Source organism: Pelodiscus sinensis, chromosome 24 (genome assembly GCF_052426305.1).
Source record: "Pelodiscus sinensis isolate ZL-2025 chromosome 24, ASM5242630v1, whole genome shotgun sequence".
Classification (NCBI taxonomy): Eukaryota; Metazoa; Chordata; order Testudines; family Trionychidae; genus Pelodiscus; species Pelodiscus sinensis.
This window is the reverse complement of record NC_143075.1, coordinates 3,580,758-3,869,115: the sequence shown is the minus strand read 5'-3', so window position 1 is coordinate 3,869,115 and position 288,358 is coordinate 3,580,758. Positions and strand designations below refer to the sequence as shown.

Genomic DNA, 288,358 nt, shown 5'->3' with positions numbered 1-288,358 from the left:
CGGGTCTAGTGAAGACATGCCAATTTGAACTGAGAGGGTGCTTCCTGTCAACACCGGTCGTCCTGCTCCTATGAGGAGTGAGGGAAGTCGAAGAGAGAGTGTGTGGACGCGCCAAAATTCAATTGAAGATACTTTGACTCAAACTATGCAATTAACATAGCTGGAGTTGCATCTCTTAATTCGACTTATCCCCTAGTGTACACCTAGCCACAGAGAAAGACTATGCTTGTCCTGACTTGGCTTTGTGAATGGGGCCCTTAGAGATTTGCATACATCATAATAAATGTGAGTCATAACCCATTTGCATTTTAAACGTTCACTGAAAGAAGGAACCCAATATCCCCATTAGTGCTTTTATCCTCTGCTATTTCATATCACAATAAAATGTCACAAGGAAAAGAGAAGCAGATTTCTGATATTACGACTTTGAACTTTTCTTGGCTAGAGTCCCCCGAAGCATGACATTTAGTGCGGGATAAAAAAAAAAGGACTATCTTCTTAATCATTTTTACCTCCTTGCTGCAGTGGCAGGCTGGCAGGTTTCGACTTGCGGTTTGTATTTCAGCAGTGAGTTGGCAGTGGTTCTGAAGTCCTGGGACCTGGTGCTTTTCTCACTATGCTGCCAAACTTCTCTGTGCAAGGCACAAAATGTGTGTCAATGAAGGAACAATGCTCTGGGTGAAACTCCTGGAAGGCATTTGACAAATTCAGGAACAGTGACATAGAGCATTTCAGGGCCAGGTCCACAGATATGTAATAGATGTGGCCAGTTATTAAAGAATTCTTAAAACAGGGCAACTCAACATGTGGCCCATGTGATAGCCTGTTCGTTTGTGGCTCATGGTTTGGTTTGCATTTATGTGGGGCTTGACGTGCAGCCCACGGGTAGAAGCCAAAACAAAAAAGTAGTCAATAGAATGGTCTTCTGTTGAGATGCATTTTAGTAGTTAAATTCCTGGGCTGTCGTTGCTCATTAAAATTGCTGCCATATGGGTGGAAATTGGCTAAATATTGAATTTTATTAATATCAGCAGAACTGACTTATATGGAGCCTGCATGTCACATCGTCTTGCCTTAATCTTTGTATTCTTTGTTATGTTTTTGAAAGAATATATTTGTAGGGTTGCCAGATGGTTTCAACAAAAATACCGGACACACCTGACATTACATCACAATCTACATTACATCTTAGTTAGAAAATATGGACATTTATATTTTCTCAATGTGTTTCCCGAACAGAAAGCTCAAATACTGAACTGTCCGGTTCAAAACCAGACACCTGGCAACCCTATATATTTGCATATATATGCAACCACACTTAAGTTGCGGCCCTCGGCATGTGGTGTGAGTATCATTGTGGCCCCTGGGGCTTCCAAAGTTGAGTAGCCCTGTCTTAAACTATATAACCTTAAAGAGGCCTGTTAATAAAACGTAGAGGTGTACGGAATGGAGGTTTGGATAGCTCAGTTAGCTGCACAGGACACAGATGACCCATATAAATTCAGTTCTGGTTAGCTGTATGGGCAGCTTTCTCTCTGCTGGCCTAGGATGCACACAAAGAGTTGGGAGGTCTCTGTTTTATTCCTAACGGATGAACGTTCAGAACACAAAACCCACCACGATTCCTGGCAGGGATCATCTGGAACTCTGGGTGAGAGTGAGAAAGAGATGGCCAAAATCTTAGCTTGCACCCTGCTGAATGAACCAACTTCTTCTAGATCGAAAGTAAGCTGTAATGGATGCACATCCCTGGTGGATTGGGAACAGAGGGGGACACATAACACATACTGATCAATACTTACATGTGTGTTCACACACACAGGGAAAACTGGGAACGGTCTGTGAAGATTAAAATCCAAGGCTTGGAATCTTGAATTTCTGACTTATCTTGATCTTTTCTCCAACTTTGGACCATCCAGTTGGAGACTGATGTCCTGTCTTTGTCCCTTGGAAGGCCCTTGCTTTGATTACATTTATCAGTGAGTAACTGGGAGACAGCTTCTGCTAGCTTTGCTCCCTGTGGTCTAGAGGGATTACAGAATGATGTACTTTCAGCTCACCTTCATTTTCTGGCATGTAGAAAGGGATTTCTTGTTTATCGGCATTCTCTGGAAGACATTTTATTGACCAAGTGCATCCGAGCATTCTTCCATGCTGAGGTACATCGTACAAGACCATCTTTCTTAATAGTGCCATCAATAGTTGACTTTAAAAAGGGAGTTTCCATTGAATGTGAATTTGTCTGGAGGAGGATTCAAAATGAATTAGTTCAAAAAATTACAAGTCATTAAAAATTCATGGTGAAAGGAAAAATGGGAATAGATGTCATAAAAAAGTTATAAGAATAAAGTGTTTTTCCATCAAAGACTTTTTATGAGTTCATTTTAAGAAAACTCTCCATTTTAACTGTATTTTAATTTCATTTATGGACCTGTTATCAGGCTTAGAGATAATCACATTTTCTTTCTTTCTTTCTTTCTTTCTTTCTTTCTTTCTTTCTTTCTTTCTTTCTTTCTTTCTTTCTTTCTTTCTTTCTTTCTTTCTTTCTTTCTTTCTTTCTTTCTTTCTTTCTTTCTTTCTGTGAGTCACACTACAGGGTTTTTTTTTAAAAAAGAAGCTTTTTTAAAAAAAAACCGTTCCCTTCGTCTAGACTGCGGCCTCATTCTTTCTAAAGTAAATCGAAAGAATGCGGCAGTTTTTTCAATCATGGTAAACCTCAATTTACGAGGTATAACACCTTTTTTCGAAAGTACTCTTTCAAAAAAAGGTGCTATTGAACGCAAACTGTGCTTTTTTGAAAGAGAGTGTCTAGACTTTCTTTTGAAAAAGTAGTTTGCTTTTTCGAAAAATCTGCTTGTAGTCTAGACGCTCTCTTTCGAAAGAAGATTCTTTTGAAAAAGCCTCTTTCAAAAGAGGCTTGTAATCTAGACGTAGCCATAGGGAAGGGAAACTACTAACATAATACATTACTCTAATTTTTGAAGAAATATTTTCTATAGCAATTATCTAAAAGGGTGTTACAAGGAGGAGGGAGAAAAATTGTTCTCCTTGGTCTCCGATGATAGGACAAGAAGCAATGGGCTTAAACTGCAGTAAGGAGGTTTAGGTTGGATATCAAGAAAACTGCCTACCTGTCAGGGTGAATAAACACTGGAATAAGTTATCTAAAGAGGTTGTGGCCAACTGGGTGGGATAGGTGGTGGGAGCCACTGTGGTGCTTGTCATTGCTGTTTCTGCAGGTTGGGCTTAGACGAGGAGGGTCTAGGTGTGTGTGTCTGAATGAGCTCATCGTCAGCACTAGATATTGGTGGCACTGAGGTGTCTGGGGTGGATGAATATCTCAATGGAGATATTTAAGACAGTTTGGACAGACACCTGTCAGGGATGATCTAGATGGTGGTTGGTTCTGCTGTGAGGGCAGGGGACTGGACTCAATGACCTCTCGAGGTCCCTTCCAGTTCTAGGATTCTAGGATTCCATGTGGTAATGGTGGCTTGAATTCTGATGGTTTTTACAGCAACAAAGGGATTATCAAAGTTGCCCAAACAATTGAGGAGCACGTCACTGACTTTCAAGAGGATTTATGCTCCTAAATCACTTGAAGATTATGAAAATCTTGTGAGCCTATTTTTCAAATTTGGCCCCTAGAGGCTTGCCCACCTTCTCTTTAAGCCAGCATTTCAATTGGCTGGTATGGGAGTTGGATGAATTGCTAGATAAAACTTCCCAACATGGGTGCTCAAATCAGCATGAAGGACCGCAATCTTGTAAGATTTTCTGCATGGAATGACTTGAAAGACTGGGGCTTAGATGACTAAAATGGACTTTTGGGTACTCAAATGTGACTACCCTAATTTAGATAGCTATGTCTGAAAATGGGCCCAAGAGTGTGTAAGCAATTTATACCCAGAATTCCACATCTTCTGTTTGGGAATTGTCTGCAGACAGTTCGCTAAATTCATTTATTATTCAAATTATTTATGAATATTTTCAGAGACTAGTTCTTGGTGTCCAGATCACATGCAATCAGCTTTCTGAGTGTTTTCAAAATCTGTGCAGTGCTGCCTACCTGCGTAAGTCACATAATGTTGTTTCCATCGTCCGAGTGGGTGACTTATGAATACAACCACCCCAGTTTAAATTTCAAATTGCTTTTTCAAGCAAAACATTCTCTAGGTGGCATTCAAAATTTGCACAGTTGTTGGTTAATTCTGCAATTCCAAATTTGCTTCTAGTAAATATTCAAGCTTTTGAGCTATTTATGTAGATTCACACGAGCAAAGATGAATCTTTAGGATATTTGCAGAAAGCAAACACAAAAGGGGTGTGAAAACAGCTGAGGCAAATTTATTTAATAATTTGAATGAATATGCATGGAAGCTGTTTGGCAGGAGTTCCCCACCTCTATATATTATACTCAGGCTCCTTGACTGCTGGAAGTGAAACGCTGATAACTGATTACAACAAATCAAAATAATCTGATACTATAAAAGGAAATGTTGAAAACACCGAGTCCAGGTTTACATTAGACCCAGCAGCTCAGCTTAAGGATGCAATTTCAGCTACACAGTATACATAGTTGGAATCAGCTTACCTGAAGCCAAGTTTGGCGGTGTCCCTACAGTAGGATGCTAATGGGAGCAAATGCTCCCATCCGCTTCACTTACTCCTCAAAAAAGGAGGAGTACTGGATGCCAGTGAGGGTACTCTGTATTTGATTTAGTGAGTCTTAACTAGACTTGCTAAATCAAACTCCGGAAGATCAATCATGGCAGTGGTGATCTTCCTTTTAGTGCACACAAGGCCTGAATTCTATTCTCTTATGATTTTTGTATCAGGCTTTGGAAAGACTAAATCCTTCCTTCCTTCCTTCCTTCCTTCCTTCCATATTTTCAGAAAAGCTTTTCCTTCTATGTGAGAGATACTTAAGCATCAAGATATTCTGTATCAGTTTTCCTGCCCATATAAACTCCATGTCAGGTCCTTTGGCATTTTGTATATTTCTTCCTCTCCATCATTTTTATATCTCTTGGATCAGTCTCACATTGGTGAGAACCAGAATTCCACATCTTCTGTTTGGGAATTGTCTGCAGACAGTTAGCTAAAGTCATTTATTATTCAAGAGATATTGAGTAGTTCACTACTCAATAAGCCTAGACTTCTCAGGTAGTCAAGTCACTACTTGACTAGTCATTTCTCCCTCCCCATCTTGCTGCCTCTATCAGAGGCAGAAAGTGGAGGAGCAGGAGCCGGTTCCTCCCAGCACCCTCTCCACGGGAGAGCAGGGGAGGCAGAGGTGTAGTAGGGGACTGAGCATGAGCCGACATGGCTGAGTCTTACTCACACTCGATCCCTTGCTGCGACTTTGCTTTTTAAATGTAGTAAGAGACACCTGGCTTTTACTGTGTTTAAAAGGAAGAGCCACAGCCAGGTCCTATGCTGAGCTTCTGCCTTTTAAATGAAGTAAGACCCGGGCGACTCTCACTACATTTAAAAGGTAGGGTTGCAGTGACTGCAGTTTTCTCCCTTATCAACTAATCAGGTAGTCTATTATAGAAATGTAGCCGTGTTAGTCTGGTATAGCTGAAACAAAAAACAGGACTGTGTAGCACTTTAAAGACTAACAAGATAGTTTAATAGGTGATGGGTTGGCCAAGTTTCCCACAGTCCCATAAAGTTTGTTTACAGCCACCTGTCCTGGCTCTTAGTGTTCTGTGCTGTTATTTAGCTCTAATTATCCCCTCAATGTCTTCTCAGAGCCCAGGAAGCCGTGGCAGTGTTTGGTAATGCTGCTAGACAATACTGACTTCTCGTGATCCAGCAAATTCTCTGGTTCAGCACCAGTCTGGTCCGGAGGGTACCAGATTAAAGAGGTTCAACCTGTAGAGCTACACTTAACCCAGCGGTTTCAGTTTGCAGGGGTTCACATAAATCCTCCCTTAGATTGCGTCTCTATGGGTCTCACACCCCTTAATCCAGTTCTCCCACAATTGCGTAAGTGCAAAGCTCACTATGTGGTAAGCCTCGCATTGGCTGGGAGTGTGGACATGGCTCCAGTGTTTTTACTGCAGTGTCTTCTAACCCTGGTCCAAATATCTACTGTCCATCCCTGTTGCAATTTCCAACACAATGAGTGCTGGTTAGACTTATAGATCCCATTCCTGGCCAGTGCAGGAAGGCCCTACAACTTCTGTACAGTCTGTCAGGGACTGAAGAGTTGATAGAGCAACAAATCATTTAAAACATAGAGGCTGTGTCTACACTGGCCCCTTTTCCGAAAGGGGCATGGTAACTTTCAGTTTCGTAATAGGGAAATCCGCGGGGGATTTAAATATCCCCCACGGGATTTAAATAAAGATGTCCGCCGCTTTTTTCCGGCTTGTAGAAAAGCCGGAAAAGAGCGTCTAGACTGGCCCGATCCTCCGGAATAAAGCCCTTATTGGCATGCATTCTTTTTTGCGCAAAAGCATTCTTGCCAATCTAGATGCTCTTTTGTGGAAATACTTTTAACGGAAAATCTTTTCCGTTAAAAGTATTTCTGCAAAATTATGCCAGTCTAGACGTAGCCTAAGAGTTTGAATGGCATTGGCTTTGGTAGGTTTCAATCAGAGATTAAAATAACCAGGGCATTGGCTTTTTCTTTTTCAGCCTTCTGAAGAGGGAAAAATGTCACCCTTAAATGATGAGTTATATACAGGATTTTGTAGTATTTTTTTTACCAAAAAGTTGTCCTATAATGCAAGGCAATACCATACTACAGTCTATAGGGCTTTTACTCCATTCAACAGAGGTGAAAAGTGACTGCCTGGGTGAACAGCGCATAGTCCTGTGGCAGAGACTAACAAAAATATATATAGTATCATGAGCTTCACACCCACATCATCAGATGAGCTGGAGAGGAATAACAGAAACCCAGCATTTATAACAGAAAAAGAAGAGGGAAAAGGGTACCTGTTAATTAGGTGAAGGCAGCCCCCCCTCCCTTCATAGACAGTGTGCTCAATAACAGCCCAAGCTCATGGCTCATTCATTCATTTTCTGAGCTGTAAACCCAAGAATCGCGCCTCAGTTTCATTGAGGCTGCATCATATGTTAGGCAGGGCAGAGCCCTACATTAAGGGGTAGCCTGCTTTCCCCTGTCCGTCAGCTCCTGCCTGCGTGTTTGTCTCATCCACCTGTCACACGCGTGTCTTTCTGACGGCCAGCTCTTTGGCAGATGGGCTAACAAGATCCTTTCACACAGGCTCGGCGGGCTGACAGAATTGTTGGGTCCCAGGGCCAGGGGGAGCAGCTCTGTGCTCCCCAAAGGGGTGGGGCTTGAGGCAGAAGGGGTGGGGCCTAGTGCCCCCTGCCAGCCCTTTGGCGCCACCTGCCGTTGTCATTGTGATTTTAAGGGCTCGCTATACACAGCCTCCTGCCTACACTGGAGTGACTTGGCAGAAGGTGGCTCACCTTCCATGCCAACTGGTCCTCAGCCTACCAGGAAGGGAGTCAGCTACAACCGTTGTGATCTGTCAGGACACCGGTCCCCCACGAGCTGTGCTGAGCCTGCCAACTGTAGAACTGTCAGACAGCAAATAATTGTCGGTCACTAGTGTCTTAGACTGGATTTGAACTGGGAGAGTAGAGATGAAAGGGTCCACTGGCCCTTGCAACCCTCTGAGCTCCTAATCCGGCCCTTATGAAATCAGCTGTCTCATGAATATTCATCACTGGTTCTTAATATTTAAAATAGGTTTTTTCTCTCACACATTCTGATTTCTAGAGACTGAACTGAATTCCCTCATGGTGCTGTTTTGGCCTAGGTCCCGTTGGCCATGGGATGATGGGTTTGATCTGTCTAAGTGAATACAGTTTAGTTGATTCAGCTGGAGCATTTAATTTTGATGTTTACATGACAAGGTTATAGAATTGCCCAGCGAGAGTCCCGAGGTAGGCTCTGGAATTGTAACAGACAGCAGTATTAAAAATTCTTATGTGAAGTACATTAAAAAGAAAGTTCTTAAGCTCTGTTTTGTCTCAGAGGTCTAGGGAGCTTTCATCTTGATTTGAAAAAAAAAATCAAAGCTCCTGGCATTTAAGAACCACCATTTAGTCAGGATTAAATTATAAATAAGAAACTGGAAGCTCACTAGATAAATATGGTGACTAGGTAATTTGAAAGGAGGAAGGAGTGGAGACATGATGATTGCTTGACACAGAGAAAAATAGACGCTGCCTGTTAGGAAGTCAATTTTTCAGTGGAATTATAGGTTCTCCAGTAAGTTTCGGAAATGAGGGCCCTTTGGCTAAACCATTGTTGAGATCCTTTATTACAAATAAACTTGAGTTTGTAAAACCTCTGGCGCAGTGTTAACCCTATACACACACGGTTAAGAGTAATAAGAGCTGAAAGAGGATAACCACACATAATAATATGGAGACTATTGGGATCATCCATTCTCTTGGGCTATGTCTAGACTGCAAGCCTCTCTCGAAAAGGCTTTTTCGAAAGATACTTTCAAAAAAGCCTCTTTCGAAAAAGAGCGTCTAGACAACAACCAGCACTTTCGAAAAAGCAGGCTGCTTTTTCAAAAGAGAGCACCCAGGCAGTCTGGATGCTGTCTTTCAAAAAAGCACAGTTTGCATTACATAGCACCTTTTTTCGAAAGAGCATTTTCAAAAAAAGGCGTTATTTCTTGTAAAACGAGGTTTTCCGCATTCGAAAAAACTGCCACATTCTTTTGATTTACTTTCGAAAGAATGTGGCCACAGTCTACATGCAGGGGAAGTTTTTTTTTAAGAAAAGGACACTTTTTTAAAAAAAACCTGTAGTCTAGACACACCCTTGGTGAGGTATTCTAAAACTAGTGCGGATCTTGCTCCTCACTCATACTAAATGCTGGATTCCTCCGAGGTTCAAAAATATCTGGTAAATCTCTTCCCTTTTTAAACCGTCTGTGTTCGTCAGACGGGATCAGGAATGTCATAGGAAGTTGTTCTCATGACACTTCTGGCCAAACAGAACCCAAGAAATCTTCCAAGAAAACGGTTTTCATTCTGATTCCCATCCGGAAGAGGCTCCGAAAAGCACAGATGTGAGCTTTCCGATCTGCGACAGCACTTTCCGGGTAGCTCATCCGCATTACCAGGAGGCCCTGACTAATTAATATCCTTGTCACTAAAGCAGAAGAAAGCATTCAGCATGTAAACGACACAATGGAGACTGATGTACGAGTGGCCAAGTAACACACTGGCAGGGCACCATCCCTCGGCTCTGTTCCCTGGGCAGCTAAGGAGAGCTAAGAGCCCGTCTGTGAAACTGAGAAAACATGGGAAATAATTGCATGTCCGCATGGATCCAGCCTGAAATTATGTCACTTTGAATTAACACTGGCAGGCACCTGAACCAGCAGCATTTGGAGAGGAGTTCTTTGCCTATCGCCACAGCTACTTCTGCAAGTGAGACAGTGGTAGTTAGTCTCCAGAGGGGGAAAAAACCCACAGTCAAATGGAAGCTGGTATTTAAACTTTGCAGAGTGGGAGAGAAAAGGTGTTGTTATGGCAACAAATTGCTTGTATTCTCCAAAGGAGGCTCTAGTTTTGTTTAATAGGGAGGAAACACAGGGAAGGCAAAGGGATAATATTTCAAAAAACATTTAATGAGACGTGAATTGCACATTCTCATTCTGCTAGGGTGTGTAATGGTTCAAGAGGAAAGGAGCGTGGCACTTCTAAACAGATCTTAAGTTCAGCGCGAGCGTGGTCCTCTTGCTGACAGCTTTGCACCCTGGATTGGATGGAACCAAACTTTAGGGGCTTTATTCCTTTTCATGTGGTATTTTCCAAATCAGGCCCGTGTTTGTAAAATGCACAGAACAGACGGTGCATCAGAGGGAGCCATTGCTACCCGTTATCTTCTCGGGAGAGAGAGAGGTTGGCTTCTTCCACAGAGCGCAAGGAAAAGCCCTGGTGAATCTGACAGAACAATTTGGGGTTGATTCCCATTACTGTCTCTGTGATGCGTCCAAATACTTCCTCCAAGCAATAAGCGCTTTGCAGGGAATGCAAAATGACAGGCTAGGTGATAATGGGGGGACGCTAAAGGCCAAATGAGAGATTGCTGAGAGGTGACCACGAGGAAAGCCTGGGTCACTATGGGCCCGGGCTCAGCTCAGTGCTTCTAAGCTAAAAATGCTTTTTGAGGCAAAGCTCAAGCCATGCCTCGTGGGTCCTGCGGTTCCTGGTGGTTCCTGGCGGTTCCTGGCAGTTAGCGTTTGCCTCAGGGGCTCGCTGTGACCCTCCACACGGCCTCTGGCCTTTTACTGGAGGCCAAAGTCACAACCCGCTGAGCCATTCTCATCGTAGGCCAGTCCACAGTTGGGGGTGAAACCTTTGCACTGGTCCCCTCTGTCATGATTATGAGGGTTAGCCAGCAGCCTGGGGATTAAGGAGTTAACTGCACGTAGCCAGGTGGAGTGACCAATAGGAATGTAGGTGGGATTTTCAAACCGGGACAAAGGAATTTGGGTTTTTTCCTTTCTCCCTTTTGTCTCTCTGAGAGAGTTCCTGCCTTTCCTGAGGGGAAGTCTTTTAAACTGACCCCAGCAGGCCTTAACTGGCTGATTAACCTGCTGCTTCAGGCAAGCTCTTAATTGGCCCCAAGTACCTGCCTTCTTTGATTATGTGGCAACAGTGCCTGGCCAGTTCACTCAGGGAACAGGAAACTATTCACCCAATTTCCTGTATATTTGCCCTCCACCAGGCCCCGGTAGCCAGCTGCCCTCAGTTGGTCACATTTTCTAGTTCTGTGGAGACAAAAATTCCTGGGCTAATGCTGTCATCCCTGATACATCCTCCAGCAAAGGTTGTGGCCCAGTAACACAGTGATTCACTATTGCTAAACAATCCCCCAGACCTGCAAGCAGCCACGCTGCAAGTTTACTTAACAGATTTCAGTTTAACAGTTTCGCCTGTCCTCTCCTCCACACAGGCACCTGTCAGCGGAAGGTGGCGGTTTGATCGGGAACATGCTAATTAGGAACGTGCCAGAAATCAGGTATTAATAGAAGCACTATTAGAGAGTTTATGGATAATTTAAGGTGCGGCGCATTCTTCTCGTGAATGCCTTGTCTGTTTAAGAGCAGTAATTGCCTATTACTTTACAGCTTCTGATGTGCTTGGTTGCATGACACATGAAGACACAGCGTATATTTAAGGAGCTAACACTAGTTCAAAGGACCTACTTGCCGTTTTAAACGCAAGAATCCAATGAAATCTGAATGGCAGCAAGGAGATTGGAAAAAACAAAGAAAAAAAAGCCCTACATACAAACCAGCAAATCAACAGCCAGGTAAGTGCCCTGTAGCAAAGCACTGGATGGAGCTCTTATTAACAACCTAAGCTGCAGCAGACAGTTTTGCTTATCTTTGCCGGTGATGAATTCTGCCTTGCCGGTACTGTATGCCACTTGTGTTGTGCCCCATAGCAAAGATGCTTTCTTGAGCATTGATCAAACAGAATGTGGTTAGTGGTTAAGGGGAAATAAAAGCTACTGCATACTGAGCACGCCCTCGGGCACATTCCTTGTTTACCTTCTGATATGTCTCTGGAAATGCTCTAATTTGATTCTTCACAATGTGACGGAACTTTGATCCTGGCTGTGGATTAACAGAATGGAAGATCTTTTCTTTCTGCCCCCAGAGGTGAGTGTCGGCATGTCTCACCCGAGCCACTGCAGAATGAGCCGCTCATGGCTGATCGGGGGCACTGTGACTTTACCTGTCCGCTCCCCCCGGCCAATCCCAGGTAAAGGGGCAAGTGGATCGGCGGTGCTATTGGAAGAGGCCACGGTTCTTTGTGTTCCATTAATTTGTGAGTTGCAATCCTATTGGGGCAAATGCAGTGAGTCAATGGGGCGTGTGGGTCAGAAGGGGACATTTTGAAGGTCAATCAGACTCTGATTTGCATAGACAACCCCCCAGGCCCTGTTAATACATGTGGCTGTCTCTAGCTTCGGTGTGACGCGGTTCCTATCAAAACGAAGGGAGACCTAGTGGACCCTGGGAAATCACACGGGGAGGTTTGAGAAATAACAACACAGCACATAATAGCACATAAGCGTAAGAATTTTTTCAAAAGCATCTACAGGTGGATCCTCTGTAAACCAGGACTTTCTGATCTGGCAACATCTGTGGTCCAGAAGGAGACAATTCCAGAAGGACTACAGGACAAGAGAGGCCAGTGGAGAGCTGGTGGCTTGACTCACCACAGCTGGGCTGCTAGGTGCAACCCAGCTGGGCTGACCGGTGGTACCAGGAGCCCAGCAGCTGGGAGCTGAGCTGGCTGGCTTAGCAGGGAAGTGGGGAGGAACAAGCAGGGCAGTGGGGGAGGGAGCACAGGAGGCCAGTGGCTGGTCCAGGCCTGGGGAGCAAGTAGCAGGGGCCAGAAATAACCTCCCCTGGTCTGTTGGAATCCCTCATCTGGGATCTGTCAGGTCCCGAGTGTGCCAGGCCAGGGAGGTCCAACCTGTACTGGTTTTGCATTCCCCAACCTGAAAGCCCAGGAAGGAGTCTGATCAAAGCGTCAATGTGGAGAAAGTGCTGAACGTTTATCCTCTGACAGTCAGGGCCAGCTACCCCATCAGATATCTGTAGTCGGGCCTCCAGAGAGCGCAGCATCTGAAATCACCAGCAACCCTGTACAATTCTTCAGCCTCGTGGCCACTGTTGACTTCCAGGGTGCCAAAGCTCAGTGTCTCTGGGGCACTGTCCCTGGCTCTTGCCGGCACAATGACCCCCACGCCCTTGTACCAGCACATTTCAGTCAAAAATAAAAGTTGGGTTTGACATTGGTGAAATGGTGGGGAGGTGTCCTTGGAGCCCAGACCTGCCAAGCCACATGATGAGGCCCAGTGACAGGAGCCCTCCTCACACGCTGCTGTTCGCGTGGCTGACTCATTGGGCTTCTTGCAATGACAGCAGGGACAGGGTTTTGAGTAAGGGGCTGTGGCTACATGTTGGACTTAAAGCCAACCCGTTAAAGGCAGGGGGCCAGAGAAGAGGCTGAGTTGGGTGGCACAGAAGTCAAGGCAGAAGGGAAGAAGAATTCACTTGAGGGCTGCATGGACACCACTCATGACCACTTTCTTCCCTTTCGTGCTTTTAACGGAAATGTTCCCTAAAAATGTCTGACCCCTCCCCACCAGGGTGCCGGTGAATCCAGGGGGCTAATGGCGGGAATGCGGAGTGCAGCTCCCAGAAGAAATGCAAAGCTGTCAGACCCGAAGAGCGTGAGCAGTAGACGTTTCTCGCCCATTCAACTTCTGTGTCTATGCTCGTCCCTCAGTGTCTGCTGAGTCACTTTCTTTCTTTCATGCACTTGCAACGATGTGCCATCTCCACGGTGCAGCCGATTATTCCCCACCCCCGTATATGCCTATGGAGAGAGTCCCTTCCATGCAACCAGCTGCTGTGTCCTGAGGAAAGATGACAGGCAGCTCAAAGGATTGCACTCGTCACACACTTTCTGGGAAGGGCCAGGAATGAGCGGGAGTAGATTTCTATCTGCCACCTGCCAAGCTCAGCAGAATGACCCTAGACTCATTTTAGAGGGGTGGGAAAGGAATTTTAGGATATGAAAAGTTTTCCTGAGCGGAAATGAAAGGTTACCTTTTTTTAGTATTCCCACAGCTCTGCCACACCCTGTAATCAATCAATCAATCAATCAATCAATCAATCAATCAATCACTTTTTCCATCTCCAGTTGCACTCCTCAAGAACCTTATTCAACTCTTATCTCCCAGGCTTTTAATTTGCTGCAAGTGCCCTTTGGTATGTTGATCTGCATGATTACATGATGAATTGAATTTGATTTCAATGTAATTGTTCTAATTTGTGCACCCAGTTCCTTATCGTTTCTGCATCATGGATTTTGGATCACATCCAGCCATGACAATTAAGGTTTGTGCACTGGGTACATGATACAGGAGGGCTTGAACACAGGATCAGCAAAATAATGCAAGTTGGATTGCAAGCCCAAATCAGTCTCATGATCATTTTCTTCTTGAGAATGTCCGTTAATTGTTGTGTGTGTCTCTCTCTTTCTTTTAATGAGTTCTTTTGTTTCCAGTGGGTTGCATTCCCACTTCTTTGAGACCAAAGAGCTGAAATAGCAGCCTGACCCTACCTTGAATTAAGAATGGAAAATCACACTGCATTATCCAGGTCCTCAGATGTGCACCATTCTTTGCTTTCATCTTCAGCATGAAATATTTTTCCTGTTGTTTCAGTGCAAAGGAAAAATCCTCCTTAAATGCAGGCAGAACAAAGGTGAGAAGGCAGGCTTTAGGAATTGCACAGACCCCCACAAGTATATGCCATGCTGGGTTACATGAGTCCTTGGATGAGAGACCTTCAGGAAAGTGCTGGTGCTATTGTTACTGGCCCTGTGTCCCTGCTGGGGTAGAGAATGGTGCTGTACATGTTGCTGTCTTTCTGGGTGAGATGAAGATGTCATAGAGTCACAGAACACTAAAACTGGAAGGGACCTCAAGAGGTCACTGAGTCCTGTCCCCTGCCTTCATGGCAGGACCAAGGACCATCTAGACCATCCCTGACAGGTGTCTGTCCAACCTGCTCTTAAATATCTCCAGTGAAGGAGATTCCACAACTTCCCTAGGCAACTTATTCCAGTGTTTAAACATCCTGACAGGCAGTTTTTTCCTAATGTTCAACCTAAACCTTCCTCGTTGCAATTTAAGCCCCTTGCTTCTTGTCCTATGATCAGAAGCCAAGAAGAACAATTTTTCTCCCTTCTCCTTATAACACCCTTTTAGGTACAGAAGAGCATAAGAACGGCCAGACTGGGTCAGACCAAAGGTCCAAGCAGCCCAGTGTCCTGTCTGCCAGCAGTGGCCTATGCTAGGTGCCCCAGAGGGAGTGAATCGAACAGGTAATGATCAAGCGATCTCTCTCCTGCCATCCATCTCCACCCTCTGACAAACAGAAGCTAGGGACACCATTCCTTACCCACACTGGCTAATAGCCATTTATGGAGTTAACCCCAATGAATTTATCTAGTTCTCTTTTAAACCCTCCTAGCCTTCACAGCCTCCTCAGGCAAGGAGTTCCACAGATTGACTATATGCTGTGTGAAGAAGAACTTCTTTTTATTTGTTTTAAACCTGCTGCCCATTAGTTTCATTTGGTGGCCCCTAGGTCTTATATTATGGGAACAAGTAAATAAGTTTTCCTTATTCACTTTCTCCACACCACTCATGATTTTATAGACCTCTATCATATCCCCCCTTATTCTCCTCTTTTCCAAGCTGAAAAGTCCCAGTCTCTTGAATCTCTCCATCTCCATCAGGTACTTGAAAGCTGCTCTCATGTCCCTGCTCAGTCTCCTCTTTTCCAGATTAAACAAACCCAGTTCTTTCCGTCTTCCCCCATGGACCATGTTTTCTAGACTTTTCATCATTCTTGTTGCTCTTCTCTGGACCCGCTCCAATTTCTCCACATCTTTCCTGAAACGTGGTACCCAGACACAGGACACAATCCTCCCTCTGAGACCTAATCAGCGCAGAATAGAGCGGAAGGACGACTTTTCATGTCTTGCTCACAACACTCCCATGAATCTATTGCACAGCGCGTGCTGGTTTATTGCCATTCAAAGATGCCCAGTATTTTTCATATGCTCCATTGCCGTGGAGAAGTCCTAGGGCAGGTTATTCTATTCTGCCTCTCCACAATCTCCCTGCAGTTTCCGTTATCGAGGGCCTGATTGAGTAGAAGGCCGAGCCTGGACGATTCCAGCTACCTTGAGTTTTGCCATCTGTAAAGTGGGAAGAATGTCCCTGAGCTCCTTTGTGAAGCGCTTGGAGATCTGATCCGGGTGAGACGTGAGCTGGGGCAGCTGCTGCTGCTTACGAGTGATGCAGAGCCACTCTGAACGCCGGGGCCTTAGAGTCTGTCGACTCACCCGCTACAGCGCACACGCCTCACGCAGCACGTCTGGTGGCCTGACTAGCAGCTCACTGGCATGGCCTGTGTAGCTGTAGCCTTACCGGCTACTGCAGGGCTCTTTGCTCCGTGCCCATAGCCGACGTATGAAGGGATTGTATGTGTGCAGCGCTGGTGAGTCCGTTGGAGAGTTTAGGGCGGCAGCTCTAGGCCCCATCCTTTGGAGGGTCCCGTGGGCCTGGGGAGACTTGGGGGATGACTGAGGGGTGAGGTTCATCCTCACACTCACCAGGGATGTGGGGTGACCCAGCCTCAGTCACCCCGCTCTGCTATCTCCCGGCCCCAGCTCGCTCTGCTTCCCGTAGTGCTGTGGCTGGGAGCCAGGCTTAGAGGAGCACAGTGCACTGGGGCTGGATAACAGTGCGCAGGCCCCCTGGCCACGTCACTCAGGGGAAGGGGCTTGAGGGAAGGTGAGCAGGTGGGGGCAGGAGCAGGGATGGGGAGAGGCAGGGCAGGGGGCCTGGGGCTGGGATGGGGGGATTTTCCCAGGCCTTCACTCCCTTAGGGACAGCACTGATCCTGTGAACACTCAGCTACCCACATGGTAGCTGCATTTCAGTGCTGTGTGACTTGAACCCTGTGTCCGTGACCTGCCTCCTGGCTTTGCCTCCTTAGCAGATGCCCCCAAAGGAGTGGGTCGTCCTGCCTGTGCATTTGCCCCCTCCCTGGAGGACCTGCCCAGCTGGGGTAGCTCGGAGTGACACCTGGACTCCTACCGGCAGAGACTTCCCCTGGATGTGCTGAGCCTGCACTTTTCTGCCCACTCTGGGGGCAAGGACAGTGTAAGGTGGATGGGTGTCGGACCACTGAGGCTCCCGTTTCTCCTGGTGGACTTCCCTTGCCCGGGTCCTTGTGTGAAGGTCTGTGCTGGTAAAAGTCGGTGCCAATGTGGCGGGAATCAAGCCCTCTCTTGTGGGATAGAAATAGGCTCATTAGAGTCACCAAAGCTAAGAGCAGAAGGGACCATTAGAACATCTAGTCTCCTTATAACACAGGCCAGAAAATGCCACCCAGTTACCTCTGTACAAAGCCCAATAACTTGGGTGTCACCAAATCAGATCTCCTAGATGGGTATCCAGGCTAGATCTGAACAGAGAATCCAGCACTTCCTTTGGGAACTGGTTTCAGTGGTCAGTCACCCTCACAGTTAAAACGTTGGGTCACATTTCTACTTTGGAGATGGCTGCGACTTCCAGACACGGCCATGCTATAGGATTTATGGGCCCTGCGCAGGATTGTTAAACTGTTGGTCCTATGCCTGAGGGCAGCTATGGGAGGGTGATTCTGTTAAGAGATGTGATTTTATAATCTTCAGCAACACACTAATAAAATATCTTCTAAGCAACATTTAAATGAAGCATCTGTCAACGAACTGAGTCAATTCAGAAATGCATAGTATAGTCCTAGGGTTGGCAAATGTCTATTAAATGGCTTCATTACCTCTTCAACAACTCTTTCACAGGTTCTCCAGAGGAAGCAGATCCACAGAACAGAGATAAAAAGAGGTGGATGGGTGGACATTAAGACTCAGGGTTGCCCCAAATTTTCAGGTGCCCATACACAACTGCATATTCCGCATATAAGTAAGGATGGCTCTGCTTCCAGACATTGCTTCTTGTTATGATTTGTCTACCAGATCTAGGAACCCTTCTGGGGGCAGTATTTTCCCCCTTTGACGGTACTTGTATGCCATAACAAAGCCACCTGTCCAATTTCTCTTTGATAAGAGAAACAGATTGGGCTGTTTACATCTTTTACTGTGAGATATTTTCTCAAGCCCTCAAATCAATTTATGGCTCACTTCTGCACCCTCTCCAGTCAGAAGCCTCTTTTCTTTATGGAACATCTGCTTTGTTTTAGGTTCCTTTAGTTTTTATAGCAGTGCCCGGCATGTGGGTGGTGCTATAAACAGCCATACATAATAAATAACAATACTGAAAAGGGCTTTCATTGTCTCTGCAATGAGCAGAGAGAAATGTTCTACGAGTAGGGCCCTTTTAGTCAGTTTCATGGTTCTAGGATTTTAAACACTGTAAATTTCACGTTTTCAGCTATTTCCATCTGAAATTTCACAGTTGTATCATTTTGGGGGTCCTGACCCAAAAGGCGCTGTGGGAGGGACACACGGTTATGGTAGGGGGATTGGCAGCGCGGCTGCCCTTACTTCTGTGCTGCTGCTGCTGCTGCTGGCAGTAGCACTGCCTTCAGAGCAGGGTAGCTAGAGAGGCAGCTGCTGGTTGGGAGCATAGGATGGTACTTTCACCCTTACTTCTGCTCTGCCACCTTCAGATCTGGGCCCTTGGTCAACTGCCCCCTTCAAAAGCAGGACAGACCTAAAGGTGGCCCTTGGAAATATCCTTGTGACCTCCCCCCCGCCATTCCCTTTTGGGTCAGAACCCCCCAGTTTGAGCAACACTGGTCTGCCCCCAGAAATCTGTATCGCGCAGGGTAAAAGCACGCAAGGCCAGATTTCACAGTGAGAGACCAGATTTCGTGGTCTGTAACATGTTTTTCATGGCCGCTAACTGAGTAAGGCCTTAAGTAGGAGGGAATCAGGGTATGTCTACACTACAAAGTTAATTTGAAATAACAGCAGTTATTTCGAATTAACTTTAATAGCGTCTACACAGGCAAACCGCTATTTCAAAATAATTCAAAATAGCTATTTTGAAATTGGTGTCACTCCTCGTGGAACGAGGTTTACCAAATTCGAAATAAGAGCTCCACTATTTTGAATTTAAGTGCTGTGTAGACATTTAATTTGAAATAGGGGGCCTCCAGCCCTTCCCAGGGAGCCCTGGTGGCCACCCTAGGCACAACCAGGAAAACTTACTCTCCTCTCCCCCAGCCCCGGAGCCATTAAAGGAGTAGACCCTGGCCACAGTGAGGCTGTGTCTACACTGCACCCCTTTTCCAGAAAAGGGATGCAGATTAGACACATCAGAATAGCAAAATCCGCGGGGGATTTAAATATCCCCCACGGCATTTGCATTTACACGGCTGCTGCTTTTTTCCGGCTTGGGGATAAGCCGGAGAAAAGCGCCTGTCTAGACGTGATTCTCCGGAAAATAAGCCCTTTTCCGGAGGATCTCTTTCAAGTAGGAATAAGAGATCCTCCTGAAAAGGGCTTATTTTCCAGAGAATCACATCTAGACTGGCGCTTTTCTCCGGCTTATCACCAAGCCGGAAAAAAGCAGCAGCCGTGTAAATGCAAATGCCGCGGGGGACATTTAAATCCCTCGCGGATTTTGCTATCCTGAAGTCTACATTAACATCCCTTTTCTGGAAAGGGGTGCCAATGTAGACACAGCCTGAGTGTGCCAGCTCCAGGCCTGCCAGCTCAGAGTCAGCAGCGGCCATCGGGGTCCCTGACCCAGTGGCCCCAAAACATGAACCAGCAAGCCACTGGCAGCCAGCCTTCCACCGCTCCCAAGGAGCAGTCTGTTAACTCCCAGGAGCCTGACAGGGGCTGGAGAAGGCGGGCGCCTTCCTGGTCCAGGGTGGAGATCATGGACCTTATTCAGGTTTTGGAAAGATGCCCCCAATGTCCCCAATCTCCGCACTAGATGGAGGAATGCAGCCATCTATGGCAGGATAGCTGTCAGCCTGGCCACTGAAGGTCAAGTTGGTCTGGTGAGACCCACAATTTCTAGCCCTGAGCTTCCCCTCCCCCTTCTTCCCCTGGCTTCCCCCTTCCAGCTCCCTCCTCCCAGGTTTCCCCCTCCCCTCTTCCATCCTCTCTCTTCCCCTCTCCCACCTTCTTTTCCCAGTTTTCCCAGAGGTTCATCCCCCCCCCCCGTTTTGTTCAATAAACCCAATTTCTATTTTTGAACATACGTGTCTTTTATTTGACATCAGGAAGGGGGGCTGGGGAGAGGTAAGTGGAAGGAGGTGAGGGAGGAATGGGGCACGAGCTCCTGGTGGGGAGGACTGGGGAGGCTCCGAGGGCTCCTTGGGGTGGACGCTCTCCCGCAGGGCCTCCTGGATCCTGACAGCCCCCGATGGACCCCCCCCGGATGGCAGCCTGCAGCAAGTGCAGCTGGATTGATGGCACCAACCCCACAAGACGCACCGGCGTGCCCAGGGGCAGCTCTGGCTGCATGTGGCCAAGTGCTGTGGTGTCCCGAGTGCGGGCACTCAGGGCACTCCAAGACAGGACTGCTTTGCTGTCCCTCATCGAGGTAGACAAGCAAGCGGGGAACCCTGAGAACTGTCTGTCCTGGGTGCGGATAGAGTCTCTTTAGCACGGAGTTCAATTAGCCTCAGGCAGCAGCCCCACACACTTAGTCCTAACCTGATGCCCTGCCGGCACTTTTTCCAGACAGCCTTAACTTCGGTTCAGGGTCCACTCAGTGTGGACGTGCTATTTCTAAATAGCAAAACGCTATTTCAAAATAGTTTTTGTGTATAGATGCGTTATTTTGAATTAGCTTAATTCGAATGAACTATTTTGAATTAAGTTAATTCGAAATAGCACTGTAGTGTAGACATACCCTCACTTCATTACTCTGCTTTTCCAAGAGCTTTAAATACCTGACTTCCTAAAAAATAGTAGGGCACAAAATACCATTTCCCCGTTTCGGAGACGGTAGCCATGTTAGTCTGTATCTGCAAAAACAATCAGGCATCTGGTGACACTGTAAAGCAAACAGATTTATTTGCACATAAGCTTTCATAGTCAAAACCCATGTCGGCTGATGCAGCGGATTAAGTGGGGGTTTTGCATTTATGCCCAAATAAAGGGTATGTCTAGACTGCATCCCTCTGTCGGCAGAGGGATGTAGGTTTGGCAGGTTGACCTTTCAAATGAGGCAGGGATTTAAATATCCCATGCCTAATTTGCATAAATATGGCAGCCATGTTTTGCCAACTCAGCACTTTGTTGGCAAAAAGCGGCAGTCTAGAGGGGAAACTGTCGAGAAATAAAGCCTTTTTTGACAGATCCCTTATGCCTCCTGCAAGGAGGTTTACAGGATCTATTGAAAAAGGCTTTCTTTTTTGACAGATCCCCCTCTAGACTGCGGCTTTTTGCAGACAAAATGCTGAGTCGGCAAAACGCGGTGGCCATTTTTATGCAAATTAGGCACAGGATATTTAAATCCTTACCTCATTTGCAATGTCAACCTGCCTAATCCACTCACGAGGCATACCGGAGTGGTCGACAAAGGCTTCCCTTATCTACCGCGGCGCATCCAGACTGCCCCGTTGTGCCACCAAACTGCTGATAGGCACAGCACGACGGCCATTTTGATGTAAATGAAGCGGCGATTATTTAAATCACCGCTTCATTTTCCTTTGTCTAGTAAACTCATCTACATGGCTCCATCAATGGAGCCATGTAGTCTAGACATACCCTAAGTTACTACAGGACTCCTTGTCATTTACCCCAGGCTACCTATGGCCCCTTCTCTCTTGCAAACCCCACGGTGACTCCCCACTGTTGAACATTTAAACTGCAGCAAGGGAGGTTTAGGCTGGACATTAGGAAAATCTTCCTGCATGTCAAGGTTGTTAAACACTGAAATCAATTGCCTAGGAAAGTTGTGGATTCTCCATTACTGGAGATATTTAAGAGCAGGTTGGACAGACACCTGTCAGGGATGGTCTAGATGGTGCTTGGTCCTGCCGTGAGGGTCAGGAACTGGACCTGATGTCCTCTCAAGGTCCCTTCCAGTTCCAGTGTCCTATGATTGATTGATTTCTGATCATTCAATCTTGTGTCACTCTGGCTTTCTAGTGCGCCCAGTAGTGACAGTCACGTGGCAATCGCTGGCTGTGATCTCACAAGCAGCGGATGTGATGAACATGCATTCAAAGCAACTGCTAGCATGTCGGCGTGGTGGTTCCCAGATAACTTGGTTCTGAAGTACACAAATAGATATACAGATGTACTTCAAAATGATTCCTGCATTTCACTTTAATTGCTGACCTCTGCTTCTGCTGGGGCACCTAGTGTCCTTTCGTCGTGTCGTAATATATTGCCTTGGCATCTTGCTGGCCACTTCCTCTAAACCACAGTGAGCGAAAGAGCTCTAGAAGCGGCCAGTTGAAAATAGATACATCTGAAACCCTCTGGGGGACTGTGCAGAGAAAGAGCCCTTCAGTGCAGGTGCAAACATTAAACAAAAACTCGGGAAGGAAGAATTTAAAGCCATGACAGCAAGAGCCCAGCTGCTGATGGCTCTTGGAAGCCCAATGTTAATGAACAAATGGCTGAAACTTGCAAGGTGAGATGTATTGCTGGTACCGACACATTTATGCCCTTGCTGTTTGTGCGACGGGATTAAGGCATACAAACCTCTTGATGAGATCAGGCCATATCTTCTCTTTATAGGTTGCATGTGTCCTCACTGCTTTCTTGATCAAGATCTCCCCCAAATAACCTGGCAACAGCTATACTATCTATTCCAAGGTCAATTGAATAAGCAGTGGAAGGTCATGTGGAATGCACTTGCTTTTAGCAAAAGGTCTAATAGAAAATAGACTTTTGTTGCTTCCCATAAATGCAGAGGAGTAGAACTGGAAATATGCAGCTTTCCTCCATAGCAGCTCTTTCTTGCCAGACATCCAGAGGGATAACCTCCGAACCAGTTTCACTTGAAACCCACGCTATGGTAGGGCTGTGATGTGCGTCTGTCCTATGAGTCAAGTGGCTTACACTGCTTTCCCGTAAGGCAATCATTACGGCTGTGTATCGTCTTTACAGAGAAATCTTGTCGGCCTCACTTGGCTGGGTTTTTTTTTAATGTGTTGTTTGGTAAATACTTAAGAAAAACAAGCACCGTGGGCCAAATCATGTTTGGTTGTCAAGAGGAATCCACAGCATATAACAGCTGACTGGAAAGGAAAGGCGAGTTTTGCTTGGAAAACGACATTTTAGTCACACCGTGGAATTGCACAAGGCCTAGGCCAGAAGGATTCTCTTGGCCTCGCAAACCTGAGGTGGAAATAATAATAAAAAAATGTATGTTGGGTGGGCAGGGCTTACAGCTTCTACATTGGCTCTGAAGGTTTGAGGTGTAGGTGGTCTACTTGGTTGGGAAACAAACAAGAAAGGGCTAATTAAAATTCACCTTAGCTGCTGGGATGGATTTTTCCCTGAGACTACTGTCTTTAGCATAGTGCCAGTGGTGAAATCCGGTGACGTGCAGGAGTGAAGCTGGTGTGAAGTGGGAGGGAATGGATAGAGAGAAGGGAAGTATAAACATGCAGGAGTCCTGCAGACCAGAAAAAACCCTGCATATATTTTTTTGTTAGTCTCTAAGGTGCCACAGGCCTTCTTGTTGTTTTTACAGTTACAGTCTAAGATGGCTCCCCCTCTGCGACTATTTCAGGGGGATATATCTCTCATTCACTGCTTGTTACATCTCTTTATTGTGTCTCCATCCCTCCAGCTCCCCCCGCCCGCTCGTAACAGTACGTCATTGCTCTGTGCTCTCAGAATCTCACTTTTTCCGGAATCTTTGCAGTGTTTCCTCTTTTAACTCGCTGGGTGGGCACGCACACACAAAGCCGTGCGCACTGCTAAGCAACAGAGCCCACGCACCTAGAGTCCTTGCTGTTGGTATCAAACAAGCGCTTTAAAAGAGCTCTTGAGCCAGCATGGGTCCCTATTTTGAACCTACAGGAGTTGTGCGTCCTCAGTGGGGGCGGATGACATCCGAATGGGAGGAGGGAAAACCGACTTGCAAAGGCGTATGCTGAGCCATTTCAGAGTAGTGGGTGAGGAGCAAACAGTATGTGACTCAGACCCTCACTCGCCTCAGGACCATCTGTATTCCTCCTTCCCACTCATGTGGGTAACACCCTGAGGGATGGTAAGGTCAGCGACTATTCACCACAAAGTGAGGGTGTGTCCAGTCGATGTTTTATAGTGTCTGGGGCAGGACTAGGAATATTTTCTCTCAGCTATTCCTTCAGAAGGAAAGCACCAGGAAGTTAGAAAGGGCCACATGGGGGGGGGGGGGGGGGAAGGATACAGAGCTAGATGGAGCATCGGTCTGACCCTGCCGAGCCAGTCACACATTTATCTCGGTCACCTCCCCCACCCAGAATCTGGGACCTGCTTGGTGCAAAAAGGTATCCAGGTGTTCCTGCACCCCCCCGCTCTGGCCTGGAACACTGGGCATCTGCTGCCCTGGGACAGGCACCTGTGGCTATTGGACTGTGCCATTCACACTCCTGGGGGAGTTTCCTCTCCCTTTGGGACGTTTCCTCAGGCAGGAAGAGCACGAGGGGCAGGCTGCCCTTAGCACTCCCAAGTGAACATCCTTCTCTTAGCCCCTCCCTGGTCCCGTCCCCTTTTTTGCCCCTGACGGCTCTAGCAGGTGCAAGCAAAGTTCCAGGGCAAGCGAGTTTTACCCAAGGCATACCTCTCGTACGTCCTCAACATCACACCAAGCACAGGCCTCATCCTGCAACCCACTACTCTCACTTTACCTGGTACCAGGCTTGCCGGCCCCGCAGCCACCCTGCACACTGCACACACATGCTTTGCTCCCACTGCGTTCCCCCCCCCACACAGAGAACAGCTCTCCCCCACCCCCGATGCAGATTCACTGACACAAAGCCAAGCGCCTAGGGGTGAATTTTCATGTACTTACCCACCCAGAGGTTGCCATAGCATACATGCCTCCTTCTTCAAACAACCAACACATTCAACTCCGCAACACCCTGTCTCTTCCTCTTCCTAGGGCCTAAAATAACCCTCCCACAGACACAGACCAGCCCCCTTCTCCTCTCCATGTACGCGTGGGTAATAGGAAAAGACTTACAGTGAATGGCTTCAAAATAAGCGGGTGCAAATGTTTCCAGTCGGTGAGGGGTTACTTAAAACACTGGATGCATCCCCAAAGATGTATATTCTGGTTTGTTTGGTTGTGTTCTTTGCATTTTCTATTCATAGCTGATTACTGGAACCAGGCTGAGCTCATTTACATGCAATTTGCATAAAGAGTTATGAAGTGAAACTGCCAGGGATTCTATTATCCAGCCCATAAACTTCCTTCTTTACTTGAGAAAGTAATACACAGATCCAGAACAATCACTACCATTTCACCTGGGCCTTGCATTTCAGTCCATCACATGGTCCAATTTCACTCCCAGGAGCTCTCAGCCCCAGATTACAGAGCCATTATTATTCTAGCGCCATAACACCCGCAATAATTCATTAATTATCTCTGGTGGTAATAATAATAGCCTCCTAAACTACCTTCCGCCTAAGAATTTCAAGGTGCTTCAGAAAGGTAGATAAGGACTTATCTACACTAGCATGTAGAACTGCCGTGCCTAATATAATATGGTTTTAGTATCTTAGTAGGGATACAATCATAATGGGATAAAGTTACTTTTTACCGCTATAGCTGTTCCCACAGGAGAAGGGGAAGAATTACTCCGCTCTTGGTCTCCTTTATGCCTGCAATAACTGCATCTACTTTAGGGCTTTCACAGGTATAGTGAAGCTGGTAAAAAAATCACCCCCACCCCAAAGTGAAATATATCAGCACAGCTACTAAGTCAGAGCTGCCTAGGTACCACAGTCCCCATTTAAGAAATGGAGACATAGAAATATTAAGTGGCTTATCCAAGGGAGGGAATAAGTCAGTGACAGAGGTGAATAAAAAACACGTCTTGACTTCCTGCTTCCCACTCTTAACCACACTCCTCCCAGAAGCAAATGGGAGGTACAGATCAAAAGGTAGATGATTGTACATCAATTGTGTAGAGAAAGGAATACAAATGCCATTTGCTATGTGAAATGGTTAATAGAGGGCTCATGCACCCAGGAAAGGTAAGTGTAAATATTTAAATGCTTTAATCAATAAGGTATTAGTCATTCAGGCTGAGAAAAACACAGTAATTCACGAGATAGAGAAAAGGACTGTGCCAGAAACGAATTAATGAATTGAGACTGCTGCTTCTCCCCTCTGCCAAGGGCAAGTGGAGTTCTCTGAAGCAGCCCTGTTGCGGATACAAGTCAATATATTTGCATTCCTCTCAAAATGCAAAACAAAAGTGCCATCATAAAATCAGCCGAGTGCTTAGCATACACCAAGGAAAAGTGTGGTGCATCCTTGCTCTCTCCCTCAGTTAGGAACTCACAGACTCTCCATGCCGAGGGAGCCCAGGGGCTGTGAGGTCAGGGGTGGCAGGTGAAGACCCAGTTGCAAAAGGCAAGCCCAAGCCCCGCCCCTTCTGCCTGAAGCCACACCCCTTCCCTCATGAGACCACGGCTCTTCCACAACCTCCCCCGCAGCCAACCTCCATCCAACCCCAGCTCTCGAGCTCAATCCTTCCTGGTTAGTCAGAGGGCCGGGGCTGCCACGGCCCCAGATTCCCCAGGCATCTGAGCAGCATAGGCAGTTTTGGGAAGGCAATGCCTTCCCTTGCCTACATTACCCACCGCCCATGGCTGCGGTGCTCCAGCTTCTCCCAGCTTACGGACTTGAGGCTGATTTCCCAAGAGCCAAGAGCCCCATTCTTCGTTTGCGTGAGGTGGGGCATATTGCTGCTACCTCTGGCTTTCACCCAGAGGTTTCTGTTACTAGAACTCGAAGTTTAACGGGCTTTTTGCCATTTGATTTCTTTGCCCATTTGACACCGATTCATGCAGAGTTGTTTTCAGCATTTCTCCTGCATAATTAGGCTCCACCTATCAACCAACAATTTACTGTGCCACTAAGTAGTCGGCTGAAAACACTTGATGCCTGAGTTTCATTTACACTTAAGCTCTGGCAGGATAAAGGAGCTGTAAAGTGGGCATGCAGTTATAGTCACGTTAGTTTCCCTTTATACTGCCAGGCTGTGTCTAGACTGGCATGATTTTGTGCAAAATCTTGCCTCCTGTCTACACTGGCCGCGAGTATTTGCACAAGAATACTGACTTTGTAATGTACAAAATCAGTGGTTCTTGCGCAAATATTCCGACGCTCCTGCTCAGGGATAAGCCCTCTTGCGCAAGTATTCTTTCAAGTATATTTCTTGTGCAAGAAAGCCCAATGGCTAAAATGGTCATCGGAGCTTTCTTGCAAAAGAGAACGTCTACACTGGGCACGGATGCTTTTGTGCAAAAGCAAATCTTTTGCGCAAAGGCACATGCCAGTATAGACGATCTCTTGTACAAATACTTTTAACGGAAAAACTTTTCCGTTAAAAGTATTTGAGCAAAATCTTGCCAATCTAGACGCAGCCCCAGAGTGGCATAACAAGTCCTCGGTGCAAATTAGAATCAGGCCTTTTGCCCCCACAAGGCACCTGGGAATGCCCTTGCTTTTATTTGTATTGTGGGAGTACTTAGAAGTAAAGCTGACAGATTCAGTCCCTCCTGCCAATGACCCGGGTCTGAGACTTCAGTGGCTAAAGCCAGGTGCCTTTACAGCATGAGCTAAAAGCCAACTTGCTAGCTCAGGCTGTAGAGCAGGCTTCACTCTCTCTTGTCAGTGGTCTCTTGCAAGAGCAGGAGTACCTGATGCCAGCAGGGGTTCCCTCTGAGTTTGATTTAATGAGTCTTAACTAGACTTGCTAAATCAAACTCCGGAAGATCAATCATGGCCGCGTCGATCATCCGCTGAGCAAAGATGTGGCTTTGGAGCAAGTGCCCATTGTGCTTGGTGCTGTACAATCACCAAGCACAGCCACGGGGGAGTTCACAGAGAAGACAAAAGAAAACAGATGGGTATAGTACACACCATATGGAAAACTGTAATAATAATGACTGTCCTGAAAAGCAGCATGCCCATCATTTCAGGGGGTTTTGCACTACCAAAGCAGCACAGAGCAATTGTCAGACTACAGGCTGTGATCCGGTACAATTACAATCAGTGAGATGTGACTCGTGTTAAAATCTTGGCCCTCCACAGGCAAAAACCGCTCTTGAGAAGGCGTTAAGCAGTCCCTTTGTTACCCCCGTCACGTGCATACAGACCGGCACGTGTGGAGAAGGAGAAGCTCAAGCAAGACATTAATATCCCTTAATCAAGTGACTTCTACCTTTGTGTGGAAGAATTGTTGCGCTCCTGCCAGGGGGCCCAAACAGCTCCTTCAACCTGTGGTTTAACTTGAGTTTACAACAAATCCAATGCCAAGTCAGGAGAAATTGAATTCCACATGGTATTTTCATTTTGCTGAAAACATCTCTTAGCCCTTTGAACTTCGAAATGGGCTATTGAGAAAGAACGTGGCCCTTTGCTCTCAGGAGTTCAGCAAGCAGGTCTTGGTCCAAATAGCCATCGGTCTGTAGCTAGCAGTCCTTTGTGTATCTCCATGCACTTCAGCTGCCGTTTAGTACAATTAATTCTCAACGGGGATTCAAATGCTTTGACAGATCAGGCCAATATTAATCTCAGAAGCAGAAGTCTCTCCCATTGGGATTCTGGCCTTGAAGTTCTCGGCCCATGACGAGAGCCTGAGGTTTGAGATACAAAGGCAAGCACGGCAGAGTGGGAGTAGCCTAATGCTTGGAGACGAGGGCACTGGACCTCCAGTTGCCTCCCTGTTCTCAGGAGAGGCTCATGCTGCCTGCATGCCACTGAGTGAGGAAGCAGCCGACTACAAGATAGCAAAAATAATCATTCCACATCAAATGGGGCGATCGGACTAATTGTACAGGCAGACCGTTCAGTTGGCAAGATGGTGGGAGGAGTCAGGACCGAGGACCTTTGCCCCAAAATGATCCAATTGGGCCACTAGCTGGCCGTGGCTGGATGACCAAGGAGTCGATGAGGTTGTGGTCTCTATTATTCTGCGCAGACTACTCCTATGTGGACAAGAACAATGAGGAGTCCTGGGGCACCTTAGAAACGAACAGATTTACTAGGGCAGAAACGTTCAACGTTAAAACCCACATCATCAGCTGAATTGGAATGGAAGTTGCACAGGCAGGGGTGCATGTACATTGCGTTCTATATACAATACAACCCCAGAGGGGGTGGAAAAGTTCCTGCTGGATAGAGAGGCAAAGGCCCCTTCCGGATGGGGGAAGCTAGGGGGAGAGAGATGCCTCATGCAAGCTGGGAGGGTTGGTGGGAGAGAGAAGGTCCTTGCCAACCGGCAGGTTTGGTGGGTGTGTGGGGAGAAAGAAGGCCCTGGCTGTCCAGGGGGCATGTGGGGAGAGAGAGACGGCTCCTATTGGCGTGGGTGGGGGAGGGAAAGGGAGGGATAAAAGGCTCCTGCTGGCCGGGGCGGGGGCCGGGGATGGGGATGGGGCAGGGGGGATAAAAGGCCCCACTAGCCAGTGGGGGAGGGCAAGAAAGCCCCTCTGGGTGGGACCCCCTGCCCTGAGCTCTTCCTCATCCCCCTGACCCTCACTCTTGCATGCCCCAGCCGCCTGCCCTGCCCCCCCTCTCATCCCCAAGGCCCTGCCCTGACTCCTGCATGTCCCACACTGCCAGGCCCCTGCCCCAAAGGACCCGGGCAGTGCCGGGTACTCAGAGTGAGAGAGAGTTGCAGTGCTAGGAAAGGGTTTTCATCCTGAAGCAGTGTAAATCAAGAGTCATTCTTCTGAAATCAGTGGAGCCCTGGACCTAAACGAGATGAAATCAGGACCAGAAAAGGCTCTCTCGATTGTTGCTGATGGGTGCTTCCTTGTGCGTCTGTGTCAGTAGCTACCCCTTTGTTCTGAGTCTGCGCATTTCTCCTCGCGACGTAGCCAGCAAGCTGATGACGTGTTAGTGGCTAATGTCTCTGAAGACCATTAGAATTGTTGCTAGAATTGCTGACCAAGCTCTCCTGCTCCTCTGGCCTTCACTGTGGTGCTGTAGATCCTGTTTCTCTGGGAGGCTTAGGGTATGCAAATGAGGTCACATAGATCCATTAAAGACATTCCACGGATCTGGGTTGTGGCTCAGCTTTCATCGTGAATGAGAAGACCAGGGTCCAGTCATTCACCCCAAAAACCCATCCCATCCAATTCAAATATTGCACTCTTCTTCCAAACACCGCTATTCAGTCGCATCAATTACGAATGTCTCAGTCTCCTACAACTTCCTCCTCTTACCCAATGCTGCCAGATCTGAGTATTCTGCTGCAAACCTATTTCCTATTAATTGCTTCTGATGTACACCAGTTCTTGGCCTTAGGTATCATTTATTAGTGTTCCTGTTAATGTTCAGATGTTCCATTCAGGGTGACCTTGTTCCTAAATCTCAACCTGGTGCTATATCCTATTAAATCAGCACATTGTAACACTGTTGGAGTAGAAACAATTTACTGCTTAAATAATTTATCTAGGTTCAGTACAGAAAGTCTTTTGAAGAGCTTCATCAGCTAATAAAGAAAATTGATTTTTGGAAGCCAAAGTCAATAAGAGGTTAAAGAAACACCACAGCATTTACATAGGCTTCTGCGTCAGGAGGTTCTCTGTCATCATGTTAGCCCAGATATTGTGATACCATTCCATGCTTCGCAAGAGGGCAGACTCCCCCATCCTTATTAGCTCCCTATGCATAAGGTTCAAGGTGTTCCTCCCCCTGGCTAATAAAACGTCCCTGGTATTCATACTTATCCTGATTTAGTGGAAACACAGAGGACAACGAGGCAGTTAGAAGAGTGCCAGTGTCTGCTGCTTTAGATCCGGCATAGTACAAAATAGCACAGTGCAGAGTAACCACTGGGGGCAGCCACACCACCAAGAGGGTGGCCAGTGGGGGTTGGGGTTTTCCATCTTGTCTGCCACCAGACTGGGTAAGTAGCCCACCTGCTCCAACCCCCTCCTCCTGGCCCTTGGGTGCCGCACCAGAGGGGAGGGGAATGGCCCCTGCCAGATGGGGATGGAGGGGAACCTTGCTGGTCGGAAGCCTGAGGGGAGAGAAAATCAAGGAATCACAGAACACTAGAACCAGAAAGGACCTCGAGAAATCATCAGGTCCAGTCTCCTGCCATCACGGCAGGACCAAGCAACATCTTTAGGCCATCCCTGACAGGTGTCTGTCCAACCTGCTCTTAAATATCTCCAGTGGTGGAGATTCCACATCCCCCCTAGGCAATTTATTCCAGAGTTTCACCACACTGACAAGTAGAAAGTTTTTCCTAATGTCCAACCCAAATCTCCCTTGCTGCAATTTAAGCTCATTATTTCTTGCCCTGAGAGCATCGGGTAAGAGGAGGAAGTTGTAGGAGACTGAGGCATTAATAATGGGTGCAACTGAATAGCGGTGTTTGAAAGAAGCTGGCAACACTATAATTAGATGAGATGGGGTCGTGGGGTGAATGACTGGATCCTGGTTTTCTCCTGGATGATGAAAGCAGAGCTGCCATCCAGATCTGTGGAATGACTAGAAGTTGCATGTGGCTACTGTTTGGGCAATGGAACTGAGCAAGAGAGATTTTCTCTGGTGGGATCATTAGCCAGACAGGGTCTGGTTCTGTGGAAGGTGCAGCCACTAAGATTTCACACTGTGCAAACCAAAGCCATGATGAGTAAGCCAGGCTATGGGAACTCCCTCCTGAGTACCGAATACACAGTGAGTTCAGTTCATTTGTCCCCAGTTCAGTTCTTGGGTTCAGGGCCCACATAGTTATTCACAGACTCATAGAATATTATCACTGGACGGGTCCTCGAGAGGTCATCAAGTCCCGTCCCCTGCCCTCACGGCAGGACCACGCACCATCTAGATCAGTGTTTCTCAACCTTTTTTTGCTCATGGCCCCCTTCTGAGCCTCGTTTACCTCTGTGGCCCCCCTCATAGCCGCTGTTAGTTGGAAAAAAAGATACATCATTTACCTAATGTTCCGTTTTTTCCATGTGGCCACCTAGAGGTAGGGTGTGGCCCCTGGGGAGCCATATGGCCCACAGTTGAGAACCACTGATCTAGATCACATATCTATTGCTGGTGAGAAACAAAGCACAGAGTGATTTCCATAGAAAAGGTTTTATCTAGGCCTAAGCACGTCGGCCATATTATTCATGTGTATCTAGACAACATGCACATTTACATTGGTCTCTCTACACAGCTTGCATATCGTATATATTGGACAGGAATTGTCTCAGAGGTTGAGATTTTTTAAAACAGTCTAGGGGATTTAGAAACATGCCTCCCAGTAGTTCTAATGGGTCATGTGTCCAAATCACAATACCTGCTTCAAAGTCTTTCTTCTCTCTTTCGTTTCAGACATGGCGTTTGCATGCTCGGAAGTTTCTCAGTAATTCTGAAGCATTCTGGCTTGTCAGGGTGTATTCAAAATTCATCTCCTTATTGTTTGCATTACAGAGGGACAGTGGGAGGTAAGACACTGCAGTGCCATATTCGTTTAAGGAGGAAGCATCAACCCCTCTTTGCCTGACCCTACTAGTGTCTGATATCTATCAATAGGAGTCTTTTTAAAGCCATCACCAAAAAAATTATTTTCTAGCTTTTTGACCATTCACAGAGTTACCCAACATTGCCTGGGTCCTTAAGAAAAAGGAAGTGCACATGCTTTATTGAAATTATTGTTTTTCAAAAATACTGTGATTTTATTAAGATAATTTTAGTAATTTTTCTAAAATGGGAATTCCATCAAGCATTTTTTTTCTTTATCCCTATAAATGTTTAGCATTCGCTATGTTTTAACAAAAAAGGGCTACAGTCAACTTGGTTTCCAGTAATATAATTTATTATATTAATATAGTAATATAATATATTTCATCCAGAAATATAATTTATGCCATCATGTGCCAACAGTGTCCATCTGCTATGTATATTGGACAAACTTCTCAAACACTTTGCCGAAGAACCAATGCACACAAAACAGACATCAGACAGTTTCACAAAGAAAAAAAAGTTTCTTGGCATTTCAACCAGCCTGGGCATTGTCTCAACGACCTTACTACCTGCATCCTGCTTCAAAGAGGCTTTAACACAAGATTTCAAAGAGAAGCCTCTGAACTGTCATTCATGCTTAAATTTGACACTTTATAAATGGGCTTTAAAAAAGATGCTAATTATCTCACCCATTACAAAGATAGCTTCTCCAATTATCACCTCTAATATCATTATCTCATTGTAATTAACCTCCCTCCTTTCATCCCCCCTCTGTTCTAAAATCTGATTTGTCTATTTTATATGTGTTCACTTTTTTTTATTGTCTCCCTTTGGTATATATGGTCGTGCCAATATTCTTCCACAATTTGATCTGAGGAAGTGGGTCTGGCCCACGAAAGCTCATCACCTAATAAACCATCTTGTTAGTCTTTAAAGTGCTGCATAGTCCTGTCTTTTGTTTCAGCTAGACCAGACTAACACGGCTACATCTCTATTACTACTGGTTTCCATTAACATTGTCTTCTGGTTTTCAAACCTTAAGCATTGATTTAGCTGTGCTAAAACAGAGAATTACTCTGAATTTCTCCATTTCTCTCTTTTCTGTAAGGTTGATTGAAAAGCAATCATATTCCAGGCTCCTCCTATTTTTCTGGCTTACCTTGGTTCAGTCTCCCTCAACATTCACTCAGTTATGTCAGTTTTGTGGATTGTACTTGCTTTGGTGATTCTGTCTCTGTTTCTGTGTTTGGCAAGGGCTGAAGTGTTTTGTTGGTATCCCTGTAAACCTTGTTTTATGAGGAAGAAGGGATGTTCCAAAAGAGGGTTTTTTTTTCCAGAATTTGGCCCCGTGTAGATGGGACAAATTTCAGAAAAGCTTCTTTCGGAAATAAATCGGAAAAAACACAATTTGCATACTGCAAATTGCATTTCTTTTTCCGATTTATCTTTGTAGTGTAGACATAGCCAGTGAAGCAGTCCCATTCCAGACATATCCCTTTTTCCTGGCCAAACCAAACTTTTACCATGCTTTAAGTTAGGATAAGAGGAAGTTGTATACTGAATTTGGAGGTCCTAGCTCTTACCATTTTGGTGGAGTTCTTGAGCAAACAGACAAACTCTAAAATATATAGTAGACTGTATCTAATGCACTTTAAGGTATCTTAATGACATCCTCAAAACCTTTCTTCTACACATACACATGCGGCTGTGTCTAGACTGGCAAGTTTTTCCGGAAAATCAGCCGCTTTTCCGGAAAAACTTGCCAGCTGTCTACACTGGCCGCTTGAATTTCAGGAAAAACACTGATGATCTCATGTAAGATTGTCGGTGCTTTTCTGAAAATACTATGCTGCTCCCATTCGGGCAATAGTCTTTTTCCGAAAGACTTTTGCACAAAAGGGCCAGTGTAGACAGCATAGTACTGTTTTCCGCAAAAAAGCCCCGATCGTGAAAATGGCGATCGAGGTTTTTTTGCGGAAAAGTGCGTCTAGATTGGCCATGGACGCTTTTCTGCAAAAAGTGCTTTTGTGGAAAAGCATCCTGCCAATCTAGACGCTTTTTTCCGAAAATGCTTTTAACGGAAAACTTTTCCGTTAAAAGCATTTCCGGAAAATCATGCCAGTCTAGATGTAGCCATGCGTGTCTCTGTTCTTCAGGCTGAGAGTACTTAGCAAACCCATTATAAATTGTGAGGTGATGGTGAATCCAGAACAAGTGTCCGTGACTCTGTTTCATCAATGGGTTATCACTCTCTGTATCAATCTTCATGAGCGTGGGTCACTCTGAGGAAACACACTAGCACAGCAAGTGTAATAAAAGGTAGGTGGAAAGGTCATAGATTGAAATCCCGGGAAGGAGTCTGAATCTAGTTGTTTTTATATTATAAACGTCACTTTAAAAGGGGGCATCTCACACGTATCTAGGAGAAGAGTTCTGGGGTAATGCAGGCCACGGGCCAGCCCCTCTGTTCGATGCGGTACATCTTTGCCTTTGTTTTAAAATAACCTCATAATTCTCAGCTTGGCTGGCTAACTGGAGGCATGTCTCAGTCTAATGGCCACAGACTGAAACTTGTCTGAAGGAAAGTTCTCCAAAGGGCTGGCAAAAATGGCTTGCCCAATAGAAGTGTCTCTCTCATGAAGGTCAAACAAAATAATATGGAAAACCTGGGGGATGCTGGGAAGTAATTGCTTGTGACAGGAGAGGTCTTCAGAAACTCCCTCTGTATGCTTCTGTATGACTCTCTGATCTAGCAGGCCAACTGCATTTGTTTGCAATGCTCAAGAGAACTATGCCCAAAAATGAAACTTGAGAGAACGGGGTGGGAGGTTTCCTCCTGCAGAATTTACTTCTTCAGGAAATATATCTGAGCGTGAGCCAGGGCAAGGGCGGGACATGCCCAGAGCACTTTGTCCAGAGTTCTTCATCATGACCAGATCAAGAATGCTCAGGACTCTGCCTACAGGCCTGATCTTCTATGGGTCCGTCATCTGAGTAGCTGGGCACCTTGCACACAATAATGGACATGATGCGTCAAGGTCCCAGAGAGATGAAAAGCTTTGCCCAGGGTCAGATAGGGATTCTGTGGCAGTGCTGTTATTTGAAGGCTAATCTCCTGCATCCCAGCCCTGTGCATTAACCATAAGTATTGTCAGGCTTTTAGAGTGGCAGTGCTGTGACAGAACATGATATATGCAAACCAAAATCATTTACCAAGTACGAGGAGAAAATATATGTCATGTAGAGTGACCCCAGAGGCCACGGTGATGGGCACATTTTCTACCTTGGACCTCCATGCATGTTTCACTATAACAAAATGCTCAGCAAAGCATGTGCATTAGGTAGGAGAAGCGACTATCTTGTTAGTGATTGGTCTAATTAGTCAGTTAATTGGACCGTTATTAGAGTGAACTTGAGAGAGATTTTCTGCAGGGATCAGACCTTTCAATTTGTCTTGATTTCAAAGGGGAGCTGCATGGGCTTTGTTAAACATCACCCCCTTGCCCTCCACCCCAAATATGAAGCTATCCCTTGGAATCGTTAAGAAAGGAACTTAACTCAGAAAACACTGGCCCAGACCCATCGGGGCCATCAGCAAAACTTCTTTATGCACCTGGGTTCACTCAGATGAATATTGGAGAATTTCTGACCCTTGCTTTCTGAACCTCTGGAGGCCGTGAAAATTCGAATAGGCAAAAATAAATATGGAAGGTGCATTACACCATTCTTCTGTCCCGCCACCTGCTTGTCGTGTATTTGAACAACTTTTTGTGTAGGTTTAATACTGCTTGTTAATACAGAACCCACCTCACGGTGAACAAAAATCTGTCCAGCATCCTCAGGGTGAACAAAAAACTATTTTAGGGACAGGTTCTCCTCTCAGCACTACAAATGAAATCCACAGGAGTGGCACCTTGACAGGTGTGAGTGAAATCTGTCCTTTACAGGCATGAGCACAAGCAAAACAGCAAATGATATCACTGATACAGAACCATTAGAGGTGATGACTTCAGTGGAAGTGTCTCTTTGTTCTAAGCACAATTTAATTTGGTCTTCGAGGCATCCACTCTGCTTCTGAACTCCTATATTCAGAGCAGCAAAGAAAAAAAATGAGTATGTCTTCTGGCTGCACTGAATACGGGAATTCTGAACGAGCAGGAGCAGCTCACAGGGGCTCCATTTAAGGGGAGGCTGTAGTCCCCGCTGAAGTCTGAACCCCTGAATTTCATACGTGAGGTCTGCTTAAAGTGCATCTCCTAGCCCCGGATGCAGCTATTAACCGCAACAGAGCATGTGCTGCTCCCAGCTTTGCCTTCGGCGTAGAGAGTATTTTTATAAATAGCGGGAGGCAGGGTGATTAAGCTAATAAAAGACTGGTCATTCAAGTAATTGAAGGATCATTAACTGTTCATGGAAACATTGCCAGGTAAAAAGACAGGAAACATGGGATAGGAATAAATGCTGATGATACAAAATTACTGAAAATAGTCCAGTCCAAAGCTGACTGCCAGGCATTACAAAGGGGTTTCACAGAACTGGGTGATTGGGCAGCACAAGGGCAGATGGAATTGAGTGCTGAGAAGTGCAAAGTCATGCACATGGGAAAGTATAATCCCAACAATAGATACCAAATGACGGGATCTGAGTTAGCTGTTACCACTCACGAAAGAGCTCTGAGAGATAGTCCCCTGAAAGCATCTGTCCAATGTGCAGGGGCAGTCTGAAAAGCGAACAGAACCCTGGGAATCATTAGGAGAGGAATAGAGAATAAGACAGAAAATATCATAGTGCCTCTATTGAAAGTCAAGGTATGGCTGCATCTTCAATACAGCGTGCAGATCTGATCACCCCATGTCAATGCTGTTTCCCACCCTGGCACTTCGAGTGCAGAAGGTGTGGGCCTGCAAGAGACCTTAAAATACCTTGCCTCTATAGGTAAGTCATAGATTCCCTGCCCTTGGGATGTGTGTGGCCACCCCCCACCCTTTCTTCCTGAACCCAGGAAGAGTCACTTGGGAACTTCTTTCAGAGGGGTCACCCAAGCTTTTTTTGCCTCAAGAAAGTTTGAAAACAACCCAAACGTCAGTCTCTGATAGCTGACCTCTCAGTCTTAGCCATGCTTACACAGACATCCTGCTACCTTCCAGGACACAAGAATCCGCTCACCACCTTAAAAAAGGTGATTTTTATTAACAAAACAAAAAGATACACTTGGCAAAGCAGTTTTGGTTGCCAGGCGTCATAGAGCAACTAAGAAAACAAATTAAAACAGAGAGAATTGCTACCTTGGAATTCAGCTTCAATTACAGTGTATGGGGGAAGAGAGGGAACATGGACTCAGCATAGACAAGTTTAACCAACCAACCAAACAACCACAAAGAAAATAACCTGATCACATCTAACACACACATTGCCTATCTACTTGTGTAGCTGCACTTTCAAGGTCCAGTCCGTTTCTAGGCACAGGTATTCCTTTTCCGACTCCCTGCCCAACTCCTGGTTTAAAACCCCCACAAAAGAAAAACAGCAGGCAGATTTTCTTTCCTTTCAAATCTCAACGCTTTCTTCCCATTGGCTCTCCTTGCTCTCTGCCAACACTTCCTGGATTTTTTTTTTGGCAGCAGGAGACCCCCCCCCCACACACACACACACCCTGGACTGACAAAATCCCTCATTCAGGACTAATGAGGCCCTGAGGGTGCCAGAACAGAGAGGTCCAACCTGTATTGGATTTGGAAAAGGTACAGAGAAGAGCAACAAAAATGTTGAGGGGTAAGAAACAGCTTCCAGATGAGGAGAGATTAAAGAGACTGGGACTCTCCCTCCCACTGCCGAGAAAGAGTCCAGAAATCCTGACTCTCTCTCTCTCTCTCTCTTTCTTCCCCTCCCTCCACACATAGTAACAAAGCAAGAATCCACATTAACATTTTAACCCTAACCAATGTTCCTGAACTGACTTCCCACAAGATGTCAGAATATCTTAATGTTAGAGCTGAGTGGCTCTAATATTTCTTAGATACAGTGCTCCTGTCAGCTAATTGCAAAGTTATCTGCCAAAAAAACTAGAGTCTTCAAGTGCCGTGGAACAAAGGTGATGTGTGAAAGGCCGGCAGGGTCGGTTCCTCATCTCCTCCGATCTGCTGCTTGACTTACATTGAGCATGCTCAGTAACACTGCTGGAGCCGCTGTCCTTGTTCTACCTCTCCCATGCCCTCTGCCTATTGGCATGCCCATGTCACATGCCCCTTCCCCCATTCTGAAATGGTGCCCCTCACGACTTGATGTGCTGGTCTACGTATCAGTCTTCACCATGATTCCCCAGATCACAGCTCTTTGATAGCAGAGCTAGCGTCAGAGATGAGCTCAGCAGCCTTGGCTGTGCTGGGTTGACTTCCTTTGCGTGCTTTTGCAAGTTATGAAATAAGAAAACCTCCCATCAACATTCACCCCTTTCCAGACTCCCTCTGTTGGGAAAGGGGAAACCAAGCATTGAAAATGCACGTGGCTGAGCAAAGCTCATTTCAAATGCCGCCTCCTCCTGTTTTTTGCTATGAATCTTTCAGGGAAAGCTAAAAGGAGCCAAAAAGATCAAACTTGGACATGAAAATGAATGTAGAAATGAGCACTTGGAGAAAAAAAAAGTGGAGTTGCTATAACCTTTAAAATGGCAACAATATTTCTTTGGGCTGAATCCAGGGGATGACTGTGATTTAACCTGAACATTCAGAACCATTTCCTGGTGCGATGCAAATCATATGCCAGGGATGAAACAAGCAATGGAAGGTATGAAGTGCAATTTGTCTCTCCTGCCAGAACATCTCACCTGTGAGCATGCATTCATTAGGGGCATCATGAGATACCTCTGAAATGTAGAGTTTAGATGGTGTTAAAATGCACTTTAAAATTACATACAGCCAGGCCCACCGATGCGGGGAGGGGCAAAAGGGGCAATTGCCCCAGGGCCCATTGCTACAAAAAGGCCTGCAGCCCCCAACCACCACCGCTACTGTGGTAACTAGAGCCCCGGGCCCTTTAAAGTGCTGCACAAGTGCTGTGTGGTACTATGACAGGGCATCTGCCATGACGGAAGGCTGAGAGAATGGAGCCCACAGCTGAGGCAGACGCAGCCAATGAGGGCCCAGCTGGGGTTGTATTAACAAAGGCTTCTGGGGGGGTAGAGACAGGCACAGTCTTGCTCTAGCTGTGGAGCAGGAGGGACCTGGCTGCCAGGGGAGCTAGAGGCTCCTGAGACAGAGCAGGGTTGGGGAAAGGCAGGCAGAGCTGGGGGGCTCTGGCTGGACCTCGCTCCCAGGCTGCAGGGCCCGAGGGATATGAAGGCTGCAGGGAAACAGCCATGATAGGGGAAGGCAGCAGGTTCACCCTCCCTTGTCAATGCTGAATGGCCAGTTCAGCTGCAGTTTGCCTCAGTGACCCACGGCCAGTCCTCATCTAGTCCCTGCCTCAGGGGCAAAGTGAGTGTAGGGGAATTGGGGGTTCCCTGGGAGAGAAGGACCCCAGAGTGCAGGGGCATTGACCTAGGACAATCTGAGGAGGCAAGAGCACCGTGGGCACGGAGCTGAACCAGCAGAGGGCCTGCACCAGAGGTTGAGACACCGACCAGCAGAGGGCGCTCTGAGGCTGGAGCGCTGATTTCCCTGGAGGTGCGGTGGGGGGAGTGCTTTTCCCGTGACAGGCACGCTCTGGGCAGCACCGAGGGATGCCAGCGCTCTCTGGGCGGAGCTAAGAGTTGCTTAGCTCCAGCTCCACCCCGTCCAGATGAGGATCCGCCCCTTCCGGAGGTGCAGAGCAGGATCCTTCCCCTCCCTTGCCCAGGGGCCTGGCGAGGCTCTCGGCCCCGCTGCTTACAACATACTTGGTACCAAACTTCTGCCTTCAGAGTGAGACCCCCCACAACATTCCAAAGTGCCACCAAACGCCTAAAGTAAAGGGGCTCCCAATGCGATGCCCATTTGAAGTGGGGACTCTAAGAAGCTTTTTTGATAGTTGCTGTTTTGCATAAGGAGAAATTAAAATGGTAAAGAATCAATTTCACTTCTGTCAGAGTGCTACAACACCAGATCCACTCCGGCACTCTCCAAAAGGAACTCTTCAGAGCCTTTGCCTTACTATTTAACCTCCCCTCTTCCTCCCTCCCCTCCAACAGAGTTTCATCTGCAATAACCTGGAGGTGAAAGACTGTATCTCTCCCTGGAGCAATGCAATGCCCCATTTTTTCCCAGTCTTTTCTTTGGGGGATCTTATTCTGTACTCATTTAAGTCAATGGGTGCTAATAGGTCCTTTCACTGGAGGGAGAAGTTGGTGATGTTTATTAGCAACACGAACAGTTGCTAAAAATATTTCCTCTAAAGCAGAGTGCAAAGAGTTGTGCAGAATTCACAGGACCCTGGGAATTAGGTCACCAACTGCATAGCGTGAATTACGTATGGCGAAAAGCCTTAGAGAATGGATAACAAACGAGATACAGCCTGGAAACAGTGTGGGCCACATTGTGCATCAAATGCTTTCAAATCCTATATCAGACTCAGGAACACGAGAAGGCACAAAAAAAGTGTTTGCAGTCAAATAAATTATGATGAAAGAAAGAAAGAAAGAAAGAAAGAAAGAAAGAAAGAAAGAAAGAAAGAAAGAAAGAAAGAAAGAAAGAAAGAAAGAAAGGTCACTCTTCCCTTATGAGATGGTTATTCATTCTACATGTTATAGCACCAGCCTCAGGAGTAACTGTCACTGTTCTGTCAGAGACAGGGTTCAGGATTATAAACTTCTGGTCTCATCAAGTATGGGAGCGGCTATGTCCCTACATAACAACTGACTATTTCTAGTTCATTCAGCCAAATCTAGCCTTAGGTTCCACACTGGCATGAGACTTGACCCAGTGGCGCTCTGGTGTGGGTGTAAGAAGGAAACAGGATGAGGGTTTGAAGACCCACACAGGGTTGTGTGATAGAGCAAATTAAGCCCTGAGACCAGAGACAGGCCATAGAGAAAACCTCCCAGCAGGCTAGAGTGGCTGTGAAGGAACCAGCCAGTCAGGAGCAAGGTGGGACTACAAGAGGAGCTGCAGGATTAGTGGCAACTCAGTTGCAGCCCAGACCTGGAAGGGAGAAAGTCAGGGCTGGCTGGCAGAACCCAGGAGCACTCAGAGTGGAGAACGACTGAGAGACTAGGGGTATGTCTACACTACCCCGCTAGTTCGAACTAGCGGGGTAATGTAGGCATACCGCACTTGCAAATGAAGCCTGGGATTTGAATTTCCCGGGCTTCATTTGCATAAGCCGGGTGCCGCCATTTTTAAATCCCGGCTGGTTCGAACCCCGTGCCGCGCGGCTACACGCGGCACAAACTAGGTAGTTCGGACTAGGCTTCCTAGTTCGAACTACCGTTACTCCTCGTGGAATGCGGAGTAATGGTAGTTCAAACTAGGAAGCCTAGTCCAAACTACCTAGTTTGTGCCGCGTGTAGCCGCGCGGCACGGGGTTCGAACCAGCCGGGATTTAAAAATGGCGGCACCCGGCTTATGCAAATGAAGCCCGGGAAATTCAAATCCCGGGCTTCATTTGCAAGTGCGGTATGCCTACATTACCCCGCTAGTTCGAACTAACGGGGTAGTGTAGACATACCCTGATAGGCTTGAAGGTAAAGCTAAGGGCAAAGGAATGTTCTCCAGGAGGGGACCCCTTGAAACATCACTGACATTCAGGCTCCTCTAGACTGCATGGAACAGTCGAAAAAGCTGCGTCTAAACTGCTTTCACTTTCGAAAGCTCTGCTTTGGAAAGTGCGATCGGAAGATATGCAAATTCCCGCAGAATGTGCACATCCTCTTCTGACTGTTCCGCGTAGTCTGGATGAGCCTGAACAGAGAGAGGCAACAAACTGAGGGAATGCCATCGACCTGAAAGACGCTCCAAGGAACCCCAGGATGGGTTCCTGGTAAATGATGTACCCCAGAGGGAGTGCAGGAACCCACACTCGGCCCAACGGGGAATGCCGACCCCGTTACAGGTGGTCACTGAAGTAGACCGTTGGCCATATCAGGGAGAAGGATTCTTTCCCTTTCACGTTCCTTGCAGTGATTCTTGGGGCAGAGGTGGTGAACTGGGACCTAGAATTCTGTCTGATGTGAGGACTCTGAGGAGCGAGGCCGAAATAAATTACACTGTCAGGGAGCAACACCTCTGATGAAATTATTAATGACCCTTATTACATTTGAAATAAGGCATGCCTAGCAGGAAGAAGTGGATAGAATATTTGTATTCATGAAGGATCTCGTGCGTTTTCTCCTCCAAATTGCCTCCTTGATTAGCTATATCGAAAGTGTACCGTGAAGAAGCAGGCTCCTTTTATTGATATGACCTATCATTAATGTAAAAAATGCCTGACAGAACCTTTCAATTTCCTTGTTAAACACTGATCATTGTATAGCCACCAGCCTGTGAATCTCTCCCGTTCATTTGTAAGAAACCTTATTTGCCATTGGAGGCCGGGCTGCGTCCCCATCCCTCACCGCCGGTGTGTCATTTGCAAACAATGGAAGAATTATGTGCCCATGATGAGAATGCATGTCGCGCTACTTAGCCACATTACTGTGTATTTTCCCTGCTGTTATCTAAGAGAGGCTTCCACAGCTGGCAATATCTGGACACCTTTTTCCATTCCTGTCGGCAAGCTGCTGCTTTTCCATTTTCATCTGTCATCTGAAATTAAATGGTGAAAATCCTCTTGCGCAAATGGAAAATGCTATCACTCTTATTAAAGCACAGGGAGCGATTGCTAATTCATCATGTAGCCTTTTCTCCCTCGTTAGGAGTCAGGGGAATGGAATTCAAAAGTAAGAGAAACGCTTTAGCAACCTGAGACATAAATCGGAATGCCTCTGCATTCAGGTGGGGCTGTCCAACTGCAAGCTGCATTGGGGGATGATTAAGGCTTCGCTTGCTAGGTTTGCTGCTGGTCAAGTCTATCTCTGAACTGGCAAGAAAATAATGCCTTGGCAAGGTGGAGATCTAAATAATGTTGCAATGCCCCAAGTAATCTGGAGCGTGAAGTTTCAAATAACTACATCACCGGACATTCCCCTTTCTGGGCATACGTAACACGAGCAAAAAAATTCTCAGAGGGGGAGCCGTGTTAGTCTACAACTTTTAAAACAATGAGCAGTCCTGTGACACCTCAGAGACTAATAAATATATATTATATCGTGAGCTTTCATGGGTAAAACCCACTTCATCGATAGTTCTGGCTAACAAAAAACACATATTACATAAAGAACGTAAAAACACAAGAACAGCCATACTGAGTCAGGTCAAAGGTCCATCTAGCCCAGCATCCTGTCTTCCAACAGTGGCCAATGCCAAGTGTCCCAGAGGGAATGAACAGAACAGGTAATTATCAAGCCATCCCTCTCCTGTCATCCATTTTCAACCTCTGACAAACAGAGGCTAGGGACACCATCCTGATTAATAAGTATTGATGGACCTAACTGCTATTAATTTATCTAGTTCTTTTTTTAACCCTGTTAAAGCCCTGGTCTTCACAACATCCTCTGGCAAGGAGTTCCACAGGTTAACTACTTAACGAAACCCCTCTGCTTCCATTCCCATAGAATGTTTTCAAGCTCCAGATTCCATAGGGAAATTAATCCTTCCTGACACAATCCCTCTGGGTAAGGGGTTAAAGTGGAGTGAATGGAATTGTCTAGGATGGAATCTTGCCAGGACATTTGTGAAAAAAGCAGTAGATTTAATTCCTTACTGACTGCAAGAGGTTAGGACCGTATCTATGTCGCATCCCAGACAGGCCCCGCCAGCCCTGTGCAGGGGCTTTGGGTGAGGACGAACTCAGAGGAAATGACCGATGCTATTATCTAGATTGTCCATCTCATCGTAAGTCAGATCTGAACCTGCTCGGCTTCAAAAATGCAGGTTGCTACTAGCAATCAACACAAATATGCTGAATAGGCCAGTGAATTAGACCCCCTTCATAACTGCCCCCCACCCCAGCTCTGAGGCATCCTGCTGCAGCAGGGCATGTGCTGCCCATGAGTTCATGTTCCATCCCTTCCCAGAGAGAGGGAAATCAATAAATCTACCCCCACTAACGAGCAGCCCTCACATCTTCAGCCAGCTCTGCTTTTATTCTGCCACTGACTCTGGGAAGGGCACCGACCGCTGTGAACATGATGAATTGCCAAGGTTTTTCATCGGGGGAATGGTCATTTCAAAACCCTATTTACTTCCTTCAGGCGCACGAGGCGGCGCGAGGAAAAAAGTGGCTTTAAAAAAAAGCAGGAGGGGAAAGGTTTCAGGAATGTACATTCTGGATGCACCTCACCACGGAGCAGAAATTAATTCTGTGGAAATGGTCGCCTATAAAGTTAATGAGATAGTACTGAAGGAAGGATAAACAATTTAGGAGTATGAGCAGCAAAGATAAACCAAGACCTGTTGCCATCAAAAATACTGAAACTAATTAAATTGGGAAATACAGCGCGAGGGAGCAAAAAAACAAAAGCAAATCAAGCAGGGGGGAGAATTAACGGGCTTAATATTGCCATGGCATTATTATTATTAACAATGGGAGGTGGGGTTGGTTTTGATTAAACCCGTTTGTTCTCCCATGTCTTTGCTAAGAAAGAGGAAAAATAACGGGTGGTTGGGAATACGCAGGGGACGTGGAGTTCTGTGCTACAAGATAAATGAGGCTCTTGCCTTGAATTCGGGGGGAGGGAGAAGCAGAAATCCCTGTTTTATTGGAGATTTGGCTTCTGCGCCAAACTCCTTTTACCGTTTCCTGTCTGGACACTGACCAGGGTAGTGACTGACACAGACAATTGTCTCATCACCTCAGGCCATTGGTTCGGGCCGGATTCTGTTACACCCAGTACAATGACAATGCAGGGGATCGGGTCAGGGGTCAGGCTCTGGAAATTCCTCAGCAGACCAGGGTCACTGGCGGCCGGTTCCCTGGCAATGCAGAGGAACATTATGGGGGCAGGTGAATCATAGAATCATGGAATCCTAGAACTGGAAGGGACCTCGAGAGGCATCGAGTCCAGTCCCCGGCCCTCACGGCAGGACCACGCACCATCTAGACCATCCCTGGCAGGTGTCTGTCCAACCTGCTCTTATATATCTCCAGTGATGGAGATTCCACAACCTCTTTAGGCAATTTATTCCAGTGTTTAACCACCCTGACAGGTAGGAAGTTTTTCCTAATGTCCAACCTAAACCTCCCTTGCTGCAGTTTAAGCCCATTGCTTCTTGTCCTACCCTCAGACATCAAGGAGAGCCAGGGTGGAGAACCTTCTTTGGCTCGGGGGCCGCTGACCCACAGAAGAATCAGTCAGGGGCCGCACGAAAGTGAGAAGCAAAACCAACCCACCAAAAACCACCTCACTCATGTGAGGCTCCAGGATGGGGCCAGAAACGAGGTGTTCACTGTGTGGGAGGGGGCTGCTGGGAAGTGGGTGTGGAATCTGGAGGGAGGGTTCCGGAATGGGTTGGGGCTTGGTGGGTCAGGGAGGGTGGTACGGTGAGGAGCAGGCTGGGGGTGGGAGGTAGGAGTGGAGTGGCTGTGCGGGTTCTGGGCAGGAGGGGGTGCAGGAGCGACCCTTGAGGGCCAGATCCATGTAAGCTAAGGGCCGGACCTCCTGGGCCCTAGGTTCCCCACCTGCTATAGAGCTTGAGAGAGTCCGAAGGGGGTTATATCAAAGCATGGCCTGTGAGAGGCGATGGAAACATGGCACTGGACATGACAAACATGGCCAATGTTTGTAAGCAGGCACCTCACTGCTCTTTGCACCACGGGGTATGTCTACACTTGCAGCCTATTTCGGAAAAGGGCTGCAAATGTAGGCATTCGGAATTGCAAATCAAGCCCGGGATTTAAATATCCCGTGCTTGATTTGTATCTTCCCAGCCAGGTGCCATTTTCGAAATTTACAAGCCGGAATAACTACCCGTGTCTACACGCGGCAGTGAAACGGGTGTTCAAAATAAATCCCTATTCCGAACTATCTGTTATTCCTCCTGCAATAGGGCATTATTTTGAACACCCGTTTCACTGCCGCATGCAGATGCTGGCAGTTATTCCGGGCTTGTAAATTTCAAAAATGGCTCCCAGCCGGGAAGATGCAAATCAAGCATGGGATACTTAAATCCTGGGCTTGATTTGCAGTTCCGAATGCCTACATATGCAGCCCTATTCCGAAACAGGCTGCAAGTGTAGACATACCCTTTGAAAACTTCCTCTGAAGCAACTTCCCATGGTCCCACAGAAAATTGAGGATGGAGCTGGGAAAAGAACCCAGCTCTCCTGACTCCTCGCCCTGTGCCCTATATGCTTCCATTCTTTCAGTCAGCCCGCTACCTCTGTTCTCCCAAGACTGATTTCAGTTTAAAGCACGTTTCCCCTTGTAAAACAGACTGAAAAAGAGAAAGAGACAATGTGGACAAGGAATGTGTTATAGTGAGTATTCCAGCACAGCTAGGTCAGGGTTTCAAACTCTCCGAGACCATGAAACAGAGCTAGCTTTGGCAAAACAAAAGCACCCGAACAAAGGTGCTTAGAGCTAACTTGTAAAATGTAATTTATGGGAACACAGTTGTTTCTCCATTAGGTAAATGATAAACAACCCTACCAGCAAAAAATGGTAACCTTCAGGAAAACTGGTAGCTGTAAACATTTCACAGGGTCATTTGCAAAGCTTAGCCGTGGGTACACTTTATTCATTTAGCAGTCGTGGTCGTTTTAGAGGCTTTGCAGTATTCCAGTGACTTTCCCAGCAAACACGACTTTCATCGGCTTTTCAAAGCTTAGCTCTGTAGCCCATGGGGCCCTGGCCAATAGGGATTCTGGGTGTCCTGCGGTAAGCACAGGGGTCCTGGTCTTAAAAGGGCAGGTGGTCAGTATGTGCTGAAAATCAGGACACCCCTAAAACGGAGACCTTCAAACCAATTGGCTGCTTTTGAAAATCTTGAGCTGTTTGAAGATGTCAGGTCTCCATCTCCGGGCACTGAAGGGTTGAGACTTTTTCTCTGAGAAAGTCAAACCTTTAAGCTGTTAAGTGTAGACAAAGTGCAGCTGCAGCAGGTGTGGCGCTGGCATGAGTGCTGGGTGCGAGATCTCCCAATGCTCTATGTAAACCACCTCTGTGAGAGGAGGAGCTAAGCGCTGGGAGCGAGCTCTCCTAGCGCTCTGGGTAAACCACCTCTACAAGGGGAGGAGCTAACAGCTCTGGAAGCATGGCTGCCCGTGATGTAGCCTGGTTCACACAGGCGCTTTACAGCGCTGTAACTTGCTGCGCTCGGAGGGGGAGGGGGGATGAGGGTGTTTTTCACACCCCAAAGCCAGAAAGTTACTGCGCTGTAAAGTGCCAGTGTAGACTTGGCTGAAGGTGTCGAGGGCGAAGGACATTGTTGTCTGTTTGCAAGTTATAATTGATGTAAAGTTGAATTGTTATTGGCTTAAGTTCTGTAAATTCCCCTTATGGTTTCCCCTTCCGGAATGAATGCATGGTGTGCGTGGGAAACGAACATGCAGTGGGTGATGAACTTTTACTCACCTGAACTTGAGTGCACACGGCCTCCTGCAGCGCACGCGGCCTTCTGCGCAGAGTGCACATGGCCCAGGGAGGACAGTGAGGAAGGCCTATGGACCCAGGAGCTGCACATGGCCTGTAACATCGTTGATCCAATGAAGAGAGAGGGAACCCAAAAGAGGATCACCAAGCAGGACCTCCTGGGGGTGCCCACTGCTCGGATCGCCTGGCCAGTGAACTGGTTCCAGATACCAATAGTGTGAATTTCAGCATGAATTCCTGGTGCCTGGCACTCAGCCTGCATTTCGTCAGACTGTAAGTGTGATTGTGGATAGTGAGAGTGAGTTTCCCCTTTCCTCTCCTTTCAGAGTTGGTTAAAGCAATTAAAGCCATTTGTGCTCGTTACCCCATGATCCCAGTCCTCGTTAGACCAAGGTTAGTTGCACGCTTGCAACAGAAGGGAGCCTTTTATTCTTCCTTTGTGGGGCCTCAAATGAGGGATTTCCATTATGTACTGGGTTTGGAGATCGGTTAAATGTCTCTCAGCGCCCATATGACAAATACTGTTCCCGTACCCCCAGGTGTCCTGGATCATGAAAAATAGCACTGTGTAATATCAATTTAAAAATACGTTCACTGCGTTTGGGAATGTCAATGAGGTCCGATGAATGTGGACCTGTGCAAACAACTGATTATTTTTCCGTTTCCTTCTGTTATAAATTTTGTGTTAAGAAATGAATGAGGAGCATTGTGGAGACAATAGCTGACGGCAAACAGAAATGCACCTTGACACCTGGGGAGGCAAAGGAATATCCTGAGCAGGAGAAAAAGCAAAAGGCAACTGAATACGAAGCAAACAAGCAATGCATCTACTTTCTGTGCCCATTGATTCTGTCTTAGTTATTGCTATGTGAGGCGTTAGTACCGCCGTTTAATGCTTGCTTACAGCTCCGAATGTGCACTTGTAAGCACATTGTGCATTTGGCTGTGCCCGGCTTTGAAAATGTTTGCTTTCAATTCAGAGCATTTCGATGAGCACTGCCGGAGTATCCTGAAATTGCTATCTAGCATCTTCACAGCAAGTCTGTTATTTCTTGCTATTCTGACGTCCCTGTAAACCTCATTCTGAGAGGAGTAAGGGACGCTTCGGAAGAGCGGGTAATTTCGAAATTTGGCGCTGTGTAGACAGCGCAAATGACAAAATACACTATTTTGAAATAGCATTGAAATAGATACACAACAGAAATAAGATACACAATTTGCAGAGCTCAAACTTACCTTATTTTGAGTTACAGTGCCGTGTAGACACACCCTGAGTATCTATGATGGGGTGGGCAATAACACAATGCTGGTTTGATGGGATAGTGCCTGGTGGGTCCCTTCTATATTTACCTGCTCGGTTGCAGGTACCAGTAATTACAGCTCCTGATAGCCATGGATCATTTTTCCCGGCCAACGGGAGCAGTGGGAAGCAGTACAGACTGGGACACCACCTCCCACAGCTCCTATTGGCTGGGAACAGCAACCAATGGGAGCTGCAATTACCGGTACCTGAGGCCATGCAGGAAAATATAGCAGTGGGGACTTACTAGGAGCTATCCCTGTTGGACCAGATCTGTCCTGCAGAATGGTATTTCCCCAGCCTGGTCTATGAGAATGTGAGAAACACAGAGGACAGGTGTATAATAGGCAATGGTTTCTAACACCTGGAATACTAGAGACCCAGCATTATCTGCTTCGGCAACAACACTTCAGTCTCCTACCATAACCAGTGTACAATGGGCTTCAGACCCTTGACTTCTCTGGCCAGCCATGGTCTGACAGAGACACCCACAAGAGTCATTGGCCCTTAAATAACTGGCTCCGTTTAAAGGGTTTAGCACAAAAGTAACGTTCTGGTTTGCCACCCAGAAATGACCCCGCTGTAAGTGGTCAGGCTCAGTGACGGCACCCAGGGAGATGACGGATGGGCTTGCAAGAGTTTTCACCAGCCGACAGCGCTGTCAGTCTTTCCTCTGGGGAGTTTCCTGCCTGTCTAATCCGGTCTGAGGAGGGGAGCGAAAAGGAGGGCCGACGCCTTAGCCCAGGTTTCACCCAGCGTTGGAATGGGTGTGATATGCCGGGGAGCAAACCAGAGCCTGGCAACCTTCAGAGGATGAAAAATCAAATGCCCAGGAGGGGCAGCTTCAGGCAAGGATCTTGGTTTTTCAAAGGGGAAGGAGACAGAATTCCTAGTCATTTGCAGAGACCCCGAGCCATCCCGGCCCCTGTGCTTCTTCCCAAGAAGAATGGAAAAAGCATTTAGTGGGTTTTCTTGAGCAGGGACACTGTTGTGCCAATAGCACAGCTTGCCTGGTTCCCTAATTATTATGGTGGGGTTAACGCACTCAGAAGAAGATTGCAAAGTAGATTTACATTTGTCTGAGATGCTCTTCAAGAAGAACAGAAAAATTATATTAAAGTAATGAATGGCTTAGTTTGTTTTTGCATTACATCCTGACTGGGCAGGAGAGTCTATCAACTTGGTGAGGGAAGGAAATCTTGGCCACAGTGAAGGCAAGGCAAATCCCCCACAGATTTCAATGGGGCAGGGATTTTAGCCTTATTAAAGAGGCTAGTTTGCTGCCCCGTTGCAGTCCCTGGCTCCAGGGACACAGCACTTCCCTAGAAAATAACATTCCTTCTGCTTCTCCATCTGGGAAATTTAGGGCACCTCTTCACTATGGGCTGGATTGATGGGCAGCAATTGATTCAGCGTGGCTCGATTCATCATGTCTAATATGTATGCAATAAATTGACCACCGAGCACTCTCTTGGCAACCCCAGTATGCTATCAGAACAGGAAGGTGAGCGGAGACGATGGGAGAGCGTCAGCTGTCAATTTACATGGGGAAGATACCGCCGTAAGCAGACGTAAGCACGTTGACTTATTCACATTGCTGAAGTTGTGTAACTTAGGCCGACAGCCTGCAGTAGTGTAGACAAGTCAGGTTACTGTGCAGAATTTCAAGTCAGCAGAGACTGGGGGGGGGGGGTAAACCCAAAGACGGAAGCCATCCAGTGCTGAACACTCTTCTGTCCTTCTTCAAGGTGCCTTTTAGTGAAGAATAATTTACATAGTTGGAATCATAGAATCCTAGAACTGGAAGAGACCTCAGGAGTCACCAAGTCCACCCCCCTGCCCAAAGCAGGACAACCCCAACTCAATCATCCCCGCCAGGGCTTTGTCAAGCTGGGACTTCAAAACCTCCAGGGATGGAGATTCCATCATCTCCTTAGGGAACCCATCGCAGTGCTTCCCCACCCCTCCTAGGGAAATAGATTTTCCTAATATCCAATCTAGATTCCCACCCTGCAACTTGAGACCTGTGCTCCTCGTTCTGTCAAAATGTGAGAGTTTTTAGGTTTCATGCTGGTTTGAGACCCATGGAGTCTATTCTGGTTCTGAGACATGTGCATTGTTAGCTCCTAATTCAGTTTGCGTCTGTAGGACAGTCCATCAAGCAGTCGGGTTTTAAGGGACTGGCATGAATTCATTGGTACTGACATGTCGACCCCTGATCCTGGGCCACTGGCGATGCCGGTCTTGGTTGCTCATTTGTAACATTTCCTACCAAGCTCATGTGGTCTTTCTCCCTTGCTGATCCTTAGGCATAGGAACAGCCCCACAGACACATCTGCCAGGCCACCCCATTGTCTCCCTTCCTCCTTAAAACTAGCCTGCCTTGGTTCCTACACAGCACTTGACAACAGCCCCCTGACTGCTGCTTATCACGCTTCCACACTGTCATCTTCTTGTGTTGTTCCCTTCCAGCCCATTTGTTGTGTCCACCTATTGTGCGTCGGCTGGTATTTAAGTTGTAAGCCTTCACTGCCACAGAGTTATGAAGTCTGCAGATGTTACACCAATTCTAATAATAATAATAATACACAATTTGCTAACTAATGGCAAGGTTTAAAAGAGTCTCATGTTTCAGCTCAGTTATATGCTGCCTCCTACTGGCTCCTCAAAGAGAAAGCACAAGAAGGTATTAGCCTCATACTTGCCCAGTAAGGTGAACAATTCGTAAGAGCAAAGCTCCAAGATTATCACAGCAGATGATTTCCAAAGAAAGGGTAACATGTCCTAGTGGGTGGGGAGTCAGGAGATTTAGGTGTCACTCCTGGCTCTGCCACTGAGAAGCTGGATGATCTTTGACAAGTCACTTCATCATCCCATACCTCAGTTTCCCCATCTGTAAATGGCCATAATGACATGGCTCATCTTGACTCAGTGCCATTAGATCTGTGGATGAAGAACTAAGTACATAGGTGTTATTATTCACTGTGATGCTTACTTCTCTAATCAAGGGTATTTGAATTCTACAGCTAGAAGAGATAACTAATTATTAATAGATTGGAAACTATGAGTAAAATCTCTAATTCTTAAGGAAATAACCTCCTGATTTATGCCTTATTTCTTCCATTTCATTCATCTCAGATAAAGAAACCAAATTGGTTTATTTTGAATCTTGGTTTTCTGGGCAACACAATTCGTATTGCCTTTTTCATTCAAACTGGAACTATACTTAAAAAAAACCAGGTTGTAACAAAAGGCCAGATTCCCAAAGGAATTTAGACGTCTAAGACGGGAGGAAGGGCAACCTAGGGCCCAAGAGGGTTCTGTGTTTAGCCCCACCCCCTTCCACTCCCTCCCTTTCACAAGATCCCCCGCCAAAGGCTCTTAAGCAAAGTAAGGGTTATGTACGCTAAAACACAGTAGATAACATCAAGAGAAATTAACAGTCAACAGGTTTAAAACAACCAAAAGGAAGCTTTTCTTCACACGATGCACAGTCAGCCTATGGATCTTCTTGCCAGAGGATGTTGTGAAGGCCAAGACTACAACAAGGCCAAAAAAAGGACTAGATAACTTCAGAGAGACTAGGTCCATCAATGGCCTCTTCTGTTTGTTCCCTCTGGGGCACCTGGCTCTGGCCACTGTTGGCAGACAGGACACTGCACTAGATGGACCTTTGGTCTGACCCAGTATGGCAGTTCTTGTGTTCTTAAAACGATTAGGCCCCTACCATTTAAAAGGCACTGCACAGCAGTGGTTAAATTACATCAAGCCATTGTCTCTGAAAGCCGTAGTGGACATGTTGCCTTTCCAATTGTCTTTCATTAAACGCTTGGCTTTATGTCTTACATGAACCTCAATCTGGGGCCTTGACAATGTCACTTTAACTCAGCTCTGGGCAATAATTGGCCATGTGCCAGACGTGATTCACCACGGTTAGTCCCTGGTGACCTGCCACATGCTTTACTTACCTGCGTGTCCACAGGTTTGGCCGCTTGCAGCTCCCATTGGCTGTGGATCACCGTTCCCAGCCAATGGGATCTACGGGAAGTGGTGTCTCAGTCTGTTCTATTTCCTGCATCTCCCATTGGCTGTGGATCACCGTTCCTGGACAATGAGATCTGCGGGAAGTGGTGTCTCAGTCTGTTCTATTTCCTGCAGCTCCCATTGGCTGTGGATCACCGTTCCCGGCCAATGGGATCTGCGGGAAATGGTGTCTCAGTCTGTTCTATTTCCTGCATCTCCCATTGGCTGTGGATCACCGTTCCCAGCCAATGGGATCTGCGGGAAGTGGTGTCTCAGTCTGTTCTATTTCCTGCAGCTCCCATTGGCTGTGGATCACCATTCCCGATCAATGGGATCTGCGGGAGGTGGTGTCTCAGTCTGTTCTATTTCCTGCATCTCCCATTGGCTGTGGATCACCATTTCCGGCCAATGGGATCTGCGGGAAATGGTGTCTCAGTCTGCAATATTTCCCGCATCTCCCATTGACTGGAAATGGTGACCCACAGCCAACCGGAGCTGTGAGCAGCTGTACCTGCACATGCCCAAGTAAATAAAACATGTGGCAGGTCACCAGGGGCGAAGGCTGGTGAAGCACATCTGGCCTGTGAGCCACTTTTTGCCCATCCTTGCTTTAACTGTACGCTCCAGGGCAAGTCTTATACTGTTCTCGGACACAGAGCAACAATGCAGCCTATAGTATTTGCATTGCCCCCCTATCCAAGAAGGCACTTAAGTCTGCGCTTTCCTATTCAAGATGGCACTTAGGTACTTAAGGGATGCTTTGGCAAGTGGTGGCCATGATGTGTGACATCTTGGCCCAGCAGGAGGGAACTCCAGAGAGCGCCGTTACTCCAGGGGATAAATCCATCAGGGCTCAGTTTGGTTTTGATTTTAAAATCTTGAAGAGTGCTGCAAGGAAATTAACTGAAGAGATTTAAGGAGATGACTCCACGATCCGCCTGTCAGCCAGGGATGTTAGACTGTTAAAGTGACCTTCCCCATTTAATCAGTCAGCTGCAGAATACCAGGCTGAGTCATCCACAGGCCAGAGCATCCGCTCAGTTCAAGAACGCCCGGGGGCTTATGGGTTTCCAGTTAAGAAAAGCCCGAGAAGCAGAGAGGCCCCTGGAAGCCCTTGGTGCTTCCAAGCAGCTTGTGAGAGGGCAACGACATTTCTCAGCCTGAATGCCCAGGTGAGCAGTGGGCAGAAATCCTTGGGTACGTATGGCTTGATATATGGCATCCATCAAGAAGCAGCCAGGGCTGAGTTTCCTGCCAGGATTCAACTTTACATCCAACTGTCGGCTTTTAATGGATGTAAAGTGTTGCCTCTAGCTCTGGAAAAAGCGGAATAGATACAGATACGACCAATATCTTAAAGGAGCCCTGGGCCTTGTTATCCTTGGATAATTGAGGCAGCAGGGAATTGTTCTCTCTTATCTGTCTGTGTCTCTCTTGGCAACAGGCAGAGGCAGAAACCTCAAGGACGAATTGTTTTGCACTTGGTAAATGAACAGAACCCAGAAATGTCAATAAGCCGACGGAGGCACTTGGACTGCAAGGTCTGTCCCTCCGAAGCAAACAGCTACAGAGAATAAGGAGCCAATATGCTGTCTTTCCACGACCTGCCTGCTTCCCACTGATATCCCTGGGAGATTTGAGGGGCATACATGCGAGTATTGAGTCTAACCCTCCTGTTGTTCACACCAAACTCGCTGTGGGTCTTGTATTTCCTACACCCCAGAACATGAATGCTCAGGAAGGAAAAACATGTTCCTTGAGCTATGAGATGCCTGTATAGAATGTAGGATTGTATAGCACCTGTATGGTTTCAGTTAGATCTGAGCAATAATTGTAGAGAAACATTTACACGGTTCATTTTGCCTTGGTCGTGAATATATGTATATAAAGGATGTGCTGGTTAATTCAGCAGTAGGTAAATACTGGCCTGTAGCTTAGCCCCTGGTGGGCTGCTGCTGCTGCTATATTTACCCGTACCTCCACAGGTATGGGTGATTGCAATTCCCATTGACCATGGATTGCCATTCCCAGCCAATGGGAGCTGCAGGAAGTGGTGTTCCGGTCCACACCTCTTCCTGCAGCTCCCATTGGCTTCAAACGGTGATTCGTGGCCAATGGGCGCTGAAATCACTGGTACCTGCGGCCATGCAGGTAACTATAGTGGTGGTGACCCACCAGGAGCTAACCCTGGCAAACTGCCACCATTTCATTGCCCACCCCTGGGTTAGTTCCACGTGTCCTCCAATTAGTGAATAGAAACAATCCATGTGGCTAGTCAACAGCAAGTGAAATTCAAAGGTGTATTGCTTTGTCATATTCATATTTCACACTCTGTTGTTTGGTTCCATAAGTCACACACTGTTCTTTCTGTTCCCTAATGGGATGGCTTATGTAACAGCACAAATGATGGATTTTTACAGCTGAATGTACAAAGCAACATTTGCTGTCAAGAAATACTCAGGCATTCAAGCTTAAAATTTGTTTTTTGCAAGCATTCTGACTAATAAAACTCTGGCACTTAAATATTCCTGGAAAGTGCGCACAAAAGGGTTGCAAATAAATCCAATCTCTAATTCACTTTGCAGTTCTAAAGAACAGTCAGACTTTTTCCCATGATTTGCTCTAGTTGCAATGTCAATTCTTACTACAAGTGGGAACACAGACGCATGGCGTACAAGTCATAACGTGTCGGTATGTTCACACAAAGAGCTACTAAATACTTTCCCCAGATATTAGACAAAATTGCCACACTGAAATATTAAAAGTCAGTTTTAAAAGAGTCAGAAAATTCCAACTCTGTTAAGTGGAGTTGCAAATGACAAAAAAGTTCACAGACAATCCCCTGGTCCCTTTATCTAGCTCAGCAAAGATGCTATTGAAAGTGACGTAGGACTAGGTAGATGTTATTGAAAACTAGGTAGGACTGAGCAGCAATATTCATTCCTACAGGTGGCTCTACTCCTGGCCAAGATGGGAATCTGATACTAGTCATGCTGTTCGTGTCTAGAGAACTTTTGTTGCCAAGGATGAAGATGCTATTTAACCACCTGTTTTACGTTCACTGTGACAATTAATCAAAGCCCATTACTTTCCTGAAGACTGATATAACTTTGAAGGCCAACCAAAGCTTTGTTCCTGTGCTTGCTGTTTTCCTACAGACAAAAAGTTACGCTGATGTTATGAAAGTGACCCTTATATTTCCACCAGCAGATTTTTCAATATGGCAATGTTGCTTTCAACCCCCAGCTCCTCTAAATAAGACAGATCACCTTTCTTGTGTTTAAAGGCTTTTAAATAGAGAGCTGAATTGATTTTGTCATTTAAGGTAGCATTCATTACGCCTGTCAGCGAGAGGTTGCTTTTGATGACAAAGCCGCTCACGGTGTTGTATCTCTTCTGTAAAACGATACATTTGTTTCTATACAGATGTAAGGCATAATAGAGATATTGGTTTGCTGTCGTTCCAAAGGATGTTAAGTTGAACATTTCTTTCTCTAGCTATTTCACAAAGCTGCTTCATCTCACTGTGAAAAATAATTTTGCAGGCACTTCAGTTGGATGCATCAGTTGAAAAACTCATTTGCCTGTGTTTTCTTGTTTAATATTTATATTTCCTTCTTCCAAATCAGTGGCGGGCAATTTGAAGCTCCTAGGATGAATACAACCCACCGGTGTTCTATGTGTGGCCTGTGAAATAGTTTGTTTATTGTGACCCATGCGCAGGGTTGCCTGATTCTGCTGGTTTCTGACCACGTCATTTTTTCTCTACGGCTGTGTCTAGACTGGCCAGTTTTTCCGGAAAATCAGCCGCTTTTCCGGAAAAACTTGCCAGCTGTCTACACTGGCCACTTGAATTTCCGCAAAAGCACTGACTTCCTACTGTAAGAAATCAGTGCTTCTTGCGGAAATACTATGCTGCTCCCGTTCGGGCAAAAGTCTTTTTCCGAAAAACTTTTGCGCAAAAGGGCCAGTGTAGACAGCAGAGATTTGTTTACCGCAAAAAAGCCCCGTTCGCGAAAATGGCGATTGGGGCTTTTTTTCAGAAAAGCGCATCTAGATTGGCCACAGATGCTTTTCCGCAAAAAGCGCTTTGCGGAAAAGCGTCCTGCCAATCTAGAGGCGCTTTTCCGAAAATGCTTTTAACGGAAAACTTTTCCGTTAAAAGCATTTCCAGAAAATCATGCCAGTCTAGACGTAGCCTACTGGTGTTACTAAAGTGACCCACACAAAGCCAGGGCCCATGAAGTGAGGTGCATGCTGATGGCACACAACATGGACTGTGAGAGCCATGTGATCCCTCTGCAGCCAATCACAGCGCTGCTACGATTCAATTGGCACTCCCCACAAATTGTAGGGATGCCAGCACCATGAGCAATCCTGGGAGACAGCGTCTTGGTTACAGGAATCTTGCAGCCCACAGAGATGAAGGAGGGCCAATCGCACAGCCCACTCACTAGCCTCGTTTGCCCATCGCTGTCATAACTTCTACAAAGATCCTCAGTGGGACTGGATATGTGAAGATGACGCTACGAGTACGTTAGAGTTTTAGTTCAACATGATGGATCTCACAGCAGCATAGTGACACAAAGACACAACACACAATGCTCGCTCCGGCTCCATGCTTTGCAGTCCTTGGAACGCTGACACATAAGACTGCCATATTGATTCAGACCAGGGTCCACCTATGTGGGACTAGCCTGTCCCCAAACACACCCTCAACCTGAGCTGGAGAGGCTCTGACACTAGGCCCTCTGGAGGTCTAGGTGGGGGGGGGGGGCCGAAGGGGAAGGTGATACAAGGACCGGAGGAGTTCTCCTCTCTAAAAGAATGAGCATAATTTTGTAGCATCATGAGCTCCGCTCACCCTCTGCCTCCATGAGACCAACACGGGACATGATGGCCACGAGCTGTTTGGCTTTCATGCCAGTGATTCCCTCGACGATGTGATTGATGGGACAAAATAATCCCTCAGCACAGGCAGCTCCTGGATGTCCAGATCCTTTCCTTCTGCAAACTGCAGCCACACAACCGCAGTGACAGCCCATGTGTGGGGTGACGTGTGGGTGACAGTTCACTCCCCCCCAGCTTCCTGCATACTCGTTTCACAGGTGTAGCGGGAAGGTTAATGGCTTTCGTCTGCCAAGGAGCCAGCGCAGACGCATAGAAGGGGGGGGGGGGCGCTGCCTCCCAGCTCGAGTCTACACTCCAGATAACTCAAATTCCTCATTCTGATTCTGTTTCCCAAATTCCCAAGAAGAGGTTGTAAAGGGCAAGCCATGAAGGGAAAAGTAATTACCTTTCCGTGGTACATTTGCACGTCGTTTTTATTGCTCTTCGTTCTTTGCATGCACGGTGCCCCTTTCTGATTTATTCCCGTGCTCTTCGGGTAGAACAACGTTAATGTTTGCAGACCCTGCTTCTCCGGAGGAAGTTTTAACTCTTGCTTTGCCCCCGGCGCATCCCAGCCCCCTTGGTAAATGACAGAGCAGAGAAATTCTCCTATCGAGGAGGCTGTGGGATCTGCCACTGGCTCAGTGGATTGACCATAGATGTCCACACTGTGGCTAGAGGCACAGAATAAAGAACACTGCCGTTTCTCCTCAGGAATTGCTCTGCCAACCCCCAGTGGGAGGACTAAGGAGCTGTTCTGTCACCTTTTCACACTGTGGGGCAGGAAGAAACTGAGAGAAGATCCTACAGTCTTTTATTAATGCTATTGGCTCGGCGGAGGGGTGTTGGATTGTACAAGTTGAGGAAAGGCAGAAAGGGAGTGCAGGGAATTTTTTTCACAGCAGCTAAGGACACCAGGTTCTCCACAAAGAGCACTTGCATCACTCTTAGCATTCGGCTACCGGGCTCAAGGCGCAAAGCTAGAATCTCCCACCCTTTGACCCTGACACTCGTCCACCCACTCCGAGTCAAGCAAGCATTTTGTTTGTCCTGTGTCATTTTTTCCCCAGCTTCCTTGTACGTCCCTGTACTTCCTTGTCAGGGCTGGAACCGGAAGCAGGAAGTGCAGCCTGGAGCAAGACAAGAAAGCCCATAATCATAGTCATTTCCTTCCTCCTGGGACATGGGACATTGTAGATGTCTCCCAAGAAAGCATGTGGACATCAGGATTCCAATAAAAATTGGCAAGCCCAGGAAGTTGGGAAAAGTTGGAATTTGGATACCTGGAAAGTTGGGAAAAGTTGGAATTTGCAAGCCCGGGAAGGTGGAGAAACTTCCAAACTCTCACATACTTGCTGAAGCTAAGCACCTAACCATCTGAGCTTTCCCCCTTGTGAATTTAGCCATGCAACTGTGACACCTTTGCTTTCCGTATTCTGCACCTTTAAACCAGCCAGGACTCAGCCATCTGCAGAGACAGGCCGCCATTTTGTGTTCGCATGACCGCATGTTGTCAGAGGAGCCATAAACACTGTCTGCTGCCTCATGCAGTCTTTGCTTTCATTCTTCCTGGTTCCTGGGGCCTCCTTGTGAAAAGATATTTAGCCTCCCCCGCCCAAAGAGGGTAGGCACTGAGTGGAATTTCCCAAAGTGCCTAAGCAGGTTAAGGAACGGTCATTGAAAGGAAGGGGACATCAAACGGTACAGGAGCCTCGGCACTTAGGTTCCTCAAAAACCCTGGCTCCTAATTTGAAATCAGACCTCTTCAGACACTTTGCTCTGTGTGTCTGGAGCGGTCCGGCACTCCCCCGCACGAGCGGTAATCTCCTTTTGCTTGGAGCAGGATAGTTCGATGAGAAACGCCCACTGGTGCCTCTCTGCTCAGAAGACGACATCCTGAAATGGCCGGTGGCCACGAGCCTCCTCTCACGCCAGTTGCACTTGAAATGAAGGACACTCCCATTCACAGTAGGACTGGAACAGGCTGTCACTCTGGCCAACACCAGAACCCCCAGGGTGACATTCTCTTGCATTGTCATACAGCTATCAAAGAATTTTCCTGCCCTCCTACAGCTCCACTCCCCCTTTCCAGGGCAGGACTCCACAGTTGCACCTCCTACCAGTGCATTATCCACCTCGGCAGGCCTGTCATCAGTGGGGGTCAGTTTAAGCAGCAGTGGCTTATGCCAGGACACATCCTGAGTTCTTTCTGACTTCCTGCGGGCCAGGGCTTTGAGGAGGCCAAGCTTGTAATGGAAAGGGGAAGTGTAAAATGAAAAGATGAGAGGATTAGAGCTACAGTAGGCCAACCACTGTAAGATAAAAGTGAGGAGAACAGAGGAGGAAGGAGCCAGTTCATTACAGCTGGGTCCACCGCATTTAATTGAGATCAGATAATGGTTATCAGAATGGAAAGCACATATCTTAATCTGCTGTTGTATTTTCTATTTCCTTATCAGCGCTGCACAAAGGGCACAGGGAGCCATGAGCGAAGAGCTGCCTGGATGCTTTTACACTTGCAAAATGCACCAAAATGAGCTTCTCTGTATCCTTCCCAGAGACCCTGCCGCACGCAGGCACCCCATACAGGGGACGTCTAGTGAAAAGGAGGGATCTGAAAACTGGTTCATGTCACAGGAGAACTGACCTGAACCTTCACGTAAGCTCAGATCAGACCTTGAATGGAATCTTTGTTGGGATTTCAAACAAAGTTTTTGTCCTATTGTTTGTCATTATTGTTCATTTCACCATGTCTGACTTCCACCTGTTATTGGAAGCCAAAATGCTGTCATGCTGTTGTATTTCTCCAGCTGCAATTCTTGGGGGAACACTAGTTTCCTTGAACTTTCCAGGCCAACTTTGCAGACTCAGTGTTTGGATAAATATCTGTGCCCAGTTTTTGAGGACTACAAGCATATATAAGAACATAAGAATGGCCATACTTGGTCAGAACAATGGTCCATCTAGCTTGGTGTCCTGTCTGCTGACAGTGGCCAATACCAGATTCCCAGAGGGAGAGAACACAACAGGTTAATCCTCATGTGATCCCTCCCCTGTCACTCATATCCAGACAGATGCAGATCTGCAAATACAAAAATGTATGTATCTGCATGTATATGCACATGCAAAAATGCACGAGCATTTTCAGATGCACTAATTTGCACGCATAGTTTTCACAGGTACCTGTGCCTTTGAAAGGATTGATTAAATCTTTTATTAGTCAGTTCTGTGCACACTCACTGTGCACACTGTCAGGCTGTGTCTAGACTGCATCCCTTTTCCGTAAAAGGGATGCAGATTAGACACATCGCAATTGCAAATGAAGCGGGGATTTAAATCCCCCCCGCTTCATTTGCATAAACATGGCTGCCGCTTTTTTCCGGCTCGGTGCTTTGCCGGAAAAAAGTGCCAGTCTAGACAGGGATCTTTCAGAAAATAAAGCCTTTTCTGAAAGATCCCTTATTCCTTTTTAAAAGAGGAATAAGGGATCTTTCGGAAAAGGCTTTATTTTCCGAAAGATCCCCATCTAGACTGGCGTTTTTTTCCGGCAAAGCCCCGAGCTGGAAAAAAGCGGTAGCCATGTTTATGCAAATGAAGCGGGGGGGATTTAAATCCCCACTTCATTTGCAATTGCGATGTGTCTAATCTGCATCCCTTTTACGGAAAAGGGATGCGGTCTAGACACAGCCTCACAGTCACAAAATCAGATGTACAGATAAGTACCTATAACTATATTCTACGTTGGAGGTGCAATTCCATCAGCCTGGGACCTGAACTTTTATCTCAACTGAAAATCAAACCTTTGGCAATTTTCCCCACACTATCTAAACCTGCCCAGCTGGTTGTCATGTTCTTTCCCCAGGATATTCTTTAACACCATTCACTAGTAGCAGGAACATTTTCTCCAAGGAAAAATTCTACTGTCATTGGCCAAGTCCTGGTATGTGATCCATTAATTACAATCCATTGGCTCCCCAGTACTGAATTGTGTGTGCGGGGCAGATGGGACAGGAGTCATGTAATACCACTTTCAAAAAACGTCCATGTTATTTCCCTTATACTAACCTCGGTCTGTCAATTCAAGTGGACTTGGCTAGGTTTGCTCACGTTTACCAATATCTTGCTCAGTGACTAGTCAGTGACTAACAGGACTCTGATGACTAAGGTACCACTCATCATTACCAAAGAAAGTACTTTAGCAGACTCAGGCCCATGGCTCATCTCTAAGCCAGAGGCCTATTGTGCCCATCAGTCCAACTGGCTCAAACGAGAACTAGCAGAGCGTGAGGTTGTTCTTCCCCTCTACTCTGCGCCAATGAGGTCTCAGGTGGAGTAATGTATCCAGTTCTGGCACCAACATTTTAAGAAAGATGTGGAGAAATTGGAGAAAGTCCAGAGAAGAGCAACAAGAATGACTGAAGGTCTAGAGAACATGAGGTATGAGGGAAGAATGAAAGAATTGGGCTGGTTTAGTTTGGAAAAGAGAAGACTGAGGGTATGTCTACACTGCCAACCTAGTTCGAACTAGGGTGGCTAATGTAGGCATTCGACTTGCAAATGAAGCCCGGGATTCCTCCTTGCAGTCAGAATAACGGTAGTTCAAATTAGGAGCTTTAATTCGAACTACCTAGTCCGTGCCGCGTGTAGCCACGGGCAAGTAGTTCGAACTATGGGGCATTTAAAAATGGCAGCACCCGGAAACATGCAAATAAAGCCCAGGATATTTAAATCCCAGGCTTCATTTGCAAGTTCAAATGCCTACGTTAGCCACCCTAGTTCGAACTAGGGTGGCAGTGTAGACATACCCTGAGAGGGGACATCATGGCGGTTCTCAAGTACCTACATGTGTGTCACAAGGAGAAGAGAGAAAAATTATTCTCCAACACTTCTGAAAATACGACAGGAAGCAATGGGCTTAAATTGCAGCAAGGAAGGTTTAGGTTGGACATTAGGAAAAACTTCCTACCTGGCAGGGTAGTTAAACACTGGAATCAGTTGCCTAGGGAGGCTGTGGAATCTCCATCACTGGAGATATTGAAGAGCAGGTTGGACAGACATCTATCAGGGATGGTCTAGATGGTGCTTGGTCCTGCCGTGAGGGCAGGGGACTGGGCTTGATGACCTCTCGAGGTCCCTTTCACTTCTAGGATTCTTTGGGTACGTCTACACTACAGAGGAAGATCGAAGCTGCCGTTGTCGATCGTCCAGAGTCAAATGAGCAAGTCTCGTTATGACAGCTAATTTGAACTAAGAGGGGCACTCTGGTTGATGCTGGTCGCCCTGTGTCCAGGGAAGTCTAAAGGAGAGTGTTCTCCCTTTGACTTTCAGCAGTGTGGACAGCACCAAAAGTCAAGTGAAAGTCCTTCGACTTCAGCCACACAATTAACATAGCTGAAGTTGCGTATCTTAATTTGCCTTTGCCCCATTGTGTAGACGTACTCTTAGACAGCCCTGCAGCAGCATCACCAGGGTGTGGCTGGAGTGAGAGGCCAGCTCCGGGACGTTCAACTCACACTTCACTGCTGCAGCCAATTCAATTGAAGGGAAGAAGCCAGCACTACCCTGAGAGTTCGGGAGAAGCTGGAGAAACACGATCGCTCTCCTTTCCCTCCCTGCAGGAGCAATCTGCTACGAGGCCTTTGCACATTTCATAAAACAACCACTGAGCCTTGTCTGGCCCCTGGGGGGCAGAAGCAAGCCAGAGCCATAGCGCACACACACACACACAACGCACACACACACACACACACACACACACACACAGCATTACAGCCTCACAGACACACACACACACAGAGCATTACAGCCTCACACACACACACACACACACACACACACACACACACACACACACAGAGCATTACAGCCTCTCTCTCTCTCTCTCTCTCTCTCTCTCTCTCACACACACACACACACACAGCATTACAGCCTCACAGACACACACACACACACAGAGCATTACAGCCTCACACACACACACACACACACATACACACACACACACACACACACACAGAGCATTACAGCCTCTCTCTCTCTCTCTCTCTCTCCCTCTCTCCCTCTCTCTCACACACACACACACAGCATTACAGCCTCACACACACACACACACACACACACACACACAGAGCATTACAGCCTCTCTCTCTCTCTCTCTCTCTCCCTCTCTCTCACACACACACACACACACAGCATTACAGCCTCACACACACACACACACACACACACACACACACACACACACAGCATTACAGCCTCTCTCTCTCTCTCTCTCTCTCTCTCTCTCTCTCTCTCTCTCACACACACAGCATTACAGCCTCACAGACACACACACACAGACACAGAGCATTACAGCCTCTCTCTTTCTCTCTCTCTCACACACACACACACACACACACACACACACACACACACAGCATTACAGCCTCACAGAGCAGCGCGGCTCAGAGAAGAGGTGAGGCGTGGATTGTAGCACACAATAGGCTGTGGCCGGCAGGCCACAGGACAGAAGGCAGAAAGCCATTCACTCACACCCATGCATGGGGTTTAGAAAACATGCCCTCCGAGAGAGGCCTGAAAGAATTGTGAGGCAGTGAGGACCCACAGCTCCAAGGGAAGCCAAGAGGAAGGGGGAATTGCATTTCCCAGCGCCTCGTCTAATCAGGCTCCAGCCTGTAAGATTCACTGGCTAGACGTGAATTCTCTGCCACGGCAAGATATGTAACGTGGGAGCAACAGGGCAGCTTTGCCCATGTGTGTATCCCCCATCATGCCCACGATGCGCCCCGCACTCTGATCCCCCTGGAAGTTGCCTTCGCGGCGACCCAGGGGTCGGAGCAAGAGGCCCCAGCACCAGCCGCACTACGAGCGGCGGCGTGTGGGCAGGAGCCGGAGGCGCTGGGGACAAACGGGGCGGCCCCAGCGTGAGGCGAGCGGCGATGTGCCGGGTGCTCCCAGGCCGCGGAGGTGGCAACGCGCCTGAACCAGCTGAGACCACGCCTGACGTCACGCGGGGGGCGGCACCAGATGGCGGGTGTGCCACCCCGCTGGAAGTAGAGCCGCGTACAGGGGGCGGAGCCCCCCAGCCCCCGGCCACAAGCAGCGCGGGGATTTAAAAGTCCGGACATGGCTGCCCAAGAAGGAGGTGGACCCAAACTGCGGAGGTAAGCCCCCACATCGGCGAGACAGCGCAACAGGGAGAGGAAGCAGCCCAGGGCAGACAAAGGGAGCCTGAGGGCTGGCGCGTTACGGCAGACGCCCCGCCAGCCGGACCGGACGCCGTAAATGTACCGAGTCCTTAGGGCCCTGGGCTGGGGTCCGTGAGAGGGGGCGGGCCCGGACCCCCCTCTCCCTGCTACGGGAAGCCCGGAGACCCCTGGTGTTAAAGGGGCCCCCTGGGCCAAGAAGATAGTTGACTGGGGACGCCAGACGGTGAACCTCTGGGTGAGGGGAGCACAAGACTCAGGCGCAGAGTGCGGGGCGCCCGGATAGACTCCTTTACACCGCCACTGACTGAATTGGGGGGAGCAGGCTGGTTCCTCGCAAAGACCTGGAGACTCTGCCACCCTGGAGAGTTGCCTGGGAGGTTATGGAGCTTTAATTAAACAGGCATCTGGGGGCCGGGAGGGGGGCTTAAGGAAACACCATGAGCTTCACTCTCAGCCCTTCATAAGTGGCATATTCGGAGCTTGCCATGTCCCTAGGAGCCCTGAACTGTGTGTGCATGGACGTGAGCCCTCTAGTGGGGCATCGCGTAACTGAGACCCGAGGAGAAGAGACGCAGCAGGGCTCTCTCGGCTACAGCCCGCGGCCAGTCCAATGCCTGGGAACCAAGAGGAACCAGACCATCGCACTCAGGGCCTGGGCTCTGGCAGCCCTGGTTTCCGGACAAGACAGATCCGATGGCACGAGAGCAGGTTTCCCAGAGGAGGCAGACTGCTAGCAGCTTCAACAGACCCTTTAGCTGCGACGGGTTGGCGTGGGCAGGGCTGACCCCTGCTTTCCCAAAAGGTAGCGAATGCTCAGCCCTTCCCCGATTGCCCAGTTGTTGGGCTTTCTCTGAGGTGCCTCAGACAACGCCAGTCCTGGTTCTGAGCATCCCGGGACCAGAGTCCCTGAGGAGAACGAGACCCTGGCAAGAGAGCCCAGTGCAGAATGCACGGGACCCCTTTAGGAGTACTTGTCATCATCTCCAAAAGCTGTAATTTCCCAGGAAACACGATCTGTCTGTCTGTCCATCCTCACCCACCCCCCATCTATCTATCTATCTATCTATCTATCTATCTATCTATCTATCTATCTATCTATCTATCTATCTATCTATCCCCATACACCGCCCCCCATCCATCCATCCCAAACACCCCTGCACCCAAGGAGATGAATGATAGCAGCACAACCTCGCTGGACTGGTCCAGGAGACGAGGAAAGGCAGGGAGAGGCCAGGCACATGCTGTCCCGAAGGGGAGCCGGACACACGCTTCCTGTGTGTGAGCAATATTGTTGGACAAGGCCAAGAGGAAGCCCAGGCGAGCCCAGGTGTGTGCTCAAAGGGAGAAAGCCCAGAACTCCGGCTATTTCAGCCAGTCAAAGAAATAAAAGTTGCTCCCTGATTCTCTCGCCGAGGACCCAAGATGGAAAGGGTTAACTCCGAAGGCCTTGCGGGGAGAGGGAAGGAGAGAGGAAAATCCTATTCATGAGGCTGATCCTCTCTACACTGGAAGCTGAGTGCTTGAGTGGCCACCCAGGAGAGATTCAAATGCTGCCCCACTGATTAACAGTGTGCCCACAGCCGGCAGCATGTGTTTCTTGTGGTGGTGCACAACTTCAAATTCCTTGGGGCACATGACAAAACTTATTCCACACATGGGTGGAAAAAATTAAAGGGAACATTGCCCTGGACTGTCTGTTTTCTGCAAGCTCCTGCTCCCTCCTCCTACCCCCCCCCCCCCACACAGGGCACAGCAGCCTATTACCATGAATGCATCTCCCTGTGGGTAGTGACTCTCCACTTTCCCCTGGGTTTCGTTCCTGCCAGCGATCTATGCTCAGTGCTACTACCAAGGACTCTGGTTTTCCCTTGCCCGTGGGTATTCTGTGCCCATGGAAGTGATGACAGTAATGAAGCTGGAGATTAGACACGGAGGCAGGGAAAGTGGGGAAGGAGGACGAGGACTAGCAAAGGAGTATGGAAAGCCCCAGGCAATAATTAGCCGTTCGGGAGAGCATGGCCTTGTGAGTGTTAAAGGAATAGAGCTTACGATTAGGAGGGAAATGGGTCCGCCGCTGAGGACATGACACGGGTCGGCACGACTTTATTGCCAAGATGATTTGGGAGAGAAGCTGACAAGCGCTAGCAAAAGTGACCAAGTAAGAAAGGATTGCACATTCCTCTAATGGGCTGTACGGGACGCCGGGGCAGATGGGCCCGTGGAAAGTCAGATGGGGAGGGCATTTGCGAAGCAACGCAGCGGAGAGTTTTACCCCAGATCAGCAAAGGGAGCTAGAGGCCTGTTGGGAACATGGCAAGCGTGCGGCGGGTCAAGTTGTTCTCCCTGCTGGGGTCAGCAGGGCAGGTTAATATCATGACGCAGTGTGGTTTTTAGGTGGGTTAGAGATGGGTTTGCGGCAAAACCAATGAGGGTTTGTGTTGGGGGGCAGGGCTAGTGGGGAGAGACCGTGAGGCTACAATTTCTCACCTGTCCAGTGATGAAAAGTCTCCGAGGGATCGCCCTGTTAGTCTGTGTCTGCAAACACAACAAGGCGTGTGGGGGAGTCTCTCTGCCTGCCAGGCCCCCAGATCTAAGCACAGAACAAACTGGTGCATAATCACAAGAGTTCAGAACAACTGGGATTTTCTTGCCTTCCCCCCGGGCATTTGTGGAGGCAGAATACAACTGCCTGCTTTGAGGAGCATCCAGTTCTTGTGCTATGTGTCGAGATCCTCAGGGCTTTTAAAAATTCTTCTACGTTTCTCCTGCTAGTTCCCTGTGGCACCCAGAAGTCTAGAGTGAGGGTCCCTCTAATTTTTCCCCCATCCTTGTGTGGAATAAATGTTATGTGCACTAAGGCATGTTTGGATGTGCACCACCCGTAGAAATACATGCTGCCAATTGTGGGCTCTCTGCCAGTCAGCTGGGCAGCCTTTGCATCTCTCCTGGGTGGCCACCCAAGCTTTCGCCTTCCAGGGAACACCGGTCCAGAAGCTCATGAACATGGAAAAAGGAGTGAAGGAACCTTAAATGAAGTTTGCGGTTTGGTTCATTTCTATTACTGGGTGGCCACCTCATGCTTTAAAGCTGCATTTCAAGATTCAGCGTGGTGCTAATAAGCTTGATGATCAAGCTCTCTCTTTCTCCATTACGTCTTTTCCCAGCCTGATAATGAAAACAAATAGCATGTGAAGACCAGGCTCATCCTTCTTGTTTGTCTTCTCTGGTCCTTCGGAATTAGCTCACTTTAGGCTTCTTTTTTCGCATCCTTTTAACAAATGGTCCAAATTACATTCTGGCTGCTCCCTGATATACCTAATTCTCCCAATTTAATGGAGCTGTTTCTATTCTCTGGCCATTAATCCTATTAGTGTCACATTTTGTGTTGGGTGGTAGGCATGTGAGATATAATAAGTTGCACTAATGTGGCACAAAATAAAATAACAGCTCTTGGGAGCACATCCCTGCATCAGGGCTACAAAGAACAAGAGCCGTGTTTATCAGCAGTCACAACAGGCGAATTTCCTCTTGCTGGCCCTCTTCCTCCTTCCAAATATGCCGCTGAATTAAATCTTTGAATCTATAGAGAAAGCGGCTGAAGAGTCCAGAAAAAGCTGCGGGATTTGAATTCCCATGTCACATCCCTACAGGCGATTATCTTAATCCTCTGCGTGCACAGTCCGGCGACAGGCAGTAATCTCCCATCTGATTGAGCTAAAGCAATGCGAATTGAGATGGCTGCTCTGCCCCATGACTGTTCATTATGTCTCTGCGCGTATCCAGCCTCTGGCCTTCTGTTAGCCTCTTGCCCCAGGTTTCAGACGATCAGACAACTATGAGAAGGGAGAATGCTGAGTCAACACGGTTCACAATGCTGCTGGAAAGGCATAGCAAGAGGAGTTCCACAGGGGTCTGTTTTGGGAACGGCTCTGTTCAATATCTTCAACAACAATTTAGATATTGGCATAGAGAGGACTCTCATTACATTTCCAAAGTCCCATAAAGTTTGTTTACAGCCCCTAGTCCTGGCTCTCCGTGTTCTGTGCTCCAGATTCGCTTGGATTCATTTTTGCAACCTGTAGGAAACAAAATATGTTAGTAACTCAAATCTCTGTTTAACTTTGAGGATTCCAGTGACACCAGTAATATGAGATGAATTGATGTGAAGCAAGGAATGAGTCACCTAGATTTAAGTATGTAGTTATCTTTACAAATAATTATTTAGTATTTTATCATTTCAAGTAATTATTGGTATCTGTGGTCTGTAACTGACTGTATTTCCATGCCCAGAGCACATGTGCTGGGTAACAGCAGGAGAGCCCTATCCAAAATCCACTTAAGTCTGCAAGGACTCCCCATTGACTTCAGTGGGTTCTGGATTCATATTAAATTACACATCTGCTTTTTGTTGGTTTAATGCAGTGGTTCCTAAACTTTCCCCCCTTTCTGATTTTTGAACGCCCTCTCCCGCAAAAAAACAACAACCTTGTAGAGAAAAAAAAGGGGGGGGGGGGGACTGAGCAGGGCAGCAAAACTTGATGGGGGGGACTGGGTTGCCTCGCGCCCCCCCCTAGAAATTCTTCATGCTACCCCACGGGGGCATGCCCCACAGTTTGGGAATCCATGGTTTAATGGATCTAGAATACAGGTTGGACCTCTCTAGTCCGGCATTCTCTGATCCGGCAACATCCATGGTCCAGCGTAATTTTAGTTTGATGTCTGCTTACCATAGGGGTGGCCAAGTTTCCTGCAGCCCCATAAAGTTTGCTTACAGCCACTAGTCTGGCTCTCAGTGTTCTGTGCTGTGATTTAGCTCTAATTTACCCCTCAATGTCTTCTAAGAGCCCAGCAAGCAGTGGACGGGTTGGTGATGCTGCTAGACGATATTGACCTCCTGTGGCCTGGTAAATTCTCTGGTTCAGCACCAGCCAGGTCCCAAGGGTGCTGGACTAGAGAGGTTCAGCCTGTGTCTCTTAGGGTCCAAATGCTCAGGCCTGGAGGAGTTGCTGTGCCAGCTGAGGAATGGCTGTAATGTGCTGACCCTCCTCCATCAGCTAATTTAGCTACAACTAATCAGGAAAGAGATCTTGGAGTCATCATGGATAGTTCTCTGAAGACGTCCACGCAGTGTGCAGCGGCAATCAAAAAAGTAAACAGTATGTTAGGAATCATTAAAAAAGGGATAGAGAATAAGACAGAGAATATCTTATTGCCCTTATAAAAATCCATGGTACGCCCACATCTTGAATACTGTGTACATATGTGGTCTCCTCATCTCAAAAAGGTTTACTGGCATTAGAAAAGGTTCAGAGAAGGGCAACTAAAATGATGAGGGGTTTGGAACGGGTCCCATATGAGGAGAGATTAAAGAGACTGGGACTTTTCAGCTTAGAAAAGAAGAGACTAAGGGGGGATATGATAGAGGTCTATAAAATCATGAGTGGTGTGGAGAAAGTGAATTAAGGAAAAGTTATTTACTTGTTCCCATAATATAAGAATTAGAGGTCACCAAATGAAATGAATGGGCAGCAAGTTTAAAACAAATAAAAGGAAGTTCTTTTTCACACAGCGCATAATCAATCTGTGGAACTCCTTGCCTGAGGAGGTTGTGAAGGCTAGGAATATAACTGGGTTTAAAAGAGAATTAGATAAATTCATGGAGGTTAAGTCCATTAATGGCTATTAGCCAGGATGGGTAAGGAATGGTGACCCTAGCTTCTGTTTGTCAGAGGGTGGAGATGGATGGCAGGAGAGAGATCGCTTGATCAGTACCTGTTCTGTCCACTCCCTCTGGGGCACCTGGCATTGGCCACTGTCAGCCGACTGGGTACTGGGCTGGATGGCTCTTGTTCTGACCCAGTCTGGCCGTTCTTGTGTTATGTTCAGATTGGCACCTGAGGGAGGAGGGTCTGGCTTTCAGTTCTCACACTGCCCTGTATCGTGGGACCTGGTTTCATTTTTCTTCAGTTGGTAGCAACTCCCCTTCCCTTACTCCTGGGTTAAGTTCCTGTCATTGACCCCACCTCCTCTCCCACCCACCCAACTATTGCTACTGCCAGGGACTCTCGTTATCCCTGGTCCATCGAGTCTGTATGCACATGGACGTGTCAACAGGAATGAAGATGGAGATGAGAAGCTGAGGCAAGGAAAGGAGGTGGGGGAGTGGGGATGGGGGGGGGGCAGAACCAGCCATTTTCCTTGGCGTGCGGGATGTACAGCTTGGAGCAATGTCTCTCAGCACCCCCACTCTCCACGTTGTTCCCGCATGTGGGAAACGTTTTTTGGGTTGGGGGCCGCTGACCCACAGGAAAATCAGTCGGGGCTATGCACAAGGGGGAAGTGAAGCAAAAAACCCCCCCAAGCCCCACAAACCCCCTCACTGACACAGCCCCCGACTGAGTAGGAGAAAGACACTCCTCACATTCCCCCTCATACCAGAGCCTAGGGAGGTCGGGCTAGTGGATTTTGTGTGCTCTAGCGCCATGGGGAGAATGGCAGGGGGCTGGCATGCTAATGCTGGGGGGAGCCCTGAGCCTCAGGGGCAGGATCCAGGCAAGCTGGGGGCTGCATTTGGCCCCCGGGCCTCAGGTTCCCCACCCCTGCTTTACTTCTTCCTTCCTTCCAGCGGGGCTGTGTGAAAGGGGCAGGTCCCTGTGAGGCATCACCCTCTTTCAAAGTTAGCGCCTGTGGGCGAACCGCCCTGGTGCTGGCGCCAGAGCTTTGGCATTTGGCCCCCGGCTTGCAGGAAAAGAGGCGCCCCCCCCCCCAGTGCACCTGCGCTGAGCTACGGTTCGCGAGTGCAGCCTGCAACCGGGGAGCTGTGTCAGCTTTCTGGCCTCAGGCAGTGCTACTGTGAGTCAGCTCGGGTCTGGGGAAAGCTCCGTTCCACAGCCACGGCACAGGAGCACTGGGGCAAGGCTCCTTCATCTCCCGCCCCAGGCTAGCCCTAGAAGAAGCTGAAATATTACTGCAAAGCCAATTTGCGAGCCACGTCCTTCCTGACGAAAACAGGGCGTGTTGTCGGGACATTGCTCACTCGCCTTTCCCCTTCAGCCAGCTCCACATGCAGAGAATCCAACATGGTCTGTTCAGTCCCCTTCTGGTCTCTAGCCAATGCTAGAGGCATCTTATCCTCTTGTCTCCTCCTGGCTTTGTTGGGTTTTTGCACTTCTCGACTTGGTAGCATTCCAGGCTGTTGCTGGGTTGTTTTTTTTTAAATAAACTCTTTTGAGAGAACAAGGCCTGGACTGAGGATGGTAATAAAATCAGGTATTTCAACTGGTAAAAATCCAATCCCTTTGGAAAGCCAGAGAATTCAAACTTGCTAGGTGGTTCATGAGAGAACCCTAATAAGCCAACACGTGTCCAAATTAGGCAGCGGGAGGGGATGGTAGTGCAAAAAACCAGCCTTACAAGCAGGCCGGCAGGAAAAGAAGAGAAGATGAGAATCCGCTTGCTTGCAGTGGAATCCGAATTGCTGCAGTTCATATTCCAACAGCACTCAAATCTCCTTTGCTGAACAGCCGTGCAGCGTTTAGACCAATGGTCCCCAACATGGCGCCCGCAGGGGCATTTATGTGCGCCCGCCAAGTGCTCGGGGCTGGCCTGGCCCCAGACACCTGGCGCATGCATGGGGCTGGAGCCGGAGCCGGCCCCGGGCGCATGGCACACGGTAAGTGCCAGCCCCGGGAACGCCGTGAATTGGCCGCCTGCGCTCTGGGCATGCGGTGCATGGGGAGAGCGCCAGCCCCGGGCGCGCGGAGCTTGGAAGGGGTGCCAGCCCCGGGCGTGTGGCACTTGAGGGAGGGCGCTGGCCCCGGGGTGCGTGGCACTTGGGGGGGCACCGGCCTCGGGCGCGTGGCTATAAGGGGGGCCCCGCTCCCGGGCGCGCAAGTGTCCCCGCCCTCTGGCACCCGGCAGGCGAACGGCCATGACCTCTGGCACCCGGCAGCCTCAAATGATTGGGGTCCACTGGTTTAGACCATGGCTCCTTCGTTGGGGTTCATTTTGGGCCTTGGAGCCAAGATTTGGTTCTATTGTTGGCCCCTTCGGAAAGAACCCCACCCATCTCATTCCAAGGAGAATCGGAGCAAAGAGGTTGGCTGATATTTGCATCGAGTGAGTGTCTATTAAAAATGAACTTGATCATAGCATGCTGTTCTGTGCACACAGAATGGGACTTCTCAGACAGCCGGGAACATTCACTTCAGAGGATGCTGAGTGAAGTGTTTAAAGGTCCCTGCTTTTGAAGGTTGGTTTTTTTCCCGGACAGAGTTTCCCAATAACAGTTGAAAAGTGATTTCAGTTTCAGTTATAGACATCTTAATGCTCATGCATCCCTTTCTGTGCAAAGATCTGCCACTTCCAGAGGCCCGTAAGTTCCTGCAGCAGTACAGTGCCTTCTTCAGAGCATCTTAGGCTGTGTCTACACTACATGCCTCTGTCGGCAGAGGCATGTAGATTAGGGTTGTAGGCAAAGGTAAATGAAGCCGTGATTTAAATGATCGCGGCTTCATTTACATTTACATGGCTGCCGCGCTGAGCCGACAAACAGCTGATCAGCTGTTTGTTGGCTCGCCGCTAATCTGGACGTTCCCCCTGTCGACATCAAAGCCCTTTGTCGGCAGCCCCGTTATTCCTCGTGGAATGAGGTTTACCGAGGCTGCCGACAAAGGGCTTCGATGTCGACAGGGGGAACGTCCAGACTAGCGGCGAGCCGACAAACAGCTGATCAGCTGTTTGTCGGTTCAGCTCGGCAGCCATGTAAATGTAAATGAAGCCGCAATCATTTTAATCGCGGCTTCATTTACCTTTGCTGAATAAACAAATCTACATGCCTCTGCCGACAGAGGCATGTAGTGTAGACGTACCCATGGGGTGTGTCTAGACTACATGCCTCCTTCGACGGAGGCATGTAGATTAGCCAGATCGGAAGAGGGAAATGAAGCCGCGATTAAAATAATCGCGGCTTCATTTAAATTTAAATGGCTGCCCCGATCTGCCGATCAGCTGTTTGTCGGCAGATCGGGGGAGTCTGGACGCGATGCGCCGACAAAGAAGCCTTTCTTCATCGGCACAGGTAAGCCTCGTGAAACCAGGTTTACCTGTGCCGATGAAGAAAGGCTTCTTTGTCGGCGCATCGCGTCCAGACTCCCCCGATCTGCCGACAAACAGCTGATCGGCAGATCGGGGCAGCCATTTAAATTTAAATGAAGCCGCGATTATTTTAATCGCGGCTTCATTTCCCTCTTCCGATCTGGCTAATCTACATGCCTCCGTCGAAGGAGGCATGTAGTCTAGACACACCCTTAGTGTCACTAAGGGAATTTATCCTGCAGGACAGGGATTCGCTCATGAATAAGATTGTTATTTGTATTGTGGTGGCGCAAAGGAGCCACAGTCCTGGACCAGGAGCGCAGTGTGCTAGGAGCTGCAGTAACACAGAACAGAAGGATGGTGCCTGACAAGTATAGAATTACTAGACTTTTCTCCCACCTCTATCACACCAGCGCCTTTGAGCACACACAATAGCCCCGGGGGGGAAGGAAAAACACCATTATCCCTGCTTTACAGGCCCAGAATGAGAGCCCTAAGGAGCTTCAGTGAGTTGCCCAAGGGCACACAAGCAGTTTCAGAGACGGGGCTGAAACTCCAATTGCCAGTCCTGTGCCTGGGTTTTCAAAAGACCAGTACTGTAGCTGGGCAGCCAATCCGTACGTGTGTGCACAGGTAGCTGCATGTCTGTGTGATCCCGGCCAGGGGCGGCCCATGGATGTAGGCAACCTCAGCAGTTGCCTAGGGCGCCGTGTTTAACGCGGCACCCAATGATGACATCACGCCATTGAGGGCTATGGAGGCGGGGGCGCCGATTACGCATTCCGTGTAGGGTGCCAGTTTCCGGCAGCTGTCCTCGAGCCGCTCCTGATCCCGGCAGTTGGGAGAATAATACCCATCGTCATTAAGACATCCTCTGTCTGATGGATTGTGATTCCTGAAATAAAACAGCCAATCTTTGGTGTTTGATGAGAATATAACGACCATCCTCCACCGTGGGCTTTGTGACTGATGGACACAGTCTAGCTCCATTTGGACGGGACTTTTGAGCTGTGCGGTAAGGCCGCTCCATGGGAGAGCTCTTCCAAGACTGTGAGATGAGAATTTGCAGATGCTAAGAACAAGCTGACAGAGCTCCCCGTGGCTGGCACCAATCGGGAGCTTTTCTGAGGGTATGTCTACACTATGCAGCTCTTAGCAACAAGCCTGTATCGACATGGTCTTCTCACTAAAAGTCAGAGTGTTGGGCGGCACTTTTGTCATAAGAACAGACAGACTGAGTCAGACCAAAGGTCCATCCACCCAGTGTCCTGTCTGCTGACAGTGGCCAATGCCAGATGCTCCAGAGAGAGTTTACACAACAGGGAATCATCAAGTGATCCCTCTCCTGTCGTCCATTCCCAGCCTCTGACGAACAGACAGTAGAGACATCCTACAAAATATTTCCTCCACCCAATCTGCTGACACAGCAGCACTCCCACTTTCACTTGCCGGGGCAAAACTTTGTCGTTCCTGAGTGTGGGGGGCTAAGCACCCGCGAAGGACAACCGTTTTGTGGAGCACATGCAAGTGTAGACAGGCCCTGAGACACAGTCGTGCGGCTTTTCTTGGACAAAGGCCCTGAGCGGCATCCGTAAGGAAACGGGGGGTTCTCTTCCGGCCTGTGTGGGAAGGCGAGTCCGATGCACAGCGACAATAATGCTCAGGGTGTCCTTGTTGCGTTGGTTGGGAGGGGAAAGGAGAACCCTGACCCGGGGCAGGAAAGAAAGGAACGGCTGGCTCTTGAATTCAACTGAGCTGAGGCGTAACACTCACTGTTCTAGGCTTGGGACTCCTCCATAGCTCTGCTGCAGTCCTGGACTGCACCACCCTGGCTTGGGCCCTTCCCTAGCCTCACTGCAGATGTGCAGCTCCTGGACAGGTGGGGTGGGTTCCAGATATGGACAAATATCCTTTCACTTGAGCTCTGAGCCTCGGTCTCCAGGAATGAAGGGCCCATCTGCATGGGCCTAGGGACCCTGCCAATGTCCTGTCTGTAGCTAACAGAGTGGGGACCCTCTCTCCCTCCCACCCCCAACCTAGCTAGTGTTGGTGACTCTCATGATCTGAGCATTAGTCGTGTGACGCTGGATGATATTCTCCCGGAGCCCTGGGATTACTTGGGTTCTCAGCTTTCCCGGTGAAAATCCATGATTGAGCGCCCAGGCAGTTTAAAATATTCCCCTCCAGGTGTGTGCGCGTTACCATTCCTCAGGTCTGATTTGTGCCCCTGTATCCTTTGTTGCAGCAACTGTCCGGTTGGGCCATGGCAGAGGGGCGTTGCTGGCACCGGATGGCAGAGATCACTTTCCAAATTTCTACAACATCCTGGTGCATTCAGCTGGGCTTGCAGGCAGTCTGTGGTGCAGCAAGCCAAGAATGACTGTGAGGAGTTGGAGTCTATTGATCGTGATTCGAGGCTCCTTCGAGGTTCGGCTTGCAGAGCCCAACCCCTCGTTGTCAGGAGATTCGTGAGTTCAAGCACTCAAGGTCCCTGTCAGTGGAGATGATGAGCTGCCAGGACTGCAAGCCCCAGCACCTTAGATGTCTGTGGGATTTCCCTTGCAACGGTGTCTGTTGTCTGCAGAACAGCAGTTCACTACAGTAGGCGGAAGGGTGGTGATGCCGGAAATCCACGGCCTTACAGCACATGAACTGTGCAGAGGTCTGGTGTGATGAGGATGTGACTGTGCCACGTCTTACTGATGTACTATAATAAGGCTGTAAATGAACCATCTACAAAATAAATCCTTCAAGGCTTTCAACACATCCTGTCCCCTCAGAGGGGCTGACAATCTGATTGGTTAACAAGCCCGGCCACCATGTTCTTATGTGTAGCTGGAACGAGGCCAGCCAATCAGATTGCCCCTTTCCTGGCGCCCATTGTCCAGAGTCGATCTAGCGCATTAAGTTGGGCTCCGTTGTTTCCAGACACAGGTGTGGGAAGGGAGGGAGGTTCTGGAATAACACTACAGTGAGTGGGCATAGCTCCTGCTTCGTGGCGGGAGATTGCTAACCGGCAGAGGCCTTCATATCAGGCGGGGTGATCGCTAAGTAAGTTAGAGAAGGAAAAGCTTTTACAGGCAGTTTAACCTGTTGTGACAGGCTTTATAGATCTGCTCTCTTATCTGATACAGCCCTTCAGTGGACTCCATCCAGGCAGGAGTGGATCTGAAACCCCAGGTGGCTGCGCTGATTCAAACACCAAAGATCTGAAGTGCAACTATGGAAGAGAAGGTGAAAAATAAAGTCTGGGCTTGGGGATGCAGCAGCACTCGCAGGACGTGTCTCGCCCTCTCAGGGAAAAGAGAATGACATAAAACCTAAGCCACGCCGCTCCACCTGCACTGAGCCTTTCTCCCGGGGCATGTCAGTTGCAGCTTTCAGGTCCAGTACACGATAGTGTCTAGTATTTAGCAACCTGTTGGTTTTGCCGCATGGCATTTTGCCACGAACTACAGTGTAAAACCACTCCATAAAAACAATGTCAAGTAATGACACACCACACACCATATGCCAAATGCCTGCAAATGAGGGTGCATCGCACAGTGCAGCAGACAGAGCGTTTTCATCGCCGATTGGCCAAACCCACTCCTGGGAAAGCAGAATCTGTTGCGGACCATCTCCACAGAAAAAGTGTCAGGGTGTCATGGGAACCAGCAAGCACAGACCAGTTTTCAGAATGTCAAATGTGGTTTGTTTTATTTCCTTTCACAGCAGTAGGAAAATGATACTCTGACAGAATTTTATACTTAAAGCTACATTTTCAGTGCGCAGGGCGGGAGAGAACCCGATAGCAGACGTGAAGTTTAAGTGCATTCACAAAATCTGTCCATTCAAAGCCTTCTGTTATGGCGCAAAATGGTCAGCTGTCGGCATAAGCATCTGCTTGTGTGTTTCATTCGTTTCCTTAGATTAATTTTTTTAAACGCAAAACCTATTCCCAGCCTGTTAGTGATTTAAAGTAAGAGTCCATACTAGTGTAACCTACAAAATAAGAAATCGAAACTGTCTAGGAAGGAGTCCTGCAGAAAGAGATCTAGAGGGTCACAGCAGACCACAAGCTAAACACGAGTCAACAGTGTGACACTTGCAAAAAAAGCAAACATCATTCTGGGATGTATTAATAGGAGAGTGGTGAGCTACACACGAGAAGTAAATCAGCTCCACTCAAAGCTTATTAGGCTTCAAGTGGAGTATTGTGTCCAGTCCAGGGTACCACATTTCAGAAAAGAGGTGGAGAAATTGGAGAAGGTCTAGAAAAGAGAGAAAGAAAAAAAAGAGAGAGACAAAAGGTCTGGAAATCATGGACTACATGGGAAGACTGAAAGAATTGGGCTTGTTTAGTCTGGAAAAGAGCAGACTGAGAGGGGACCTGAGAGCAGCTTTCAAGTACCTGAAAGGGTGTCACAAGGAGGAGGGAGAAAAATTGTTCCCCTTGGCCTCTGAGGACAGGACAAGAAGCAATGGGATCAAATTGCAGCAAGGGAGGTTTAGGTTGGATGTTAGGAAACATCTTCCTAACTGTCAGGGTGGTTAAACACTGGAATAAGTTGCCTAGGGGGGTTGTGGAATCCCCATCTCTGGAGATATTAAAGAGCAGGTTGGACAGACACCTGTCAGGGATGGTCTAGATCACGGGTTCCCAAACTGGGGTAGGGGCATGAAGAAATTCCAGGGGAGGAGCGAGGCAATCCAGTCCCCCTTATTAATGCCCCCCTCCTCCCAAGTTGTGCTGTTTTTTGGCCCCGGTCAGTTTTTTTTTTTGCTCAACAAGTTTTGCTGCGGGGGGGAGGGGGGGAGGAATGAGGGTTTCTCAAAAATCAAAAAGGGGGCGTGATGCCAAAAAGTGTGGGAACCCCTGGTCTAGATGGTGCGTGGTCCCGCCGTGAGGGCAGGGGGCTGGACCTGACCTCTCAAGGGCCCTTCCAGTCCTAGGATTCTATGATTCTAACCTACATCTCCATAAGAGACTTGCCCCACCTCAACTAATCCAGCCATGAATTCAAAGGCAATAAAATCGACCTTATTCAAAACCCCACTGCACCCAGGCCTTCATGTCCCCATGTCCAAGCACAAACACACAGCAGGGCTTACGGACCACAAGGGCCAGCCTGCCGGCAAAGCATTGCACACACACTGCCTTGGGCAGAGCGGGGAACAAGGTGAGCCCCCAAGGTCTGAAAATTTGTCCCCACATTTCCAGCTGTGGCTGCTCACAGCGGGGCTCTCGGCCAAACTGCAGGGTACTGAGCGCTCTCCGCACACGCTGATTTGATTAGCTCTTTGCCCTCTCAACGCCCAAGCAACACAAGCCCGGGTTTGTTACGGCTGTACGGATACACCGCCGGCCAACCTGCTGCTGCCACCAATGTCCCAGAAACAATTCTTGTTCCAGAGATGATAAATGAGTCAATTTCAGTGGTTACCTACAATCGCAAAAGAGTAATAGGGATGATCCTGGTGCATTTATCTCCCAGCAATACCATAAAGTAGGGCTAAGTCTGTGCATTTGGCCATCTACCCAGGTACTACCATTGCAACTATAGCACGGAAGTGGCCTAGGCCTATGTAAGGACCTTGCATAGCGAACACACCCCTGCAAAAGTGCTTCCCGAAGGGGTGAGTCCGATACCGGGGAGAGAAGGCCAGACCCTGCGAGGGGCTGAGCATCCTTGACTTCTATCATAACACCCGTGCAGCGGAGCACTGGCCAAGCTTGCAGATGGAAATGGACACAGCTCTGCTGGCTCATTCATGACAGCAGAGAAGAGGATGCAGCGTCGCACAGACACAGGCTCGTGATGACTCAGTTGGTAACAGTAGCAGCCACTGACTCACAGAATACTAGGACTGAAGGGACCTCGAGAGGCATCGAGTCCAGTCCCCTGCCCTCACGACAGGACCAAGCACCGTCTAGATCATCCCTGGCAGGTGTTTGTCCAACCTGCTCTTAAATATCTCCAATGATGGAGATTCCATAAGCCCCCTAAGCAATTTATTCCAGTGTTTCACCACCCTGACAGGTAGGAAGTTTCTCCTCATGTCCAGCCTAAACCTCCCTTACTGCAGTTTAAGCCCCTTGCTTCTTGTTCTATCCTCAGAGGCCAAGGAAAACAATTTTCCCCCTCCTCCCAGTGACACCCTTTTAGGTACGTGAAAACTGTTATCAGGTCCCTTCTCAGTCATCTCTTTTCCAGACTAAACAAGCCCAATTCTTTCAGTCTTCCCTCAAAGCTCATGTTCTTTAGACCTTTCATCATTTGTGTTGCTCTTCTCTAGACTCTCTCCAATTTCTTCACATCGTTCTTGCAATGTGGTGCCCAGAACTGGACACAATACTCCAGTCGAGGCCTAACCAGCGCAGAATAGAATGGAAGAATGACTTCTCGTGTAGTGCTCACAACACTCCTATTAATACATCACAGAACCATGGTTGCTTTTTTTGCAACAGCGTCACACTGTTGAATCATATTTAGCTTGTGGTCCACTATGCCCCCTAGATCCCTTTCTGCAGGACTCCTTCCTAGACAGTCGCTTCCCATTCTGTATGTGAGACCCGGATTGTTCCTTCCTAAGTGGAGTAGTTTACATTTGTCCTTATTAAACTTCATCCTATTTACCTCAGATCATTTCTCCAGTTTGCCCAGATCATTTTGAATTATGACCCTCTCCTCCAAAGCAGTTGCAACGCCTCCCAGCTTTGTATATTCTGCAAACTTAATAATTGCACTCTCTATACCATCATCTAAATCATTGATGAAGCTATTGAATAGAACCGGTCCCTAAACAGACCCCTGCGGAACCTCACTAGTTCTGCCCTTCCAGCATGACAACGAACCATTAATAACTACTCTCTGGGAATGATTATCCAGCCAGTTATGTACCTACCTTATAGTAGCCCCTTCTAGTTTGTATTTCCCTAGTTTATTGATAAGAAGGTCATGCAAGATTGTATAATGCTTTACTAGAGTCTAGGGCTACGTCTACACTGGCCCCATAAAACAGAATAGTCATGCAAAGCAGGTAAGTCAGAATAGGGAAATCCATGGGGGATTTATATAACCCCTGTGGATTTAAATAAACATGTCCGCCGCTTTTTTCCCAGCTTGGGGAAAAGCCGGAAAAAAGCGTCTAGACTGGCGCGATCCTCCGGAATAAAGTAGGAATAAGAGATCCTCCGGAAAAGGGCTTTATTCCGGAGGATCGCGCCAGTCTAGACGCTTTTTTCCGGCTTTTCCCCAAGCCGGAAAAAAAGCGGCGGCCATGTTTATTTAAATCCGCAGGGGATATTTAAATCCCCCACGGATTTCCCTGTTCTGACTTACCTGCTTTGCATGACTATTCCGTTTTATGGGGCCAGTGTAGACGTAGCCCAGATGTACAACATCCACCGCTTCCCCTTCATCCACCAGACTTGTTATCCTATCAAAGGAAGCTATCAGATTGGTTTGACATGATTTGTTCTTTACAAATCCATGCTGGCTGTTCCCTATCACCCTGTTATTTTCCAGATGGTTGCAGTTGGATTCCTTAATTACTTGCTCCATTATCTTTCCGGGCACAGAAGCCAAGCTGACGACTGGTCTGTAGTTTCTTGGCTGAGCAGTAGTTCACACTTGCCTTGAGAATGGGTTTCACTGTGGGAGATGAGAGGCAACTGCAGCCAGGCCTCAGCACTGGGGGATGCTCTGGGACTGTGGTGGGCAACCGCAGCCACTGGGGACTTGTGGGCAGACCTCTCGGCACAGGGTCGCCAGATTCTGCTGGGTTTCATCTGCATCGTTTGTTTCCTGTCGGTGTTACAAAAGTGACAGACACATAAAGCCAGGACACAGGAAGTGAGGCGTGGGCTGATTGCACACAGCACTTCCTGTGAGAGCCGGGCGCTCCCTCTGCAGCCAATCACTGCACAGTGCAATCGGCACCTCCTTGCTAATTCTAGGGATGCATGTGCCATGAGTACACCGGGGGACCATTTTGGTTCTGACAAGCTTGCAGCCACGGAGATGAAGGAGGTCCACTCCTGCAGCCGCCTCCCTCGCCTTGGTTGCCCATTGCTGCTTGACTCTCTTCAGAGGGGCTATGTCTAGACTGCAGGCGGATCTTTCGAAAGAGAAATCCGCTTTTTCGAAAGAGAGCACCCAGCGAGTCTGGATGCTCTCTTTCGAAGACGGCCTCTTTACATTGAAGAACGCCTTCTTTCAAAAGAGGAACTTTCGAAAGAAGGCGTTCTTCCTCGTAAATTGAGGTTTACCGCCATCGAAAGAAAAGCCGCGTTCTTTCGAAATAATTTCGAAAGAACGCGGCTTGAGTCTGGACGCAGGGGAAGTTCTTTCGAAAAAAGGCTACTTTTTTCGAAAGAACCCCTGAGTCTGGACACGGCCAGGGAGCTTTTTTCCAGCAGACCAGCTCTCAGCCTTGCTAGCCTGTTTTCTGCCAGGCTGTAATCCTGGACTCTTTTCTTGGGGGGAAGAGCCGTTCTCTTCCCTCCTTGCTGTTAGCCTGATCTTGGGCTGCCTTTTGTATTGCACTGAGCTTGGCTGCTCGAGCGCCCTCCCCTCGTAAGGCTGGCTGAGCACGGTGTATGGTTCAGCTGAGCCCCAAGCTCCCTTAAAGGGCCAGCTCGCCCTTGGACACATGCCTGCAGGTTTGTTATCGTAGGCTGCTCATAAACAGTAGGATTTGTTACGATCCCTGAGCCAGGAGGTCAGAGCAATGCATGGAGGGTTGTTATTGTAGGGTTGTGGTTGTTATTGTAGGGTTGCTTGTGACTGCTGAACTTCTCTTCCATTTTAGAACAGGGTCCCCTGAGGCAGTGCTCTGGCTGGGCTGAAGCCATGCAGAGCGGCACAGGAACTTGTCAGTCCCTCTTCTGGCACACTCCTTACAAATGTAACTCATAAACATGCCAGCTACCATGTGTGCTCCGTCGCTGCCATCAGCATGCTGGCCAGTCGATGTATCAATGGCCAAGTGTCATACTCCTCTGCTGTCCATCGGATTCTATGCCTGCCTCTCCTAGAAACAGGAAGGGATACAGAATTCTGCAATTTGCTTCCCTGTTGCACTTTTAGGGCGTTCAAGACATCTTGCAGCACTTCACTGAGCATCTGATTACATGCCAGGAGAAAAAATCCCACGTACGGACAACTTCAGTAGTTGTTTTGAGCTCGGAGCAGCCGAAAGCCAGAGCATATGGGCACAAATACAGGCATGTGTGTCAATGGACCTGCACAATGCATCAGCATATTGTGTCTGGTGATGGGATAAGGAGCTTCTGCGGTCACATAAAACATCAATAGAAAGTGCTGTGGGGTGGGTTTTTGGGAAGCCATGGGCTGTTATCAGAGAACACTGGTGCATTGCATGCACGGCAGTGACCAAAATGATGTTATCTGAGCGAACACTAAGATCTCGCCAAGCTCAGAGATTTGCGTCTCCTGCTAGCCCAGCCTGCTCTCCCCTAGATTTAGCAAGCAGCCTGTCCATTACCAAGTGCCACTGGCTGGGAGTTAAAGCCAGACAAACTCAAAGGAGAAATATGGCCCGTGTTTTGAACAGTGAGGTGAGTCACCATTTGGATAGGTTGCCGGAAGAAGTGGTGGCTTGTCTACCCCTGCGTGGACTGGCTGCAGCCACTCAGGAGAAACTCCAGTGCTGCCCAGCTGATTAGAAGAGTGCCCCCAGCTGGGTTTTTATTCTACTGATGGTGCACATTTGCAGATGCCTTGGTGCACATAAATTTATTCCACACATACATGGAAAAAATCTTCACATGGATGGATAAGACTAGAGGGAACATTGTCTGGCTGTCTTTCTGGAAGATGTGCTTTACACACATGGCTGGGCTCAATATTGAGTAACCGGGTGACATTTTCTAACCTGTGTTACACAGGAGCTCAGCCTAGATCATCTAATGGTCCCTTCTTGCCTTAAAACCTAGGAATCTAGTCATCATGCTTCTGCCTTCCGCTCACCAGTAGCAATGCACCTTCTAATTTTTTCTGTATGTGTGCAGAATAAATTTTGTTGTATGCACCCATGCATGTATGGATGTGCACCACCAAATCAACACATGCTGTTGGATGTGGGCTAATCAGCTGGGCTGCAACTGAATCACTCCTGGGTGGCTGCCCAAGCACTCAGCTTACAGGGAATCCTGGTAGGTAGTGGAGGAAGAATTCAGGTGTTTGTCAAGCCTTGTCTTCCTTGCACATGGAAGAGTGCTGCATTCTCATCACACCCCCTTCTAAGGCCCAGTGATCTAAATTCCCCCCTCTTCAGAGAGAAAAAGGACCTCCGCATTTTCATCTGATAGGGTCAGGTATTTGGATTCTGAGGGCTTTATCTATCGTTAGATGCACGTTTAGCAATGATTTGTATTTGAATTACACATGTTTCTGTAGCACACATCCCCCTCCCATCGAAAGTATCATTCCTGCCACTTATGACTGGGCCTCTGTGTTGCACGAGGCCAGAGGCTGAGGTTGCGACCATAAAGTTGTGACGCCATCAGCCCAGAAGAGATAAGCCATTGGGACTGAGATAGGAAAATGGCTTGTGGGCGCTTTATGATCTCAGCTCTGTGGAGGGGACGATTAGCCGGGGCCCATTCACATTTAGCACTTAGGAGATGTAAATTTTCGTTCATTTTCATTCACCTCCTCTCCTTTTACCACGCGGTTCTCACTTATGGGGAATGCCGGGTGTTGAGTTAAATCCTGCCATGAGGTTAGACAACTCCAGCCCAAGGATATTGACATGCACCAACGTCAAACTCACTTCTCTTCTTGAACAGATGCACTCCGACAATGACTAGCTATCAGTGCAATACACCTGCTATGCATTGATAAATAGTACAGCCAGATAATAAGGACCGGAGGCTAAGAGGGGAAAAAAAAGGCTTTCCAATAAGTGAACAAAAATGGTTTAAATATGGGACAAATGCCTCATGCATTATTCTGATTTCCAAGATTAAATTGATGCGCAAGTGACAGGAGAACTGAGATTTATGAGACACAAATATGGCTAAAGGAAAACGGATGTACAAAAGGCTTTGTGAAGATTCCCTCAAGGATTTATGGAGGCCTGTCCTTTATGAAAGCAAATGTGTTAATTCCATTATTCTAGAGACCCAGAGATAATATAGGAGGCTATTTCACAGCAAGAGAGAGTCTAAAAAGCCTGTCAACTGGGTTGGAAAAGAGCAGAAGAAAAATCCATTAACACACTAGCCAGGAAAGGTGCTACTGCTAAAAACATATCTGCCACAGTTCCGTGGCTTGGCTTTACGAATGCCACCACCGATGTGGCACGATAGTGCAGGGCCTGTGTGTAAGATACGCCACCTCCAGAGCAAACCATCTCCGTTTGTTCCAGATAAAATATTTCTAATGGAGGCTGTGACAAATAATCCTGCTGCTGCACATGTGCAAGAAAGGGATCAAGAGACCTGCAAAGGAAAATCACAAGTGTCCACAGATCAATCCTTCAAGAGCTGAGGAATGTAACATTGTGTTCCCTAATGACTCCTGTCAGGAGCAATGGGTTTGTACCAGGGCCTATGGTATCTGTGTTAATCCCACTGAAAACAGTTAGAGCTGCTCATGAGGGAATGGAAGTCGAATTTGGCCTGTTATAGGAATTTCCTCTGGGCCTAAGTCTGTGATTGCTTGAGACCCTACCCCTGCCTTCAAACCTCCTTGAAGGAAAAGTAGCTTCACCCTGGTCCACACTAGGGAGTTATTTCAAAACACCCTTCCATTTGAAATAATAAGTGGCGTGTCCACACCTATCAAGCCTGTTATTTTGAAATAATGGGCTGGTTATTTGGAAATCCGTACTCCGGCTTTCCTCGGGAAATAACGCTTATTTCAAAATTGTTATTTCGGGAGCTGCTATTTTGAGTTTACTTCTTTTGAAATCATTTCCCAGGGTAGACATGCCCCTAAAGAGAAGCTAACAAGACAAAGGATGGATTTTAGACGTTCCCTTTTTGGCTGCTCTTTAAATCAGAAAGAGCAAAGGGTTCCTATCATATTTAGGAAAAGAAGAGCCCCTTTACTCTCCCCTTCACTGGAGTCTATTGCAAAGTGTTGCATATTGCAGTTTAGTGCCATGATACATTTAAGTACCCCTGAACACTTGCCACCAAGTAAAGGGGAATCTTTACATCCCGTTAGATGTTTAACTTCTCTGGGGGGTTGCTCCCAGTCAACAGTTCAACACCAAGGGTGTGTCTAGACTACATGCCTCCTTCGACGGAGGCATGTAGATTAGCCAGATCGGAAGAGGGAAATGAAGCCGCGATTAAAATAATCGCGGCTTCATTTAAATTTAAATGGCTGCCCCGATCTGCCGATCAGCTGTTTGTCGGCAGATCGGGGCAGTCTGGACGCGATGCGCCGACAAAGAAGCCTTTCTTCATCGGCACAGGTAAACCCGGGAACATGCAAATGAAGCTCGGGATATTTAAATCCCGGGCTTCATCTGCAACTCCGTTTGCCCTAATTACCCTACCTAGCTCGAACTGACAAGCTAGTGTAGATGTGCCCTCTGACATGTTTTCTTCACTTTTAAGTTAACCAGATCTTCTCTGGAGGAAGCAAAACCTCAGTACAGGGAGAAGGAGAGGCATGTGGATGGACATTAAGACTGAGTGGTGCCCCACATTTTTGGGTGCCCTACGCAGCTGCACATTCTGCATATGGGTGAGGAAGGCTCTGGCTCTCTCTAGTGTGAAGCCCCCTGTCGCAAACCCAGCTCCAGTGAAGCCACTGTGAATTTTGATATTAATAACGAGGAGGACAGGATTTTCCCTCTGGGTTAGTGGATGTGAGTTACTTCCTTGAACTACAACCATTCCCAGAGAGTAGTTATTAATGGTTCACAGTCCTGCTGGAAGGGCATAACAAGTGGGGTTCTGCAGGGGTCTGTTCTGGGACCAGCTCTGTTCAATATCTTCATCAACGATTTAGATATTGGCATAGAGAGGACGCTTATTAACTTTGCAGATGATGCCAAGCTGGGAGGGGTTGCAAATGCTTTGGAGGAGAGGGTCAGAATCAGGGCTCGCTGAACCGCATGCTCAGATTGCCCGAACCCGGCTCTTCCGAGTTGCAATCTACTCGCCACGGGCCAGTAGGTTGCACTCTTTGTTGAGCCCTGGTCATAATTCAAAATGATCTGGACAAACTGGAGAAATGGTTTGAGGTAAATAGGATGAAGTTTAATAAGGACAAATGCAAAGTGCTCCACTTAGGAAGGAACAATCCGTTTCACACACAGAGAATGGGAAGTGACTGTCTAGGAAGGAGTCCTGCAGAAAGGGATCTAGGGGGTAATAATGGACCACAAGCTAAATATGATTCAACAGTGTGACGCTGTTGCAAAGAAAACAAACATGATTCTGAGATGCATCAACAGGAGTATTGTGAGCAAGACACAAGAAATCATTCTTCTGCTTTACTCTGCACTGATTAGGCCTTATTTGGAGGATTGTGTCCAGTTCTGGGCACCACATTTCAAGAAAGATGTGGAGGAATTGGAGAAGGTCCAGAGAGAAGACAACACAAATGATTAAAGGTCTAGAGAACATGAGCTAGGAGGGAAGACTGAAAGAATTGGGCTTGTTTAGTTTGGAAAAGAGAAGACTGAGAGGGGACCTGATAACAGTTTTCACGTACCTAAAAGGGTGTCACTGGGAGGAGGGGGAAAATTGTTCTCCTTAGCCTCTGAGGATAGGACAAGAAGCAATGGGCTTAAACTGCAGTAAGGGAGGTTTAGGTTGGACATCAGGAGAAATTTCCTACCTGTCAGGGTGGTGAAACACTGGAATAAATTGCCTAGAGGGGTTGAGGAATCTCCATCTCTGGAGATATTTAAGAGCAGGTTAGACAGACATCTATCAGGGATGGTCTAGACCGTGCTGGGTCCTGCTTTGAAGGCAGGGGACTGGACTTGATGACCTCTTGTGATCCCTTCCAGTTCTAGTGTTCTATGATCTCTTTCAAAGATTTGTCTATTTTTTTTTAGTTACATAGAAGTTTTGTTCTGTGACCTTTGTCCAACTGCAACTGTAACATCCAGTATGTCAGGCAGTAATTAGCATCCAGGCAGCTTGCATCAGAAGACCTCGGGCACTCGGTGTTATGTTCACAATTCAATTTGAAAGCCAGGCCTCTTCCCCAATGCCAGGGGAGAAGCGACCAGCTCGGGGAGGCTAGTGGTTGGAGGAATGGAGGGGATTCGTACCCCATTCATATCAGCCCAGCTGGAGTTTGCAGAGCCTAGAAAGAACCTTGTGAGCATGAGTCAGCAAGCCTGCTGTGGTCCCGCCTTGGAGAGGTTTGCATCTGCGGGAGCCTGCCCTGCCCAGTATGGGGAGATGTCCCCTTCCATCCCCACTGAGGGGCACTTTGCACCCCAGGAGAGACTGGTGATATCCAGTGTTTGAGGCTCTGCCTCCAATCTGTGCCCAGGGAGCTTGCTGGTCTAGGGGCTAAGAGGAACTCCTCAGTGTTCACTCAAGCCATTTACCCAACACCTGGGCTACGTCTAGACTGGCATGATTTTCCAGAAATGCTTTTAATGGAAAAGTTTTCTGTTAAAAGAATTTTTCGAAAAGAGCGTCTAGATTGGCATGAATGCTTTTCCACAAAAGCTCTTCTTGCGGAAAAGCGTCCATTCCAATCTAGACGCGCTTTTGCGCAAAACAAATCTGAGCTGTCTACACTGGCCCTTTTGCACAAAAGTTTTGCGCAAAAGGGACTTTTGCCCGAACGGGAGCAGCATAGTATTTCTGCAAAAAGCACTGATTTCTTACAGTAGGAAGTCAGTGCTTTTGTGCAAATTCAAGGGGCCAGTGTAGACAGCTGGCAAGTTTTTTCGGAAAAGCAGCTGATTTTCCAGAAAAACTGGCCAGTCTAGACACAGCCCTGGAGAAAAGCTCCATCGTTTCATGCAACAGTCAGGCTATGTCTACACTCGCGGCTTCTTGCGCAAGAATGGCCGTTCTTGTGTAAGAATCCGCAGAGCGTCTACACTGCCCACCCGCTCTTGCGCAAGTGAATGTACAGTACGGCGGGATAAGAGACGGCTCCTTGCGCAAGAGTTACGCTGTTTCCTATCAGGTGTAAGCTCTCTTGAGCAGGCGCTCTTGCGCAAGAGGGCAGTGTGGACGTTCGGCAAGCGCGTACTGGACAAGAATTGGCCTCCAGTGAAAAACACAGGTGGCGTCTCCGACACTCCGTACGGGCAATCACCACGCATTGGTTCCCCCAAATTGGCCCCCCTTAAAGGCACAGGCACGCAGCACAGCCATTTGCCATGTGCCACCGGGGCAGCAGCCAGAGGGAGGAATGGCAGCTGCCCAGCCTCAGCCAGGTCTCTCAGACCCCACGGAGGAGCCACCCCAGAGCACCCAGCAGGCCTGAAGGGGCACCAAGCATCAGGCTCCATGCTGGAGCACCGCCGAGGTGATTGCCCTCCTGGACCTCTGGGGAAAGGAGGCGGCCCTCCGGGACCCCAAGTCCCAGAGGAGAAAGGCAAAGGGACCCCTGGCCCGCACCCTGGACCAAGGTGAAGGACCTGCGCCTCACCTACGTGCAGGCCAGCGAGCGTGGGGGCAGCAGAGCCACTGCCTGTCCCCAGTATCACCGCCTGCACCAGATCTTGGGGGACAAAGGGCCACTCCCCTGCTGTCCCAGGTGGACACAGCGGTGGCCACCCCAGTGGTCCGACCCCAGACTGGTCCTCGGACAAGAAGGAGGAGGTGGCAGAGGACAGCAGCCAGACCTCACCATCCCGGCCCAGCAGCAGTCAGGATGTGTCCCGGGCATCCTCCAAAGCCGGCAACGGATTGTCCGGTGAATGCGGTGGCTCCCATTCGCAAGTGTGCTGGAGAAGGTGGGGAGGGAGGGCCACAGGATGGGGGAGAGGTAGCGGCACATGGCACAGCCTGGCCACATGCTGCGCAGAGGGTTGCCAGGTGTCCAGTTTGAACCGGACAGTCCAGTCTTTGAGCTTTCTGTTCAGCAAACAAATGGAGAGGATAAAAATGAGAAAATAGACCTGTCCGGTATTTTCTAACTAAGATGTAATGGAGACTGTCATGTCATGTCAAGTGTGTCCCTCCCCCCACGTAGGCCAGGGCCCTCTGCCCCCCGGGATCTCCCCCTCCCCCACCAGCGGGGCTGTGTGCAGAAGGAACAGCGTGACCCCGTGTGTGCGAGGCTTCCCCCTGCCCCTACAGCCTCCCCCCATCCGGTCTGGCCCCTTCCCTCCCCCAGGATGAGCCCGTGGTCCATGGAGGGCCTTACCTGCTGGACGACCGCGCCGACGGTGGACCTGCCCATCCGGAGCTGGCTCGCCACGGAGCGGTAGCTGTCCAGGGTGGCCAGTTTCCATGGGGCAGTCGCGACCCTCTTCTCCATGGGGATGGTGGGGTGCAGGCAGGTGTCCTGCTTCTGGAGCCAGGGGTGAGCCAGGTACAGAGCTCATGGAATGTCCCCCTGCGCATCCGGAAGTTCTGCACCCATTGCTGGTCGCCCCATTGCCCCAGCACCAGGTCGTAGCTCCAGAGGTGCCTGTCTGTGGTGGGTTGCGGGTGCCCGAGCCCAGCTGCAGCCGTGGCGAGGTCCTGCACATGCTGCCCAGTCTCCAGCTCCTGCTGGAGCAATGTGGCTCCCTAGTGGAGGAGCTCCACAGCCTCTGTAATGGCCATGAGGGGACATTGCTGGCTGGGGTCCTCCTCTGGCTCCATGGCTGTGACGGTGGCAGCGAGGGTGCCCAGGGGCACTTGCCAGGAACAGAGGTGACAGGTGCTGTTCTGGCTCTTGCTCCCTCAAAAGGGTGCATGAGCACGCAGCCACAGGGAAACGGCCGTCCCTTTAAGTACGTTTCCCAGTGGGGGTCTGGCGCATGCCACAGACGCTACTCTTGACATGGCCGATTTGCTTCCGGAGACACGTTCTGGTGCAAGGGCTTCCGGCCAGTGTGGATGCTTTCTTGCGCAAGAGCTCAGCGTTCTTACGATGTGGTTCTGGCCAGTGTAGACGTTTTCTTGTGCAAGACATTCCTGTGCAAGAACCTGCCAGTGTAGACATAGCCTCAGTGGGGAACATCTGGCTCAGATCAAGCAACAAACTGTCCCAGTGGTTCATGTCAATCCCCAGTCTGCCCTTTGACCAATTGCTGATGACTCCTGCTTCTAGATGGCCTGTGACGAGAGGCAAGCAATCAAAGTGAACCTCCAAGTTGGTGCAAAATTAAAATATCTGTCACGGGTGTGAGCCCGCTGGAGAGCTTGGTGATGTTCCGCTGCTGAGTTAGTTGCACAAGAGACAAATCTTTTCTTAGCAAACGTGCCTGCAACTCAGCAAAATAACAACAAGGCTCCATACTGAAGATTCAGTACTTTCCATCGGGAGTGAGTGTGTGTGCATGTGCGCATGTGTGCGTGTGTGTGTGTAGGTGTATAGGCACATACAGTTCAGACAGGGTTTGCTGCAGGGAAAGCCAGAGAGGTATTTACAGGACACATTTTGGAATTTGAAGGAAATGATTAGCAATGTTTGGATTAAGAAAAGCAAAGGGAATCATGTACAAGTGGCCTAGATATGCTAATGCAATACAAGGTGCTGGCTTGCTTGTAACAAATTACTTGCTTTATGTGCTGAGACAGTCCCCAACAAAGGGCGCATGAAGCTGTGGGGAACTCTGGGGTTTGAGACAGGTGGTGGTTTTGAGGCAGGATGGTTACGCCGTAATGCTAATCCAGGCAGGCAGGATGCTAAAGTTGCTTCTCTTGAGAAAGAAACATTGGGGCATAAGTGCCTGGCTAAGCGGAGAATTGCCTTGTGAAAGCAGGCAGAAGAAAACGACAGGCTGAGCACACTTGGAGGCAGCTGTGCCCACGGTGAGTGGCCAAGTCGGCCACTTCAGGGGATGTAGCCCTGGCTAAAGGAAGAGCAGGAAGAGCCTCTTGCTCCTTTTCTGTTCGACTATGAGAATGTGCAGAAGACAGAGGAGCTCCTCTGAATGCAACTTGGCTCCTGCCGTGTAGTGCCCTTCCGACTGTTGCTAGATTTGCCTTTTGCAGCACTCAAGAGAGTGTTGTGCTTTCTGACTGTTCAGCTTCACACACACACACACACACACACACACACACACACACACACACAGTATCATGAGGTTTTGTGAGCAAAACCAGAGTGGGTTTTGCCCGTGAAAGCTCAGGATACTATATATATATATATCGTTAGTCTTTAAAGTGCCACAGGACTGCTTGTTGATTTCATAGTTACAGACTAACACAGCTCCCCCCTCTGAGGCTTGGTCTACACTGCCAGCTTTTGCAGGCAGAGAATATGCAAATGAAGTGCTGATTAGCACCTCTGAGGCCTAAGGATCTTGTGCAAAAAGGGGGTGTTGTGCAAAAAGGACATGTCCACACTGCTTGTTTTTGCACAAAAACCCCTTGCGCAAAAATGGCTCGAATAGATTATGCAAATGAAGCACGGCAAAATGCTAATCAGCGCTTCATTTGCATACTCTCTGCGGGCAAAAGTTGGCAGTGTAGACATAGCCTGAGACTTTCACACATGTACATGTTGGTGATTACGGGGGTTTCATTTGTGAAAGCATGCAGTTGGCTTAGGAATACAAGCCTCCTTGGTTTTCCCCAGGACTTGTACTTCTACGTCACTTAAACAGTTTCATAACTCACACCCACTCTCAACAGAATTCCATGAGACGTGCAGAAAAATCACATTACAGAATAATGAAAAGGTTAAAAAAAAAAATCACACCACACTCCTGCCTCCCTCACAGTCTTGAAATCAAATGTAACGACATCCTTAGAAAGAGGAAACGGTTAAACACATTTTTTGTACCTATGTTTTTTAAGCAAAGACCATGCTGCAAGCCTCCTTGGTAACTGTATCCAAGACAGCATCTTTCCTTCCACCTACAAGCAAGTTAACAGATGCCTTCTTAAAATCATGATCCAACAAATCATAAAAAAGCATGTGGAGGTTTTCCTAATGACTTATGTGCACGTTTCTTAGGATCCCCACACTTATGTACAGAAATGGGGAGATGCTCATGAAATTGTAAGTAACAAAGTCAATGCAGATAAGAGAAAACAGGGATAACCCACCTGCTTTCTTTCAAAACACAGGTCTGCAAGCTGATCTATATAAGGTAGGAGTTGGTCATTTATAATCACATTTTTATACTCCTTGGACAGACAGCAGGGGTTTTAAATGAGTTGGTGAAATGAGGAACAAGTTGCACAAACCAATTCACTAACTACTTCCTCCCCTCCTACTTAAACTGGGGACAAATTCACATTTCCTGTCACCAACATGGGCTGTTCTCTCTAGTCTCTTTGGCTCGTGCCTCCCATTCAGTGCTAGGCAACCCCAGCAATAAATGAGCTAAACAATGCTAGAACCAAGTTTTTCAATAGGCATTGACCTGCCCTTCAAAACCACACCCAACATTTTGCGCCCACAGCTTTGGGAGGGCAAACGATAGCATTCAATAGCTACTCGGTAGGCTGTCCCGCGTGGTCGGTTTTACACTCCATAGCCCTATTGTCTGGAAGAAGTGAAAAAATATGGAGGAGATGTCCCAAGTGGCTCAAGGAAGAGTATTTTTCCATCCTAAGATTTATTTTTCAGATGAGGTCTCTGCCTGTATGGACACAATGAGCCCACTTTTTTTCCTCAATTCAGAATTTAACCTGGAATCATTTCCAAAATATAAAAACAGTTAATTTTCTGAGTGTGTGTTGGCTTTCGGGGTCACAATTTTCTGCTTCTCTTGGATATTTCTGGTTCAAAACTCCTTTGAGAATTACCTTCCTGGTGGTATTTTCAAGGGAAGGCACTAAGGTCTGCAGACCTGTTTTCTAGATGCAGAAGAAGATGGAAGTTTTGTAAGGAAGTGTCTGGCTGAACGCTGGTTGAATTAATCATTTTAATGCCACTGGGATGCATATTGTGTTGTTAATGAGTCCGGGGTCACACAGAGCCTAAGAAAGGCTTTCCAGTTATATATTCATCTTGATTTCAAAACAAAGAGAAGGATGATTTCCTCTTGATTTCCAGTCCAATTTCTAGGCAAAAGAATTCGGAATAAGTATCAAATCCATGAAGGCTCCTGCCAGAATCCTAGCACTCCATTTGGCATAGCAGGACTCGTGCGTATGAAACCAACCTGAAGGCTGATTACGTTTTGGCACAAACAGAACTCATCAAACATGTGTGAAAGGTGGGAAGGAGGAAAGACGATTTCAGCTCCGAGATGGCTTCAGCTAACAGGCTTCTTGTGTGTAAGTGTTAAGTCCTTTTCTTTCTGCTTAGCAACCAGCATGTTCTAATATGCCACCAGCCCCTCGCAGTGGCTGTGCTCACCACACACCCCTGTGCATGTGAACCTGCTATTATTTGCAGGCATGTCTCCAGAGTGCGTGGTGCTGTCAAAACAATACAGGCAGACCGTTGCCAGATTCACAATCCACATTTATAATACTGAAGTAGGACCTTCCCATCGGTGCACCCCGGAATCCAGAAAGGAAATGATCAGGCACAGAAATACAGGCCTGATCTGCATCATTTTGCTAAAATTGTGTTAGCTCCATTGTTGCTAACATTTAATTTTTTTTACAACGACTATGGTTATTACTAATGATTTGCATTACCGATTTGCCAGTCTCAGCAAGCCCCACATTTAGCACAGCTCTCTGTGCCCAAATGGAGAAAAGATTAGTAGATTAAATGGCGAATGCTGTGATTGTATCCATCACTGAAGTTTTCTTCACAACTTGGGTGGGTATCAGTGATTTATATTGCACCTTTGAAAACTGTAATGGACTACCAAATACTACAGAAAGAAAAAACTTGTCTAGCCTATGAGTTAATATTGCATAAGATGCTTTCTTTAATGGTGACTAAACTGTCCTAATCTGCCAGAAACAAATACTAATAAAAAATCAGTCTAGACAGTTTGGAAGTTTTATATTTAAAAACTCCAGTGACAAATTGTAGGCATTGTTCTGCTGCCAAAAATCCCGGAGATTTCAACAGAAGGAAACCCAGGTCCTGGGAAAGATTTCCAGTTTCCAGAGGTCCTACAGTACAAACAGTTGTGTTCAGGTGGAATAAAGATGGTAGAATCTTCATTACAATACAGTTTAAAAGATGTGGAGAAATTGCAGAGGGTCCAGAGAAGAGCAACAAAACAATTGAAGATCTAGCAAACATGACCTATGAGAAAAAAAAACCCAGAAAGAATTGGGTTTGTTTAGTTTGGAAAAGAGAAGACCAAATACAGCTATGATAGTGGTTTTCAAGTACCTAAAACCATATTACAAGAAGGACAAGAAACAATGGGCTTAAGTTGCAGCAAGAGAAATTTAGTTTGGACATTAGGAAAAACTTTCTAACTCTCAGGGGGGTTAAACACTGGAATAAATTGCCTAAAGAGGTTGTGGAATCTCCATCACTGGAGATATTTAAGAGCAGATTGGACAGACATCTAACAGGGATGATCTAGATAGTGCTTGGTCCTGCCACGAATGTCCTCTTGATGACCTCTTAAAGTCCCTTCTAGTTTTAGTATTCTATGATTCTATAAGAAGGAGAAAGAAAAATTGCTCTCCTTGAGCTCTGATGACAGGACAAGAAGCAATGGGCTTAAATTGCAGCAAGGGAGGTTTAGGTTGGACATTAGGAAAAACTTCCTGTCCGGGTGGTTAAAGACTGGAAGAAATTGCCTAGGGAGGTTATGGAGCCTCCATCACTGGAGATATTTAAGAGCAGGTTAGACACACCTGCCAGGGAGGATCTAGATGGTGCTTCGTCTTGAGAGAACAGGAGACAGGATCTGATGACCTCTCGAGGTCCCTTCCAGTTCTATGATTCTATGATTTTACAATGCGTCATTCATACAGCTATCTTCCTGAATGTTGGCATGGTGGAAACACAACGGCTGTGTCTACACTGGCATGAATTTCCGGAAATGCTTAAAACAGAATAGTTTCGTTATAAGTATTTCCGGAAAAAGAGCGTCTACATTGGCAGGCTGCTTTTCCGGAAAAGCCCTTTTTCCAGAAAAGCATCTGTGGCCAATGTAGACGCGCTTTTCCAGAAAAGAGCCCTGATCGTCATTTTCGCGATCGGGGCTTTTTTCCGGAAAAGACTACTGGGCTGTCTACACTGGCCCTTTTCCGGAACAGTGTTCCGGAATAAGGACTTATGCCCGAGCGGGAGCAGCATAGCTTTTCCGGAATAGCGGCTGATTTTGTACAGTAGAGCGTCGTTGCTTTTCCGGAAATTCAAGGGCCAGTGTAGACAGCTCGCAGCTTATTCCGGAAAAGCGGCTGATTTTCTGGAATAAGTGGCCCAGTGTAGACACAGCCAACAAGAAGATGTGAAAGTAAGTAGGGGCCACAGACAACGTGAAGCATGAAGGTCTGGGAATTCTAAGAACTGGTAAGAACCAATGGAGGATGAATGAGCAGTTCTGATATGAGTCCTGGAGTGAATTGAGATTTGGGAGGTGTAGCACTGAGCGTGAACATGGCTATGTAGTTGGAACAGTACCCCATCTAAAGTGGTAGCTAGAAATGAAGCAAGCACATCCATAATTTTCATTTCATCTTAGGTTTAAAGAGGGCTATAGGGTTAGCTTTGGATTAGAGGGTGAGGAAATTCCTCCCGCTGTCCCTTCACATGAATTCTGCTCCAAATGTGTGAAATCTCACAAGAAGGGGTATTTTTTAAAGGTCCCTTCAATCGCCTACATATAGGTTTCTTCCAGTTTCAGACCCAGCTCAGAATATAACTTTAGGGGCATGTTGGGTCGCTGGAATTCAGATTCCAGATTCAGAAACCATAAGACACTCAAAGGAGTTCAGATCGGAATATCTGGTTTTGGAACATCGCCTGTTGTCAGCTAGGGCATGGACAGTCAAGAGGCTGGCCTCTCTATGCCTACGTCCTCTGTGGTGATGAAGTTCCTATTGAGCTGCTGATGGCATTGGACACTGAGCCAAGACTCCTCCTGAGACACAGGTAAGGACAATGCCATCCTTACATCTTCATTCCCCATACTCCCTCAGCAGTTGCTGAAATAAAGCTTTGCTGTTTGAGAGATTACTGGAGACGAAAGCTGCAGAAATGCACCAGCAACGATCTCTTCGAGAGAGATGTGTTAATTAATGAACGGCTAGCACTGCCCAGTCCCTTTAAGAAAAAATCATTTTATTTTTTTGTAAATGAGTCTTTTGTTTGCTGGTGCTTTCCTATGGATTTTGCCATTTCGCTCTGATATTTTATTGGAATAAAACTGTGGGTTATTTAGAGGAATGCCTGGCTTGTTTGGCTCTTTTAAGGACAGTGCCCTAACAGAGTTCAGAGTCTGCAAATTTCAAACCGATTTCTCAGCTCTAATCAGGGAAACTTAGAAGAATCTACCCCCTAAATTCAAACAAAAGGTTCTCTTTTATTATACCAATTGAAGAGAAACCACAAAGGGGAGGCTCTCATTTTCAAAGACGACGGTTTTCCTTTAAAGTCCTAGCAACAGGCATAATTCTGTTTCTTACTGCAACACGACTGCAAACAAAAAGGCCATTTCAGGCTAGGATGAAACATGCCTTAAGTTAATCAAAATACTCACCAATAACATTTTTTTTGTTTAAACAATCTATTGGTTTTTAAATAAACATGGCAAAAAATACACATGTAGCCGAGATTTTCTGAAAGAAACTTAGCTGATTCTTGCTATCCCTTGGAACTGGGATTCTCAGGAGAATAGGCTTATTTGGGAGACTTCCAGTACCTGAAATTTGGCTCTGAGAATGGTGGAAGTTGTGACTTTTGGCCTTTCCTCTCCCTGTCTCAGGCATAACCAGGAAGGGCAAAAGGTGTAGCCCATGTCAAAGCAGCTGGCAATGCCCTGAAATCTTGACTCTTTCCATGACCATGTTCTCCATTGCACCCCAATTAGTGTTTTTCCACTCAGGTGCACCCTTTATGGGCAGAGATGAGCTTTTGATGTTGACTCCGGCTTTTCCTGAAGGCAACAAGTGACAGTTAATAGCAGAGAAAGAGATGCTCCAAGAACACTTTTTATCTGTTGGGCAAGACCTTGATATGAAGGATAATCAGAACGGTGCAGGGAATGGAACCAAAGTATAAACAAACCACATGAATTAACAGCAAGACATGAGAAGTGATTCTTCCCCTCTACTCTGCACCGATTAGGCCTCGACTGGAGTATTATGTCCAGTTCTGGACACCACATTTCAGGAAACATGTAGAGAAATTGGAGAAGGTCCAGAGAAGAGCAACAAAAAGGTGATGAAATGTCTAGAAACCATGACCTCTGAGAGAAGATTGGAAGGATGAGAGAGAAAAAATATTCTTCTTAACTTCTGAGGATAGGACAAGAAGCAATGGGTTTAAATTGCAGCAAGGGAGGTTTAGGTTGGGCATTAGGAAAAACTTCCTAACTGTCAGGGTAGTTAAGCACAGGGATAAATAAAACCTTCCTAATTCTCTAGTTGATTTACTACTGAAATAAATTGCCTCAGGAGGTTGAGGAATCTTAATCATTGGAGATATTTCAGGAAAAACTTAAAAAACAATAAATAGACTAGTAGCATTTTAAAGACTAACAAAACATACAGATGGTATCATGAGCTTTTGTGGGCACAACCCACTTCTTCAGATGACTGGAGAATTAAAAGTTCAGATCCAAGAATAAATAAAGGGGGGGGGGGCTGGGGGGGAGAGAAAAAAAAAGAAAGGGGAAAGGAGAAAAAAATAAAAAGAGAGAGATAGTGAGTAGATGGTTCAAATAGTTACAAGAGGCTGATAAGAACAATTAGCATCTCCATTGGTTGGTTGGTTGGTTAAGTCATAGGATGTGGAAGATAGTGTGTGAGCCAGCCAATGTCCTTATTCACACCATTTGCATAAGAATTAAACTTGTAAATGAACTTAAGTTCTAATTCTTCCCTGTGTATTTGGCTAGTGGAATTGGCCTGAAACAAAATGGTGAATTGGAGATCTGTTAATGAGTACCCAAGCAGGTTAAAGTGTTCTCCAACAGGTTTCTGGGTGTTGCCTTTTTGGATATCTGATTTGTTTCCATTAATTCTTTCCCATAGAGACTTTCCAGTTTGGCCAATACACATGGCAGTGGGGCATTGTTGGCATTTGATGGCATAGATCACATTAGTGGATGTGCACTTAAATGAGCCTCTGATTTGGTGGCTGATGTGACTGGGTCCAGTGATGAAATCACTTGTGTAGATGTGTTGGCAGAGTTGGCACGGGGCTGATTGAAGGGTGGGTTCCTGGATGATTATGATGGAGGTATCTTGTGTGGTTATTGGTGAGAATTTGTTTGAGGTTTGTTTGAGGTAGGGAGTTGTCTGTAAGTGTGGACTGGCCTGTCTCCCAAGGCCTCTGAGGGTGTGCCTAGACTACATTCCTCTTTTGAAAGAGGAATGCAAATGAGGGAAATCGAAAATGCAAATGAAGTGCTGATATACAAATCTCATGCTTCATTTGCATAATTTCTTCCGATCGCTCTTTCGGAAGAGATTTTTTCGAAAAAAAAAGCAGTCTAGACGGGGTTCTTTCGAAACTCCCCCACCTTTTTTGAAAGAACCCTGTAAATCTCATTTTTTCAGGAATAAGATTTGTAAATCAGAGCTTCATTTGCATTTTTGATTTCCCTCATTTGCATTCATCTTTCGAAAGAGGAATGTAGTCTAGACTCACCCTGAGAGTGAGGGGTCATTTTCCAGGATAGGTTGTAAATTGTTGATAATGCGTTGGAGGGGTTTAAGTTGTGGACTGTAGGGCTACGTCCATACTGTCAGCTTTCGCTGGCAAAGAGTATGCAAATGAAGCACTGATTAGCATTTTGTCATGCTTCATTTGCATAATCTATTTGAGCCATTGTTGCACAAGGGGTTTTTGCACAAAAACAAACCATATGGAAAGTTCCTTTTTGTGCAAAAACCCCTTTTTGCGCAAGAGCCTCATGTGGGAGGCAGTGTAGACAAAGCCTAGGTGATGACAAGTGGAATTCTGTTGTTTTCTCTTTTTGGCTTGTCTTGAAGTAAAATATCAGGAGGTATTTCAGAGGAGGTTGGACAGACACCTGTCAAGGATAACTAGACAGAGCTTGGTCCTGCCGTGAGGGCAGGGGACTGGACCGGATGACTCCTTTCCAGTTCTAGTGTTCTATGCAACCGAGGCATGGTTGGGGCGTCCAGTACAAAACGTTTGGCCCAACTTAAGCCCAACATTGGGGCTGCAGTGGGGGAGCAGCTCTGGAAAGGGTCCCCTGTATAGTGGGTGTAAAGATTAGGAAGAGCCCACATGCTCTGTTTATATGAAACACAGGCCTCGGGTTTACTTGGGGTTAGTGGTCTCCCGGCACAAGTGGAGTGAAGGGGGTGTGATCACTCTGCCAGGCTATGGGGCTCACAGGCCCAGGAGTGTCCCTGGATGGTGAAGGGTACAGGGCTGCACATCTCAGCCTTACTCTGGGTGGTCCGTGATGGATTTCATCTTCCCAGCCCACTTGCAAATATCCTGATGCTTCTGACATTTCCCTTCTGTGTCACAGCTCTCACGACTATGGGCTCGTCCCCTATTTTGTGTTTCTCCATCAGGCCAAAGGAGCAAGCCAAGGAAGTGATTTCTAAAGTCAAGAGCCCTCCCAGAAGAACACCTTTCAGCACTCAGCGAATGTGTGTCTGGATTCTGGTCACAAATGCAACTTGCACATGCAGAAGCATATGGGTTTTGGTAGGAATGTGGTCAGGTGCTCAGAGCAGAGTGTCAGGAGCCAGGTCTGCAACTGATTCACTTTATAACCATAAGAAAGTCAGAGCCCCACTCTGTGCCTCAGTTTACCTACCTGAGAAATGGGGATTTTAGTAAAGCACTTTGAGGTTTTGGGATTAGAGAGGGTATTGTAACAGTAGAGCATATGAGTGAGTCCATATTAGTGCAAGACATTTATTAATTAGAGTAAAGGCAATGAAACATCACCCAACTTTTTCAAATGCAGGATAACATTTAAATTCAGTTCACTTTGGGTTCTGGATGAAGATTGTTACTCCTTTTATCTGAACTGGTTTTCTTGCCCCTAAAGAAACCTCTCGTCCTTCTGCATCAATGTTTGCTACACCTGGCACTTCTTTGTATGAAACCCTCACAGTTACGGTGCAGATTCCATCTTGCCTTTTGGTCCTTTTCTATTTTGTTTTGTTCTGTGTTTGTGCAGCCAAGGGATCAAAGTCCAGGACTGGGGCTTCTAGGCACTGTGATAAAATGAGCAAAAAAAGAAAGAAAATCTGTTACACTCCAGAGTGGATACTCTCATTCAGAATTAAAGTGGCGCTACTGAATTAAGGCTACTTTAATTCTGAATGAGTGGGCACACATGGTTGGAATGTGGTTTAATCCATTTTACATTCACACCTTTGGTGAATTCAGCTTCATTTTCCTGAGTGTCCCCATGTAGACGAGCCTGAAGACTGTTCCCCTCGAAATATCCTTCTGCTCATACCAACAGCACCTCTTGGAGTGGAACTGCTCGGTCAGATGGAAAGAACAGAAGGACTCTTTGGAGCAGCTCTGGGCATTGCATGAGTCACATTTGCTTGGCATCTCTCCTACATCATCAAACATACGGGGTCAGATTTCGAAAAACAAGATTTGTCATAAAAGGTTGTTCATGTGCATCTTTCAGCTGGAGTCAGTTTCCTTGTGTGGCCAGCTGTGGTGTATAGTGTAGCCTACACTGATATGTCCAGGTAGGACAGCATGCACGCTTGTGTAGGTTAGAACATATTCCCCAACACAACCTTGCTCTGAGTGCACTGAATTAAACGAGGAAGTGTCATCAGTAAGGCACTCTGCTGCTCCTCCCCTACAAGCTGCCAACATATCTTGGTCCTTCTTCTTTCCAAAGCACAGATAAAATAACGTGCCCTGGAACAGAAAGTTACTTCAATACCACATTTTGCTTTGGGGAGACACCATCTGACTCGCGGGTTAAAAAATCAACATGATGGCAGCTTATATATCCACGCCAATTCAACTGAGGACGTGGGGTTTACCCTCCAAAATTCATGATTCTCTGTATTTTGGTTAGATTCTACACCCTAAACTCAAAATAAGATACGCAATTTGTGCTACACAAATTGTGTAGCTTATTTTGAGTCTATTTCAAGTCTACAGAGCACCAAATTTTGAAATAAAGTGCTATTTCGAGCCATCCCTTACTCCTTGTACAATGAGGTTTACAGGGATGGTGAAATAGCATGTCTGCTATATTTTGGAATAGCGGACGCATTCAAAAGACGCAGGGTAGCTATTTTGGGATACCTCTGGTATCCCGAACAGGGGTGGCCCATGCACATAGGCCAACTCGGCCATCGCCTAGGGCGCTGCGTTAAACGGGGTGCCCAATGATGACTTCATGCCATTGAGGGCTGTGGAGGCAGGGGCACCGATCGTGCATTCCGCCTGGGGTACCAGCTGCCGGCAGCCTGCCTTGGGTCACCCCTGGACATATCTTTATGTGCCCCAGGACAACATGTTGTTTTTAAAGTTACAGAATCATACGGTGACCCCTCTGACATCTTATAAACGTGAGTGCAGGCTCTGGAAACTGCAGACAATAATGTGCGGTACACAACATACCTTCTTTCCCCAAAGCACTAAATAAAGTATCATTTCACTAGGTTTTCAGCCAACATGGCACTCCTCAGAAAGCAGGATCTTTATGTTACAGCGGCAGACCAAAAGAAGTGATGGTGGAAACCGTCCCAACTGGTAACAGCCAAACCGACTTCCCCAAGTCCATGGCAGGGGAGTTGTCTAGTAAAAAAAACAGAATTGTACCCTAGACTTTCTTCTGAAACATTCCCCAGGGATGCTCACAGACGGGCATCCCTGGGAAGTCTACTGAAGACAAGAATCCAAGAAGTTGTCAGTGTTTTAACTACCATTATCTCATTGACTGGTAGAATCACAGAACACTAGAACTGGAAGGGATCTTGAGAGGTCATCAAGTTCAGTCCCCTGCCCTCACGGCAGAACCAAGCACCGTCTAGACCATCCCTGATAAATGTTTATTTAAACTGCTCTTAACTATCTCCAGTGATGGAGATTCCACAACTTCTCTAGGCAATTGATTCCAGTGTTTTACCACTCTGACAGGTAGGAAGTTTTTCCTAATGTCCAACCTAAACCTCCCTTAAGCCCATTCCTTCTTGTCTCAACCCACTTCAGACAGGCATGCAAGACAGTGTGGTTAAAGCACTTGCGGATGATCTGTGCTAGTGCTCTGTTGTTTTCACTATAGAGTTCCACCACTAGAAGGGGGGCATCTTTCAGTGCCCTCAGCTTATAAGGCACTAAATATAAGATACCTCCTTCTCCAGGGACGAAGGAGGCCAGAAGTGCCATTGCTTATTGGCTATCAGGTAGGCATGAGACCATTGTGGCCAGTCTAGTACTCCTGCCTTGCCTTTATTCATGCCTCCACTGCCAGCCAATGGAGCCAGAAGAGTGCCTATCCGCCCATGAATTCACCACCACAAAAGTGGGTGGGTGGAAAGGAAAGTGGCTGCAGGTTACAAAGGGAGAAGGGATTTTATGGCCCTAAATGCCGTTCCATGGTAGGCAGCTGGGGCAGGGCAATCAAACGTCCTGCCATGGCCCAGTGGCCAAGAGGCAAGTTCTACCCGCTGCACAGTCATGCTCAGCTAGGCCTGTACTCACTGCTCATCCACCTCTGGAGCATCCTGCCCTGTGGGCCAGGGGATTGACCCATCAGCCGCCCAGCCCCCTGTGCAATGGGAAATAGGGGCAGACAGCCCCCTTCCCAGCCCTGCAGGGGGGCAGCTAGAGCCCTGGAGGACAGGGGCCCCTGTTTGCCCTGCAGAGGAACCAGCCAGTGCAGCAGCACAGAGGGTCAGTGCTCATCTGAGGGGTGTCTGGAAGAGCTCCCACCTGCACGGCCCAAGCCCAGGGACAGTCCTGCTGCCTCCTTTAGGCTCCACCCCTGTTACTCCTCCCCCTCAAACTCCACCGGCCTCCCCCCCCCCCAGCCGCTTAGCCACCTGCCTAGCCCCCACCGCCAGGTGGGAAACTTCCACTCCTTCTCCAGCCTCCCAGTTGCCATGGAAACGCTCTCACGCGCTCCTGGTCCCAGCCCTCCCTCGCTCCCCAAAGGCGACAGGGAGGGTGAGTGAAAGGAGCCGGGGACTGCACAAGACCCGCCCCGCCCGGCAGTGCTCAGTCCCGGGTCCCGCCCAGCCCCACACAGACCCCCCATGCGTGCGTGCAGCCCCCACGCATGTGCACTGAACCCCCGATCCCCTGTGCGCCCCCTGCACTGTAACCCCAAAGCCTCCAGGCACTTCAATCCCCTATGCACCCCGATGTAGCGCACCCCCAAAGCCTCCAGGCACTTCAATCCCCTATGCACCCCGATGTAGCGCACCCCCAAAGCCTCCAGGCACTTCAATCCCCTATGCACCCCGATGTAGCGCACCCCCATGCACTGCAATCCCCTATGCAGCGCACCCCTCTGCGCTGCAATCCCTTATGCACCCCGATGTAGCGCCCCCCGAGGCACTGCAATCCGCTATGCACCCCTACGCAGTGTCCCGATGTACTGCAATCCCATATGTACCCCCAATAAACCCCCACACTGCAACTCTACCCACCGCACGCCCATTGCCCTACATACGCGTGCCAACCCCCCCGCTCATTCGGTGCCCCCCCCCATGTACCCCCTCCCGCCCGGCAGACCCCGAGGCGGAGCGGCCAGCCCGAGGGGGGCGGGGGGCGTGCGGGGGTCCGCGTGTCCTGCTGCGAACGGGGCTCAGCATCCTCCGGCGGGGGGGAGGGGGATGCAGTGACGTCAGCCGGGGCTGGCCCACGCGGACTTGGGACCCGCTGCCCGGGAGGCGGGCGGTGCAGAGAGGCCGGCGGAGCGCGCGGGCTGCACGGATGCTGCTGCTGCTGCTGCTGCCGGCGCCTCGGCTGGGCTGACCCCCCCCCCCCCCGCCTCCTCCGGACCCCCTCGACCCTCAGCGCCTTCCCCGGCAGCTCCGCGGCCCGCCCCCGATGGGCTAGGCACCTGGCGAGCCTGGGGCGCGCATGGGGGCGCGCGGGGCTCCAGCACCTCGGACAGCGCCCTGACTGGGCGGGGGCGCCGGGGAGCTCGGCCCCCATCTCCGTCCCCCTCCTCCGGCTGCCCCCCCAGGCGGGGCTCGGTCTAGAACCCCCCCCCCCCCGCTCCGCCGCCAGCAGCCGGGCTCGCCCGCGCTCCGCAGGGATGTCTCGCTTCCCGGCCCCTGCCCGCTGAGCGCAGCGCCCGGGGCATGGAGCGCGCCCCGCGGTAGCCGCCCTCGCCCGCCCGGCGCGGAGCCCAGGCAGGAGCCGGCTGTGTACGCGGGGGGCGGCACCCATGGCCGGGGAGAGGACGCTCTGAGCCTGCCACCGCGGAGACGTGACCATGTGGATACAACAGCTCCCAGCCAGCAGGTAAGAGACGCGGGCCACCCCCCCCCCCCCCCGCTTCTGGGGGGTTTCTGCCTCGCTTCAGTGGGGGGATGTGGGGGCACCTGGCTGGACCCCCCCCCCCCCCCGTGATTGGCCTGGATGGTGCCAGAGGAGCCGACCTTTAGCTGCCCCCCTGAAGTCCTGGCCGGGCTGAGAGGCGCGGGGCACTTCTCTTGCAGCGGGCTGGGGAACCCCCCTCGCGGGCAGCCTGGTGCAGGAGGCATTGGCTGGGACTTGCCAGCCGCGGGCAGGAGTTGCCCGGAACTTTGGCAGGTCCGGATTCCTCGGCCGGGCGCTGGAGTGGGGCCACGGAGCCCGGATTCTCTGCGTCCCTTCCTATGGCCCCGGGTCATGAGAGGTCCACACAGTGCGCACCCCGCGGAAATCCCTTCTCCGAGCACGCCGCGGGGGCTGACCCAAGTAGCGGGGCTCTAGGAGAACATCGCAGCGCCGGCTTAGCGACGCACCCGTGGCTGCGGTGAGGTGGGCTGAAAAACAATCAAACCCTGCACTGGCTAATCCGTGGGTCTGTATAAATATCTGTAAATAACCAGAGACCCCCTCTATAGCAGCAGTCTGTGCGTGCACATGGAAGCGTTAAAGCAGACGTCCCTGATAGATTTCGGTGTGTTTAACTAGAAGGAACCAGTGGGTGAATAGGTCTGTATAATAAAAACAACTCTAGCATGTAAGGATATTTCTTCCCCCCCTCCGCACCTCATCAGCTTTTAAGAAGGGAAGAAGAAAACAATTCTTTTCCTCTGAAATGAGGTGATACGTGGAAGTAAACTATTGGGGCTCAGAAATTAATCTGGTAAAGGGATTTCTGCACTTATGTATGCAGTATTTACACAAATATATAAATCACATCTGATGGTGAATATCCAGACATGCTAAGGGCGAGTGGCACCAGCTGTGCTGAAGGTTTAACTTCTGTGTGCAAGTATTTGTGTTCCTCGGAGAGGGAACGTTGTGATACTCTCTGTAGAGCGATGGAAAGAAATTGGGAAAAGCAAATGTGTTTTTCTTATGTCTCTCCACTGGGATGCACTAGACTCTTGCTTTGGACAGAGAAAGAGAGGAAAAGGAGCCAGATTTTATGAGCAAGTCCCCACCTGTGCTAAAATCCTCCCAAATCCAGTGAATGATGATGGAGATTCATTGCAAAGCTATGTGACTCAGTAGTCGGTTTTGGGGGTGTATGCCTGTGGGCATGAACCATTACTCTCAGACTGATCTACCAGTATGCCCAAGAGTAACGGTTCATACCACATTCTTTGGAATGCAGAAGTAAAATACTAATTTTGTAAAATACTCCATGAAGTTTCTAGGTAAGGGTAGAACCTCAGTCTGTTTATTGTGTCAAGACAGTATAAACCTGATGTAGGCTCATGCAGGAGTTTTCCTGTCACTGTGGAAGGATGAGAGGTTGCACAGGGAACATTCCAGTGAGCACAGTTGGTAGCATTTAGCAAATCTGTTTACCTGAACAGGACGAAAGGACTTTCCACACCGGTTGTGCTTTCACAAAGGGGAAAAATCAGCTATGACGGGTCTTTTGGAGTTAAATAATGAACATACTGAGGTTGGGTACTGAGTTGAGTGTGAATCCAGACTACTTGTCTACTTTCAGAGAAGTACTGGGACTGAAGCTGGCTAGTCTTGGTTCCAGACAAAATGGAAATTTCATTCAATCTCACTGATTCCCTATCAAATTTGGTGTCTGATTTGCTCAGTGAGTTGCTGTCTGCCTCTTGTTTTCTATGGACTCCCAAAGTAGTAATCAGAAAAGGCAGGGTGCTTCCAGGTGTTTCTTTAGTACAGTAAAGTGGGATCATGTGAATATGTAGGGTGAGAAAGCAGGTAAGTAGACAGATAGACAGAATGGTGCAAGTTGTAGATTAATCAAGAGCTACAACCCAAGGGGAACAGAATCTAAGCGTTATGTAACACATTTTTATTACTGCTGCGAACTCATCTGGCTAAAGTCTTGTTCTGACTATGATGCTGCACCTAGGGAGCTAAAACATACCAATTCTGTCTGCAGACATTTGAATAGTTAAAAGAATATATATTTTTTTAATTTCACCACACTGAAATACAATGAAGGCAAAGCAGCAATACAGGGAAAAAGGATCCGTGGAAAACAATACGTTGTTCTGTGATTGGCAGAAAGACATGCCTAAGTGAGATTAGAGGATTGTACTAGGGTTTTGATCAAATGGGCAAGGTAAAGTTTAAGTAAAAAAAAAAAGCTGTGTAGGGTGTTTGGAAGCATAGGTTATTATGTGCATGATTTTTATTTTCCTGGTGGGACAGACGTGATCCTCTTCTAGTCTCTTGCTAAAGGGAACTGAGAGTCCAGGTGTCTGCTGGACAGCTTTCTCTGCTTCTTCCTGCTTGCTGCCCTTTGCATGATGAAAGCTTTGCCGTCTAGCACCAGTAAAAACTACTTTTAAAATTGTGCTACACAGCTGTCACCCTGCAATCGAAAACCTGAGGGTGGGGGAGGGTTGTGAGGCTGCTGAAATAGATGGGTTGAGATGAAGGCAGTGAACAATTCTACCTTAGCAGGGGCATTGAAAGAAAATGAGACAAGGCATCTTTTCCATCACGGAGGCGCTGGGTGTCTGCAGCATAGACCTGGTCTCATTAGAGACGGGGCTTTTATTTTTTGGTTGTGAGCCTTCAGCATGGAGAGGCCAACAGAGTGGGCAGCCTGGGCTGAATTTCGAGAGAGCTGTGTTGAGGATGTCAGAGACCTTACGTGCCTGATCCAAAGCTCTTTGAAGCTAATGGGGGCTCTCTCATGGACTTCACTGTATTTGGGATCAGGCTCTCAGAGGGACCAATTCATTGATGATTAAGCTCTGAAATATGGAGAGGTTTTATTGTTTGTTTATTTTTATATATTTTCTATTTTTTCCTCTGAGCTGTATTTCTTACCGGGAAGTTAATACATCCGCAGCTACCCACCATCTCTGGGGTGGTGACAGCCATGGGATTAATTGAAGAACCAGGTGCCCAATAAATTTGCCATCCACCTTTGGCTGTACCCCATGCTCTCTTCCCATCAGTCCATCGCCCTGCAGCTGGTCTGACATACCAGCCCCTCAAGCCCATTAAACTGAAAAACAAAAACATCTGCATGCCAGGGAGATATGGTTCAGTTGCAAGGATGAGGTTTGTCAGGTGTCCGTGGCATGAAACGTGTGACCACAATAACACAGTGACCCTGTGGAATTACTGCTAGGTCAGGTATGGAAGATACTTTTCATGCCTCATCCCCACTTGACTTGCCCAGAAGGGGAAGGCCACAGTGAAGTAAGCAGAGTTGTAGGGTCAGGCTGGCAGACAAGGCTCGTGGAACCATAGAAGACTTCTGCTTTTTCAGTGCTTAAGCCTTAATGTGGGAGAGGAAAGTGACATGCTTGGTTTCCTGTGGATAGTTGAAGGGTTCCTTGGGTTTCTTTGCTGGTCCTCGGGAGTCCGACACACCATTCCATCTCCTGGGAACTATGTGCCTTACTTGGCCTCATCAGCTCTCTGCCTCTGATTTATTTTTAATAAGAGATAACAAGGAACTTCACTCCTAACCTTTTCTGCTGCTATAGCCTCTCTCATCAGCTTCCGCTTCAACTGTAATTACTTTCTGGCTTTATTTCTGACCTTTCTCCTGTAATTTTCCTTGAAGAGCCACTGGAGAAGCACCATCAAAAAAAGCAAAAGGCCCTTCCAGCTCACCCAGGCACCTTCTCCTCATCTAGGCCCTGATGGCTCTGAAGGATGCTTCTCTGGTCCCCTGATGAAACTGTTACCTCCTGCTCCAAGAGCAAAGCGGCTGGAGAGCAGTTGTGCTCCGAAAGCAATCAGGAGCAAGACTTACTCTTAAGATTTTAGTTCTAATTTATCTTCAGTTCTAGTTTCTCCATTTTTTAAAATGGGAACTTTTCTCTTGCAAAATTTTTCTGAGCAGAGAGAAAGAGTGATCCTCAAGAGACTCAGCCTCCTGTACTAATTTTCTAATCCCCTCAGCCATCGAGAGCTTCCATTAATTGCTGTTATCGTGGCCAACACTGTGAGTACCCTGATCCATTCCATCCTTACCAGAGAGCTGAGCAACTGAGCAATCCAGAAATGTGATCCTCCTGTGGCACCTTGGGCTGCAGCTACATATATATAAACACAGCCGTGTCAGAGTTGTTGTTTTTCTTTTAGCTGTAGCTGAGAATGTTCCTTCTTTAGCTGCATCTTCACAGCATTTTCAGATCAAAATCTATTGGTGGCATAATTAAACATGCTGCTTTGCAGTTTCTCCTTGGTTCTGTAAAACATGTCATTAAAATCACCTGGTATTTTTGCACTGAGAGAATTTTACAGGGGCTATAGTTAGAGCAGAAACAAAAAGTTCATGTGCATTTCTCTCATCAATTTCACATAGATTCAGCAAGCCATCGAAGATGTGAACCTTGCATTCTCAGTGCTGGTGTGCATACCAACGAGTGGGAGTTAAAGAGGTGCTCACTTCTAGTAAATCCATGCCATGTTTGAGTCCCAGCAAGCTGTTGCTGGATGAATTGATTGCCACAGAAATTCATCTAGTGTCAGTGACTATGATAGTTATCAGCTACAATAATACTTGAATAAACTGCACTTTTATGCAGCAGTTCATACCTTGTAACAGGCAGCAATTTCACAGATGAGAAAAAGGGAGATGTGCTGATATCAACACCCCTCTTCTCGATGGTATGAATAATTGTTGTAATAATATTGGAGTCATCACAGTATTGCCTTTTATTATGTGTATTCAACAGAGTGATAGCTGGGAAGCTGGCTGAGTCACTGAGCAGGCAACTCATCCTGCAGCTGCTTTGGAGGCTTTTATTCTGTAGCGCCTGTTCCCTAGGCTGAGAGCACCTAAGAGCTTCATAGAGATTGTACCTTGTGTTCCCTGGGGAATGGTCCGACTTGCATTCCTCTCCTGTGCTCAACACGGGGAGCTGTAACGATTTCCACGTTAGATATGGCTGAGTGATTACAGTGAATGAGAAACTGGCTCTGAGCCAGCTCTGTGCCCTTGTAGCCAAGAAGGCTAACAAAATATTGGGGATCATTAGGAGAAGCATTGCCTGCAGATCTAGGGAAGTGATTATTCCCCTTTATTCAGCACTGGGGAGGCCACAGCTGGAGTGTTGTGTCCAATTTTGGGGCCCCCATTACAGAAAGGATGTGGTCACATAGGAGAAAGTCCAGCGGAGGGCAACCAAAATGATTAGGGGGCTGGAGCACATGACCTATGAGGAGAGGCTGAGGGATTTGGGTTTGTTTAGTCTGCAGAAGCAAAGAGTGAGGGGGGATTTGAGAGCAGCCTCCAACTTCCTGAAGGGGGTTCCAAAGAGGATGGAGAGAGGCTGTTCTCAGTGGGGGCAGATGACAGAACAAGGAGCAATGGGCTCAAATGGCAGTGGGAGAGATGTAGGTAGAAAATTAGGAAAAACAATTTCACAAGGAGGGTGGTGAAGCCCTGGGATGGGTTCCCTAGAGAGGGGGTGGAATCTCCATCCCTAGAGGTGTTTATCTCCCAGCTTGACAAAGCCCTGGCTGGGTTGATTTAGTTGGGATTGGTCCTGCTTTGGGCAAGGGGGCTGGACTCGATGACTCCTGAGGTCTCTGCTAGTCCTAGGGTTCAATGATTAGCGTGCTGTCCTGGCTGGCCCTAGAAAGGCAACTTGTCAGTCCAGCATTCGCTTACATGATCACCCCCTGAGTCCTAGACTCCCTCCACGCAGTCTTTTGGAAGAATGCACGGTAGCTCATCCGTATCCATAAAAACAGGCCCTTGGACTCTTGTATGGATAAATACAAAGTTAGAACGGTCAGCCAGCTGCCCATCTGTTCTGGGCTTTTGAATAGCGCTGCATCAGTTTGCGTTATACCACAGTCACGTGTTTGAAATAAATCATTGCTACATTTTCTTCAAAGGGTAACATGACAGCTGAGTCTAAACTGCTGTAAAGATTAGCTTGGACAGCTGGCTGCATCCCTGATCTCAATTTCTCTGTTTGAAATCTGGCCCACGAGGCCTCATTGTTACCCAGGTCTGGTTATGGATGTATACAAGCAGTGGAGAAACATGATCAGAACTGCCACATACAGCAGCTTTATAGGATGCATGTGGGAGCTCTGGGCCTGTCTGAGAGTCATTGTGAAAATGTTTACACCTTTCCATGGAGCTAATAGGAGACAGACTAGGAGGAGAGATTAAGGGAGTTAGATATGCCCTGCCTGGGAGAGTGGAAGACATGGTGCTAGCGTGCAGCTATCGTACTGAACTCAGGGAAGCATTACTGTAATTAGTTGGGAGTGATGATAAATAGGTAACAGTAGATTTAGGCCAGGCCAGTTTGGACCCCATGAAAAGAACCTCTTCTCTCCTCCCTCTCTGCAAAACAAACGTCTTAGGGGCTCTCCCGGAAGACTAGCAAGAATGAAGTAGGAATGGGGGAGGAAGTTTTTTTCTTGCTTTTTGCTTTGGATTTCCCTAAACATCCAGCACTGCACAGGGCACGGTCCCAGAGATGAACACCTCCTGTTTTTTGGGGGGTGACAGCGGCACAGAGAGATCACGGCTGAGATTCTCCAAAGTGACTTGCTGTTTTCAGTGCCCAGCGGGAGACAGGTGAAAAAGGCCTGGTTTGTCTGGAAGTGGGAAGCTACTGCACTAAATTCCCTGTGAAATAGAACAAGTGTTTAACTGCTATAAATAACTACAACAGGAACCTCTGACCCCAGCTGTCCATTTGAAGAAAGAGTCAAAACAGCAATGCATATTCCTTTAGACTCATTTTATTTCAACTTCAGCCGCAAGAGCTTGATGGTTACAATCTGCATCGTTTCTTAGCATCGACATGCACTTCATTTAATTTCACTCTGAAAGATGTTGATAGAGTTTGGACTGCGGAGAGGTTTAAACTCAATCTGTGGCCTGAACTTAATGGAGGGAGATTTACCCATCTTTATCCTTCAACGTTAGTTTTATTTTTAGGTGGATTCTTTCTGAATTGAAATTTTGCCTGGCATGGAATGTCTACTACTTTCCAGCTTTTATCATTTTCTTCTCTAGTCTCAGCACCTGCACTTGTCAATTCTCCCAGGATTTTCTTGAAATGGCTTTAAGTAGGTGAGTACATATCTATTGATAGATACGTGCTCAGACACAATAATGATGGGTGGCACTGTAAAACTGTAAGATAGAGAGACAGATTGACAGATCATTAACTATAAAATAATAGAAGTTCTACTTCCTGAAGTATGTATTCAATAATTTTGGAAAGTATTTTAATTAAATAATATAGGGGAAGTGTTTTGTGGTTTTAGACTTACAGGTCATCTAGGAATTAATTGTTTTCAAGCAGAACCTTCACAGTTTAGCTCTGACCCAACAACATAAATATCATGGAGTATGCCTACACTACCCCGCTAGTTCGAACTAGTGGGGTAATGTATGCATACCGAACTTGCTAATGAAGCCCGGGATTTGAATTTCCCGGGCTTCATTAGCATAAAGCCGGCGCCGCCATTTTTAAAAGCCGGCTAGTGCGAACCCCGTGCCGTGCGGCTACACGCGGCATGGGCTAGATAGTTCGAACTACGTAGCCATTCCGAACTATCTGTACGCCTCGTTCCGATAGTTCGGAATGGCTACGTAGTTCGAACTATCTAGCCCATGCCGCGTGTAGCCACGCGGCACGGGGTTCGCTCTAGCCGGCTTTTAAAAATGGCGGCGCCGGCTTTATGCTAATGAAGCCCGGGAAATTCAAATCCCGGGCTTCATTAGCAAGTTCGGTATGCATACATTACCCCGCTAGTTCGAACTAGCGGGGTAGTGTAGACATACCCTCAGTTTCTCTAAGGTGCATAAGAATAATAGGAAGCAGATCCTTTCTGAAGAGACTTACTATGTAAATGAGGCTACGTCTACAAAGCACGCTTATTTTGAAATAAACTCTTCTGAAAGAAACACTCCAACATAGCTCATTTCGAAATAGCATGTCTACGCTACAGGGAAGCCTCAAGATTAATCTGAGGCAGGCTCCCCTAATGCGCACATGATACTTCGATTTAGAGCCCCGGGAGGCACTGGGGAGTAATGACTTTGAATGGCCGTGGGGAGGAGCTATTTCGAAATAGCAGCAGTGGAGCGTCCATACGCCTGCTGTTCCAAAATAGCTATTTCAGAAGAGGCGTTATTCCTCGTGGAATAAGGTTTACAGAAGTCAGAATAAGCCATCTGTTATTTCAAATTTATTTTGAACTAACGGGATTGGGGTGTAGACACTTGCATTATTTTGGAATAACGGCCGTTATTCTGAAACAATGCTGCTGTGTAGACGTACCTTGAGTGAAAACGAGTGAAATGGAAGCAAATACAATTTTTATTAGTAGCATTGCTTGCAGTTACACAAGAGAGCATACGAACACTCCCAAAATAAACACCATGTGGGACCAAGGTGCATGGTGCCCTTTATAGGGAATCTTTGGGGTTTCTTTCTTCTGAAGCTGATTAGCGTTTGGAATTCCGTGGCTCACAGATTCTCTGGCCTAACGGATTCCCCATTACTGGGAATGCAGAAAATGCAGAAGAGAGGTATCAGTGGGTGTACTGGGGTATTGACTATGGAGCAGTGAAGAATCATGCTATTTAGTTTAAGCTCATCGGTCTGTCCAGGTGTTTCTAGCTTGCCCAATCACCATAGTATTTGGGCAACAGGGGCTTACATGGCCCAGGGTCAGACTTCCTAACTACAAAATAGAAAAGAAATTTTCCCTCAGCTCAGACTGGTGAGGACTTGGTCAGTTTCCTCTGGAGCACTGATCAAGAAATAAGGATGGAGGGGGGCTAGGAGCATAAGGTCTCAGGCCCTGTTAGCAAAATACGGACTCCTTCTTCCATAACTCCTTGCATGGTCTCTTGTCACCTCATGCTTCAGGGTTTCCACCAAACTACAGCTATTAGGGGTTAATGGGAGACCTCCAAGATCAGGTGGGGAGAGATTATCCCACATCTACCGTGCGCTGCAGTGCTGCTTTCGCTTATTCTGAAGCACATGGCACTGTCAGGGAGGGGACTAGATGGATCTACATGTTCTCCTCATTGCCTTAATTGAATTCCTAAACTAGAAGAAGGGCCCGAGCAAGGCTGGGTAAATAACTCAGTTTTTGTTTTTCTTCATTGCTCATTGCTCAGTGCATAGGGTGACAGGGAAGGAGGGGTTCAGGTGCAGGCTACCCCTGGGAGAGAGGACAACCCTAACCCTCTCTCTCTCTGCAGCAGCTCAGGGACATGGGAAAAGTCCCTCGCCATGGCTGCTGCAACTCCAGTGGACACAGCCAGGGGAGAGGTGCATGTGCCCCGACTGGGGCAGATCCAGGTTCGTCTGCCCCCTACACTCCCCAGCCAGAGTGAGGAAGGCAGCAAACGGGGCCCTTTCCTCTCACTCCCTGACAAAGGGGAACAGACAGCCACGTGTTGGTACAAAGGGGCGGGGGGAGGTTCTGCAGCTCCCTCCTCCCTAAAGGGCACCTGGGGGTGGAAGGCTTGGAGCTGTGACAGGCTTGGATGGGCTGCCAGCCTTTCCCCTGCCTGGTGATTCAGTCTCTTTTTCTATATGGTTTTATAGGGTTCTATTTCCCTGTATGACTTGGGGGAAGGGAGAAGCTTCAGCAGTGCAGAACATCCCTTAAATCCCCAAATAATGAACATCCCGCAGTGGCAGGAGAGTCGGAGCCTTTCAAAGGTTATTTCACAGAAACCTTGGTACCTAAAGAGAGCGTGATCTGCCATTGCTGTGGCATGTGCATTACAGTCCCTCTGGGCAGCCACACCTGAAAGGGACCGGAACCAAGCAGAGGAAATACTCGTCTTCAAAACTTTCAAGGAAAAAATCTCTTTCCTCTGCTCGGTCCCTTTCTGCAGAGCGGCTAGGATAGCTCAGTAGGGAGTGGCTGCTTTGCCTGTGTTTCCCCTGGGGATTTTAATGGTCTCTGATGCTGGTTCTGGCTAGTTAATTCATGAAGCTGTAAATGCTCGTTAAAAGTTTCAGGGTGCGTGTGTTACACTAATGAGCAGGGAGCATATGGCAAGAGGGAGTTTAGGTGCCGTGCTCAGCCTGCCCTTCCAGCTTCCCGAGGGCCAAGGAGGAATGAAGACATGAGAGGAGAACCCAAAGGCCGGGCAATTAGAAAGAGTTGGAAATTGGTTTCATTAATGTGTCCAATGATGCAGCATTTCTGAGGCCATGCAACAACAACAACAACAACAACAACAACGAGAGGGAGCAAAACCAGCTTTGGTGCCTGAACTAAGCATGACCCCCGGCAGCAGGGGGCATGTAAAAGAACAGAGCTAATGGCCCCTGCCAAAATGAGACCTCAAATCTTGTGTGTCTGCAGCAGGGCAAGTGGTGAGAAGGGGAAAGCTCAGGGTTTAGCTGAATTAGGACGACCATGTACCCTCAGCACCCAGCCACCCCCAGCCTAGCCTGGCTCCTAGCCAAAGAGCAATACTTCTGAGCTTGCTTCTCTTATAACCTTTGCTGATAGCCTCATCCGCTCCAGCTGAGCCCAGCTCCGGCCTCCCCACCCAGCTGGGCTCTCTGACCATCAGTGGCCTGAGGGCAAACACCTGAGCTAGGTCTCCTGCTCAGGGAGTGAACCCTCTTCCAGCCAGCCCTATACACCAGGTGCTAACTCTTCTCATCTACCGGGATTTAACCGGGCTACTCCGTTCCTTTCTTTGGATTTGCTCTGCTGTACCAGAGCAGAATTTGGCCCCTGTGACTCCCCCTCCGTCCCCTGCTCCTGGCTGTGATGCAGAGAGCGTTGCAAGATGTTTTGTGAGTTCTCAGGCTGGCAGAAGGTGTGAGGGGAGCAGGGGCCAGACAAGACTACACACACTGCTCTGCTGAGCCTCTGCCCATGCCTGGGGAGCCCATTCTGCAAGGCCCTTTCTGCTCTTGGCCTCTCTGCTCTGGCTGGGGTGGTTCCCAGTTTTGACTCTGTTTTTATGGGGATCCAATTATTGGACCCAACTTCTGTTGGGGAGAGAGACGAGCGTGGAAGTGGCACAAAAAGCCTGCCCCTCACACCCACAGAAGTCAGTCCAATAAAACATACTACCTGGTCCACCTTGTCTAGTGTCCTGGGAGTGACATGGCTGCACTGCGCAGGACTCAGTGGGCATTTTGTGGGGCTCTGTTGTTCTCCTGATCTCCTGCGTTTAGCAGGCTCCTGTCACTGCAGTGTCTGGGCGCCTCACAGGACTGTATATTTACCCTCACTACCCCCACTGAAGCAGAACAGTGCTGTTATTCCCATTGTACAGATGGGGAACTGAGGCACAGAGAGGTTAGGGTCCTAATCTTCAAAAGGTATTTAGGCTCCTAACTTCCATTCAAATCACCGATCCCTAAATATCTTTCAGGTTTGGGCCTTTAAGGACTTCATCAAGGCTCATAAGAATTTAGAACAGCAGGAAACTGTACGTGTGGTCTCTGAAGTCCCGGGTTATGCTCCTAGTGGCTGAACTATCTTTCCTCTTTAATCATTTAGAGTAGCTGCTGGCTGGTACTGAACTGAAGTCAGAGGCTAATGTCTCCCATGTCCTTTTGCTGATCTCCAAGAGCAATGGAGCCCAGCCCCTCTTTGCTGGTTATCATGAAGACATTAAACTTGGGGGGGGGGGGAGGGGCACTTCCACCCTCTTTGTTCATCTTCAGCTTTAATCTGGGAAGTGCCAGCTCTGAAGAATTGGGACTTCCAAATAACAAAGGGAGGAATTGTATTTCAAGTCAACCATGCGCTGAAGGTCTTTCTCACAAGCTGTAATTTTATGGAAATGTTATTGCATTGGCAATTGCCCTGTATTCTTTCTTATAATAGGTGCTGGCACCTTATACGTACTGATAAGTAATACCACCAGCAATTATAAATACAGTGCTTTTCACGTGATACAGTTTGTTGATTTGGGCTTGCTGGGTTAGGCTATCAATGCCATTTCTTAGGGCATTTCGACACTAGGAAATGATCTTGAAGTAAATCCATTCAAAATAATAACACCCAACATAACTATTTTGAATAAGAGTTACTCCCCGAGGACAGTAGAAGTACAGATTTTGAAATAACTAGACCCTTATTTTGGAATAAAGGGCTTGGTACTGTGGATGCTCTGCTTGTTATTTCGAAATGGGGGGGAGGGGTTTTTTCAAAATAACTCCCCAGTGTAGACTATGGCTTCATGTTTGTGATGCTTGAAGAGAAGGGCTTCAAACAGGAGCAAAGTATTTCTATGATGAAGGAGGCACTGTATACATCCAGGCTGCGTCTAGACTGGCGTGATTTTCCAGAAATGCTTTTAACGGAAAAGTTTTCCGTTAACAGCATTTTCAGAAAAGAGCATCTAGATTGGCAGGGATACTTTTCCACAAAAGCACTGTTTGCGGAAAAGCGTCCCTGGCCAATCTAGACATGCTTTTCCACAAAAAAGCCCCGATCACCATTTTTGCGATCGGGGCTTTTTTGCGCAAAACAAATCTCAGCTGTCTACACTGGTCCTTTTTCGCAAAATGGACTTTTACTTGAACGGGAGCAGAATAGTATTTCCGCAAGAAGCACTGATTTCTTACAGTAGGAAGTCAGTGCTTTTGCGGAAATTCAAGTGGCCAGTGTAGACAGCTGGCAAGTTTTTCCAGAAAAGCGGCCGATTTTCCAGAAAAACTGGCCAGTCTAGACACAGCCCCAGAGAAGTGTGGGGCACTGGTAGAAAAGGGTATGGACTGAATTTACCTCTGAGCATGCTTTTAACTGCCCATGGCAAAGAAATTTTGTGTCCAAGCTGGACAGCAGGGTCAAAGACTGCAACATTTTTCAGCCTTTCCTCTCAGTGAAACTCCAAGGGAGTTTTGCCTGAGTCATGGCTCAATAAAAATTGACAAAGCTTAGAATCTGGCCCAGTCTGGAAGTAGTAAACACTTGCTTGCCAAAGGGACACATTTTGTGCTGGCCTGGTGTGTACACGCCTGTGTTGGTGAGCTGCAGGAGCGAGTAGAGCCCAGTCAGGCAGAAATGAGCATGCAAAGGATGTGGCTGGGTGGGGGACAGACATAGCTCACAGAGGCTGTGTCTAGACTACATGCGTCTGTCGGCAGAGGCATGTAGATTTATTTGTTCAGCAAAGGTAAATGAAGCCGCGATTTAAATGATCGCGGCTTCATTTACATTTACATGGCTGCCGCGCTGAGCCGACAAACAGCTGATCAGCTGTTTGTCGGCTCGCAGCTAGTCTGGACGTTCCACCTGTCGACATCAAAGCCCTTTGTCGGCAGCCCCGTTATTCCTCGTGGAATGAGGTTTACCGGGGCTGCCGACAAAGGGCTTTGATGTCGACAGGGGGAACGTCCAGACTAGCGGCGAGCTGACAAACAGCTGATCAGCTGTTTGTCGGCTCAGCGCGGCAGCCATGTAAATGTAAATGAAGCCGAGATCATTTAAATCGTGGCTTCATTTACCTTTGCTGAACAAATAAATCTACATGCCTCTGCCGACAGACGCATGTAGTGTAGACGTACCCAGAGTGAAAGAGAGAAGGAAGGGGTATGTGCATTTGTGTGCGTGTGAGAGAGACAGACAGACAGACAAAGGAGGGCTGAGCATGTCTGAGACACTATGTATGAGGAGAACTGAAGCGCTGATCCTACACACTCAAGTCCGTGGTGCAGCTCCCGGACCGGAAGGGACTGTTTAAGGCCTGGAGTGAGACTGGGAATATATAGAGCTTCATGGGTGTGAAATTCAAGACGTGAATCCCAGAACCTAAATGCAGCCACTTTCTAGTCTTTTTATTGTTCTCCAATAAAACCACTGTTTTATGGAATTTAACCACTACCTCTTGGCCATCCCTCACTCCCAGCAGCAGGACATGTTAGCAATACACACATTTCTACAGCAGCAGCAGCAGGTTTTAAGAAGGACATTGCTAACATCCGCTCTCAAGCATTGCTTTATAGCTCTATAAATGAGAGATGGGGATGGCAGGTTAGCTGAGCAACTATCCTCGAAACGGTTGCACTCCTGGGCTACAAGGACTGGTTGATCATCATTCAGGAAGCAAGAAATGTCTGGATAGATGAAGAGCAGATAATCAGACCTGTGTGCTTTGCCATTTTAATGTCTGTTATTTAGTACAAAAGAGCAGAGCTTGGACTAGAATGGGTAACTCTTGATGCTGAGTGTTACACTGTGCCCACAAGACTAGACCCCGTGTGGTGCAGGAGTATCAGAGCAGTGTTCGGGTTCGGGCAATGTTAGCTCTTCCAGGTGTGATGTTTGCCTCTGTATAATTAGTTCCCCAAAAGGACACATGCTCTCCTGTTATGATGTCATCTCCTCCTCTCCCTCAAGCAAGTCTTTAAATAATGGAGCGTTAATTAATGCTAAATGGACATGGATTTGAACAGCCACTTCAGCACCCAGTGAAAACGCAGTGATTCATGCCCAGGGAAGCAAACAGCGAACGAAGGAATCCTCATTTCCTGCTTCTTCAGCAGCGTGAGCAGACATCTGCCTCTGCCCCTTTGGGGCCACTGTCACTTGACCATTTGCGACGCCCCTTTCTGAATCGCAGAAGAGCCCGTGTGTGTTGCTTGCCATGTGCTCCCTCTCCCGTGGTTTTAATACCGTTTTTCTGCTTGGGACCTCAAATGCTGGAAGAGATAAAGCCGTCTCTCTAAAAGGAGCAAGCTCATTTTGGTACCAGCGGTGGCTATTTAATAGATTTTTTTTCCTGAATGAATGGGGGTGGGGTGGGGGAATGTTTTACATTCCCGATTGTTCCTTGACTTTATAAGAGGCCCTGTACTTCTCTTGAGCACTGATGTCCTATGAAGTGAGGCATTTAGAACTTATCTGGGGTTCCCCTCAAAGTCACACATGCTCTGCCAAAATTAATGTTGATAATTTTGATGCAACAGAATGGAGGCATTTGTTAGGGGCTGTATCTCGAGGCAAGGCAGCATGAGCTACTCTTAACAGGACGGGATTCCATTTGTTATATTTCCCTCTCCTCCCTCTCTGAACTGAACGGGTCCAGGGCTCAAAGCCTTGCAAAGCCATTGGCACATGGAGATGGCATCCATCCCGCAGATCACACATGCCTGGATGCTCCTGCCTGGACCTTGATTTTTTCATGTGCAAATATTTGGGGGACAAAGCTAGTCCTGCGTGTATGGGAGGGTGCCTGTCATAGGCGTGTGCAGGGGGTATGCCGGGTGTGCCCAGGCACACCCTAATATCTCAAAAAAAGTGACTTTGCATTTTAATTTAATTGCACGGTACGCTCTTTTCAGTAAAGTTTAGTTGTTAATTTAAAAAAAATAAGTTTAGTTAAATTTTAGTTTCTTTAGTTTGTTTAATGAATAAAAATAACGTCCTTTATGATTGAGTCTTCAATAAATGTTCGCCTTTAAAAAAAATAAAATAAAATTCCCTGGGTGCACACCCTAATGAAATGTGCTGCGCACGCCTATAGTGCCTTTTGCAAAGGTCTGTTCCCATCCGTAGCTGAGTTCCCCCCAGTCTCTGTAAAAGAATTTCATGGTGACAGTGAAGTACAGGTCACCAGACTGAGGGTTCTTCAGCTGGACTTGTATGTTACGGGTGGGGGCGGGGCTGGGATAGGGTTGCGGACTTTCCAGTTGCACAAAACTGAACATTCTAGCCCCACCCCTTTCCTGAGGCCCCACCCCCTCTCACTACATTCCCCTCCCTTGCTGGCTTCTCCCTCCCCTCCCTCCTTCACTCACTTTGGGAGTGGGGAGGGTGCAGCCTCTTGGGTAGGGCCTGGGAGGAGGGGTTCAGGATGCAGGAGGGGGCTCCAGGCTGTCTCTCAGAGATTTGAAGTGTGGGAGGGGGCTGCAGGTTGAGACAGGGGGTTAGAGCCACCGTGGCTTAACAACCATGTAAAAGAAGCAGTGAGAGATAAAAAGACATCTTTTAAAGAGTGGAAGTCAAATCCTAATGAGGTAAATAGAAAGGAACATAAACACTGCCAAATTAATTAAAATGCAATAAAAAAAGCCAAAACGAGCTTGAAGAACAGCTAGCCAAAAACTCCAAAGGTAATAAAGTGTTTTTGAAGTACCTCAGAAGCAGGAAGTGGGTTAAACACCCAGTAGGGCCCCTGGATGATCGAGATACAAAAGGACATGTAAAGACGATCAAGTCATTGCGGAGAAACTAAATGAATTCTTTGCTTTAGTCTTCATGGCTGAGGATGTTTGGGAGATTCCCAAACCTGACCCGTCCTTTGTAGATGACAAATCTGAGGACTTGTCACAGACTGAAGTGTCATTAGAGGAGGTTTTGGAATTAATTGATAAACTTAACAGTAACAAGTCACCAGGACCAGATGGCATTCACCCAAGAGTTCTGAAAGAACTCAAATGGAAAATTGCAGAACTATTAACTATGGTTTGCAACCTATCTATCCTTAAAATCGGCTTCTGTACCCAGTGATTAGAAGATAGATAATGTAACCCCAATGTTTAAAAAGGGCTCTAGAGGCGATCCCGGAAATTACAGACTGGTAAGTCTAACACCAGTACCGGGCAAATTTGTTGAAACAATAGTAAAGAATAAAATTGTCAGACACATAGAAGAACATAATTTGTTGGGCAAAAGTTAACATGGTTTCTGTAAAGGGAAATCCTGTCTTACTAATCTATTAGAGTTCTTTGAAGGGGTCAACAAACATGTGGACAAGGGGGATCCAGTAGATATAGTATACCTGGATTTCCAGAAAGCCTTTAACAAGGTCCCTCACCAAAGGCTCTTACGTACATTAAGTTGTCATGGGATAAGAGGGAAGATCCTTTCATGGACTGAGAACTGGTTAAAAGACAAGAAACAAAGGGTAGCAATAAATGGTAAATTTTCAGAATGAAGAGGGGTAACCAGTGGTGTTCCTCAAGGGTCAGTCCTAGGACCAATCCTATTAAACATATTCATAAATGATCTGGAGAAAGGGGTAAACAGTGAGGTGGTGAAGTTTTCAGATGATATAAACTGCTTAAGGTAGTTAAGACCAAAGCAGACTCTGAAGAACTTCAAAAAGATCTCACCAAACTAAGTGACTGGGCAACAAAATGGCAAATGAAATTTAATGTGGATAAATGTAAAGTAATGCACATTGGGAAAAATAACCCCAACTATACATACAATATGATGGGGACTAATTTAGCTACAACTAATCAGGGAAGAGATCTTGAAGTCGTCGTGGATAGTTCTCTGAAGACGTCCATGCAGTGTGCAGCCTCAGTCAAAAAAGCAAACAGGATGCTAGGAATCATTAAAAAAGGATAGAGAATAAGACAGAGAATATCTTATTGCCCTTATATAAATCCATGGTATGCCCACATCTTGAATACTGCACACGGATGTGGTCTCCTCATCTCTAAAAAGATATACTAGCATTAGAAAAGGTTCAGAGAAGGGCAACTAAAATGATGAGGGGTTTGGAACGGGTCCCATAAGAGGAGAGATTAAAGAGACTGGGACTTTTCAGCTTGGAAAATAGGAGACTAAGGGGGGATATGATAGAGGCCTATAAAATCATGACTGGTGTGGAGAAGGTGAATAAGGAAAAGTTGTTTACTTGTTCTCATAATATAAGAACTAGAGGTCACCAAATGAAACTAATGGGCAGCAGGTTTAAAACAAATCAAAGGAAGTTCTTCTTCACACAGTGCATAGTCAATCTGTGGAACTCCTTGCCTGAGGATGTTGTGAAGGCTAGGACTATAACAGGGTTTAAAAGAAACTAGAGAAATTCATGGAGGTTAAGTCCATTAATGGCTATTAGCCAGTGTGGGAAAGGAATGGTGTCCCTAGCTTCTGTTTGTCAGAGAGGGGAGATGGATGGCAGGAGAGAGATCGCTTGATCATTACCTCTTTGATTCACTCCCTCTGGGGCACTTGGCACTGGCCACTGTCGGCAGACAGGATATTGGGCTGCATGGACCTTTGGTCTGACCCAGTACGGCCGTTCTTATGTTCTTAGGGTGTGGGAGGGTGTGAGCACTCTGGGATGGGACAGGGGATGAGGGCTTCAGGGTTTAGGAGGGGGCTGTGGGCTGGGTGTGTTGGCTCTGGGGTGAGGCCAGGAATGGGGGGTTTAGGGTGCAGGAAGGGACTCTGGGTTTCATAGAATCATAGAATACTAGGATTGGAAGGGATACCAAGAGTTCATCAAGTCCAGTCCCCTGCCCTCATGGCAGGACCAAGACAGGACAAAGCACCATCTAAATCACCCCTGACAGGCGTCTGTCTAACCTGCTCTTAAATATCTCCAGAGATGGAGATTCCACAATCTCCCTGGGCAATTTATTCCAGTGTTTAACCACCCTGACAGGCAGGAGGTTATTCCTAATGTCCAACCTAAACCTCCCTTGCTGCAGTTTAAGCCCATTGCTTCTTGTCCTATCCTCTGAGGCCAAGGAGAACAATTCCCCCCCCCCCTCCGTGACAGCCTTTTAGATACCCCAAATCCACTCTCCTGTCCCCTCTCAGTCTTCTCTTTTCGAAACTAACAAGCTGAATTCCTTCAGCCTTCCCTCTCAGCTCACGTTCTCTAGACCTTTCATCATTTTTGTTGTTCTTCTCTGGACCGTCTCCAGTTTCTCCACATTTTTCTTGAAATGCGGTGGAATGACTTCTCGTGTCTTGCTCACACCACCTCTGTTAATGCCTCTCAGAATCGTGTTTGCTTTTTTTGCAACAGTGTCCCACTGTTGACTCATAGGCTACATCTACACTACAGAGTTTTTCAGAAAAACGTCACTTACATCCACACTGCGATTGTCTTTCGGAAAAAAAATGGGAAGAACAGAAGCCTTTTTTTTGAAAGAGCTCCAGACGTATACCGCTGAAATATAGGCGCCTGGGTGGGTAAGGCACTGTAGGGTCCAGCTCGTCGCCCCCAGGGGAGTCTGTCACCAGGGCACAGCCCCAAGCTTACCCTCCTCGCACAACAGCGGAAATTGGGCGTGACTCTGCGGCAGTCAGTGGGGGTAAAGCAGGGTAAGACGGAGTGTCTTGGGGGAGGAACGTTCTATGGTCAGGACACAGCGAGAGGAGTGAGCCCTGGACAACAAAGCCTTCACTGCGGCCTTTGAGAGCCAGCTGGCTGGGAAAGTCACTGTAGCACCAGGGAGAGAGCCTAGGACTAATGCAGGCATATGTGCAATGTGTCCCTGTGGTGTGGTGTGTCCTTCGGGTGTGGTGTGTGCAAAGTGTCCCTATGGTGCAATGTGTCTCCGTGGTGCACTGTGTGCAGTATGTCCCTGGTGCATCGTGTGCACTGTGTACTGTGGGTCCCTGGTGCAGTATGTCCCCTTGATGAGAGGTGTGCAATATGTCTCCATGGTGCATTGGGTGCAGTGTGTCCCTGGTGCTCCATGTGCAGGGTGTACTGTGTGTCCCTGGTGCAGCATGTCCCCGTGATGAGAGGTGTGCAATGTGTCTCCGTGGTGCACTGTGTGCAGTGTGTCCCTGGTGCACTGTGTGCACTGTGTACTGTGTGTTCCTGGTGCAGCATGTCCCTGTGATGAGAGGTGTGCAATGTGTCTCCGTGGTGCACTGTGTGCAGTGTGTCCCTGGTGCACCGTGTGCACTGTGTACTGTGTGTCCCTGGTGCAGCATGTCCCCGTGATGAGAGGTGTGCAATGTGTCTCTGTGGTGCACCGGGTGCAGTGTGTCCCTGGTGCACCGTGTGCACTGTGTACTGTGTGTCCCTGGTGCAGCATGTCCCCGTGATGAGAGGTGTGCAATGTGTCTCCGTGGTGCACTGTGTGCAGTGTGTCCCTGGTGCACCGTGTGCACTGTGTACTGTGTGTCCCTGGTGCAGCATGTCCCCGTGATGAGAGGTGTGCAATGTGTCTCTGTGGTGCACTGTGTGCAGTGTGTCCCTGGTGCACCGTGTGCACTGTGTACTGTGTGTCCCTGGTGCAGCATGTCCCCGTGATGAGAGGTGTGCAATGTGTCTCCGTGGTGCACTGTGTACAGTGTGGCCCTGTGGTGCGATGTGTCCCCCCCAGTGCAACGTGTGCTGTGTGCCCCTGTGGTACGGGCTGGAGGGAGGAGAGCGTCAGGCTCGGAAGTGTGATGCGGTGGAAAGCCCGCAATGGTGGCCTGCGAGCCTGGCCTGGCCTACAGGAATGCCTACAGGAATCTGAGCTCCGGCTGCATCTCTGGCTTGCGGAGATTAAGCAGTGACAAGATGGAATCAACTGCAAAGCCCGAAATAAAGCACAGAGGAAAGAGAAACCGCTCCTCCCCCTCTCCAATCTGCCGGGCTGAAACCCGGGACCTTCCTTCGCAGAGAATTACTGGAAATATTTTATTTTTCTTACCAAATCCTTTTTTAAAAACAAAGTGCAGCTCAATCCAATACCTGGGTCGCAATTAGACGTGACGGCATCTGTGCCCACAAACACCACAATATTTTCGAGGCTCCTTACAAAAACCACTGCCGCTGGTGAGTCATGCTCACCTTTATCCTGCAGGAGTTCACCCCTGCTGTTGCTGGAGCCGTTATTGCCTTAGTGGAAAGCCTGCACGCTGCCAAGATGTAGCTGTGATCTCCTTCCCTGTGCGCAATAAGATGGCAGCGGCAAATAGAGTTTCTGTTCTGCACCAGAAGGAAAAAAGCATTTGCTTTCCACTAAAGGGATGTTGTGGACCTCTGTGTGAAGGGGGTCAGAGCCATTCCCCCGCGGTTTGCTGGCGGCATCTTTGGTTTCTTTGTTTTTCTCCATCTTTTTAGCTTGTTTTCTTTGGCTATTAAATAGAATTGAGCCATGAAACTCCTCCAGAAGCAAGCCCCAAGCAGCCGCCAGCAGTTTCAGCAGCCTGCAAAGGTGTTTCTCCATTGAAACTGGTGCTTTTAGGGGGGAGAGGGACACTAGCACAGGAACTGGGGCAGACACGAGCCCCCCTGAGACAGCGGGATGGGTGCAGATGAGAGCTGGCAGGGTTCTGTGCAATTTTATTGCGGAAGCCAGGATGCTGGCAAAGGAGCTGTGACGTAGTGGGGGTACCTGGCTGGTTTCTATGCTGCTGGCTCTGGGGTAACCCCCACTGGCTGCCGTGGGTACCATGACCCAGCAAAACAGGATGAGTCACTATGCAAAGCAGTGGCCAGACACCCCCCATGGAGAGGAACAAAGGAAGGTGGATGCTGCCCTGGCTGGGGGGCAGGGCTGGAAGAGAGTTGGTTAGTTGCTGGCTGGGAGCATGGAGGAGACAGCCTAGGGAAAGGGGCTGGAGTTTAGGGCCCCAGTCTCCCCCATCTCAAGGGGGCCTGAGGCAGCCTAGCCCAGCTCTGTGACCAGATTACATCTGTGCTGTGCTGTATCCTGGAGAGGCAATAAACTTCCTCTATTTCACCGGCTGGTGCAGTCTGTTTGTGCCATTTCGGGGTGCAGGAGACGGGGGACCCCCAATGCGCCGTCACAGGAGCTAAGCCCAGGCCTGCCGATGGGAGGGGGACAGAGGAGGCAATTCCCCAAGGCCTGGCCATTCACAGAGGCCCGGGGCTGCTGCTACCGGAGCCCTGGGCCCTTTAAAACACCCTCGGAGCTCGGTACCGCACGTTCTGAGAGGCTCTGAGGGCTGGACCACGACGCAGAGGGCTGGCTGCCTCTAGCCCTGGCCCCTCCCTTCTGGAAGCTCGGAGCTGCCCCCCCACCTTGCCCAAGCAGGCTGTTGGCTTCCCTGGCTAAGCCCCATATCTACCCATGGGACTGTATAAATAATAATTAGCAAACATACAGCAACCGCACTGTGCGTGGGGTAGCTGGCCCTGCTGCCGTTCTGCCACACACAAACTCAGTCCAGCAGGGACTGTCTGTGACACGTTTGTACGGTGCCCAGCGCTGCCCCTGGTTTCGTCTCCAGATCTTTGTATCTCTCGCCGTTTTGCTCCAGAGCCGACATCCAGTGGGGTGCCTGCGTCTGAATTGCTCTCTCTCTTTTCCAGCCCTTAAACTCAGCCTTGCTTGTTCCAGCTCACGTACCCCAGCCTGTGCCTGTAGCGTGCGGCTTCTTTGGTGCTTTCCGTGAGAGACGTGCTGAGGAAACGGGGCAGGGCTCTTTAATAAGACAGACGTGACAAGGAGGAAGCTAGAGTCGAGAGAGCATGGGTTTTTGAGAGCAAAGAGACCTGCTCTGGCAGGTTTGCTAAAGTCTTCCCTTCTGTCATTTTCATGCACAGTTTCTGCTTAGTTTCAACTCAAAGGGGAACTTCTTTGGCTTCCTGTAGACAAAGATATAGGGGCCGAGTCTTCTCTCATTTGAACTGGTTTGAAATCCATGCAACTCAGTGGAATTACTCCTCATTTCACTGGGGAAGGACAGAGGAAAGCCAAGGCCCCTTGTATTGCAACCCCGCAGCTCTGCCCACACAACGGAGTGTGGTGCTTCCTTCTGAGCGTAACTTGACCACAGTGCAAGTACTCACCATGGTAAACACCCTTCTCAGTGCTAATGCTGGATTGAATAGCATCTCTGAGCAGTGACACACTGGTGTTCACAAGTGGCTAAACTCCCAGGTATCCCAGCAGCCATGCAGAGAGATGGACAGTGAATAAGAAGAACAAGGCTCCCTTCCCCCCATCTATGCCCACCCTGGGCTGTTGCCTTCCGGGCAGAGAGAGGGCCTGGAGGCAGCACGGAGACCGTGTTCTCATGGATCACATGGGCAGTAAACGGAGTCATCCGACCTGTAATGAGCAGCTGCAGGGAAGCGATGATCAAAGAAGCTACTAACATTTGCAGCAGAGCTTTGGGGCCTGACATAACCAAATAACAACTGCACTGCAGGTTTGCTGGGCTGGCCGGCCAGCTCTCCGTGGTGGGTCAGGGTTATTTTTGCACCAGATGCTGCACTTTCATTTCTTCTAGCCTCTTTTCCACGTGGAAGGTTTTCTTGCTTGTCTTGTTCCTTTTGTGTTCTGTCGCTATTTGTAGAGGCGCTATTCTTTCTCGCTTCTTCAGCTGTCTTTTTCCCTCACCTCCCTTTTGTCCGTCACGCATTTCCTTGCAGTGACATTCCAAATTCCTCGCTCGCAAAAGAACCGACTTCTTTAAAATCAGAAGGCCAGAGGCTGAACTCAGGTATAGCAGCATAAATCTGGAGTAACTCCATTGATTTTAATGGATTCACACCCCAGGTCAGATCAGAATCAGGACCAGTTATTGCTAGCATCCATCTCCATCTCCACCGTGCACGGACATACCTGATTGTGGAAGGCCATTGTGAAAAAGTGACTATACAATGGATTTCGGGTATGTCTACACAGAATGTGTCCAGGTTAGCCTACTGGAGCTAGCTGGAATCCACCTAGTGAGGGTAATAAGAACTTATACCCGGGGTCTGGGCCAGATCTGTACTGATCATACTGTGCTGTGCTGCTCCCATTGCTATTGTCACCATCCTACCCAGTTCAAGCTAGCTCAGGTAGCCTAGATGTCCAGAGCTTTTCCCGTGTGGACATGCCCTCAGGCCTTGAGTTTTAACGTAAGCACGTGCAGAACTCGGAGCACGTGAGACGTCTCATTGAAGTGAATGGGTGAGTTCAAAGGCTTAAAATGAGGCATGGGCTCAGTTAAGTTGCTGAATCAGATCCATAGGCCATGGGCCATCACCAGAGGCAGTGGGGCTGTAGGGCTCTGGGAATCTCTGAGACATAATTGCATTTAAGTCAGTGACATGCATACATTAGGGGCTGGAGTTCAAACCGTGGCAGGAGGCATTCTTGAGTTCTAATCCATGCTCTGACGTTGCTTCCCAAGGGGCTTGGCACAGAGCGTTCACGCCTCATTTTCCCCATCTGTAAAAGGGGGACACTGCTTCTGTCCTGTACTTCGCATAGGGCTGCGAGGCTTCGTTACTGAACGCTTATAAACTACCCTGGAGATTAAAAGTGCTACACAATTGCTGCTAGTGAGCTAGCCCTATTTTTATTTACTAAGGCGCCTGTGACGGGGCACCAGAACCCCGCACAACCCCAAGGAGGGTCCCGAGTGAGGACGGCAGGGGGCAATCCCTCCTGTCCCCGCATCAGGAGAAAAGCCAGCGGTGGAGGCAAGACACCGGCACAGGCGTAGAAGGTGCGGTGGCGGACATTCAAAAGGGAGACAGGATGGTGCAAGAAGGGGGGAGGAAAAGGGAGAAGAAGGCCGAGGGGGGGGAGCTCGTAGCCGGATAGAGGCATTGCCGAAGGAAAGGCAGGGGGAGCAGGGGGAGGAAGTAGCCCAGTGCGGGCGGCTGGAGTACCGCTTGCGGGCTGGCGCGTTGCGGCAATTAGCACCGTCAGCCAGGTGGGTGGTGGACAGGAAAGACACCCCCACCTTAGCGCCCTGGGCTGGGGCCTGGAGAGAGGGTGGACCCAGCCCCCCCTCACACCTCACTCGGGGCAATAACCTAAAGGGGAACCACGACAGCCCTGACCTAGGAATCGCTGTTGGGCAATCCGTGAAAACGAGGAAAGGAAGAGGGCGGGCCCATGGGGGGATGGTCTCACCCCTTTACAATGCCATTCAAGAATACATGTTGCTTTGAAACGGTCAGTAGCTCTGAAAATCCCAGGGGATCCAGGGATACTCGTGTTCCTATACGTTTCCTAGAGCATGTTTTACCTACGTTTTGTCCATAGAAGTTGCAAAAATCTTCCTTCCGCTAGCCCCTTTTATTACAAACACCCCCCACACTGTCACTTGTCCAAGGGCTCGTGGAATTTCTGTCCGGATGATCAATATTGATTTGTTTATTTTGGTATGTAAAAAAGCTTGATGGCTTTGCAGAACACCTGGGTGGCTCGTCAATTGATTAGACGGGCGATAAACATATGAACAAGGCGGAGCAAGGCGACGAATCCTGTCAGAAAATGAACTCATTTTTCATTTGGGGCTACAGGAAAAACACAGGTTCCTCCCACAGGCCTCATCAATCCGTGTCTGCATCAAGGATGCCGATAAACGAAATCTAGCAACTTTCTTTTCAACTTCTTGATGAAAAAATGAATCTTGCCTTGCTCGGCTGCGGAGGGAAGGCAGCAAATTTGACAGCATTTGTCACAAAGCCTACGCCATATAATAACCCCCGGAACCTACGGCATGGCTTGTAGCGCTCTATTACTATCATTATTATTTATACTGCCCCACATGGGCGTGGCGCTGAACAAACACAGAAGGAGTCAAGGTCCCTGCTCCAAAGAGTTTATAATCCGAGGGGGCGTCTACACAGGAGCAGGGAGCTAACGCGGATCAGACGCATGTGCCCTAACTTTGAGCAAGCTCGCATGCTAAAAATAGCTGCGTGGCCGCAGCTGGCGAGATGGGCTAGCCGCCAGAGTAGGCACGGAGAGGCCTTGGCTGGGATGAGATTTAGTGGCTGCCAGCCTGTATTGCTGTCTGGGCTGCTGTGGCTTTGCTGATATGCTTAGCACACTAGTTCATGCGTGCAGCTATTCACACTGGAAATTATACCTCTGGCTCCGCTGTCGATGTTCCCTAAAAGCCTGCTGGAGGGGTGGGGAAGGAGGAGAAGTGCGGATGCAAAAAGGAACAGCAGGTGCACGAGGATTCTGCATAGTCAAGGGGCTCGCTCCAGAGACGTTCAACAGCTTGGAGCAAGGGACGTGGATACTGGGAATGAGCCAGGCTGGGGCTTGGTGGGACAGAGACGCAAAGAGGACAGTCTGGGGAGGAAAGTGGGAGGAGAATCCAGCCCGTAACAGCTGGTCGAATTTGAGCCCAGCTCTTACAATCAGCCCCGTCCCTGAAAAGGAAGCAACCCGCTCCGGTGGGAGTGATAGGCCTATCCTCAAATCCTTTGGGAGCTCAGGCAGTGTTCTAACCATTGGGCCATGCTGCCGCCACAACCAAGCGCTGCTTTCTTGTCATTTATCATCCTGTGCCCCAGCTCTCAGGGGGAAGAGAAACGGCATCCTATTTTCCCAGCCCCGGTGGGACTCGGAGGGAAAAGCTCACCAAGATTTTGTGTGATCACCCGGGAAATTAACAGAGCTGTAATTCTGAAAGGAATACCTGTTTAGTCTGGTCAGTCCAAACAATATCGTTCTCAGCTTGCTGGCGCCTGAAGCGGAAGTATTCAGTGTCTATTTATTCCTTATAGCATTAGAGAGAATCTCTAAGCTCTTTGGTTGATTGGTTTAATACATAGGTCGTGATCCTTTTCTTTTAATAACGTAACTTGTCTGTGTTTTCATGCTTGTGGGAGATTCCCTAAGCCCCTCTGGTTATGAGATAAACACACAGAGTACAAGCTTCCCCTACACGCACCGACAACAGCTCTGGGTCGGACGGTCCCGCTTTGGGGACAAGAGAAGAGGTGAGTTTTCCAGGCAAACGCACTCTTTCTCTGCTCCGTCGGCCTGCCAAGGGGGCAGCTGGGGGCTGTGGCTTGTGTGGGATGGGTGTGTGTGTGTGTGTGTGTGTGTGTGTGTGTGTGCAGGGGGAGGGGTGAGTACACCTCCACCCACCCACTGAAAAAGGAGCCGGGATCATGAAACACACTTCAAACAGGCCATGTAACCCATACAGCGTCTGTGTGCAGAACTCTCATGTTGAGGGGCCGGATGCCAACACAGAAACATCTTATTCCTTTGGAGGAATTTCAGGCAACTGACGAGCATATGCAGCCCAGGCCCTGAACTGGGTTGGTGCGGCTGGGTATTCTCCTTCTGCCCATGTGGGTAATTCCACTCTTTCTCCTGGACTTTCCAATGCATCCAAATCCTTTCTGTAATGGGGGCTCCAGAACTGGGCACAATACTCCAGATGTGGCCTCTTTTCTAAACTGAAAAGTCCCAATCATTTTAACCTCTCTTCATATGGGACCCTTTCCAAACCCCTAATCATTTTAGTTGCCCTTTTCTGAACCCTTTCCAAGGCCAAAATATCTTTTTTGAGGAGAGGAGACCACATCTGTACACAGTATTGAAGATGTGGGAGTACCATAGTTTTATACAGGGGCAGTAAGATATTCGATGTCTTATTTTCTATCCCTTTCTTAATAATTCCTAGCATCCTATTTGCCCCATATAATATGATAGGGGCTAATTTAGCTACAACTAATCAGGAAAGAGATCTTGGAGTCATCATGGATAGTTCTCTGAGGACGTCCACGCAGTGTGCAGCCTCAGTCAAAAAAGCAAACAGGATGTTAAGAATCATTAAAAAAGGGATAGAGAATAAGACAGAGAATATCTTATTGCCCTTATATAAATCCATGGTACGCTCACATCTGGAATACTGCATACAGATGTGGTCTCCTCATCTAAAAAAATATGTACTGGCACTAGTAAAGGTTCAGAGAAGGGCAGCTAAAATGATTAGGGGTTTGGAACAGGTCCCATAGGAGGAGAGATTAAAGAGACTGGGGCTTTTCAGTTTAGAAAAGAGGAGACTGAGGGGGGATATGATAGAGGTCTATAAAATCATGAGTGGTGTTGAGAAAGTGAATAAGGAAAAGTTGTTTAATTGTTCTCATAATATAAGAACTAGGAGCCACCAAATGAAACTAATGGGCAGCAGGTTTAAAACAAATCAAAGGAAGTTCTTCTTCACACAGCACATAGTCAATCTGTGGAACTCCTTGCCTGAGGATGTTGTGAAGGCTAGGACTATAACAGGGTTTAAAAGAAACTAGAGAAATTCATGGAGGTTAAGTCCATAAATGGCTATTAGCTAGTATGAGTAAGGAACGGTGTCCCTAGCCTCTGTTTGTCAGAGGGTGGAGATGGATGGCAGGAGAGAGATCGCTTGATCATTACCTGTTTGATTCACTCCCTTTGGGGCACCTGACATTGGCCACTGTTGGCAGACAGGGTACTGGGCTGCATCGACCTTTGGTCTGACCCAGTATGGCTGTTCTTATGTTCTTATCTAGCTAGCTTTCCAGCCACCTTACAGCCCATGTATCCAATCCAGAATACTGTGGGAGACTGTATCAAAAGCTTTGCTAAAGCCAAGGTATATCACATCTACCACCTTCCCCATGCCCACAGAGACCGTTACCTGATCATAAAGGCAATCAGGTTGGTCAGGCATGACTTTCCCTTGGTGAATCCACGTTGCCTATGCCTGATAAGTTTCCTCTCTTCCAAATACTTCAAAATGGATTCTTTGAGTATCCCCTCCATGATTTTTCCAGGGACTGAGGTAAGCCTGACTGGTCTGCAATTCCCTGGATTTTCCTTCATCCCTTTTTAAAAGATGGGCACTACATTTGCCTTGTTCCAATCATCTGGGAACCCCCCGATCTCCATGAGTTTTCAAAGATAATGGCCAAAGGCCCTACAATCACATCAGCTAATTCCCTCAGCACCCTCACATGCATTAAATCTGGCTCCATGGATTTGTGTATATCCAGCTTTTCTAAATAGCGCTTAACCTGTCCTTTCTCCACCGAGGGCTGCCCGCCTACATCCCATACTGTGCTGCCCAATGCAGCAGTCTGCGAGTGAATACTACTACTAACAACAACAACAATAATAATAATTTATAATAACAATAAACATATAAATAAAATAAATCAATAAACCCCAGCAACACAGACCTTCCAATATGTTTTTAAATTTCTCTGTCTTTTCTTAGTTACACATTTCATTGGGATGGTTCTTAAGCAACTCTGATTTGCCTTGCTCTCTTTAAAAGTCAACAGTTGCACAAAATGGTAAAACCCGTAGTGCCGAGAGAACAGAACCCTTGTGTTTTTATTCTCGGGGCACTTTCCATTCAGTGCTGCAGCAGGAAGGAGTAAAATGTAGTCACATTCCTACAGGAGCTCCTGTAAGTACAGCTATCTGTGTTGCATGTCTTGGGATTCCGAATGGATCCAATTAGATGCTTGCTAATTAGGGAGTATAAAAGGAATAGGCAGTGTATCCTTAGCCCACTCAGTAACAGAAAGGGGTAGCTTATTATAAATGTAGAGATCATGTTTGCTTTTGAAGGGTAGCTATTGCATTTGCAGTTACTATGCTGTATATTGAATGGTATCCCTTTTTGTTGTGGCACGGATCTTTGCTTTATTTAGCCAACATTTTGATATTTTCAGTAGATACATGTCTATCAAGCCAAGAGCCAGAGATGTTGCAACTAATTAGCTATTCCTCTCTGCACCCAGCAAAGGCCGGGTGCTTGATAACGAATACCATTGCTTTCGGTGGCGGGAGAACCAAAAGCTGTGTTTCCCATCAGTTAGTCTTTCAGGTTACAAAACTCCCAAAACAGAGTGAAGGAGTAGAACTTTTCTAGAAGCTTTCTGGTGGATTGGGAATTATTACTAAGACAAATTTCCAAAAATGCTCTGTTCAAATTGCAGCCCCCTCGGCGATTCTCCCTGGGAGCCGTTCCCCTTTCATCCTCTTAAGGGGAAGCGTTAAATAAATCAAAGAGACAGGTGCAGGTTTTAGCTTAAACAGCCAACTCCTACAAAACCCCTTTGTCAAGTCTGGACAAACGTCGAGTGTTACTGCAGACGCTTGGTTGAAATGCCCGACTGTCCCTCCAGAGCACACTAAATACATGCAGTGTTTGGAAAACGCCTTTGGAAGCCCGCAGTTTCAGAAGCTCTGACAGCCTGCAAAATTGTTGCAGACTGCAACAGAGAACAGTCAGAGGAGAGGAGCTGTCAGCGATTTCCTTAAATGGTCCCTGTCTTAAAGGGAAAGTGACACTCTCCTTTCTCCTCAGCATGAGGCACTTCTGCACAACTTCCCTTCATTTTGGGTGGTGTGCTTAAAATTTGGGACAGGTTTAAAGAGAAAGGACCAGGGAGGAGGAAATAAAGCTAAGCACAATCTGCACTAGAGGGTGCTGCTCTGAAGAACGGAAAAGAAAAGCCGTAATCCTGAGAAATCATGATTTATTTCTCTCTCGAATCTCTGAGCAGGGAGTGTGCTGAATAGGCAGCCTGTTTCTGGGAACTGTGGTCGTGAAATTCTGGCCCTCAGACATGCCAGTTTATGCTTTTTATTTCCTCTGGTATTTGCCTAATAGTACTTAGAAAATAAGGTATTTTCCTGGCCACATTACATGGCGGGGAGGGAAGGGCTAACTCTCCATAGCCCTGCTAAATGAACAGGTGAGTACACCAGTGCACTGGGGGCACCTAAGGCTGCCGGACCAGAACGGGCAGCATTTTATATCCAGTCTGCATTAGGAATGTTAGCGTGTAGTTCTTTACACGATTAACTGATAAGCTTGGGTTTATCGGTTAATCCTAATGACTACACGCACCCCTCCCCCCTTGCTGTCTGTGTGTCAGAGGTAGCAAGGGGGCAGAGACGGAGCTGGAGCTGGAGCCCATGGGAAGTTGCTAACACCTCCAGTGGTTACACGTTTACACAAATGCATCCCCATTCTGCACTCACTTAAATGCTGCTGGGCCATGGACAGCCTGCCCATGTCACTGAGGGTGTGTCTAGACTACATGGCTCCGTCGATGGAGCCATGTAGATTAGGCTGATCGGCAAAGGGAAATGAAGCCGCGATTTAAATAATCGCGGCTTTATTTAAATTTAAATGGCTGCCCCTCTCTGCCGATTAGCTGTTTGTCGGCAGATCGGGGCAGTCTGGACGCTCCCCTGTCGACATGAAAGCCCTTTATTGACCTCCCTGGTAAACCTCATCCTACGAGGCATAATGGGGAGGTCGATAAAGGGCTTTCAGGTCGGTGCGGGAGCGTCCAGACTAGCGCGCTGAGACGACAAACAGCTGATCAGCTGTTTGTCGGCTCAGCGCGGCAGCCATTTAAATTTAAATGAAGCCGTGATTATTTAAATCGCGGCTTCATTTCCCTCTGCCGATCAGCCTAATCTACATGGCTCCATCGACGGAGCCATGTAGTTTAGACACACCCTGTGTTCCCAGCTGCCTTGTGGGAGGATGGAAGGGACTAGACTCGTCTCACAAGACCGGAAGGGTTTTAAGAACACTAAGAGGTGCTCAAGGCTAAATTACCGGCTCCTTTTAAAATCTGTGTTATCCCCACAGGGCTATTTCTCCAACCACGGCTCTTCCCCTCCAACCCATTTTTCTTTTCCAGACACCAGCCATTTCCTTCATTTATCTTCGCCATATTCTCTTTGCCTCTACCATCATCCTTGTGACACTGTCTTTAACCCTCGTCATGGAAGACTTCTGCACAGCTTCCCTTCAAGTTTCCTTCATTTTGGGTGGAGGGCTTTAATTCTGGACAGACTCACTGGTACGGCTATGTCTAGACTACACCGATCTATCGGAAAAAGTATGCAAATTGTGCTCCGGTATCCCGAAAAAACTCAATTGTCTAGATGTACCCAATGATACATCACCTTTAAATCAGACCCTCGCTGTGCAGATCCATTCTGGATCTTGGTTTGCAAGTGGAGCCATATTTCTCTCAGTAGTGGGGATCTTTCAATGTTTCGGGCTCATTATAGAGATAGGACCTGAGCCACAAAGTTCAGGATGTGACAGTGCGCTGCATATACTTGGTTCCCGCAGGGTGGATGAGAACGAGAGACACAGATGTTAGTTGTACTGCGCAACACGCCACTGGAAGGCATGTTGAGTACACCAGTCCACTGGGGGTACCTAAGGCTGCCAGACCAGAACGGGCAGCATTCTATGGGGCTGAGCACTGTGGAGGACCCTCTGCGGAACAGAGTCTGGACTTTCCCCTACTGTGGATGTGAGATCTGTGGTTCCACTCAAGGCCCATTTTTCTATCTGTTTCCTCATTGTGTTTCCAAGAAGCAAACCCAGCTCCTGTAACCTTTCCTTAGAACTTCGGTTTTCCAGGCCCAGCTGGTAGCATCTTTAATTGGTGCCATCTGCCCCTGCGGCGAAGACATGAAGCCAATCACATAGAAAAGAGAGGCGCTGATACCGCCAGGCCTACCGCTAACCCCAGCACTGCCTTCTGATTGTTGAAGGATGAGATTGTAACCCAAACGAATCTTCATGGGCAACCTCAAGTGTAGATCTGTGGCTTTTTGATGGTGGAGCACAGATTTCGTAGAGCAGCGGCAGGTTAGAGTCTCCAGTGAAACACTGAGCTGGGATTTTGTAAGGAGCTGTCTGGGGTGAGATGCCATCCCTTAGAATGAAGGTGTCGATTTTATTGAGTTCTTCCTTTGTTCTCCACCTCTCCCTTTCACCCCAGAGCCTGAAATAATCCCATGAGAGCAGTGAAAGCATCTCGAGATCTGTGCCTGGCATTTTATTTCACGTTAGTTACAGCAAACCAAAGATATTTTTTTCTTAAACAATCTTAATTTGAATTATCTGGTGCTACAAGAGCCCCGTGCCAACGCACAGTTGTTACTTGGCCTCCTATCAGTCACTCGCCATTCTCTCCTATGCACGTCCAAGCAAGGTCGGTCGCTGGAAAGGCTGCACGATGGGTACAGACCTCAGCAGAGAATTTAACCCTATGTGTGCCAGTCTGTACTTATTTCCCTGTGTCCTGTAGATGAATTTGTACATAGAAAGACCATGGCCAACATTTTCAAAGCTGAGTGCTTGAAGCTGGAGCTTGAAAGTCAATTTAAGTGTTTCCTGAAAGGTCTGAAATGTGTCTGATTGTCCAGAAGTACTGAGTACCCACAAATCCCATTGCCAGCAATGTGTGCACTTAGTAACTCTGAAAATATGAATTTAGGAATCTGAGTTTAAGCCTCTAGCTTTGAATACATTGGCTCATGCCATGAATAGAGATTAAGTAGCTGGTCCTTGCCATCTAAACTCCTAATTCACCAGTTTCCCCCACTTGTTGGTGTCTAGCTTGGCTCAAAGCACACTGAAGGGCAACCCAGGAAAAAATGTTCCTCAAACCACTGAGGTCAAAATTCAAAATGGTTTGGACAAACTGGAGAAATGTTCTGAGGTAAATAGGATGAAGTTTAATAAGGAAAAATGCAAAGTATTGCACTTAGGAAGGAACAATCAGTTTCACACATACAGAATGGGAAGTGATTGTCTACGTAGGAGCACTGCAGAAAAGGATCTGAGGTCACAGTGGACCACAAGCTAAATATGAGTCAGCAGTGTGATGCCATTGCAAAAAAAGCAAACATGATTCTAGGATGCATTAACAGGAGTGTTGTGAGCAAGACACGAGAAGTCATTCTTCCGCTCTACTCTGCGCTGGTTAGGCCTCAGTTGGAGTATTGTGTCCAGTTCTGGGCACCGCATTTCAAGAAACATGTGGAGAAATTGGAGAGGGTCCAGAGAAGAGCAACAAAAATGATGAAAGGTCTAAAAAACATTGAGCAATGAGGGAAGGTTGAAGGAATTGGGCTTGTTTAGTTTGGAAAAGAGAAGACTGAGAGGGGACATAATAGCGGATTTCAGATATGTAAAAGGATGTCACAGGGAGGAGGGGGGAAAAATTGTTCTCCTTGGCCTGTGATGATAGGACAAGAAGCAATGGGCTTAAACTTCAGCGAGGGAGGTTTAGGTTGGACATTAGGAAAAGGTTCCTAACTGTCAGGATGGTTAAACACTGGAATAAATTGCCAAGGGAGGTTGTGCAATCTCCATCCCTGGATATATTTAAGAGCAGGTTGGACAGACACCTGGCAGGGATGGTCTAGATGGTGCTTGGTCCTGCCACGAGGGCAGGGGACTGGACTTGATGCCCTCTCGAGGTCCCTTTCAGTTCTAATGTTCTGTGCTTCTATGAATATTCCCCTGGCACAGAGATAAATGCCACCCTCCCCATGGCCTTGTCCAAGGTCCAAGGACTGGCACTGCAGGGCTTCGGCTGTCTGCCAAACAGGGTTCACGCCCTTCGCTGAACGATCGCTCAGTTTTGGAAACCTCTCCTCTCTTCATCACGAGACTCTAAATCTCCTCTCATGATGATTATGCCGTGGGGTAGCTCCTCTGACTTCCGTCGTGTTCCTCCTGATTTCCAGGAGTGTGTGCCAGAGGAGAACCAGGCCGACTCCCTAGGTGCACAGCCATAGCACGCGTCGGACTGCTGTCACTGATAGAACAAATACAGGTTGACCCACTCTAGTCTGGCACCCTCAGGATCCGACTGGTGCTGGACCAGAGAGTTTGCCAAGCCACGGGTCTGTGCTCGGAACATCAGCTGAGCCCAGACGCCACTGGGTATTAAAAATCGAATCTTTCCAAGCCTCATCTTAATTATCAGTAAATGTCAGGACATGTTGACCCCCCCCCCCCAACACACACACACAGAACCCAATGAATAGCTATTGCCATCAATAATAATGACAATGTATAGACAGGCCAAGTAGGAAAAATGCTACTGGAGAATTTATCGGAGAGTGATCTGAGCATATTTATGATCTAAACGTTGACACGGGGTGTTGGATTATTTGTATTTGAATGGTTAGAGAACCTTCTTGACTCCTGACATCTGCTGTCATTAAAAAATCATTGTCTGACCCTGGACATCATTTTCTGCAACCGTGAACATTTGATTGCATATTTTTTTAAAAGCTTAATAATAAACATCAAGGAATTGCCCATGTAAATGATAAAAGAATAAAATGTGCCCAGCCCTAATTATGGCCTTTCACTCTGACGTCCATTCACATTGGAAGATTGTTGATTTGCAGTGGGGGGAGCTGCCGATGGCTGCAGAAACACTGTCCCAGTATGCGGCTCGCTCTCCACTCCCCACCTCTCGCGGTTGCACCTTCCTGCCTCCGTGTGCAGATGCTGGGGACAGCACGGTATTCCTGATGCAGGGGCGTGCAGGCAGCCTTTTGGGCTGGGGTTTCAGTGACGCCTCCGGGAGCTGGACAGCTCCGGCCCACTGAAATTCAGTGGCAGGTGGGTGCTCACCTCTCTTGGGCACCTTTGAAAAGGCCCAGCCCTACAGAACTTCAGAGGGGGAAATGGCGACATGGACCATTACGCAGGATTAGGTACAGGAGCCCAGCTGATTTGCTGCCCTGAACCTGCAAATGCTCCTGTGCACTCACGGAAAAACGTCTCTGGGACCGTCGCTCTCACGTGGTGCTGGGAACGGGCAACCCTCTTCCATGCTGTCCCCAGCAAGGCAGTGGCTGCTATTCTTGGCGCTCCAGGGAAGGCTGCTGGGGCAAACCCACACCCCAGAAGGAGCCTGTGTGGGTGGGGACATCTCTGGGCTCCCTCGCTGGCAGCAGAATGTGGTTCACCGAGCCGGCGCATCCATTGAAATGAAAGGATTTGATTAAATGAACCTAATGGGAATGGTTATTTTTGCTGTTTACTCTGTTTGATTGAGCTAGGATTGTTCTTGTTTACTCAGCGAACTCTGGTCTGAATCCCCGAGTGCCACTGGGAACGGAAGGGGTTTCTTTATGCCTGTTTTATTCTGCTGATCTCCTGCTGACTCTCCATTAGGCTCCGGGAAGAGTGGGCTAGCTTAGGAAAAGGGGCTACATTCCCAGCTCTCACCTGTCCCCGTATGCACCGTCTTCAGCCCCCCAAACCATTTTAGAAATGAGGGTCTGGCTGAACCTTTTGTTGTGCTCTGAAGTCTCTGCATGTGGCTCTCTCACATCTTGTTTCTGCCAACACTGGGGCTGGGAGTGCCAATCTTCCTTGGGAAAAGCTGTTCTCGTGGTCGGTCCAGCAACGATCGGCTTTGCTAGTCCTCTTTCCAGTGACCCTGGGATGTTCAGCCCTGCTTAGCAGCTCCCCAGGGCTCGTCCGGGTCGGGAATAAGAGTCTGTTTCCCAGAAGCTGTCCAGCTGTCCCAGAAGCTGTGTAACATGGAACCTGATCTAAGTGGGTAGTAAATATGTCTTAGCCCTCTCCAGGAGGGAGGTGCTGCAGTGTGTGTGACAAGCAGCTACTAGATTTCCTAGAGTAGATTCACTGAGGCAGTTTGCACCTGGCTTGAACTTTCAGGGTTTCACCCCAAGCCAGGTATTGGCGTGGTGGGAAGAGTTTACCATGAATCCCAGAGCCTGGCGGAATTAATTTGGTTTCTGGTTTTGTTGAAACGCCCTTAAAGGTTTGCCCTGGCACACAGGGCTGCCAAGCAGACCTGGCTGGAGACGAGTGCACGTGACGGATGAATTTGCATCAGTGTCATGGGGACCTTGTAGGGTTGGGATGGCTTTGGATGCCAAAGTAGGTGCAGCTGGGTAGTTCTTCCTCTTGTAAAGGTTGAGGGTTTAGACCCCGTTTGAAACTCCTGAAGGGTGACAGTTCTCCTGGACCCCAAAGGCAGGAAGTGTTTGGGCTGTACTGGGTGCTTTGCTCAGCTCTTCTCAGCATGGTCTGGCTCTGCCAAGGTGTGGAGCCCTGCTGTGTAATGTTGAGAGCTCACTGCTTCCTACCTCCTTCAGTAGGGCTCAGCTCATTGATTTGAGCCCCAGATGAGCTGTCGGATACACAATATCCCCAACCCCCCATTTCATCCATTCTCTTTTAGAGAGAGCTTGGGGTTAAAGGGCTCCCCCTCTCCCCACTTTACAGTGACCTGGTTCCGCATCATCTGCAAAGATTTCAGGAGATGGATTCTCTAGTGTTGGTCTCCGACTATTGAAGCAAAGCATCCCGGGTACAGCTGTTCCTCTGTCTTAATTTTCCTGCATATTAAGTCCCTGTCCAAATGTTGTCACTTGCATAGCTCCTGGGGAGAGAGGGAGACATTAGGCAGCTTTACCGTTATTTTGTTAAATAATGCTTTTATCAGGAGGTAATCCTGAAGCTGGGTTCTGTAATGTAAACCTGTATTCCTGCGGCACATTTCATTTACCTGCATTCTACCATGTGTCAGCTTTGGGGCCTTCACGGCCCATCTCAGCTCTACGTGTTTTTAGCTCCATGGTTTCTAATAACTGCAAACATATTATGAAAAGTCTCGGGGGGAGGAGGGGAGGGAAGCGTTAGCCTGTATCTGTAAAAACCACGAGGACTCCTGGGGAACCTTAGAGACTAACTGATATGCTTGGGCATAAGATCTCGTGGGCAAACCAGACTCCTCAGTCTCGGCGTTCCCCAAACGATACGGAGCTGGGTAGACTCCTTTCTTTCCCCCAGCCAGTCTTTTCCTGAGTGGAAAAGGGAGGTGGGTGTTGAAGGGAACCCAGGGCCACCCTCTACTCTGGGTTCCAGCCCAGGGCAATGTGACAGCAACTGCCTATGAGAGTCTCCAACACCTGCTATGAGACAGCTACAAAAACCCTGGGCTGCTCCCCCACACCTTCCCCAGCACCTTCGTGCTCTCAGGCCCGTCCGCCTAGTCTCCACTGGTGCGTGCTCCTCCTAGACCCTCTGCAGCCCTCCCTCCGTCCTCTCAGCCCCTCGCACACCCAAACTAACTGCAGAGAAGCCTTTTCATAAGCAGTCTCAGCTGGTTCTTTAGTTGGCCCCAGGTGTTCGAATTAGCCTAGGCTCACCTGACTCTGCAAGCACAGAATCAGCTCCAGGTGCTCAGCTGCCCTGACTGACTTTGGCTGGCTCTCGCCGGTTCTGGACTAGCCCCTGCCCGTTACCCTGGGAACAGAGATGCTCGGTCTAAGGCTAACATACCTCCCTTCCGTCACTTTTCTGTATCCCTCTGGCCTGGCCCTGTCACAGCACCAGGCTGCTCCGGGGTGGCACTGGGTGGCAAGTCACCTGCATGCCTTTGGATATCAACCCCACGGCCAACACTGGAGGCTGCACGTGGTTAAATACTGCAAGCCAGAGCCTGAACTGGTGTCAATCGGTGTAGCCTAGTCCAAGTCAGTGGAGCTACCAGGATTTACCTCAGCTGGGGCTCTGTGCCTGTCAGAAACCACCAGGGAGCCTGCAGAAGAGATGGTCTGGCAGGGAGAGCTTAGATCTTGGTGTCCTGTCAACATTCAGGCTGCCGCTGCCAGAGGCTTGGCAGTTACCTGGGGATGAGGTGCTGAGGCTACGGAGCCACGAACAGGTGCAGAGAAGCCCAGGGAAATGAACAGCTCGCCTGAGCTGCTGTTCTATCCATGGCTGCCATGGCTTTCTGGCCTTGCGTTACAAAGCCCCCAAGTAGCTGGCCCGATTCCTGTTCTTCGGGGTCATCTGTCCTCCAGGCGGACGGAAGCACCTACTCCCCTTGAAAGGAATCCAATGAATCCAAAATGTGTCAAGAGCAGAGAAGAGTAAAACGCCCCGATTCCTCCCTCTTGTGAGCTCCCACACAAATAAATGGGTAGCAGGTTTAAAACTAATAAAAGAAAGTTCTTCTTCACACAGCGTGTAGTAAACCTGTGGAACTCCTTGCCAGAGGAGGCTGTGAAGGCTAGGACTATAATAGAGTTTAAAGAGAAGCTAGATAATTTCATGGAGGTTAGGTCCATAAAAGACTATTAGCCAGGGGTTAAAATGGTGTCCTTGGCCTCTGTTTGTCAGAGGCTGGAGAGGGATGGCAGGAGACAAATCGCTTGATCATTGTCTTCGGTTCACCCTCTCTGGGGCACCTGGTGCTGGCCAGTGTCGGCAGACAGGATACTGAGCTAGATGGGCCTTTGGTCTGACCCAGTACGGCCGTTCTTATGTTCTTATGTTCTTAAATGCGTCTGAGCTCTGTGCCTTTCAGCAGCACTTGTAGACGGCTTTCACTCCTGAGGGGTGACCTTCCTCTGAGGTGCAATTTTCCTAAACGGCGTCTCACAGGAAGCTCATCCTCCATCCCTACAAATGCGTAAAACGAGATTGGGCCTGTCACCGGAAATATACTGCAGGGAAGGATTGGCTGAGAGAGGTGACCTTTGAACTCTGTTCTGGGGCTCCTTCACGTACCTTTATTGTGTTCTCCACAGATTTATTTCCGGGGTTTGCTCTTTGTATTTGAACTAGAGCGTCTGGTCGTCTTCTATCCCAGTGCCCAATACTGTTCATTCTTGCAGTGAAATTGCAGGGCTGGGTCACCCTGGATTGTAGGTTCAGAACCATGGGACAGCGAATGCTCTTCAGGGTTTGGCACAAAGAGGAGTTGAGTTGAGAAAAGAGAAAAGCTGCTGCACAACCACAGATAATTGCAACACCGACAAAGGGCGCACAGACAAATACAGGCCACGTAAATGGCTGTCCGCAGTGATATTCGCTTCTCCAACCTTCCAGTGTGACAGGTATCCTGTGAGACGTGGCGATTCTTTTCTCTCTCAGTAAGAAAGTGAATTCTTGTAAATTCTCTCATAATAAGTAATTTTCTGCACTTCATTGCAGGAAACAAGACTGTCCTGGCAAAGAGGCTTGTGTTTTCCCTTTCGTATACAGACCGTATCTACCTTATTACAGTAAGGCTGCTGCGAGGAAGCCGCTTTTTGCTGGAAAAAAAGCCAACTTCATTTTACAGCTCTCCGTATAGCAAGGGATTGTACTTCTGGCTATTGTGGGAATGTTTTTAATCTCGGTGTTGCTTGGTCTTCGGAGCTGTAAAATGCGCCGAGTTAATAAATCATCAAAACCAAGGACATAACCTTGATTCTTTGTGCACTATCAATACATGACTTAGTGCAATCATGAAATGGAACAACGGTGCCATTCATGGATTTCTGCATTAAAAAGCAGCAGATCTCTGCATTTTCAATGCTGTCTGCAAAGTGTCCCCTCTGACATGGGGATGTCAAATCAGTAGCCCTGGCAAGGATGCAGACGAGCATTTCCGGGCCATTGCCTACCCAATAGAGCCACACTCCAGGGATGCTTTTAGGCTTCAGTGAAACAGGTTCTTTGCAAATGGCCAGCAAGCTGGTGAGAATTTGTGTGTTGTGATGTGTCAAGGCCATTCGGTGGCCAGGATCCTAGTTAATAACATTTCCAGGTTACCAAAATCAGGTATTTCCAGTCATGTGGGCACACAGTATCTTAATTTGCCAGCTGCTGGGATTAACCCCTTCTCTGCCAGATAGGTTGCTGGCAGCTCTCCTGGGGTTCCACCTTCATCTTGCTGGAAACCCGTAGCTCATTGTGAAGGAAGATATTAGTCTTAGGCTATGTCTACCCTACACAGTTTTTTCAGAAAAATGGCCGTTTTTCCGAAAAAATCTCATGGAGCGTCCACACCTCAAGCACGTTTTTGCACCCACACAAAAAATCAAAAGAACAGAAGGGTTTTCCCAGCGTGGGTATTCCTCATTCGACAAGGAAGAACGCCTTTTTGTGAAAGAGCTCTTTCACCAAAAGGCACGTGTGGATGTGGAAGAGGGTTTTTTTGTGCAAAACGAGGAAAGAGGAAAAAGCACAGGTGCCCTGGTGGCCATTCTGTGCATAGCAACCGGAGTTTCCTTTGAGAGAGTGTCCATGCAGTCTGGACGCTCTCTTTCGCAAAAGCGCATCACTTTTTCGGTGCGTTTTTGCAGTGTGGACACTCTCTTGTGCAAGAAGTTTTGGCGGAAGATCTCTTCCAATAAAAGCTTCTTGCACAAGAAGCCTGCAGTCTAGACATAGCCTAAGAGCTGTCTCCCTCAAGGAAAAGAGCCTTCTTCTCTGGTTCTAGGCCTGCTATGGATCACATCATTAATATAAAGCGAGCAGAAAATGATTCCTTCATTAATTTCTGTTTGTTGCATCCCTCTAGGCATAGTCTGGGACTGCAGAAGTCATATGGAAGGTGTTTAAGGGTGTGACCTTCAAGCTTCTAAGAACATTTCACCCAAACCCCAATACAAAATACTCTTCCCCCCACCTATTTCCCTCCTGCTGTTCATCATAAATGCTACCCCTCGATTTGATTTAGTCCTTCTTCTGACTGCAACTTTCTTGGGGTACATCTGCACTGTGGACTAATGTCGAGTTAAGATACGCAACTTCAGCAATGTTAACTGCATAGCTGAAGTCAAAGTAGCTTAACTCGACTATTGGCGCGCTCTACACAGCAGGAAGTGGAAGGAAGAGCACTCTCCCTTCGACTTCCCCTACTCCTCGTGAAATGAGGGTTACAGGAGTTGGAGCAAGGACCACAGAGGTTGCAGGATCAGAGAATCTAGGGGGTGGGGGAAGCGGAAGCCCAGTGCGATGCGGGCAGGGGTGTGATCTGAGGCTCAGCTGGGATGGGGGTTAGGAGCCAGGAAGCCCTTTGCATGGCTCCATTGAGTTGGGGGCAGGGGCTGGAAGTCAGTGTGTGTCTCAGCTGGTCTGTGAGGGGGCTGGGAATTGGTGCGAGGTTCAGCTAGGCTGCACGAGAAGGGGGTGACTCAGCTGGGCTGAGGGGGTGGGAGCCAGGAAGCCTGGTGGGATGGCAGGGCAGGGAGTAGGCCCGGCAGCAGAGGGGCCTGAAATGACCTCCCCTGATCCAGCAAAATTCCTCATCTGGGACCACTTAGGTCCTGAGGTTGCTGGACCAAGCCGGGCCAACCTGTATTATAATGATGCCAACGGAGGTCCGGGTCCTGCTGACTCAATGTGACACAGGCACATCGTAAGAGACACTCCTGCCCTGAAGAGCACAGTCCTAATGGAAAAAGCAGGCACAGGAAAGCGCTGTGATCCCCCTTTTACCAAGGGGAAACTGAGGCCCAGGGAGGCTAAATGACTAGCCCAAGGTCACATGGAGCGTCGGCTGCAGAATAGAGAACTGACCCCAGATCTCTGAGTCCCATTCCAATGCTCCCAAGCATGAGGTCATCCTTCCTCCAACAAAGCACACGTAGCTGGCATTTCACGCTAGAGGTGGAAGATGACGGCTGGATAAGAAATGGACAGAGCCACCAGCCTTAATTCAGAGTGAACCCTGCTTATCTGCCCCTTGCAGAAGTTGGGTCCTTGTGCTGCACTGGGGCTCATTATACTCTCCCTAGGCCTGACAAGTCTGATACTGCCTTGGGGACCATGAGAGCACATAGCACATATGGGATTGAACTCCCAGGGAGTTTGGGCAGCTGTTCTGGGTCCTACCTATAAATTCTGCTTTCAGGCCAGTTTCATAGAATCTTAGAATCCTGGAACTGGAATGGACCTTGAGAGGCATCAAGTCCAGTCCCCTGCCTTCATGGCAGGACCAAGCACCATCTAGACCATCCCTGCCAGGTGTCTGTCCACCCTGCTCTTCAATATCTCCAGTGATGGAGATTCCACAACCTCCCTAGGCAATTTATTCCAGTGTTTAACCACCCTGACAGAAAGTTTTTCCAAATGTCCAACCTAAACATTATTATTATTCTTTTATTATATTAAACCTCCCTTGCTGCAATTTAAGCCCCTTGCTCCTTGTCCTGTCCTCGGAGATTAAGGAGAATTTTTTTCACCCTCCTCCTTGTAACAATGTTAGATACTTGAAAGCTGTTATCATGCCCTCTCTGTCTTCTCTTTTCCAGACTAAAATCCAGTTCTTTCAGTCTTCCCTCATAGGTCCATTTTTCTAGACTTTTAATCATTTTTGTTGCTCTTCTCTGGACCTTCTCCAACTTCTCCGCATCTTTCCTGAAATGCAGTGGCCAGAACTAGACAAAATACTCCCGTCGAAGCCTAATCAGGGCAGAGCTGAGCAAAAGAATGACTCCTCATGTTTGGAGAATCCTTATTTATTTAACCAGTTTGGTTTGGTAAGTTTCTATATGCCCCCAAACAGCAACTGTGCACGGGACTTTCATTGCACTTCTGAAGCAGCTCTCTAAATGGTTGGCTGCTGACCCAGACCTTGTGAGCTTGGAAACTGGGCTGAGAACTGAGTTTGACCAAACTTTCCAAGGAGTTTTTCTTGCTCCCACCCCAGCAGGGCATACAGCAATACCATTTGGCAACTCTGTCTGTATTCACCCCAGCCTAAAGCAGAAGCAGTCAGGATATTTAGGAATCTTCAAGCGCACCTCAATTTGGGTATGTCTACCCTAGCCCCCTAGTTCGAACGAGGGAGGCTAATGTAGGCATTCAAAGTTGCAAATCAAGCCCAGGATTTAAATATCCCGTGCTTGATTTGCATCTTCCCGGCCGGTCGCCATTTTTTAAATTTACAAGTCCGGACTACCTGCCCGCATCTAAATGCGGCAGGGACCTGGTAGTTGGAAATAAAGCCCTAGTTCAAATGACCTGTTATTCCTCCTGGAATGAGGTTTAACAGCTAGTTCAATTTAGGGCTTTAATTCGAACTACCATGTCCCTGCCACGTGTAGACGTGGGCAATTAGTCCGGACTTGTAAATTTCAAAAACTGTTGACCAGCCAGGAAGATGCAAATCAAGCGCGGGATATTTAAATCCTGGGCTTGATTTGCAACTTCGAATGCCTACATTAGCCTCCCTCGTTCAAACTAGGGGGCTAGTGTAGACATACCCTTTGAGTTTAGCTCTAATGAAGGCAAGCCTTGCCATGAGGCGAAGTCAGGTGCCAGACTGGGGGGGTGGGGGGAGGCCACTAGGACCCACAGTGTAGAAACTTGTGTCTGCTGCTGTTAGTTCTCCTTTATTGGGGTAGGTAGCAGAGCAGTCCCACGAGAGGAGTAGAACAGGAAGGAGGAAGAACTGAGACCTTTCAAAGTTTTGGCCCAGGCGAGGGCGGAATGGGGGTGCCATTTGATCTCCTTGCCCCAGGTGCCAAACTGTTGTGGGCCAGCCCTGGCTCTAGCAATGGGGTGCAGGCTTTACAGGATGGTTCTCCCATTCCCGACCCTGGATGAAGAGAGAGGAAGCATACGTTCTTGCCACCGACTGGCAGGGGAATAAAAAGCTTTGCCAGCAGAGAAGGCACAGAGCCGCTGCCGCAGAAGCACCGTCTTCAGGATGATATTGCTCCGGCACGAGCATGGAGTGGAGAGATTTGAAATTATTTGTTTCAAACTCTCCCAAATTTATTAGTTTAGCTGCATCAGCAGCAGACTCGAGTGTTGGACATGAAAGCACAGCTTTGGGCTTTTCAAGATAAGCAAAGAGTGCGGTTTGCCGAGAGCCTGAAATTACTGGCTCCTAAGTGCCAGCTTTCTACTTCCTCAAAGCAAATTGCTCTGTTTGGAAGAATTTAAAGAGGGACTTGCATATGGGGGAAGCTTTCAAGCATATCATTTAAAGCAGTACGCCAGGCACTTGGCTCTTCAGAGATACCTTGGTCTCTGTTCTGAATGAGGCACACGATCGTGTTTACACAGAGGGACTCTCCCTGTTACCTGTCTTGGAACCTGCAAGAAAGTTATACAGTATGAAGTTGGAATGACAAAACTGACACCAATTAAGGCTCCACTGCTCGATCTGGCAGAAAAAAAGGGGCCATCTGTGGAGGAATAAACTTTCCTCCATGCACAGCTAAGTGGAGACCAGCCAAGGTGATACAGGGAGAGACCAGCCATGCAAGAAGGATGTAACTGTCAAGCTTGGCAGCCTAAAATTAGGCACCAACAATCATATTCAGGCATCTACCCAGGTGGCTTGATTGTCACTGGTGCCAAGGACCCACAGATCATGTGGAAGGCAGGACAGGCTGTAAACCAGCGAGGTGCTGAGCTTTAAGCATCTATGTTTGGGTGTATTGGCCTTGGCAGCCAGGACAGCCCCTCTCTAGGTCCTTGGAACAGACAGCACGCACCTGTGCTTTCAGGGAGCAAACTGAGGCCCTGATCCTGTGCTTGGCTCCCTGTGACTGGCTAAGCAGAAGTTCTGCAGAAAAGGAGCTGGGGATGAGAGTGGATGAGAAGCTGGAGAGGAGTCAACAGTGGGCCCTTGCAGCCAAGCAGGCTAATGGCATAGTAGGCTGCATTAGGAGGAGCATTGCCAGCAGATCCAGAGAAGTGATTATTCCCCTTTATTCAGCGCTGGTGAGGCCACATCTGGAGTATTGTGTCCAGTTCTGGGCCCCCCACTATAGAAAGGACGTGGACACATTGGAGAGGGTCCAGTGGAGGGCGACCAAAATGATTCAGGGGCTGGAGCACATGACTTCTGAGGAGGGGCTGAGGGATTTGGGCTTGTTTAGTCTGCAGAAGAGCAGAGTGAGGGGGCATTCGAGAGCAGCCTTCAACTCCCTGAAGGGGGGTTCCAAAGAGGCTGGTGAGAGGCTGTTCTCAGTGGGGGCAGGTGGCAGGATGAGGAGCAATGGGCTCAAGTTGCAGCGAGGGAGGTCTAGGTTGGATGTTAGGAAAAACGATTTCCCTAGGAGGGCAGGGAAGCCCTGGGCTGGGTTCCCTAGGGAGGGGGTGGAATCTCCATCTTGAGAGGTTTTTATGTCTCAGCTTGACAAAGCCCTGGGCGGGTTGATTTAGTTGAGCTTGGTCCTGCTTTTCACTGGGGGTGGGACCTGATGACTCCTGAGGTCTCTTCCCGCCTTAGGATTCTATGATTCCATGGATGAGCAACCGCACCTGCATGGGGCCTCCTTGGTGAGACAGTCGGGCTCGGTCGAGGCAAACAGGCCCTGATGCTGCTGACCAGCCCGCATGGGCAAAGCCTGAGTCGATCCCTAAAGTCTGCAGTCGATTAAACGAGTCAAGATGTTTGGCCTCCATGCGGGATGTGGTGTGTCACTCAGTCCATGACCTGCAGAGGGCGGGGCTGCAGAATCCCTTCTCTCCACTCACAAGGATCTGCTCTGTGGCTCCGCATTGCTTCTGCCTTCTCCTGTGGATCGCAGTCTCCAGTGCATTATGGAACCTCCTGACCGCAGCCCCGGATGTTCATCAGCACAGGCCTTCGAGGACTGTGGCTTTTGAACGTCAGATTCATTCCTTTCTTTTCCCTGATCACCCACGTTTCTGACCAACAAGAGATTTACGCTTGAGTCAGACCCAACCCCTTCCCAATATTGCGCAATACTGATGTCTGTTTACATTCTGTCAGTGAATTAATCTCCAGGGCTGTGTCTACACTGGCCACTTATTCTGGAAAATCAGCCGCTTTTCCGGAATAACTTGCTAGCTGTCCACACTGGCCCCTTGAATTTCCGGAAAAGCACTGACGATCAAATGTAAAATTGGCAGTGTTTTTCCGGAAAAACTATGCTGCTCCCGTTCGGGCAAAAGTCCTTTTCTGGAAGACTGTTCCGGAAAAGGGCCAGTGTAGACAGCACAGATTTGTTTTCCGCAAAAAAAGCCCAGATCGCGAAAATGACGATCGGGGCTTTTTTGTGGAAAAGCGCGTCTAGATTGGCCACGGACGCTTTTCTGCAAAAAGTGCTTTTCCGGAAAAGCATCCTGCCAATCTAGACGCGCTTTTTCCAAAAATGCTTATAACAGAAAAGTTTTCCATTATAAGCATTTCCAGAAAAGGGTGCCAGTGTAGATGTAGCCCAGCTGCTGATCTTACTAAACCAGGTTATGGAGGGAAGTGTATTGTGGACCAGCCAGCGAGGCGAGAGGGATGCCATCCGGCCACACCACTGCCAATTTCAAGACTCGGTGGTTGCCAGGGTGATCCTGCTGGGGGAAATCTTGGAGCTAGGCCGTGGTGGGCAAAAGGGCCTCCGCAAGCCGGATCCAGCCCACCGAGCAAGTCGATCCAGCCTGTGGAAGCCCTGCTGCTTCCCTGCCCCCAGGCCCATCGGGGAGTGGGAACAGGGGGAAGTGCGCGAAACCTCCTTCCACCCTGGCCCGGCCCTACAAGGAGTGGGAGGAGACTTTGCATGGTCCCTCCGCCCCCAAGTCCTGATTGGCTTAGGGGCAGCAGGGGGACCATGCAAAGTCTCCTCCCACGATCAGGGGCCTGGGTACCTAGAGGGAATCGCCAGCCATTCAGAACAACTGGCGGTTCTCTCTGGGGGGGCAAAGACTGCACGCTCCCCCACCAATCAGGGTCTGTGGGTGGGGAAGCATGGAAGTGTCCTGGCCCCACCCCTTCTACCTGAGGCCCCGCCCCTTCCAGGGTGGCCCGGAGCCACTTCAAAAATTTCTGAAGGGGCCCCCAGTCAAAAATTATTGCCACACCCCAGGCTAGGCCGTAGCCTGGCCGAGTGAAGGTGGGTCGAGTGTTGAACAGGGATTCCCCTTGCAATGCAGACCCAGACTCTCCTGGGTGGCAGTTCTCCCCAGGACAGGCGGTTCGTACAAGGCGCAATATTTTCTCAGCCCTAATATTTCCCCTGTGGAAAACAGCCAGCCGGGCAGGGTGCGCTGCACACCGCAGCCAGGATAGGCCAGCGTTCCTGGGCTGAACCCCAGGCACAAGGCTCCCTCCCAAGATGAGCAATGGCATCCGTTCACATCCCAGTGCCAAGCTGTTCCTCCCACCCTCCTGGCACAGTGTGGATGGCTGCGGGAGAGCCAGGTGTAGCGGCAGCTCTGTCAGCGTGCAAGGAAGGGCAGCACGTGCCCCACCTCGTCCTGCTCCTTCGGGACGTCTCTCCGTCCTCTCCAGCTTGAGTCCCGGCAGGTGGTGGAGCTGGTACTGCCAGAGCTCGAGAGAGGAGCTGCCAAGCACTGGCAGCCCCTGAGATCTGCAACTGTAATCCCCTTCCCCCAGGACCCCCAGTGCAGGAGTCTACGCTCCGCACTTGGGACCAGGAATCCGAGCTGCAGGAATTTTGCTCCCTGATTAATTTATTCCTGATTTTTAATTCCAGAAATAAATCCCATGGCTCTGCCGTGGACTTGTTTGCAATGCAGCATGGATCCTGGATCACATCAGGGAACTGTGGCCTGTCTTCGGTGGTCCCTTTACTGTTTCCACCCATGTGCAGAATAAATTGTATTATATGCATTGAGGCATGTGTGGATGTGCACCACCAGTGGAAACACATGGGCCTCCTGCCAATCAGCCAGGAGGCATTGGAATCTATCCTGGTTGGCCACCCAAATGCACAGATGACAGGGAACCCTGCCACGCTTCTGTAACTGGCATGTCCAATCCACACGGGAAGGAAACATCGTGTGGAACCGTGGCACTGCCACTATTGGGCACACGGTGCCAAGGGGCCCGTAGCTGATTGTCCCTCTCTGCCAACTACTGGAGGCCCTTCCAGGGTGCCCAGAAAATATTTCTGGTGCCTGGAGTTAGCTCTGTGGAAGGAGCAGAGTGGCATATTTCACAGGCGTCAGCCCTCCCGTTCAGAGGCACCGTGCCCACCTCTGTCTCTCTCCGGCGGCGCTGACCTCAAACACTTCAGGCCGGTTCTCACCGAGACGGCTGCCAAACGTGTGTCAGAAATGATTAGTGTGGAGGAGAGGAGACGAACCTCCTTGGCTGACATCAGGGGACAGGTAAAGGAGAATGCGTCAAACCTTGGCCACGCCAGCCTGGCCGCCTGGGAGAGGGGTGAAGGGAGGAGGGGGCTTGCCAGCAAAGTCACCCCCACTCTCTCTGCTTTGCCACGTCCCACGCGCACCACGTTTCCCCCTCCACTCCATTCCGTGGTCCCTGGCTGTGTGAAGCAGGCCGAAGGCCAGGGCTTTCCTGCAGTGGTGCTGCTGCTTCTAAATAACGCCCCACTGGCCGGCCTGTGCCTAAAACTGCTGGAGCAACCCAGGCACCTTCCTGGGCCATCTTGTTCTCAAGCAAGACTATCCCTGCCGGACGTACTACCCCGTAGCCAGACCCCTCCGGGGGGCCTCCGCTGGCGTCCGTGGGACCATGCTGTGGACAAAGTGATTCCCATCAAGAAGAGCATCCGCTGGGGGAAGGTGAGTCCCCCTAGGGAGGTTGTCCTAGTGCTCCCCACGAGCGGACGCGCTCCCTCACTGCTGAAAACGAACCACTCCTCGAGGAAATAGCCATGGTCAGAGTCTAGGGCTAGGGCTTGCTGCTGTGTGCCCCCACTCTGGGCCCTGCACACCCCTCTGCCAGGCATTGCAGGGGCTCGCTGCCTCTGGAAGGGGTGTAAGTGGGTCAGGCTTCCCCTCATCCCCGGGGCAGGGATAGCCGCCGGTTGGAGGGCAGGGAGCAAAGGCTGCCGCAGTGGGTGCCCTGCGGGCGACCTGGGAAGACCCCCGGCTGTGATTCCCCTGCAGCTGCGGTGTGTGGCCATGGATGGCAGCCCGACGATGGGCACTGTGTGTCTCGCCTGGCCGTGGAAAAGTCCTTCTGACGGTTACTCCCCCATCTCTCCCTCCCCTCTGCTGTCTGTCACCTAGCTCCGGATTCCACCTGCCCACGCGGCCGGCTGGTCAGCCCCGTCACAATCCCCTTCCCCACCCACCCACTTTCTCTTAGAGTCCTTCTCTTCCCCCCATCTCTCTCCCTCCTTCCTTACCATCAAGTGAAAAGAAAAAGAACCTAATTAAAATCTAAATAGCAGGCTTGCAATTATCATAGTGCTTAATCCAAGATGTTGTGCCTTTGACGCACTATAATTTAATTTCACGTCTAATTATAAACGAGCAAGAAAGCCAATCTATTTTTTGATAAGAAAGATGTATTGCCAGAGATAATGTGTCACAGTCAGCCTGTCAAACGCGCTTCTCGGAGTGAAACTTTTCCAGCGACGGCTTTATTGGCGCTAGGGCCACTGGGACAGAGTCAGGTAACCTTTCCCGCTAGCCGCTGGCTGGGCAAGGCACACGGCTGCCGTGCTTGCAGCGACGTGTGTACACAAATGTTTGCAGGGGTGGCCTGCGTGGAAAGAAAAGTGAGTGAATGTGGGCTCCTCGTGCCAGGGACTGAGCGCTAGAAAGGCTGGGGAGGGGGGATGATACAAAACGTCCTTGACGCCAATTCCCTTTTCTAAAAAAATTGAAATTTAAAATTTGATGAAAAATGTCTTAGAAACTCCCACAATCGGGCCAGCTGGGTGAGACACGTGGAATCGATGCCCCGGAGGAAGCCGTTTGTTTCCCCCATTTTCGCTGCAATTCAGAGTTCTGGGAAAAAAACCTTTGAAATATCGAGCTCCTCTAATTACCAAGCAGCAGCTCTGACAACATGCACACACGCCCTGCCCGGCATCTCTCCCATGGGCTGCAGTGCCCACTGCTTTTCCTTTCCCCAGAGCGCGGACACAGCTCTGCCGGTGAGCCTGGCTCTTGCCATGTAGCGATCCCCCCAAAGCCCCAGGTAGCGATCCCCCCAAAGCCCCAGGTAGTTGCCCTCTCCCCATGGCCGCTCCAGAACCCACCGCACTTCCCTTCCGTCGGGACGTCCCTTCTCCTGCCTTACTAGCGCCTGAGCTAGGTCCATCCAGGAGGCGGCTGGTGCTGGCGCGGTGGCGGGTGGCCCAGGACTTAGGGGGTGGCCTAAGGCCTCAGCAGGTCAGGCTGTATAACCTAGCTTAGAATTTGACCCCATGTGCCTCTCCGCTCCACTCTTGTTACCTTCCTTTCCCGCGGCATGCAACGCCTGCCTTCGGCGTGTTGAGCAATATGTCCCTCCGCCTGCTGGGAACGTGTTCCGAAGAGCTCTCCTTGCTCCCGTCTGCTAGCCGTTAAGATGTAAGAGCTGGTGCTCATTGGCACGCCGGGGTCCTGGGCGAGGCCTGGGGGCTGCACCGGGCTCCCAGAAGGGGCAAGGCCTCAGCGGAAGGGGCGGGGAGCCCTCTCCACTTTCCCTTCTTCCCCAGCCCTGAGAGCCACCCTCCTCTTTGCAGCAGTTTAAAGAGCCCTTTGAATCACTGGGAAACAGGCCATTGGTTCGCAGTTGGCACGCCCGCCAACAGGGGAGGGGAACAATACGGGCAAACTCTAACGGCAGCAGCCACTCCTGTGGTTCTCTTCTTCGCCATCTTGCGCACCTGACCAAGGGGCTTCCAGGCCAATCTGAGAGCTCACAGCATGGATCCCAACCAATGTTCCTTCTAATTTTTTCCATCCAAGTGCAGAATAAATTTTGTTATGTGTGCTGAGGAATGTATAGATGGGCACCACCAGTAGAAACACATGCTGCTGGCTGTGGGTATTGTGGGCACTCTGCTAATCAGCTGGGTAGCACTTGAATCTCTCCTGGGGGTCCGCCCAAGTGCTCAGCTTCTAGGGAGCCCTGGTCCAGTTGCTGGTGGATGCATTAAGCCAATGTCAGCTTGTCTCCTGTCCATAGCCCTCCCGCCCCCGGAAAGCAAAGTCAGCTCAGATCCCGGTTCCACCTTTTCCTCTGGTTCCCTCGGAAAGTTTGATGCAAATTTGTGTGAGAAATACCTGACGAAGCCAGAGAGACACTGTCCGATCCAAGAGCCATTCCCACACAACCCCTTCATATTAATAATTCATGGTGATTAATCATGTCTGCCCTTTGACCATGGATGACTGTCTCCGCCACCCGGCACTGTGCTGTCCAAGCAGGGAGGGTCTCTAAGCAATCTCCAACCAACCGCTAAGCTCTTGCAGAGCCAGTGGGTGCAACCCTCTCCACCCGAGAGAGCAGGCGCACGGAATGGAACGGCTACATGGCGGCTCAGGGGCAGAAGCTGGCACAGAACCCTGGTCTCCTTCTCTAACCTCCTCGCACACTATGCACCAAGGTAGCAATCCCCCTAAAGCCCCAGGTGGTTGCCTTGCTCGTGGCTTGGGGGTGGGAGCTGCAGACGTCTCCGCCGGGCAGCAGAGCCCCCGTTGCTAGTGCTGAGCAGCAGAACGGCGTGTTACCCAGACAACCAGAACTCCTACACGCTGCTACTTATTCTGGAAGTCGTTTTACCTTCTCGGCTGTCGCGGAACCCTACGGTGAGTGGGAGTCTCATAAGATTCCCTTCTACCAGGCGATGAGGCTCCTCCCCTCATGAGGGGAGTCATTAGGCAACTGAACAGTTTGCCTGGCTGGCCAAATATCCCTAAGGGTACGTCTACACTGCACGCTTGTTTCAAAATGAGCTACTCTGGAAGAAACACTCTGAAATAGCTCATGGACTCAATGACCTCTCAAGGTCCCTTCCAGTTCTATTGTTCTAGGAAATAGCATGTCTACGCTACAGGGAAGCCTCAAGATTAGTCCAAGGCAGGCTCCCCTAATGTGGACGTGCCACCTCAATTTAGAGGCACTGGGGAGTGATGACTTCGAAGGGCTCTGGGGAGGAGCTATTTCGAAATAGCAGCACTGGACTGTCCACACTACTGCTGTTCCAAAATAGCTATTTCGGAATAAGCGTTATTCCTCGTCCGTTATTTTCAATTTATTTCAAAACAATGGAATTGCTGTGTGGACACTTGCATTGTTATTTTGGAATAATGGCCGTTAATCCGAAATGACGCTCCTGTGTAGATTCACCCTATGGCTATGTCTAGATTCCATCCCTCTTTCGACAGAGGGATGTAAATTTCAAAAGTGCAAATGAAGCGGGGATTTAAATACCCCATGCTTCATTTGCATAATCATGTCATGGCGCTCATTTTTTGACTTCCTGCAGTGTAGACAGCACCAAAACCTCATTTTTTGAGGTTTACAGGATCTTTCAAAAAAGCCTGCCGTTTTCAAAAGAACCGTGTCTAGACCGTGGTTTTACTTTCGAAATGGCGCTTGTTCGAAAGAGCGCCATAACACGATTGAAAGTGTACAAATGAAGCACGGGATATTTAAATCCCCACTTCATTTACAAAGTGCCTAATCTACATCCCTCTGTCGAAAGAGGGATGTAATCGAGACACAGCCTAAGAGAGCAGGCCCCTGACCAGACTGCAAAATGGGAGGCTAATTGGGATGTTCACATAAAACAGGGTCAGAGGTCAGCAGTGCATGGCGTGTGCTAGGCCCTGACAGCCTCCAGGAAGACCTGGTTTCTGCCCATGGGAGTTTGCATGCTGTGGGGCAGGATTGTGCCTGGGACTGATGCAATGAACCGAGTGAGTATTTCTGCTGTGCCGGGGCTGGTTTCCTTTGCATTCTTCTGTGAATTTTTGCTAAGACTCCTTGAAACAGCAAACACACATTCGCAACCCCTCTCCAGGCTGCCTGCATCCTCTTCTGTCTGTGTCTAACCCACACACCTATTGTGTGGGGTTCCCAGTCCCATGGAGTGGCACTTAGATCACTTTGGGTACGTCTACATTACAGAGAAGATCGAAACTGCTGCTGTCGATCTTCTAGGGTTCGAATTAGCGGGTGTAGTGAAGACATACTAATTTGAAGTGAGAGGGGCACTCTGGTTGATGCTGGTAGTTCTGCTTCCATGGGGAGTAAGGGAAGTCGAAGGGAGAGTGTTCTCCCTTTGACTTCCTGCAGTGTGGACAGCGTTAAAAGCCCAGATTGCCTGGGTGCTGTCTTTCGAAAAAGCGGATCACTTTTTTGAAAGTCTTGTGGCAGTCTAGATGATCTCTTTCGAAAGAGGCTTGTAGTCTAGACGTACCTTAACAGAGCTCAAGTTGTTTTTCTTAATTCAGCCTTATGCCATAGTGTAGATATCAGAGAATCCTAGAATTCCAGGACTGGAAGAGATCCCAGGAGGTCATCAAGTCCACCCTCTGCCCAAAACAGGACCAATCCCAACTAAATCAACCCAAAAACTTAAAAAACAACAAATGGTCTGGTAGCACTTTAAAGACTAACAACACATGCAGATGGGATCATGAGCTTTCGTGGGTGCAGCCCACTTCTTCAGACGACTGAAGTGTTGGAGGTCCAGAACCAAGAATAAATAAGGGAAAGAGGAGAAGAGGGGGGAAGGGAAAAAAATCAACCCAGCCAGGGCTTGGTCAAGCCGAGACTTAAACACCTCTAGGGATGGAGAGTCCATCCCCTTCCTAGGGAACCCAGCCCAGTGCTTCCCCGCCTGCCTAGAGAAATAGTTTTTCCTAATATCCAACCTAGACCTCCCCCTCTGCTACTTGAGCCCATTGCTCCTCGTTCTGTCATCTGCTCTCGCTGAGAACAGCCTCTCTCCATCCTCTTTGGAACCCCCCTTCAGCAAGTTGAAGGGCCTTAGCTGAGAGCCAGCTGGCTTTTAGCTCAAACGGTAGAGGCTTGTGCTCAGAGGTCACAGGTTCCAGTCCACCTGTTGGTTTTACAAGAGGGGCTCATCTGGGATTTCAGCTGGGCCTCTACAGTTTGGGAAACAAAAGACAGGACTATGCAGCACTTTAAAGACTAACGAGATGGTTTATTAGGTGATGAGCTAATAGTCCCCTCTTTTGTTTCAGCAAGACCAGACTAACACGGCTACATCTCTATTACAGTTTGGGTAGCGCTTCCTCAGCTAGGGGGAGTACGTAACCCACACACCTCCTGGGTGTGGCTGGTTCACCGCTAGCACCAATGTTCTTTCTAATGTGTTCTGCCCGGGTGTGCAACAAATTTTATGTGCACCACCAGGAGAAATACAAACCCAGCTGTGGGCTTGCTGCTAATCAGGTGGGCAATGCTGGAATCTCTCCTGAGCAGCTGCACGAGCAACCCGCTTGCAGTGACCACTGGTGTCGGCTGTTCTGGGGTCTGGTATGCTGCATGCTCAGACTGGCATGTTGGCTGGGCTTGGACCTAGCTAATAGTTTGGAGTGCTACATCTACACTGCAGGCTTTTTGCACAAGAACTGTTTTGCACAAGAGTTCATGCAGAAAAGTACTTGTGCAAGAGTGCATCCACACTGCCATGTGCTTTTGCGCAAAAGCGTCCATAGCAGTGTGGACGCTCTCTTGCACAAGAAAGCTCTGATGACCAGTTTAGATATAGGGGTTTCTTGCGCAAGAAGCCCTCTGTTCTGATGCCTTACTGTAAATTTACTTGTGCAAGAACGAATGCGCAGTGTAGACACCCCGCAAGTTTTTGCACAAGAACAGCTGTTCTTGCGCAAGACGCCTGCAGTGTAGACGTAGCCCTGTTCTTAGAGGCTGTGAAACCAAAGCCACCGAGCGTTTGGGTGGGCCATTGGGAGGCTCAGGCACTACAACTGAAGTGAGGACACAGTCCAATTGTGGCTGAAATGGGCTTTACGCTCATCATGTGGAGGCTACTAACAGAAGTGTGTTCTTCCCATCCTGTTGTTCTTCTTGAGAAACAGCCGGCGAGTGACTGGGGGGGTGTTTGTGTACACAGGCCATAAAAATACATTTCCTACCATGGGTAAGTTGTCAGGGAAGGCAGACTTCATCTCTCATTCCTTGCGAGGAAAAATTCCAAATCCTATTAAAAAGTTAGACAAAGCCTGAAATGGAGTCTGACATGACATTCGAATGACAGCAGGGCTCGGAATATTATTAAGGTGGATCCATGTTTAATGCTCTCATTGGAAAATTGAATTCCTGGCTTCTAACCAGCTGAGAGGGGGTGCTACCTACGGAGCCACTAGCATGCAGCGCATGGGAAATAGAATACAATTACTTTCACATCGCCGGGATGGTAAAAACCGAGGCTTTGAAAATCTAGCAGGGGGCCATCCTGCAGGTTCCACTCCAGAGCACAAATCCCATAAAAGAGAATGAGGAATGAAATAACAGAGCTGAACTTTTCTAATAATAAAAAAGGCCCCTGGCCGGCTGCCCCATCACGTGCCGTGAGATAAACCCCTCTCGGAACACGGCCGCTTCGTTCAGAGAGCGTGAGGGAGGCTGCTGGGTGCCCGTCCATGCCCTGAACGCTCTCAGACCACCAGGAGTCAGATTCCTTCATGGAAAACCCAGAGAAAAACCAATCAAATGGAAAGCGAGTGCTGGGGAATATTGAGACCCATAGAACAGGCTCCAACTCAGCATCGGGGACACACAATGGGATGAGAAAGGAATTCGATCTCTCCTGTCCACTCTGTCCTTGGCTTCTCTCCAGTCAAGGGGCATCTAGGGCCTGTTGGACAGGGGGCTTGGCCATAGGTCTGCAAGGAGGTGTACAGAGCGATGTAGCTCCTGTGGCGTGATCTGCCAGACTGCCCAATGATGCTATCCGCTTGGCTTGCCGCTGGCTCGAGCTCGGCTCACGCCAGTGACTTGGAGGGGGAAGGCTGCACCTGCCATTCCGGAGTCTGCCAGAGGTGGACTATAGTTATCGCACTGAAGCCCCTCGGTGGTGTGGCCGCTCCCGTTGCCTTTGCTAAGGCGCTGAGCGATTGTAATCACCCTGCTCCTCATGCTTCCCATCTCCGCTCTGCCCTCCCATCCTCCACCCGTCCAAGCCAAGCGCCTTGCCTCTCGTCTAGACGTTTTCATTGTTCCACTGCCTGTGCTGTGGTAACGCCCTCCTCTCTGCTTTCCCAGCGGGCCTAGGGCCAGGGACACGTAAGGCTGCAGGGGTCCGGAGAGGCCACCTAGTCCAGCCCCCTGCAGAGAGCCAGGACCAAGTAAACCTACACAAAGGAGCCGACAGCCAGCATGGGCCCTGAGACAAGGTGTGAGGGGCCCTGGCTCCATGCTGGTAGTCAACCCATAGTGCTGCCCAGACTGCGGCACCCCCTTCCCCAGCCCTCAGAGCCGCACGGAGCAGCACTCTAGAGGCTATTTAAAGGAGCTTGGGGCTCAGTAGCAGCAGCCTGGATTTCCAGGACCCTTTGAGTCTCCAGGTCCCAGGGCAGATGTCCCATCCCTCCCTCCCCTGATTGGTGGGCTGGGACCTAGACCCTCCCTGACAAGCGTTTGTTCAACCTGTTCTTAAACATCCCCAACGGCCGCGGTTCCACAGCCTCCCTTCCATGCCGGTTCCAGAGCTTACCTGGCCTTTGAGGCAGGGCGCTGCCAGCTTTGCACCCCTGGAGACAGCCCCTTACTTTCTCCATGCTGCCTTTCTGCACAGGATGCTCTCCGGGTGCCCCTCAGCAAAGCAACCCCCCCCCCCCCCGCCGTCTTTCTTCCGCTGCGACGCCTACACGAAACCTGCTGACCCGTGTTGTCCAGATGGGGAGAGAGGGTTTATTGCTTGAAACACAAAGCAATACGAAGAGGATTTGGATTTTGGAATGGCCATGGGTATCTTTATGATCCCATTTTTTGTTACCTATGAGGTCCCCTCTTTATGTTTGTGCCGTTCATCGTACCTCATCTTCAATTCAGTTGTAGGATTGCGGGGATAGGGACAGTGTCTTTCTACACGATGGCTGTTTTGTCAAGGGACGCTCACGTCTTCTTACATAGCGGCACAAGTGAGGTTATAGGGTCATAGAATCCCAGGGCTGGAAGAGACCTCAGGAGTCATCGAGTCCAGCCCCCTCCCCAAAGCAGGACCAATCCCAATGAAACCATCCCAGCCAGAGCTTTGTCAAGCCGGGACTTAAACACCTCTAGGGATGGAGATTCCACCCCCTCCCTAGGGAACCCATCCCAGAGCTTCCCCACCCGCCTAGGGGAGTAAATGAAGGAAGGGAAAAGTCAGCCACAGACAATCAGAGACACATTCCACCACCCGTGTAAAAAGCTACCACTCTGCCGTGGGCCAGATTTTCTATATCACACCCTCCTCTGCTTTGATGAAGTGGGGTTTGCCCGCAAAAGCTCATGATACTATGTAGTTTTGTGAGTTTCTAAGGTGCCACAGGGTGTTGTTTTTTAAGTTACAGATTAACACCGCCATCCCGCTGAGACTCCATTCGTTGTCCTTGCAAACAGAGCAGGTCAAAAAAACTCATTTAAACCTTTTGTCTTCTTGAAATGTTCCCGTAATTCAATAGAAAAACTGGATGTTGCACCCCCCTACCTCTACCCCCGGTGAATTCAGTTTGTATTGCATCATTCACTAAGGGCTGGTCTACACTACAGAGAAGATCGACCCTCTGGAGAAAATGGAACAAATCTGTGTAAGGAAATGAGGGAAATACAAAGTATATGGCATTGCTCAGCCAAGCAGGTCAGCTTAGTAAATTAACTCCAGTGATAGCGGCTCTGTTTGAAGCACAGGCCGCCTGATTCATAATAATTGGCTTACGCATATAGAGCTTAGGCTGCTGTGGATTCCTAAATTTTCATTCCATGCACTTTAAGAAAAATAGAAACCTCCTTAGAACATGGCCAGGTCCCTGGCCTGTTTTGTGCTAACTGTCTACCTCTCAGCTCATGCCAGAGCTGATCATTGGGTATGTCCAGTCAGCGGGATGTAGTTCCTCTAGTCTTCGGTCCTGTCTGGCTCTGTGTCAGGTCATAACATTCAGCCCCCTGGAGGAGCAGTGTGAAAAGGAAACCCCGTCTCGTATTTCAGGCTTGCATTAACACAGAAAGGACCAGAGAAGTGACTCGTCAGGGCCAATTTCCTACATGTTGTGGACAAGAGCAGTCGAAGGGCAAAAATGGGGATCCCATAAGGAAGCTAAACTTATTGTTAATATACTGTCATGTTGTTTTAAAGCTGGGCATTGGAACTGTACTTGTGTAACTGGCGCACTGTAGCCTTGGCATTTAGCTTGGCACTCTGGCAACACTGTCTCTGGCATAGCTGTGGTATTTGCATTTTGAATGGAGTCAGGTACGTACCCCGATCTACAATGCTGTTATGCCAATTTCACTACTGCTGACAGAACAGTTCCTGATTTTCAGCAGAACAAGGTTTCATTTCCTTGCAGGGTATGGTAGTTTGCTTCTGGCTTTATTGGCTGATCTGGGATTGTATTTAATTAATGTGGAATGTCAAGTTTAGATTGGGAGCTTGTGAGAATGCTCTGTGTGTGTGTGTGTGTGTATAATGTCAAGTTTACTTTGGGAGTGAGAATGCTCTGTGTGGGTGTGTCTAGACTACAGGGTTTTGTCTACAAAGGGGATTTTTGTCGACAAAACTATACCTGCATCTACACTACCGCCGAGTTCTGTCGACGTAACACCGACAGAACTCAGCATTTTTGTCTACGGTGGTAAACCTCATTCTATGAGGAATAATGCCTTTTGTCGACAGATTTCTGTCGACAGAAGGCGTTATTGCATCTACACTGTCCTTTGCGTCTACACTCTCATGTCAACAAAGTGGCTTGCTTTGTTCACAGAACTGGATGTAGTCTAGACGCTCTTTGTCAATAAAAGCTTTGTCGACACTATCTATCGACAAAGCCTCTGTCAACAAAAGCCTGTAGTCTAGATGTACTCTCTCTCTGTCTCTGTGTGTGTGTGTGTGTGTGTGTGTGTGTGTGTGTGAGAGAGAGAGAGAGAGAGAGAGAATTTCATCTTTCTGTATCGACAAAGCCTCTGTCAACAAAAGCCTGTAGTCTAGATGTACTCTCTCTCTGTCTCTGTGTGTGTGTGTGTGTGTGTGTGTGTGTGTGTGTGTGTGTGTGTGTGTGTGTGTGTGTGTGTGTGTGTGTGTGAGAGAGAGAGAGAGAGAGAGAGAGAGAGAATTTCATCTTTCTGGATGCAAAAAAGTTAATTGATTGTACCTGGATATATTTTCTGTCTTTGAATTCAGAAAACTCTTGCTGCTAGCCATCTAATTCAATTCTCTCATCTACTTACTTCTAGTGGGCAGGGATCCCACGTAGATAAATAGGAAGGAAATGCTGGAAAAGGTTTTTTTGCTTCATTTAGAAAAAAATTAATTTGATATGGAAAACCTTCATTTCAGATGCAAATTGAAAATATATGAATTAATAGATAAACAACATGTTTAAAAGCAGGGAAGAGAATGAAAATGACGCCTGTTGACGGCTTCTGGGGTGAATCTGTACCTTGCTCACTAATTACACAGAAAGCCGAGGGAGACATCTTACCCGCAAGTGGAATGTTTATTCTTTAGAACTACAGAGGCAACCCCAAATTTGCAATGTGTTCCATGCAAGCAGCAGAACGTACCCTGGAAGTCAGGCCCAGGTGTGTGTGCAGACTGTGGTTACGTCTAGACTGCATCCCTCTGTCGACAGAGGGACGCAAATCAAGCACGTCGAAATTGATAATGAAGCAGGGATTTAAATATCCCACGCTTCATTAGCATAAACATGGCCGCTGCTTTTTTTTTTTCAAATGGAGCTTTCTCGAAAAAGAAACAGCAGTCTAGACACGGATCTGTCAAAAATAAACCCTTTTTTGACAGATCCTGTATGCCTCAAAAAATGAGGTTTACGGGATCTGTCAAAAAAGGGTTTATTTCCGACAGATCAGCGTCTAGACTGCTGTTTTTTTTTTTTTTTTTTTTTTGCTCGAAAAGCTCCATTTCAAAGAAAAGTGGCAGCCATGTTTATGCTAATGAGGCTCAGGATATTTAAATCCCTGCTTCATTAGCAATTTCGACGTGCCTAGTCTACATCTCTCTGTTGACAGAGAAGTGTAGTCTAGACATAGCCCATGGCATGCAGCATCTAGGCTTCATGGGTAGTTTTGTCTTAATAAAATCAAGCTTTTTTATGCCTGGATTAGTATTTTCTAGTTTAATGTCATTAAACATGAATCCCATTCTCACTCAGGCCTAGACTGGAAATGCTTCTATTCCACTGGAAATGCTTCTATTCCACTGGAGTTAGCTTTCAGTTTGTAAATAGACTAAACACTGGGGCTGTGTCTACACTGGGCCACTTATTCCGGAAAAGCAGCCGCTTTTCCGGAATAAGCTGCGAGCTGTCCACACTGACCACTTGAATTTCCGGAAAATCAGTGACGATTTACTGTAAGAAATCAGCTGCTTTTCCGGAAAAACTATGCTGCTCCCGCTCGGGCAAAAGTCCTTTTTCCGGAAAACTGTTCCGGAAAAGGGCCAGTGTAGACAGCACAGTAGTCTTTTCCGCAAAAAAGCCCCGATCGCGAAAATGATGATCGGGGCTTTTTTCCGGAAAAGCGCGTCTACATTGGCCACAGACGCTTTTCCGGAAAAAGGGCTTTTCCGGAAAAGCATCCTGCCAATGTAGACGCTCTTTTTCCAGAAATACTTATAACGGAAAACTGTTCCATTTTAAGCATTTCCGGAAAAAGGTGCCAGTGTAGACACAGCCTGGGAGTAAGGATATCGGCAATATGCTGCATCTAGCTAATCCACAGCTCAGCTAGGAATGCTCGTTCGGAAACGGACACTGAGCGTATTGCTAAGGACTTCTCATAGCAGCAGCCAGCCTTGAGTCATTCGAAGCACAGCAGTCATTTATGCCTGTTTCATGCCCCGCCTTATGAAATATTTAGGTCAAAATTTCAAAACTGCGCCTTGATTTTGGCTGCCCCAAGTTTGGGGGTTCAAACTAAGGCGCCTTGTGGTCATGTCTGAAAATGTTACTCTTTGTACCTAGCCGAGGGGAGGGGATGCTCTTTCGACACTCTAGAAGTCATTGTCATGGTGTTTCTTCTGGTCTGGTTATCAGATTTTTCTTCCCAACTTGGGTAAACCTGCTGTGCTGTGCTAATAAGAGACACACACTTTGCGTTCTAATCTGTTACATAAATCATTTTCTTTCTCTTTTTCTAATACAGTTCGATGTCTGTCCACAGGTCAGGTTGCCCGGTAGGAAGCCATGCTTGGATATTAATAGCCATGTTTCAACTAGCCATGGATTTCACCATCTGTGAATCTGTAGCCCAAGGCCAAGGTTTTAGGCTGTTCCAAAGGCCTTCTCACTGGCATAGATTGTCCCATAGCCCTTTGTGGAGTTTTAAAAACGGACAGCAGCTGAGGATTCCTGGCCCTTTTTGGAACCCTGTTTCTTCTCACCCTGAGCGATCTCATGGGCAAGTACAAACATATAACTCCAAAAGGCCACACAAAGCCACAGACCGGCTAGCAGGCCTCCTTTACAAAAGCATGCCGTCCAAGCACTCCGCGCCTGCAAAACCAGCCCCTTCTCCCGCGGATGGGAGCAGCAGGAGAACAGAGCAGCAGACGCATTTGAAAAGGGGGAAAAGGCACCTCCGAGGAAGCAGTTTGGATCACAGAGACGGCAGGCCCACCACAGTGCCTGAAGTAATTGTATGGGGCCCCACTGGGGAAGAGGACTCCGTGGAAACCAGTACGTTCCCTGGGAATTACGACACCACCACAACTTCCGCTTTACAAACCAGAACGACAACTGTGGCCACCACCACCACCACCACTTCCACCACTGTACAGTCCAAGGGGTTCACAGCATCACCTGTCCCAGGGGTTAACACACACAAGAACAACCCTGGCCGGATTAGCACAACAGAGCCCTACACAAGCCACAAGAGCAATGGAAAACAAGCCCGTCCACCTAAGATACCAGGAGAGACTTCAGGTATTTTCTGTCTGTTTCTCGGTGTTTGTTTTAACGGTTTAACCGGGCCCAGTAAGAGCAAAGAACCTATCACAGAGGGGCGGTGTGTCGTATGTGATGGGTACCAATGAGGAGACAGTAGTATGAGCCAATGCCACAGTATGAGCAAGGTGCAGTATATGATGGCATCTTCATATTGGGTTTGCTTTGCCAGGCTGCAATCACTGTTAAGGAGTAATGGAAGAGAACATCATAGTATAATGTCCAGGTTTCAAAATAATTAAGCAATGTTCAATTAGGGGATGGTGGGTGAACTGCTTGTGATAAAATGAAAAAAAAAATGACGTGAAGTTTGAAATTCAGATTGAACATTTTTTTGCAATTTGCAAAACATTTGTATTATTTTCTTATTGTGTTTCAATTTGCTTCTATCTTCTCTGGTTTCCCAGTGACTATCACGGTATTTTTGGCCTGACCCAAAACAGGAAAGACTATCACAACAAGATTTGCAGCTTGGTTTTGCAAACTCAAGGAGCATCCAGACCGAAGGGTGTTTATCAGAAAAAAATATTTTGCTGCTCTTATAATTTCTTTCTGTTTCCTTTCATACAATGAGTCACTAAGATACATGCTGTAGTTGCTAGCTGTGAACCGCAGACAAAATCAATATGCAAGTTTTAACAATCCCTGAAAAGTGTAATAATAATCAGTGTATTAACGTGGCTCAGTATAATATGCAAACAACATTGTCTGTTAGCATTTCAGCTGTGGTACTTGTAGAAAAAAAACAATGAGTTTGGTTTTCGCTATTTGTTCCCTAATTTAAATGGAACTTTTCACTACACAGAAGTATTCAGCAATTCCTGCTGAAGTTGGTCTCATAATTGTTTTCTGCCTTACAATAGCACTTATTTCTCATGCAGATTGGATGCAAAGGTTACATGAGTATGATTTGACGTGGGAGAATACTGCTAAAGAAATCACAACCCTTTGTTTCAGTTAGAGCTACCAATTCCTTTCAGTTCTATTCAGGATTCTTATTTGTCCTCCCCAAACATGTGTTGAGCGAGCTTGTGTTGGCAAGAGTGTTCGCAGTGAGCATGCTGCAAGTATCCATGTTGTGAGACATGTGCGTGGATATTGATGGTAAATGTCTCAGGGCCATCTCAGAAGTTCTTTTTGGCCTTGAGAATAGAAACAACCTCTCCTGACTTAGGCGATCAGACACACCGAGTTCTGAATGCTCAAATGAAACAGTCACACCGAGCAATCCATGGGCTGAAACATTTTCACTTTACCACATTAAGTGTGCAGATCTGCAAAATATCCATGACACATTTCTGACTAGAGTCAGGGAATCAATCCTTCATTAAACTGTTCACCGTGACTACTCTATCCAGTATCATGCGGATTCACCAGCAGAGTTTTCCATTGAGCCTCTGTGACCTTATACAAGTTGGTTTATGCTTAGAGTGCAATGTAGGATTTCTAATGCTCCCTGTTTGCCTCAACAGCACGGACAGTGTATGATATTCAGAATAAAACCAACCCATCTGCGCAGCACCTTAGATTGCCCAGGGTCCCTGAGAAAGCTACTAATGGGGTTAGTGCATTGATTAGTATAGTTCATTGATTAGTACTTAACACTGGGACACAGCACCTAGGAAAAGGAGCTCCATCCATGACTCTTGGTGCTACCACAAAACGAGTACATAATTTTAGCAATAACTGTGGGGTTGTGTTACGGCAAGCCTTGTGTCAGGGAAGAATGTTGCCAAACACTGAGGCTACGTCTACACTGGCATGATTTTCCAAAAATGCTTTTAACGGAAAAGTTTTCCGTTAAAAGCATTTTCGGAAAAATTGCGTCTAGATTGGCAGGATGCTTTTCCGCAAAAGTACTTTTTGCAGAAAAGCGTCCTTGGCCAATCTAGATGCGGTTTTCTGCAAAAAGGCCCCGATCGCCATTTTCGCTTTTTTGCGGAAGACAGTACTATGCTGTCTACACTGGCCCTTTTGCGCAAAAGTCTTTCAGAAAAAGACTTTTGCCTGAATGGAAGCAGCATCGTATTTCCGGAAAAGCACTGATGATTTTACATGAGACCGTCAGTGCTTTTCTGGAAATTCAAGCGGCCAGTGTAGACAGCTGGCAAGTTTTTCCGCAAAATCATGTGATTTTGCGGAAAAACTTGCCAGTCTAGACACAGCCTGAGAGGAATTTAGAGTTAAAAATGAACATCAGAAAAGCAAACTAAGACTCTGATCCATCACTGTAATGTGTCAGACATTGGTTATGGGTGTACAGAGAGTTTGCCTGCTGTCTCTACAAATCCACCACCTTTATAATCAAATCTAGTGCAGCACTCAGTTATTGTCATATTTTCTTCCAACACCATTTGCTGTATGATTATGGGTGGGGAAGCACTTCTGCATTTAGTCCAAATTATATTTATTTATCACTACTGTTAATCTGTGGGACAATATGACGTAGCTTGGCAAATTGGTTCACATTACATTGACTGGGAGCAGTTCCACAAGCCGGCTGCTTCTCTGAGAAAAAACTAAAGGGGTTACATAATGCAGTCTCAAGCCTGATGAATAACTCCTTGAAGTTAGGAGGGACTTTTTTTCTGAAGCGGGTTTGTTAGAGAAATTCATGTCAGTAAAAGGAGTCCAGCCTACACCACAGTTGAAATGTCAGTCGTTGCTAGCTTGAGTAGAGGCAGAATAGCAGTCGCATTCTCCAGCACAAGAAATTGGATCTGTTCACACTAAGGGTATGTCTACACTAGCTCGTTAATTCAAGCTAGGTAGGCAAATCAGGCAACTGGAGTTGCAAATGAAGCCCAGTATTTAAATATCCCGGGCTTTATTTGCATGTTCCCATCCGGCCACCATTTTTAAATCCCCCTTAGTTCGAACGAACTGCCCACGGCTACACGCGGCAGTCAGAAATTAATCCGAACTATGTCCTTAGTTCAGATTAACTGTAACTCCTCGTGGAATGAGGTGTAGCAGTTAATCCGAACTAAGGATTTAGTTCGGATTAACTTTAAACTGCCGTGTGTAGCTGCAGGCAGTTCGTTCGAACTAAGGGGGATTTAAAAATGGCGGCCGGACGGGAACATGCAAATAAAGTCCGGGATATTTAAATCCTGGGCTTCATTTGCAACTCCAGTTGCCTGATTTGCCTACCTAGCTCGAATTAACGAGCTAGTGTAGACATAGCATTCCATCAAATGTCTTAGGGTAAGATTTACTTCCCAAACCCCGGGTTGTTTTCAAAGCAAATAGTCCCATCAAATCCTATTGTTCTTAGCAATACGCCCATCTGTAGCTAGCTACATTTCTACACGTGCTTCTGTAGTCAAATGGGTGCCTTGCATCCATGCTTGTACTGAGCACATTCCTGCTTAGCGTTGTGCGTTAATTGCAGATAGTCTAATAGTGCCAAGTATTACTGGGGGGTGTTCCGCTGCCAGGCTGTTAGAGGAATGAGCTGGAGGACAGTCATCCTCACCCTGGACAGATGACACAGGCTTGTGTGGAACGTGACTCATCGGTCATTTTGCCTGCAGCGTCAAGGTTCGTTGCCAGTCAGTGGTGGTGTCTCTGGGAGGGAGCTATGTGATCTAAGCACACTGCCTATGCCAATAGTGCGTGTCTGAGTCATTGCGTCTCTCTGTGTCTTTCTCTCAGGTAGCTGATGTGACAGGGCTGCAGGTTTTCAGGGCAGCGGGGAGACGAGAGCTGCAGTTTGGTCAGGCACTCGGGCATAGCTCAGGGAGACACTACTGAGTGTTTCTGTTTGAGCTATCGAACGGCCACTGGGAATGGTCGCTGCACAAGCCGGTCGGTGGCAGCGCTCTCTCCTGCCCACCACGATAACAGAGAAATGATCTCGGGAGAATGTAGGGCTGGAATGCTGATGTGCTGCTTTGCTTTGCTTTGCTCACCGTCGGACTTGTGGTTGATTTGCTCTGTTCACTACACTGACTTCAGCAGAGCCGCTGGACAATGAATTCTCTCTCTTTCATGGGTAGCCGATAACATGGGTGAGGGAAGGCACAGACTTCCCAAAATTACCTGCACACCTCACCCACCGGGAAGGCTGGGGCCACGGCATGGCAGCCTGGCTCTCTGCCACCAGGGAGGGCTAAGGAAGTGGCACGGCAGCCCTGGCCCTCCAGGTGGCTAGAAAGGATCAGGCTGGAGGTGGGTGGGGCTTGGATTCAGGGGTGTGGCCTCAGGGGGAAGGGGTGGGACTGGAACTTGCCTTCTCCAGCGGGGCCTTCACCCATCACCCATGCTCTCCTGGATTGGCTCAGAAGTGCCCACCGTGATCAGCCTCCGGGGGGTTCAGTCTGGAAGTGTTTAGTTGCAGAAGCAGGCCCCTGGAAGCCTGGTTCCTTCGCTCGGTTCCTGGCAAGGAGACTGGCTTGCTCTGTGAAATTACCTCTCTGCACGGCAACTTACCCGTCTGTAAGGGGGGGTGTCATGAGGTGCTCTGAGCAGGTTTCTTTCTGGTAATTCTGGGGACTAGCTCCAGTCACTTTCTCCTCTTCCATATTACCTCAGCCCTGTCCCATCTGCTGAGACCCCACACAGTCTGGGAGTGTGGAACCACCCCCCTACCATGTCCAGGTTATTAGCTCCCCCAGGAGTCTTTCAAAGACCCTCCACACCAAGGCTTCCTACCCCCTTTTTTTCTCCCTTGCCTCAGGGAGGGAGTCTGCAAGCTTCTTCCCTCTTGCCTCCTCTGTCACCAGCCTCCTGGCTTGTAGGAACCCTGCCTGTCCCCTCACTAATTCCTAGTAGTTGGCACCCTTTCCATAGCCTAAAACTCCCCCATTTTGCAGCTTAATTAGCTGATGGGGCCCATCTGGCCTAATTCAACTCTCTCCAGGTCAGTGTGGACCCTGAGTCGTAGGTTCAGAAAAACTAGCGGCTGTTTAGCACCCATGCAAGGGGGTCGGCGCTCACAAATCGTGAGTGCACCCGTATGGCCGTGTGCGGGCTCCTGCGCTCTGTCCGTCTTTAAGAGCCTTGCACCTACTCAGTCCTCCAGCAGGGTCCCGCTCTTTGTGCGATCACAAACCCCTTTGGGGTCACCTCTAACAGGGCCCATCCCGGTCCCCTCTGGAGCGTATCTCTCAGTTCCATGCCGCTCCCTCAGTTTGTTGCCTCACTCTGAAGGAGAGTGGTGCCTCCAGGGCTTCCCCTCCTGGGCACAACTCCTTTGTCCTTAGCTCAGGGCTACCTTCAAGTCTCTTAGCAGCTCGCCACTGGGCGCTGTCCCTGTTCCTGCCACCTTCTCTCCTCCAGGCCTGGGCTGCAACTGAACTGCTTCTAGTCCTTCAGCTCCTTTTGTAGGGGGCTCCTGGCCCCTGATTGGTTGGCTCCTCCACAGCCACTCTAGCCTGCTGGGAGGACTTCTCTATGGCCCATCAGCAGCCAAGCTCCTCTCCCTCACCCACACACTATTAGTCCCTGCCAATCAACCAATCAACTCCTTCCTCTCTCCCCATCCCCATTTCCTCCTGCATGTCACAGAACGTCTGGGATGGGGCAAGCTTGGTGGAGGGTAGCAAGAGGTGGGGCGGGGTGAAGCAGGGGTAGGAAAAGTCAGGGCAGGGTGTGTCCTGAGGGGAGGGGTAGAATGGGGGTAGGGTCTGGGGCCGAGGGGGGGTTGAGAAGCCCCAGACTGAGCAGTTGCTGAATATCATCCCCCTTTCACACATCTCAGGTTGCGCTCCCAAAGCGTGAGCCACCGGAAGGCAGCCCTCACTTCCGTCAACGTTGCCCTACAATCCGAGTGGCTCTGCAGTAGCGTGTGATGCTTGTGTCACTGCTGGGCAGGAGGGGCCAACGAATACTACACGTCAGGAGACAAAGCCAGGCACGTGCTTCTGACGGAAGACCCTTTGATCTTCACAGCTATTCATAGTTTGTTCTGCAGCTCAGATCAGTCAGGTCCCAAGGATGAGACAGCGCGGCCTTGACGGAACCATTCTTTGTCATTTCAGTAATGCGCTGGAATTCACGTAGACCTTTTCAAGCATGTTCCTCCAGCTGCTTTGTCCTTGTCAGCGTGACGCCTCTTCCGTCCTTTGCCGTGTTCTTGTGCTGACAGTCGCAGCGGTTTGCTGCGGTCTGACAGGTGTGGCTTTTGCCGGGATTTTACCCCAAGTGGGGGTCGGAGCAGGTTTCGAACCTCAGCCGCGTGGTCCCAGCTCAGCCTTGAGAGCTGGAGGCTTCTCCAAGGGAATCACAAATGAAAGGGCCACGTGCATCCCCGGAACCGGACAACGGGTTTAAATTGGCATGTGTCAGTCACCCCGGGCTGGAGGCTACAGTCGCCGTGTTGTTCCCGAGGGCTCCTCAGGGAACAGGGATTCACAGAATGCTGGTGAATCTTCAACCTGCCTGGTCTCCATGTACCCCGTGCCGAGCAAATCAACACCCAAGCCAGCCTGTCTGACTTCTCCCACCCTGTCCCAATCCCCTGCAGGCTCACTCTCAGGCTGTGCTTCTGATACCTCTGGGGGATGAAACTCTCCGGAAAACTCTGGAAAGTTTTCAGACGGATTTGAGTGCTCATTAATTAGCCTCTTTCACTTACCAAATGACTACAGTCAAATGCTTTCATTGGCTAAAGGACCTTACTGACCTTAGCCTGTACACTGTAACTCAAATAAAACCTAAATGCTGAATACCCCTTTGTTTTCTTTATGTGTATCCAATATGCTGGCTGCCTTAGAAACTTTTTTTGGAAGCTTTCCACTCAGCTCTTGCTCATTTCCCTGTATATCCTAATAAGGGCTTGCTGTTTTTAACGGTTTTTCTTTTAAACCCACACAAACAAACAAACAAACAAACAAAATAAAATCTCCCCCGAGATGGCTCATAATTCAGGGAGTGTTGGCTCAGTGTATCCTGGAGCACAAAAGGTTAAAATTCGAGCCAGATATGAGAGAGGTAAAGAGTAATTGTCTGATGTACACTAGTACGTTGTGGGAAACTGACTATATGAATAGAAGGGTAGATGTAGTGTCACACACAGAGCGGGCCAGACCTTCCCCCAAATTCCAGTGTTGGTCAGGTGGTATGAACGGGAATGGAGCATCCTCAGGAAAGGAAACCGAGGCAAAATAAATATTGTTCCAACATGTAATCTAACCCCCTCTCCTCTTTTAAAACAAATACCCTAGAGATACTTACTACAGTCACCTGCTCGGCTTCCCACTGGGATACCAAATTATGTTCCAGGCCCTGTAGGTTTGCTCTTCCTTCTCGAAATATATGACAAATGCCAAATATAGTTGGGCTGCAGCTGCATTAAATCAGAAGAAACATTACAGTAGCAGTGGGGTCTCTCTGCATTCGCCGTCACTTCTGCTTGCAAAGGCAGCAACCAACTGTGTCTTTAAATACTGACTGAAGTAACCTGTCTTTAATAATGACATACATATGTAAGGCCACGTGTTTTTCAAATTCTGCTGCTCTCTGCCATACAATGGGAGTAGTCGTACTTTGCCTGCAAGTACCATCTGGTTAGAAATTAAGACGGGGTGGCTTGTCTGTACTTTTTGTGTCTGGTTCAGTGAACGTTGCACATCATTGTCTTGCAGTCTTGTTACATTAGTGCTTCGATAAGCAGAATGGAGAAGGAAAGGAAATTTTGCTTTCAAGCCTGGAATGCTTTTGTTTGCTACCACAGACCCCAAAAAGGAAACGGTTCAATAGTTTTTATTCCCTGAAAGACTCAGTTGAAGAAAAACAAGCTATGGTAATGAAAGGAGCTGGATGGGAAAGGATGCGGGTTGTACCATAGAACTGCAAACAAATCATCTAACTTAGCTGGACTGAAACAAAACCTCTTGCCCAAGCTCACACAGATTGGAGGTTATTTACCTCCGAAAAATGTCTCTCTCCTTCTATATCTGTCACACACATGTGCATACATGTGAACACAGGTATGCAGGGACAAGCACACACACACACACGCAAGCACTCATAGATACTTTTACTGTGGTTAAATCTGGACTGACTCCAGTGTATAAGAGGAAAAAATGGTTCCTGTACTTTCAGCTTGATTAGGGGATGAACGGTTGGGAGAGATGTGACTCAAGAAAGTTCTTGAATATTAATATTCCCTAGAAATGTTCTGAATGTAGCAGATGACACTACATCATCCATAAAAGTACCTGCACTCCTACACTATGCCTTTCCTGCGCCTATTAACAATAAAAGCCTCGGGAACCATCTTCTTATTCCCTTGGGGATTAAGAGTTGGTACATCTCAGGATATCAGATCCACCCATCCATCCATTCAACTCTAGAGGTGCTCTGCCCCTTAGTTATATCTTTGTTAATGGGTCTGTGTCCAATGTAACTGGCTATCACGTGGTGGTAGTAGCAGTAGTAAGCAGGTGTTGACCATTAGCAGTAGCCCTACCAGTGCACCAGATGGTCATATATAAGTTCACGGGGACCTAATTTGGGGTCCCATTGGGACCATTTGGTGTCTAAAGGGTGCGTCTACACTGCACCATGGTTCAAAATAAGATACACAATTTGTGCTACACAAGTTGTGTATCTTATTTCGATCTTTTTTTGAAGTAGCTTATTTCGTAATTCGACACTGTCTACACAGCACTGAATTTCAAAATAACTCGCTCTTCTGAAATGTCTCTTACTCCTCGTGGAATGAGGTTTATAGAGACGTCAGAATAGTGAGCCCGAAATAACGGGCTTGTTGTGAAGATGTGGGATAGCTATTTTAGGGATACTCCGGTGTCCCAAAAGAGTGTCGCAGTGTAGACATAGCTGTAGAGGGCTGTAAATTGCCTTAACAAAGCCACCAAGCTTTGTCTAGGTACGAGGGTGGACCCTGTCTGCTGGAGCATTGATAGACAGTTCCATAGCTTCTCCTTCCCTGCCGGCATGTCTGAGGCTAGATTGTTCTTGCACCCCAAGGACCTCGAATGGAGAAAAGGCCCCCAAAGCTGATACAGAGTAGAGTAGCTCAGATGCTGCTCTAAATTACTGTTGGGGACAAATCAGCCGGCAGTTGCCATGGAAATTGAGGAAATAAACAAGGGGTTTACAGCCCCATTAGCCCAGCTGACCACCTCGGGTCCAGAATGGAGCAGGGTACGGACATACCGAGTATCCGGAATAATATATCAAATCCAGGTCACAGGTTTCCCCTTTGATCATTAAAAAGGCTTTCTGTTCAATGAATGTGCTGCAGCAACAGAAAAGGCATGCCATGTACGAATGCTGCCTGATACTAAGTTAGTTGTTAGACTGTTAATTCTGATTAAATATCTAGCATATTATTATTTCTGTGTAGAGCCAAGAGGACATCATGGTTTCAAAACTCTGAGCACTGGGCGGGAACTTACACCGGGGGGTTATAGTACGTGCAAAAGAATTATATGGCATGTACCTATTTACAAACTTTCTTACTTTTGAGGGAGAACTATTCCAGGGAAATGACACTTAGGCTGTGTCTACACTGGGCCACTTATTCCGGAAAATCAGCCGCTTTTCCGGAATAAGCTGCGAGCTGTCTACACTGGCCCTTGAATTTCTGGAAAAGCAACGACGCTCTACTGTACAAAATCAGCCGCTATTCCAGAAAAACTATTCTGCTCCCGCTCGGGCATAAGTCCTTATTCCGGAACACTGTTCCGGAAAAGGGCCAGTGTAGACAGCCCAGTAGTCTTTTCCGGAAAAAAGCCCCGATCGCGAAAATGGTGATAGGGGCTCTTTTCTGGAAAAGAGCGTCTACATTGGCCATAGACGCTTTTCCGGAAAAAGGGCTTTTCCGGAAAAGCAGCCTGCCAATGTAGACGCTCCTTTTCCGGAGAAACTGAAAACGGAATAGTATTCCGTTTTAAGCAGTTCCGGAAATTCATGCCAGTGTAGACACAGCCCTCGTGTTTAGTAGATTCCACTGAAACATACATAGGCCTCATAGCTGAGTACACAAGTCAGTGTTGGCAGAACTAACACCGCAGAGCCATCATAACGTCCTTTGTCTGTATTGTGGGAGTGGGAGAATTCAAGCCATCGACCGCTGTACAATGGCAGAAGGGAAAGATGGGCCCTATCTCAGAGAGTTTGTGAGACTGCTCAGACACACAAATGTTTGCAGGGTCATGGCCAGAGATTTTAATTGACTACTTTTGGTTCTGCTCCAAATCTGTGAGGATCTGACTGTGACTAGACAATCCGCTCTGCTTTGGGAGTGCTGTGCATGTTCCCTTCATACAATGTCCCTTGGTGTTTTTCCGTCCAGGCTTCCCCTCACATCCTCTGCTTCAGAGCCTTCCTCAGTAATAATGAGGTGCTCCGCTTGTCCTCTCAGTGTCATTTGTGCCCTGTACCGTTACCGTAGACACCCTGCAGACGTGTGTTGGAAGGCTGGACTCCCCAAGGGCAAAGCAGGTAAAATGCTGCATTCAGGACATGGTTTCGTTTTCTTTAGAAACCAACCCTCTTAGGCAAAAATTTTCTCATTCCCCCGTCTTCCTAAGTAAAGAGACACCAAGATTTATCGGTGAGCCACGAGCTGCAAAGAAAGCTTTTAAGATAAACTCATGTGGAATAGAAATATTGTGTTTGTAAACAGGAAAAGGAGAGAAAAATGAGAATGTTTCATATACATAAGAGAGTATAAATGAATAGCCAGACTAGCTGGGAATGGTGGATTCAGTTGTGCTAGGCTTTTTGTAGGTTTGTTTTCCCATTGAGGCAAATAAAATGAGGTATGTTTATCTGTGTGCAACCCCAATTTGTAATGTCCATGGCACGTTAGGCACGGCTCACCCAGGTACGGTTTATGGTTATGCTTTTTGAAACGCACCCCTCCCCTTTCCGGGGGCTGTCGTAATCATTTTACAATGGAGCAGGTAAAGAAAGAAATAATTAACATTCCATAACGCTGCCAGGCTCAGAGGCTGTAATGGGGCTTTTAATGCCGGGCAGAAATGATAGCCGCTGCAAAACCTGGTGTCTTTTGCAAAATGCTGAATAGCTTCTTTCCTTACTGTCTGGGCTAGAAGAAAAAGGGGGGGGGGTTGTTTGTTTTGTTTTGCTTTGCTTTTTGAGTCGGGGAATATCTGGCATTCACTGAGTTCTCGGAAGCTTTCTTTTTATTATGATTAGAATAAAGTGATTAAACCTGTAAGTGCTTTCTAAGGCATAAAGCAGCATGGCTTCTTTGCAGAGTCTGTTGCTCTGAATGGCCGTTTGAAAGGCTGCCAGTGTCTTAGTCCGATTCTGAATGGACAGGTGTCCACATAATAAACGAGCGCTGCAGCTGGTACTAATTAGCACCCCGGTTGAGAGTGGGGAAAGAGGTCAAGGACTGACTGAGTCCGAGCGTCATCTTCCACCTCCGTCCAGTCTGTCAGTGCCCATCACTGAGCGGGAAGGGACATCACCCAGGGAGGGGCTGTCTCCTTCAGATGAGACGCATAGTGGGGAACCTTATTTGGCACTGCCTAGAGGGCTGCCGTCTGAAATCCAGAATCCCACCCAGCCCCATTGCTCAATTCACACAGGATTTTAAATGCCTGCATAAGAACAAAGAAAAATTGTGCTGCCCCGATGAGAAATGACCCGCCCGACTTGGAAAAGCGGGCGCAAGACAGGGGGTGCTGGGTGAGCATTCGGATGGCACATGCCAAAGGCTTCAAAGGAATTAATTAAAGCTAAAATATATTTAAATAGAAAACCGTGGGCCCTTGGCAGAGGACTACCTCTTTGCTGCTCCTGGAGCGCCCGGGTCTGCAGCAGATCACGATGCCTTAGCAAAGCGGATCAAAGAGCAGTGAGAGAAATGGGGTTAGGAAAATTTTGCTGGGAGACAGTAAACGTCTCAAGAGGCGGCTGGTGTAAACCTCTGGCTTAGAATTGTATCGACAGCGCAGGGGATGTTACAGGGACAGTGAATTCCTGGGGCTTGCAATTTTCTGCTCCTTGGCTGCTGTGTGGGGCGCCCTGTCTAAGCACAACCACGCTAAGGCGGAGCAAAGGGGGGACCATTCCGTTGTGGGGGGGGCAGCCTGGGAGCTCCATGTTTGTTGCAACACCATGCAGTGTGTCGTCTCCTCTGGGAATGGTCCCTGCCATGCTGTGTCTCCCATCCACCGTCTGCAGTGAGACACCAGCCCCTCTGAGAGGCAGAGCTGCAGTGTGCGGTGAGCACCAGCGAGCCCCCTTGGACAAACGCCTCGGGAACCAGCCGTCCGCCACTCCCCAGCATGCAAAGCAGAGGCAGCTTGGAGGGAGTGATTACCTGAGTCACAGGTGGGGACAAACAGGGTTCATCTACACTGCATCCTGACCTCAAAATAAGCTATGCAAGAAAGTGCTGTTGTGAAGCATCCCTTAACCCTTCTGGAATGAGGCTTACAGGGATGCTGGAATAACTTGCCTGTTATTTCCAAATCTAGGGCTGCTTTAAAGATGTGGAATTGCTATTGTGCTATACTTCCAGTACCCCGAAATAGCTCTGCAGTGTAGACACAGCCACAGCGGCCTGTCAGTCCCTACTTGCAGGGTTTGCTCTGGGAACAAAGCACTGTTTATGCAGGCAACTTGCTCTGGAGCTGCATGGTGATTTAGCTTCAGCGCACAGCCAGAGCCAGCTGGTAGGGCAGTGAACCCACCACCCCAGCACCTAGAGGCCAATGCCTTATCCATTAGGCCGCTGGGACCCACCCACGCACCCTACCTCTCTACCTTGGGCTGATGCCAGTTCCAGCCCTGCAGAAACTGCAGCACCTTAAGACATCTGCATTGCAAGGCAAAAGTTGAATTAAGCTGCACAACTTTAGCTACGTCAGTTGCTCAGCTGACGTCGAAATACCTTAATTCGGCTTTTGGCGCTGGCTACACAGCAGAAAGTGGAAAGAAGATCACTCTCCCTTCGACTTCCCCTACTCCTCGTGAAATGAGGGTTACAGGAAGCGGAGTAAGAAGTCCTCCAGCTCGACATTATTCTGAAGTAACAGCTTGCAGTGCAGACATGCACTTTGTTATTTCAAAATAACGCTGCAGTGTAGACGTGTCCTTAGAGACTAATAAAAAACAGGTAATATCATGAGCTTTCATGGGCACAACCCGCTTCTCCATTCATCCGAATACATTTTTTGTTAGTCTCTAAGGGTATGTCTACACTGCATCCCTAGTTCGAACTAGGGATGCAAATGGAGACAATCGAACTAGTTAATGAAGCGGGGATTTAAATATCCCGCGCTCCATTAACATGATCTCGCCGGCGCGCTAGTTCGAATCACAGCTGATTCGAACCAGGAAGTGCGCGCCGGGACGCGTTAGTTCGGACTAAAGCCCTTAGTCCGAACTAATGTTACTCCTCAAAAAATGTGATGGGGTAACAGTCTGGGCCTGGGGGCGGAGGGAAGCAGACCTGTGGGGCTGTCATTGGGAAGGCTGCAGGCTCTTGGCCATGGGCGGCGTATCGGTGAGGTGGGGGAAGGCATCGCCTCCCCAAACTGCCAGCCTGGCCCCGCCCACACTCCGCCCCCAACACTCCTACTGTAGGCATAGTGGGGGCGGAGTGTTGTTGCCCCAAGCTCCCGCCCTCCCCGTGCTCCGGAGCTGGGAAGGCCAGCGCTGCACGGTCACCCTCCCCAGGCTGTGTGTGCAGGGCGGGGGAATGCGGCACGCTGCCCCGTCTCCCTGTACTGGGGGGGGTAGGAGCAGCTTGGCTCCAGTGGGGATGAGACTGGGGGTGGGGCTGAGGGCTTGCCTCCCCCAGCCCTGCCTTCACCCACCACCCATTCTGTTGGCCGTTCTACCTCGAAGGCAAGTGTTTTATCAGCCAGGGAGAGTGGGGGGGCAGGCGCCTGCCCGCGGAAGCACAAAGGCCCTCTACCTCCCATGTCGCCCCTGGAAACGGTGTTTCCTTCTCCAGCGGGGAAACGGACCAATCTCTGTGGCCTGCCCCCCCCCCCCACTGCTGGACTTCATGAGCTGCTTGGAGATCCCCAAGTGCGCCCGAGGTAAACCAGCACAGCTTCAGTCACTGCAGTGGGGAGCCGCCCACTGGGAAAAGCGGGGTCTGGCCACACCAGGGTGCAGCAGGGCCTGTCACTTGTCATTTTCTTGCCTTTGCGGCTGAGCAGGTTTGTAATGGCCGTGTCCTCCGCTTACTGAAACTTCTGGCCAGGGCTTAACGCAGCTTCCTACGGGCTCCAGTTCGCCAGAAATGAGCTGTGCTTTGTCAAGCTGCTCAGCCAGCTCCTTTCCCTCCTCATTCTCCCTCCCAACCTGTGCTCACAGGGGTGGCCCTGTGGCTAGATTGGCTGGGCAGGGTCCTACGCCCGGACTCTCGACCTCAGACAGGCCAGAGCTGACATGCTGTCCCATGCTTGTGGCTACAGACCTCCCCCATCCTCCCAGAGTCCTGCCAGTCGCCTTCTCCCCACTCGGGAGCCTCTCTCCTTTTCATCTCGCTGCTAAGAACCATCAGCACTCCAGGCATCTTCACCTTGGCGCTCCCTCTCTTATACTTCCGGCCCCGCCCTTCTGCTTCTGGGGGGCGGGGCTGGGACGCTCTGGCACCGCCTACCAAGAGGTCTTTAGGGGAACGTCCTCCGCCGGGTCCTCAGGAGGCCATGCTGCCTCCTTACAGAGTGTTTGCTCCTGTTGGTCTCTCACTAGAGGGACAACAGGGAAACCTGAAACAAGGTGCGTCGACTCCAGCTATGTCAATAACATAGCCAGTGCTGCGTATCTTGATTTAGCCTTCCCCTGTCGCGTAGACCCGGCTTGAAGGTAGTGAAGCTCTGGTTAAGGAACCCTCGTCAGTGGAGGTTTTTAAGACCAGGTGAGACAAGCACTTGCCAGGGGTGGTCCAGGTTTACTTCCTCCTGTCTCGGAGCAGGGAGCTGGAGTAGATGACCTGTTAAGGTCCGTGGTGCTGTGATTCTATGGTGCTAAGTAGTATAGACTACATCGGCAGAGGGACGCTGTTACAATCACCAAGATCTCCCGTGCTTGGCATTTTTGCATTCGTGCAGCGGGTGGAGGAAGCTGTTGCTTTGTGGCTCTTTGCACTACACTGCCCACCAGAGAAAAGGGAGGTTGAGGCATGTACAGGAGGGGCAGTACAGACCTGATGAATAGACCCTATCCATGGTGTCCAACACACTAGCCACTAGCCACATGGCTATTTGGCCAGGTGAGTGTGGCTATAGTGCTTCAGAACTGCTTGGACGTCATGGCTAGATGTGTGTGTGTGTATGTGTGTGAGAGAGAAGGCTGTCATTAATTCATAACCTTGCTTTCTTGGCCTGTTGGAGCTAGCAGGAGCACATGCACTGAATGCCCAAGACCCAGTGGGAGGGGAACTGGAGATGCTATTGACAAGCTATCGCTGTTTTGTTTTTTTTAAGAAAGAAAAAAATTCTCTCTTTAGTTGCTGCTACTTTGCAGCTTGGTCAAACAAAACCCACCCCGGTGGTATTTCCAAAGCAATCCAAATGCTGGAAGGGTCCATCTATATGAGAGCTGCCTAGCTTGTTACGTGCTTAGGCGCTTCCTCAATGAGGTGCCTTTTACAGCACTTTGCTTAGAGCCGGACTGTTAGGGAGACCTGTGTGATCTTTCTGCACAAGCCACTGCCAGATTTGCATTTGCATGCCAATTAATTATCACAGCAAGGCAGCTGGAGGGCCTACCTTCTAACACCAGGGAGAAAGGAGCTTTTGTGTGTGTGTGTTGGGTGGGGGTGGGGGGGATGCGCAAGAAAGGCAATTGACTTTTTTTCTCCTCCTTGGAGGTTTCTCAAAAAAAAAAAAAAACCCTCACATACGGCAAACCCCCACCTCCCCAGTTGATCTGTGTTTTCCTGGAGAGCAAGGAACTTGGAAAGTATTGGAACTGAAACTGGAGTCAGAGCACCATGAAATTAATACACTGATTGGTGGAGTGGTGTCTGGCATGTGAAAAGCAGTCATATGGGTGTGTATGTGCCCACCCATACGTGGGTGTGAGACAACAAATGCTGCTCCTCCATTGCATTTGAAAATGCAACTGGGGATACTTGCCATAGCACAAGAATGTATCTGCGACAATAAAGCCCCAGCCTCATTGTTCTAAGGCTCTGTCTACACTGGCACCTTTTGTTTCCAAAACCTTCCTTTTGGCAACAAAACAGTGAGAGTGTTCACACTGCAACATGTCTTCTATCCGGAAAAACATCCAGTTTTGGCAACAAAAAGCTTCCACCCCTGCCAGAAACTTTTGTCTTTTTTCCTCCCTTTGTTGTCGACAAAGAGCCAGTATGGACTCTGGTGTTCATTTTGTGGAGAGGTCTAGCTTCCGCCAGGATCCCACAGTGCCTTCTCTGATGGCTGTACTCAGTGTTCTGTGATATCAGCTGTGCTCCGTGTTCTGTGATCTCTGCTGCCCTGCAGACCTGTGCCCCTCCCTTTTCAAAGCTCTGGGAAGGGTTTGACAGTGAGCTTTTTCCTTTCCCCTTCCAACCAAGAGGAAAAGGAAGCTTTGGGACACCTTGTTTTTCAATGTGTGGACTTCTCCTTTGTCTCCTTTACCTTCTGTCAGGGCAAATCAAACTGCCAATGCGAGCCCACCCTCTGGGTGCCTGCCTGAGGTTTTGTGTATACTGGCAATGGAGTGACAAAACTTTTGTTGTTCACTAGTGCTTAACACCCCTCCAGCTCAGCCCAGAAAGACAAAAGCTTTGTCACAGTCTGTCCTAGGGTACAGTACTTTGTCCACAGCACAAAGCAAACACCGAGAGGAAGATTTTTTGTTGGCAAAAGTGGAGACAGTCAGGCAGTGTAAATGCTGTCTTTTAGCAACAGGGCTGTGCCGACGCAGCGGTGTCACTAAAGGCTGGGTAGTGTAGACACACCCTGGAGACACACTGGTTTACTGGGTAGGTTGCTTCTCTGGTCTACACTGGGCTCACTCTAGGATCTGACACCCCCATTCAGATAGCACATGCCAACATCGCACCTTCGGCTAGACAAGGCCAGATGCTCACAGGCCTACCATTACATCATGTCCACCAATGTCCCTGCCAGCCCTGGCACAGAAACCTGCTATTCACCCTGTCCCATTCTGGGTTACCCAGGTACCACTTCCTCCCCCAGCCGCAGAGGGCTTGCGGCGGTGGCGAGCTCTCACAGGCGAGCTCTCACAGTCACCACCCCAAAACAACGCCCCCGTTAACGCTGTGGGATGTGAGTCATGGTGGAGGAGTTCTTGCAAGTCAGCTGCTGTGTCCACACTGCACTCAGTGGCACAGGCATCTCAAACCCCTTCCCCTCACCCGATAGCTGCAAATTCTGGCATCATTTGACACATGCTAGAGATTTGGGCCAGGGAGACACACCGATGATACGACAAAGAGGTGCAGCTAGGGTTGCCAGGTGTCCGGTATTGGCCCGGACAGTCCGGTATCTGTGGCTTCTGTCCGGTAAAAAAAACCCAGAAAATACTGGACATGTAAAATGTCTGGTATTTTCTGTTTCTCGGACAGAAGTCCGCTTGGGACATTGTTCCTCTGCCTCATTTGGTGGGGGTGGGGGAAACGTGGGGATTTAAAGGCACAGCAACTCTTGTTTTAGTGAAGCCATTTTTTTTTTGGTTCAACCAATTTTTTTCCTGCCATGTTTGGTGTTGTTTTGGAAACTATCTGGCAACCCTAGGGCAGCAGAAACGGCCAACTAGCTGGGCTCTCCTTTGCATCTCACCCTATTTTTGTGGTTCTCAAACTCTGTCTTAACTTAGCCTCCATTGCCTCTGGGTGCCAAGTGCTGGGAACAAACAGCAAGAGACACATGGTTCTAGGAAATCAAGACAAGGCGCCAGACAATAAAGTGAGTCAGGTTTCACCCTTCCGCAAGCCTGTGATTTGGTGGGGGGGGGGGGCATTAGCTGATCCTGTGCAGTGTGTTTCCACCCCAGGCTGTCCTCAGGCATTCTGGGGCCCTACGTATACTATTAACTGTTGTCTCTGTGCCCGACAGCAGCCTGGGGGGGGGGCACATTTTTTGGAGCTCTCATTTCATAATCTTCAGGAACACACTAGTGACATATTTGTAAAGCACATTTTAAACTACGGTCTTGTGGACTGACACAGTAAATTTACCCACAGTACCTGGGGCTGGTAAATGTCTGTGAAATGGGTTCATTACCACTCCAATGGCTGTTTTACAGGGTCAGTGTCTGCTCATGGCTCTGGCCCACTTTGTCACTTGTAAGTTAACTAGGTCCTCTCTGAAGGAAGCAGAGCCACAGAACAGAGACAGGGAGATGCAGATGGGTGTGCATTAAAACCCAGTGGTGCCCCAAATTGTTGGGTGCCCGTGAGGATGGCTCTGACCCTACCTCCCCAGATGTCCACTCTGGTAGCTTGTCTCAGCTCTGGCCCACCAAACATCAGTCTAGAGCAGCGGGAGATTGCTAGAGAGGCAGGTGGGAGAGTGAGGGGTGAGAGTTGGTGTGATGTGGGGGGAGTGGAGGAGGAGCGTGGGAAGTCTCAGAGTATGTAGGAGTATGTAAATCTGCAGAAGGAAATGCTTAGAGATCCCTGAGTTGTCACTTTCTTTCAGCTGCCACAACACTGGTGATTTTGGCAAACTCTAGCAGAATCAGGGTGTGTCTACATGTCATTGTGAGCCTGGGTGCAGACCCAGGTTTGGGGCCATCTTCCCTCCGACCATATACACACAAATCTGTTTGACCCACGTCAGCAGGCACTCACAGCGAGTTACGTAATAACCCATCTGCAAACAGAATGGTCAATTTCAGGAACCTAAACCAGGCATCTGCCTCTTGAAGAGTGAATTTTCTCCTGCACAGTAAAAATGAAATTTACAAAAGGTGTGCAGATACTTAACATTAACACTATGTGTGTGTGCACGCTCACATGCATGCACACCCACCCACACACACTATAATAATGTATATGCATATATAAACCGTGCAGAACTGAAGGATTTGGAACTGGGGATGCCGTGGGAGGATGTATATTTTAGCTCATTTACTATACTGGAAAACAAGGACATTGTCTGTAAATAATAGACAAAGAAACAATGTGCTGTTTACAGCAGAAACACCTTTGATGATTTTTCCTGCTTGGAGCAGTTCTTTGATGTCAGTGGAGTTACTTCTGATTTACATTAGCATAAGTTAGAGGAGAAATCAGGCCAAGAAGTGATTTTTTTAAAGAATGAATGAAGGTGATCAGTTGGCAGAATTTAGTTACTCAAGTTGGAGTGTTGACCATAACCCCAGCACTAATTTTATGCCATTTTGCTGCGGGATTCTTTAGTTTCCACCCTAAATTACTGCTATGCACTAAACAGCCGCTACACTTCACCCTAGAAGTGGCTACATTTCAGTGTTGGGGGAGTGATTCTTGTATATAAAGTCAGTAAACTCCAGAGATCCCTCAGGAAAAAAAAACACTCTATACGTGTTAAAATATTATTTGTTATCTCAACCTGAGATACTGCTATTCCCTTAAATCTCATGTGGCAGAAAAAAATGTGAACAGAGTGAGAGTTTGGGCTGTTATCTGCCTTGTGCTTGGAATTCCTTCCAGTATTTATCAGTCAGAAAGAGCCTATTTACAGAGTGAAAACCTGCATTCTGTTATCATGAATGCTACACGAACGTTGCGTATTTATCTCCCACGAATCTGTGGAGACATGCAGCCATGCAGCAAAGTGAAAGAATAGACGCTGTGGTACAGTATGTTATGTTAGATGCTTCCTCCTCCAAGAAAGCTCTTGAACACAGTTTCATTTAAGGAGTTGACGGAGTTCCAATTTCTGGGCTGCCTTCGTATCTAGGAAGAAAAACCAGCCTGATTTTTGTTCATTTCTAAACTCCTCTTATGTTTTTCCCCTCAAAGCCTTATGTAGAGCCTCTTGCTTGCAAGCACTAATTAGAACGGTAGGCACGTATTATTGATTGGAGCAACAGACCATTTATGTCCATGATAGCTACAAGGGGGTCATGAAACATTCATTGATGGAATACGTCTCTGGTAACGAAACATTGATATGTTTTTATGTCTAAGGTGAGGTTACTAAGGGTCAGGAAGGGGTTTGCAGTCATCTTCAGAAATCTAATGTATTGCCTTGTCTTTGTACCGTGAGAGGCTACGGAGCTATAAAACACCGAGCATATAATTGTAATGCCTACTTCTTATGTAGCATTTTTCAGCAGTAGCTCTCAGAGTACTTCCGAGACTTTCACATATTTATCCTCACAAGACCACATAAGGCAGAGCTGGGCAAAATATGGCCCATGGGCTAGCGGAAGAATCAGGCCCGTTCCCTATCTGCCTCGCCCCATGCACACCGCTCAGAACGGCTGGCTGTGGGTCTCTGAATGCTGCTGTGACCTGGGGAGGGGGAGAGAGGCTTTGCATGCTGCCCCGCCCCCATCACAGTCTCGCAGCTCCCATTGGCTGGAATCTGGCCAATAGGTACTGCCTGTTTGCCTGGCAGGCAGTGCACAAAGTACACCTCCCCCGCCCCACTTGCTGCACTCAGAGCAGCCCATGGCCCCTACAAGCAGCTGCTCTGAGCGGCCTGTGGTGGTGGGCAGGCAGCAAGCCTGCCTGAGGGACCTTCTGGCCGGGAGTCACATAGGTAAGCGCCTCCCAGCCAGAGCCTGCCTCTGGCACCCCAACCCCTCTGGCATGCCACACTCTCCTCCCCCCACATAACCCAAATCCTCTGCATCCCCACTCCTGCACCCACATCTGAGTACTCTCCAGGACCCTGCTCCCCCTCCTGCACCGTAATCCCATACCCCAAGTTCCCTTCTACACCCAACCTCCATCCCAGACCCCGAAGCCCCTCCATTAATATTGGGACCACTTACCAAATTCCTTAAATGGCCCCCATCAAAAACTCACTGCCCACCCCTGCCATTAGGCAAGGCAGTGCTCATACCATGGCATCCAGATGGGGAACTGAGGCACAGAGCAGCTAAGTGATTTGCCCAAGGTCACACAGGAAGCACGTGGCAGAGCAGGGAATCGAACCTAGGTCTCTCACATCCAGGGCCCTGGGCACGGGCGCATCCTTCCTGTCCAAGGGAAGCAGAAAGGGCTGTAGAAGCCCAAGAATAGCCTTGTAGAGAGTGACAGAGCGTAGAGACCAGCTTAGCACAGCTCCTGGGGCCTGCAGTGCCACTTGCTACCAGAGCTAGTTAGAACGTGTTCTCCTCTTGCGCTCTCTTCATGGCAGTGGGAAATGGAATTGTCCTATGCTGAGCATGGGGGGGGGGGTTCCAGCAATTAAAAGGGCCCGGGACTCCGGTCCCTGCTGCTACTGTGGCAACAGTGGTGGCTGGCGCCTTGGGCCCTTTAAATTGCTGCTGGATTGCCACTCTGTGTGCACCAGGCAGCTCTGAGGGCTGGACAGGAGGGGGGGGTGCACTTTGAGTGGCACAGAGGGCTGGTTGCGTCAGCCCTGCCCCTTCTGAGAGCGTGGAGTTGCCCCCACACCGTGCCCAGAGGCTCGCAGAGGCTGCTGGTGCCCCTGGCTGGCCACTGGAGGACACAGGATTCAAATCCCAGTAAGTAGTGTGCAGGACCCAGCCCAGCAAGGACTTGGTCAGAGGCTGCTTATTGAGCTAAGTCTGCACCAAGGTCTAGCCAGTGTTTTACATCCCTGTATTTCTGAGCAGGCTACAAAATGCAAACGGCACCCTCTGAATGAACAAACTCTGCTCACCCGTGTTCCCTGTAAGCTGGGCGCTTGTGCAGCCACTCAGGAGAGATTCAAATGCCTCCCAGCTGATTAGTAGAGCGCCCACTGCTGGGGGTTTTGTTTCTATTGGTTTGGCACATCCACACACACCTTGGTGCACGTACAAATTTATTCCACACATGGATGGAAAAAATCTGCACGTGGACGCAAAAGACTAGAAGGAACATTGCTGCGAAGCGTTGGTCCCATTGCTCTCACTGCGTCTCTTTCCCTTCCCAGCTAGAGTCCTGGAGTCAGATTTTCAGCCGGGAGAAGTGAGCGTGACTCCTACGTTTGCATCCACACAGCAGCCGGGCCTCTGGTTTGCAAGTGTGTTTGGGGGAGCGCTGGGCTGCAGGGCTGGACATGCCTTTCCTACTCCCTCAGCGCAGACAGGAAGAGGTTAAATGCCCAGTGGCAGCAGAGAGACTCAGCCACATGCAGTTACCGCACCCCCTGGTGCCGTGCTGTGGCTTCATGATGCGGGGTGAGCAGATGCTTGAGATGCTGCATGTTGGGCAGGTGGTGAGGCACAGGGAGAGTTGAGTGGGTTTGGGACTGGGTAGATTTGGATTCCCATCCAGCCTGTGGCCCCGCCGGGGTCCCTCGCCTGGGCGTGCCAGCTCAGGGTCATGATGCCGTTCTGATCACTCGCCACAGCAGAGTCAGAAATTCCGTTTGATTTGGAACCGATGCTGAAATCTGCACTGGAGAGGCAGAGACTCTGTTTGCAACCCTTCCCCCGCCTGGCTAAACTAGCCAGCTTCTGGCACCAGGCATGGGCGCTCGACTCGTGTCCCCTCTCCCCAAACAGGGGTGGGGGTTGCTCTTGCGCGTGTGATCTCATGCTGCCAAGCCAGGGTTCTCTGTTCTCCACTGGAGCTTGCTGGTAAGTCACTGGCCGACCCTGTACCACCCTCACCCCACCGGCTCAGGTCACCCTCGGTTGTGTTCCTGCAAGCTAGGGGAGACCCGCCACTTGATGGGCTTCCCAATAGAGGGGTTATTCTGCGCCCCTGACGAATTTCCTCGTGGTAAAGGGATTTCGTCTGGAATGCTTATGGGAAAGAGGGTTGCACCCCCCACCCGTGGGAGCTGGGGCTTGTAGACACGTGGAGATCAAAGACGGTCTCACGCAGGTCCACCCTTCCCTTCTCCGCTTCATCCCAGCACCACACGGCGCCCAGTTCTTCCAGAGAGTGTGGCAGAGGCAGCCGCCTCGGCTTCCCAGCACCCTAGAATCCTAGAGCTGGAAGAGACCTCAGGAGTCATCAAGTCCAGCCCCCTGCCCAAGGCAGGACCAACCCCAAATAAATCAACCCAGCCAGGGCTTTGCCAAGCTGAGACTTAAAAACCTCTAGGGATGGAGATTCCACCCCCTCCCTAGGGAACCCAGCCCAGTGCTTCCCCGCCCTCCCAGGGAAATAGTTTTTCCTAATATCTAACCTAGACCTCCCCCATGGCAACTTGAGACCATCGCTCCTTGTTCTGCCACCTGTCACTACTGAGAACAGCCTCTCTCCAGCCTCTTTGGAACCCCCCTTCAGGGAGTTGGAGGCTGCTTTCAAATCCCCCCTCACTCTTCTCTTCTGCAGACTAAACAAGCCCAAATCTCTCAACCTCTCCTTGTGAGTCATGTGCTCCAGCCCCCAAATCATTTTAGTCGCCCTCCGCTGGACCCTCTCCAATGCATCCACATCCTTTCTGTAGTGGGGGGCCCACAACTGGACACAATACTCCAGATGCGGCCTCACCAAAGCCGAATAAAGGGGAATGATGACATCTCTGGATCTGCTGGCAACGCTCCTCTTAATGCAACCTAATATGCCATCAGCCTTCTTGGCTACAAGGGCCCCTGTTGACTCCTCTCCAGCTTCTCGTCCACTATAACCCCCAGGTCCTTTTCTGCTGAACTGCTACTTAGCCAGTCAGTCCCCAGCCTGCGCACAAATGGGAGCCTGATTCTCTTCTGCAGCCATGGCATTTCCCTTAACAATGGGCTGGAGTCTACCTCTCATTGGGCCGATGTCCACGGCATTCTCCTCCCTCAACCCTGCTTTGGAGAATCTGTCCCTTTCTCCTGCCTTTTCCACCTTCACTTTTTCTCATCAGAGAAGCCCCCAGCTGATTTTCCTGTGGGTTAGTGGTTCCTGACCCAAATAAGGCTTCCCCACCCTGGCCGTAAGAAAAGATCATTTTGAAACCTTTTGTGTTGGACGTAAATGATTATTTAACTTGATTTAAAACAAAGTTTGGTAAATTAACATGACAAAGTTAAAGAGCTCCACCTGTTTAATGATTTGATTTTGATTCATAATCTTCCCTTTCTTACCAATTATTTATACCCCCTTCTGTTCTAGCTATGTATTTACATTATTATACTCCAGGCGCCTAATATGAATAATTGAGTATTTAAGGTATGTAAAGAGAAGCGAAGGAGTTTTGTTATCCTGGGTGGCTGGCTGGTGGTCCACGAAAAGGTTTGCGTAGAGCAAAGTGGGCCACGGGCCAAAAAAGTTTGAGAACCGCTGCTCTAGCATGTCTGTATTAAGCTCATCAGACCGATCCTAAGTCTCCGAGTGAAAGGCCTGAAGCACCATAATGTAACTTACTGGGTGAAAGGAAAGAGGTGATTAAGAGGTAAAAGTAAACCCACAAAAGGCCTGATTCTCCTGGCTCTCCCTGTCCCCCGTGCCAATCAAGTGTCAGTGTCCTGCATTCTGCGGGAGGAGGTAGCTTTTCACAGCCTCTTCGTACTCATTTTGCTCAGGCATTAATGGCAACGCAAGAAGCAGGTCTGGAGTCTTGCTTTTTCCTGCACTGGATTCAGTAGCTTCTGCACCAGCTAAGAATATTCCAGTGCTGATGCATTTGAGATACTGAGGTTTCCTGATGTGCCAGCCCATTTACACATCCCATGCCCGATATATTCCAGGACTGCTTGCCCACTTGTCCGGGTTGTGACCAAGGTGACAGCATCTTTGTCAAGAAGGAGAAACCCACACTCATGTACATTTCCCACAAGCAAAGCAAATGCTTCTTTCCTGGATGCCTCCTTCGCGTTGTACTTTTCGCTCACTCAGCACAGTCACAAGAAAACTTCCCCCCGTTTTTATCGTCCACGATACACTGAATGAAGCCGAGATGAGCGACGAGTGACACGCATTTCCTATCTACAGCTCAGCTGGGGTCAGTCACGTGCAGGATGGAGAACTCCCTATTCGAACTGATCCAGAAACAATTAGCTTCCCGATACAATTGCCTGGCGAGTCTGATGTAATTATAATAAGATTAGGCAGGACAGCCGCTTTTGCAAAGGGTATTACAAAGAGAAGTCTAGAGACATCCATTTTAATAGGGTGCAGTAAGCAGAGCTGATCATGTTTTCTTACAATTCTCCAGGAGGAGAGAGAAATGGGAGAAAATAGCAGGGGGTATCTGCATCTTTGTGAGTGGGAGGGAGAGTATCTGGAAAGGTATGCGGGCGCTGCATGGACGAAGTGGATAGAAGGGCTGGAAATGGAGGGCCATGTGATGGGCTTGTGGCTTTGGGAGATGAGCTTTAGGGGGAGCTGCTGTGCTTTGGTGGGGGTCAGAAGGGCTGCAGCGTAGGCTGGAGGAGATAGTGTGTCGGGGTGGCAGGTGGGAAGGCACAAGGGGGGCTCTGTGATGCACAGGAGGACAGATGAGGTACACGGGTGGCAGATTTGGGATGGCTAGTGTGTGTTAGGACAGGACAGATGGGATGTGGAAGTTACCAGGCACTGGGGTGGAACTCAGGCTGTGCAAAAGGCAGGTTGGGATTAGCACGATATGGGGAAATCAACGTGTGTGGGATTGGGCCACGAAGCTCATGGTGGGTTTATTCAGTTACACCCTCATGATGTAACCCAAATATCTTTCTTAGACTGTGTAACAAATGCAACAGTCGGGTCTGTGACAACACCACCCCTCTTGAAGGCCCCATTCTCTGGTGCATGCCGGGTGCTAACAAATTTCCCTTTCGGAATCTAGCTTTTTTCCAGATATTTTTTACCAAAAAAAATCTCTTACACGACTCAGGGTTTCTTGAGAAGAACATTCCCAATCCCATCTGGGGGCGGATGCAAATTCAAGGTGCAGCTCTTTCCGAACAGCAGGAGTCATTGGGACACATGGGTTGGAGCTGGAGAGCACTTGGGTTTTAATGTGAAGAAAAGGAGCCGGTTTCAAAGCATCTGTTCCATTTCTAGTATGAACAGTACCTCAAGATCCACGGCCTCGGAAACAAAGCGAGGAGGCAGCGCTCCTGTTTGGAAGTTTGGGCAGCTTGCAGGCGTCAGGGAGAGTCTCTAATGACCTGCAGATCCTAGCGGTTTTCATTAGGAAAATGCAAAATATGGGTTTCCTACTTCGTGCTTTTCAAAGAAGGCCTGGGGGGGGGGTCCCCTTTGTCTTTTCATTAAAGACTTCTGCTTCCCGCTCACTGCTGCTGCGCACGCTTCCTTTTATGGTCACAACACAACTGAGTGTTCATCCCACATTAGTTCTCAGGAAGTAAATTCTTATGGTACTGAGAGATCTGGCGGCCAGCCCCTAGGACTACAGGTGTGAACTGGCCAATGGGGAGGGAGGAAGCGGCACATGTGATGTCTTTTGATTTTCTTTCGACACAGCCCCGCCTGACATTCTCACACGGGCACAAGGGACATGTGATCTAGATGAAATTGCTATAAGGTGGGTGAACAAAGACCAGTTGAAAGACCAGGCTCAGAGAGTCGTCCTCAGTGGCGCGCTCTCAGACTGGGTCTAACAGAAGAACATAAGAGCAGCCAAACTGGATCAGACCAAAATGCCATCTAGCCCAATGTCCTGTCTGCCAACAGTGACCAATACCAGATGTCCCAGAGGGGGGGATCACAACAGGTAATCCTCACGTGTGATCCCTCCCCTGTCACCCACTTCCAGAGAAACAGAGACTAGGGACACCATTCCTACTCATCCTGGCTAATAGCCATTGATGGGCCTAACTTCCATGAATCTATCTAGCTCTTTTTTGAACCCTGTTAAAGTTCTGACCTTCACCACATCCTCTGGCAAAGAGTTCCACAGGTTGACTGTGCGCTGAGTGAAGAAAAACTTCCTTTTGTTGGTTTTAAACCTGCTTCCTATTACTTTCATTTGGTGACCCCTATTTCTTATATTGTGGGAATAAGTAAATAACATTTCCTTATTCATTTTTTCCACACCACTCATGATTTTATAGACCTCTATCATATCCCCCCTTAGTCTCCTCTTTTCTAAGCTGAAAAGTCCCAGTCTTTTTAATCTCTCTTCATATGGGACCCGTTTCTCTTCATATGGATGACTCACGAACATCCACACGTACAACTGAAAACTCCCCTGCAGCTTCAGCAGGGACAGGCAAGAGGCATAGGAGATGCACAAGTGCAGGCTGGAGGACTCTGGAGGAACAGGGAGTGGTTGTGCACCCAGCAGCTGGAGAGAAGTGTTGCTTTAAAGAGGAGGCTGCCATTTCTCTCCAGCTACACAGCCGCCCTGCTCCTCTGGAGTCCTCTGACCCGGGTTTGCGCTGCTCGCTGCCTCCTGGTGAGTGGGCGCTGAGGGCAGTCCACCCTGGCCAACCCCCAGAGCGCCCCTACCCCCACCCCCGACAGTGACACATGGAGCACTGGGCTGGCGGTATAGAAGCGCACTGCTCAGGCACTGGGGGAGCTGAGCTGCCGGGAAGGGGGACAGAAGGGAAGGGGAAGTTGACTCATCTCCCCAGGAGGCAGCTGGGAGGCCTGGAGGGCAAGATGTCCCTGCAACCATAATTCTCCCCTCCCCGCTTCTCGTGCATAAATGCATTTTGTCTCGTGTGTGGGAGATGGGGTAGGGAATTTGGCAGTGGATCCCACAGCCTGCGGGGTGTTTACCTCTCCACATGGAAATACGCACACTGGCATTCATGTGAACGGAGACCAGGCCTTCTTTCCCCCTCTCGGCGTGTTAGACGCGCCTAACGTCCAGCAAAACGAAATCCCAGCCGAAGTCCCAGTGCCTAATGCAGCCGAAATAAATTCTAAGGTTAAATGGGCCGTCTGAGCTGCTCCTGAGCAGGTGGGAAGCTTGCTGGTGTTTGCCAGATACTTGCCATTTCCAAGTCCTTGCCCCACGGTTGGTGGGAGTTGCTTTCCCCATGGCAGTATGGAACAACCAGCTGAGGTTTGTAAATTTCCTGTCCTCTTAGGCCTTGTCGACACTGGCAGAGACAACACCAGTAAATCATGGCAGCAGCCCCACTGGTGGTTACTACTTTGGGGAATTACACGTCTCAGGCCATGTCTCCATTTACTGGAGGATTGGCGCTCTAGCAATCAATCCTCCGAGGTTTGATTCAGCAGGTCTAGTAAAGACCAACTAAATCAAATGCTGAGGGCACCCTGCTCGGCACCAGATACTCCTTGCTGTCATGAGGAGTAAGAGAAGTTGATGGGAGCATTTTTCCCATCAACCTCCCACGGTGGGGGCCACCCCTCAAAAACAATGCAAGGTACATCCAGCTAGGCAATTCATGTAGCTGGAGCCGACATACCTTGCACCGATTTTCTGGAGTGGCCCCACAGCAGAAAGTCAATCGGAGGAATGCTCCCATCAACTTCCCTTACTCCTCGCAACAGCAAGAGGTACTGGTGTTGATGGGAGCACCATCAGCCTTCAATTGAGTGGGTCTTTACTAGACCTCCTAAATTGAACCCCAGGGGATCAATCGCTAGAGTGTCAATCGACCAGTGACTGGAGTGGCCTAAGGTTCTGTAACATGCTTCCTCTCCCTCTCTCAAGTACAGGGTAGAAGCTGGAGGAAAAAAGGTTCCTCATCCTGGGCAAAGGTCATGGCATGACCCGTTATCGATCTCCTCCCATAGCTGATCAATGCTTGCGCAGTATTTAAGGCTCTATAGAGAGCACATTTCATCTGCCCATGTATAACAAGGTGTCTAATAAAGCAGAGACATAAGTGGATGTCCCTTTCCCATGAGGCTGCCGGGAAAGCATCTTACCCTGTGTGAGTTACACTGCGTGAGTTACAAATCGGCATCCCATGGATGAGACCTGTACTTGGGCAATGTGAGAGTGAAACCTCCCATCCCCTCCAGTCTGCTGATACTTTTAAACCTTCGCCCCCTGACACGAGTACAAATCATTCAGCCACACATTAAATTCCATTACCCACCTTTCCCTTAACGACTCTTGAGTTACATGGTCACTGAGTCCGTCTGACTGGTAAATACCCTGAAGCGGAAAAGAATTTGCAGTCCCACTGCGATTATTAGCTAATTACACTTTGTACAGCTCAGGGTATTTCCTGTGAGGCCCATGTTGCTGTATCAGAGAAAGAAACATCCCTGCATTTATCCAGTAATAACATGGTTCATGCTAGGTGATTATCTGGGCCCATTTACTACATAGTAATTAGCATGTAATTAAATGGTCACCTGTTTCCGTGGTTGTTAAAAAGGGACTTCTGCAACAGTGGAGCATTGCGGTTGAAAGGGTTACCAGCTTTTTTTAGTTAAATAACAGACTTTCTGGGAGTTGCACAGGTTTTAACCTAGTTCTCCCGGAGAGCCTCACAATGGGTATGCCTACACTGCAGAGTTTTTCTGGAAAAACGACACTTACGTCCACCCTGCAGTTGCGTTCTTTCGACAGAAAGTTGAAAGAATGGAGGGTTTTTCCAATGGTGGTAAACCTCATTCTACGAGGAAAAAGCCTTTTTCCATCCATAGTAATCACAATTGAAATGTGAGGTAGCATCCAATCAGAGTGAACGCTATCTTTTGAAAAAGCAGATTGTTTTTTCATTGTGCTTTGGCTGTGTGGACGTGCTCTTTTGAAAGATGGTTTTCTGGAAGACCTCTTCGGGAAAAGCTTCTTCCACAAGAAGTCTGCAGTTTCGATGTAGCCAATAAGCTGCTGGGCAAAGCCTTCAATACCAAATCAGAGTGAGTTTTAGGGCAGGATTAGTCCTGTTCTTATGAGCAAACACTCCAGTAGCAGAGAAGCTAGTGCACACAACCTACCATTCTCAAGCAAACCCTGTAGTTAGAAACCAGTCCTCCAGAGTAACCCGGCAACAAGACCCTGATCTCATTTACAAGCATTCAAACCATAATGACCAGTGTCCCTACAGTGTGTTACAAGGAGGTAGAGAAGATGTATTCTCCTTGGCCTCTGAGGACAGGACAACGAGCAACAGGCTTAAATTGCAGCTAGGAAGGTTTAGGTTGGACATTAGGAAAACTTCCTACCTGTCAGGGTGGTTAAACACTGGAATGAATTGCCTAGGGAGGTTGTGGAATCTCCATCTCTGGACATATTGAAGAGCAGGTTAGACAGACATCTATAGGGATGGTCAAGATGCTGCTTGGTCCTGCTGTGAGGGCAGGGGACTGGACTCAATGACCTCTTGAGGTCCCTTCCCGTTCTAGTGTTCTGTGATTCTATGATTCTATAGCTCAACTTACACAATAATAAGGAATTTATTTTAATGTCCTGCCTAGACGGGGTTATTATAAGCAGTGATTAAAAGTACTTTAAGATCATATGGACACAGTACCGTAGGGTACGTCTAAACTACATGGCTCCATCGACGGAGCTATGTAGATTTGTTTGTTCGGCAAAGGGAAATGAAGCCGCCATTTAAATAATCGCGGCTTCATTTAAATTTAAATGGCTGCCGCGCTGAGCCGACAAACAGCTGATCAGCTATTTGTTGGCTCAGCGCGCTAGTCTGGACGCTCCCCTGCCGACTTGAAAGCCCTTTATCGACCTCCTCGGTAAACCTCATCCTACAAGGCATAACGGGGAGGTCAATAAAGAGCTTTCAGGTCGGCGCGGGAGCGTCCAGACTAGCGCACTGAGCCGACAAACAGCTGATCAGCTGTTTGTCAGCTCAGCGCGGCAGCCATTTACATTTAAATGAAGCCGCGATTATTTAAATCGCGGCTTCATTTCCCTTTGCAGATCAGCCTAATCTACATGGAGCCATGTAGTTTAGACACACCCTTAGTGTCCTTCTAGCATGCAATAAATGATCAATGTATACAAAGAATTATACCAGCACTATTACTTCAATCTCTCTCTCCCCGTATAGCGCCAAACCCATTCTTAGCATCTTGTCAGATCTCATGTTGTGATTTGTTGCCATGTGTGGAGAAGAAAATGCAGAAGGAAAACTTATTTCCTCTGCCTCCCATGTCTCCACCGTGGGAGTCGTCATCTCCTCATGTCGCAACTGCCAGAGTCTTGGTGGTGACACTTTTCTCCTGTATTTATGTCTCTGCCGATGCTTATCTGATGTTTTCTTTCAGGGAAAGGAACACAAATGCCTGCACAGCTTTTAAGTAATAGAGACGTCAGCACAATATGTTCAAATGCAATAGACACATAACGTGAAACGCTTGCTACAAATTGTCTCAAAAGGAGGCGTGTGGCTTTCCCTCCTCCGTGCTTGCCACCTGCACGCTTCCAATTACTAATGCAAACACAGTTCCTGCCAGTGCTTGGCATGTCGGCCTTTTGGAGAGGATGATAACAGTATTCATTAAACATGGAAACAGTTAAGCTGCTTCCCAGCGAGCAAGTGGTGAGAGGAAGTAGAGAAATTACAGGCCTCCTATTCCGGCACCACAGTCAGCTGCATGGAGTGAGTCAAGCTCATGAAGCTGGAGTCAAGTTAAACTTGGAAATTTGTCTTGGGAGCTGGTTTGTTTCCCAGCAAAACCATCACAAAGAAATAAATAACATCTGGCTAACAGCGCTGCAAGGTTTCGGGGGGTGGAGAGAGGTTGTGAACATTTGTGATTGAAATAGAAAACTTCTTTTTCCTTGTGATTGTGGGGTGGCTTCATTTAAAAAACCTGAACCCCTAACGGTGTTCCCTTTGCAGTCAGCAGCTGAGGGCACACAGCACCTCCCAGCGTTCGAGCCATGTTAGTTGGCCAACCAGCCTAGGCTCAGGGTGAAATCTTTGGCTCAGCAGGAGTTTTGCTTTATCCTTGAATCTGCGAGAGTGGGCAGGGAATCTCTCCAGGCTCTCTCCTGCTGTTTGAACACTTCTGCTGTGGTCTCAGCAGGAACGTAGAAGCACAAAACCCTTGCTTGAATAGGAGGGTCATTTTCGGTTGCGGTTCTCCAGCAGATGAAGGATGGTGAGTGGGAGGGATGGAGAAGTTGCAGGGGGTGATAATGACTTGATTTATATGATGCCTGAAATTGTGCTTGGGCTTCATGATAAAAAACCAAGATTCATGCCGAAACGTTGATCATTTTATAAGGTGAAGCATAAATATAAATAATCTCTGTATTACTTCATAGCCAGGGTTACTGCAGACTTTTTTTTTCATATACCATACCAGTGTAGTGGTTTTAATTTCTCCAAGCTATTTGACTCAGTAGTATCGTGTGGCACAGAATTCCATCGGTCATTCCCGAGGAGAGACCATATTGCCTACTAGCTAGAGCACTGACTGGGACTGAGGAGATTTGGACGATGTTCCCAGTTCTGCCACTGACCTTCTGGGTCACTTCACTGCTATGTGCCTCAGTTTTCCCAACTGTAAAATGGGGGGATTGTTAAGCACTTTGAGATCTACAAAGGAAAAGCTCTGTATGAGAGCTGACTATTACTGTGTGTAGAAAGATACGGCCTTTCATATGGTTCCTCTTTACACAGGAGTCCTCAATTGTCCACTTGATCAATTCTTATATACACCTCCCATCACTCATCTTACTTATTTTCCTTACTGAAATTATGGCTTGATACAAAGTCTATTAAAATTAATGGAAAGTCTCCTACTGACTTCACTGGGTTTGTGTCATGTTCTATGTATTCTGGACACGTTTGCTTAACCTAAGTCAATCACAATTTATTGTTTGAATTTTAGGAAGGTGTCAACTTCAAGATGTATTTAAGAAGCAAGCTCTATTTGCAGAGCAGAAAAAATATTTGACAGTTTCACTTTTTTTGTCATTTACAACAACAAAAACAATGAAAATTACCTTTGACAGGCTAAAATGTATCATTTAGTGTGGAAACAAACCCTGTTTACTTGCTTCGTAAATGGCAAATCTGCATTTCAGGCAAACTTGTGTAAACACATTTTGCTCCCCAGTGGAATTCATTCATTCTCTACTGTGTATAACAATGCTTGCTGCGGAAAATTTCCAAAGTTTGACCTTGGCCAAGTTGGGCAGAGCTCACTGAAAAAATCTTCCACTTCCACATGCAAAAATTTGCAGAGTCAATATTGATCGTGTCGCATGGCTCCTCTTAGTGCTTGAAGCCAACATAAAACTGTTTCATAGAGGGAAACAGTTTAATCCAGTCTGAAGTACCTTGCTGCAAATATCGGAGCTGCTTATGCAAGAATGCTCTCGGATGGCTCAAGATTTAAGCGCACAGCTGGCTGGAGGCTCCAGGATGATGTACAGAGTAATATCTTGTCATTTCCAACTTAGCTCTTGGGATTTGGCCCACAGAGACTCAAACTGACAGTCTTTGCCAAAAGAATACATAAACGAAGGGGACTGTTTAAAGAGAACATCCCTGTACAGAAGTACCCCCGAGAAGGGAATTCATGGCTTCTAAGTGTGCCAGTGCTAGAATGACACATTAAATGATGCTCTACTAGCATTTCTGATAAGATTCGAAATAGACTGATACCCAAAGAAGTTGTTGTTAGTCACCAACTCCAGAGGGGAAGGACTGTCTGATGGTTAGAGCCCTGGATTAGAACTCAAGAGAATTGGGTGCAATTTCTGACTCCTGGTTTCCCTTGGCTAAGTTATAGAGCAGTGGTTCTTTTCGACATGTGGCCCATCCCGCTCAACACAAACCTTTCCATGGACCACCAGACAACCACCCATAACTAAACGCCTTCGCTTATCTCTAAATACCATAAACACTAAATTATCCCTATTAGGCTACTGGAGCATGAAAATGTAAATATGCAGCTATAACATAAGGGGGCATATATAGCCAGTAAGAAAGGAAATATTTTTAATCAGAATAAACAAACAGAGAATGTGCCTTAACTTTATCATGTTACTTGGTCAAACATTTTAAATAAAGTAAAATATTAATGTATGTCTAAAACAAAAGGTTTCAGCATTGTCTTTATTTTTGGCAGGGGTGGGAAACTTTTTGTGGTTGGGGGGCCACTGACCCACAGAAAAATCAGTCAGGGCCACACAAAAGTTAGAAGCAACCCCCCTCCAAAAAAAACCCCAACCAAACAACAAACAACAAAAAAATCCCAAACCTTACTGCCGTGGCCCCCAGTTGAAACACCTCACTGCCCTTGCGCTCCAGCCCTATGGGGGGAGGGAAGAGAAGACAGAGATTCAAGGCTTCCCACAGGCCAGATTAACTCTTCTGGGGTCCCAGGCTAGCAGATTTTGTGGTCCCTCCTAGGCTCTGGGGTGGGGTTAAAATGAGGGGTTCAGTGCAAGGGAGGGGATTGCCAGTGAGTGGGATAGGGATGGGGTGCAGGGTCTGGGTGGGGTGCAGGAGTGGGTGAGGATGTGTGGGCTGCATGGGAGGTAGGCTACAGGAGCAGGCTGAGGGTGGGGGTACTGGCCAGAAGATGGGGTGCAGGCAGGAATGCGAGGTCTGGGATAGAGGGAGGGTGCAGGAGCTGGGGTGGGTTTGTGGGAGTTGGTGTGTGTGAGGGCAATAGGGACATGGAATCTGGGCATGCTGCTCCCAGGCACCGCCCCCACTGTTCCCATTGGCCATGATTCTGGCCAATAGGAGTAGCGGAGAAGCCTCCAGGAGAGAGCTTCCTGAACTGCTATTCTCCCCACTGGGGGTGGGGGGGGAGGAGTGGCAGCGTGTGTACTCACTTCCTCCCCCCGCAAGTTGGATCCGGCGCATGTGGCTTGGGACTCCCTCCTGCTCCTGCAGCTTGAAGCCAGCACTGGTGCCCCAACATGCACGGGGGGGGGAGGGGGCTTCAGGGCTGGGGCACCAATGTGAGTTCCCTGCTGAAGGGGGGCCAAGCCCCAAGCCCACGGCCTGCCTGCAAAACGGTTGTGGACCACTAGTGGTCTGCAGACCACACTTGGGCAACCACTTTTATAGAATCGTCACACTCCCTGTCTGTTTAGTCAGTGAGCAGCTCAGAGCAGGGAGATCTGAAACTTGCATGTGTGCAGTGTTCAGCCCAATGGGACCCTAATCCTGGCTGAAGTCTCTGGCAGCTACTGGTAAACAAACATTAATAATCATAAAATCATAACCACTGTGGGAAGGTTCTGAAATGAACCTTGAGTCAAAACTCTCGCCGGTAATCACACGGACTTGGAAAATTCTGCTGGACTGAGCTGTCTCTCAGGGCTTGTCTAGACTACCCCAAAGTTCCGAAAAAGGATATGCACATTCCACGGGAATGTGCATATCTTCTTCTGATCTCACTTTTGAAATCAGAGCTTTCAAAAGTGAAAGTAGTCGGCACGTGTTTTTTTCGGCAACCCCTCCCCTTTTCAAAAAGCCGCGAAAACCTCGTGTTTTTGAATTTGCATATCCTCTTTTGAAATTTCAGTGTAGTCTAGACATAAGTCTTTGTTGAAGAAAACACTGGGTAAAATCCTGGCAGAACTGCCATTGACTTGAGTGAGGCCAGAATTTCTCCCCTGTGATTTTATCTGTTCCTGGCCTCCTTTCGGAATTATGTTCTTTACTAATGAAAAACCTTGTAAGGCAGCAGTGCTAAATTTGGGGATTTATGGCCTTATTTTATTTCTTCATACTGACTGATGCTTCTTATTTCAATCAGACTCACACGGAGTGACAAGTAGAGTGGGGGCAGAATAATGGAAACTCTTGTGCATCTATTAAAACACCTCAGCTTTCTGCTCCTACAACATACAGCCCAGATCACTTAGGGCACCTCTACACTGAAGGGCTAAACTTGAAAATTCATCAGTACAAAGAGTGCCAGACAACTTCCAAAGGCCTGCGCCAGGGATAAATTTGATAGGCTTGTTAAACACATGTATCCTTACCCATGTCACTAGGGGCATGTCCATACAGCAGCAGCATTTCGGAATAACTGACACTATTCTGAAATAACAAAGAGCGCGTTTACACTACAAGCCATTATTTCGAAATAATGGCGAGCTGGATGACTTCTTACTCCAACTCCTGTAACCCTCATTTCATGAGGAGTAAAGGAACTCAGAGGAAGAGTGTTCTTCCTTCCACTTCCTGCTGTGTAGACAGCGGCAAAAGATGAGTTAAGCTATTTCGACTTCAGCTACGCAAGTGATGTAGCTGAATTCAACAAGATTATTCATCACTAAAAAAAAAAATAGTTCTTACTGGATAACCAAGCATTCATGGGCTGTAATGCCAGAAAAGGAACCATGCCCCTGGCAGCTTCCAGCACAGGATCTTTGAAAATGAATATATTGTTCCCCTGAAAAATGCATCAAGGCATCTTGAAAGGTTACTATAGAATCATTGAATACCAGCGACCTCAAGAGGTCATCAAGTCCAGCCCTCTGCCCTCATGGCAGGACCAACCACCATCTAAAACACCCCTAAGAGGAACTGGATTACTATTTGCAATACTTGTAGATGATTCAGCAGTGCATCATTTTAAAAATCCTTCCTTTGAGAGACCGAACAATACTCAGCAGGCAGCTAAGACTTTTTGTTCCTGGCTATGAAAGCGCTTTAGAAACTGTGTCTAATGAAGTCTCACAGCAGTTTGGCCAGAGAAATGTAATAATACTTGTACCCATTTTGGAGGTGGGTAAAACAAGATCCGATGCTTCAATCAGCTAGTTAGTGGCAGTGCTGGGAACAGAATCCAGGAATTCTGGTGCTGCATTCTTGCTCTAATGGCTGAATCATGCTTCCTGACATGAACTCCTCTGCTCCAACCAATAGAACAGACTCTCCCAGAGCTGGGGACATAAGCCAGGTATCACGATCCCCATTTGCTGTTCCTCTAGCCATCACTGCCACTGCACAGGCTTCCTTTCCTGATCAACATGCTGCAGATCCTTAGTCCCACGTACGTTTCCCTTCCCTGCTTTGCACTCAGGTTGTCAGGAGGGAGTTAAACTAACTCGCCTTGAGTCGAGACTCATTTCTTCCTGTAGGCGCCTTGCTAGGGAGCACATCTGATGCTGAGTAAAGTCAGATTAACCGCTTGGCACAAGAACTAATTGCTTGGCCACAGCTGCTTGGGGTGCAGGGCACAGCAAATTAACAAGGGTCTCCCTTTGGACTGAGTGGGAGGTGGGACTCTTCAGACTGGCATGTGTGAGAGCAGGAAACGCCAAGTAAGAGCCAGCTAAGATTAACTAATACACATGACTCCAGTCATTCCCCCTTTCAGTTTGCTACAGAAGTTTATTCTTAGGGCACTTTGGGTACATCTACACTGCAATGCTATGTCAGAGTCCCAGAGGTATCCCGAAAGAGCTACCCACTTCTTTTCTACGTGTCCGACATTACGAAATATAGCGGATGTGCTGTTTCAGCATCCCCGTAAGCCTCGTTGCATAATAATGTGTTATTTCAAAATTTGGTGCAGTGTAGACGTGCCAAATTTCAAAATAGTCTATTTCGAAAAAGAATCAAAATAAGATAGGCAATTTGCATAGTGTACATTGCGTATCTTATTTTGAGCTAAGGGTGCAGGATCCTTAGTTTTCTTAGATATTTTCTTAGCTATTATAAATTACAGACTTGCTGCTACAAATATTGAGCAAAACATATTACTTCTTTCACTAAAGAAAGAAGGGTTGATTTATTTTAACAGTTATTGATTTTACACTCTGTATGCCTTTCTTTCATACAATCCTATGGCTAGATTTAAAATATATATTTTGCCCTCCTGGGCCTTCTCTCTCACATACATCATACCCACTTGGTTGTGTGGAAATACCCCAAGCTCTTATATCACAGTTTGTATGTTACATTTCCTTTCCGACACATGATACTATCTACAGGTAGAACCTCTCTAGTCCAGCACCCTCAGGACTTGACCGGTGCTGAACCATGGGAAGTCCATATCGTCTAGCAGCATCACCAACACTGCCACTGCTTGCTGGGCTCTTGGAAGACATTCGGGGTAAATTGGAGCTAAATAACAGCACAGAACACTGAGAGTCAGGACTGGTGGCTGTAAACAAACTTTATGGGACTGCGGGAAACTTAGCTGGATGTCCATTTATCATGGGCGTGGCCAACTACCAACATGCCAGACCATGGATGTTGCCGGACTAGAGAGGTTCAACCTGTACTAGTTTGAGGGCATGGGGGAAAGGATGTTCCATTCAGCAAATAAGAACAAATACACCTTCTCTATTAGCCCTGCCTCCATCCTGAAGGAAGAGTATCTGTCATTTAATTCTCTGCAATATTTTTGTCCCTTGATGTTCATTATTTGTGTATTTCTGAACTGGTCCCTATGGGTGAGTCTAGACTACAGAGTTTTGTCGACAAAAGTGGACTTTTGTCGACAAAACTATACCTGCGTCTACACTACCACTAAGTTCTGTCGACATAACGTCGACTGAACTCAGCAGTTTTGTCGACGCTGGTAAACCTCATTTTACGAGGCATAACGCCTTTTGTCGACAGAGTTCTGTCGACAGAAGGTGTTATTGCATGTAGGGTTGTGTCTAGACTACAGGGTTTTGTCGACAAAGCAACTTGTGTCTAGACGCTCTTTGTCGACAAAACTTCTGTCGACAAAAGCCTGTAGTCTAGACGTACCCTACGTGACTTTGGTTCACGGGGCCATTGCGCGCTGGTAGGAATTCCATACCAACAGCAATGCGAACATGGGGCAGGAAGGGGATAGCCCAGAACGTGAATGGGGAAGGGAAAGATCCTTTTGGAGATTTGTCAGATTCAGAACACCAAGTGATTGTTGCTTCCATCCCCCGAGAATCAAACTGCAGCGTGTCCATTGTCCTGCCGTGTTGACCTTGTGCCCCGGCTCGGATTCCAGCTTTGGTAATTACCCTGCCTCGTGAAGCTCACTTCACCCTCTAGGCAGACCTGCACGTAGTGTGGAGAAGTGGGGGGTAACCTTCCTGGTCACAGGGGTGAATGTCTTGTACCTTGAAACATAAGACTTGATGTCCATTGTCCTGAGATTACTGGTTGACTGGCGGGTCTAAAGAGTCAGGACAAAATATTTTTTTCAGCTTGAATCAAAAGTATTTTCCCCCAAATTTGTAGCAAATCTACCCCCCCCCCCCCAAAAAAAAACCCCTTAGTTTTGTCAGACAAAATGTTTCATTTTGATTAGGACCATTTTTAATCCCTTGTTTGTATATTTAATAAAATTAACTGAAATGACTAACCCCCAAATTGAAATGTTTAGATTTTTTTCAGGGTTTTTTTTTTGGAGGGGGGGTTGTTTGTTCTTTATATTTCCCCCCAACCAAAACAATATGGTGAAACAGACACTACTTTATGACATGTTTTGGTGCCACCGAATATGTGTTTGTCACTGAAAAAAGATTTTGGCTGAAAAAAAATTCACCAGTTCTAACCCTAGGACCTCAGGCACCTCATCTTAGCCTTCCTGATCTAACAGGACCCCACGCTTGTAACGTCTCTGCTCTCTTGCCTTTTGCTTGGTAGTTGCAGCCCCTCCTTTCCACCTTCTCTACCCTCCTTCCCAAGCTTGCAGGGCCTGCGGCCGACGCTCCTGGCCTGTCAGAGAGATCTAGCACTAGCTTGTTCCCGTATATTTTTAGAACTTGTTCCTTTATCTATTTGCAGTAGTGTCCCACTGGGAGCAGGGCCAGGGCTTGTGTGTGATACAGTTAGATTGATTGCACTTTGCTGCTGCTAAGATTTGTATTGCTTCTGACCTTGGGAGGTGAGTGGCACTTGTGTTCCAGCCTGGGCATTAAATGAGGCATCTTGCACAGGTCCGCTTTGGCGGGGGGAGCCGGTCGGCCGTACCACATTCTCCGTTCTGAGTGTGCTCTGAGCAGGGGTAGCAGAGGTGAGCCCTTTGCACCTGCCAGTCTCCTTCATCAGGTCTCAGTCTGTACTCTGCCTTCATTGCATAAAAGCTCACCCCCTCCTCAGGGGCCTGAGCCAAGCACACGGATGGAAAGGATCTCAGTAACTGCCAAGGTTTTGGGCTCTGAAGTGTCTGGTGCTCCTGGCATCGTAAGGACATTCAATTACCGCCAGATTTTCAGGAGTACCCGTGTCCCAGTGGAAGAGGTTGAAGAGCAAACGCCCCTTCACGTCTTTTTCACCACCTACATCATGCATCATAGAATCTGATGAAGGGACCTCGAGGGGTTAAGTCCAGTCCCCTCCCCTCACGGCAGGACCAATCACCATCTAGAGCAGGGGTTCCCAACCTGGGGTACATGTACTCCCAGGGGGTACAAGAAGCTTGTCAAGAAGGCACTGGGAATATTTGGTAAATAACTAGATTATCCCAATTGAAATATTCCAAAAGTAGTAGTGTTAGTGAAAAAAGTTGTGGATTCTAGAGTCTAGAATTTATTTCCTTTCATATTGAATAGGGGGTACGGGAAGGTTTACTAAAAGCCAAGAGAGGTACGGGGACCAAAAAAGGTTGGGAACCCCTGATCAAGAGCATCCCTGACAGGTGTCTGTCTTACCTGCTCTTAAATATCTCCAGTGATGTAAATTCCTCAACCTCCCTAGGCAATGTAGTCCAGTATTTAGGAAATTTTCCTAATGTTCAACCTAAACCTCCCTTGCTGCAATTTAAGCCCATTGCTTCTTGTCCTGTCCTCGGAGACCAAGGAGAATAATTTTTCTCCCTCCTCCTTGTAACACCCTTTCAGGTACTTGAAGGCTGCTATCATGTCCCCTCTCAGGGTATATCTACACTACCCTCCTAGTTCGAACTAGGAGGGTAATGTAGGCATACCGCACTTGCAAATGAAGCCCGGGATTTGAATTTCCCGGGCTTCATTTGCATAAGCGGGGAGCCGCCATTTTTAAAACCCCGCTGGTTCGAACCCCGTGCAGCGCGGCTACACGGGGCACGAACTAGGTAGTTCGAACTAGGCTTCCTAGTTCGAACTACCTAGTTCGTGCCCCGTGTAGCCGCGCTGCACGGGGTTCGAACCAGCGGGGTTTTAAAAATGGCGGCTCCCCGCTTATGCAAATGAAGCCCGGGAAATTCAAATCCCGGGCTTCATTTGCAAGTGCGGTATGCCTACATTACCCTCCTAGTTCGAACTAGGAGGGTAGTGTAGATATACCTTCAGTCTTCTAGTTTAGAACTCCCCCAAGCACCCTCTCTGAGCTAAACTGGCCCTAGCTCAGGGATGAGAAAATAACAAGCGGTCCCACGGCACTTTAGAGACTAACAAACGTATTAGGTCATGCGCTTTCAAGGGAAAACCCACGTCATCAGATGAGTTGGAGTGGAAATGACAGAATCCAGCAAAAGCAGTTACCTGTCAATTGTAGGATCCGTGTTAATGGAACTAATTAAGTCAGGGTGAATGTCTCATTCACAGCATTCGATGTGTAGATGCAACTATCAAAGGTGGGGAAATTGCCTTTGTAGTGCATTAACCGGTGATGATCTTTATTCAAGCCTAAATTGATAGAATTGAACTTCTAAATGAACTCCAGTTCTGCTGTCTCCCTCTGCAATTGGGCGATAAAATTCCTTTGTAGAAGGATGGCTGCTTTTAAATCCATTGTTCAATGTTCAGGGAGGTTAAAATGGTCCCCTACAGGAGTGTGTGTGTTACCATTCCCGATGTCTGATTTGTGTCCATTAATCCTTTGGTCCAGGGACTGTCTGGTTGGGCCAATATCCACGGCAGAGGGACATTGCTGGCAATGGAAGGCAGAGATCACCTTAGTAGATGTGCAGGTGGATTAGCCCCGATGGCATGGCTTATGTGCAAGGAAGGAATTTTTTTTTGGGGGGGGGGACAGCAGCCAGGCACTCCAGGATGCAGCTTGCTTTTTGTCCCTTTCCCCAGATTATCAAGGCGTGAGGGGAAAGTACCTGCATGTTGGGCATGCCACTTACACCTGGCTGGTGAAGGAAGCCAGGGAATGGGATGAAAAGCAAGCCATGTCCGGGAGCACGCGGCTGCTGCACCCCTACCCTTACGAAAGTCTGCCCTTGCTTATGTGGTTAGCTGCTGTAATGGTGTCACTTGTATAGGTATGGGGACAGGGACTGTTGCTTGGATAGGTTCCTAGCTGGGTGTTTCTGTGACTGCTGGTAAGTGTTTGCTTCAGGCTGGGATGTTGTCTGTAGGCGAGAACATATTGTATTTCATTCCTACAGGCACCAAACTGGAGGCCCAATGCATGGATATGAGTCAAAATCCGTGTGGGCTGTTCCCCTGGTTGTCATGGCAGCCTTGAGATCTTGACACAGCTTGGCTGGTATTCAGGGGTAGGTCCCCTCCCTTCACCTCCTCAGCCCTTGCTTTCCAGCAGCCCCTCTGAGCCAATACCTAGCGGGCTGGAGCACATGACTTATGAGGAGAGGCTGAGGGATTTAGGTTTGTTTAGTCTGCAGAAGAGCGAGGGGGGATTTGATAGCAGCCTCCAATTACCTGGGGGGAGGGGGGTTCCAAAGAGGATGGAGAGGGGCTGTTCTCAGTGGGGGCAGATGGCAGAACGAGGAGCAATGGTCTCAAATGGCAGTGGGGGAGCTCTAGGTTGGATATTAGGAATAAACTATTTCCCAAGGAAGGTGGGGAAGCACTGGGTTGGGTTCCATAGGGAGGAGTTGGAATCTCCATCCTTAGAGATGTTTCAGTCCCCGCTTGACCAAGCCCTGGCTGGGATGATTGAGTTGGGTTGGTCCTGCTTTGAGCAAGGGACTGGACTCGATGACTCCTGAGGGCTCTTCCAGCCCCAGGGTTCTCTGGCTGCAGGATGAATGGCCAAGTCCCATGCCACCAGACAGAATCAGCGCCCTGACATCCGACTGTCTAAAGCACAACCTGCCGCTCCGCAGATCTTTGCTGTTTGAAAACGTCTTGCGAGATGACCAGGGCTCCCGGTATGAATTCCACCAGAGGATGCTGACCGGATGTGCTGTCTGTCGCCAGGGCTTTATATGATGTGTCCCTTTCTCTTTTACTTGTTTTAATCAAATGGAAGTTGGCAGTGTAAACACGGTGGCTGCTATTTCACTTAATGGGATTGCCCATCAGGAGACCTTTCAGAATTCCCTGAAGAACCCCATGGGAAGGCGATGGCTATTTAGCTTCTGCACTTGTTTCCCTCCTCCCCCCGCCCTTCAAAGTAACATCGCAATTTCACCTAACTCCATGGAGATTTTAATGAAATGCTGCGATAACCATCGTCCTCCTGCTGCCTGGCTCCATTAAAGCCCCAGTCGACTCCGAAGACAGTCAGCTAGGCCCAGCCATGCTCTTGTTTGGAAGCATTTATCCAGACATAGAGGAAGTTTGACTGTTTTCTCTCCATTCCTTTCCCCTACTCCCACTTTATGAGTAAATTAGACCTGCAGGTTTGGCATGGCTGCTGCTGCTGTCACTCACCTGAGCTCACTGGTAACAGCAAGGCCTGGGCAGAAGAATTATTCGTTTAGAATGACGCAAAGGAAGCCAGCCACTTCAGTGACAAAGAAGTGGTGAGGGCGGCTTGCCTAGTGGGTAGGGTAGGGATCTGGGGTTCCTGACTGGTCGCATCACTTGGGCACTTCGGATATGGCTTTGGTCCATACCTGCCGAGCGCCTGTGGATCCCATTGTGGGGAATTGTGGGAATAGAGAACAGAGGAGTGCTTCATGAAGAAAAACAATGTCCCCAGGAGCCAACCAAGTATGTGAAGAATAGCATGAAGAATAATATTATAATATTGTGATTCAGAGTATGAATGAGGTAGAAATTGAGCCTGCTGATTAGAGTTAAAACATAGGCACTCTGGCCTAAACGAAGATGCTCTATCCATAAATACGTACTGTGGCAAAGCTCCGGCCTTGCTTCGGGGGGTACTGCACTTCTAGGGGGTTAGTGTTAGCCTCAGAGGCTCGCTGTGGCCCTCAGCGTAGCCTCTCGTCCTTTACTAGGGGCCAGGGTCACAGTCTACCAAGCCACCTTCCTCACAGGCCAAGCAATGGGTGTAGCGAAGCCCCTCTGCAGTCCCAGCCTCTGCTCTCAGGGCAGACTAGGTAGTGGTGTGAGGAAGGTTGGGGGGGAGCCCAGGCCCAGCCACTACTCCAGGTCCTGGCCCAGGGACCCTAAGGCAGTGGCCACAGGCTGTGTTTCCTCCACTCCCAGTCTTGCAGCCTTTTCCATAGGCCACTTCCCCAAACGACCCCTCCCAGGACCTGAGCAATCCTTCCTGCTCCTCCACAATCCTCTACCATACTCCCAGACCTTAGCTCTCTCAGTGCACCTCCTCCCTCTCAGTCCATAGCTCCCCAGCCATCTCTGAAGGGAAGCCTTTTAAGCCAGCCCCAGCCGGTCCTTATTGGACAGCAGGTGACCTGATTAACCCGTCTCTCTTTTGCTTTAGCATGCTCTCAATTGGCTCCAAGTGTCTGCCTGACCTAACTGCTCTCCAGCCCTGGCCACTCAAGGAATGGAAAATTATTCATCCAGTGGCCTGTATATTTACCTTCCACCAGGCTACTGTCGCCAGCTGGTCTGGTGGGTCAGTCACAATTAAGCCCCTCTCGGTTCCTATCGCTCCAGGCTGCCTAGTCATGCTGTAATGCTCGAGTGTGCCCTGCCTGGTTGGCAATGCCCCTTTCACTGTGACGTTCTTGTCCTGCAGTTCAAACCATGATAGTCTGGCGGCGGCCACGAGCGTGTGGCCAGTGGGAGCCATTGGCCCCCTGGCTGGCATTGATAAGCAGCCGTTCTCCACAAGCAGAACCCGGGCCCAGATTGCTTGAAATTCTGAACTGCAGTGGGAGGAAATGAAGGAAACGGGCCATCTGCAGAATTGATGCTTGAGCTTGGGGAGGGAAAATGCCCCCGTCTCTTCCCATCTCTCCTCACAAAGACTTTTCCTGTGCACTGGCCACCAGCCCCCCCTTCCTGTTGGGGGGCAGGAGGAGATGAGGCAGGGGGGAAACCCTGTTAAATCTGAAATCGCACAATCTCCTGCCCCAAGGCTACGTCTAGACGCATCCCTCTGTCGACAGAAGGATGCAAATCAAGCACACTGTCGAAATTGCTAATGAAGCAGTGATTTAAATATCCCACGTTTCATTAGCATAAACATGGCTGCCGCTTTTTTTCAAAATTGAGCTTTTTCCAAAAAAAAAAACCCCCCGGCAGAGTCTAGATGTGGCTCTGTCGAAAATAAACCCTTTTTTGACAGATCCTGTATTCCTCAAAAAATGAGGTTTACAGGATCTGTCGAAAAAGGGTTTATTTTTGACTAATCTGCATCTAGACTGCCGTTTTTTTAAAAAGAGTTCTGTTTAGACAAAAAGCGGCAGCCATGTTTATGCTAATGAAGTGCGGGATATTTAAATCCCTGCTTCATTAGCAATTTGGACATCCCTAATCGACATCTCTCTGTCAACAGAGAGGTGTAGGCTAGACACAGCCTAAGTGAGTCAGAGGTGGAGCAAGGTGCTGCCCACAGAGCTAAACTCCTGGTTGCCCAAAGGAGATGGAAAGAGCATTTTGAGCTGCCTGGACCATCACTCTTCCCTGTCTCCACCAAGAAGCCTTCACCGGGGCTTGGAAATGGCCTTGTCTATATCGCAGAGGGGAACGTCGCCTCCTCGACCTCAGAGCTCAGAGTCCCAGAGAGCCGCCTTCAGTGCCCGGGGTGCCATGCCAGGGACACCGGTTTACTAGGAATTAGATGGGGTTGATTTTACCAACCCATTTCATGTAAGTGTAACGTTGGCTGGGCTAGACTTCACTGCCCTTCTCCGGTGTCCTGAAAACCCCCAACCCTCATGGAAAGCAGCTGGAGAGCCGGTGTCTAAGGATTCTCAGCAGGGAGTGCCCAGCGTCAGCCTCTCCCACATTCCACTCCCCAAAGGAACTGAAGAAATGGAATGGAATGAAATAACGTAATAAAATCCTACGATGAAGTAACAAATCACAATTGAACCATTTTATAACCCACCGGCATCATCTTCACTGTTACACGACATAAATAAAGCAAACCCCCAAAGTTCAGTCCCCGCAGAAGTCAGTGAGAAGAAACTGAGGGTACGTCTACACTATGAGTTTTCTCGGCAAAAAATATGCTAAAGAGGGACTCATTTGCATGAGTCACGATCTCATTTGCATATTTCCTGCTGATCCGTTTTTGCGCTCAGGGGTTTTTGCGCAAAACCCAGCAGTGTGGACGTTTTCTTTTTGCGCAAAACCCCCTTTTCCCACAAGCTCCATGCCGATCTTGCGGGAAAAGGGGGCTTTGTGCAAAATGAAAACATCCACGCTACTTGTTTTTGTGCAAAAACAGATCGGCAGGAAATATGCAAATGAGATCGTGACTCATGCAAATGAGTTCCTCATTAGCATATTTTTTGCCGAGAAAACTCATAGTGTAGACATAGCCTGAGAGAGCCCAAAAGTTTAGGTTTTGTTCACCTAAGTCTCGGTAAAGGTCTCTGATCCCCAAATCTGTTGAGTCTGAACCATCTCTCCACTTGCCTATAAGGATCCTCAGCTGGTGTCCGGGCAACCTCTTCTGCTGCTGGGGGTCGCTGCTAGCCAGCCAGCTCACTGACTACCCGGTCACAAGGGAACAGCCTTAAGGGAAACCCTGTTCCAAGAAAACACAAACTGAGCATAACACGTGAAATGACTCTGCCCCCACGGCTGCATGGGAAGAGGAGCTGCTGGCTCATGCTGGCTGAGAAAGTAACTAGAACACGTGGGCTAAAATCACAAGAAGATTCCAAGCTCACAGCTCAACCCGGAGACGTTACTCTCCCTCCCACGTCCCCCCGGCTGGATTAACACGGCCCACGTGCCTGGCAGAGGGTTAACACCCTCACTAACCTGCTGCAAAGCGCTGCAGAGGGAGGGGCAGCAGCCTGCTCTCTGCTCCCGGCTCAGCTGCTCCCGGCTCACCCAGGGCAGGAGGCCTTGGCAAAACAGCTGCCCTGCCTGCTGGCTCCTGGAGCCTGACCCCAGCAAGAGACAGACCCTAGTGGAGCAGCCCCCCAGCTGCCTCCCCCCCCCATCTCCAGGAGTGCTGTATCTGCCTAGTAACGATGCCCCAGTCACAGCTCACTCCTACCTCCCCCCGGGTCTCTTAGGCCAGCTCTACACTAGGGGGTAGTTCAGCGAGGCCTGAACTCGAATGAACTCGAAGTACCTTAAATCGACTGTTGGCACCGTCCACGCTGCAGGAGGTCGGCGGGTGCACACTCTCCCTTCGACTGCCCATGCTCCTCGTGAGGAGCAGGAGTACCCGCGCCGGCGGGGCGCCCCTCTCAGTTCGGATTAGCGGGTCTTCACTAGACCCGCTAAGTCGAACCCCAGAAGATCGACAGCTTCGATCTTCTCTGTGCTGTCGGTCTCCCTGTTAAGTGCAGGGGTTACATAAGATCAGTAGCTGCTCCTGGCTAGCCCAAAGACAGGCCTTGCATCTGACCGCCAGCCCCGAGTTGCAGGAGCTAACAACCTGTGCTTCATGTGGGGGTGGATGGGGCAGGGGCCGGCTTTCTGAATTTCGAGCTTAGAGTGAGGAGATCTTGTTAGCCCAACGACTCGTTCTGAATCATGGTGGCTAACACTGAGCTTGGCTCCTGAAAGGAGTCTGCGTGTCTAACCTCCCTGCCTCCTGCCAACCTGGAATGTGCATTGGAAAGAGCGATGTGCTAAAATATACCCTTTGGGGTTTGTTCGTCTGCTGACCGAGAAGCAGGGTGACGCAGAGAGGAAGCCTAGCCTAGTGGTTAGTGTCTAGGACTGAGAGTGGAGGGAAATTGGTTCTCTTGCTGACTCTGAGACTGGCTCACTTTGTGACTGTGAGGGAAGTCGTTTCACTGTACTGCGCCTCTGTAGAATACACTGCCAGCCTCCCTAGTGATGGCTTTATCCCCAGAGACACTGGCCCCGTCCTACCCTTCCTCATGCCATTCCCCGAGCCTCCTGTCCCTGTTAGACCTTCTGCAGGTCTACTCCTGCTTCAATAGTCTTTCACCCCACGCCCCTAAGATGCTGGTAAATGCCACGTGTGTTTCTTTCTGTGCACCAGCTCCCTTTCTGCTTTTATTGGTTTTAACACACCAAGCCTCAGCTGGGGGGTGAAATCCTGACATCTGGTATTTTCTGCAAATGACAAGACTGGGGCCATGTGGAAAGGAAGCGGCTAATCCCTGAGTGCTTTCAAAATGTCAGCACCACAGTCGCTTTCTGCCTCCTCTGGTTCTCAATCCCTGCCGAGTGTCTCGCAGCATTAGCGCTTTGAGTAGATTGAGCCGTTTCTGGCTGAGCGCCGGCGGAGAAGCCATTTTACCTGCAAATTCCCTGATGTCAGTAAGAGAGGAGAAGCCATGGCCCCCGACTCCATCCATTTTCCTAATCAGGTGGCCCGTCAGCTGAGAACTTCTGCTGCACAATAGGAACTGCAGCGGGTGGTTGGTGCAGAGGGACTGCTCTGGATGACAGGTGGGCCCCCTACCTAATTTCTCTTGAGAATGCTCCTACTTCTCTAGAACTAGAGAGGGGCAGGGGCTGGCACTCAGACACAGCCGGAAACACAGACCCAAGGCTAAGAACAAAGATGACTGAATTCTCCAGGAGATTCTAAGAAGGATACTGCAGAAAGAGATCCAGGGGCCATCATAGACCACAAGCTAAATCTGAGTTAACAGCGTGACACTGTTGCAAAAAAAGCAAAAGTCATTCTATGATGTGTTAGCAGGAGTGTTGTGAGCAAGACACAAGGGGTACTTCTTTCACTCTACTCTGCACTGATCAGGCCTCAACTGGAGTTCTGTGTCCAGTTCTGGGCACCACATTTCAGGAAAGTTGTGGACAAACTGGAGAGGGTCCAGAGAAGAGCAGCAAAAATGATCTAGAAAATGTGACCTGGAAAAATCGGGTTTGTTGGGTCTGGAAAAGAGAAGACTGAGAGGGGATATGGTAACAGCTTTTGAGTACCTCAAAGGTGCAAGGAGGAGGGAGAAAAATTGTTCTCTTTGACCTCTGATGGTAGGAGAAGACACAATGGTCTTAATTTGCAGCAAGGGAGGTTTAGGTTGGACATTAGCATATATCTCCTAACTGTCAGGGTGGTTCAACACTAGAATAAATTGCCTAGGAGGGTTGTAGAATCTCCATCTCTGGAGATATTTAAGAGCAGGTTGGACAGACACTTCTCAGGGATGGTCTAGATGGTGCTTGGTCCTGCCATGAGGGCAGGGGACTGGACTCAGTGACCTCTTGAGGTCCCTTCCACTTCTAGCGTTTATGATTCTCACACGGTGGAGGGGAAAGAGAAAGTTTCCCTCTTGCAGAACCACTAGTCTGAACAACAGAGAGGAGGAAAGGGAGCTGGTCATAATACAAGCAGGCACTGGTGGTTGGGAGAAGAGGACAGTGACGCATGGGGAGGTGGTTTCTGTGGACACGTCTCCCGCATGCTCTGGACCTCCATGGTACCAAGGCCCCTCATGGTACAGCTGAGCAGAGGCAAGCTGGGAAAGGTTCTCCACCCTCAATAGCTAAGAGGCAGCTTGGTCATCTCAGGCTCGTGAGCGTGTGGCTGCGTGTTGGGGGCAGTGCCTCTCAGCCAGTCCCAAGCTGAGAGCGCTGTTTGCTGGTGCCTGCCGCCAGGAAGCCCTCCACCGCCTCAGTCTTGGGGACAGAGAGAGCATGGTGCGAGGTGTGGCTGGCCGGGACCTGACTAGGGCCGCTGCTGGGTAAGCTGAGCAGCATTTCCAGCAGGACGGAATGGGCCTGGCGTGAGCATGGTTAGGAGGGTGCGCAGGGGCTGGGGGAGATGCGTTCTCAGCACCACTGGCGATTCTGTTCGCTCCTGTTTATTACCAGGCCGGGAGCCCATGGGATACTCCTGGGCTACATCAACACTGGCAGCTTCTTGTGCAAGAACTCTTCCAGAAGAGAGCGTCTACACTGGCACATGCGTTTGCGCAAGAGATGTGCTTTTGCACAAGAGCATCCGTGCCAGTGTAGACGCTCTCTTGCACGAGAAAGCTCTGATGGCCATTTTCACCATAGGGCTTTCTTGCGCAAGAAATTCATGGTGCCTGTCTACACTGGCCTCTTCTGGAAGAGCTCTTGCGCAAAAGGGCTTCTTCCTGAGCGGGAGCGTCAGAGTTCTTGCGCAAAAAGCCCTGATTTTATACATTAGAACGTCAGTTTACGTGTGCAAGAACATCCAGCCAGTGTAGACAGGCAGCAAGTTTTTGCACAAGAGCGGCCGCTTTTGCGCGAGATCGGGCCAGGGTAGACACAGCCCTTGAGTCTACTCAATGAGTCTATTCATGCTCCTTAACTCTGTAACCACAACCCCTCCTCCCCATTGTCCTGGGGGGGAGTTAATAAAAATGATTGACTCCCGAGCTGAGTTTAACCCTTCTCTGCTTGCTTCAGGGAGAGCTGGATGCTGGGGGAGACGGACATGTCTCCCGCCTGAAGCAGGATATAGACACACAGACATTTGTTTAATGCAAATGTTTTTCCTGTGTGTTGCACTGTTGCATTGTGTTGTGTACTAGGGGAGAAGGGAGTGGGATTATCCAGTTACACCTCCGTCTGCAGGGTTTGATTTTATTACAAACCGCACCACTACAGCCAGCGAGGGGGGCAGTATGCTATTGATTGATTTATAACTTGCTGGTCCACCTGTCCCCTGGCATTAGTCCAGGTATAATTTTTCATTATATGCATGACAACGGATTCACAGCCACATTAAGCCCCAATGTGCAATCACAGAGGAGTGCAATGAGGCACCAGAGACGTCAGAATAATGGTGCCCGACAGTGAACGCTGGGTGGAGACGAGAAGTGGCTGAGCGGGCACCGGGATGCCCTGGCATTTGAAAACCTGGAGCTGGGGCTTGTTCTCAGGCATATTAACCAGCGGCTCCCAGGAGGCAGCGGGGAACACTGGGGTCAGCTGCAGTCCTGCTCTTTGGACAAATCGCTTCTCTGTGGCTGGTTCCCCTCGCCCTTCACCTCTTATTGTATGTCTAGATAAGGCAGGTTGACATGGCATATGAGGCAGGGATTTATGCGCTTAATTTGCATAAAAATGGCCGCCACGTTTTGCCGACTCAGCACTTTGTCTGCAAAAAGCGTCAGTCTAGAGGGGGATCTGTCGAGAAAGAAAGCCTTTTCAATAGATCCTGTAAACCTCCTTGCAGGAGGCTTAAGGGATCTGTCGAAAAAGGCTTTCTTTCTCGACAGATCCCCCTCTAGACTGCTGCTTTGTGCCAACAAAGTGCTGAGTCAGCAAAAGGCGGCAGCCATTTTTATTCAAATTAGGTGCAGGATATTTAAATCTCTGCCTTATTTGCATTGTTGACCTGCCTAATCTGCATCTCTCTGCCGACAGGGATACAGTCTAGACATACCCTTAGACTCCAAGGCTTTTGGTTTGACTTGTGCTATGGGTATGGCCAGAACCTAAGGGTATGTCTACACTACAGCGCTAATTCAAACTAGCTTAGTTCAAATTAGTTAATTCGAACTAAGCTAATTCGAATTAGCGCACCCAGATTTAAAAACTAGTTCAAATTAGCATTTTGCTAATTCGAACTAGCATGTCTACACTGGGTATGTCTACACTACCACCCTAGTTCGAACTAGGGTGGTAATGTAGGTAACCAGAGTTGCAAATGAAGCCCGGGATTTGAATTTCCCGGGCTTCATTTGCATCTCGCCGGGCGCCGCCATTTTTAGATGTCCGCTAGTGCGGACTCCGTGCTGCGCGGCTACACGCGGCACGGACTAGGTAGTTCGGACTAGGCTTCCTACTCCGTTTCACGAGGAGTAACGGTAGTTAGGAAGCCTAGTCCGAACTACCTAGTCCGTGCCGTGTGTAGCCGCGCAGCACGGAGTCCGCACTAGTGGACATTTAAAAATGGCGGCGCCCGGCGAGATGCAAATGAAGCCCGGGAAATTCAAATCCCGGGCTTCATTTGCAACTTTGGTTGCCTACTGATGAGGGCACCGATGAGGGCGTCTACTCAAAGGATGAATTGCTCAAACGCAGGACTCCTTACAGCCCCTGACTGGAGACCTTTCCCAAATAGGCCACACACCAGTCACACCGAGCACTTCAGCTGCCAATCCGGCCAGCAGGAAGCCTCACGAGCAAAACCCATCACACACCCCAGCTCCTTCTGCTCCACAATCAGCTCCGGGCCTAAAACCGGTGAGAGGTTCTAGAACCCGATCTCACCTCCCCCAAACGGGTCCTCCTGGTCCCAAAGAACCAGCCACAGAGCCCCGGTCAGTTTCCACTTTGGATCTCACCCACAAGAGCACGCTGGGCCAGTCCTTTCGAATCTAAAATCGAACGGTTTATTCATCAAAGAAAGAAAAGGTGGAGAGTGAGGTGGTTAAGGAGAATTCTGGCTGCAGGGTCTCAGCAGGGCTGCTACAAACGTCTCTGGTGCACATCCTATGTCAGGGACAGGTCGACAATCCTTCCCGGCTCTGTCCCTCGCATCTGGGATCAGTAGCAGAATTGAAGACAAGATGGAGTCAGCCTCATGGCACTTTATATCCATTCCTGGTACCTTCCAAGCTGGAGCGGGTCACGTGGGCCAGTGACCTGTCCCTGTGTCCCCACCAGCAGCCATAAGATACTGTCTGGTTTGCAGGTTTCCAGACGCATTCCTCAGGTGTGTATTGGCACCTTGAGAGCCATGGTCCTTGGGGCTCTGCTAATTAGCATAGTCCTTGACTGAACCATCCTTCTTTACAACAGGCAGCCCAGGCCCAGCAAGAGAACATTCCCAATACCAACCCAGAGCCCATATTCCTAACTCCACGTACAGACATCGCACACTGACATGAGCAGCAGACGTAGAATCAGTAGGACATCAGTAGAATCATGTGACACCTCACATGGCCCCCCCTTGTACAGACTTTGGGGCAACCCCTCCCCCATGGGTGCAGCAGTGATCTGGCTGGTCCCCTTAAAATCCAATCACATGACAGGGGGCGCTTCCAGCCCTGCTCCTGGGGTTTCCTGCAGGCTGGTGCACTAGACAGCAGGCAGCCAAGTGGGTTAGAGGGGCTGGTTGGGGTGCACGCCCCCACACCCGTCCGGGACTGCCTCAGCCTGAGCCCCCACAAAGCACCCATGGGAGCGGCTGAAGCCCCCCACGATTCATACCATGATGCTGCTTGTGTTCCCCTTCCTGGTACTGACGGAGAGGGAGGGGGAAGGGCACCGTTTGCTGCATGCCTGTCGCTCTGGCTGGAGAGGACAAGGGGCTGGCAAGCTGTGCACTTTCCTCTGGATGCCTGGTCCTATCAGGGTACACACCAGAGCTGGCTGCATCCTATGAGTCTAAAGGAGGGGTGGGGAACCTAAGATCCAGGGGCCAGATGTGGTCCCTGGCTTGCCTGGATCTGGCCCCCAAGGCAAATGGGGAGACTGTGCTGATGCTCCAGCCCCCTGCCTCCCACCCACGGGGCTGGAGCACACAACATCTGCTTGCCTCAGCTCTGATAGGAGAGAGGAATGTGGGGAGGGTCTTTCTCCTCAGTCGGGGGCCACGTCAGTGAGGGGTTGGGTTTTCTGTTTTGCTTCTCGCTTGTGTGCGGCCCCCGACTGGTTTTTCTCTGGGTCAGTGCCCCCCCAACCCAAAAAAGGTTCCCCGCCCCCAATGGTATTTCTGCTCTGTCATATCTAACAAACCAATTAGGGGGGGAGGGGAATGTCCAGTCCACTCGAGTTATCTTTGTCCAAGCACCTGGCAGCGAAGTGTCGGTGAATCAGGCTTGTTCAAGGTGACCCTGGTGTTGTTATATGGACGTGTCATCGTTCCCGTTTCTGAGCCCGAGTTGTACTTGGATGCATGTTGGCCAAGAAGGCTGCTCCACTTCCTAGAGCAGATGTCACTTCTTCCGGATACTGCTATAGTGAACTAGCCACGTTATTCTGAAAACGTAAATAATTGTGTGAGGCTGTTCGAACACACCGATGCTTGTCTGGGGTTTTCTGAATCCTAAAGAAAGATCGTCAGAACTTTTTTTTTTTTGTTCTCTGAAAATGTTGGGGGATTGATTTTAAAAAGTTTTTGGAATGCAACCAGTTTTGTCTTTTTACTGTTCAAGCCAACTAGCCACACCTAACCAGCCAAACAGTCACGAATGCATTGGTGCACGAGCAGCTGGTGCATTGGACACCAATGCTTTTGAGTAAAGGTCTCCCTCTTCCATGCAACCGCCAGAGGGGAAGCGAGGCTGCTACAGTGTAAACTTGAGTAATGAGCAATAAATAACCAAAGTGAACAGGGCTCCTAGGGCATCCCAGCCAAGAATAAACACTGATGTAGATCTATGGACAGCAGGTCCTGAGCAGCTGTTAGCATCTTTCCACTCCCTTTGCCCAGGAAATCTGTCTCTGGGTCTGTAGGACATGGGCCGTCACGCTGCTAAAAGAGTAGAAAAGTGAACGATGTGTCTTTCAGAAGGCCTTGAAAACGTGGCTCTCTACAGTGGAGAGGTAAGTGCGAAATACCATTGACCTCGTGATGAAGAACTAATTAGTGTGAACGAATCAGGGCGGCAGAACCTGGAAGGAAGGAAGCTACGTTATGGCAGTTCTCTGTTGTGACATCTCTCTTCCGGAGTGATGTGCGAAGGGCGTTTTCCTCCCGGCTGGGAAGTGAAGAGATGTCACAATAGACTTCAGCTGTCAGGCATTCTTCCACTTCTGCAGCCTTTTCCCCTTCGCCAGGCCAGAAACAAAGGCCTGGAAAATTAGCAGCCCTGGGCAATACCTCCAAGTTACAGTGACAGCCAGTAACCTCTGCAGATCCTCGTGTCCCCGTGTGACGGCTCTGGGCGGCGTACCCGCACCATCCTCGGGCGTGGTCTCAGCTTGTCACTTAGCTTCTAGGGCAGCAGGTTTCAAACTGTGGGCCGGGACCCAGGGCTGCGGGGTGGAATGTCGGGCACTGGGTCTCTTTGCTGCAGGGAGATCAGTGGGCAGGGGGCTAAGGCAGCTCCCTCCCTGTCCCATGCTGCAGACTGTGCTGCGCCCCAGAAGCAGCTGACAGCAGGCCCGGCTCCTAGGTGTGTGTATTGGGGGAGTGCACAGGGCTCCCAGGCACTAACCCCGCCCCGAGCATTAACCCCGCACTCCTATTGGCTGGAAACCTGCTGCTGGCTGCTTCTGGGGGCAGCTTGGTCTGCAGTGCCAAGGGAGGCAAGAAGCTGCCTTAGCCCCCCTGCTGCACCACTGCCCGGGAGCCGCTCAAGGTAAGGCCCTCCTGCCCCAGCCCTGCCCCCCCAAAGCCAGAGCCTCCTCATGCTCCCCAAAGCTCCATCCTCAGCCCCACCCCGCAGCCCACACTCCAGTCACATTCTGTTGGGTTGCGGCATCAACTGTTTTCTTCAGCTGGGTCATGAAAAAAAAGTTTGAAAACCGCTGCTCTGGGACATGGGCCATCTCTGGGCTGGGGCGTGGAGGGTCTGCCTCTTCCACCGCAAGTTAGGAGCCATGGCAGTGGGCGTCCAGAATGCTGATGAGACACTGATAAACAGGAAAGAGCGTGTGTGTGTCTGTGTGTGGGGGTGGGATCTAAAGGGAACCGAAGGCTTTGCAATTGATATAAATAGGAAGGAGTAAATACAAAGTTCGAGTGTGACTTGCCCGGTACAGAAGAGGAGGGAACGAGAGCCCGCAAGGGCTACCCAGACTGTGAGCCCAGGCTGGCAGGAATGAACACGAGCGTCTTGCCTTCCGAGAGCAGGGGAGCAGAGAACGGCTGGGGAGTCCCGGCTGCATTTGGCACAGGGCCAGCAGGGCTGTGGGGAGAACGCAAAGACCCCCTGGTTTCATTCCCTGTTCTGGAATAAAGGTCGCTCGGTTCTTCAATAATGAGCGTGGGGCTAGTCTGGTGCGCCTCTTCTGCCGTAACCACGTGTCACGGACTGGAGGGGCGCTGGCCAGCACCCGGTGACTAAGGGGTTAAACTCAGGCAGCCAGCAAAGGTGTCAGCCAGGGGTTCTTAGAAGACATTTGGGGGTAAATTAGAGCCAAAGAACAGCACAGAGCACTGACCCAGGATTGGGGGATGCAGACAAACTTTATGGGGCTGCAGGAAACTTGGCCGCACCCATGCTAAGTGGACATCTGGCAAACTAAAGTGATTCTGGATGATGGATGTTTCTGGCCCAGAGAGATTCAAACTGTACTTACTTTCAAGACATGCAAGTGGTCAAATCCGTGGATTACACACACACACACACACACACACACACACACACACCGCTGTTTTCAGTGCCTCCCTGCCATGCATCTATCTATCTATTTATTTATTTCATTGATTACAAATACCGTGCCCCTGCATAATAATTCACTGGTGCTCTAGCATCTGGTTGTGGAAGACAGCGTCCTTGGGCTGCAGCCAGCAAAGTCATCCCATTACACAATTACAACGTGTAATGCACACGCACAGCCACGCCGAGAGGAACGACACGCGACCTGTCCCCACGGTGCCCCGTGTAAGGTGAATTACAAGGGAATGAGCCCATTGATCTAAGTGAGCACACTTAGTGCTGGAATTGCTGTCTCTGGCTACTCCCTGTCTCGCTACAAAGCGGTGCTGGAGTTTCTGTGTTTCCTCCAGAGGGGTCGTGTCTTTATGTTTCTGCAGCTCCTCATGCCTAATTCAGGCTGACAAGGAACAGAGTGGAGGGGATAGAAAATGAGAAGCTCGGTTTAAAGATTATTTTATATAATGTGAGACAGAAAATTAAACTGCCGCTGCCCGGTGGCTGCTCGCTGGCCCTGAGTGAAACGGTCTGGGAGGGCAAGTGAATCTTGTTCTCATTTTTAGGGGTGGGGTCCCTGAATCCAGCCCTCGGAGGTGGCTGGTGGGCAGTGTCAGCAGACAGGCTGGGACCTGCCCGGGAATGGGGCTGCTTTCTCGGCCTGGCTGGCTGGGCCACAGCTGAGGTGCAGTGTGGGGGGAGTTGGTGCAGCCAGGGTCCTGGGGCTGGCTCTCGTGTGGATACCCAGCACTTTTCAGCTAAACCCACCTCTCGGAAAAGGGTTGTGAAAAAACCCATCATTGATGCACAAGACGGTGACCCCGCTAGTGAGCAGCAGCTCATGCTGGATCGTCTGGAGGGGTGTTTCCTGAAGACGGTTAACTCCACCGCACTCGAGGTATCCCCCTCTGGCCGTGCCGGACGGTGAGGAACGGGAAGCGGAGCGGTGGGAGCAGCGAGAGGATGAGTACAGGTCGGACCTCCCTGGTCCAGCACCCTCGGGACCGACTGGTCCAAAATGAGGGGATTTGCCAGACCAGAGGAGGTCCACGTGAAAGCGCTGCCCCCCCTCCATGGCTCCAGCCCAGCCTGCTGCTGCCTGGCCAGCTGTCGCTCCCTGGGCTGGAGCTCTCCGGCTCCTATTGGCCCCGCTGCGGCCAGCTCCGGAGCTGCTCTGTCAGGGCCAGAGCCTCGTGGCCACTGCTGGCCCCTGCTACTGCCCAGCTACGGTGCTCTCCCCGCCCCTTAGGGCTCCCAGCTGAGTCATTGCTCCCTCCCCTCACTGCTCTCCTGCCCCACGGCCAGACCTCCCTCTGCCTGGACTCTGCCGTCCTGCGGGATCACGGCGTTGCCGGAGCAGAGAGTCCCGGGTACGGGAGATACAACCTGCATCTCAGGCTACGTCCCTGGGGGTTGATTCGGGCAGCAACCTCTGAGCCCAGGTGACCTCAGTGGACAAGGAGAGCTTACAGGGGGAGGGCTATTTCCCACCGCTACCCGCAGGCTATCAGGGTGGGCTAGGTTTTTTCAGGAAGGCAGCAGCCATTGGTGGCGCATGTAAATTTCATTCCCATGCACTATCTAATGGAATGACACCCGATCAGAGTCCCGGGCTGGTGGCAGGGAGCATTGGCCTCCCGGTGATGTCGTTCACACCAGAGCAGGATCCAGGAACTCAAGAGGGTTTGCCTGCCAGCCAGTCAGTTCCGATCCAAGAGCCCCGTGCGGGGCCAAGCCCTGGGCACAGGCCTCTCTGTGGCGCTGGAGCAGGGAGTCGGCAGGGTAGGGGCAGCTCTGGGGGGGTTGTAGTGGCCTGAGACACAAATGGGGTACCCCAGAAAGTGAGTGACAAGTGCTCATGCTGCTAGGTGCAGGGCGAGGGAGGCAGGCTCCTGGAGCAGCAACAGAAAGAGCTGAAAGCTTGTGGGCAGGAGAGGGGAGCAGAGGCCGGGGGTGTCTGTTCATAGAGACAGAGGCAGCACCTATCAAGAGGGTGGAGAGGGAAAAAAAGCAGCACCTGGCAGGTGGCACGGACCTTCCCAAGCAAAACGACCGGTGGAAGGAGCAATGGGAACCTGCTGTGCTTACTTAGGGAGAGATGGTCAGTGCAGACTCAGGTCCAAGCACACAAGGACAGTGTCAATTGCAGAGCCACATGGCCTTCTTGGGGTCCCCAGCAGTGTTCCCTGAAAGCTGAGCGCTTGGGCCACCATCCAGAAACGATGCAAATGCCACTCAGCTGATTAGCAAAGTGCCCACAGCCTCCCTCAGCTGGCAGCATGTGTTTCTACAGGTGGTGCACAGCTGCTCATGCTTTGGTGCACAGAACAAAATTTATTCTGCACATGGATGGAAAAAAAATTAGTGGGAACAGCTTGTACATCTTTCTTAGGCTTTACACACTTGCGTCATCCCCACAAAACCAGGGTGGAATTGTAGTCTCGTTGTTTGCTCTGCCTCTACTCTGTAGAGCCTGATGTTTTACCTGCCGTTTGGGTCTTTGTTCGCTATGATTCTGGATTCCTTTGGGTTCCTGTCTCCACTCTCTTTTGGTTTTTCTTCACAGGTCTGGCAGTCCATCAGATCATCACAATCACAGTGTCTCTCATCATGGTCATAGCTGCTCTGATAACAACTCTTGTCTTAAAAAATTGGTAAGGACCCCTGGAAATCTGTGTTGGTATTGGAGTGTGTGGCGGGGGAGACTGGGAATGGGGTGGAGGGGCAGGAATAGGAGTTCCTTTGGATTGCAAAGAATTTTAAAATTCAACATCCTGGGAATGAGCCCTAACAAAACACCCAGAAATGTAAACGTAGGATGATAATAATCCCGGTGGAGTTTGAGATGTTCAAAGCAGGTCCCTCAACTCAGCCTTTCTGTCTAGCAGTTGGAATCATGCCCAGCCTTGCACTATCCGGCCGTGTTTGTGGGAATGGAAAACAAACCAGCAATGGCCATGAGAAAACACCCCACCATTGGTGCACCAGCTACGGGCCGTGATGTGGGAGGGAAAGACAGAAAGAGGGCAGTGTAGGGGTGCTGCTAGTCAATACACTCGCTCCCCCCCACGTCCCCAACACTTAAAATGAGATGCAGTCATGTAGCCTCTGTTCTGATCTTTGGCCTTCGCGTCTGGGATTTGGCATATTGCCAGAGCAAAAGGATTCAGCTTACCCCTCGGACTTCTCACTGGCAATGTACGGCCCTGCACTCACTTTCTAAGTGCTAGTCTCAATCGTGACATCTTCTGGGAAGGGGACAGTCACTTCCTCTCCTCCTCTGGGTTCCCCCAAAGGCAATATGCCCTACCCGGAACAGAACAACATGGCTGGAGACTTATGGTGCGTGTGCTGAATTTCTGTCGGAACCGAAGCTATTCCTTTAAACACAAGACTAGCTCGGCAGATCGTAATTTTATTTTCTGACCTTTCCTGCAGCTCTAGGGATTGTATGCATCTTCTGAGCCTCTTGAATGCATCCAGTTTTATAGTCGCCACATCCCCTGGAGTGCTCATGTGCTCCTCTAGCCTAATTTGCTCTCATTTATTCTCCAACATCAGCTATCCAGATAGTAAAATAGGTTACTTCTTAGCTTCAGGCATTCCTGCCTTTACCTATTTTCCAAGAGAAATTGTCCTACTTTGAGGTCAGTTTTGCTGGCTGTACTAATGCTATTGCACCTGTGGGTAGTCTGAAAAAAAGCAGCGTAACTCTCCTTCTCTTTTACACATTTCTGAGGCCTCCTGTCTATGGTAGATTTTTTCCTCCTTCCAGAAACTATATTCTCTAATCGTTTCAAAGCACAGCTGTCATACAGTATAATTTCCCCTATGAGATCCCAATATTCTCCTCAGGTGACTGGATAAAATTGATGCTAGATATATATTGAGATGTTGGATAGTCAGGCATCCCCTTATTGAACAGGGTTGAGAAGGCTCAGCCTACGTCCTCCATAGTAAGACTACACAAGCCTTTTCCACCGAGATGTTTCTGAACACAAATCCCAACTAGGGATGGAGAAAGACTCAGAAAAGTGGCACAACACTTACAAAAATGAAACGGTCAAAAATGTGTGTAACGTTCTTAGAGGAAGCCTTCTTGTCAGCCCCGGAGCAGAGAGATACATTTCCGCATGCCATTTAACTATGGATTATAAAGCAAGGATTCCTCATGTCACTAGTGATTTTGGATACCTCTGTTTCTAGGTGCCCAACTTGAGACTTTTCAAAGGGGACCAGTTTTCCAAAATTGCTGAACAACTCAGCCTCTGAATATCAGGACAGGCTTAATTTTTAAGTGTATGCGGAACCCTATCCCTATTCAGCAGAGCATTTAAGCATGTAATTAAGTCCCAGTGACTTATCCGGGTGCTTGAAGGCAAGCTTGCGTTCATTGTCTTTGCTGAACGAGGGCTATAATGAGTGATGGGAGTGCCAAACTCTAGCGATGAGAAAGGAGGAGGGAGGTGAGAGTAAAGGAAGAGGCTGGATTATAGTTAAGAGTACAGGCAGTCCCCGGGTTACGTACAAGATAGGGACTGTAGGTTTGTTCTTAAGTTGAATTTGTATGTAAGTCGGAACTGGTACATATTGTAGGGGAAACTCTAGCCAAACATTTCTCCAGAGCTCAGTTCTATTCTCCCACACCTCACTTCCCTCAGTCCTTTATTCTCAAGCTGAGGTGTCTGCTGAGAAAAGCTGCTCCGCGTCTCCCTGGTCTGCTGGGAGGGGGGGGAGGCGCTAGCTTTGCGTCTCCCTGGTCTGCTGGGGGGAAGCAGCTAGTGCCGGGTTGCCTCACCCCGTTTGTAAGTAGGGATCCGATATAAGTCGGATCCATGTAACCCAGGGACTGCCTGTATAACATAACATTTCAGCTCAGTGGATTGAAAGACACCCACAATCATTAAGAATGACCCCGGCACAACCAGGGCATAAGACCAGAAACTTGGTAGATTTGGCTGAGTTCAAATAATTACCTGCGTGTTTTGCAGACTTCTTGGGGCTTCAGAATTGGGCAGGAGCGAGTTCCTTTGGGAGAGTTTCATTCAGCCAGTTGGTTAGGAACACCATAGGAACTGACTGAAACCGCCACCAGCTGGATTTGAACCTAGGACCTCTGAAACTCAGTATAGGGGCCTCTACCTTTGAGCTAAAAGCCATCTGGCTCGCTGGCCATGCTGTAAAGGTCTCTTGGTTTTAGCTGTGGTCTAGGTGCCACTGCACGGGACAGTGAACCACACTGAGGCTACATCTACACTGCAGGCTACTCGCTCCAGAACTGTTTTGCGCAAGAGGTCCTGTGGAAGAGCTCATCCACACTGCCACTTGCTTTTGCACAAGAGCGTCCATGGCAGTGTGGACGCTCTCTTGCACAAGAAAGCTCTGATGGCCATTTTAGCCAGAGGGGTTTCTTGCGCAAGAAACCCCTATTGCCCGTCCACACTGCCTTCTTGCACTAGAGCTCTTGCACAAGAGGGCTTATTCCTCATGGGAAGAGGAATAACTCTTGTGCAAGAAGCTCTCTGTTCTGACGCTTAACTGTAAATTTACTTGCGCAAGAACGTGTGTGCACTGTAGACGCTCCGCACGTTTTTGCGCAAGAACGGCCGTCCAAAAAATGAGGAAGAATGGCTCTTGTGCGAAAGGGGTTTTTTGCGCAAAAAGGAGCCATCTACACAGCACTTTTTTGCGCAAAAACCTCTTGCGCAAAAAGGATCCGAGGAGGAAATGCAAATGAGCGCTCCATTTGCATTTCCTCTTGCAGAAGAGGCTCGTAGTATAGACGTAGCAAAGGTGTGTGGATTACACAATCACAATTTGACATTTTACTTCTCACACCTCTAGGGGTTCATCTGGAGTCTATTCACACCAGTGGACCTCTTCCAGGTGACTTCAGCATGTTATGGAGTAAGGTCCCTACTGCTGCCCATCTTTGGGGTTTAGCTGAAGTATCCTGGTAAGCTTATACAGCCACTCCCACGAGTTGCGAACGGTCGAGTTACGACCGTTTGCACTTACGACCAAAGCTCCCATGGAGCAGTCGTAAAGGCGGTCCCCGAGTTATGAATGCGACCCGTGCTTACGAACAGCGCAGTCACGTGTAACTCAATGGGGTCCGAGTTACGAACAGTTCAAGTTACGGACCTTGTTCGTAACTTGTTCGTAACTCAGAGAGCGGCTGTATTTCACTCAAGCTAGTTCCTCCATCACTGTTTGGCCTGTGATTAGCCTCTTCAGAAGACATTCTAAAAAGTGGAAGGACGTCAACATTAAGTATGGCTCCCGCCTTGTAATAGTGTTGGTGGCCACCAGAGGAAAGACATATCTTTAACATCTACCAGGCATCTTTAGGATGAGGTGGCCTTTTGTAAATTAATCTCGATGAGTGTACACCCTGCATAATCATTCTCGATCTGTTCCACTGGCCATTTGAGTCAAAGAGAGAGTTCACATACTAAAAGGGACAGGGATTGCTAGGAGCTGGACAAATACTGAAGAACAGTCAAGGAGAATATTTACTCAAATTTATAAATGAGTTTGCTTTGGACATCCATGTGGCTCCCTTTTGTCGCTTTCCATAATTCAATTTTCCTGGCATAGATGCTCACAGAAAGAGACTGTCACATGTTCAAAGCATGTGCAGCAAGCAAATTTGAAATTCACCGCAGAATTGCTTATTAAACCTAGCCATCTTTTGTGATTTCAAAATATAGATGAACAAATTATCAAAATGTCATATTTTAATGACAGAACTGGGAAAAGGGAGGAGAGTCCATAACATTTTGCCCTCTTTTTTTTTTTAACCAATTTAGCATTAGTTTAATTTTACAAAATTTTCAAAAATGTGTCAATATTTCAATGAAAAAAAACCAGGAAAACATTCAAAAATCAGTTTTCCCATTTCCCCCCTCTTTTTCAACTAGCCAGAGTTTATGCATGCTTCAGAACAGAAAACTGAAACAAGACTGCATGATATATGTGACCAATCTCAACTCATCAGCCCATGTCCAACAACGAGACTTGGAGAGAACTATTTCTGATCATTCCAGTGTGTGTGTGTGTGTGGGGGGGGGGGGGGATACTGTGCAAGAGAAAAAAAATCCAAAAATCCCTGTGGCATTGTGATGGATCAGCTCTAATCTTTGTCAGAATTGTATGCTGAATCCTTGTATATACCTGGGAAGCAAGGAAGACAGTGTGATGGTATAATAAGAGTGGTATACAGGAGATGAGATGTGTAATTGTGCATCCCTTTGCACCAGAGCCTATGTGACTTTGAGCAAATCATATAACCACTCATGACTCACGTTTTCAGTTGTATCAAATGAGGCTAGTAGTTTACCCACTTTATAAACACTTTGGAATGAGCAATTGTTTTGTGCAGTGCACAGTTTATAGTGTCTGTGCAGATTCCCAAAATGGGACTTGGTTCTCTTTTGTGGAGGTCTTTTTCACTTTGAAACATCAGTGCAAACTGTACAGATCACTATTCTGGGTGTGATGGATGGTCATCTTGATATACATAAGGGCTGTGTCTAGACTGGCATAATTTTCCAGAAATGCTTTTAACATAAAAGTTTTCCATTAAAAGCATTTTCGGAACAGAGCGTCTAGATTGGCACAGACGCTTTTCCGCAAAAGCACTTTTTGCGGAAAAGCATCCGTGCCAATCTAGACGCACTTTTCCGCACAAAAGCCCTGATCGCCATTTTCGCTATCGGGGCTTTTTTGTGGAAAACAAATCTGAGCTGTCTACACTGGCCCTTTTGCACAAAAGCTTTGCGCAAAAAGACTTTTGCCTGAACGGTAGCAGAATAGTATTTCCGCAAGAAGCACTGATTTCTTACAGTAGGAAGTCTGTGCTTTTGCGGAAATTCAAGCAGCCAGTGTAGACAGCTGGCAAGTTTTAAGAGAAAAGCGGCTGATTTTCCGGAAAAACTGGCCAGTCTAGACACAGCCAAGGAGTCAAACCCATCATTGGTGTCAGTGGGTATAACTTATGAACATCAGTGGAATTGCTCCTGCTTAAACCAGCTGTGAAACTGGTTTATAGTGTTCTTGGTTGGGATTTTCAAAAGCCTCTAACATACGTATGTGTCTAACTCCTCTTAGCTTTCAGTGGGGGTTGATTGTCTAATTTCTTCAGGCACTTTTGAAATTCCCACTTAATACTTATCACCAGCTTTTTCAAGCCTACAGGGTAAAAGTTTCAATCTTAATAAATCCAGATTTTAGAAAATAAGAGCAGCCTGGTCTACCACCGTGCTAAGCCTTCCGATGTGCCATGGAAGTCAATGCTCAGTGGTTTTGCACACTATGTTATTTCTATTCAGGAAGGAGGCAACTAACTTTCAGCACCCAAGTTTGATCAGACCAGGACTCTATGTAGTCCACTATTCTGTCTCCAGAAATGGCCAGTAGCAGATGCTTTGGATGAATGCCCGTAATGGCCAATTATGGAGGAATAGGCTCTCAAGGGAAAGCTACTTCTTCACCTGCATCAGCTAGCTTGTTTTATTATGAGCTGAAACAGAAAGGTTAATAACCTTTCTGAGAGAAAAAACAATATTCTATCAAGTGCGCTTGTGGCTATTCCCATTATACATACAAATGCCTGCCTTTAATTTCTCCATGGGTATAAATCCATTCAAATGGAATTATGCCAGCAAAGAATTTAGCCCCTAATCTTTTCCTGAATCCTACTAAATTCTTAGCCTCAGTTATATCTTTGGACAATGCTATTTAAAATGTGGACAGCCATGGTGGTTCCAACCACAAGCATGGCTCAGCACAAGTTTGAAAAGGACACCCCGACCTTTTTTAAACTTCAGCAATATTTTTAACCATTCTGGGCTCTTCTGGAATGGAAATACTAGGAACACAACTCCTCTTGGCTGTCCGAGTGTGTGGAAGAGATCAGGGATGAAATCCTGCTACCAATCAAGTCAACGACAGCTTTACGTTTGACCTAATTTGGGTTGGGATTTCACTCCAGAAGTGAAAATACCTGAGTGTTTCAACCATATCAGGTAGGATAATTTAAAAAAAAATGGTGGTAAGAGAAGGTCCTTCCAAGGACTGTGCTTATGAAGAATACCGAAACTAGAATGAGGGAGGCTAATTTTTAAAAAATCTTAAAAAACAACGAATGATCTCACAGTACCTTAAAGACTAACAAAACATGTAGATGGGATCATGAGCTTTTGTAGGCACAACCCACTTCTTCAATAAGTTGTGCTCACGAATGCTCATGACACCATCGACATGTTTTGTTAGATTTTAAGGTGCTGCTAGATTATTCCTTGTTTTTCCAGTTACAGACTAACGACCCCTCGGAAGCTAATTTTTAAATTATTTCTAACTCAGCCAAAACCAAGGAGGGTTGTACACCTCATGAGAAATCTTTTTTTATAGGGGATAGGGAGAACAAAGGAGTTGAGATAAGCACCTCCAATGCTTATCCTGCACCGTTGGGTAGAGTTAGCCTACCCCTAGATATAAGTGTTCCTCATCAATCTTAAGGATCCTCCATCCCCTTTTTTCCCTATCCCTTTCTCGTGCTGTTATTATTTGTAATAACAAATGGCTGTATGGCTTTCTCTTCTTTATCCTCACGCACCTTCTGGCATCCACCAGTGTCCACCATTTATTTGGATCTTGCACCAGCCTATTCAGGTTTCTGATTATTGTGCTGATGGATTCGGCTTTTCTCTATTGTTCTACAAAATGTTTCTCTAGATCACCATCTTTCAATTGCACGACTGAACCTATCGTTCTTCAAATTGTCCAGGACATTTCATGTCAGTGTGGCAGGTGCCCTATTTTGTGTCCATCTGTATCTTGACATCCAGTGTGTTTCCAGAGAGAAGAATGGCCCTCCATGTCAAACTCATGAGCTATTCTAGATGGAAGGGGCGGAAGTACAAATTTCTTCCGTAGACTCATGCACTCAATGAGTTGTCAGGCAATAAATGTTCCCTGGACCCCAGTCTGTCTCTCTCAGACCGGTTTCCTGACTTTATTGGTCACAATAGCTTTTAGGACAACAAAGGGTTAAGTTGATTGCTCTTGTTCAGAATCTTTCTGCAAAGAAACCTTGAACTTCCTGCAAATACGGCTGCACCACTTATCTCAGTAATTCTTCTGAGAATAGGCTCACATTTAAAATTTAAATTTAAACAAAAAATAAAATAAATAAAGAGAACTGATTGCTTGATTATGGCTGATCTTTCCAAAGTGCTTGTGAATTATAATCTAATATTAAATGATGTATAATTAATGGCTGGTAATGCAAGTTCCTCTCTTAGTTGTATTTTGGGCTCTTTTTTCTTTCTTTCTTTCTTCTTCTTCTTTTTTTTTAATTAACATCCAGTTGTGTGCAAAGTGGAAATACCCGTCGGAACAGCCACCAACGCAAAATCAATCAGCAGGAAGAGAGTTGCCAGAACTTGACGGACTTCACCCCAGCCCGGGTGCCCAGTAACCTGGACATATTCACGGCCTACAATGAGACACTACAGTGCTCCCATGAGTGTGTCCGGACCCCGATGCCCGTGTATACAGAGGAGATGTTACATTCTCCCGGTGATTATAAAACAACATTCAATGGAAACAGGTAAGACAAGCATTGGGCAGTCTCTGGCCTTACAGTCTCTTATGCACATTTACATTTAAAGGATTCAAATTTATTTGGGGTTAACGAACTCTCCATAACTATTACACTCAAGTTATTATTTTGGTATGTAACAGGAATTCCAATTAATAGCAGATATTGACAAAATCCAGTAGTGGAGGAAATTGACACTACTTGATTCTCATGGTTCTTTAAGCCATGGTGTGCATTTTCCTTCCCAGATTTAACCACAGGTTGGACCTCTCTAGTCTGGCACTCTCTGATCTGGCAACAACCGTGGTCCGGCGCGATTTCAGTTCGCCGGATGTCCACTTAGCATGGGTGTGACTGTTTCCCGCAGTCCCATAAAGTTTGTTGACAGCCCCCAGTCCTGGCGCTCAGTGTTCTGTGCTGCTACTTAGCTCTAATTTACCCCTGAATGTCTTCTGAGAGCCCACTGCAAGCGCTGGTGATGCTGCTAGACAATACTGACCTCTCATGGTCTGGCAAATTCTCTGGTTCAGCACCAGCCAGGTTCCTGAGGGTGCCAGACTAGAGAGGTTCAACCTGTAGTCAAATGCATTTCCTGGTTATGAGTATGGTTTGGTTAGTGCCATCTAAGATGTAGAATTAGGAACACCAAACTTCTCAGCCTTCAAAATAAGGACGAATGATTACTCATAGCCAGAGGACATTATTTCTGATGCCTGTAATAGGGTAATTTTAAACAGTGCTTTCGTCCTTGCATTGTCAACTGGGCTTATCTGAAACCCATCTTGTGAAGCTGTGCTGTTGAGTAGTACTAAGCAGTTTCAAACTCCCCTCTCGCATTTTAAAGAAAGGAAATTTACCAGAACTCCATCTTTCAGAATTTTTATGCTGCTTTTGAAAGTGGCGTCTGGCAAGCTGTTCAGGCTGCATGAATTCCATGTTGTTTGGTATGAAAAACTGATGCATTAATAAGGGGGAGGTGATGGAATATGAAATTAAAGATTTGAGCCACGCCTCTCTATGTCTGTTGTCTGTGTGGAAATGAGGCTGTTTGGAGAACTTGGTAAGTTACCTTTACCCACCAAGAAATGCTAACAACATTAGCTGTTCAGTAAAGGGTTAATTGCATGGGGTGCTGGGTGTGTTGCTAGTTTTGTGTGTGTTTTTTAGGATGAGGATTTTCACGATTGATTGGTGCAGAGATTTTCCTGAATTGCTCCGCACAGTAAATGGATATTTGCTGTCAAAGCTAGAAAACAATGTATTGGAAGTGAAAAAGTAATAACAGCCCCCTCCCCCCCCAAAAAAACCCTTCTTCAAATGTATAACCATGTTGGACTCTAAGGGATAGCTATTATAAAGTCCTTTATCCCTAGTGTGTAAAGAGCAGACGGCTAAAAGCAAACAGTTATAATAAACATATCTTTGACTATTTTTTGTGTGTGTGTGCACGTGGAATTTTGCTAGCTGTCGTATTCTGGGATTTCCTCCGATCTTGGGAGGCAGAGAATTGGCAAGGATTTTCAAACCATTTCATTGAGTGTATGAACATGGTAATTCTCATATGAACCTCAGCCACCAATGCTGGGTCACAAGGGGCGGGAGTTGTTCTGTTTTCTTGTCCTGTCTCTGCATGATGCTGATCACTGTCAGTGTCTCGTTTGCGCTGCTGTTAATGCCGTCCATTGGTGTATGGGCATTGATTGGAAAGGGTTCATTGCTTTTTTATTGTCTTAAGGTAATGCTTTGTGGGAACATATTGGCCTCTACACTTTTCTCTGAATCCTGCTTCAGTCTGAACGGTCACGTCGTAAGTAACTGGCAACAGCAAAGTTCATATGTTCTGCCAGCAATAAACCAGCTGTCCCCTTATGCATGACACTTTTTCAGGAGACCAATCTCTGTGTGTCACTGCAGTGGGCAGAGGTTGCTAATTTGCACTGAAGCTGGGAAAAACAGGAAAGTAGTTCCAGAGAAAAGTCAAGAGAAAAGAAATTCTTTAAAACCATGGAGATGCTGTGACTCTCTAAGAGCCTCCCCTCCTCCCCCCGATTTGCATCCTTAATTGGCTTAAGAGTTACCATCTTTCAATATATTCCATTTCCACTGAAAACACACGGCATTCAAGTCCATCTTCTTCGTACCACCGTCCCTTGCAAAGGCCAATATGCCCATTCAAAGCATTATTTTAGAGAATATTTTCCTCTTAAGAAAAACGAAAACGCTAACTTTGGCAGCAGGCCTGACGAGGCTTGCTTGTTGTGTTACGTACCAGCACGCGCAAGCCCACTTTTCTGCTCGCTGCAGACCCTCTTCTTCTGATCGGCATCTAATTCCTGTGGCCTTTGTGTCTGAGAAATGGTTTGAAATCTCCTGCTGACTGGCCGAAGTCTGTTTTACTTCCTGGGGGCAGGGCAGACGCCCTGTGTCTATTTCCTGGTACGTACCACTCTTACAAGTTTTTTTTTTTTTCCACCCACTCCACCTCACATAACAACAAACATTTCCCTGCATATTGAGGTTTCCTTCACCATTGTGTTCCCAGCGGGATGCTTATCAGGAAGCTGATGCCTTTTGAAAAACATTCGATTTGACCAAGGTGCCCCGGATGAGGGATGGTAAATGTTTTCTGAGATAAAAGGAGGACTTGGTACCAAATTGGCTTTTCCATTCAGTGAATCAGAGATGGGCATGAACTGAAACTCAAGACCAGTTCACCCCTGGATTTCACGGAGGGATGGCTTCCCACACTTTAGAGAGCCAAATGGGATCACCCAATGGAGAGCTCACTTGAACCTTTGAGGAAGTTCACCCCTGGATCCAGACTCTGAGTCCCCCGCGGGAACATCTCTAGAACTTGTTTGCTTACAACAAATGTTGTGACCATCAGTGCTATTAAATGGTTTCCTTTTGTGATTAACATTTTCTTGCATGAAGGAAGTGCAGAGATTGCACTGATTCTATGCATAGTCTGTCGATAAAATAGAGATCCTACAGCTGGGATTTTGGAATAAGCAACCTTTTCATGCTTCCACTGGAACAGTAGGGACAAAAGACTTTTTAAGAACATAAGAAAGGCCAGACTGGGTCAGACCAAAGGTTCATCTAGCCCAGTCCTATCTGCTGACAGTGGCCAATGCCAGGTGCCCCAGAGGGAGTGAACAGAACAGGGATTTGTGAAGCGATCCCTTCCCTGTCACCCATTCCCAGCTTCTGACAAACAGAGGCTGGGGACACCATTCCTACCTAACCTGGCGAATAGCCATTGATGGTCCTAAATGCCATGAATGTACCTAGTTCTTTTTTGAAAACTGTTAAAAGTCCTGGCTTTCACACCATCCTCTGGCAAGGAGTTCCACAGGTTGACTGTGTGTTGAATGAAAAAAAACTTCCTTTTGTTTGTTTTAAACCTGCTACCTATTAATTTACCACCCAGGAAACTCTGTATCTCCCATCTGCGGAGTAATTGTTCAGAGCCAGTAGGCTGATGCATCCAAAGTAGTATAAAATGTATTTTTTTTTTTTTGTAAATCTCTCTTTTTTTTAACCTGGTACCATTTCCTCCTCCTTTTCTTTCTTTTGAAGGTGGCATTGCAGATAGCAGTGGGAGGAAAAGCAATTAGGATTAACTATGTGGCATTTTACTGTAGGGCAGCAATGCCAGTTTGAGCCATGCGCTCAGGCAAATTAATTGGTCAGTTCCAAATCCCTGCTGTAATGAATCACATATTCACTCTAAATGAAATTTCCAACCTTCCCTAACTGCGACTTACTTGAAATAACCTTTTTAACATGATGCTCAGTTTTTGAACACAGAAATGTAATTAGATTAGAATGGATAGAAAATAAAAAAGTTAATAGTCGTTGCTGTGGCTTGGTATGGTTTTGTCTGGGCAGGCAATGAGCAATGTGCACCTGTCTAGGAAAGTGCATTGATTACAATGGCATAAACCAGACAGCAAATATTTGATCAGGATTTGCATCACAGTGCTTCTTTGTCTGCAATGCTAGAATTACCATGCTGATTAAAGCTGCCAACAACACTCCTTTCGTAGTTGAAGACGAACATGGCGGCCAAGAACCTGGTTTATGTCTGGAGGAGTTTCATTTTTGTGATGGTAAAATCTCTGTACCAATCAGACCCAGATGGATGCAGGGCTTTTCCATTATCTTAGAAAGATGCTATGATAAACACTCTATACCTTGTAAGCTGTCTCCACCCCTCCATGGCACAACTGAGCCTCCCATGGCTAGTAGAAAAAAGCAGTGCAGAAATTCCTGTCCCGGGGGTGCAGGAGGTAAACGTGAAAAGGCCAACTCTCTGCTTCAGGTTAATTTTGCTCTTTAGTACACCTACCAAGAATGGTTTAGTTCCATGTCCCTTTTGATCCAGCCTTCCAAATTCTGTGGGAATAACAATAGTGTACAGTTCTGGGCTCGGTCTCTTTTTGAAATGTTCCTGTAGTGCCATGGTGATTTAATCCCAAATGACATGGGGCAAGGTCTCTAGCCAACATGCATGGCCTCCCAAGACTTACGGAAGTACTCACAGATATAGGGGGCTGCAGAACTGGGACCTTAGCTGGGCCGAATGGAGTGGTTTGAGGGTCACTCTTCACTACTTAGGACAATGTGTTCTTAGGACAAGTCGTTTGAATTGACTCTATGGAGATGTTTAGCTTGGGAATTATTTGACCCTCCACTTTGCTTCCACCGTGCCGTCACTGGCTGGACCCTGCCGAAAACAGTGAGCCTGGACCGTTTCCCGGCTGCTGGTTCCGGATTGTGTGTGGTGGAAAAATGTATTTAGAAGTCATTGTTGACTTCATTCGACAGCCATTTGCTGCAGATGTGCAGATCTTGGCTGGAGTTGGAAGCACCAGAAAAGGTAGCTTTAAACAGCTGCATCTCAGCAGCGTTGGAAAGACTTGCTAGAAAAATCAAAACCGCTTATGGCTACGTCTACACTGCAATACTATTTTGGGAATCCCGAAATAGCTATCCCACGTCTTCACAGCAAGCCCATTATTTCAGGGTTGCTATTCTAACATCCCTGTAAACCTTATTCCTTGAGGAGTAAGGGACGTTTTGGAATAGCGGGTTATTCTGAAATTTGGCACTGCGCAGACGGTGCCGAATTACGAAATAAGCTATTTTGAAATAAGTTGAGTTGCTCAAATTGCGTATCTTATTTCGAACTACTCTGCAGCACCCTCGCATACAACAGCGGGATTCTGCATGCCTTTTCCCAGAGCATTTAACCCTCTCACACTGAGCATTTGGGATGGGTAAGAAATGCAGGATTGGAGTAATCGTAGCATGATCCAGGCCACCACAGGGCATCGTTCGACATCCAGTAGTGAAAGTTGCCCCAAATTGTAGTTTCATTTATGGAATAATAAAAATGATATCAGACTGAACATTTGTAGCACCCTTCTTCCTCAGAGCACAAAGCATTTCACAAGAGTTAATTAGTTGCACCTTATAGCACTTTTGATTGGTGGGTAGTTGTTGTTATCTCAATTCACAGATTGGGAAACCCAGGTGGAAAGAGGATCTGTGGCTAGTGAGGGAGATGGCGACAGACTCAAGAAGAGAAAACACGAATGGGTCTGCACAGAGCTTTTGTAAATTAGCTGAAATCTGGGGAAACTTCTATCTCTGGCAGATAGTTGAACGCATCTATTGCATACACCAAGGACCACCAGCAGAGAAAAATGTGTGAGCAACTCAGAGGCTGAAATATGTTCTCCTGAAACATTAGTGGAATGTGAGCAGGTTAGGAAAATGGATAGTAATCATAATCACCTCACGGGATTTGCAAATCCAAAGGTGTGAAATTTGATGGATAGCTCATCCCGTTCCAATTACAAACCCGGAATGCAGGCCAAGTTGGTAAAGGTTTGTTAATTTAGCAGGAATTTCCTGGGACCCTGGCATGGACTATGATTTCCAAAAGTCATCTTGAAAATGACAGAGATTTTACATGAGTTTGACCTGAAACTGGAAAAAAACTTGTCTGATTTGGTTGAATTTCATTTTGATTCGTGGCCTTTGTTCAAAACCGAAATTCAGAGAGATTATATCTCAGAGATAGAAATTGAATGGGTTTGCACAAAGTCCTGTGGATTGAAATTTGAGTTTCACATGCTTCCTGTCCTGAATTCTGGCCTCTTGTGGGCTACATCTACACTGGCATGATTTTCCGGAAATGCTTTTAACGGAAAAGTTTTCCATTAAAAGCATTTTCAGAAAAGTGTGTCTAGATTTGCAGGACGCTTTTCTGAAAAAACAATTTTTCCAGAAAAGCGTCCGTGGCCAATCTAGACGCGCTTTTCCACAAAAAAGCCCCGATCGTCATTTTCGCAATCGGGGCTTTTTTTCAGAAAACACTACTGTGCTGTCTACACTGGCCCTTTTCCGGAACAGTTTTCTGGAAAAAGACTTTTGCCCAAACGGTAGCAGCATAGTTTTTCCAGAAAAGCACTGATGATTTAACATTAGATCGTCAGTGCTTTTCCGGAAATTCAAGCGGCCAGTGTAGATAGCTGGCAAGTTTTTCTGGAAAAGTGGCTGATTTTCTGGAATAACTTGCCAGTGTAGACACAGCCATGGTGTTTGACTAAACAACATGGCAGGACAGCATATGAAATTCTATAAGGCACATCAACTGTTGACCTCATTTACATGCAGGGACCCTTCCGAATGCAATATAAATATTACATACTGATTACCGTGCATTAATGAAATAGCATCTGTACAGAGTTCTGTAAGTGTTAAACATTATTGTTCTATAAATGACTGTTTGGGATTCTAAATTGCTAGCAGTATCATGGGGCTGATACTGCTTCAGCATTCACAGAAAGTCGGTAGAAGCCACAGCACTGTACGGTAATTCTGCGCTTTGAAAACTGCAGCCTGCTGCTCTCATGCCCTCATTCTGCCTAACAGCAGCAATTTTTGGTACAAATATTAACAGATGAGTCAATCATAAAATATCCAGGCTTGTCTTACAAAGAATAATAGCATTGCTTATACAGACCTGCTATGACAGATTAAGTATTCTAAAGAAGCCAGTTAATTAAGACTTCAGTGCTCTCCTTGGTGAACGCTGATATTTCAGTTGTCACCTTCCAGCAAGAGAATTGAACAGATGGCATTTAAAAAAAATCAAACAAATTACAGGCTACCTGATTTTTTTCTGGTTACAGATGATAAAAAATGGGAAAGGGGCTCAGGGCTAGTTGAGCTCCCCTTCCATAACGACAAGTTCTTCACCCTTTGTCTTCCTCTTGTAGGAGATACTTTGCATTGGGCAGCCAGGGCACAGAGAAAACCGATTCCAGAACAAGTGTTCTGTGCCCTGAGTGTGCTGTTTAGCTCCAATCGTGCAGAACACTCAGGTTGCATTGAACACAACAGCACTGCTCACGTGCTTAAGGTTAAGCAGATGCTTAAGTGCTTTGCTGGATTAGGACAACTTGCATGTTGAAATCCTTGCTGACCAAGGACCTCCACTAGTAGCTCGTGGTCCTAAACTTAAGAATGAGTGCGCTTTAATCAGAAGCATTAAAAAAAAATGACGCCAGAGAATTGTCCCTGCTTAAGTCGAAATAATAAGTGGAGTGTCCACACTACCAAGCCCGTTATTTTGAAATAACAGGCTGCTTATCTTGAAATCTGAAATTCTGCTTTCCTTGGGGAATAACGCTAATTTAGAAATGGTTATTTAAAAATAGTGTTAGTGTGGATGCTCCAGTGCTGCTATTTTGAAATAGCTCCTCCCCAGAGTCATTCAAACTAATTACTCCCCAGTGTTTCCTGAGGCTCTAAGTTGAGGTATTGCATCCACATTAATGAAGCCTGCTTGGGACTCATTTCAAGGCTTTTCTGCAGTGTGGATACGCTATTTTGTAATTTTGGGAGTTATTAAATCGATTTTAGTTATTTCAGAATAGTGTCCTAGGGGTGTGTCTAGACTACACCTCTCTGTCGACAGAGACATGTAGATTAAGCACATCAAAATTGCTAATGAAACAGATATTTAAATATCCTGTGCCTCATTAGCATAAACATGGCCACCACTTTTTTCGAAACTGAGTTTTTTTGAAAAAACAGCAGTCTAGACGCAGATCTGTCGAAAATAAAGCCTTTTTTGACAGATCCTGTAAACCTCATTTTTTGAGGAATACAGGATCTGTCAAAAAAGGCTTTATTTTTGACAGATCACGTCTAGACTGCCGTTTTTTCCGAAAAAAACTCCGTTTTGAAAAAAAGCAGCGGCCATGTTTATGCTAATGAGGCACAGGATATTTAAATCCCTGCTTCATTAGCAATTTCAGTGTGCTTGATTTGCATCTCTCTGTTGACAGAGGGATGCAGTCTAGACATAGCCTTAGTGTAGACAGGCCCTCAGAGTTCCAAGGAAAGACCATTGAGAAACCATTGGGAAGCCATCTTCACTGCATGACAAGTCAATTCCTAACTCTCAGTTGCTGGAGCGATGCTGGGTCTACAGAAGTGACACTTCCCAAACAAGCCACCACAGAGGCTGCCCCGTGACACTTCCCTATGTTTTTTGGGGGGAATGACATCAGTAGGGGTGTGTCTAGACTACAGGGTTTTGTCGACAAAAGTGGACTTTTGTCGACAAAACTATACCTGCGTCCACACTGCCTTTGAGTTATGTCGACATAACATCGACAAAACTCAGCAGTTTTGTTGATGTATGTAAACCTCATTCTACGAGGAATAACGCCGTTTATCGACAGAGTTCTGTCAATAGAAGGCATTATTGCATCTACACTGTCCTTTGTGTCCACACTGTTATGTGGACAAGCCGCTTTGTCGACAGAACTGGATGTAGTCTAGACGATCTTGGTCGACAGAAACTTTGTCGACCAAGATCTGTCGACAAAACCCTGTAGTCTAGACATACCCTAGGATATTTACATTCGAGGGAAGCAGCAAATATCATCCCTCACCCTCTTTTGATAGACACAAAGCAAAGCAAAGTAGATAAGGGTTTGAATTGGAAAGAGTGAAATTTTTGCCCATGGTTCTACGTGTCATGGGTTTGCCTAGGAGTAGGAGAGGGCGGAAATGGCAGTGGAGTGAGCGTTTAGCATGGGATGCCTGTTTCCTAATGGCTAGTCTCGTAGTAGAGGTTCTAGACTGACCTCTCAGAAATCTGGTTACAAGCTGCAGCCCTATCACAGGTGCTTAATGTGAGCTTATTAATAAGCTCCCTCTTCTTAAAGAGTGATGACGATGCATCATATGTCTTATCTATCAGGATATAGACGTGATGAGGGAAGGGATTAGCTCTCACAATGCATTTGTTTAGCACCCGGCGCAATGCTCGGAGCTCTACATGCCACAATAATTGGGACGTAGGAAGGTGGCTGAGGACTCTTTCCTCTGCATTCACCTTAGTCAGAGCAATCATTATGGAGGAAAGACCTTTTTGATTTAAGAAGATACTTTCCTAAAAGACAATAGCTATCAATGAATGGTGAAGATTTGATTAACGTTTAATAACTAAATGAGATATGTATCTCTTGCCTGGACGTTAAGCCCCTGGACATATATTTTAATTATGATGCAGTATTTATTTAACATATAATCTTCTCTACTTAAATCTCAATTAAATGCATATTTGAAGCATTTAATGTGTGAGGAAAAGGTCACACATGCACTCACTGCATGTCACATTTGTATCCATATGCATTTTGAATTACATGCAAAAATGACATAAGCACCTGCCGCATGGACCCTAGGAAGAGGTGTGCATACTTCATGTTGACACATACTTCAAGTATATACAGGGTGGATCTCCCTGGTCAGGAACCCTTTGGACCTGGCAAGTCCTGAACAAAAGAATTTGCTAGATAAGGGGAGGTCCCCTGTCACCAGCCCCCCAGCCTGCTGCCTCTCAATGTTCCCAGCTCTGCTACCACCCCAGCCCACCCTCACCCTGTCTCTGGTCATCTCTACGGCTAATTCCTGACCAGCGAGGCTGCTGGTGTCCCCTGGTCCCAGGGCTGTCCCGGACAGGCTGCTACAAGCTGCTGCAGGCCACCAGCATCTCCAGTCTTGTGCTGCCGTGGACTCCAACCCCAACTCCTGCTGCTGGCCCTCCTGCCGCTAGGCTCCCCGGGCTCTGTTGCCCAGGAACATCTGTTGTTGCCAGACCAGAGAGTGCTGGTTTTGCAACCGGTCAGTCACCTCATCATGGAAAACCCACAACCATGTACAAATCCTATATTGATCCATAGACATCAATAACAACACACATGTATTCCAACACATGCATGCCATGAGTAGATGCACAAACCCACACGTGCATATCATATGTATGTGGCACACACATGCATGATATGCACAAACCACACGTGCTCATTCTTAAAAACCGCAATTTCCATATAGAAGATGTAAAGAATATTATGTGGTGAATAAGCTTTTTAAAAAGGACAAATAAATAGCTAAAGAGAAATTTCCCTAGGGTCTGTATTGTTGATGTTTAACCAATTTTCTATGGATTTCTTTAGGTCTTTAGGGCATTTAAGCTTTAAAAAATCATGTCAATGCTCATATTTTCTTCGCATCTGCCGTGCCACTCCTCCCTTCTTAGTCGGAGTGTGAAAAGTTTTAGAATTCAAGGATGATCAGAAATACAGTAGAGTTTGGAAAACATGTTGAGGAGATAAAAGTGTAAAATAAGCGAAGCCGCTGAGTCATCCCTATGGTTCTCCAGAAGCGTCTCTAGCAACACCATTTCTGGAAAGCCACGTCTAATGCCAAAGGGCTCCCCCCAAACATAGGCAAGTTTGAGGTAAGCCACACCCATCTGAGGCTTTTCAAGAGAGGTTGAAGCAAATGAGCCAGTCTGAACGGCTCACTTAAAACCAGTGAAAGTGCTGTCTCAGTGGCAATATGCAATATGGTGGCTCGTGATGGGTGACCATTGGCGAGGTATAAGGATTCAGGAATACTCTGGGTAAGAGACAGTCTGGATGTCTGCCAAGTTATAAGTTACCTGGTTCTAGCTTCCATTTTTCCCCTTGCACACAGAACCCTCAAAACGAGGTGACTCTGGCCTTTCGGGTGTTATTTATCTATTGAGAGTCATCCGTGCGGTAGCCTTCTGCCCCTCTTCCCTCCCACTGTGCCCCTCATTTCAGAGATGCAGAGTTGAGTGGTGCAGGAGCTGGCTGCCTGGAAGATTTGGCTTCTTTGCAGCCCCTTTGGACCAGAAGTGAAGTGCAGAAGGGCCAGCTTGCAGTGGAGAAACTGGCCCCAAAGTCCGGGGGGAATGTGATTTATCCAAAAGAGTCCAGCTTCTTGATTTTGTGAAGCTGGCCTGGAAAGCACATGGCAATATGCACCCCTATGGAGACCTTCTGGTGCTCACTGCTTCTGGATGGGTTTTCTTGAGGTATTTTAATAGCCATGCAATTGCTGATGCATGTGGCTGTGTGTCAGCCATCAGGGCTTTGGGTCCCCCATGTTGGTTAGGGTCTCCAGCAATGTTCCCTCTAATCTTTTCCATCCATGTGCAGAAGAAAGTTTTTTATGTGCACTGAGGCATGTGCAGATGTGCACCACCAGTAGCAACAAAACCTAGCTGTGGGCCCTCTGCTAACCAGCTGGTCGGCACTTCTCTCTCCTGTGCGGCAGGGCACGCTGGTCTGCAGGAAAGCAGCAGAATCTGACAGCTACTGCTCAGTAAGCGTGGCCCCTCCAGTTACAGCTGGCTGACTGTGTGGTTGGATATTTACAGCATTGAGCTTTCTGCTCAGCCATCCTTCCTCCTAGCGGTAGGCTTTTGTCGCTTGCCAGCCAGCCGGCAAGGCATTAATGGACTTAGTTTACTCACACAGTAATGATTCTAGCAGCCAGGTTACTTTGTCCTTCCCAGGAGGAGTCTAGTCTGAAGGAAACTGGAAAGTGAGTTAATACTCTGCCGCGTATGCAGGGAAACGCTACAGCAGACACATAAATGAAGTGGCATTTTGGATGCAACAGCTTCGATGGAAGCAGAAGCCCAGCATGTTGTTTCTGATGTTTAGTGATTCATTTTGCAGTCAAACTAATTCCCAGGATGGGCAATAGGCTCTCTTCCTAACATAGTGCTCTGACTGTTACCATTGGACACTTACCAATTGCCATTTTCATTTACATCCATAAATCTTATTGTGGGGCTAAATTTCATGAACGACAGAAGCATCCAGTATTTTAAGAGGTTAAATATTAATAATTATGGGGTTTATGTAGGGAAAAGAGAATAGCTAAATATCCATGAAAACATGCATGATTGAGACATTGCCAAAAATACCTAAGTATATTCTGGCAAAATTTACCTGTTATAATTTAATCTTTATTTTTTCTTTTCATCCTTAACAGGATTCCATTGGTGAACCTGTAAAAAAATAATGGGTTACCTATCCCTACCATTTCTGTTTACCAGTAGGAGACTCAAACAACAGCACTCTATGGGCCAAATATATTTTTATAAAAATGAACACACCTGTAGGAAACTGCATTTTCAGAGAGTGCGTTTATGGGAGGAAAAAAATGTGCAAGCAAAGAAGTCTATGAAGAAAGAGGAAGTTAAGAAATAAAGGAAAAGAACCGAACATCTAGAGTTTGGAACATGGACTGTGATTCTGAACCTGTGCCAATAATACCATTATGTGCCATGTACTGATCTGAAAGACTTCACAAGAAGCTGAAGCTAAGTGAATTACACGTAGAAATATTACAGAAAACTGGGGCGGGGAATCTCTTCTGATAAAGTCAGTATTTCTGGTTACTATACATATATACATATAGATATAAATATATATATATATATACAAACACACACACAAACACAAACACTTTTTGTACTGTAGCAATTTTTGAAAATCTTAAATGTTCATTTTTAAAAGATTGTGTCATGGGTTACAAATCTGATTTCTTTAACATTCTTAGTGTGAACTGAATAAACTGATGTTTTCTACTTTGGCAGCTTGCCTTTAAAACACATACGCACACATACACACACACATAAATATATTTGAAATGAATTTCCACTAGTGAAGAAATTATTTGCAAGGCCCAATAAACCATTGATTAGAGATAATTCTCTGAGACATTACTGAAACTCTGTTAAAATTATAGTTTTCTTATCCATTATAGAGTTGCCAGGGGGGATTATGTTAGAAATGTATGGCAATGTTTATGTATATGATCAGTTGGTTCTCAAAAGAAAGAGAATGGTTAATTGTCTTTGGGGCTGTTTTGAAACAAAAGCAGAACTGAGAGGTGTTTTCAATACAATTAAAGGATATACACCTCCAGGGCAAATTCACAAACCGCATTCCAGTTATTGTGAAATTGTAAAAAATCCCCCAATTGAAGCCACACAGGAAAGGAATCAATAGCAAGAGCCCTTCAGATACTTTCAGATTCTTAGCCCAGAATCTGAGTAACCGCCGTGCTATGAAATAGCAGTGAGCTGGAAGAGCATTCTGCGTCTAGAGGGTAAATTTAAAACTGGACTTGATTCCAAACGGCACAGGTTGGTGCTATTGAAATGGCATGGCTTCTGCTCCATGTAAACCTTTGGGCCCTGGCCATGGTTATGACAAATTCTCTCATGCTATTTTGTTTGTGGTGAAATCAATAGAGACAAACTCCCCCTTCTGTTCCTCATCGCCCATCACTAGAAATTGCATCTGTAAAGACATCATCAAAGTGATATCTGCTCCCCATAGCATTCCCTCATTCCTGGTAAGACAGACGAGGCTGAGAAGACACTGGACTGGACTGCCGAAAATCTAAACACAGAGTCTGAGAGCTGCACCAGCACCTGTATCCATTCATTAGACAATACATCCTGTAGAAGCTTCACAGGAATGAACAGCTGAAACCAGCAGCGAGTGTTACTGTCCCTTTAAACCAGGGCCAGCTGTCATAGTAGCTGACCAGGGACATTGAGTAGAGAACTTTTTTTTACCTTTTGGATTGAAGGATCAAGAAAGAGTAGAGAAGGAAACCATAAAAACCGCTCCAGCTTCCCTCTTTTAGAATTCCCTGAGCCCTGTTTATATACTTAATGGAGTTATATCTAGGGGCTGGCCAAGGACAAGTTTTAAACATTACTCGGATGGTGGAAGAATGCAGGCGAAGGTTTCACTGCTGACACCGCGTTTTCAGACACTCATCTCAGTGGCAAATTATGAAGCAGCCGATTACACAAAGCCACTGTATTGATGCTGGGCGCAACAGGGTTTTACAGCCCTTTCCTCAATCTCTCGTGGAACTTCATAGTACTTCCAAACATTGGCGCTGATTTTTAAATGCATTCCCTCTGGCAGAGGCTCTGGTGTTTGCTTTCTGTGAACTTGCTACCAATGGCCTTTTATTGCCACAAAGCAACTTTCTGAGTTAGGGTGAGTGCTCTGAGAGGTTGAATTTCAGATTTCTGTGTGTGATTATTCAGAAAAGCCTGCACTCTCACACTATCAAAGAGGAACACATAATTCTGAGTGACTCCTTCGGCCAGTAATAACAAACCAACCTTGAACCAGATCCAATGCCCACTGAAATCAGTGGTGTCCTTCAGGTGACTTCCTTGGGCTTACATCATGACTGTAGCATATGTAGCAAACACTAATAAAGAGCTACAGAGTCAGTAAAGAAGACCTCAAATTATTTTGTATCATGAATAAAAGTGAATGGATTTATCATCTGCTCAGAGGTTCCACAAGCAGAAAGATGAAGACAAATTTCCTGTGACAAACTATGCTTTTGTTTACTCAGCTCCAGTCCGTTACATTCCAATAACCTATCACCCGATCCTTTCAGCATCTGTTCTTTTTTGCTAAGGGAAATAAACTATTTTGAACCTGTTGACCTATGCACTAAAATTTGCTGTTTGCAGTGGGATTAGGGTTCTGATAATTCACAGTAGTGTAGCAGGTGGTGACATGCTAGATAGCTAGAAAAAAACCCAAAGTTCCTTTTGGCTGTTCATCTTTAAATACAAGGCGTGGAAACAGCGATACCTCACTGACAGCCACTAACATCTGTCCATCTGCTTCAATAGCCTGAAAGGTGTCCTATGGCATATACACTTTGACAATTAATTAGGGGACTCTTCAAGACTGAAAACTGTTTGCTAAAGTCTGAGGCTCTTCCTGTCTCTACAATCTGCCACCCTCCCATGCCTGAAAGAAGCTATTCCCTTTATTAGAAATGACTTGAAACTCCCAGGTCTTATAGCTAATTTTTGTAGATAATGGCATCCAAGTAATTTTAGCTGAAGCATCCACCATAAGTAATTAATATGACCTGACATGTCTAAAATAACCAACTCTGCTCTAGTGATTCTGCTGTAACCCTGGAATAACCAATGAAATAAATGTTGTTTGAGTTATTTTACACCAATTTAACGGAGAGCAGCTTTTTTAACCCAAAGCCCCTAAATCTTCTTTATAAACTGCTCTCTCTCTGTTGGGATTACCCAGAGCTACAGCTATACGTAGACATTAGACTCAATTTCTGTATTACAGTCAATATTTAATTATTTGAGACAAAAAAGAAAGTTACGTCCTCACCATGTTTAATGTGCCTGTGTTTCGCTAATCGGCTGCTGAATTCTGGGAGCTTCCTCATACTTCTCTACCGTATCATTTATGGGCCTGATTCAACACTTTGGGAGACATTGGGAAGACGCCCAGTGATTTTAATGGACTTAGATTCATGCCCTGAATTCTTCTCCTTAGAAGACCCAGCCAGTCTAGAGGCTGGTGATACATATGAGAAGTAGAGTAGAATTTTGATCACATGCACTAGGTGATATTTTTTCCACATTACATTTTATCTGCCATTGTGCTGCTCAGCATTTAATGACTCTACACCCAGCTTAGGTCCATCACAGATTTGATAATACTAATCAACACATTCATCAACTCGGCATCCATTTCCCCTATGAATATTAACTAATATTAATGTACAGTAGCATCTTGTGTCATAGAACCTCAATCAGTTTTTATTCCATGACAAAATTTTCCCCTTCATTCATTGCATGAGGGACGGATTCTGATCCTCTTAAACTGAATAAAGCTCATTTGACTTCACTGAGATTTCTATAGCATTAGATACTCTACTGTGAGGTAGAGGATTAGAATGTTTTCCCTTCATAATATTTTACAGGTGACTTTAGAAAAATCTTTCAGAAAATGCAAGTACATTGTGCTCTTGCATGACATTACCCGTTAATTATTTTAAAAAGGAAGGCTGGACAGACATGTTCGATTCCTATGCTCCCCCAAGTGTTCTGTTTTTGGGATCAGTTAGTGACTCTATTGTAGCAGGCTGAAGTTTGCTGATCTGGAATTCCAGGGCTATGTTTTTAACACTGAAACATAGTGTGGGAGAGAGGCAATGTACATAGGGAATCAACTTCACCATGGAGCACTCCTGAAGTCCCAGATGTGGCCAATTCAGCAGGATGTAAGTGGAACACAGTCCTAGTTTCCTGTTTTCCATTCAGGGGAGATTTTCACAAAGGGACTGATGCTCCTTCAACAGACTCCGTGGAAACATACTGCGCATGTACTCAGTGCTTTGCCTCCTCCTCTCCAAAACATGGCTGCCCTCAAACTGTCAGGCCTTTCTCCAGTCACCAGGGGAGGACTAACATGGCCACAGAACAGCGTGGTTCTACCTCCTACATTCAAATTCACTGCGGTGCTACGCTCATCCAGTGTGACTTCCCAGACAACGATGCGGGCACTCCATTCACGGAAGAGGCGGTGAACATGCACCAGATTGCTTAGTAGTATAGAGGGCTTAATTAATCAGCATAACTGACTACCCTGTTTTGATTAATAATTCCACTAGTCAGAATTATTATTTCTTTATCTCTCTCTCTATATATGGACCTCATTCTCCTCTCACCCACACTGGTGGGAAACAGAAGTGGTTCCTCTGGCATCAGTGAAATTATGCCAATAAATCTCCTTTTAGAGAGATGTGACTGAGACCCCCTTCCTCCCCAAACATGCATGCCTCCGAGTCCCATTCCAGTCTGTCAGCATATCACAACTTTCATACAGTGAGGTGTAAGCAGTCCTTAACACCACCTGCTGCACTCACCATACAGTAGAGGCACTGTTGACCATTATCAATATGCCGAATAAGCGACATTTTTTTTAAGCAAGCAGTTAAACCAAAACTTGCACGATTCATGTCATTTTGGGGTGATTACTTTGGTGCAATCTATTGATTCAGTATATGGGGGCTTTTGTATTTTACCAGTGTAAACAATGCAGCCCTCACAAACTTGCCAGCACAGAGTATATGAATTTTCCTTCTTTGTTTTACTTATATAGCGTTGATCCTCTACCAGCTGCAAAGACTGTGTTTTGTACCTTTACCCATTGATCTTCTATTTATTTGTATCTGTTGGCTGCACTGAGTAGTACTTGTGGGTATTCCGATGTAATCCTAATGACAGTTTGACAAATATATTTCAGATCCCTTATTCCAAACTGTTTGAAGCATTGTGATGTATTTGTGCATCTATGGCGTTAGAGTCTGAACTAGACTGCTCTAGCGGGGAATGGTATGAACTGTATATCCCTTGGGGGGTAAGCAAGAAGGGTCCAAACTTCCATGGGATAAACACCCTGTAGGAAATCCACAAGAGAGAATACCTCAGACCACAGGGGACTCACGTATATCTTTCAGATGACAACGTCACAAGCCTTCCATACACTTTGCAAAGAGACAGAGTTGGTTGGCGTGAGACCAGACAGTGGCAAAGAGACACACAGACTTCCCTTATTTGTAAGGACCAACCGCACTTGCACTTTACCACAAGAATACCTGCATCCCTTTGCAGGCTAAACAAACCAATAAAGGGACTGGCCTGTAAAACCGTCAGCAGGAGACTTAGAATTGTTCAACTAAAAAAACAAGTTGGAGTTAATTCATTCCTAGTATCTAAAGGAAGCAAAAAACAAAACAAAAAAATCCACTGACTCTAACCAACTCCAGCAGAACACCTGGCCCAAAATTCTTTAGCAGTGAGGAGCCAGATACACAGGCTGTATTATTACTTTCTTCATATACCAAGTTTAATGGGACTTACTCCTGGGAGGAAAAGTACTCAGGTGGATGTGTGTAGGATCAGGGCTAAGTAAATATTTTGTATGGTGATCAGAACCACAATCCCTTTTCCAGCCAAACTATGCTCCATGGGATTGTGGGGTAACCCATACTTCAAAACAGAGAGTGAAGACCCTGCACATTTTAGTTTTATTTACACTTGCTTGTAGGAAACACCTTTTCCCACTTCTAGGTAACCAGTGTTGGAGCAAATGTCCTGTAAATACACCTTATATTTACAGAGAGATGCATTTAGCAGTGTCACACTATGGAATATGGGGCATATATTTATTGAGAATAGGCAATGAACACCAGGAAGCAAACATTTATAATACTATGACTAGTGTTCCAGCAGAGGGTTCTGAGGACACTGAAACCAGCAAGGACGGGCTGTTTTTCAGCAGAACTCCACGGAAGATTTTGGTTGCTACGTATGCGGGTTAAACAGGTTGAACCGCTCTCGTCTGGCATCCTTGGGACCTGATTGGTGCCGAACCAGAGAGTTTGCTGGACCACAGGAGGTCAATATTGTTTAGCAGCATCACCAACACTTCCACTGCTTACAGGGTTCTCAGAAGACATTTAGGAGTAAGTCAGAACTAAAGAACAGCACAGAACACTGAGAGCCAGGACTGGTGACTGTAAACAAACTTTATGGGACCACAGGAAACTTGGCCACACCCATGCTAAGTGGACATCCAGCTAACAATTATGCCGGACCACGGATGTTGCTGGACCAGAGAGTGCCGGACTAGAGAGGTTCAACCTGCACATGAATTCTTCAGACTGTTTCTTTCTGGAATTGTTTTCATTTTACATCCCAAGGGATGGATTCTGTTAAGATCTAAGCGCTTAATGGACACCATTCAGAAAACTATTCTCAAGTGAGCAGAGCTGATTTCAGTGAGAGTTGAGAGACCTCAGCACCTGGTAGGAGCAAAGCCCATGTTCCCAGAAAGTCCTAAGCCAGGGCCCCCAGTGTGTTGTCACTGCAGAATTTATTGATGGATAAGAGGTTTGGAGAGGCTGCATTGCCTACATGAATGAACCTGAGGTAGGAGTCCCAAACTCCTGTGAACGTGCTCTGCCTCCTTTCCTTCCCCTGCAACATGGGGATTGCAACATTTCCCAAATCTACCTAGCAGGGATGTGGTGAGCATGAATTAGCCAGTGTCTGTATCCTGTTCTGAACAGGCTCAGCATCATGCAGGTGGTCAGTATATTGTGTACTGCACGAGGGAAAGCCAGCTAGTCTGTTGGGCTACAGGAGTTCTCAGAGAGCAGGACAACATTACAGAAAAGACACCCGCAGGTTACAGTGACCTTTCAGCTACGTGTGCGATTGTAAGCTGGACATATGGGCATCTCATTGCATCATATACCCTGAGTATGTTAGTTCCCTAGGAATAGACATTTGATGTTTCATCTCAATGCACTGCAAATCGTACAGTTCAAAAAAAGAACTGAAGTGTTTGCCAGGCAATTCCAGTTCACATCTTTCCACTCCCACGCAGTTAATTTTATCCAACAAAAGAACCCAACAAATACACTGTGACAATTAAATTGCTATAGGATTCAAAAACTTAGAGCCATCAACTCTCTCCCTAGAACATGTGGCTCTCTCAGAAGAGGTCATAGGTAGGAGTCAGACAGTTACATACACCAGGAACCCACCAGTTCTATTGTTCTAAAGCTAAATCTGCCACGTGAATTCATCCTGAGGTTCAGAATAGTTTTGGTTCCTTTTTTAAATGCCAAAACCCTATCTAGGGAATATCCCATCAACTGTAACACATGAGAACGGGGACAGGTTACATCAGAAGATATTTGAAGGACCAGAGCCTTCCTTTTTATTTACTTCTTACTCAGAACGAGCCCCCACTGACTTTAGTAGGGATTTTTCCCGAGTAAGGGACAAGCAAAAATCGAGGGACTTGGGGCCTCTTCTAAAGTTCTTTGAAATCAACGGGAGTCATGGGAATAGAAAGCAACCATAGCCTGTACTTATCTAGATGCTTGTCTGAATCCCTGTAGCATTAGTCTTTTGGCTGCTTACCCTGAAAGTTGCCAACCACTAGTGAGAAAACTCTCAAATCCCTAATGCATTGAAAACTGAATATTATCACAAGGCAGCAATTGGTGTTAGCACCACTAGGAAAGAAGTGCATCTTTCTGCAATGGAAAGATTTTGGGTAAATGCTGATGTGATTTTATTGTCTTCCCACCAAAGTGAAAATAAATGTCTTCATTGAGCAGTATCTTTACAAATATCCAGCTACCTCCTTGTACCTAAAATTGTGGCCATTTCTCCCACCATGACTGCCTAGCTGGCAACATGGCTTACCAAGTCAGAAATATTATTTGAAAGATTCATTTTTGTGTACTTCTTTTCCTCTAGCAGTTTGTTCTGAAGGAGAGCAATGGAGGTAAAAGGCAGCAAACATTCTACATATAACAACTATATAATTCACCAATGCCCTTCAAATATGGGAAATTTCATTTAATCAAGTATGAAACATGTAAGAGATTGGCAACCCACTAAGACATCCCTCCCCATTTTAGAAGCCCAGCTGGGGTCGGTTTCTACTGCAGAAGTCACGTGATACTTCCTGAACTCTCTTTCATCTTATTCGCAAAATTTATAGATGCATTTGTAACAGTGACATACATAGAGATAACAGTTACTTTGAGAAAAAAATGTCTTGCACAGACATACTCCAAGGGCACAGCTTTCTGTTGAAAATCGTTTTAGGTTCTGGGGTGTTACTTTTAATTTTTATTATTATGATTATTGCTTTGTTTGACCATATACAATGAAGTTTACAGTTTATTTCAAATGTTGCTAATTTTTTTTTCTAACGCAAGGAATCTTTTACTTGGCAACCACTGTTTTTACACATGGAATACCTCTTGTTATTTTTCTGCAAAAAATTATATACCGTGTGTGGATATACACCCACCCACCTACACACACACATTATCTACATACACACACACACATACACTACGTACATGTATGTGAGTTTCAGTCTTAATGGGTTTAAATCATTGTGTCAGTTTAATGTAGTACTATCCTTTTTCAGGCATATCATGGCCATATTAATAATAATAAATGACAATGGGCTTTTGGAGGAAGTTGAATGGCTGTGATTCCATACAGGTGAACTATTTTATCCAAGAGTGTTTTTTAATTTGTTTCTGTATTTTAAAGCGATGTACTTGGAAAGCACTGTATATGCGACCCTCTACCAATTTCCCTATGTATATTTAGTACTCTGATGTTGCTATTAAAAAAAACCAAGGTGAGAAAAACAAGCTGTTTTGATTTTAGGGTCCTATGTTCATTGTACTTTAAATATTCCCACAAAAACTGCCTTCCAAGATGTTGCAAACAATCTGAGAGTCTACACAAATGAACAGTGAAGTAGCGGCTACTGTTTGCTTTATTGTACTTGAGGTGGTAATTTTATTCCCACAATCTCAAAAGTTAATATACAGTGCATGGGAAAAGCAGCAAACCATTTTTGAAGAAAGAAAATGCTGTTTTATCCAGGGAAACAAAGTCAGAAAAATGTTAGCGGTAAGAAAGGCCTGACCCGCTGCCCATGAAAACACCCCCACTGTTCTCAATGCACTTTGCATCCCTTGTGTTCTTCTCTCTGTTTCAGAATATAATCAGTCCTTTATCCAGGGGGATTAACAACAACCAAGGGGGAGAAGCATCGAGGACATGCAAAACACCTACTGAAATCGCAGAGGTCAGATGAGCCCAGACCCCACTGTTAAATCATCGGAAGCTGCTCTGATTCCAGATTGCCCACCAATAGGATCCTGATTCAGTGGTGCTTCGCAAAATCTGTACTTTGAAGGGAAGAAAAAAACCTGTCCCCATTTCTACAGATTTGCCAAGGGCCGTGGAGTTCACTCTGGCTCAATATCAATATTCCGCGTTCTCTCTGGGTGCCGGATCTCCGTGACGGGATGTTTCTGGGAGCATAGGCGGCACCATTTGCTTTGGTCAGCAACAAGCCTCAGCTCACCCTGTGTGCTTTCAACAAGCTGAGGCACAAACTTCCTATTAACTCAAAGCCAGAGCTAGGCCTGATACTAAACCCTGCATCCTCAGAACGCCACGCATGGGAAATATGCGCCAGAGTCTAGCTCTGCAGTGTGCTGTCTCCAGCTCCTGTCACACCTTGCAAGCCCTTTCTTAATCACAGGCTAAGATGGTTGCTTCCATGCATCTAGTCAGTCCCATTCCTGCTGGCACGCTATCACCACACCCTGGGTGATATCAGCCCCGGGGCTCAACAGGAACGGACACCGAGCCTCTCTCTGGCCACTCTGAGGGGACATGAAGCGTTTGGGCAGGGTGGTATGGATGGAGTTGGAATAGCCCCTCCCCAAGATGCCTACTTTGTGAGGAGCAGCACTTCTGAGGTGAAACTTGGCCCAGGACAGCTAAGATCTGAGGGTATGTCTACACTACAGTGTTATTTCGAAATAGCTTATTTCAAAATAACGTGTCCACACACAAAACCCATTTCGAAATAGCATTTTGCTATTTCAAAATAGCGCGTCCACATTGAGTGGACTCCTAATCGCATTTAAGGCTGGCCAGATCCAGTTCCAGCAGGGCACCAGGTCAGGACTTAGGATATGTCTACACTACAGCACTAATTCGAACTAACTTAGTTCAAATTAGTTAATTCGAACTAAGCTAATTCGAACTAACGGATCCAGACTTAAAAACTAGTTCGAATTAGCGTTTTGCTAATTCGAACTAGCATGTCCACACTGAGTGGACCCTGAAGAGAGGTTAAGGATGGCCGGAAGCAGTGCCGGCAGGACATCAGATGAGGACTTAGAGCGTGGAGCTGCTGTCTCAGGCTAGCCGAGGGCTGTGCTTAAAGGGACCTGACCCCCACCCCGGACAGACAGTTCTCAGGGTTCCCCGCTTGCAAAGCAGTCCTGGCTTGGAGTGCCCTGAGTGCCCACACTCGGCACATCACAGCACTCGGCCATCACCCCGGCTGCACTTGCTGCATGCTGCCATCCGGGGGGAGGGAGCAATCGGGGGGCTGCAGGAGAACTTCCACCCCGAGAAGCCTGCAGAGCCAGCCCAGTCCTCCCCATCGGGGGCTCGTACCCCATTCCTCCCTCACCTCCTTCCACTTACCCCTCCCTAGCCCCCCTTCCTGATGTACAAAATAAAGGACACGTGTTCAAAAATAGAATCTCTCTTTATTGAACAAAACTGGGGGAGACTGGGAAAAAGAGGTGGGAGAGGGGAAGAGAGAGGGTGGGAGAGGGGAGGGCAACTAAAATGATCAGGGGTTTGGAACAGGTCCCATATGAAGAGAGGCTAAAGAGACTGGGACTTTTGAGCTTAGGGAAGAGGAGATGGAGGGGGGATATGACAGAGGTCTATAAAAGCAAGAGTGGTATGGAGAGGGTGCATAAAGAAAAGTTCTCCATTAGTTCCCATAATAGAAGGACTAGAGGACACCAAAGGAAAGGAATGGGTAGCAGGCTTCAAACTAGTAACAGAAAGTTCTTCTTCACAAAGCAAAGAGTCAACCTGTGGAACTCCTTGCTGCAGGAGGCTGTGAAGGCTAGAACTAGAACAGAGTTTAAAGAGAAGTGAGATCAAGTCATGGAGGTTGGGTCCATGGAGTGGTATTAGCTAGGGGGTAGGAGTGGTGTCCCTGCCCAAACTTTGTGGAAGGCTGGAGATGGATGACACGAGACAAATGGCTTGGTCACTGTCTTTGGTCCATCCCCTCCAGGGTACCTAGGGTTGGCTGCTGTCGGCAGACAGGCTACTGGGCTAGATGGACCTTTGGTCTGATCCAGTACGGCCATTCTAAGCTCAGGGCTCAGGTTCGGGGGTCTCAGTGGACCACCTTGATTTTCATGCACACCTGCTCCTGGGTGGCCAGGCTGGCAGCTATTCTGCTCTAGACGGCCACTTTCCTGTGCCTAGTGCGGAGTTCATGGACGAGGTCCACGATGTCCGCACTAGACCAGGCGGGTGTCCACCTCTTGCGGTCCTGGCCAGGCTCCTGAGAGCTGCCAGCCTGGTCCTGGGAAGAGGCGGAGGGCTGGGGGGCATCGGGTGGCTGGCTCATGGCGTGCCAGGTGCAGGGTCTGCTGGCTGGGTGCTGGCAGGCTTGCACCTGGAACGGGCACCGTAGCCAGACCGTGCCCCTTTAAGGGCTCTGGGGCCAGGAGGGGGGCATAAAAGTTTCCCTGGTGGTGCCCAGAGTGGCCACCAGGGAAAGCTGGGGAGGGCTAGCCTCCCACTAGTTCAAATTAAGGGGCTACACAGCCCTTAATTCGAACTAGTAAGTTCGAACTAGGCTTATTCCTTGTAGAATGAGGTTTTCCTAGTTCGAACTAAGCGCTCTGCTAGTTCGAATTAAGTTCGAACTAGCGGAGCGCTAGTGTAGCGCCTATGAAAGTTAATTTGAACTAACGTCCTTTAGTTCGAATTAACTTTGTGGTGTAGACATACCCGTACTGTGTGTGGCTACTCCCTGAGGCTATCTGAGGTCAGTGCTTAAAGGGACCTCCCCTGGACAGCTAGTTCTCAGATTTCCCTGCTTGCTTGTCTACCTCGATGAGGGACAGCGAAGCATTTTGTCTCTGTGCGCCCTGGTTGCCCTCACTTGGGACACCACAGCTCTCTGCAACATGGAGCCAGAGCTGCCCCTGGGCACTCTGGTGCTTCTCTTGGACGTGTTGCTGTGAGCCTGGCTGCACTTTCTGCAGGCTGCCATCCAGGAGGTCTATCGGGGGACTGTCAGTATCCAGGAGGCCCTGCGGAAGAGATTCCACCCTGAGGAGCACTAAGAGCCTCCCTGGTCTGCCCCACTGGGGGCTTGTGCCTCATTCTTCCCTCACGACCTTCCACTTACACCTTCCTAAACGAGGCTTACTGGATTGGTCAGCAAAGGCTTCCTCAGCTGACCGATCTGCATCTAGACTACCACACTGTGCTGGATCAGCTGATCGTTGGCACAGCATGGTGGCCATGTTTATTTTAACGAAGCGGGGATTATTTAAATCCCCAGTTCTTTGCCTATGCCGGGTAAACTAGTTTACATGGCTCCATCGACAGAGCCATGTAGTCTAGACATACCCTGAGAGACAGAGGGACAGAGAAATGTCCGTTAAAAAGTGTTTCCTCCAAAAACAAAATGTGGCCTCATTTTAAAATCAATTCCATAGGAAACTGTCCATTTTTGAACAGGTGCCCTTATTTCCATGCGAAATAACGTCAAAAAGTTTGTTTTCATTCTGTTTCACATCCAACTGAAATCTTTGTTTCATTTTGGTTTTCACCAACTGAAAACAATTTGGCAATTTCCAAAGGAGTGGAGGGAACTCAAGGGGGGGGGGGGAAGAAAACAGAAGGGAGGAAAAAAATTAAAAGCTAGAAAAAAACTCTATTGTAGACAATAGAAAAGGGGAAACACAAAAAAGTTTTCTTTTATTTTAAAAGCACAAAAAAAGTTTCAATTTGAAATGAAACAAACATTCGATTTAGTTTCATTTGTTTGTTTGTTTTTCCCTGCAAGAATCTAAAGTTTGGAATGAAATAGTGTCTTTCAAAATTTACCATGGAGGAAAAAAAAAAATCAGTGTTTTGAGCAGCTCTGCGGACTTGCATCTACAGTGATCATCCAGCCCACATTGCAATATGGAACCGGGCGCTTCTGTCCGGTGATTGCATAACGGCTTACTAACATCCCAGGCAGAAGGATTTGTGTGTCAAAACCTGCTGGCATGCATGATTACCATCAGCGAATAATAAGAAAAAAGGGGGGGGGGACTGGTGAACACAGCGAGCTGCAATTACACGTTGTGAGCCTGTATTTGAAAAGCTGTCTCCCAAAACACAAGACACACGCTTGCCTGACACGTCCTTTTTCTTTGTGATCGTCTCTCGGCAGCAACCCAAAGTGTGGGATGGGCGATGCCAGGCTTGGCAGAGGTAAGGCTGCGGTTTGATGCTGTAGCAGCATTATTAATAGCCTCATCAATTACCGCCAGGCAGTGCATCCTGCAGCAGCCCGCGAAATGCAGTAATGTATGCATCTCCCCCTGTGAATGGGCTCTTTCTGCTCCCACTGAATGTCGGCGGCGTACACAATGCCATGCAAATTGCCTTCCCTTGTTTTCCTAGCAGTTTTTACTTTCTTTCAGAATTGCGCGTCCCTCGGATGACTGGCCGAGAAATAACCTCCCCTTCAGAAAGGGAAAAAAGAACCTCATTAATCCTCAAAAGGCAGAATGACCTCAGACAGATTGATGAATGAGGCTCATCACCGTCTTCAGTAAGCAGAAACAATATGACCATTTGGGTCATTTTAACGATTTTTTTTTTAAGAAAAAAAAAGCCGACAGAAAAGCCTGGACGCAATTAAAATAAACTCATTTACTAACAAGCAAGTGCTGACGATGGGCTTTTTCAGGGCACCTTAGGGAAACGGTCCAATTGTAATAGTCTTGTCAGACCTCACAAAAGCGGGGATGTGCTGACATTTCCTGAAAGGGAGAGTTCTCAGGCAGCTACCGCAAGCGGCCGGAAAGATCTATTAAGCCATTTAGTGTTTCCCCACCTGGCTAATCAAGGACCGTCCCTGCAAAATGCTTTCTTGCACTCTTCGCCTCCTTGGTACCCAGGGAGGCCAGATACGGCTCTAGGAAAGACACGTGGAAATAATTCAACAGGACGAGTCCAGTGGTGGGAACTGAACCATCCAAGCAACTGGGCCGTAGCATAGGGAAGTGGTCACACAAGGGCACTTACAGCCTCCCTGGGCAATGGGCGGAGGAACCTGGCACCATGCTCCTGACGGGGCTTCAGGTGGAAGTCCAGAACCACCTGGACTGTGAGGTTTTGACTTCGCCACAGGAGGTTTTGCCTTCTGGGAGGGGCTCTTGCCCTTCTTGGTCCCCTGGCCCTTCCATGCCCCCCTCTGTCATCTCGTTTGGTGCCTGAGCCTCCCACTCTCCTTTAGTTCCCCTCCCCCACGCACCGTTTCACTTCCCACGTCTTTCAAATAATCGACCCTCTCGCATTCCCAGTGCAGCCGGAGGAGCCGCGCTTACCGTCCCGTGCTGGGAGCTGTACCCCTTGTTCCTTTACCTCCCCTCTCCTGTGTGTGTTGCTGCCCTCCCACCCTGCTTCCAGCCTAGCGGGGGAGTGGTGAGCCTGTCTCCCTCCCTCTTCCCCCCTCCCCTGCTCCTTGCTCCACCCCCGGCACTATTGGTCTCACCCTAATTGTCTGCTCCTGTCTCCTCCCGGCTCCTCCATCCATGAACATAATGGAGGGGCAGTCATGAGATGCCCCTGCCACCTCTTGCCGACCCCCCCCCCCACTGCCTCTATGAACCCTGAACCCTCGGGGCTGCCGGGCCACCCACTCATGCAGTGGAGGTGGTGGACATGGGTAGGGATTCCAGGACCCCGACCGCTCCTGCCACGGCACCTTCTGCCACCAGTGTCACCAAGAAAGACTCCCTGAAGGGCCAGGGGACCAAGAAGGGCAAGAGCCCTGCCCAGAAGGCAAAAACTCCTGTGGCGAAGGCTCACCCCCCTGCCACGGCCTTGGCTGCGGCTTCCCCTCTTTCCTGTCCCCCTGTTCCTTCCACCAGCTCTGGGGGCGACGGTGTCCCGGCCCCCAGGGCGTACGCCCAGGTAGCCGCCGCCCTCCCGCTTGCTGCCTCCCAATCCACCGAAGCCACTCCCCGGAATTCCATCCCCGGGGGCCGCGGCCCCTCCCCCACCCTGACCAGGGGGCACGGGGTCCGTTGCCTCCTGGTGTCGGCCTCGTCCCACGTGGAGACCTGCGTGCGGGTGTTGGCACGCGTGGTGGGGCCCGCGGCCATGGTGGGGGCCTCCAAGATGTTCGGGAAGGTGGTATTCTTCCTGGCGTCGGAGGCCGCTGCCCAGGAAGTGGTGGAGAAGAGTTTGGCAGTGGGAGGAGTCCATGTCCTACTCGAGCCTTTGGAGGACCTGGGCGTACGGGTGTTTTTTTCCTCCGTTCCTCCCTTCTTCCCCAATGCCACCCTATTGCCTTTCCTCTCCACCCTGAGGAGGCCCTTGTCAGTCCTTAGTCCCCTTCCTTTGGGCTGCAAGGACCCTACCCTCTGCCACATTCTTTCCTTCCGCAGGCGGGTGCAAATCCAACTCCTGCCGGTGGGGCGTGGTGGAGAAGCCCTAGGAGGGTCATTTCTGGTGCCCTATCAAGGGGCTGAGTACAGGGTATATTACACCTTGGGGGAGGCCCAGTGTTTTCTCTGTCGGGTGACGGGGCGTGTCCAAAGGGACTGCCCTCTGGCCCGGCTCGGAGATGCACTCGGGACCCCCGACGCCCGGGAGTGCACCGGCCCTACCATCGCCGGTGGCCCTGATGATCTAGACCCCGGGGTCACCCCTCCTCTAACCATGACCGTTGTCAATCCCGCTCGGGCTCCGCAGGGTCCAGACGAGCATGCGGGCGCCACTGCCACCACCAAAGGTGGCAAGGCCGGGCCTGCGGAGGAGAGGGTGGCGGGGTCGGAGATGGGACTCAGACAGGGCCTGCCTCAGGAGGAGGTTTCCCCTTCCCCAGCTGCCTAGCCCCCGTCTTCCCTCGCCCTCCCAATGCTGCCTTTGCCCCCTGGCTCTTCCCCTAATCAGGCCCAACTCTCCTCCTCTGAGGGCTGGGAGGTTGCCATGGGGAGGTGCTGCAAACGAGCCCAATGTTCCACCCCACCTACTGAAGGGGAGAATACCCTCCTTGTGCCTCCAGGGGTGGACGTTGGAGCCGTCCCTCCCTCTGAGCCCCCGGACGCTTCACAGCGCCATGAGGCAGATGAGGTGGCCGCGGCTGTTGCGAAAGGGGTAAATGCCTTCCTCCCGGAGTCCCTGCAAGAAGGACTGTCCACGGGGGATGCTCCCACCCTCCCCACCTCTTCTGAGGGCGACCACTGGCCCTGCCGCCGCCAAGGGCAACCACGTGGCGATGGGCAGGGGGCTTGTCTTCCTCTCCCAAGAGGTGGAGACCTTAGGGTTAACCTGGCTGCCTCAGAGGGGGATCAACATGCCTTGGAGGGACAACAGTTGGCCTCTCCTTACCCTTCCAGCCCGCCACTCTCCCTTTTCCCTGCCTCCGGGTTGTCCCAGAGTGTAACCAACTTCCCAGCCATCGGCAGCGCTTCAGCCATTGAACGCCTGGGGTATCCTAGTGGGTGGGAGCTCCCGTCATTCCCCATTACCCCTGGCGCTGGAGCCTCCGGCGCTGCACTCTCAGAGGTGCCAGAGCCTGGTGCTGGGGAGATACTAACTTCCCCCACCACTGTCACCGATCCCGCACCCTGCAAGGAGACACTGCATCCCTGTGCCTCTTCCGCTGAGGCTTCTGACCATACTCCTGCTCCCAACCCCTACCCCACTCCTGCTCCCTATTCAGCCCCTCTCCCAACCGAATTTCCCACTCCTCTTCCTGCTCCCCCTCCTTTTTGTATTTTTCCTAAGCCCTCCCCTCTTCCTCCTCCTACTCTCCTTCCTCCTCTTCCTCCTTCCCCTGATCCCTTCCCTGACCTCTTTTCCTCCCCTTACACTGTTACTGCCACCCCCGGGGCTGCCGCATTCAGCTCAGATGTTGGCCACTGGGAGACGGTTTTTGTTTCTCTAGCTCCCAGCACATCTGGGGCTGTTCTCCCTCCACCACTGCCCCTGTCGTCATCCCAGCAGGGACTTCAGAGTCCCTGCTTTCCCACATCAATCAGTCGCGGGGCACACGGAGGAGTCTGCCCCAAGGCCCCAACGTGCTGTGGGGCGAGATGTGCAAGTTCTTGGAGGACATTGGTGGCTCCAAGAACAAAGTGGCTCTCGCCCTTCAGTGCTGGGGGGATTTCCATCTCATCCTCCAGACCGTTAGGGCCATTTTGGGGGAGGGTAAAGGGACTGGGCAGTGGGGGGCTGCGGCCTACCAGCAGGCTCGTGGCTTCCGTGATGCCCTGCTTACGTTTGGGTATGGTCACGGTTTGCTGCCGGGCCCAATGGGGACTGCCAGAACTCCTGTCAGCGAGCATCTTCTCCATCCCTCTCGATGCCGCCGTTCATCATTGCCACTCTCAACACCCGGGGCTGCAGGCTGGGTCTCCGCAGGTGTCGGGAACTCTCCTTCCTTCGGGGGGAGGGTACTCTGTCATCTTCCTGCAGAAGACCCATACTGCGTCGGCCGCCGAAGCGAGCTGGCAGCTGGAGTGGGGAGACAGGGGGTACTTCAGCCACCAGTCAGCCAATCAAGACAGGGTGGTGACCCTGTTCTCCCCGAACCTACAGCCTGAGGAGCTGGGGACTGCCGAGGTTGTGCAAGGTTGTGCCTGCGGCATCTCCAGTTCTGGGTAGAGGGGCTAACATTAAATCTCGTTAACATCTATGCCCCGACATCTGGCCTGGAGAGACTTCGCTTCTACCAGCGGGCGGCCACTTTCCTTGGCTCTTTGATCCTCACGAGTGCCTGGTCCTGGGCGGGGATTTCAACTGCACCCTCGAGGAATGGGACCGCACGGGGACCAAGCAGTGCCCGGCTGCCACGGACGTCCTCAGGGGGATAATAGACCAACACTCCCTGGGGGACGTCTGACGTCTGGAGAAGACGCAGCGTTTACCTTTGTCCGGGTGGAGGGTCAACGGTTGTTTCACTCCCAGTTGGACGCATTTATCTCTCACATCATCATCTCTTTCGAGCCCACTCCTCCAGCATTCAGCCGGCCCCATTCTCGGACCACTACCTCTCTGTGGAACGTACCAGGAGAAGCGGGAGGAACTTCGGGCCCTCGATGACCTTCGGGCCCAGGGTGCCTTTGTTCATTCCCGCATCCACCTCCTTAAGGAGCTGTATCGTGGCTCCCACTTCTTCTATGCCCTGGAGAAAAAGAGGGGGGTGAAAAAGCACATCGTCTGCCTTCTGGCGGACGATGCCCCCCCCCCTCGGATCCGGTGGAGATGCGCAAGAGGGATCACGCCTTCTACGCCTCCCTTTTCTCACCAGATTGGAACAAACTCCCAACGGTCAGCATGGGCGACTGGGACTGGCTAGAGCTGCCTCTCTCTCTGGCCAAGTTCTCGGAAGCCCTCCATATTATGCCCACCAAAAAATCCCCGGGCATGGACGGGCTGACTGTGGAGTTCTACCGCTTGTTCTAGGACGTCCTCAGCCCGGACCTTGCCAGAGTCTGGGCCGAGTCCTTGGAGAGCGGGGTCCTCCCTTTTTCGTGCAGGCGAGCAGTGCTCGCTTTGCTGCCCAAGAAGGGGGACCCCCGCGATCTGAGGAACTTGTGTCCTGTCTCTCCTCAGCACGGACTATAAAATCATCACCAAAGCCATCTCCCTGAGACTCAAGTCCGTGCTGGCGGACATGGTCTATCCAGACCAGACCTACACCGTCCCGGACCGTACCATCTTTGACAACCTTTATTTGGTCCGGGATCTCCTTGAACTAGGGTGTAGGGATGGTCTGTCATTTGCCCTCATGTCCTTGGATCCTCCGCCCGGGTCAACTGGGTCAAGAGCTCTGGCCTGGTGCTAAGGGCTGGGGGGCAGGCGAGCTCCCTCCCACCGCGCTTCAGGCCATCAGGTGGAGCGCGGGTCTGCTGCTTTCTCTTGGCGTTTTTCTTTCTGCCATGCACCCCTCTCCGCCAGAGAACTGGCAAGGTTTAGAGCCCAGGGTGGCTGAGCAGTTGCGGAGATGGACGGGACTGCTCTGGTGCCTCTCCCTGCATGGGAGGGTACTGGTGCTTAACCAACTAGTCCTGTCCATCCTCTGGCACCATCTCAGCACCCTGGTCTCGCCCCTGGGTTTCTTGGATCAGATCCAGCAGCTGCTGCTGCGGTTTTTCTGGCCAGGACTGCATTGAGTCTCTGCAGGGGTTCTCCAGCTTCCCCTGGAGAAGGGAGGGCAGGAGAGGGCAGGGCCTGACGTGTTTGCGCATGTGGGTTTGTGTCCTCCACCTCCAGGCCCTGCAGAGGCTCCTATTTGATGCAGGGAGTCTGGCGTGAAGCACACTGACACACGCCTTCCTTCACCGCTTCCGAGGGCTACGATATGACCGGCAGCTCCTTTATTTGAGAGGTCTTCCGCGAGACATCTCCAAGCTGCCAGCCTTCTACCAGGACCTCCTCGGGGCCTGGAAGCTGCTTTCAGTGACTAGGTCCTTGGGAGCCACCGTGGGGGCAGACCTCCTCGCGGAGCCCCTGCTACACAGTCCCCATCTACGTGTGCAGGTGGCAGAGTTCCCCTTGGTGCACCAGAGACTGGTACTGGCAGAAGTCACAAGAATCGGAGACCTCTTGGACTACGACCGGGGAGACTGGGTGGATCCTCGGGCGCTCGCCCAGCGCATGGGGCTCTCCACCTTACGTACTCCCTGGCACATACTTCAGGAGGTGAAGGACGCTTTGCTGCCCACCGCTCGGATTTATCTCGACAAGTTCCTGCGAGAGAATTCACCCTGCCCGCCCCTCACCCCCAGCCCGCCTGATCTATCCATTAGCCCTAAGCCCCGTGTATCTCCCCAACCACCTCCCCTTCATCACCCGAGACAGCTGTATGGGTTGCAGCCGGTCCCTTTCCGAACCGCGCCAAAGAGTCACACACTCATGCTTCACACGCTCCACTTCCCCACCCTTGTGTCCCACCCAGACACCAAGTGATGGGACCTCCTACCACCAAGAGAGGGTGGGGAGCCTCGGTGGGCCAGTCTCTATTCCACCTTATTTCCACGGCCCACGGGGGACATCAGCTGGAGAATCCTGCACGGAGCTGTGAGCACGGGCGTGTATTTGGTGCGGTTCACCCCATTCCTGACACTTGCCCTTTCTGTGGTGAGAGGGAGAACCTGGCGCACGTCTAACTCGAGTGCGCCAAGTTACAGCCCCTCTTTCGGCTCCTCCAGAACCTTTTGTTGAGGTTCTGGCTGCACTTCTCCCCTCACTTGTTAATTTACGCACACCCCATCCAAGGCCCCAGAAAGTTGCGGGACCTCCTGGTCAACCTCCCCCTGGCTATGGCCAAATTGGCAATCTATAAAACTAGGGAGAAGAGGTTGCCCGGGGGAGGGGCCTGCAACTGTGGGGCCTATTTCTGTTGCTGTATCCGCTCACGTATCTGGACAGAGTTCCAATGGACAGCGTGCACTGGCTCTCTCAAGACCTTCAAGGGGCAGTGGGCGCTGTCTGGGGTTCTCTGCTCGGTATCCCCATCTGGCTCCCTTGTTGTAGCCCTTTGACCCTCACACCCGTCTCTGTTTTCTCATTATTTGTCCCTAGTAATTTGTTGGTTCTTCTGGGTTCTGTGGACCCTCCCCGCAGGCTGAGGGGAGGTCCTTTAGATGTGGATGGGCTAACGCCCGCCCACCTCCTGGACTCCAATAGTCACAGGGGGCAGAGGGTTGAGGAAGGGAGTGGTTGGGGTGCCAGAGGCAGGCTCTGGCTGGGAAGCGCTTACCAGCAGAAACCTGAGGCAGACGGTCTGCTGCAGTCTGCTCGCTGCTCCACATGGCTCTGCTCCGGGCAGGAGAGGGGGGAAGGGAGCTGGGGAGGAGGGATTGGGGGGGGGGTCGAGGCAGGAAAAGCATTCCCCCTGCTCCCAGAAAAAATTCTCAGCTCCTGTTGGCCAGAAACGGAGAGATTGGCCAATGGGAGCTAAGAGATTTTGCTGAGGGGTGGGAACGACATGAGAAATCTTCCTCTTCCCTCCCCAGTCATCTGGATCGGAGAGCTGCTCTCTGCCTAAGTGTTCTGGTGAGGGGGCCGCATCCGGCCGGCTGGCAGCCTCTTCCTCCCCAACCCTTCCCCGCACCGTTGGGGGGCCTGTGCTCATAGCACTCAGTCATGGACAGTGTCATGGACAGGCTAAAGGAGATATTAAGGATAAAGACATGAGGAATGGTCCCATTAAACACATAGAATCAGGAGGGCCGGCTGACACTTCTGCTAATTTCGAAAGAACGCGGCTTGAGTCTGGACGTAGGGGAGGTTTTTTCGAAGAAAGGCTACCTTTCTCCCATGCAATCCAGCAATGCCCCTCTGCCATGGATATTGGCCCAACCAGCCAGTCTCTGTGCCAAAGGATTAATGGACACAAAACAGATGTTCTTAATAATACGGAGATACACCATTTCATAGAACTGGAAGGGACCTTGAGAGGTCATTGAGTCTGGTCCCCTACTCTCACAGCAGGACCAAGCAGCATCCCAAGTACCATCCCTGACCGATTTCCCCCAGATCCCTAAATGGCCCCCTCAAAGATTGAGCTCATAACCCTGGGTTTAGCAGCCCAATGCTCAAACCACTGAGCTCTCCCTCCCCCGGTCTTCAAAATGGGAATGCACAGAAATCTGTAGGGGACCATTTTAACCTGTCTGGCCATTCATGAATGGATTGACTTTAACAGGGTTCAAGAAAGAACTCGATACATTCACGGAGGTTGGGTCCATCAACCTGTGGAACTCCTTTCCCAGAGGGTGTAGTGAAGGCCAGCACTTGAACAGGGTTTAAAAAAGAGTGAGATAAATGCATGGAGGTTAGGTCCATCAATGGCTGTTAGCCAGGACAGGCAGGGAAGGTGTCCCTAGTATCTGTTTGTCAGAGGCTGGGAATGGGTGACAGGGGAGAGATTACTTGATGATTCTCTGTTCTGTTTGCTCCTTCCAGGGTACCTGGCATTGGCCACTGTGGGCAGACAGGACACTGGGATAGACAGGCCTGTGGTCTGACCCAGTCTGGCTGTTCTTGTGTTCTTGATTTAACAGTAGCCATTCTTCTAGAAAGGGAATTTCACAAGCCAACTAGAGAGAGAGTGCGGAATTGACCTTCATACGCAAATTTGACACAGTCTCCCTTGGCCTGCGTGAAGACATTAACTGGTTAACATATTATAACACCAGCTTTTTTTACATTCAACACTCCTTTGACATCAAAAGCTAACTATGGGCCCCTTCCAACTCACTCATGTAGCCACGTTAGTACCAGCACTACAATTGGCAGGTCATTTTTTTTCTCCCTTTCCCTTCTTATATTAAGGGTCCCCTTTGTTTTTCTCTACTCACAGTCATCTCATCTGAAGAAGTGGGTTTTGCCCACGAAAGCGCATGATACTATAAATATATTTTGGTTTGTCTCTGAAGTACCACAGGACGACTCGTCGTTTTTAATGCTACAGACTAACACGGCTCCCCCACTGAGATTTTTGATCAGCCCGGAAGGCAATTCTAAAGCCAGTCAGACAACATCCCTAATATTTTGTGGAAACAAACGAATGCATCACACAAGGCTCGGCTTTATTGTTCTCAGGATGCACCGCTATAAGTCAATTCCTCTGGTTCAAATCACACGGTAAGATCAGCTGCTTGGAAGATTGTTTCTCACCATGATCCTGAACGTTCCTTTTCGTCAGCTGTTTAATTTGTTTTCCCTAGGAAGGCATTGCTTAGAGCTCCTGTGCAAGATAAATGAGAACTACAGCGTCCTGTTTTAGAGTCTGGGGATGACCTAATTGAAGAATTAGAGCCTCTAGGAGCTTGTACGTCAGCCAGACATCTTACATTTCTGTGGCTGTCTCATGCACGTAGTGAAACTGAAGGAACACGCAGGTTCCTACCCCCCTCAAAAAAATTCAATTTTAAAATCAAAGAGACTTCAGAACGTGCTTTAGTGCTTTGATGGAAGAGGGCGAAAGCCAGGCCATAGCAGACAGCTGGTCTGAGCCACTTCTGGTACTTAAGTGTTCCTGCATTTCAATCCCTGCACCTGCTAAAGGCCCTCCCAGACACTAAAACCCGTTTGTGCAGGAAAAGCAGCACCGTAGGGTCCCAATGAAAATTTGCCTCAATATTCACCTGCTTCACTCATGACCCGAGCCGTGCCAGGGACCTGGTGGCTGTCAAAGCAGAGCACGGCCCTGATAAACAGAGCTCCTTGCAGCACCAGCTTGTTAGTTTGCCCAAGGGATGTGACACAAATGGCCTGGTAACTGGATAAGAGCTTCTTCTGCTGCTGCTGCTTTTTTTTTTTAAAGGCCACCTGCAAATGCTATTTGGATCGGGCCTCTCCTGCACGTCTGTGTTTGCCTCTCGACTTTCCGTGTGGCATATCTGCCTTCTGCACACAGCAGCCTGTGGCAACAGAGCCGACAGCTCCCACCGTGCTTCACAGCCCGGAGAGCGGTGCTAATGGGAGCCAACCGCACAGAGGCATTTGTGGACTTAATGGTGCCATCCCTCTAATTCCTTCCATCTGGTTTTTGTCCCCTGGCTCTGGGGGGCACTCCCTCTGAGCAGCGACCCATGAGCCAGCTGGGCTGCCATTTATCAGCTCTCCCACCATAAAGCACGGTGATAAACGCCGCAGTAGAATAGCGGCTTGATTTAGCAGCACGGATGCAGGGAGGAGGGGACATTACAATCATGGCTGTGCGCCATCGGCCTGTGGCTGCCGCCAAGCTGCCCTCACTGAGCAGGAAGCCAAGCTGGGACTCGGAGAAGCTCCAGTCTTGTTAATTGGGCTGCATTCCTGCTTCATTAAGGACACAAAAATGCATTGGAGGCATATGGCCTTGTTTCACTGCTGCTCGGCAGCGTGACTGCTCCCATTCTGCACCACAAATGCTTGGCAAAGCCGCTTGTCCTGAGCGCCCCGCCATGTCATCCAACGCGCTGCGTGTGGAAAGCCTCTTCTCCTGTCAATTTGACGTGTCTGCTAAATCAGGAGCCATTTCTCAGCTGGTGGAAATCAATCGGCAGAGACAGGCTCGTTTCGCTGGCACCGGAAGGATTTACACCAGTGGAGAATTTGTTCTGAGAACTTTTTACTGACCATTTGAGATGCACGTTCCTCCAGAAGAGAGATGGCCGCACGTCTTGAAAACTGTGGTTTGCAGAATACAACCAACCTCGATGAAAAACGGCCGAGGCTGGCAGTACAAAATAAGTCAGGACAGCTGCCAGTCTTTGCTGATCGCTTCAGCCAGTGATCGGCATGGCTGCGGAGGTGGGAATCCCTTCTATCTGTCAGATTGAAAGAAACTAAAGATGCTCCTTAATTTTCTCTGGGTATGTCTACACTACCACCCTAGTTCGAACTAGGGTGATAATGTAGGCATACCGCACTTGCAAATGAAGCCCGGGATTTGAATTTCCTGGGCTTCATTTGCATTAGCCAGCCGGCGTACAGATAGTGCGGAATGGCTTGCTAGTTCGAACTATCTAGCCCGTGCCGCGTGTAGCCGCGCGGCACGGGGTTCGAACGAGCCGGCATTTAAAAATGGCGCTGGACAGCTTATGCAAATGAAACCTGGGAAATTCAAATCCCAGGCTTCATTTGCAAGTGCGGTATGCCTACATTACCACCCTAGTTCGAACTAGCGGGGTAGTGTAAACATACCCTCTGATATTAAAGTTGGGTCTTTCTTTACGATCTGAAAGCCAACCAGGAAATATGGGAATGAGTTGATAGGCAGAGGCAGCAAAGGAAGAAAGAAAAAGAAAGTTGGAAAAAAACATTTCTGGGCCTACGTGAATCTTTATCCTCTCCTGTACCAAACACGACACCCAACGGCACGTGAAAGTGGAACTGGATATTTTAGATATTCCACACCCTGATTGATTGGAATGATTCTAACAACATTCTGTTAAATGGGGAAGAAGTAAAGGGCATTTTTGGACCAGCTTAAATCCCCAAGAAGATTTGTACAGGCTAACAGAATAAGCATGAAGCCGTATATCTCAATCAGGGAGCATTGTACATTGATATGCAAGTGAGATTTCAGGGAATGAAATACTGTGCTGGAATTTTATTCCAGGCCTTGCTATTTATCATGCCAAGAGAATCAGTTAGCAGCTTGAGTTGTTGTGAGTGTCACTTCTGTAAGAGCAAATGAAAAATATTATTCTGAGCTCTGCGATACAGGAGATCAGATATTGTGGAATTTGATGCGGGAGAAGAATGGCTGGAGCAGTATTATGTTCCGTGCTCTTCCATATTTGAATGCATTTCCTAGAGAATATACAGCCTCTCTAATGGGCTGAAACAATCAATAATGTGGCAGGAGAAAAGCAGCAGACATGTCACCATTTTATTATCAGCGGTTTTATTTCTGCCTCATATTTATGTCCCAATAAAGATCACAGTCCTCAACCCACCACAGTTCCTAGAGAACTAGACACGACAATGTTACTGGTCTAAGAATCGCATGGAGGACCGGTGCTTTTAGCTACGTTCGGGAGAGGTGAAGTACTAGCTACCTACCAGGCTTTTCTATGATGCTTGTTACCTCAGTAGCTGAGTGCTTCTCAGTCTGTAATGTTTAGATCTTCACCACTCCCTCCCTCCCCCCGTGAGTCACAGCCGCACTGTTATCCCCATTGTACAGATGGGGAACTGAGAGATGCAAGGCTTGGCTATATAATTAGACTTCAGCGAGTGTTTAGTCCTCAGGAGCCTGCTGCGATCTGTCTGCACATGCCCGTTGACAGTTTGTGAAGGTGCTTAGGGCAGATGGTGGCAGACTAGTGTGGGGGAGAGAGACTCACCTCCCAGCTTGCCAGAATCTCAGGGTTTGTGTAGACAAGGCCTACGTGACTCACCCCCGGCTGGCTGTGGAGACGCAGGTTTCCCAGGTGCTAAGCTAGTGCCCAAACTGACAGGACCATCTTTCCGCTCCATCCCTCAGGAGAGCTCTGTCCATGAGGGACAAGGACCTGGGACTCCGCACACTCACCATCCCTGGGCAGCCATGTTGCGGTGTCTTCTCCCAGGCTGGAAGCAGAACCAGAGTGAGAAAAGGCTCCTTCTCCCCTTCCCACTCCCCATGAGCCAGCCAGCCCTCCTCCGCCTGCAGTTTTTAATATCTACTGGCCATATGCTCTGCCTCATCGCTTGGCAGCCTGCGCGGCCTGTGTGGATGGGCATGTGGGAAGCACATCGGAGCGGCGTCTTCTGTCTTGACGAGGGGGTGGCTGGTGGTTCAGAAGGAAGGGGGGAGAGAGAGACAGATTCATGCCGCAGCTGCCTTTCATTTACACAGGGCACAGAGAGAGCGTCGTTTGCCGCACAGACAAGGCTGGGGTGCCAGGCCCTCCCTCACTGGGCCTGAGCTACTAGGCCTCAGCAATAAGGTGAAAGGAGAAGTAGTCCCAGAGGAATAGCTGCCGGACGAATGGCCCAGCCTCCGTATCCCCATGCGACTGGCCTGGAGGGGGATCTCTAGGGCTGGTTGTACACCGTCCATGCTGCTGGTGCAGGAGAGAGACTGTGTTTGCAAAGCCTTTATAGACCCGCTAGGAGAACAAGAACATTGTTGCCTCTTAAACTGAGTTGTCATTTCTTCTATCCATTGTCAGTGTGTGCCAGGAATACGCATGCTGCTGCCCCTTTCATCCAACGACCCCCCCAAGTGCTTACCAAGCATTATTACTTACATCTCAAAACCATCTAAGGGTGTCACGGTGCTGGATCTTGAGGGGAGCAGCCAGATCCCTGATGCACCCATAGGTGGGGGTGTTGGCCCCAAAAATGGTAGAGGAGGGGGCCATGTGAGGTATTGAATAGAAGCTTATTATCTGATAATCCTATGTACGCTGTTCATGTGTTTGTATAATGTCTGTGTGTGCAATTATTAGCATGTACTTGTATGGACACTGAAGATTTCCCTGCATGTGGTTAAGCATTGGGCAGGGCCGAGCCTGTGGACATGCTAATTACTGAGGCCCTGTGGAACAATGGCTCTCAATGGGCTATGGACACACCCAAAGAATGGGGGCTGACACCTGAGAGCAGCCAGCAGGAAACACAGAGATTGGCCTCTGTCCAGGTGACCGGCTACATACTAGAAGAGGCCAGGAAGGAGGTATAAAGAGGCCATGCGGTCGATGCCATTTTGTTCTCAGCTCAGCACTTCATCCCAGAGGCAGCATTGCAGGGATTGAAGAGCCTGGAAGACCTGTGAACCCATCCTGACCCTAGGATGTGCAACAAGAACTTTTAAACCAGCAGCTGTAACATCTCTGCTAGAGCCTGCATCGAGGACTGGGAGATTCGGTGCATGTAACATACTGTACTTTAATAACCTTACTCTCATGCTTTTCTTTCTTGTGTTAATAAACCTTTAGTTGTTAGATGCTAAAGGATTGGCCCAGCGTGATTTGTGGGTAAGGTCCAAAGGATAAATTGGCCAGAGATCTGTGGCTGGTTTCCTGGAACCGGACAGAACTTGTTCGGGGTAGGTGGGATTGGGTGCTAGGACCCCCCACGTGTGTATGAGGTCTGGGGCCATCTGGGGCACGGTTATTGCTGGGGTGTCGGAGGGGTTTTGCTCGTGAGGCTTCAGGCAGGCAGCTGAAGTGCTCTGTGGGACTGGTTTGTGGCCTGTGTGGAGAGGTCACCAGTCGGGGGGCTGTAAGGAGCCCCGGATTCGAGCAATTCACCCTGAGCAGACGCCCTCAGCTGTGCCCAGACACGGCCCAGTCCGTCACAAAGGGGTCCAGAATTATCCCCATTGTTCAGGTGAGAATGAAGGCACAGAATCATTAAGTGACTCGCTCAAGGTTATGCAGTGAGTCAGTGGCAAAGCCAAGCATGGAACCCAGGATCAGGCAGCCCCCAGAAGGCATTAGAGCAAGTTCTAACTCACACCACTGTAGGGAGACAGTGGAAAATAAAGCTTTATAAGAGCGAGTGTACTTCTGTGTTGGTGCGTTATTCTTCTAAACATCAGCACTAGCCATTATCCATGCTTAATGATTGTAATTATACTAGAGCGAAGTAATTGCCAAAGGTATTTTAAGCATCTGTCAACATAACATTCTGAAAAAGATGTTTCTGATTTTCCCAGGAGCAGGTACTAACCACCCCCAGGTAACACACACACTTGCAAAATACCGAGTTTGGCCGCTTTGCCTTCAGCAAACCTGAAAAGCATTTTATTCAGAGGGTGGGTGGCTCATATTATGTGCAATTTATGCATCCCATTATCCTCTCTTGTCAAGCAAGACGTATGTCAGCAGTGGAATTTTTGCAGCTGCAAAAGCCACAAAACCTTCTCAGTGCCATATGCGAGCTGTCATCCGGCGCTCATCTGTGCTGAATTCTGACCCAGCCAGGATGGCTTGGCAGCAGCAGAACTGTTCAACTAGCACAGAGCCTAGGCATGAACAGACCTCGTACCCCTTGTGTGCCAAGGCCAGTAAGCTCGCTGATTTGTGTGCCAGCCTCTCTCACGCCTGGGGGTCAGGCTTTGTTTGGTGCAACAAAAGCCGGGCAAACACTCAGCTCTGGGCAGATAAACACCAGTGGAAGAAATGTGAGACTCAACAGGAAGGGGTGTAAAATGGATTCAAACTTGGCTTGTGTTTATTTCCCTGAAAACTTAATTTATTTTCTCCTACAGTAACTGAGATAAAGGCCTGCATGGTTCCACCTCAAGTCTCACCACGCTTGCTTACACCGGTGCCTCACCGAAAATCCTGCATTCCCTTGGATACATAACGCAAAGGTTACAGAAGTGCTACTCAACTTTGGAAGCCCCAGGGGTTAAGTGTGGTTACACAGACATGCAAATATAGATGCAAATGTATGTAACTAGCTTCTTTCACACTGATGGACATGAATACAAAGATTAAGGCAAGACTAAACACACAGGCCCCATTTAAATCAGTTCTGCTGATATTAAAGAAATGCAATATTGATCCGACTTCCACTCATATGGCAGCACTGTCAAGGAGCAATGACAGTCCAGGAATTTAACTACTAAACCGCATATCAACAGAAGAGTGTTATATTGACTCCTTTTTTGTTTTGGCTCCCACCCGCGGGCCGTATCTTGAGCCCTGCGTAAACCCAAACCACACCCTGGGCCACAAACAGGCTGAATGTTGAGTAGCCCTAAGTTAGATCCAATCAACGATCAATCACCACCTAGTGGTGAAGAAATGACACTACACATTTCAAGTAAGTTTTAACTGTTGTTAATAAAGTTGTGTGTTCAAAAACTAGGCATGGAAATCATCATATGTACTGGAAATGTAGTGACGGGTCCCTAGAAGGCCAGCGGACTGGAATTAGAAGACTGGTTTTATTTCTTTTAACAATGCGTTGAAACACCCGACTCCTCAGTCTTGCCTCAAGAGTTTGAAAATAACTAGTCAAGTTCCTCATCTCATGAGAGGGACTTTAAAATTATGAGTTGAACAAATAATAAAAATTGAGGGTGTTTCTAGAGGACTCCTGGTTCTGGAGATATCAGAGTTTCAAGTGTTTTTCTGCAATCACGAAGCTTTAAGAAGGAAAAAAAAGCACACCAAACAGCAGGACACTGGGGATAAAATTGCACGAGAGCAACAGAGTGCACCTGGCTTTCCATTTTCTCTTAGCCCTTAGTAATGTATTTCTGGAAGCTTGGCTGGGTACAAGGTGATTTAATGATGTTAAAATCATTTAAGCTTGTTATGGAGGTTTCTATGGCTCTCAGGCTGGATGTTACAAATTGTGTGCATCATTTTCGAGATGGATCATACTTAGGAAAGGCATCAGGGCTCAGAATGGAAGCCACAGAAGGCGGTTCTGTTCAATAGATGCTGGAAAGATGCATTTCCGACTAAAAGTTTTAGTGCATCATCTGGACGGATGGGGGTCTTAGCTCCAAGATTGCCATGTGAGCTGTTCTTTCCAAATGCCATTAGTACTATAGGGAGCATGCAGTCCTTTGAAGACACCAGCTGATCTGATGTAACAGGCTCTCGGTCCGACTTGCTTTCACTGAAATAACAGATCTGGGGAAGATGGTTGTAGTGCTCTGCCAGCCAGCTAGTGGCCAGACGCTGGAGTCAGTGAAACCAAGGAGAGATGCCCCATCCCTTAGCATCGTAGAATGACAGAAGATCATGGTTGGAAGACAGCTCAGCAGGTCATCGAGTCCAACCCTCTGCTCAAGCAGGACCCAACACAATGAAATCATCCCAGCCGGGGCTTTGTCAAAATTCTCTAAAAATGGATATTCCACCCCCTTCCTAGGGAACCCATCCCAGTGCTTCCCCACCCTCTAAGGGAAATAGCTTCCCTTAATGTTTGACCTAGACCTCCCCCGCTGTAACTTGAGACCATTGCTCCTTGCTCTACCATCCGTCACCAGGGAGAACAGCCTCTCTCCTTTCAGGTAGTTGCAGGCTGCTCTCAAATCCCCCCTCACTCTTCTCTTCTGCAGACTAAACAAGCCCAGTTCCTCCATCTTCTCCTCGTAAGTCATGTGCTCCAGCTCCCTCATCATGTTTGGTGCCTTGACTGCACCTTCTCTATGGGTGTGTCTAGACTACATGCCTCCGTCGACGGAGGCATGTAGATTAGACAGATCGGCAGAGGGAAATGAAGCCACGATTAAAATAATCGCGGCTTCATTTAAATTTAAATGGCTGCCCTGCTCTGCCGATCAGCTGTTTGTCGGCAGATCGGGGCAGTCTGGACGCGCCGCGTCGACAAAGAAGCCTTTCTTGATCGGCACAGGTAAACCTGGTTTCACGAGGCATACCTGTGCCGATCAAGAAAGGCTTCTTTGCCAACGCGTCGCGTCCAGACTGCCCCGATCTGCCGATAAACAGCTGATCAGCAGAGCGGGGCAGCCATTTAAATTTAAATGAAGCCGCAATTATTTTAATCGCGGCTTCATTTCCCTCTGCCGATCTGTCTAATCTACATGCCTCCATCGACGGAGGCATGTAGTTTAGACGTACCCTATGTGTCCAGCAGCAGATGACACTGCAATCCCCAGAGTCCCCAGGCAGAAGCTGAGCTGGGTGAGCTCCTTCTAGCTGAACTACTTGGCTTTATGCTGCAGGTTCCTTTGCTGGTGTAAGCCGGGGAATGGTCCCGCTATTGTGGGGAACTTTCCTGGCTTCTGTGCTACCCTGGTGAAATGGACCAGCGAAAGCATCTGAGTTCCTGCTCCCACTTCTTTTACCCAAAGGCCTCCCAGACACTGAGGGCTCCCCTTCCACTCTCCTGAGTAGCAGAGTCCTCGAAATCCCAACAAGGCTGGGCCCAGGTTTTCTGGAGCTTAATCCCTGACACTGTAGCTGCTTAGGGCAGGGGCTAGGGTGTCCCCACGCCGGGGTGCTCTCTTCACACTGGATGCTTTCTTGACCCAGTGATCATTACATACAGTTCAAAGCAAATACAATTTATTAAACAGCAACTGATTAAAAAGAAAAGAATAAGGAAAAAATGAGAAAGGTTAAAAGAGAACACACAGCCCTGCTCTATGGCATGGGGACATCGCAAACAGCCGTCTGCAGCGTGTAAGGACAGTTCACAGTCTGTTCCTTATAGGTCCCAGGGCCCTCTCACAGGCCCTGGCTGGGCTGCGGAGGGTGGGGTGGGGGGCTGCAGGTTGGACACGCTTGCTCTGGCAGTGACCACATGGCTTCAGGCTCTAGGTGGCAGGACCCCTCTCCCAGTTGGAGTTACAATCCCTGTCCAAGTCTGGCCTTCAGGGCCTCTTGGCTGGTGGGGTCTCCCTGCTCAGAGTCTCTTTCTCCCCCTTTGCTGGTCCCAGCTGCTCACCACACCCAGCTGCAGACTGTGCTGCTTTGCCAGCCTCCAGCTCCTTGTGTTGCTCCTCCGACCCCTTTGGCTCTGGCCCCTGTAGGTCTGTCTCTCGGCGCAGCTTGCACTCCTTGGGCTGTGAGTGTCTGACTCTGTCACTGCAGGCCTGCTACTTAGCACATGGTCTGCACTCTGTGGGCTGAATGGGCCTCTGGCTCTGTCACGGCAGGTCTGCTCCTCAGGCCAGCCTGGACCCCTTGCTACTCTTCTTAGCTCTCTCCCCCTTTGATCCAGAAAATCCCAGCGCACACAGGACTGGACCTGGCCTCCTAATTCCCCCATTGGCCTGTCCAACCTTCCAGTCAGGCCTGGAGTGTTGGCTTCTTCCCATTGTCCCTGGAGTCTGTTAGTCTCAGGGTATGTCTAGACTACATGGCTCCCTCTATGGAGCCATGTAGATGAGTTTACTAGACATAGGAAAATGAAGCGGCAATTTAAATAATCGCCGCTTCATTTACATCAAAATGGCCACCACACTGTGCCAATCAGCTGTTTGGCGGCACAGCGGGGCAGTCTGGATGCTCCGCTGTCGACAATGGAAGCCTTTGTTGACCACTCCATTATTCCTCTTGGAATGAGGTTTACTGGAGTGGTCAACAAAGGCTTCCATTGTCGACCACGTCCCATGTCTAGTAAACACATCTACATGGCTCTGTCAAGGGAGCCATGAAGTCTAGACATACCCTCAGAGCCCTGGTTTCTCATGGACCCTTCCCCTTTTGGTACTGGGTGCTGGCCAACCAAAATCTCCCACTGAGTTTTAATAAGGGACTAACAGTCCCCTTACACTGGCCGTTGTTCTATGCACGAGTGAAATGGGACGACGGTTGATGGCTCATTCTGCGAATGCTTGTGTAACCCACACACCTAGTGTGGTTACTGAGTAATGCAAGTGGCACCTAGACCACAGCAACAGTTAAGATCAAGAGACCTCTACAGCATGGGCTGGGAGCCAGATGGCTTTTAGCTCAGCAGGTAGAGGCTCCTATAGTCAGGTCCCAGGTTCAAAACCCGCCCAGGCAGGGCAGAGGCTGCACGGGGCGGCTGGGGGCCACGCTAAGCGCGCAGGGCCGGTGGAGCGAGGAGCGGAGCCGACTCGGGACTTGGCTCCCCTGGAGACTCCAATGGCACCGGGCGCGAGCAGTCACCAACCGTAGCTGGAGGCGTCAAGAGAAAGTCATTCTTATTAGGACTGTTTAAAACTGCTTTCGTTAACACCCATTCGACTTCTGCAACAAAGGGGACATCTGTTTGAGATTCCGCACTGCGTAAAGGGAGGCCAGGTTAAAATCCACGCAGGCTTTCCCCCACCCATTCCCTAACCAAGGCAGGGGAAACCAGACTTTTACCTTATACTTCAAAGGGAAGCAGTTGACCTACCATGTCTGGGATGAAGAGAGTGATTGAGGAGAAGGACCCGGACTATGAGGAGACTTCAGCCACACAACCAAATAAACGTCACAAAGCAGCTGAACAATCAGCTCGAGATGCTGCTGTACAGAAGATCGAGACAATTATTAAGGAGCAGTTTGCTGTTGAATTGAAGAATAAGGAACATGAGAGTGAAGTCATAGATCAGCGCCTGACTGAGGCAAGAAGGATGATGGATAAGCTTTGTGCTTGCATTGTGGCTAATTATTATGCTTCTCCTGGTCTCCTTAAAGTTGGAGAGGGAGCCACGACATGTGACTTTATGGTTTTTAATCATCCTTCAATCAAGAAGTTCTTGGAATCACCATGAAGATCATCATCTCTTGCTAATCATGGATCAGAAACTCCATCTGGTAACCATTCAGAAAGTGACTCTTTAGCTCAGCACAATGACTTCCTCCAGGACAAAGACAATGGCAGTCTGGACATGGAAGAGCGATTGTTTGCCAATCTGGATCAGAGACCAAGCAGAAATACTGAACGGGATGCTTCTGGTATTACAAGCTCTCACAAAATAGGCCAGCGAAAGGCTGGTCTGTTAAATGATGAGACTTCACGACTCTATGTGAAGAAAACAATCATAGTCGGCAACGTCTCCAAGTATGTTCCTCCCGAGAAGAGAGAGGAGAATGATCAGTCAACTCATAAATGTACGAGGCTCTCGGCGAGAACCCAGCATAAATCATTTTGTCAAAAAAGTCTGGTTCTTCCTTCATCCCAGTTACAAACCTAATGACGTGATGGAGGTCAGAAAGCCTCCCTTTCATCTGACCAGATGAGGCTGGGGAGAATTTCCGGTGAGGGTTCAGATTCACTTCAAGGAGAGCCAGGACAAGAGGATCGGTATCATACACAATCTGAAGTTGGACAGAACTTATACTGGCTTGCAGACACTTGGTGCAGAAACAGAAGTGGATGTTGAGCTTCATCGGCATTCTCTTGGGGAAGATTATCTCTGTTCCCAGTCTTCTGAATCTGACCCCTCTGATATCCCCACGTCTGTACCATTACCACTAAGTATATCAGCGCCAGTGAAAGCTTCTTCACCAATTAAACAGTTACTTGAGTCCATTCCAGATGCTTCTGTGGACAAAGGATTCCCTGTGAATGCTGAAACTGGAAGTCATACCACTTTTTATTCCCTGCCATCTTCAGTAGAACGGACTCCCACCAAATTGACAACACGTTGGCTCTCATGGAAATTCAGCTTTTCAGCCAGTTGCAGCTAGTTGCAAAATAGTGCCTCAGGGTCAGATCCCGAGCCTGGCAGAATCTCCAGGAAAATCCTTCCAGCCTATCACCATGAGCTGCAAGATTGTGTCAGGTTCTCCAATATCAACCCCAAGCCCATCTCCACTACCTCGTACCCCAACCTCCACTCCAGTGCACACGAAGCTGGAGTCTGCTAGTTCAGTCATTAAGAACCCATACGTTATTGCAGACAAACGTGGACAGATGCTCGGAGCAGCAGTCACAATCACAGGAAACCCAACGAGCAAGCTGACAAGTGTGTCTCAAGTCTCTCACGGAGCCGGATCTCCAGTCTTAAAGATCCACAGAAGCAGCTTGGGAACATCAGCTGTCAAGCAAGACGATTATTTACAACCATGCCACCCCTTTGTCCAATTGGGAGTCATTCTAAGGCGCAAAGCCCTAAATCTGTCACAGGCAGACTTGGAGCTTTCACAAAGGTGATAAGAAAGCAGGAGCCTGGAGAGTTACCATCACGTTACTGAATTTGAGGGAAGCAGCCAGATCACTGATGCAACCATAGGTGGGGGTGTTGGCTCCAAAAATGGTATAAAAGGGGGCCATGTGGGATGTTGAATAGAAGCTTATTGTCTGCTAATCCTATGTGCGCTAGTCATGTGATTGTATAATGTCTGTGTGTGTAGCTAGGAATCTGTAATCTGTGTGGATACTGAATATTTCCCTGCATGTGGTTGAGCAGTGGGCAGAGCCCAGCCTATGAACATGTTAATTAGTGAGGCCCTGTGGGACAATGGCACTCAATGGCCCAAGGACACACCTAAGGAATGAGGGCTGACACCTGAGGGCTGCCAGCAAGGAACACAGGGATAGGCCGTGGGCCAGGTAACCTGCTGCAGCCAAGAAGAGACCAGGAAGGATGTATAAAGAGTCCATGTGGTCAACTCCATCTTGGTACTCAGCTCAGCACTTCATCCTAGAGGCAGCAGTGCAGGGATCGAAGAGCCAGGAAGAACTGTGGACCCATCCTGATCCTAGGATACGCAACAAGGACTTTTAAGCCAGCAGCTGTAACATCTCTGCTAGAGCCTGCATCGAGAACTGGGAGATTCGATGCATGTAATGTACTATTCTTTAACAACCTTACTCTCATGCTTTTCTTTACTGTAGTAATGAACCTTTAGTTGTTAGATGCTAAAGGATTGTCCCAGCGTGATTTGTGGGTAAGATCCAGAGGGTAAATTGACCAGGGATCTGTGGCTGGTTTCTTGGAACCGGACAGAACTTGTTCGGGGTAGGTGGGATTGGGTTCTAAGACCTCTCACCTGTGTATGAGGCCCGGGGCCATCTGGGGCACGGATATTGCTGGGGTGTCAGAGGGGTTTTGCTCGTGAGGCTTCAGGCAGGCAGCTGAAGCGCTCTGTGGGACTGGTTTGTGGCCTGTTTGGGAAGGTCACCAGTCTGGGGCTGTAAGGAGCCCCTAGTTTGAGCAATTCGCCCTGAGCAGATGCCCTCAGCTGTGCCCAGACCGGCCCGGTCCGTCACAGCTACCCCAGCAGCCACAGCTACCAGTGACTGGGACAACCTCGCAGACCTCAGGGCAGCAATATGTCGCTGTGAAGGGGGGTCACATGATAGCTTTGTCACCACAGAGGCAGATCGTGAGCACAGGAGAGGGGACCACGCAATCGAAGGTCGTTGGGGTTCCTGTCGCTTCTACTTTACAGTCAACAGTGAAACAAGCTGTGGCTATCAGTGGTGGTTAGATACTTGTGGCAAAATCCAACTCTTCAGTAGCAAAAGCTGTTGGTCCAAAGCAGGTTGTAACCCACTCAAGCCAATCTAGTTCCCAGCAGGCTGTGCTAACGGTACCTAGCCAGCTGTCTTTTGGCTCAGAGGGTAGAGGCTCCTATAGTCAGCTCCCGAGGTCCCAGGTTCAAAACCCGTCCGGTGGCGGTTACACTTGCACTTCCAAACTAGGAAAAATGAACGATCTTCTATGTGCATCTTTGGAAGGCAGGAGGCAGTTTTATCTTTGCTTACAAACAGCAGGCATGGCGGCCAGTTCATGGGGCCCTTCTACGCAGGGAACCTCCTGGGGAAAGCTCTGATCTAGGAAAGGAAAGTGCTTCTCTATTTGCACTGGACTGTGATACTGAAAGCACCCGTGAAGCAGGAGATGTTACATCCTCTGCTAAGATGAGGATAACCAGATACGCTCGCCTTAACAGGCCCAGCACCGCTGTCTGGAATGAACCTCAAAAGTACCCATGAGAGCTGCATGTACAATTTCGTTTCCTCCTCTAATGTCAGTGTGATTTTTGTGCTGCCATCCCTCGCTTCATTTTGAAAATCAACATGAGCCTGAGAGATGGATCCTCAGCTGGTTTACATGGGCCCGGGTCCAATGGAGTTAGCGGCACAGTGCACGGTCACACCGGCTGTGTAAGGTTACAATGCATCACAGTTCCTGTCTGAGGTACCCAACGTGTCTTGCAGGAGCCTGTGGTCCTTTTTTCTAAGGCGTCTGCTGCATGTTAAAGAAGGTGCACTCCCCAGGAACAACCAACGGGCTGAAAGTGCTTTACGACTTCAAGGCGATTGCTGGTAACGAGCAGTTTCAAACTGTAAGGCTACGTCTAGACTGGCATGATTTTCCGCAAATGCTTTTAATGAAAAGTTTTCCCGTTAAAAGCATTTGCAGAAAAGAGTGTCTAGATTGGCACGGGCACTTCTCCGCAAAAGCACTTTTTGAGGAAAAGCGTCCGTGCCAATCTAGATGCATTTTTGCGCAAGAAAGCCCCGATCGCCATTTTCGCCATCGGGGCTTTTTTGCGCAAAACAGTTTTTAGCTGTCTACACTGGCCCTCTTGAGCAAAAACATTTCTGGAAAAGGGCTTTTGCCCGAACAGGAACGTCAAAGCATTTGCGCAAGAAGCACTGATTTTGGACAGTAGAGCATCAGTGCTTTTGCGTAAAATCAAGTGGCCAGTGTAGACAGCTGGCACGTTTTTGCACAAAAGCATATGCTTTTGCGGAAAAACTTGCCAGTCTAGATGCAGCCTAAAAGTCTTTCAGCAAAGGATGGAATTAGAAATTCAGAAATTCATTTGCAAGAAGGAATTCTGAAAGAGCAACAGCTAAAGACAATTTTGGGAGAGAATTAACATTAACAACCACAACAATAATAAAAGCCACCAGCAGCCTCTGCAGTTGAATTCATTAACAACCTCAATGGCTACATGCAAAATCCATCTGACCTGGTCAGTCTGTCTGGGGTATTTGACTGGAAACCACTTTGTTGGTTATCGACTCCAGTCCCCTGCTATTGCAGGAACCCCTATGACACCGTCCCCTTCGATGTATGAAGCTTCTGCCTACAATTAGCCAGGTGGTTTGTGCTCGTTAGTTTTACTGAGAGGCTGTTCTGGAGCCTCCCCCCTTGCATGGTTAGAAATGTCTTCTAATTTCCAGCTTGCCTTTATTCATGGCCCATTGATTTCATTTGTTCTCATCGCAGCCTTGTCCTTTGCTTCAGTCGCTCCGCTCCCACCCTGGCGTTTACACCCTTGACGTATTTAGAGAGAACAATTTCTACCGACTATTTGCAGAGTGCCAGTCACCATGTTGGGGAATGGCATATTCATCCCCCTGCTGATCTGCAGGCCTGGGTCGCAGGGTCCTCCCCTAATCCCACAGGAGAAGCACAGAGTCAATGCAAACCTGGGGATTGTGGGGGGTGGAACGTGACAAGGACATTGCAGCAGACAGAGCCCCCGTGTATAGCAGGGAGGACAAGCTGGCCCTCAATTAGCTGTGTTATCCACAGCCAGACGTTGTGTCAGAAGCCATTAGAGCTTAGCTTACGTGCAAGGGCTATGGAAAATGCCTAGCATGAGCATGCAAAGGCATGCGCCTGGTGGTGAGCTGCAGACCAAGGGAAGCAATCTATCACAAGGTATTTGCCCAATGATAACACACACACCAGAGCAACAATCACAAAGAGAATAGGGCACAAATATCCTCCTTATATGAGATCTTAGGCCTGGTCTACACTGCAGTGCAAGGTCAAATTAAGATACGCAACCTAATTGCGTAGCTGGAGTTGACGTACCTTTAATCGAGTTTCTGTGCCATTCCCACAGTGGGAGGTCCCATCAGCTTCCCTGTGAGGAGCAGGAGAACCAGCCCTGACCGGGGCGCCCTCCGAGTTTGATTTAGCGTGTCTTCACTAGACCCGCTAAATTGAATCCCGGAAGATGAACCACAGCAGCGCTGGTCTTCTGCGTAGTGAAGCTGTTTCCTTACTGAGCTTTTGGAACAGGTCGGATATTGCTCAAAGGGGTCAGTTTTTCTCTAGCTTTCTTCTCCCCAAATAAATCCCCCGCCAATGCTTCCGATGCTCCTACTGGGAGGTGGCACTTGTGGCCCCAGATTCTCCCAATAGCAGGATTTATACATGGCTCGCCATGTTTAGTACTCACCTCCCTTACTCAAGCAGCTTCATTGACTTCCCCAGTCCTACTCAAGTCCACTACATGGTCTAGGGTTAATCATAGGACAATCATTCCACCAACATGCGACCCCGAGGGTCTGCAACCACTGAGAAAGGAAGAGTGAAGTCTGCTCTACAGCCATAGCTAAGAGTTGGCTTTTAGCTCACATGGTAGAGTCACATGGCTTTTGTCCCAGTTCAATCCCACCTGCGGATGACCTGAGTCCGTCAGCTTTGCAAATAGATAAGCTCTTTGTTCCTATGTGGATGGATTTATAGAGCCTAGTCTGACCTCCTGTGTAATGCTAGCCAGAGAATTTCACCCAGTTACTCCTGCCAAGTGCCCCAAAACATGTGTCTGACTCAGTTGTATCTTCCAGAAAGGAAACCTGTCTGGGAGTTTTCATTAAAGGTGGAAGGAATGATTGACCCTGTTAATTAGACAAAAAGACAAAGCTAAAAATCTGAGCAAAATCATTCTCCTCCCTTAATGGCCTTTCAGGACCAGTGGCTTCCAACTGGGAATTTGCTTAAGACACCCACTCCCAGGGAGAGTATGAGGCGGAGAAAGGGAAGGTGGAAATGATTTGAGATGTTTCCAGTGGCGGTTCTACTAAGAGTGATGCAATCTGAACTCACAGGCTCTGACCAACTCAGAATACTGCTAGGGGAGATACGTGTCTATATATTTTAATAAACTTCCCATAATTAAATTCTCTCTGTCTTTGTAGCTCTGGTTGGACTTTAGAGAAAACATTACCTGAAAAGTACAACCACAGAACTTACATTTATCTTAGTCCCATCCAATGTTCCCGCTAATCTTTTCCATCCATGTGTGGAATATTTTTTTTCTCTCTGTACTGAGGCATGAGCAAATGTGCACCACCAGGTGCAGAAACCTAGCAGAGGGTGCTCTGCTAATCAGCTGGGCAGCATCTGAATCTCTCTTGAACGGCCGCACAAATGCCCAGCTTACAGGGATCACGGTCCAATGTCAGGCTTTTACCAGGCCACAGGTTTGGGGGGGCTTGTTGGTTTTTTCTCCCGCGGAGAGGGCAGCGGGAGTGATGAGTACTGAGAACGTGGAAGACAGGCAGCCAGGGGAACGGAGCACTGAGCAAGCTGCGTGCCACCCCCAGCCAGCTGCTCATCCAAGCAATTCACACTTGGCAATGAACTGCCGTGGCCGGTGGGAGTTAGCCGTGAGCCAGACATGTTGGGGAGAACATGGGGGGGAGGCGAGGAAGGCGGCACCTGTGAGACTTGCCCAGGAACTGACTTGCCCGAATCCCTGTGTGGGTTTGTCCTGGAATCGCATCTCTCCTCTGCGCGGGAGGAGCCTGCCACATGTCTCGGAGGGGCTCGTCAGAACCCCTCAGGGCTCTCCGTGGCCGAGCCAGGCTCTCTTTCAAACCTGCTTCCCAGGAGAAAAGGAAATAGAAATGGAATTCACAGGCCTCCCCGCATTGGAGGGGGCTGTCTAGGAGGTGCTCACCTGCTTTCTAAGTCAAGTTGTGATCCCTGGAGAAAATCGACTTCTCCGCCAAAGTGCCCGGTTCTCGGCTCTGAGTAATCCTGTGAAACTCGTCCTGCGAATGAGAGAGACGACTGAAGACTGGCCCTTTCCTTTCCCGTTTGTTTTGCTGCTCACATACGGATGCAACTGGGGCAGCAGATCCAGCTTTGGGCTTCAGGGGGCAGCTGGGGGTCCTCAGGCCTGTCTGGTCCTAGTCTGT

General features: G+C 48.4%; 1 protein-coding gene and 1 pseudogene across 2 annotated transcripts; both read left to right on the top strand.

Moving 5' to 3' along the window:
* The first annotated feature begins 105,390 nt into the window (after window positions 1-105,390).
* On the top strand, window positions 105,391-252,215 carry AJAP1 (adherens junctions associated protein 1). Of its 2 annotated transcripts, XM_075906275.2 has the most exons (6): window positions 105,391-105,958; window positions 167,109-167,869; window positions 226,636-226,723; window positions 234,442-234,684; window positions 236,980-237,111; window positions 247,078-252,215. In XM_075906275.2, the coding sequence occupies exons 1-5, from the start codon at window positions 105,930-105,932 to the stop codon at window positions 237,050-237,052; spliced, it is 1,194 nt and encodes a 397-aa protein (XP_075762390.2). In that variant the 5' UTR covers window positions 105,391-105,929; the 3' UTR covers window positions 237,053-237,111; window positions 247,078-252,215. The 2 variants fall into 2 exon arrangements, with proteins under 2 accessions (XP_075762390.2, XP_075762391.2); XM_075906276.2 differs by lacking the exon at window positions 236,980-237,111.
* A 28,633-nt stretch (window positions 252,216-280,848) lies between these two features.
* Window positions 280,849-282,654, top strand: LOC102444224 (YEATS domain-containing protein 2 pseudogene; annotated as a pseudogene).
* Window positions 282,655-288,358: the final 5,704 nt, after the last annotated feature.

What these genes read in the sequence shown, in the direction of transcription:
- AJAP1 (XM_075906275.2), top strand. Translation starts at nt 105,930, where the DNA reads ATGTGGATACAACAGCTCCCAGCCAGCAG. An exon ending in GATACCAGGAGAGACTTCAG is followed by an intron (nt 167,870 to 226,635) that starts GTATTTTCTGTC and finishes TTTTCTTCACAG; the next exon opens with GTCTGGCAGTCCATCAGATC. An exon ending in ACAACATTCAATGGAAACAG is followed by an intron (nt 234,685 to 236,979) that starts GTAAGACAAGCA and finishes TGCTCGCTGCAG; the next exon opens with ACCCTCTTCTTCTGATCGGC.